A 280,981-nucleotide genomic window follows, 5' to 3' on the forward strand; every position below is an offset into this window, starting at 1 on the left:
ATCGAACGCAAAACCCTGGAGCAGAGGCAACAATCGCAAAGTCATCCGATGAGAAAAACTTACGCACGGAATTTTCCGGCGATTTTCCCGCGCACACGATTTAGGGGAATTTTTGTCTTGAGCGACAAGGTCTTTATTGCCGAACGGTTAATTCGGCGACTTAACAACACACAGGCTGGGCACGGATCCCTATACATATATCAGATAATAAGCCGTTTCGGTAAAGCCCCCGTTTCGCTGAGAATCTCGTACACGAGGCGCACCACTTTGTTACTTTGCGGTGTAATTGGATCCACTAAAGCGTCTCCTGCCCGGCGAGATATCCACTTCGGCGGGTCACAAATCTCTCCTCTTCAATCCAATCTATTATAAACTGGAAAGCCCTATCCACCCTATGAAAGCCCTCTCTTTGTGTGTAAGCTCGCCGAACTTGCGCGGTGGTCAAGCGGATAATCTAATGGCTCAAATCGGAGTTATGAATAAATACCTCACGCCCACTTACGCAACGAATCGTCATATATTATTATTTTGAATCCAATTATACATATGATACACATTCCAGAACTCACAATTTACATTATATATAACAAACGTGTATGTACATTTGAAATTATTGAGGTTTTACTCTCCTGTAACTGGAGATTATTTGTTCTGTAAAGGAGGCTTTAAAGACCATTTTATGTTATGGGAATTATTTAGGAAGTATTATATGTATATATGTAAATATGTTTTATACATATCAAATATTAGGAGATGGAACGTATATGAAAGCCGAGTGATTCTGTGAATTTAAAGTCGACTGCATTTTTTCCTCTCATGCATGACTTATATATATATATGTATGTATAATATAGTTATAATAATACTGAATTAATGTTTAAAGTCGCTTTTAAATAGCCCGTTATTATAGTGAATGGTACATAATTAAGTATAATAAGTGGTCATTAAATAAATTAAGCGGTGAGTTCATTTGAGTCAGAAGTTATACAATGTGTAAGTCGTTAGTTATATAATTTAAATATATTGGTTGGTAATTACATATGTTATATTTAGCGGTCAGTATTGGAATCAAGTGATGAGTTTCTTTTGACGATTGTTCCGCAATTTTACATATGAAATTATATTTTGCAATTAGGCATAGTACACAAGATGATATATATATTTTTTTTTTTGAATAAACCTTTTGTTAAATCCAATGAAAGGAATTATTGACCATTATTATTATTAAACTAGATTAATTTATAGAACTGATCTTAATATTATTAAAAAGTGACCAAATCGTTTGATTTTGTAAACAGTGATTATATTTACTATATCTTTTTGATAAATAATAATATTGGCGGTTAATTATGAACACTTATATACTTTCTACTGAAAAATTAGTTATTATTATTTCAACGTTATTATTATTTTAAAGTTATTATTATTTTAACTTAGAAATCAAGTCAATATTTTAAATGAATTGAAACCTTTATTTGTACTCACATTCTTGGTCTAATAACTTTTAAAATATTATTACAATTTTATAAATGGTCGTTGATGCTATCGCTATAATATATTACGTTTATATTAAACTCGATTAAAGCTGCTGACCTCTAATCAGAGTATTGTAAAATTACATTATACACAAAGAACAAGAAGAAGAAGAAATGTATATATTAATTTTTAATACGTAATATGCATACATACACATGTATCTATAAGATCTTATATACATACATACATACATGGTTAATCATATTTGGTATGTAGATATGAAGACATCAACATAATAAAAAGTTATAAACAACCTATAATATGTATCATATTATGTAGATCTTTCCTTAAAATTATCAAGTATAATATGTTGTTAACAAATATTCTTAATTAGTTTAAATAAAACAGGACTCTCATATGCCTTTTATACATACATACATATGTATTACATAAGTATATTTAACTGCAAAATATATACACGAATAGCTCCGAGAATATTAAGCGACCTAACGAATATTTCCTCTGATACTCATGTATGTACACATGTATAATAGACAGTGTATTTTTATAATTCTCATATGGATAATGTATTATATTATTTGGTACGATTAACCATCTTTGGGCGACATTGTTGTGAGACGCGCGAATTATTTATGGCATCCTGCGATAGATAAACGCCTGAAACGTTTTAATAAAGCGAGATTAAGCGGAATTTGAGTTAACGTTTCAGCTGAACTCGTATAAATTTCAAATGTATGTATGTACACGTGTGTGTGTGTGTGTGTGTGTGTTTCCATTTTCAAGCGTTTTGCCCCGTGAAATATGATCTCGCACGACAAGTTCGCACGCTTCGTTTAATTACCCCAGTTTCAAGTACTCACTTCATTGTCCAAGTAACAGCGAAAAGGTTATTTGATTCAATTACGCGGACAGCGTAAGTGTTACGATAAAATTTAATTAAAGAATAACAATAACGGAATTGGGTGTGTCGCGTTTATTTAATTCATTATTATTAAAGTGGTGATATTCATGCTCTCATCTCTTTGCTTAAAACCATTGTATTTTAGCGTATATGTATTTTAAATATTTTACGCATATAGAAGAATAAAATAATGAATGCAAATTTTCACTATTCATAATTTTCCCACATGTTAAGTATAATATATTTATGAAATTAAAATAAGTCAAATCAAATATTTTTACATTTATGTCATGGCATAGGATAATTCCGTTTACCGAGACAATAAAACACAGATTATGGAAATTGACATTGTTGATAATGTTTTATATTTTTATAGATTCAAAATTTTGGCCTTGGCCATGGCATTTCGACTTTAGCGCGCCAAACAAATCTGCGTCGATGTAAGTACGTACGCAGCGACAAAACCGCGCAACGCATATTTGAAAGATTTATTGTTTATTGAAAAGGATCGTCAAAAAACTTACATTATTTATTTTTAACTCATTTTAGAAGTTTAAAAACTATTGTGTATATATGTTTTTTTCATAATCATAAATAAATCAAACTAAATTGTAACTATTGATTTTTTATTCAAATATTCGTTGCGCGGTATGTTTCGTACAGTTTTGAAGGCTCGTGCTTCTGTCGGTGCGGTTACGTCGGCAGATTGTTGTCCCGCGCGATTTTGTCCAAACACCTTAAGCCATATCTGTGATTTATGTAAACAAATGTATTATTTTAGTTGGATAAAAGTATAAAAAAAGGTAAAAAGAATTGTGAGAGTATGATAAATTTTATCATTATCATTTAGAGACATTCACCATATGCGACCATGAGAACTAGTGAGTAAAACTCTATAAAAGATAATATTTGGAGTTGAATAAAAGTGTGATTGTAAAGTTTCGAAACTGTAAAGATTTTTAAAAGCGGAAATTCCCACATTACACAGAATTTTGAACGAAATATTTTTTTTTATATCTGAAAATTTAAATATCAAAGTTATAATAATCTTAATCGTTGATGGTCGGTATTTAACATATGTACATTAAGGCTTCCAATCCCGGGATCCCGGTGTTTTCTGGTACCGTGAATCCCGGTGCTGAAACTAGTCTTAATACTGGGATTACGGTGCTGGAAAAATTTCTTTAAAAATATTATTTTTACAAAAATAATAAGGAAAAATCATAAAACAACATTATATAATGTTTTCTCTGACCCATTTTGACGCCAGCTTGCGAAAAATACTACATATGTACAATAAAACAGGTGGAAATTTTTCTCTTAGAAAAGTCAAAAATGTTGTGACAACGATTGTTTCCACGCCCTGAACATATTTAGCTGAAAAATGATATTTGTATTATTTTTGTGCTAACATAGAGTTAACAAGGTTTTGGTCGGAATTCGTAAGCCGGAAGTAAAACTTTAGTATTGTGTAAGTTTTCCTACATTTGTGTTCAATTTGTATTGAAAACTCTCATAGCTGGTATGTGTAAACGTGTATACATATACGTACATATGTTCAATTATCGAATTTTGTTTTTTATCCTTCTTATATTCCTCAAATACATATGTAGATAAAGTCGTAGGTTGGTCACAACCAAATTTTTTACATAAAGTAAATGTAATTGGAGTTTTCTTTTTATATTAGGTGGATTGTTTCGATGAATAATTACTAGACGGTACAAACTATTTGTAAAAAGCGAATTAATGAATCAAAGCGTGTTTTTTACTTTATTTAATTACATTTTCGGATGTGTTTTATTTAATCTTAGGAATTTATGGATGCGAACCAAAAATTTAAAGAATGTAGACAAACTCTCAAAATTAGTATGCCAATATGGGAGTATATTTTGCGTGAAACATCGGGAGAGTTTGCAAAATGCAATTGAACGTTTTTGAAATATGAAAACATGCAATTGAACTTTTTTTCTTATACATTTGAAATCCCGGTGCTGGCACCGAGATCCCGGGATCGAAAATTCCCAGCACCGCAATCCCGGGGCTGAAGTAACCTTCCGGTATTGGAAGCACTAATGTATGTACATACATAGCACGATTTACTTTTTATTGAAAATGACCATCAATAAAACGGCAATATTTATTTAAACTTATTTTAAAAACCATACTAATATATTTTATTTTTTATAATCATAAATAAATCAAATTAAATTCCTAAAATTTGAAAACGCATCATTACTATTGAAGTTTTAATTTCTTCTTATATTCGTGGCGCGATTTAGTCGCCGCGCTCTTTTTCCTCGCGCAGTTATGTCGGCGTGGCTATTTACCGTGCGGTTTAGTCTGGTTGTTGATCAACGATCAACAATCATTACACATTGATTGTTGATCGTTTTCTATAGATATAGTGACAATTTTGATTTAAAAACGATGTTCATTTGCCCAAATGTACTGAATCATAAAAAATTGAATAGTCTTTAATTGAAAAATGTATCAAATTATTGAATTGATATAGTTTGATTTGAAGTATATTTTTGCAAAACTTAATACATAATTTAAATCTCATCTTAAGTTTGCGAAAAATAATATTTCTTAATGTCTACTGCGTACGAAAATTCGTTTGGTAATTTCCCGATATTGCTTTTTTTATTCAAGTCGAAAGCAATTCGGCTTTGAATGTAATGGATTTTATCGCTGGGAAAAATTCGCATGTGTATGTATTCCCGCATCGCGATTTTCTAAAACGCGCCCCGGAAAATTTATTGAAAAGCCGCCCTCTAAGCGCCACACCGTGTCGAATAAAAACTTTCTCTGTGTGCGCGAGGTGGAAAAGTCCGCCGGAAAAACAACGACAATGGCTCGATAAGGAAAAGTTTATATTTTTGCCGGTAAACATCGCCCAATAAGTCATACTCGGGTGGCTATTATCCAAAAATACTGATTATACTGTCACATTTGTTGATATTTATTTAAAATTGTATTCCAATAAAATTTAATAATACAATACTAATTAACAATTTGAATTACGTCTACTAAAAAAACAAATTGATTTTTTTTTGTCTATAACCTATGAAATAAAATGCAATATTTTACCATGTTGAAATTTTCAGAGCAGAATTATTTCCACGATATGAAAATTGTGTATTGATCAAAAAATATTTTACATTTTACTATTTTTAGAAAACGATTCAGACAGTTGCTTTTGGTATTCGTAATCGACGTTTTTAATATAAAAATACATTTACAGAACAATAGAGTTTATTTAGAAGCTTTTTTATATACAATCCAACATATGTAGTTACATTTATAATCTTCAAAAATTGTCGATATCCATAATACTTAGTTTTTAATTCCCTCTTCTTTGCAATAAAATATTATACATATAAACACTTAAATATGTATGTAGGTAGGTATTATATACACGGGTATTAGATCAATTTTATCACCTGAAAATTTCTCATTTTTACTTAATATATTTTACTCTGTGCGAAATTTCTCGACGGGTCACCGAGCACAGTGTTATTTGGTACGTGAGTTGAATATTTCATAAGAAATCTCATTTTGGTCATACAATCCAAATATTTTATTATAATATTTTAAATTTAAAAGTAGATATCATTACAGGCTATTTTACTCGGATATATTTTTTTCCCTGTCTATATATAATAAATGCTTATGCGATATTTGTGTAAGAATATTATAAACTGCTTTGTAAAAATGTGCACATTACGAAATAATTGCAAGGCGAGAAATAGCTTAAAGCATAACGAAAGAAAACTCTCAAAGGCATCCCGTAAGACTGCATAATAAAGATGACGTAAAATTGCATTAAACGCGCATTTGCGAAACCCTTTGTGCATTTTGTCTCTCAACGCTGAAATTCTCTCATTTTCTATAAAATATTACATACATAAAGAAACAAGCATAAATTTATAATCATAGTTATTACAAAATTGGTAACGCTTTTTAATTAATAAAAGTCTAGCTCATATCAGAGTGAGTGACCACTAAATTAGCCCGTGACTTTTCATGTATTATACACTGGACAAACCCAAAATTAATAGAAAATAGAAACACACATACTTATAGCCAGCAGTATGGCTCGGTAGTTGCGTGTGTTATGTTTAGCACTGAGAGGTTACCGGGTTCGATCCCGTGCTTATCTTTAAAACTGCTGGTCAGACTCTAAGTCGATCGTTTCTTATCATAATTACAAACTATAAAAAATAACAAAGAAGGGAATAGCCCATAAAAGAAAAAATAGAAAGAAAAATACATATAAACATATGTAGTATACACCGACAAAAATACATTTATAAATAATCATAAAAAAACAATAGCAATTAATAATATCAGATAACGTATAAATATCAAATATAAAATATAAATAAATATAAAATAATTATAGCGATTTATGTAATAAAAATGCTGCAATATTTGTAATTAATTGTCTAGGAAGACGCATTAGGGTCTACCTGTTAGGCCTTCCTGGTATATATCTATTTATAATAAAAATGCAGCATTGTAATTGTAATTTGTAATTGGCCAGGAAGGCGCATTGGGGTTTACCTGTAAGGCCTAAATAAAGAAAAATAAAAATAAAAGAATTTATGCTCAATTTATGACTTCTTAATTACAATGTCAAGCAGTTATTTATATGCAATCATGTGCATATACATATGTATTTCATTTACGATGCCAAAGAGAAACCATTTGAAATCTTAAACCATACTATGTGCATTTCGTACAATTCCACGAACCACACTGCACTTTACCTCTTTAAATATAAAGCGGAAAATGCACCGTTTTCCGCGAGCATTACGAGTTTTCTTCACGAGAGAGAAATCTTCCATTGCGAGTATTAGACTTGTCGATTTTAAAATAAATATACTTGAATTCCGCTAAACCACTTCATAGCCCGTTCCTTTATTTCCTGGTCGGTAATTATATTTGCATTTGTAGGGATATTAACTAAAACGATTAAAATACACGGTGATTGCGTGCACAACAAATGAACCGAAACGTAATTAATTTTGTGCGATGAAAACGACTGGTCCAACCGCACAAAACATCCGCACGAAAATTGATGTTGAATGGTGGCTTAGTTGACCCCAATTTCTCCTCTTCTGGATTGTAAATAATATTCAAGGAATATATTAAAACTTAATTCGAATTCTTTGCAGCTTACTCATTCATTCGAATACGTGTTTGTTTTTGTTTTTTGTTTTTTAATTCAAACGATGCATGTTATTTCATTTGCATACGTTTTTAATTATAAAGTTATTTCATATAACATTTAATTTTAAATGGGTAAAAACAATATTTTTAAAATTTGACATTTCAAAAGCAATTTAAATAAGTAGAGCGGAATATAAATTAGTATACACTCGTATTTATTATAAACACATCCATTTCAAATCAATATGCTTTAAAGAATTTTCCAAAGATCGATAAATCATTTTTGTTTGTATGACTTCGAAAGCTTATTGATAATAAAAATATAGTAATAAATCGTATTGCACTCAATCATGTCCATGATATGAATATTTGTATATATTTACATGTGTAGCCACATCTTAGTGCCTTTGGTAGAGCTATTGCATTCCAGCAGAGAAGTTTCAGCCAAATACGCTACTGGTGAGATCACGTGGTTATTAAAACACAGATCGGTCGTCTGCTGTAAGTATTTTCCGATTTTTTTGACTTAATCATGGTGATGGATCCAATAAATCAGTATCCTCCCCCTCGGTTTCTCGCAAATACTAGTTATTAGCGTCTCGAGTTTGTTCAATATTATTTAATGCTACCTATATAATATATTTCCCGCAAATTTGCTTTGTATCAAAAATTTTGTTGACTGTCCAAAGATGTCTCTATTCTATTCTATGTACTGTTATATTTGAAAAATTGTTAGTACTTTCGTATATACATATGTACAAAAATTAATCTAACCATATGTGTCGCCTTGGGGTAGTTCCTAGCACTTCACATATTATGTACATACATATGTAATAAAAATAAAAATAATAAAATAATAATACAAATAAATAAAATGTCTGCAAATGAAAACCAGGTTTCAAATACCAGATTTTCTATATTTTAAGTACATCAACTTTAAAAATCTTGGAAGATTTGAGATGAGTTCAGAGCCCTAGATTAAAACCATATAAAATCGCACTCGTCCCTCGACGCTCCGTGAGAATGGACGTGCCGAAGACGTACTCTCTGTGCGAGCGCTCATAATACAGCGATACGCCATACCGTCAAAAAACCCACACCTTTTAACATACACAACAAACACCCCCCACAAAACGAACACCAAACGAACACATGTTGGCACCATGCGAGGATCCAACCTGAAAAAGCGACTTAAGAAGACACTGATAACTACAACCGAAGCTCCTCAACCAGGCTGCTCTCAGACCGCTCAGATGGAGACCGAGTGGCAGTTTCCAAAACATACGGCAAAGAACGTGAAAGATGTTGCTCCTGAATTTAAAATTCAGGAGAAAAACAAATTTGAAGGGCTCTTGGAAGTTTCCGATGTCCCCAGAAGCGGTGGAAGAATCCCGCCCATCATCATGACAGCTACTGGCACTCACGGCAGCATGATCGAGTCGATCAAGAAGTTTATAAAAGACTTCACAATGACTTACATTGGTCAAAATAATATCAAGATACAATGTAAAAGTCTTGAAGACTTTAAAAAACTTCGGGATGGATTGACACCAGACCGACAATTCCATACCTTTTCCAGGAAGGAGGAAAAGGAAATAAAAAGTGTCGTACGTGGCTTGCCGAAATTGCCGGAAGCTGATATTAAAGATGACATCATCAGACAGAGATTCCCTGTAACCAAAGTCATACAGATGAAGACGAAGGAGCCTAGGAGCAACGCCACCGAGCTATACTTGGTGTTCTTCGAGCCATCGGTATCGGCAAAGAAGATTAAAGAAATCCGGTACATCTGTTACACAAAGGTCAGTGTCGTTAAATATACTAGTAAATCACAAAATATTACTCAATGTTTCAGATGCCAAGAATATGGACACGCTGCGAAAAACTGCAATCGGCAGGCCAAGTGCGTCAAATGTGCCGGCACTCACCTCACCGCACAATGCAATCAAGGAATAGTTACCCCTGCTGTCTGCTCAGGCTGTTCAGGATCTCACCCCGCTAACTTCAAAGACTGTCCAAAAAGACAGAGCTATCTGAAAATGCTGGAATCGAGGAAGAATCGAGCATCAATTGTCAAAGCCAACCCTTGGAAACTCCCAGTGGTGCAGCCACAAAATATCCCGGTCGTTAACGATCATAACTTCCCAAAGTTACCGACCATTAAAACTCCTTCACCAAATATCCCAAATATCCCTAAAAAACCCCACCAACCAACCAATCCCAACATTCAACCAACAACAGACCTAACTTCGATGGCGTCTATGACGAAGATGTTGAAGATCCTCCAGGAGATTCCTGCCAAGGCCAGCGGTTGCACCGACAAACTAGAGCTGGCACTCATGCTTGTCGAATATCTCGATGTCTTTGATTAACGGGAGGCGCCTGAACATTCTAGCTTGGAATGCTCGTGGACTTAAGAATAAGATTGACGAACTAGAGTCGGCGATCGGTGAGTACTGTGTTGACATAGTTTTAATCTCCGAGACCTTCTTAAAACCTCATATCCGTATTAACCTACCTAACTTTAACTGCTATCGCGAAGACCGAGAACAGCATGGAGGGGGCGTTGCCATTTTTATAAAATCCTCAATTTAACATTGTCGCGTAATAACTCCGCCACTAAAAAATTTAGAACTAACCGCCATCGAACTAACAATTAACAACACCCGCCACATAGTAGCATCCGCTTACAATCCTCCCCAAAAACGATTATTGGCATCCGATCTTAACAAAATATTTAACATTGGTAGTTCGGTAGTGGTAGCCGGTGACTTTAATGCCAAACATCCGTTATGGAGTTGCGTAACCACTGACCAACAAGGCACAACTCTTTTTAAATACATTCAACTAACAGATACAATCTTACTTCATCCGGATACATACACACACTATCCCACAAATAACTCACAACCATCCACACTAGATCTTGTCCTCGTCAAGAACTGCCCAAAAATATCGACACCAAATGCCCTTCAAACCCTGTCGTCTGATCATCTCCCGATAATCTTCTCAATCGACGGGAAACCCGAGGAAATCATCAAGCATAGTTGGGATTACGGGAGAGCTAACTGGCGAGAGTTCAAGTCGTACATAAATGACCAAACCATTCTAACTTCTACCACACTCACAAACAAAACCGAAATCGACAGCTCCATAATACACCTAACGGAATCAATAACTCGATCCAAACACCTTCACATACCTAAGACACAATACATTGAACACAAATTAGAGATAACTGACTTTGTTGCAAATCTAATTAAAAGTAAAAATAAACTCCGTAAAATTTGGCAAACATCAAAAAATCCAGCATTGAAAACATTAATTAATAAGCTCACATATCAAATTAAAATTAGAATCAAAGAAATCAAAAATGAAGCTTGGTCTAAAAAATTAGAAAAATTGAGCTCAGTTGATGGCTCTCTATGGAAATTAGCTAAAGCGATTCGCAGGACAAAAAACTCGATTCCTCCATTAGATGATGAAGGAATCTCAGTGACGCGTGATTGCGACAAAGCAGAACTATTATCAAAATCCTTCCAAAAACATCACACACTCACACAACATTACAATCACATACCAACGCATAATAAAGTCAACCGGTCCATTAAAATCATCACAAAAACTCCCACTAACAGTACTAAAAATATAAAATTGGTGCATCCGTGTGAAATCCAAAATATAATACGTAATTTAAAAAATAAAAAGGCACCTGGGCGAGATTCAATAGATAACATCATAATCAAACAACTTCCATTTAAAGCTTTAGTCTCACTATCTAAAATATTCAACGCATGTTTACTCACCGGGTATTTCCCAGAATACTGGAAAATAGCCAACGTAATTCCCATACTTAAGCCCGATAAAAGCTCAAAAAACCCGGCCAATTATCGACCCATTAGCTTACTTTGCACGGTTTCAAAAATTCTGGAAAAAATAATCTACACACGTTTACTTAAAGTCGTAAATAAGAAATTAATAAATGAACAATTTGGATTTCGTACTGGACATTCCACGACCCAACAACTAACAAGACTAACTGAACACGTGACGAAGAACTTTAATATGAAGAGAAGTACCGGAATGGTATGTCTCGACATAGAAAAGGCCTTCGACACGGTTTGGCACGATGGACTCATTCATAAGCTCCTTATTAACAAAATACCAAACTACCTAATTCTCAAATCGTACTTAACTCGTAGAAAGCTAGTGGTTAGCGTAAATAATGAATTATCGTCTCCAAAAATAATCGCAGCTGGCGTTCCGCAGGGGAGCTTGCTTGGCCCACTCTTGTTCTCCATATATATAAATGACATACCTATTCCAAAAAACTGTCACATAGCCCTATATGCAGATGATACCGCTTGCTTCACAAGGAGCAAAAAACCAGACACTATTCTTAAAAATCTTGAATTTGCAATTAAAACAATTACTGAACACTTCACCAAGTGGAAAATTCAAATTAATCAAACCAAAACAGACGCTATATTCTTTAGTGTTAGAAAGCATAAGCCAAGTTCAGATCTGAAAATCCCCTCTGGAGAAAGTCTGAAATGGCAGTCAGTAATAAAATATTTAGGAGTAACGTTCGATAAAAGAATGAGATGGGCACCTCACATTGAGGCAGCGAAATGCAAAGCGATGCGGGGTATATCCTCAATATATCCAATATTTAATCGCCATAGTTCTTTATCAACGCTAAATAAAATAAAATTATATCGCGCGCTCATATTACCATTATTAACCTATGCTTCACCTGTATGGAATAACGCCTCGAATACTAACCTTTCCAAGCTCCAAGTAATACAAAATAAATCCCTAAAAATAATTTATAATACACCCATATATACTTACCTGAAAAAACTGCATGCCATATATAATATTCCGTTTGTTACAGACATTACTAACAAACTAACCAGTAGATTCTATGACAGAATCACTAATAATCATACTAACATACTTGTGAAGAGTCTCGGTGATTACAACAAAATGTCTATACCCTTCAGGTATAATCACAGATTACCTAAACACAATCTGCTTTAGGTCATCGACTTTAGAGAGTCTTTAATTAATATTATGTATTAGATGTATTATGAACATTTATAAGGATTGTAAATAGGTTTTTGAGCTCTTTTTCCTATTATGCTTTAGATTAACATTAGAATAATATAATACTGTGATTACTAACCAAATTAAATTAAAATTGTAAAATAGAAAATGATCAGTAGATCAGTAGCTATTAAAATAGATATAAGATGTATTGTGAACATAATTTAGTAATAATAAAAAGCATTTAAAAAAAATATATATATATATAAAATCGCTTGGGCTACGCCAAGTACATACATATTTTCCTGCTATGCAACACCTTAATTTTCACATTAACTCAACTTTGGATCATTTTAAGATTTTGTATATAAAAAATCAAATATTATGTTATTTTAAACTCAAGATGATATTAAAGCTGCATTATTCCTACATTTTCCCATATAAAATATCTGAAATTGTCAAAAATTTCAAATAATTTATTTTATGGATATACATATGCACATATTTAGTATATAAATTTAATTCCTGTGAATGTATTGAATTCAATTTCAATTCGATATGAAACAAACGATTCCAATTATACGATTTCACCGGGGCTTAACATTCGATTTTAATTAAAAACTTATCAAGTCAACCTGCGAATTCGCGCAGGATAGACTTGGCGGTATTGATTAAGTTTCTGAAGTCTAAATTAACGAACATCTCCCGAAAAGAGAAAGATTACAAATGAAATTTATCCTAATTAAATACAAATTTAACGCGTCATCTGTTCCATATAATCGCACAATACATATAATATGTTATATGTTTAATTTATCACACGAGAATGAAAAAAATGTATTTATATCTAATCGCTACGACGAAATTCATTCACATAATAAAGGAAATGTAGTTCTTATCGCAACAGAAAATCGTATGTATTACTATTATTATACTTACGAAATAACGTTGTGGTTTTTTTCATAAAATGATAAGCTTTCGTAATCGCCTCTGTTGTTTGTTATTTTTAGGAAGTGAATATAAATTTATTTTGTAATTTGTTGATCAAACGAAAGTTGCGACACATCTGCTGTTGACATTTAACAAACGGAACTACTAAGCAATACGCCATTTGCAGAAATTTTGCTAATTTTAACGACAATCTGTCACGCGTGAAACTTGACCGATTCAGCACTTTATATGTACATATGTATGCACATACATAAAAGTATTTATAGATATATACATATATATGTATATGTATATGATTTTAATGTCCGGTATCAACAAGGAACTCCTATTTTATAGAAACCAAAGCAATGCGTTGTTAAAAAAATTATATGATTTTACTTTGGATTTGTTGGATCATTTTTAATAAATACTTTCATGTTGATTAAATAAAATTTCTTCAATAAAAGAGTGCACTATTACATACACATATATTTTAATAATTGTTTTTTTATTCGGTGAGTAAATGTGTTCTACGATAGTTCGTCAAAGAAAATTTAAAAATGGTAAAAAGCTATTTTACACTCCCCTGAACATTCTTTTACTTTCAAAAGGTAAAATAATAAGTTTCAAATATAAAATCAACAAACATTTTTTAAATTTTTCACTATTTTATATATTTAAAATAAATTGGAGAAATAAATTGAAAAAATCGATCATGTGTTTTATAAATGCCTTACGAAAAAACTAGTAAATTCCCGGAAATTCACGAAATATTTTATATTCCGTGTCCCGAAAATTCGTATCTCGGATCCCGGGAAATAATATTTAAATCATAACGTTCTTTAAATTTCATAATAAAGGCTAATATTTACTAACTATTATGAAGTGTATTTTTCTTGTATTGATGATTCCACGATGGAATAAACTCTTTCAGATTTTGATGAAGTTGTGTTTGGCGATGAAAAAAGATAAATCTACAAAATTCGGTAAATAAAAATCGTCTGGACTTTAAAATAAATTTAAATACATGTACATGTATTTAAATTTGCTGACAGGAGAAAATACAGGTAATATAAAAAAAAATTTTCGTCCCTTTTAACTTTTGAAACCAACTTTGACTGATACTGTAAGAGTTTTTGCCAAATCTAGAAATAGACTTTCAGATTCACATTTTAATATTTTAGTATTCTTAAGAAGCTGTTTCAAATAAATCAAACACTTTTATAATTGCATTTTTTCTAGTTAATTCGTCCATACATAGTACATTGCATACGCTTTTTTAATATTCAGTTTATTAAACAAATTGCATATTAATAAAAAAAATATATTTTACATTATATTTCCCGGGAATCCTCGGCTCCGTCCCATATCCCGGGAATCAAAACAAGTCTGGTAAATCAAAAACCCTAGTACATACAAGGAGATGAGAGAATGAGGGGAAGATATACATGGGATGATGGCCTTCAGAATCGTCTCCATTTATTTTCGTGCAGTGTTTCAGCGCTTTAAATTTTCCAAATGCTGGTATCATTATATTTAAACATCATATTTAGTTTTGAATACATATGTACATATAATAGATATATGTATGTATATGTTACAGTGCAATTATAGATTTAATTCGTTCATGAATACTAGTTTGTTCATACACGAACCAATTTGGCTAGGTATAGTATACACAAAAGGACAAATGGACAACGAACGAACTTATTTGCTCTAAAGCTAATTGTTTGTGTATGAACAACCTATGCTCATGGATGAACCGGAATGAACACTAGACTGTTACATTCAATTCAAACCAAAATCACGACGTATAGATTTTATATGTAAATTTAAGCAAAATATGTAATTTAAGCAATGGAATTAAAAAACGAATAAAAATTTATATTATAATTTAAAAACTATATACTTTACAATATCATGTGAAATATCAAATCTTGCTGAGGAAATATTGGATTTTATAAAATATTTACTGACTTTTTGACACGTTTATAATCTACGAGGGTTGTAAAATAAGTGTACTCTTTCTCTATGAAACACTGAAATTCTCTCTGTGGAGATTTTACTGCCTACATCTATGTAATATATATGTAATACATGTAAGTATATAGATTTTTATGTTTATCGTGCTACAATATTGTGACAGAATACACTGCCTCAAGTTGATATATTTTTAATTTCGGTGAGTTATTGCGTAGGCATCGTAAGAGTAATTGATGGGTCGCATCTGTTACGGCAAGATTAGTGGCAAATTTATTTATGCTAGGTGACTTCAGTTGGTGCTAGAGTAAAATATATTTGATATTGACCGTGATACCCACTAGCAGCGGTCGCAGACACAAATAGTCGTCTCGGGAACTTTTGGCATTGGTCGCCAGTTTACTATCTACTCACTACATACTACTCCACTTTGATCTCGGTTAGTTCTCTAATCGAGACACTCGCAACTACACACTTAGGGAAGTGTTTCCAATTAACCAAACCGATGCTATTGCAATGCGGTTACTGGGCTACTGGCTAGAACGTTCTCCTCACTTAAAACCCACTATTTTTGAGATCATTATAATAGTCATTATATCTAATTATCGAATTTGTGTATGAAAACCTGGTCAATCTTAAAACAAATTTTTAAAAAGATTTTTAGTGAAGCTCGTATGTATATACATACATATACATGTATTGTAACGTATACAGAGCCGTATATGGAAATAACAAAACCATAAAAACGTTAAATAAACATTGAAATCATCAGATTTACTGTATAAACCGTACCAAAAATACGAGAGTCAGTCAGAACATTAAACCAAATCTATACAGAGTCTACTAACACACCTGTGAAGAGTCTCGGTGATTAAAAAAAATGTATATACCCTTCAAGTATAAACACAGATTACCTAAACACAATCTGCTTTAGATCGTCTAATTTAGAGAGTCTTTAATTAATATTATGTATTAGATGTATTATGAACATTTATAAGGATTGTAAATAGGTTTTTGAGCTCTTTTTCCTATTATGCTTTAGATTAACATTAGAATAATATAATACTGTGATTACTAACCAAATTAAATTAAAATTGTAAAATAGAAAATGATCAGTAGATCAGTAGCTATTAAAATAGATATAAGATGTATTGTGAACATAATTTCGTAATAATAAAAAGCATTTAAAAATCAAAAAAATCAAATAACTTGCACATCATCACCTACAATATAAACTAACGTATCATCCGCAAACATATGAACTTTACATACATCAAATACTTGGTCCATTATCGTCCATTATCGTCCATTATCTGTTTCGATTTGGCTTTTTGATGCTGCATTTGTGGGACTGGATGCGGAAGCAAACACATACTATCTTAGCAGCCAATACTTATTTATTTAAGGTTATGTTAGGTTTCGCTAAGCCAGGGTTGGTTTTATTTATTTGAGTATAGGTTGTTAGGGTTTGTAGTAAGTTGTAATTCGAATTCGTATGTTGTAATTCGGTTTACAAATTCACTGACATTGAAAAGTGAATTTGCAATTTTATTGTTATATCCGATTTTACTCTAGAGAATCCGTAGTCACTGTTTGAGTCAGAGTATTATGAACATTTATAAGGATTGTAAATATGTTTTTGAGCTATTTTTCCTATTATGCTGTACATAAACATTAGAATAATATAATACTATGATTACCAACAAAATTAAATTCATATTGTTAAATAGAAAATGATCAGTAGATCAGTAGCTATTAACATAGATATAAGATGTATTGTGTACAAGTTTTCGTAATATAATAAAAAGCATTTAAAAATCAAAATCAAACAAAATTCATCCATTCAACCAGTCAGTATAGTGCGAGCGAAAGTTTTTTTTATCTATGTATGTTCATGAAGGTTCTACGCGTCTCTCAAGTTTATCGGTCCAATATTAAGTTTGACTTTCAATTTTAAGGTCAAGGGTGTTTTTCAAATAAATTTTATTTAGTTAAAATTGTACATTGTTAAAAATAAAAGATCCAGGCTCTTTAATTATGACTTGTATCAGAAATTTTAATTCAATAAAAATAATAAAGAAATATTCATTAAGATGAATAGTTATCATTCTTATCAACCTTTACAACCCTGGAACATGGCACTATGTATATATGTATGTGCACATTTGAAATAACAAAAATGATTCAGCTCAACCTTCAATAGAAGAGAAATAATAAAAAGAAGATGATGCGTACAAATTCAGAGATATAAATGTATGTATTTTTTTAGTTCTCAGCTTCTGATTCTTAATAATACACAATGATATATTATAAAAATTCTTATCAATAAATTAAAACTGGTTACTACTATTTTCAGATATGTGAATATTTTTTTTGTTCTCATGACAAAATCATTACCTTATGTGTAATTTTGATGACTTTTTCCATATGCTGAAGGCATTTAAAAATCAATTTGTTTTCTTCTTATCTACGAGCATCAAAGTAAGACAAATATTATTAATACTAACAATAAAAAATATGTGTAAAAGGTAATGGTCCTTAACCATTAGTAAAAATATTTTATAAAGTTTAAAGATAATATTAAAATATGTCAACAGAAGAATCAATTCTTTATCAGATCAGACTGTTTCTCTGCGTGTATTTACATTTTAAAATACAATCAACAATATGGATCGATAACTTTTCACGAAGGAAATATTAAAAAAAAGAAGAAGCAACCTTCTATTTATATAATAGTATATTGTCAAGAATAATTGACCATTAAATAGGAGACTTTAAACCACTTTTCCGCCGTTCCCCTACCGGTGGGCGCTTGAGCTGGGTTCGAAATCACCACGCACCCACCTATAAGTACAAAGTCGCTAAATATTTGATTAATCTAAATTAATTTTGGTCTCTTTACGACGACGTCTATGAATAATTTAAAAAATTATAAAGTTTTCTACAAAACGGTGCAGTGATGAAGTGGTTAATGATACATTTATGTACCTCAATCAATCTTTAAAACTTTTTAATATTATATTGCTTTCTTGACTGCTCAAATAAAGAACATTTCGATGAAAATACCAAAGAAAACTTCATTGTATTTAAGAAAAAAACTTATTGAGATTGTCTTTCAAGAGAAAGTTAGACACAAATATGTATTATTATACCAACACATCATGTCACATTTATGCTAAGATCTGAAGCTCATACATACATACGTATACTATATATAATATGTATTTAAGTACGTGTGTATGTAAATGGACCAATTATTCATGAAAATTAGTAAGCACCACTTCCTCACACAATTCGCCAGGTGCATTATCGGAACTCACCTGTCGGCCTCGATATTGCACATATTCAACAAATGTATGATATGTACATACATACATATGTGCCATGTATTTAATATATGGAATTTATCGATGTTAAACACGGACAGAATTCACTAGAGGTTCTGTCATAATTACAACGTTGACTAATTGGTGCCTTTGCTAGTGTCATCATTGCGGAAATGAATTATTACCCATGCATTAGTTAACAATTCGCCAATGCCGGAAATGCGCTCGGCGATTATTCGCCGTTTGATCAGAAAAGTCACAATCCAATCAACAATAGAGTACTACATGGCGATGAGAATGTGAATTGTTCGTGGATTCGTTTTATGTACATAATACTACTTCAAGCTAATGTTGAGAGACGTCGTTTAATTTTTATTTTTAATTCATAAATATTTTATACACTTTGGATACGCTTACACACAAGTAGTAATACTCTTTTCAACGTATTATAACTTGGGAACATGGGAGAGAATATCCACTGTCTACGTCCATTCTTGAGTGAACAATAGAGACCATTAGGATTAGGCTGACGGGACTCAGTAAGTACCCGAAAAAATGATACTGATGCGAAGGGGTGGGTGGAGGATCCAAGTAAAAGGCCAACAGTCGTTTCACAGCATTTATTGATGATTAAGGAGATACACGCACTGGCAGTGCTCAGTCCAGAATGACATGATATCGCCTAAGTATCGTCTTATAAGGGATAGATCTCTCAGGACATCTTTGACGTCTAATTTTTTCACCTATTGTTATGGTCACGTACGGATATGTCTTCCCACGACATTCGCTCCCACGGTACAGGTCAATTCTGAGAAAGGACCAATACCAGCCAACTCGGTCGCCATTGTTTAGCCTACATGCACTTAGCCTGTCGCTAATCCTTAAAACCACTTACACCGGTCACACGGTCTCTCAAGACGCTACCCGGCCTAATCCGATCGCAATTACTCGGCGGCTCTTTTTAGTATACGTAACAATACGCTGGGGTTCTCACAGAACGGGGTGAGTACGTGTCTAGACAATAGACGGCAACGAATCGGGAATGCTGTGCTGGGCAACTTGTTCCTTAAAAGCATAAAAAAAAGGACACGGTAGATCAAATATTCTGGAGTGAGCGGTGGTTACGTGTGGACCTGTTGAATCGTTGAATAAATGCTGTGAAGTGACTTTGGCCTTTCATTTGGATCCTGAACTCACCCCTACGCAACAGTATCATAGAAAAAATAATATCAAATTATTTATCAATAATTTTAAAAATTGTTATCAATTAGAAATTATTACAAAAGAATCTTAGTACGTATTAAGGTTTGTTTATACCAGTACAGTTCAAGTCGATAATTGCACGTTAGCAACAGTACAAAATATACCCTTTAGTACATTCTTTATGGACACATTCATATGTTCCGTAATGTGAATGCGACATACCAAAACAGCAGCAACCGACACGATCCATTCATATTATAGAGACGTAAATGTCACGAAACGTATCAAGCAAAGCCGGGTTTTTATAATATTCACACACTAACGTGACGTCATAGTGGCGAGTGCACCAATATTGACTAACGATACGACGCTAGCAATATTGAGCAGTATCGTCGCGTTCTGTAATGTATATGTAAGCCGATTTTGCCTTGCACACGTCCAAATCAAACATGAAAGTGTCGAGAAAGACCGGTACTGTATAGTATGAACGGAACTAGTCTTCTCCGTGCAGTGTTGTGCAGTGCTGGCACTTGTCCTGAAATAATACCCTGACAAATATTAAACAATATATACTATCAAATATATGTATGTAGGTCCGATTTTAAGATAATAAATAACCTGTTGTTTAAATATTGAATAAATAAAAAAAAATTATGGTAAATTAGAATATTTCCTCTGTTATTTACATACATATAATATATCCATTTTCTCGTGCCTGAAAAATTCAATTAATTAATTTTGCTATATGTATTATGATACTTTTTAATATTTTAATTACGATCTCATATTATTTTTATTTAAATTATACAATTTGGCTGAATCGACATGAAAAAACAAAATTAATCATATTAATTCTCTTTGAGAAGCAGAATCGTACTTAAAACTCCTACGCACATCCTACTCAAAGTTAATTTGAAAATGTCGTTATTAAATATTATGCAGCATCCAATATTACCATCATCAAACGGAATTCTATGTACAACATATAATACTTAAAGAATTCTCACAAATGTGAATTCTCCACTATACATTTTTTTATTTACAAGGTTTATTTCTCTCATGCATACTCAAGCACTACGTGCATGCAATTAATTTTACATTTAAAAATATTTTAAGCTAGAGTAGACATTATTTTCCATATAGACGACTCGTTTTACTACTACCACTACTATATAAGGAACAAATATCGCATCTAATCGAACGAATTATAGTGAAAATACAAAACTTTTGGCACGCGATAACCCTCAGTCGACACGAGCGAACTATAGTATAGTTTGTGATCTAGTTTCGGTCGAAATGCGTTCACTGGGCCAATGACAACGACCAAGAGCCACCATTATATGGTCAAACACAAACGAACAGATATCTGTATGTAGAATATATAACATTATATAAAGCGCCGAGCTCACCAGCGATGTAATAAATAATAAAATATATATTAAACCGGCAACAATGTGAACCGCGATGCAATAAATGTAATAGCAGTTTTTGACCACCTGCGTCCGCGCTAAAACTATGGGGAATTTTCCGCAATATGCTATTATTCTATAGAACACACTTATAATTATTATCTTTCATGAGGAGTTCGACGCTTCTGCGGCTACTGCCATTATTATATTACTTTTTTTTTAAGTGTAATATATGTGCAACTTAAAGTAATAAGTTACACAAAAGTTGACCGCGTGAAATGGCTTCTAAGCTTCTACAGTTTGAAACAATGCTGCCTAAACTTTTATTATTTCAAAGTACTTCACTTGAACATTGGTTAATTTGTATTTTTAATGCATTTTTATAGCTTTACGGAATTCGTTGATGACTTGTGGCTCTATAATATACTGCTCTTCTGATATTCGGAACAAATATTAATGAGTTTTACATAGTTGTAACTACTATAATATATATCATAATCCATTCACAATCCACTGCTGCCATTTTCTGCGCTTACATTCTTGTCTGCTTTGTGCAACTCTAATCCATCTCACCCCACACATTTCTTACTAATTTCATCTATGTACTTTGCGGCCTTCTTTTCACCCTTTTACATTCTCTCAGATACCATTGTAGCACTTCTTTTCTCCACTTTTCATCCATTCCGACTACATGACCAACCAATTGCCATTTTAATCTCTTCGCTCAGTCCACTATATCCACTACCCTTTTCATACTTTTCACCCACGTATTCCGTTTCCTATCTCTCCTCGTTATGACGAGCACACAACGCTCCATATTTCTTTGACTGCATTGAACTTTAGTATCTTAAAGTTCAATGTCCAAGTTTCACATCCATTGTATATTATGTATGTAACTGATAGTGGAAATAATTGACTTAGCGGAAATAATTGACATCTCTATCAAGGGCCAAACCTTGCAAAATGGCAAAGTTTCAAAGCGATCGAAAGAGTATAGGAAGTTTTTCCATACCATTGGACAAAGTGAAACTAATAATAAAATAAAACTGCCTTTTTTTCACGTACGGCCTGCCAAAAAGCAACTTCCCACACAGTTACACAGTTTTCAAACGCTCGACCCATACACGCTATGCACTATGCACACTCGCTAACACACAAAATTCAAAAAATTCCAACATAATATGTACGTTTAAAATGTAATGTGAATTGGTTTTTGAGCTTTTTTCCTACCATACGTATACACTTACATATGTATGTACATATGTACATATAATCTCATATATAATTTCAAAAGAGACTTTGTATGTATGTATGTATGTATGTTTGCTTGGTTGGTTCGTAGGGTCCGTGACGTTCAATTTAAAAAAAGACAAATGAATATTCAAATAAATTTAAATAAAATAAAACTATTCAAATAAATTTAGTCACATGTCTACTATTAGATTGGCCATATTTAAGCGGTTTAACAGACATGGTTTAACCAAACAGGGTAAAAACACTAATATATTATAAATAAATGCTTTTAAAAATAAGATAATACTGTAAATACTAACAATAAAAATAGCATGATAAATAAAATTGAACACTGGATAAGATACTATGCGAATAGACCAAAGTTATATGTGCCGTTATAATTGAATGTGGCATAAGTCCATTTTTCTTCATTTCGAGAAATATCTCGCAAAACATTAAATATAATGTTTAAGTATTTGCTAAAAAATATATAAAATACTGGTGACTTGTGAAACGTTTATTCTGCTTTTCCAAGATACTACAAATATCGAATTAAAATAAGTGTATTAAGTCAAATATAAATAGTGTTTTTGGAACTGAAAAATGGATTTCCGCCACTTTCAAATATAACTTAATATCTTGAACATAATCTATGGACAATGAAAAGCATTTAATATTCAAAAAATCTACTGCTAAAGAATGACAACATACCACAACAAAAAAATAACCATATTTTATTCGGAAACCCATAAATTTAATGGTTATAATTCAATTTGTATTTGAATTTTCTGACTTTATAGCACTATTTATCTCTTAATTCAACCTTTGTTTGATTATGCCTTACAAAATACACATACATATGTAAATATGTATATTCTATCCGTATACTAAATTGATAAGACAAATGGTTCGTAAGATAAATTTAAGGAAAATGATAAATGACTTATTATACAATATTTATACTCGGAAATTCAAAAAAATTTAAACTACTACATGTATGTACATATGTATATACATATAGATATGTTACAATTAAAGCATATTTCAAATGAAAATATATTTTTCACCAGATCAAGCAGTGAAAATGTATCAATAATGAATTTACATCGTTAAATTTAACACTAACAACCCGATCTTAAATGAATAGGGCCAACCCTTACTTAACCTAATCTATGCTATACCTTAAATAATACCAACTCTAACTATCTAATCTTAAATGAATAAAACCAACCCTGAAAATGAAACTGTTTATGATTTCACTAAAGCGTCAGTGATAATATATTTTCACTTGAAATTAAATTTCACTGTGACATATGTATATATTTACATATATGATTTTTTCATGTTTCTGATTTTACATTGATATGCCAATGTACGTGATTACATTTTATTAAATACATTCAAAGAATCAATATTCAATTTTGAAATCACATTACGTACAATGTATGCACATTAAGACAATGTGTACATATCAAAATGCCACAGACCACAGTTTAGGCATCGCTGATCTAAGCCAACGTCACAAATGTGACAAAATCTCCAACATTTAAATCACCACCAGGTAGCGTGTGGCGTGTTTAGTACAATGGCTATTCGAAACGAGCACTGCACCAAAGCCTCCCATACAAGTTGGTATACGCAAACGAGCGTGTGTGGCCACCTTTACGTTCTTCAAATGAGACGGAACGTGAATTTATTATATCATTATCATTGTCTCTATAGCAACTGGTGCAGTGTGTAACCGTGATCGATTAAAAGCCAGCGTTTGTTTGCACTTAGCCGGCTCAAAGGGGGGAGGATTTTGATGTGAGAGGGTGGCGATGGGAAATTCGGGATTAATGAAAGTGGATTTGCAGTAATATTAGTGCGAAACGTAAATTTAGCAATTTACATGATAGAACGTTAGCGGTTTATTAGCGAATCCTGTTCGCGCAGTGCGGAAAATTTCAGCGAATCGAAGGGGGTGCCACCCCCGTGTGATATCGGGATTTGTCACAATTAATATTGAATCGATTGCCTGAACGGTTGAATTTTCCCGAATTTCACAAGACGGAGCGGTTTATCTAGAGTGAGATCGTTTCCAATTTCCTCGCTAATCTTTTCGTACACCCGTCATACTAAAATCTGTGAGTTAATTATTCTAGACGCCTTACTTTACTTTAATTTTCAATATTACAGTTTATCAACAAATATTTTCATAACAACGTTCCATTTTTATTTTTATGACTTTTTAAATGCATACATATATAGACATATACATAAATACATATGTTATAAACAAACTTGGATATCAATATGCAAAAAACAAAATTACCACTTTTTATTAATTATGTATAATAAAGAAAAAATATATAATTCTACATATTTGTATATTTTCATACATTATGATTGAAGTATAATTTAATGCAAAATTTATAATTTTTTTCATGTTTTACTGAAAAATTAAAACTACAAACTTATACTTTGCAAAAACGCCTAAATACGAAATACAGAAAACATAAACAGGGTACATATACACATACATATGCATACATAACTATGTACATACATACATATAAATATTTACATATATATGTACATGCATCATATATGTATGTATACAAGTAAAATAATTATAAAGAATTAAAATATAATAAGAGCCAGAGTCTAACTGTATCCAGACTCATTCTAAATAAATCAATGAAATCAGCATCCTAATTGCCGTACCTAAAAAAATTAGGAATGGAGATAATAACTACGATAAGGACTATTATCGTTTACAAATAACTGCAGAGATCGGATAAAGCGAAGAGGAAAACAGATTCAAGTATAGAACGACAATCAACAAGTGAATTGATAATTTTGTAGGAAGAAATCAAATCATTGACTATCTTTCTAACATGAAGTTTATTCATTTGTAAATTAAACAAACGATTCTCATAGTTCAATGATGGAAGAGTTTTAAAAAAATATGTTTAATAATATTTTTCAAGGAATAAGAACGATTTAAATAAAAAGACCATACTGTAGAATTTTATGTAGTCTAACTGACTCCTATGAAGTGAACAAAATATCAATTTTACTATTAAAACGCTTAACAATTCTAAAGATAAAACCAAGTAAACGGTTCCCCTTAGCTGAAATATATGTAATTAATGTGATCAACAAAGGTTCAACGATCATCAAAATTTATACCACCCTCAGATTCACTCCATTAATTGAATAGGTATGGAGAATAGGATCATGTATTCGTTTAAAAGTGATAGATTGACGTTAATCTGGATTCAGGACAAGTTTGATGTATAATAATTGTCAATATTGTCATTGACAATTATTATACGTCAAATATAGTTACAACCGTTTATGTCAATATCTAAATTACTTTGAAGCAATAACCTCAGTAATAGTAGAAAGTTTGAATGTTTAAATGTGTTTTCCATATTTAATGCAATAAAAATAATATAAAGAAAAGAAAAAAAAGATTTATTTTCTTTTACAAAATGGGTATATGTATAATTATTTTAATTTTCAGAAAAAAATGATGTGCCGACAAAAAAGGATGTAATCCTACTATCTACTAAGAATCTAATACTGCAATCCTTGAAGTTTCTGAGAAAACATTTTTCTCAAAAACACCACAGATTTTTATCGTCAAAGCTAAAATTTCGGTTGTTCACATTTTTATTATATTAAAAAATAGTTAAAGTTATTACGTATTCATTTGATTAAAAAACCATAGAATATACAATATCTGAAATATATGTTGACAGCTGCAAATAGTTGTAAATGAATTTTAGATAAAAATAATATTACCTTTGTTAAAAAAAAACCATAATATATATTTACGTTTGTACGAATATGTTATTGTAACATAAAAATTTATAGCTTGATCAGATATTTTTTAATTAATATGTATGTATACATAATATATAGCTTTCCATACAATCCGAGTATTATTGTGGTTGAGTATGCAGTATGGATCGCTTCATATATGCCATAGGTGTTTGATTATATGTATTCATGATGTCATGAACAAACTACTGCAGTGTGTAAATTTATCTATACGACCTTATTGAATGTAAGAGCAACCAATTAAATCGGCTTGTTGAAGGATGGGGGTGGGGTAAAATGAAGGGTGGGATAATTTCCCGTCATATTCTAGTCAAGAGGTCATAAGTACATTAATGTATATAAAGTATGGGTAAACATTATTATCATCGCTTTTTTATTTTATCGCATTATATATGATGAATATTTTTTTTATCGATATTGTGTGCACATACTACATACATATGTAATCATTATTGAATGTGTACTTGTACAAATTCATATTGTTTTAAATCGACTTCACATTAACTCTACATGACTTTAATTTATGTACTACGAAAAATATGGCTTTTAAGTTAGGGCTCGTGACGAACAGTTTGGCATACTTTATAAAATGTAAATTCTACAATAAACGTTGTATTGATAGTATAATTTTATAAAAAAAATAAAAGAAATTATCAAAACGAGAATAATGGAAGGGTTCATTTGCATGCAACTAATTTTGCATAAATTGCATATATGCATACATGTGTACATGTATTGCAAGGTTTTCAGAGGTAGAATAACATTTTTCATATTATAATTTTAAATATTCAAATATGAAAACCGACTATTCTTCTCACTTTATTACTTTTAAAATTCAATCCTAAAATTTACCAAACCGAATTTTATCTCAGCTTTATAAAATTGTAGCATCCTATTGATTTTTTAATGATTAAACCAATTATCTTTGCCAGTTGTAAAACTATATTATAAATAGCGTATTATCAGGTAATGAAACAAATAATTGATTGCATAAGTTGAAGCCTGATTTTCATGTGCAATGATAAGCTTTTATTAACGATGAACGGGCATGAACTTACGCAATCATCCAATACAATACGAATTTGATTATAATACTAGTTTTCTATTATACTAAATGTACATAATATGTATGTTGATCTACAATTTATAATATTACACGTTGAACTAAATATAAAGTATGTTAGATTAAGATTAAGATAAGCACAAAAGAAATTTTCATTGAAATTTATTTTTTTGGGGCAAGTTGATTGATTAAAGTAAAAATCACTTAGTATTATTCATAAGTGTCACAGAGATAAGGCATGTATTTGGTAAAAATTATGTTTTATCATTTAAATGAAATAACTATGAAAAAACGGAAACAAGTAGACTTTGCTTTGTTTGGTGAAAGCCCCTTGATCCAAGGCTCTTTCTTCTTAAACATTTACTCAATTCTGTGAATTGTGGTCATTGATATCATCTGAAGTCCGGCGGAGGATCCGCTGCCATTCCTCCTGGTCCAATGCCAAGTTGAAAACAGCATTTAGAGGCGATCCCGTCAGTTCTTTAATTTAGTCTAACCAGAGAAATGTTATATCTGGTTTTGACCAACTAATGAGAGACCATCCTTTTGTCCAACTTCAATCTAATGTTCCGGTGACTACCAGCTTCTTTAGACTCCACATTTTTCCTAGAAATATGACCAAAGTAGGAAAGAATCCTTTTCTTACATTTTGTTGAGAGTCTTTTTGAAACTACCAGTTCTTTGGGGATGAATCCCGTCAGTTCTTAATTTGGTCTGACCATCTTATGGGAAATCTTGTTTTCGTGACTACTGATTTCTCTAGACTTTCGACATTCTTCTTGGTAATATGGTCAAAGTAGAAAGGAATCCTTTTCCTACGTATTGTGCAGTCTTTCTGAAACTGCCAGCTATTTGAGTACGGGGATGTTCTTTGAGTCTTACAGTCGATAGAATGCTCAACAACCGCCTCCAACACTACAACACTACAACTACATACATGTCCCTTTTCTACTACATTCGATGAAATTGGAATCACTTAAGATCTTACTATATGAATTGTCACCCTTCTCATTATTGAGCGATTTTTCCATATTTTTGTCAGACTGATCATTACCGTTTTCGTCATAGCTATTTTTCAGCGGATTTAAAATTAACACCCTCCTTCTCTTGAGATCAAGGTACTTATGCAGATCGATAAAATCGTTGACTTCCCTATATTCTTTTAAAGCATTGTACTTTATGAGGACTTTTGTTTATCTCTATACCCAGGTGTTTAGTCTATTTTTTCTAGTCAACGAAGTATACGTGTAGTTAAGCCATTTGATTATCATTGCTGGCCTCTCTAACTAGCTCTTTGAGGAAGCAAATGATCGTGCATTTTGCGGTCCATGGAATCCGCAACATCTGCCTCCAGCACCAAATTTTGCAGGAATCTTCTGTCCCTTTTTTAAGCGTTCATTTTTTAGCTCCGTACACTGCAATAGGGATCACCATGGAACTAACCTCCATCAAAACACCATGATAGGTACAAGAAGTGGTCTAGTCTGACCAGGTCGCCACCCTGGTACTTCTTTTTGACGCAGGTCACCGCCCTGGCACTTTAATTGATATAAACATTGTTTTCCGAGTACCATTAAAAAATATTTTGACTAAAATTTTATATAAAATGTTGTATTCCAAATATTGTGAGCAGACTCTCGTTCTAACACTCGAATAGTAATCTGAGCACATTCACAACTTAAAAGACGTTTAATGAAATTTATTGGCTTTTTTATCTGAAACCACCCAAAACTTCGAAAGAAAACATTCTTTAAACTATTGACCATACGCACTAGAGGATAGATATAATGAGGGAACTCAGCTTAAATGAATAGTCTAAATTCACATGTTAAAATTTGATAGTTTTTTACATATGTTTTGACACGGGTTTTGCAAAATCAAAGATGTTGAAGAGGATGCACTATGGAAGTCTTTATAAAATATAAAAAATACATCATAATTTCAACAAGTAAGAATATTTGTTAATTCTCATTTGATTTTTTTTATAAATATTTGAACTACCAATATTAGGATACAACTTTATTTTTAGTAAGGAAAGTAAGCGGGGGGGGGGGGGAGGGTCGTAAAAATTAAACACCGACCTGGTTCATTTTTACATACCTCTTATACAGTTCACATGGTTTTCGTGTAAGTGGTAATTTTTTATATCTCTTATCTCTTATCCGATTGTTTTCATACTTTGCCAAATTGCTCATTTTGGTCATCAATATACGTTAATGTATCGTCTGCCATTACGTTGGAGATAAAATATCGTATACAATGCGTATCAAATATCCACAATTTTGGGTACGGTGACGTTTTGATCATCTAGCAAGCTACTATAACCTATCTTCAAACCTGTCGCCGTGATATGGCCATATCAGATTTTGATTGTTTAAACGCCTATAATTCACTCTATATTTTATAAAATTTGATCTATAGGTTCTCGTTATCTCTAATATATAAATATTTATAGTTTTAACTCTCATATTTATATATAAATTTCAAATTTGGCATGTAGCTCCGTGTAATGTAATACACGATATATATTGATTTTTGGCCAAATATGTCAGATCTGACATTTCACTGCTAAAAGTACATCTCTTCACTTTGCTTTATCTGCGAGATAAGTATTCAATAAGAAGTTGTGTTGTATCTAATTGTTAATATGATTTACAATAAGCTTACATACATTTAGTTTTTTACAATAAGCGTACAAACATACATCATATACATTTAGTTCCGACAGCTACCCATTACCTCAAATTTCATTGTTTATTTCTCCAAAACAAATTTTTTAACCAATACAAGCTTAATATATGTACACAGATCAAACAGTGATAGTTTTATTTTTAGTTATCAGCTGATTTAATTTATCAGATGATTGAAAAGTTCATTTCTGTAATTATTTAGCGCTACAACACTGGGTACAAGATATGGCAATCTTTTACTAGTTAGAAAGTTAGTGAGTATTGTCATTGCAAGTTTTATAGTTGACAGGTACACATAATACTATTTGATATGTATCATAAAAGACAAAAGTTAATTAAAAGTGAATCACTCAAAGCAGAAGAAGGAACTGTTTCCGCCAAAACGACCGCCTGTGGATCCTTTGCGAAATCATCAAACTTTGATGGATCATCATCATATTTCATATCGACAGGTCTGAGCTGATGACAGTTCAACCTGTCCTATGGTCAATTCATCACACTTACATGCACACATAGGCGTGTGTGCACACGTGAGCGTGTTGGTTTGTGTGAGCCGCAGCATCCGCGCGCGGCCGCAGGGCCCGGCCAGCAGTCGCTCAGCCGGCGCGCTCGGGCGCGGACGCTCGCACGCTTTGCGCGGGAAAACCGGAACACGCGCGACGCGTTTTTCCGACCGATTTTCCGACGGCGAAAATCTATCACGTGCGGACACTACGTCGGACCACCGACACACCGCAAAATTAAACCACCCACCCGTCTGTGAAGTGAGTTGCGATGATGATCTCTATCTCTGTCCTATCGTTACACCTGCAAAACGTAAACATACACATATTCATTACACGCAACAATACTTTCACGAAAAATTTATTTCCATATGTGTTTATGTATATACGTGTATATATATATGTATATGTTTTTAAATATATAAGTATGTCTATGTGTGGTTTTAATACGTTTTCGACGGTCGTCTTCGTCGCGGTGAAGACCGTTCAAAATATATTCGGCATCACAAAAAGATGCAAATTACACGAGGAACGTTCGAACTGAAAACAACGACTGTTTTTAATGAATTCTTTTCAACGATGGCATTCATGTCTGAATGTGAAATTCAGCCGTCTTTTTGTCTGTAAAAATTGTGTTTTTGTTTCTAAGTCATTCTAAGAAAAAGAAACGCCCTAAAGGTTGTATAGTCTGTATCAAATACAATACATGCTAAAATCATCTACATGTGCTTAAATTAATCAAAACATGTGTTGGAATGGTTAAATTAATATACATACATATACAAACGTATAATTGATATAAAAAACTCGTTTGCAAGTCGTCACAATACAGATTACTTTGATTATTTCTAGATTATAGTCATTCAACTTAGATTGTGAATAAAAAAAATATATTTAATAGAAGTTTTTTGCTGATTCACTACTCTTTGATCGTAACAATTTTGAAGTTGAATTTTTTTCTTGCTAATTACCATTGACGGTCATTTCTGTTCGTATATTTTATATTATTATACTAGCGTTTTATGTTCAATAGTTATATAAAAAAACTGGTTACAACAATTTTTTACTTATATATGATACAACCAGGATCTTTCAATTTACCATTAATAATACCTGTTTAGAATATACATAAATATTATATAATATGTATGTATGTCCATCATTATGGACGTTTACAAATGATTTTAAGTTTTCAAGCATCTTTCGTTGTACATTTTTCCGCTTTCTTTTTTACAAAATAAGAGTATTGACGGACAAAATAAATCCTATTATTTTTGCTCACGATGCGTATTATTCGCGCATTTCCATGGTTCTTCCGACATACAAACGTACCGGAAAAATCTTGTATGTAAATAAACACTTTTCCTTCCAATTTGTATACATCACAAAGATACATCTTGCCTATTTGTTTATTTATATTTTACTTTATTTCGTACACAAACGAAATAAAAGAAAAAATTTATTCGAAAAAAGAAGCAACCAAAATCATGATCGATCCTACATATGTAAATTGAATTCATCTCTACAACCTTGGAATCTATTTCATAATAATACGGAAATAAAAATATATAGCTTTCTAATGAACTTTATTTTGAACATATCGCTCATCATCTAAGCTGAACTGCAAATCAACAGCCGCTAATTTGTCTTCTCCAAAAATATTCATTGAAAACATTTAATATTTCGGCCAACTAAGTTTAAGATCTTTGAACGAGTTACACTGATAGAACATTGAGATAAAAATACCTTTTAAACTTTTATTAGAAAATGTTAAATGTATCACGCACACTTTAATTTCATCATATCTATATTTAAATCAAAACATAAACTTGGACATGTCACATGATTTATACTAGAAATTTTTATCAATATCTATATGTCTATTAAAATTTGGTTTCATTATCATATGTATATGTACATATGCAAACATATACATATTAAATATTAATAATGAAACGTAAGAGCCGTCCCTTCCGCCTTAGTTTTAACTTTAATAAGCCGCACTAATTTTAATTGAATGCTACATTTTGCCGTTGTTTTATTTCGACGTTTTCATTTAATATTATTATATTCATACATGCGAAGTATTCAAGAAAAAAATTGGAACGTATCCTCAAAATGTTTTCGATTGAGAATATTTTTACGTTATCCAAACGTAAGATGTAAAACTAAAACATAAAATCCTTTCATTTTTCGAAAAATGTACCAAATCCGGTATATACATACATACATACATTTTTGAATAATATTGAATTTGAATGTGAAAGCCTCCCTAAATGTTTTTTTGTATCTATTTTTGGCTACAACTGAATCCTATGTAATATCAAAATCGAAATATTGTTTCAGATTCAATCTATAAAAGAAATAAATCGAAAAAATATACATTCAATATTTTTTACCTTGCCAAATTTTATCTAGTATATTTATATAAATATAAAAATTATGTATATTTACCATAGTAACATTACGGATTACTTCAAAGTGAGGCTTGTAGTCAAATTTGTACATACATATGTACCTACTTTATATATATGTAAATTCATAAATTTATAATCATTATAAATTTGAAATTAAATTCAAATAATGGTAACAAATGTGGGTAGGTATCCAATTTGGTAGGAACCGTTTCAACAATGAATTCAAATAAATTAGCAAACTCTGATGGCCAGCAGCTCTGGATCAGGAATCAAATTCGTGACCCCTCAGTTGTTAGCATTATCCGCTTACTACTGAGCTATGTTACTGGCCATTTTGTTTTGATTAAATTGGGTAAATGTACCATTTTTGGATGCAAGTAAGCGATTTAAATCGGTCTTGACTTTAAAAATACTTATTCAAGGGGTTGATTTCTAGGAATTTCAATATTTTATATACATATATGTAGGTACATGTGTATGTACATGTATTTGACATCAAAATTTTAATTGTTCCATTAAATGTACATATATATTCGGTACTTGTTTAGTAGTGCAGCTCTGTTGATAGCATACCATTGAGCTATACTGCTGGTTTATTATTAACATAAGTTTATTTTGACAAAATATATTTGCATAAATTAATTATTTATTAGAATTAAATGCTAAAGATATAAACTTTTAGAAAATTGCGAAAGCATGGTAGAGATTCAATCCTACTATGCACGTTGAATTAAAAAGTTAGCTGTATAAAATGAAATAATAGTATTTAGATTTTTTGTCCAAAATATTTATAGATTCTATTATTATTTTATTTTACATAGATATATACAAAGAATACCTAACAGGTTAACCCCAATGCGCCTCCTAGACAATTAATTACAAACATTGCAGCATTTTTATGACATAAATCGCTGTACTTCGAGAGGCTGAAGAACACAAATTAAAAAATTAATTAATTAATTAATTAGTCCATAAAGACGTATATGGACTTAGATTTGTTCATTAATTCGTACATATTGTACATAGATCAAATTCAGATATTTGTGACATTTTGATGGAGGAACCATTTCAACATTGAAATCAGATAAATTGGCAATCTCTGATAGGAAACGATCGACTTGGAGTCACAAATATCCAAATCTGACCAACAGCATTAAAGATTAGTACGGGAGCAAACCCGATAACCTCTCATAAACGAAACCACCGAGCCACACAGCTGGCTAGGTATTATACATAAGCCAAATGAAAATCGGGCTTTGAGTGGAGACATTAAATTCGAACTAAAATCACTTTAAATAGAAATCGACCCTCAAAACGGTCATTGCTTCGTCAATTTTTTGCATAAATTTGAGGCCAAATTTTGGACTCCATAATCTACCAAGCTAACTGATAAGCATAGCTTTTATACTCTATTCAATAATTACGATTGGAGTGGTTGGATTCTAACGTGTCATGGTTGCTGCTATGTAGTACGTACATATTCACGTGGACATAGCCTTACGCCAAACTCCTACATCAAACAACTCTCATCCAACTATTAGATGTACGACCGATACCAGTTTCGATACATTATATTTATAAACCATGAATGGTATCACACATCGAATCGTTATCGTGCGATGGGCAAGCAGGCAACGACATAACGACATTTCTGCGAGGGACATCTGTCGGATATCGCAATTGTAGGAAGCAGTCCGTACAATTACCATAAATCATTGCCTTCCACGAGCGAGCAAACAGAAACAACTCTCCGGTATGTAGGTACGTAACGTACCGAGATAGAGGTACGGTAAGCCCTTCGCTTAATAGCCGTTAATTTCCATAAATGTTTACGCGATTTTGGGCCCACAGCCCCCCCTCCCCCTCCCCCCGTTTCGCCATTTTCTCTTACCCCGTCAGCAATCCGGTGGCTGTCGCTCAGAGATGGAAAATGAAATGTTTCCCTGGCGGATTGCGGAGGTGAAAATTAATTTGTGCGTTAACTCGTTATTGATTAGGGCCCGCTCTCGTCTGGTAAACTTGTCCAAATTACATTTTGCTCCAGCTCCGGTCCCGCATAACCGCAACCATCCCCTTTGATGTGCACCCCATCCGATAAGAAAGAGGTGCTGGAGACATTCATCCTGCCTCCCCTTCAACGGCGACGCGAAAGCCCCATCATATTCTCGTCTTATGATGATAAATATATTTTTATTATTAAAAAGAACAAAAAAAATACACGGAAATATTTGTACTTTCGAGCAAATAAAAATGGCGTGAATTCCTGTTGACGGGGTATTTTATTTTCGGAATAATAAAAACGAGGTGGCATGAATCCTGGCATAAAATAAAAATAGATTTTTGTATTATTATGGTATTTAAAAAAAATTAAAATGCTGTCGACGTATATCTAGACGCAAAACTTCAGTTAAATTCTGCATGTAGTCCAGTTCACTTAAATTCGATTGAAAATAATTTATAATCTGTGATCCTACTGGTTAGACTTGGATATTTGTGACTTTTGTTTTTATTTATTTATTTTTACATATATACATATGTATATATTATATGTATATACCAGGAAGGCTTGACAGAAAGACCCCAATGCGCCTTCCTGGACAAATAATTACAAACAATGCAGCATTTTCATTACATAAATCACTGTATTCCGAAAAGCTGAAGAACACGCAATTAATTAATTAATTAAATAATATGGACTTTTAGACTTGTACATATTTTTTTACAAATTGTACATACAATAATTCAGAAAGTAGTGTGACAGCAGGTAGGATGATTTTTTTACCAATTTTTAGGAACCGTTTCAACAATTATCAGATAAAATTTGCAAACTCTGACTTGGACTCACAAACATCCAAGTCTAAACAGCAGTATATAAAAGATTAGCCCGGGATCGTACCCAATAATATTTTGGTGCTAAACATAAACGCAACCACTGAGCTATACTGCTGGCTTTTTATTTTATATTGTGACAAGTTGATTTTTACCTATCAGAGTTTGAAAATTTATCTGATTACATTCTTGAAATGGTTCCTCCATCAAATTGGCATAAACCATTCTACCTATGTACATATACATACATATGTATGTATGTCACTACTATTTGAAAATTATTTCAAAATTTATAATATATTTCTTTATATATGTACATATGTACAATTTTCATACCATAGATTTTCCTCAGGAGATATAACATATAGTGACATCGTAAGAAATATAAATTTAAAAATACATAAAACAGAATACGTAGGTAGGAAGTATGAAAAATGTGGTTGATCTACTGGAGACGGTATAGATATTAAAATGGCTGAAAGTTGGTCACATAACTAAAAGAACGGACGCTGGATGGACGAAATAAGTGCTCGAATGGTACCCGAGAGAATGTAAAAGAGTGCAAAGAAGGCCACAGGGGATATGGGTAGACAATATCAGAAAAATTCGTGGGATGAGATGAATGAAAGTTGCCCAAAACAAAGACAAATGGATGAATGTTGACTTTTCAATACGTCTGTGAGTACTTTACCAAGAAAATATTTGTTTGTTTGCCCATTATATAAATCAACAGTTTTCAATTTATAATCAAAAAAGTCGTAGTTTCTTTAGTAGGCTAAATTTCCAAAAAGAAAATAGTTTCTAGTAATTTTGGCTAGTCTTTGACTTATACATAAATCACTTTTACGAATCGATTGAATGAGAGGAGGCGATTTCTCATTCCATCCACCGAGAAATGAGAGATACGGGTTTTTAGACTACGTTACTTGTAATCGACCACATGAATACATATGTATATCAGTATATGTAAGTACATATGTACTTAGTACTTAGTACTTAGTACATATGTACTTAGGCGATAATGAAATACATTTAAAAACGTTTAATACATACATGACTTAAATTGCATTAAAATTTTAAAAACATTTCAAAAATCATATAATACTAAGCAATAAATTTACATTTAATTTGATATTTATATTAATTTTGTGTTCATCGCATCAGTCTTTTCCGTCATAATGGATTCCTAGCTGTTTTGCGTCAACTGTTCAAACAACACAATTTTCCTTTTAAAATGCAAAAAAAAAACTGACCAACCAACAAAGTGGAAAAAATTAGGTCATGAAATAGACCCACGTCTATCTAAGAACGATCATCACAATCGCGATGAAGAATTGTCAGAAGACGTCTTTTCGTAAAACATCGGAAACAATAGTTTCGATCCAATGCTGTATGTGAGTCATTCGTTTAGAAAAATACACGTACAATCGGCGCATGAATAGCAGCTGATTAAATCATCCGTTCATTTATCAGATTAACGTGACACGTAACAATCGAGCGTAACATACGTACAATTACGGTTGTCGTATAAATACGTTTCAATATGCATGTTTTCTATTTGTTTGTGTGGTTTATTTTTTATTAGCTTCATTATCTACTTCTTCTAAGTATATTCAAATGTTTATTTATTTGTTCTTCTGATAGGAAAACCTAAAATTTTTAACTTAGAACCACTAAATTTGGTACACTTTTCTCGGGTAACTTATATTATACTTATATATGCAATTTGTAAATGACTTTTGAAAAGGATCAAAACGATATATTTAAATGATTTTCCCATTTATATATTGTACATATACTCTATTTTATATTTGATAAGCTGAAAAGTATGCACTTTTTGAAGATATTGTTCAAATAAATCAAACTTTTTATTAATCAGCTACTTGGACATAAAAATAACTGTCGTGATTTTAGCTTAAATATATTTCATTCTTTCTTTGTTCAACTATCTAAAGCCATTTTTTTTGTTTATTTTGAACATAAATTGAACTTGATTTAGATACATGTTGGACTACGAAGTTGAATTAAAAGAAAATTTCATTTTATTATCTTCACAAACCATCTGTAATTCTAGTTCTAATACAATGAGAAGAACAAAATGTACGTATGTACATAAAATTTGGTGGTTTTTTATTAAAAGCCTTAGATTATTTTTTTTTTGTGTGGATAAGATAACTGTATGTGGTTACATTTTCTAAAAAATTTAACCTAGATTAAATCGTAAATAATTAAACACAAACCTCAGGCGAATAATGTCATAAACGCATTAAAATAAACTCGTAATAATATATTTTTAACTAATCATAACTATGTATTTATTTAAAGTTTGGACCATTTGAAATTTTCTAGCATAATTAAAAAAACCGTCTGATCGCATTTATTGCGATTTCGTTGATCTGTGTTGCTAGTGAATTTATCAATACGAAATTGCAACATATAATATTAAAAATAAACAAATTACAGACAACCTAATCCACAACACGCCATTTACATCGATATTTAATTTAATAATATGGAATTATATACCTATATATGTTCATATGTACTGAATTCGCGATAAAATAGTTTCCGATAATTACTGGTAAATTTTTAAATTCAACCCATGGCAACATTTTGTAGATTTACCGGTAAACTGGTATACCGGTAAATCGATCCATTATCATATTGCGGTCGGTATTGCGATCCATTAAACATTTGTACATAGTAGATTTATGATTTGGTTCAGCTTAGATTTAGAGTTATTTAATTTAAAAACAGGTTTAAATATAAACGTACGTATGTATATACGTCTTTCGATATACACGAACTTTTTTTACGTAGTTCTAAATTGGACAATTTCTATTCATTCACCTCATATGCTTTCTCACGTAGTCTATATGATGAATAGAAATTAATAGACTATCGATTCGAAATGAAATCAATGATTTGTAATCCCGAAATCAAAAGACAAACGCGTAAATCAATAGACGGATATATTTTTATAAAGTTAATTTTCGATTATTACTAATCATAATTTTGATAATTGTAGTATTTGCAACTGGGAAATGAGATTACACAATACTCGTAAATTTTATTATCATATGCACGCCTGCAAATTTTAATGTATTATAATATAAATGATCATATAAATTTTATTCACAGTAACGAAAATACTCGAATGTTTTTCACACACACACTCAATGTAATAATTATTCGAAAATCCCCCTAGATAGATATTATAGAGAAGGTATAAAAGTGTCCCGAATAGTTTTCCGCTTCGTACCTGCGAGAGCTTTCGTACTATTTCCGGCGAAATTACGCGGCAACCGGACGTGGGTTTTAAGGGCTGAGCCCTTTTTACCTCGTCGTTATTGCCACAGCCTATACACACGTATGTGCATACGTACACACACCGACTCGCATACGTATAATACATACCAAGTTATCTGAAAGCCCCTTTAGAAACGGTTCCATTCATCGCAGAGCACCGGCTATCTACGTCCGTTTAACACTACGAAAAAGTTCCCTGGACGGATTTTTTTCTTTTTATTCCACCACCCTTACAACAACACTACCCTTGAGATCGTAAGAGGTTCGGTTTGCGGTCTCTCGAGCCCCCCTCGGCCATAATTTGAGCACCCTTTTTGTCCAAACTTGCCCATTCTGATTCGAAGGCTTCTCGTATGGTCTCGCTTTGGGCCATTAACGCGGCACGCAATTAAAATTTCTACTGCCTATTTTGCCTTTTCTAGAATTTCGCAACTATTATATGTATATTCATCTCGTTTTTTTTATTTTTTATCTAAAGCCAATATAACCAAACGGAATAATTCCGAAGATCCACCTATTGATATTATACATATGTATGTTTCTTTGAAATATCAAAATCAAAGCTTTCATCTCTTTGATGTTCAATTCAAGACAGTGCCTTTATTATATGAATACGATATGAACATATGCATATACGAATAAAATAATTTGATACGTGACGTATTTAATAATTCAAAAAAAAAAGCTGAGGAAAAAAGGTACTGGATATAATCCAATATACTCAACGTTCACGCCATAATGCTTTAACGTGTGAAAGTGATGAAAATCTTGTCATACGTGCTATTAAATTTCACGTTTTAATAATTTTATATCGTTCAACGTTTGACCTATTTTATCATATTCGAATTAAAATACTTCAATATGAAAATTTATAAACAATTACATAGACTAGAATCAGTGTATTGAAATTCACAATTTTAATTGAAAAAGAAAGCTTCATAGGATATCATTATACCACAGAGTAACTTTTAGAAAATGATATCAGTATTAGCCGTCCTAACTAAAACTAAACTTATGCACTTTACAATTTGAAATAACGACAAGTCGACTTTGTACCAAAAACTATACATATATACATACAGCAGGAGAGCCTTAAGCTTCATACGTTGCCTCCGTTCTAGGAAAAGCACACTTGAAAACTTATAAGACACGTTCGCCATCATCCGCAAATACTCGTAAATAAATTTCCCATGGCGACTTCGCGTATCTCGATATTATGATACAACCGGTGGAGATTAGCCCGACGGAAAGAAGAATTTCTATTTCCGAGCGGCGTCTGTCCCGAATTACCCCCAAGAGCCGTGCCAAAACGACAGGTTTCGCATACACAATATTTATTTATATAAATATGTGTGTTTTTTGCTCCTGTCCCACCACGCTCGCTTTTCCTCTCGACGGCGTGTGGGTGTCCAATCTGGAGAGCATAAATTTTCCATATTAAAAGTGGCCTAATCGACCTATTTCCAACGACGAAAATTTAAACGTTGAGATGAGAGGGTTTTTCGTGCGAAGCGTCGCGTTGTTAAACAAATGGGAAATCTTCGGAAAATTCGCGTGACAACTCAACGTAATCGACATCGCCGAAGTGAAACGCGCGCTGAATTGTTTGTAAATATTTATGCTACGGTAAAATTTGTAGGTTCTTCGATAGATATGTACGCTTATGTTAATGTGTGTTACATAATACATACAGCTTTCCTCGGTAAATCATTTAAATTTGTTTAAATTTTCCAAGCAATCTCTGTACTCTGTACTCTGGGATCTCAAAGTTCTATATCAAATTTTTTGAATAAACCTTATTATATATATGCTGAAAATAATTATAGTTCTGATTATAATTTTTCATATAATTGGAAACCAAAAAAAATGTTTTGAGAATACTATACATATATGTATGTAATGCCCTTTTTTAATTAGAAACTAAAAAAACTCGATATTGATCAAGATGTATCAACTATGGTGACCGGGATATGCCGAGAAATAGAAATCTTCCGAAAGAAAATTTAAAGACAGCATTAAAAGGCAAAAAGTCAGCGGGATGTCTCAGGAGGACTTAAGATGGTCTCTTTGCGAAATATAGTGAGAAAGAGCTAAAGATTTGGGTTGATATTTAAGAACGGTACAAGACAAGCTCTCTCTCTCTGAGGAGATAATATAATAGGATTTAGAAGTGAAATCGTGTATTTAATATATATGTATTTATGTACATATGTACATATTAAAAAATAATCTTATTTAAAATGCTTCGTCTAAAAGTATTATAATTTAAACATCATTCAATACAGTTTGAATGAATTTTATTACCAGTCATTTCATTATTATTCAGTTTCAATTTCTGATCAATTATATACATAACATGAAATTTATGTTATTTTCAGGACGTCTTATATTTAAAACTGATTAGAAATAAGTCAGAATCTTCAGGTCAAATTTTATCACGAATACTCATCTATTGATACTCAGTATATCCATAGAAATTATGTATGAATTATTTATCAAATCACAAAAGTTTACAGAAGGTATCTTAAATTAAATATGCATTTAATAGCAATAGATAGCATTCATATCGTATATACTTATATGTATGTAAAAATATATTAGAATTTTCATTAAAACCCAATAATAAATTTATTCCGATACTATTTATACAGCGTATAAATCTTACAAGTTTATCTCACTTAATCCTTTGCAAGGCTTCCGCTCCGTAGTTATTTGCATTACTAAATTAAAGTTCCTCCAATGCAAATAAATTTGATCTCGAATAAATTTTGCATTCAAATAAATTCAAAAACTTATACAATTTCAAATAAGTCCGCTCAAATCATTCTTCACATTTTTAATCACACTCTTTTCTCCTTTAATTATATCAATACGTACGGCAATTTTCGATATTGCACCTTCAGAGAAACTACAATATCACTCTTTTCTTTTACGTCGAACTCCTTGCCAGACAGTCTGGCTATTTGACCCGACACAATTGGACCAGAAGATCGATCGACAACATCTTACAAACATACATACAACACTAAATGATTATAAAACGCGATGCGCGACGTAAATATGGATCGATAAATCACCATTACTCATAACACCCTACATACCGAAAAATAATAAACATCGCCGGAGAGTGTGTGGGATTATTAATCTTCTATCGAATAAATAATTCATATGATCGGTGAATAGCAGAATTTCGCTCTGTAAATGGTTGAAGTTAATCTCCCGCCCCGAATGGGGCTGGGTGTTGTACATCGAATTGAATTAATTAATATTTCAAACCACTCTATTGCTACCCTCGATTACTCGAAAAACGTTTCACGGGCAATTCACTCAAAATACATTCCTGTTATTTGTAACAAATTGATAATTGGATTTTGTATTGATTTACGGTTTCGCGTATTAGCCTATCGATGAGGTGGCGAAGTAAGTACTTAGATGACTGTATCACGTTTGTCAATACATTGGTACCAATCCTTATACGTCTATCAATAAATTGATTCATATTTTGATTATACTATTGTTGCCGTCCTCACAATACGTGTTTCATTTTTTTTATTTATTTTTAGAATCTCGCCTTGAAATACTTTTAATCCATCAAAATTTTTCGGCACTTTGTATATGTAGATACATTTATGAAAAACGTCACATCATCGTGTATTTTTTTGAATATTGACGTCAATTTTCCATTATTCCATTGAATTCCGATCCTATCGATCTTCATATATGAATATTTATTTTTTCATTCCCCCTATTGATTCGTGAGTGTATTAAAAAAAATTATTAAGCCTAGGTACATACATTTGTTTGTTCGTGTAGTTTTTTTTTTGGAATCCGAAATATGAACAAAGTTGAGAATTTAATTTAAATTTTCGTAAAAATGGAATGTTTAGCCACTTGTACTTGTATTAAATTAAATTTTTGAAATAGTTTAAACGTGTATGTATGTAATTACAAAATTTTTTTTAATAGTAAACGCGTGTAATTTCAGACATTTAAGCCTAACAAACGTTTCATATTTTGAACACGTTCCTGGCAAATTCGGATTCTTTAGTGTTAATTCATGCAAAGATACACTCGTACATATTCTTGTATTTACATAATTAAACGTAGAGCAACTTTAATCTACGCTTGACAAACGTAGTTAGAAAATGGAGAGAAAAAAGAAACTGAAATTCCAATGAAAAAGTCACGTAGCTACGATAACAGACGATAGATAGATGAAATAAGTGTTTGAATGATACCCGAGAGAATTTAAAAGTGTGCATGTAGGTGGGTAGATGAAATTCAAAAAAATGTGTGGGAAAGTAAAATATGGAAACCAAAAGGGAGACGAATGAAAGAGGCCTTCATCCAGCAGTGGATGAAGAATGGTTGTAAATCAAAGATACCCAACCTTTTTCGGTTTGAAGATATTTTTTATTTAAATTTTCATGCGATTGAATTAAGAATCTTAGAATTTTTTTGTTGTTTTTAAAAGTTAAAAATATTTACAAATTTTCTTTAAATGTGAATATTTTTCTGGATTCAATACATTTTAATTGTATCAACGTAGCGTCATTTTGGAATTCAATCAATTGTAAACTTTCCACATCCATTGTAAATATCATTGCGATGGTTTTTGCTATGCCATGGATATTATAAGAAATTTTTATATTTATATTTAAAGATGATTATAAGAAACTTCAAAATGTATGGAATTAAGTAAAGTCAGTAAAGCTTTTGCTAAATTAATCTAATATTTATTTTTTTAAAAGCCATTCGTTTTTTTGAAAATAGGTAGCATTATGAGCATTTCTCTCAATAAAAATATTCTTATTTCAGACAATAAATCTCAAAACATAACAAAAACATATCCTTTGCTCAACTTCCTTACTTCATTGTGAATCACCAAATCTTTTTTGTCTCAAATTCTTCTCTGCAACGGTTGATACAATTTTTTTCTCTGAAACGCTTTATATGTAATAAAATTTGATATATTTTATTTTAAAACATTTAAATCACTATTATTAAAATATAACAAATGTTGGTTCGCGGTCACTCGATCGATCGCGATCGACCAGTTGGGAACCCTTGGTAAATGATGAAACCAGATACAATATTTTATTTTATTTTATTTTACAAAATCAATTAATCAAGCACACTCGTCTAACAGATTGCTCCAATGCGACGAGTGTGCTTAAAAGGTTAAGAAGTACAAAAGGAAAAAATACAAGTTAAATAAACAAATTATATGTACATATATACAAATATACAAATTAAATAAGGAAAAGATAACTAAATAAAACATGAAATCATAGTTAAAAACACTAACTCAACCTTTCTAAATGGTCGCGTCCTCCATAACTTAGGAAGAGGTGCAGAGAATGAAGAGAGACGTGACAAATGTCAACAGCACCATCCAGCGAATTAAAGAAACGGAGGCCGTGAGGAATGGGAGAATAACTAAATGCCACAGTTCTAGCCAAATGAGTGTGAAAAAGGGGACGATGGCGGGTCCATATCACACTCTCTGGAGCATGAAGGCCCAACTCAGCCAGGATAGACGGACAGGAGATACAGCCTCTAAATATGGAAAACAAGAACTTGATGAGGGCAACACTCCTCCTGTGGTCAAGAGAAGTGTAGCCGACCATACCCATGACGAATTTTGAAGGAAATAAGTATGGGTAAATCCCATATTGCTCCTTATAAAGCAGTCTGAGAAATCGTCTTTGGACAAGTTCAAGCTTCACAGATAGAGACTTAGTGTAAGGATTCCAGATCATAGAAGCGTATTCCAAGATACTCCTAACTAGAGCATTGTACAGCAATCTCAAAACAGCGGGATTATGGTAGTGTAGTGTATATATACATATAATACACGTGCAAGATTTTAAATCTTGTATGTATCATTTAAAAAACTTTTGAAACGGTTACATTTCCTTTGTGCTATGTACAGTAAATCTTACTTTGGAATTAAAAGGAAAACTTAATTTTCATTAGGACTCAAATATGGTGTAATAAAACTTAATATAAACCACAAATATTCCTAAAAGAGATAAATGCATTATATTTTTAGTGTAAGAATAAAAATATTATAGCACACTTCGATCGAAATCAATAAGACAATTAAAGATCCATAAAATTCCCAACTGTTACTGTTTGCATTATAGTCGCAGGCGTAGACGCGTTTTATCGCTATTTTTGCGGCTACAAAATTTATTATGTTTATTCGTAAGACGTCGGCACTAAAACGGTTAACAAATTGAACGCCACTAGGACATCACTATATCATTAATGCGACAGTGAATTTAGACGGTGACGACCGGCGGTCGAAACTCGATTTAAGATGCATCATCGTCGACCATTAGTGCTCGTTCGTCGTTCACGGTCGTCCAGCATCGAACCCGATGGACCAACCATTACCCAAAGGGGGTTAATGGAAAGGGGGAGTCATGATGTTTCGGTGGGTGGGTTTGGGGGGACGACAAAGTTCGCGTTTTGGCCGCAGAACGAGATCGTTCAGCTGCGAAGCGATGTCATGACGAAACCGGACAAATTGCGACCATTTCCTAGCTACGTGCACATCGACGCCACTGGCGACGCGTGACGGAATTAATTAAACTTCAAATTATTTTTATGGCGTTTTTATTGCCACACCACACTGTACCATAGCGCCAACAGCACGCGACACCATCACAGGATGGTATCCCATGAAGGATTTGCCGTTCAGTGATTTGGGACCTGCGGATTTAGAATTGCGTGTGATTCTCTACCTGAGACTTCGCTGAGACGAGCATTAGCTGCGACATGAAAATACTCGTGTATTTTTGCACGCTAGAATTGCCACACAAATATTGAATTACAAAAAAAGTCAAAATCACGATATTAAAATATCATGCGCCCGACAGAAATCAAGTCAAGAAATTGTCAAGTAGTTATATCAACCGTTAGCGGACAGCACAGCTTCCAGAGTTGCATCTATCAATGAGTGTCCATTTTACCACCCCATTTCCACCCACTGCCCTCTACCATCCTCTCACTACCTAAACGGCGATTGAATTAAGAATCTTAGAATTTTTTTGTTGTTTTTAAAAGTTAAAAATATTTACAAATTTTCTTTAAATGTGAATATTTTTCTGGATTCAATACATTTTAATTGTATCAACGTAGCGTCATTTTGCAATTCAATCAATTGTAAACTTTCCACATACATTGTAAGTATCATTGCGATGGTTTTTGCTATGCCATGGATATTATAAGAAATTTTTATATTTATATTTAAAGATGATTATAAGAAACTTCAAAATGTATGGAATTAAGTAAAGTCAGTAAAGCTGTTGCTAAATTAATCTAATATTTCTTTTTTTAAAAGCCATTCGTTGTTTAGAAAATAGGCAAAGTCCAACGTGGCAATAATAATCGGCAGTATTTAACATTTTGTGGCTTCACACACTCACTTCACAAATCACACTAAATAATATAGTTATCACTTTTTTTTTACAGTACCCCATTTAAAAGCTGTATCTAATGGTATTTTTTTTATTTTCCATGCAAATTTCATTCTTGTTACCGCCAATTTATTTTTTGACGTTTCAGTAAAGCAATGACTAAATCTATCGTACGATCGCATAATCTATCGTTCGATGACTTAATGTATATATTATAAAATATTTTTATGCGAAAAATATTTTATAATATATAAATTAAGTATATATAATATATGTATATTATAACTATAAACATTATCTAATATATAATTTCGAAAGAGACTTTGGTTGGTTAGTTCGTTCGTAGACGACACGTTCGATTTATTTTTAAAGGCACTGATTCGATTTTTTTCGATTCAAAGGATTCGAAGTCCCGGGGGACAAAGGCACCGAGGGCGAAGCCGCTTTCGTGCCGGGGGGAAGCCCTAGGGGGCGAAGGCTCCGGAGGCGCAGGCGCCGGATTCTGGTATACATTTAATTTTGAAAAAGACAGTATATATGTTTGTTTGTTCGTGAAAGTCAATTTAATAAAAATAACAAATGAGTATTCAAATAAATTTATATAAAATAAAACTGTTCAAATAAATTTAATAAAATGTTTACTATTATATTAGTCATGTTTAAGCGGTTTATATTACAAATACCGAGCGAAGCCGGGTAATACAGCTAGGATATAATATTTATATTTTTAAAAAACCTTTATCAGATTTATGTTAGTTTGTTTTTTTTTATCATCTGTAAGTGAGTTGGTAATTTTCTTATAAAAATGAACGTTTTATAGATATTGCAAATCCTGGAAAACAACTGGAAAAAGGTTCTCCTCGCTTTAATTTCGAGATGCAAAGTAACAATATTCGCACTGAAATGAATTCGCTCGTTCATCTCGCATCCGTTGCACATTGAAAGAAGGATAAAAGGAGAGGCCAATGAATCGTTTAATATAAATATACCCCGCATCAAAGAAGCGTTCCCCGTGGATACGAACGTCCAGAGGTCTTCTAGCATAATTGAAGATGGCCAATTTGACCTTAATTGCATCGAGTTTGCCTGCCTAGACGACGGGCGCGATTATTTAATTTGATGAAAATCTCGCTGTAACTACATGATACTACATGCATACATACATATATGTATGTACCTATATGTAACTCATACTTAATGAAATTCGTAAAACGACCGTCCATATCGACGTGCAAAATTCAGACGAATGTGTTCTCGAATGTCTAGTAGTCTTCTTCTAGTTGTGTGCGGTCTCGTAATTAAGTTTAAGTGTTCCGTATAAAACAGCAATAACCGGGAGTTATATTATTGCTCTGTGACATACTGTTGAATGGACCACCGTCAATTCTAATTTAACGGTTCGGTATTATGGACGTGACTGTACTACCTACGTATACACATGTATGTTTCTGCGGAAGTTAAATTTATTTTAGTTGAATGAACATTTGTTCGTTTTGACCGTAGTATTGCAATACTTGTAATAGGAATTCTGATCATTTTTACATGTATCAAAGAGTTTTTGTGCACACTTGAAGGATTCGATCGATGTAGCAATAATGCTTGATTCATTTAATAAAAACATTCAATGTTGCTTTTGAAGCCGAATGTAAAACTAAAACGGTTTCAAAAAAATGTAAATTTGCTGTATGTTCACAATCACGATCCTTCCATGAATGAAACTTTACCACTTGAAAGGGTGAATCATTGAATATCAAATAATTACAATGACATAAAACATCCCCTAGCCTCATTCATTTAGAGGTTAGTGAAAATTAAGTATACTGCCTCTTCATTGAGTACCGGAAAGTTCTAATTTTGCAGCTTTTTGAGATACATCTTGTGTTGCAATGTCGCCATAAGAGGATTTGGAAGCATCATCTTGCTGATTTGAAACTCAATGTGTTACCTATTTGTATATATTGATGAAATACATAATACGTAAGTAACAATTTTGAGAGATGTGGCATAAAGATTTATAATCTAATTTATAAGATACGAGAACGACACAACGTGAATGGTAATTCGTTGAATAGAAATAAAGGTGTATGTACATAGGTCTGCAGATAAAGAAAAATAAAACGAAAATCCTCTTCGTTGACAAATTCAAGTCTCACAAAAAAACATTTATCAAAAGTGCCATAAATCACTATGAGGAAATCAACGGTTTTATTTACATAGGTGTCTTGATCACAAGGAAAGGGGGATGCCTCATCAGATGATCAGAAATCCGCAGAAGAATAGACGCATGAACTCTCAGAAATCTGCGCAAGACGCACGAACATCTCCATCTTCACAAAGAGCTGGCAGTTTCAGAAAGACTTATATAAAGAAAAGGATTCTCTCCCACTTACACCATATTGCCAGGAAGAATGTGTACTGAGTAAATAAGCTAGTAGTCACCGGAACACTAGAAGGAAGACTAGAGAGAACGATCTCCCAAAAGATTGTCGGACCAAATTAAAAAAAACTGAGAGGATTGTCCCTAAGCTTTGCTTTCAACTTGGCACAAGACCGGGAGGAGCATCTCCATCCTCAAAGAGCTTACAGTTTCAAAAAGACTCCACAACATGTAAGAAAAAGATTCTTTCCTTACATACTTTAACCATATTTCCAGGAAGGATGTGGAGAGTGTAGAGAAGTTGCAATTCACCGGAACAATAGAGGCGAGGCGAGCGAGAGGATGATCTTCTATAAGATGGTCAGTTATTATATGAAAAAGAGTTGTGAAAATCATTGAAAAACATGTACATTCACAATAAATATAGACGGAACATTTATGGGAAAACACCAAAAAAATTACCTGAAAAGCAAATTTTAAAAATAAATGTTGAGGAAATATGACAATTCTTTATACAAGTATTGAAAACAGTTTTGATTGAACGCAATTTTATATTCAATAATTAATTATTATTATGAAATTTGATTAATTAAAAATGACAGTAATTAGTAAGAAACTTTCAAGCATCAGTGTCTGTCTCATTTAAAACAAAATTGACTGTTATTATTTAATTATACTCAACCACAGTATTGTATGATTGATAAGAACAATAAATTAATGAAATATACATATATGAATGACGCGCATTTAGCGCGCAATAGTCATAACTATAAATACAATACATATAATAATACATACGTATAGTGCTGTATGTATAAATATTTAAATTAAATTCAACTAATGATTTAATTAAAATTATTTACGATCACCTTCTACGACAACAATAAATAATAGACAATCGTCTTGCTGATAAGAATGACTTTTATTTTTCAGTTTAGGAATCAAATTGAAACGCGTTTTAGCTGCATCGGTATACGACAAAAATGTTGAATATTTACGGAAGCAAAATCGATGGTGAAACGGGTTTTCCTTGAATTCGTGCTATTCAAATTATACTTAGTTGTGAAATTCGACGATGATTACTACCTGTGAAGGTATTCGATGGTTAAATTTAAGTTTTTTTTCCTCCTATCGAAAAATAACTGACGTTCACGATTAATCCGAAGCACGTAACCTCGACAATTCAATCAATAACAACTTAATTTTATTATGACCCTTGAACTTTTCCAATGAATGCATTCAAATTACCGCTAGAAAAAGCAAGTAATTGTTAGACCTTCTACAATTTAATTAAATATACGCTACACATTATAAGCTGATTTATAAATACCGTATGCTATTTTTGAAACATTGTGATTAAGTGTTTATAATTTGAGTAATGTATAAATTCTCAAACATTCAAAGAAACAATTTGTAGACTAAATTAGTCAAACTTTACAAAGAACTACCGTGTAACTCAATTTGAGATGAATGTCAAAAGAGGTATCACTCCGAAACAAAGGTTTCTTTTGTGCTTTAAATTTTATACACAGCCTGAAAATTTTCTTTGTTTATTTTCGCGTCAAATTTCTCACATGAAAATTTTATCACCCTTTGAAAATGATATTACTTGGGCCGTAACAAATTTTATCACATTTGTTTGCGGTTTTTTTTTCTTACGCCTCTTCATTCCTTGTTTCGCAATGAGGTTCGATGCGCACCCTTTTTCCTTGATTTACTCCACTTTTCATGCAAACAAAAATATACATATTTATGAAAATGATACACGGGTAAGGTTTACGAGAAGTCTTAAAAATTTACCCTCGCCATTCTTCACATGGAGGTCTAACTTCTTTTTGTTACTTTTGTACGTAAACTTTTATCGGCTACGTGAAAGAAGCTTTCGCATTTGAATACGAGCGCTTTTCCATCATTTCAATTTTTTCCAGTGCCGAAAAAAAATAACCGGGAACACGTCTCCTTTAGTGAGTACCTATGTAAGTACAGCCAGAATTTACATAAAGTATTTTTGTACAAAAACATAAATTTTAATATTCGCATTCCGCGAAGACTCCACATTTGAATTTGCATACGAGTAGTACAATTTGAAAGCGTACGTGCATACATAATCATCTTTACCTTGTATCGATTAAGCTCGTATACGAGTTCATTATTATGATTTATTGTCGCACGGATACGTATTTTAGTTCGGCGGAGAGAACATAAAAAAAATGGCCTATAGTTTTTTGCGACACTCGAATATAGACTTTATAGCGACCTCGTAGTACCCGCACACAAACGCATCGACGTTATCAATCGTTCGGCCTGTCAAACCGGTATGATTTATGAAAAATGTTTTCCGACACGATTTTCCCCAAATTCACGAACGCCCTATCGTTTCAAAGTTTTTCCCGGTAAATGCGTGACGTTTTCGCGTTTTAATTGATATTTTGCACGAAAGGCGAAATTCTTCGCAAAAATGTTTGTTTTTCGCGTACGAAATCAATACGAAATTTTAAAGGTCAAACTTTCAACAAAGCCGTATAAATAATAATTTTAATAATAGCATACGCCAACCCAAGTGAGCTTTCAAATTATATCGTAGGAAAAATCTAACACAACCCCACGCACGACTTTCGTTATATTTAATTTCTTTTTAGTGTAAAATTGACTACTGTATAAATAAGGAAATGGTTTTGTATAATATGAGAGAACGGAAATGAAATAAAATGACACAATAAACTTCCATTTCCGATTCATTTCATTTTTTTTCTTTACAAAAAATGATAAATATATTTATTATATAATCGCCTCAATCTTTCTGTGTGTGTGTGTGTGTGTATGTGTTTGTATGTAAGTAACGCTTTCTGAAGTAAAATAGTCGTTTCGATTCGACATACGTCACAGTTAAAACACTGCCAACGTAATGTACGAATATAATAACGAATCAAGAAAAAACCGACCACAATGTATGTATGTATACTGTTTGCTATCAATATTTCGTCTTGGAAACTAGTGGCACGAGCATTTAGCGCCATCTACTGCAAATTAAATCATAATTATTTCTATTGTTGTTTTACATTGTTTATATGCAGGTAAGTAGGTACTTTTTATTTATAATACACCGATGAAATTTTCATCGGGTCTATCACTAGTACATACATAATAAACCTCATATGCGTTGGTGTCTATTATAAGTATTTTTAACTGATTTTTTACAAGGCTTTTCTATTTTTCACTTCGCTAACGATTCAGTATCAGTCTTCTGGTCGTTTAGAAACTTTGCCATTTTGCGCGGTTTGGTCAACGATGGAAATTTAAATCGATTCCGATAGTTCGATGGTGAAAAATAATCGTAATAAACTCGTCTTAATTTGCGTAATTTTTGGAGACGGTGACGTTTGATAGCTAGTGGCCTTATACATATGTTTGACTTTCCACCACCCTCTCGTTTTATCAGATCTTAATTGCTTAAACGCCTATAACTTTATTTAATTAGAAAATAAATCGTTTTGGCCTTCTTTAACTACTTATATCATTACAATATTTTGATCAAAGGGATTGGAAAGCAATAAAGTTTCAAACATAAATTAATTTTAATTAATACGAGCATCTCAAATTGCGTTCTCTCTAATGATAACATTTCCAATTGTTCATTTTGAATAAAAATTTTTTTAAAGAGGACTTCTCAAAGCAAAACTAATGCAAAAATAGTGTTTATTCTTCTAAAAATCACTACCAATCCCATACTTCATCTTACATATGTACATAGTTCCTCTTTTTTGCATGCGATCATCGTCATAATCTGACCTACATACATATTATGCATGTAAATTACTACTTATACTAGTCGTGCAAATTTCATTGAACATTGTTTCCTATTATACACATACATACATATGTATGTTAGTTATAAACTATACTAAAATCAAAAATATTTTGAATAATGAGAACGGCAAACTTAGATTTTAATTAAATTTCATTTACAACGCGCACAAATTTCGCTATGAAACGGGCGCTTAGTAAATAATTTCGGAAGCAAATATGTTAATATTCGGAAGCAAATAAAATTCGCACGAATATTTATGAACGTTCAGAAATTATTATTATTGACTGACAATTTGATGGGTGTTTAAGTGCTCATGTTAAAACCGATTGTGTTGACGTTATCCTGTAAATCGAAATATATCGAAATAGTTTACGAACAATTAGCAAATACTGTAGCGTATTAGATAAAACCATTTACCAATTACATAATTAATCTATAAATTTCAATTATATACATATATAAAGTGGTACTCTAAAATTAACGGAATATATTTTTTTACTTCTATAATTTTGCATTCAGTATGCAAAATTTATATTCGAATCAACCTCGAAAAACTATCTATAACGAAGTAATACTCATAGCAAGAACATACTTGAAAGTGCGGCACGGGATTCCATCTGTGATGGTATCTTTGTCATTGTTAATTCGTACCATTTTATTATTTCGACATGTTTCTCCCACATTAATTCCAATATAGGAATCACCTTTTTACATCACTGTGAAATCTATGTCAATAAAGAATATAATATCACAGAAAACACTCCACGGAGAGACGTTTGCGAAGGGAAGTGACGGTATAGATTTGGTGGACCAGCGTTTTTCTTTGGCATGTAAAAAACTATCTAAAAAAATAAAGTAAAAAAAGATGCTGTGTACCAGTTTCTGCGTCTGCACCTCTATTCTAAACATCTTCTGGAACTGGAATTTGAACTAAATTGTCATTTAAGTATTTCTATCGTTATTTTATAATGACAAGTAACAACGGATCATATAATTATGATTATTATTAGAAAAAAATGTGACGGAAACTATTTCTGCCTTCTCCATAAGCTTCTAAAAATATTTTATACAAACTTATGGATAAGACCCATAATTAAACATAGAAATCCCCCAATTTTCCATGACCCAAAATAATACAACGAGTGAAGTTCCGTTTGAAGACCGGGCTAGTTGATTTATATAAGAAAAAGTTGTGTACAATTCAATATACCTGGGAAAACAATGAACCAGAAGCTTTATCTAAAAAGTTTTGAAGCTGCTGCGCAAATTTATCTGTGGAAAGAGTCCCGAGTTTTATCAAACAAATAATTGGATCCTGCACCATGACAACGCACTCGTAAAAAACACGCAGCATGCAATTTCTTGACAAAAAAATGGAATAGCCGTTGTTTTTCAATCTCTATCTATTGATCTGGTCTGGCATCATGTGACATTTTGTTGTTTCCTCTGATAAAAAAAGTTGAAAGAAACTGAAAGGAAAACGTTTTGAAGATGAAGAAGGAATTCGAAAGGATATAAAGTTAAAATGTCCTAGGATTGTTTATTACGTCGAATGATAGATCATTTGAAGATGATTAAAATATGAGGGTCTTATCGATCACATTATGTCTGAAATCAAAGTTCTAGTTTTTAGTACACGCTTTTATCCAGTAAAATTTAAATTTATTTATTAAATTTTATTCCCAAAGGAAACGGATGAAGCAAACAACTTCGCCTGCTCGAAAATCTCGCCTGTATACCTATAAATTTTTATTCGAATCTGAGACGTACATATGCACGTATCCAAACGGAACTTTATAGTCTGAAAAGGTGGTATCCCAACGAAAACGAATATAAATCCGAACGTGAAAATGTCAGATTTATGGTGTCTAACATACTGTTTGCTCCCCTACATACTTACTTACATACATATATGCCTACATGTATCTGAATATACGTACATACATACGTAGGTCGTTGAAACGAAGTCTATTTACCTTTTACCCGAAGAAATCGTAGAAAATCGGTTTGTAAAAAAAAATCTTTGATATATTTTTTTATTTTTAATATACAAGTATACCAGTGTCTTCACAGGTCACCCCAATATGACACTGTGGCCAGAAAATACATAAAAGATATGAACACATGAGAAATAATAAAATAATAATAATAAAAAAAACAATAAAAATAAAACATGAAAAAAATTGTGCATAAAAATAGAAAATTAAAAATTGAAAGTTGAGAATTAAAAATTATAAATTGAAAAATAACAAATTGAAAATAATAAAAAATATATGTATATAGGTAAGTATATAAAATACGGATAGATTATCCGGTGAAATATTGAAAATATCGTGTGATTACTGACCAAATTCAAACAACGTAAGACTCGAGCAATTGGTGAAATATCAAGAACATTAGTTATTGCTTTAATTGTTTGGAACAATGGACGCAACCGATAATCAATGAGGCGAGAATGAATGATAATGAATGACTCCAATGAATGATAATCAGCATGACGCGATAAAATTCCATGAAGGATAATTTTCAAATAGAATTATTTTTTTGACACAGTCATACCCTATATTTAAATATATGTACATATTAATTCGTAAATAACATTTTCATTTTTCCAATACATGTGAGTAAATTTTTTAAAATTTAATTTAATGCCATGTTTTACAATTTATTATATACGTATATATATATGTACATATATTATATTAAGACTATTCAGCAAGATTTTGCTGAAAAACATTTTAAAAAATGCAGAAAGGAATATTTTTTATCGAACTATTATATACTCATGACCTACTTAAAAGTCTCGCTTGTATTTTGCTTAACCTAAATATTAAAACTGAAATCATTGCAAAAAATTTCTCTGATTAACATTTTCTAGTATAGTATTGTATGTAGGTGCGTTTTTTTAACTTTATTTTTAATATATTACTTAAATATTGAATTAAAAATCAACATCAACATTTATAGTTTAAATTAAATAATCGTCTTCAAATAAAAACATTAATGAATTCAGATATATCAATTCGTTAATTTTTTTTTTGACCCAATTTTATACCAATGCACGTAAATTGTCCATCTATTTCGAAATTTCCCGTGATCAAAGGCGAATAAAACCGCATATGATTTATAATATACGAACTGTTGACATTAAATTTTAACTACAGCTTTATTTTTCACCGTTCAAAATGTTTTATCTTGTTTATTGAGTTGAGACGTATAGTAAAATATAAAAATCGGGTAACGAGACATTTATTTAATTACATTTTTTCATAATTCCCCGTGCAGTTTTCGAATTCTCCAGCCATGTACTTTCTACATTCCATTCAACAGCGCAATAAAAGAATACGACCCAAGTTCTTGGCGAGTCATAAAATAGAAGATCGCTCTTAGCACGATAAAAATGCAAATAATTATCTAAGCTCAGTAAACTTTCGCAGAACAACGTCTTGAATTTTATTATCCCGGGGAGTTATAAATTTTTTATACATTTCGGTCGCCCCCTGAGGGAGAACAATTTCGTTTTTTCAAAACATCAATTTCCTATCATTTTTCATTTTAACACGTTCTATTTCGTTTTTTCGCGCAGGGAAAATTGTCGATATCACGTTATGATGTCGCATAATGAGACGCGGTCGTATAAGGGGCGCAACCTGACAGCTCCCCTAAAGTAGATGGATGATCCAGGGAGTCCCGTCGCTAACTATCATCCCCCTTATGAATTATGGGGATGGGAAAAGGGTTGGTTTTTATGCGTCCATTAACCGTCAGACCGTTTGTCTTTGAAGTTTTCGGCAACGACACAAGTTTATGTCCGTCGTCCATTACTCACGCTTCGGATTGGCGTACGAGACACGCCCTTAGCCCAGTTTTTTGTTTGTTTATTCTTTTCAATAACCTTATCAAAAATATACCTTTAATCGTACCGAAATCTCGATAGAAGGTTACGGTTGGCGAACTCGTAAGAATTACATGATGTTTTTTATTGACAGTAAGCCTCGTCGTTTTTTTCATTGACAACTTACAATATAATGTGTGTATACATATGTATAACTAGCAATGTGCTTATAATAAGTAATACCCGGTTAATGTGATAATTATTGTAATAAAAAATCCTAAATCTTACCGAAACCTAATATAAACCTATCCTAAACTTAACCCAAACCTAACCTAAGCCTAGCCTAAAGCTAACCTAAGCCTATATAAACTAAGCCTTAGCAAACTATTATAACTAATAACTAATTAATTTAATTGATCATAATGTACATATGTAAGTACATGCATATATATACATATGTATATACAAAATAGAAATTTCTTATCAAGTATTTTTAAATTTTTTTTTTTGAAACTTACATTCTGAAGAAATTGTATCGAAATTACTATAGAAAATGCTGTAAAAAAGTAATATTGCTAATATTAAAATTTATTTTAAAAGAATTTTTTGCCAGTGTCTTTGCAATTGCCCAAAACGACTCTGTGGCCAAACATTTAATTACTCATTAACATGAACTCAAAATTTTTATTGAAATATTATATAAAAAAAAATCATTTTAACAGAAATTTTTTTTTTAGATTTCTCTCTCAAACATCACAGATATACATATATGCACATTATATGAAATATAAGCATAATATTAAATGTTTGATTTATGACTAGTGGTTTTCATTTTTTTTTTATTATTAAATATTTCATTACGCATATGGCTTTAAGCATTTTTTTTAAATTAAGCTACGTAAAAAAATGTAAGAAGATACATACATATATATATATATATATATATATATATATATATATATATATATATATATATATATATATATATATATATATATATATATATATATATATATATATATATATATATATATATATATATATATATATATATATATATATATATATATATATATATATATATATATATATATATATATATATATATATATATATATATATATATATATATATATATATATATATATATATATATATATATATATATATATATATATATATATATATATATATATATATATATATATATATATATATATATATATATATATATATATATATATATATATATATATATATATATATATATATATATATATATATATATATATATATATATATATATATATATATATATATATATATATATATATATATATGCCAACCGCGATTTCAATATTGCTGTAACTATGTAGATGTTTGGACAAGATCGTCATTTATTGGAATGTATGTAATTGTATCATTCGCCGAAATCGAACTGGCAAACATTCAGTATGATTGAATGAAAATTCGCCTCGAGCGAGGATACTGCCATTTTCTATTTCACCTCTTTTTTTCCACGGCGAAAAAATCACAACCCATAAAAAAGCGGACAATGTTGAAAATATACGCACAGATCTTTAAATATATCTTTCTTTGATGGTTCACACGGTTGTGTGGGCGTTGTATTTTTTTTCAAATTCAACTTATTGATAGTATACGTTTCTTTTTTATTATTTTCCAGATACCTTCTAGTGTGAAATGACAGTGATTCCATCTCCGGAACCGGAAACACGAGACCAGTCGCCGGTTTGCCCCGTGGAGCAGTGAATCTGTTCGTTGACGGACGAATTTATTGAAAACTCGTCGCTTGAACGGAAAAAATAAATATTAAATTGTGTTCGTGTTTGTGTGTATGTAGTTTATGTGTCTAACACGTAAATAATAGTGTCTATTTGTGTATGAATATTTTTTAAAGTCAGTGTCTGTGCTCCCAGAAGGTGGGGACCACTCTCGGTTGGTGCGAAGCCAACTGGACAAACACGAATCGTATTAAAAATCGGTAAGTCATCAATTATACCTTTGGACACGTGCGTTTTTTCAGATAGGTTTATATTTTGTATCTGTTTCAATTTGTCGAGCAATTAATTATGTCGTAGATTAGTTCCTTCGCTCTGTTTGCAAACGTCCTACTCTTCTCTACATACATACATATATAAAAATAAACAGACGGTTTATGATATGTATGTATTTAGCAAATTATTTTATTTATATTCAATTTATACATATAGAACACTTATTTTTATTTGAATTGTTTATTTTATTAAAAAAAAATCTTATTGAATAAAATTCTACATAAACAATTTTTATGAAATTCTTGTTTAATATTGTACATAGCAGTGAGTCGGTAATTTTGGAAACAACTCAATAGAATCTATTTGAGAACGCTCTTGAGCAGCTGTGTGTCATTTATCTTTGATATTTTTCCAGAGACGATTCTTGTTTTCGCATATCAATTATGTCAATGGAGCTTGTGGTATGGCGAAAGTTATTCCGTTATAAATACAAATTTTTAATGTTTCCGAAATGGCTCACAAAATGGCCATGCGTTGATGCAAGAATAGGCTGGTTTACATTTAAAACATTCATCTTTATAATATATTAAACATGTATGCATTTATTTATGTTCGGCTGGACCGGTCCGAATGTCTGTATCGATACGAAGCCTTATTGTCTTCCACCGTACATATTTTTTTTCATCTCGAAAAAGTGACGAGACAGCCCATTTGAATTTCAAATGCATTTAAATTTATTTAAAAATAACTCAAAATTACGCTAATGTGAAAATCAAACGAGTTTCTGAAACAGAAGACGTCTTACGTGCGTATGCACCGACTAACGTTACCTACTAAAATTTATGAATTTATATTTAATATATTACAAGAACATTTAACTAACAGAATATATTGCCAATTGAGCTCTGGAATGAAACATGAGATCTGTATTTCTATTCCTCATAAATATAAATAAGCTTCCGTTACTTGGTCCATAATTATACTAAACATGTACATATATATGTATGTATATACCAACGAAAATTCTACCACTGCATTTCTCTGAATTTTTCTATACAAACCAATTAAACGAGACAAAGCGTAATGTGGCTTAAACTAATACAAATAACATGTTATATTATCAAATTGAATTGCTTTTTTATATTATGTAATCGTATTAGTGTGTTTTTTTACATTAAACGAAAGGAAAGGTGAAGATGCGGATGTTGTCAAAAATGACCGTACAGGTTAAGTAGGGTTAGGCTAATTTGAAAATAAACGTACATTTAATGGTAACATTGATTTAATATATTTTTAATTATTTATCAATATTAGAAATATCATAGAGCATTTGAAAATCAAATAAATCACATTAAAAGTGGCTTAAGTCCACTTTTCTTCATTTCGATAAATATCTCTTAAAACATAATATATGTATATATATAAAAACGGACGCTATGGATGTATGTGTGTGGGTATGTGGCGAGTGCGTGGCCAAGTATGGAGATAAAAAATAGAATGCCAGGAGTATATGTACGTTATGCATAGGGATTTAGCGTGACAACCGATCGTGTCGAGGACGCACAGGGAAGTGGAGCAGAGGGGTAGTGGGATATTGAGCGCTTGAGTTGGAATGGGTGGCGTCAGCGTCAGATGCGTGGGAGCGTACACACTTACACATATCCACGAAGACACACATACATTCATTCATCATTTTGACGTGGATGAACGGCGAACGTTTAATTAGCGCACTAGATTTTTCACTATTAATACGCACGCTGGGATGGTAACAGAAAAACTAAAAGAAAACAAAAATATAGAAAATATTGGAAAAAAAGAATTACAAAAATCTTCAAGTTTTAGAAAGACTTCTAGCTTGTTTTTGAAAATATTGAGGTTTCCAGAATTTACTACATTTTTGCGAAGACTATTCCAAACTTTAACGACTCTTTTTGAAAAGAAGGAATATCTGATCAATTTATTCAATTTTTTTTTTCGTAGCCTTAGAGTGTGACCTCTAAGATGAGTGTTTTCCTTGAACGTGATGAGTTTGGACATAGTAAAATTAGGATGATTATTTATTATTTTAAAGACTTCAATTGAGTCGCCTCTTATTCTTATCATCTCAATTGTTATTAATATTAGCCAAAATATTTTTTAATTTTCATATCAATCAAAGTGCCTGGCTCAAAAAGAATTGCCAGGGTGGTGACCTGCTCTGACCTGGCCCGACTACACCACTGCATATACAGATGTTTCAATGAAGTTCATTTTTTTCAAATACAAAAGTAGGCCATGCTTTAATCTACACGTAGATACGAAAAACATATTCAATTACTTTCCAAAAATCGTTGTAGACATCCAATTCTCTTAATATAAATATTAATGAATAATATTATAATAATATATGTAAGACGCGGTCAACGTTTCGCAAAACCACCACAACTGTTCGCAGTCCATAGCTGTGGTGTATAATGGGTCGTAAACGAATCTATAAAACGAAACGTTTACGTTGTAGTAATTGAGACGAATTGTCGAGTCGACCGAACGTCAATAATGAATGATTGATTGATTTCATTTATAGAATGTTAAAATCCCCCCCTTTGCAAAAGTATGCGAAGCGTTGCCTATGCAAATCTACCAGCGATACAATTTTGGCAGACTGTTGATTAATTAAATGAAATTTCATCTTGAGTAAGACGCTATCTAAAATACGTACGCGTACAATCCAACGACCACTTGTGATAATTTTTCGATTATAATACTCTATTAAAATTTGTTTGCGGTGCGTTCCAAACGAGTCGAAGGTTAAAATTACACTTGTGTTTATAAATTTGTATGGCTCTTTGTACGGTGAATATATTAAAAATTATTCGAAATATGTATACATGTATTTTGTACCAATGTCATGCGTAGTATTTATTGAAAAATGTACGTGTAATATTTTATATGATTGATGCCATCCATTTCAGACATAATCGAATGAGCATATTTGTACTTTACACACATAATTTAGTGTTTATACGGAAACAAAAAAAAACTAATACGAAGAGACAATCTTCGTTGAGATGCGTGCACAAAATCATGCCTCATTAATGATAATATATGTATATAGGAAAAAAGAGATTTTTAATAAGAAACTATTTATAAAAAGGGGCAAAATAAAATGACATCATGCTCATTTCAAAAAATTTTGCATGTTTCAATGCTGTTTTCAAACTCGGAATATGTATAATAAATACATTTCTAATAGAGACACAAATAAATGTAATAAAAAACGCGGGCAAGAACTCCATTCCTGATTGTGAATCTTCATTAAATATGTACATAATACATGAAACTTCCGTTCAACATCAGAGTTAAACTATTTTCCAAGGAAAACATGAAAATACTCGTAGCTCAAAAGAAAAAGTATAACTTCCTTATAAAAAAAAACTAATTTATGAAACTCACTTATTATTTTTATAAAATTTCAGCTCAAATTAAAGTCTGTTTATATTATCCAGCACTCCATGTCAACAGTTTGCCACAACACAGCACAGCATTGCACGGAAAATACAAGTTCTGTTAATAATATACAGCGCCGCCCGTTTTCGGCACCTTGATGCTTATTTGAAATAAATGCAAAATAAAATCGGTGTACATATGTATATGTGTGTACATACATTACAGAGCGCGATTATATTACTTGGGTCGAAATATTGTCACAATATGAAGTTTCCGAAAATATTCTCATATATGTACATATAAAGCAATACTTTTGTTATTGCGGGTGCACTCGCCAATATAACGTCACGTCATGAGTAAAAGAAAACCTGTTCCGTTTGATACATTTCAGTGACATGTACTGCTGTTTAATATGTATAGATCGTGTCGGTTTGTGCCGTTCCGAATACATAGAAACTACTAAAGAATATTTTTCATACTGCTGTTTACGTGCAGTGTCCGGCTTGAGCTGCTGCGGTGATATAAACAAAACTTTATGCTATTTTAGAAAAAAAATGCAAAAGATAACATCAATTTACATTTCCAGTCCACTTAAAATTTTCAACTTTAAGTGTGATAGAATAAATGAATTTTTAATAATTGTACAGAAACACTCACATACACCTTTTCTCAAAAGCATAAAAACGAAATCAATACACGATAAAAAGCTTAATGTTTAACTTATTTATTATGGGTTTGGTACATCCGCTCTAAAATCGCCAGACAAACGAACGACAGATTAACAGAACGGCAGCTTTAAACGTAATTCTCGTTTTCTCGAATCATAGATTGCACATCAGATGACGAGTAACCTTTCGATGTGCACAGATGCAATTATTTAAATGGTAATTATTAAAATTGAGTTAGATCTTTCTGGCGAGTTTAATAAGGCAAGATTCGGAACTTATCGAATCTTGCCTTATTAAACTCGCCTGAATCTTGCCTTATTAAACTCGCACAGCACATCGAAAGGTTACCCGTCATCTGATGTGCAATCTATCATTCGAGAAGACGAGAATTGCATTGAAAGCAGCCGTCCGTTATTCTGTCGTTCAATTTGTCTAGCGATTTTAGAGTGGATGCACCGCATCCATTTATTATTTACCTATTTTTACTTCGTATATATGTATAAAAAAAAATACGTATGACAATTTTGCATTGTTCCCACAGACTTATTCGCTCTTCTTACATATATACATATACATAATAATAATAATAATATAAGTTAATTAAATGTTAAATTGTTAAATTTTACTCGGTTTATTACACGCGATGTTATTTAACAATTGAACGTTAAGCCGTTGGCGTTGTAAGCGAGTGATTTATCGATAGAAGTGCGCGTGGAAACAATAAATTTGCGAGAGCGAACGCGGTGAAAACGAAAACTGAAAACGTGTTTTCACACTAATAATAATAGCAGTGATAAAATCAATTTTCAATTTTCCAAATCTCGTTTAGTTGAATTTATACACATATTTACAGTGTGCATTCCGAGCGTTGCACTGCACGTACACCGGTACGTTCAAAATCGCAATAGCGAACATCACACGGAGATAATATCCGGATAAACTTTAACCCATCGTAAAGACCAGAGTCTTGCAGATAATTTGACACTATATTTTGCCGTGGAAAATATCCCCCCGATGAACTGTTTTACGACGTAGAACGCTTTGACGCGGTGCCCTATATATCGCCCTGTCTAATAAATCGACGGATTTAATATAACCTCGACTGTCAAACTGAACCGTTCTATATTACAATTTTAAGACAGAAAAATTCAAGAAACGATCCTGGTACTGTCCTAAAATAATAATATAATTTTGTAATAATTATTATATAAAATTAAGTGTTTGATGATGTTATAAAATAATTTCATCGCCCAGTTGCTAATGGGATTAAAGCTATAGCATATAACAAGTGAAAAATTGACTTTTTATTCTACCATATCCATATATACATATATTTATATATAAATATGCCATATTTAAAAAGGTGCTATATTTTCAAAACAAATTGGGCTGTAAATATTCCCAAATAATATAAATAGACGTGCGTGTTGGAGAAAACTGTTAAAAAAAAGTATTTTCATAACATCGATAAAAGTTAGTTGGTTTAAAAATAAACTTTGCAAGTCATTTTCATATTTCACATGATCTGGAGCAAATCTTTTTGCAATTCATGGAGTCGAACATTCCATCGAATATGGGTGCTTGTGTTTCTCTTTCATTTTTTTCCATGCATACATACATATATGTATACTTATTTACATAAACCGGGCACCGAGATCGCGGGTTGAGCGAGCTCGGTGCGGACGTGTGTTTGTGTGTTGTTCCCGATAAGTATGTAGAATTTTGTGTTAAATTGGAGCTAAAGAGGAGGTGCTGGGATGAGTATGTAGCTCTTCTGGCGCCTCGCAAGTTAGTACATATTCAGAATCATTACCTATGCTTGATTTCATATTTTTTAAATGGAATTTAAATTTATAATATTTTCATATTTACATAATTACCCACATAATTTCGATCACATTTCTTTTGATAATAATTTACTATTAACGTCGATTGATTTATTAATGATAGTATTGATAATATTTAACGTTGAATTATTTCATATTTAATATTGAGTGAATGGTTTGATATTTAATGTTGAATTATTTCATAATTGATTATTTAATGTTGAGTGTTGAATTATTTCATAATTGATTATTTAATATTGAGTGTTGAATTATTTAATATTTAGTTTTGATAATTTAATATTTGATATTGGATACTTGTACTCAACGTTAACGTTATTGTTTGGTACTAATTTCATAAATATTATGATTGTGAATAAACTGTCTATATATGTAAATATATCATAAATGGAAACACACGTCCGTCCGCACGGAGTAATTAATAAGCTCAGAGCAGAGCTCCATGCAACCGCTCAGGTCCCCAAGTTGCAAATAGGGGAACGACTCTTGCAGTCAACTGCCATGGCGACATGGTGGTCCTGGACAAGGAGCGCTGAGATAAGAGTGGTGATGAGTGAATCCGTGGTAAGTTTCACTCTATAAAATGTCACACAACACTATGACGGTCTCAGGTCAGCGGCGAGTAAGTGCCGCCGCTTAACAAAAGCACAACCCGGTTTTCAAAGGTACCGTATCATCTTTGACAGAGAAGGAAACTCTATAATAAATCCCTGGTAGTGGGCAGCAGCTCTGCCAGTATAAGATGTCAAAACATTTACTGCGCTGTAGAAGGAAGTGGGAATCCACTGCAGTATTCTCCCAAGATAACTATGATGTACAAAAATAAAAGTGTGAAGAAGTCTGACTCTCCGGCTGACACCCGGCGCCTTCGAGGTTCCAGGTCTCACGGTGTGAAATTGGCTACTGGCCACATGCATGTGACTCACCAGGCATCATGTGGAAAATATGCGACTGGAGAAACTTTACGGAACAAATCCAAAATAGGTACTTGGAACGTTAGAGGACTCCTGAATCCTGGGAAAACACTGGTTGTTGAGAAAGAGATGTACAGTCATGGGCTAGATATACTCGGAATCTCGGAAACGCACTGGAAGAACAACGGCCATTATAAAACTTCAAATGGAAATACGATATATTTTTCTGGTAACCAAGATTCGTCACATAGCGGTGTCGCGGTGATCTTAGCATCTAAATTAACCAGTGCACTAATTGGCTACAACCCCATAAGTGACAGACTTATACACTTAAAACTCAACACGCATCCGTATAAACTAAACATCCTTCAAATATATGCTCCTACTGCAGATGCCGAAGATATTAAAATAAATGCGTTCTATGCTTCACTACTCGATACATTGTCAAATATCTCAAACAAAGAAATGACCATCATTCTTGGTGATTTTAATGCCAAAGTCGGTAATAATAGCAACATTGATAACATAGTAGGTAAATATGGATTGGGTATTCAAAATGAGAGAGGAGAGAAACTTATAAGTTTCTGCATTGAAAATAAAATGTCCATTATGAATACTTGGTTTCAACATCATCCTAGGCGATTGTACACTTGGATATCTCCTGGGGATCGTCACCGCAACCAAATCGATTATGTATTAATAAATTCTAGATGGAAATCATCGATACATAACGTCAAAACATATCCAGGTGCAGATTGCGGATCGGACCATAACTTACTTGTTGCTAAATTTCGACTGAAATTGAAAATGATTAAAAGACATCAAAATAAAGCAATTAAACTCACCAATGATGATGTAATTAATTTTGGCAATGTAATCAGAGAAAAAGATGCAGAATTCCAAATAAATCCTAATGTAGATGTAGAAGAGTCTTGGAAAATTTTTAAAGATCTCATAATTCGGTATGCCAGAAAACATCAAACACCGCAAAATGAACATCGTAAGTCTTTTATCTCTGATTCAACTTGGGTTAAGATAAAAGAACGTAAAAGACTTAAACAAACTGGCATAACATCGACAGAATATCTTGAAAGGTATGCAATATTACATAAAGATATTCAAAGGAGTTGTAGGCGGGATAAAGCTAAATATATAAATGACATATGTGAGGAGATAGAAAAACACGCATTAAAGAATCAGGCAAGGGATATTTTTCACAAAGTAAAAATCGTCACTCAAAAATTTTCACCCAAAACTTGGACAATAGATGATCAATTTGGAAACACGCTTACAGATATTGATGTGATACTCAACCGATGGAAAGAATACTGTTCGGAATTGTACAGTGGTAGTTCGTCGACCTCAATTGTTTCCCTAATTGATGATGTCAGGGAGCCTGACATCTTGACATCTGAAGTTGTAAATGCCATAAAGAAACTGAAATGTAAAAAGTCTCCTGGCAGCGATGGTATACAAGCTGAACTTCTGAAAGAGCTTGGTGAAACTGCGATAAAGGCGCTATGTAATATGTGCAACAAGATCTGGGTAAACGGAGTATGGCCGAAAGATTGGGTCAATTCAATATTCATTCCCTTACACAAGAAAGGATCTACAAAAAAATGCGAGAATTACAGGACCTTAGCCTTAATATCGCACTCTAGTAAAGTATTGCTGTATATAATTAAAGATCGTTTGAGCAGTTACCTTGGATGGCAAATACCGAACGAACAAGCAGGGTTTGTAAAAGGCAAAGGGACGAGGGAACAAATACTGAATATACGTCAACTCATTGAAAAATGTCGGGAGTTTCAAACTCCAGCCGTTCTTTGTTTTATAGACTATAAAAAAGCTTTTGACTTTGTGAACTGGGACTATCTGTGGAAAGTTCTACTGGACATGGGAGTCCCCATGCATCTTGTAAAGATAATACATAACTTGTATAATGATAACAATGCAGTAGTTCGAATCAATTCGCTAAACTCGACAAATTTTCGAGTACAACGTGGAGTAAGGCAAGGGTGTATATTATCTCCAGACCTATTTAATATATATGGAGAGTATATAATGCGTAGAGCACTGGATGGTTGGAAGGGTGGAGTGTCCATTGGTGGAAAAAAACTATCCAATCTTCGGTATGCGGATGACACAACGCTCATAGCTAATAATCATGAAGAAATGGCCGAACTGATCCGTCGTGTTGAGACAGAGAGTAATGTGCTTGGCCTCCAGATAAACCGCCCCAAAACAAAAATTATGATAATTGACCGTCACCAACAGCTGCAAAACAACAACTCAGCTTTAAACGGTATAGATGTGGTTGATAATTTTGTCTATCTGGGGTCACTCATATCTAACAACGGCGGCAGCGAATTGGAAATACGGCGCCGGATTACATTAGCAAAATCGGCAATGTCACAACTAACGAAGATTTGGAAGAATAGAGCCATTACAACTGCTGTCAAAATCCGTCTCGTGAAGAGTCTCGTTTTTTCTGTCTGCCTTTATGGTGTCGAGACGTGGACCATGAAGGCGGCGGATAGACGGAGAATCGATGCCTTCGAGATGTGGTCCTGGAGACGGCTACTGCGCGTGCCTTGGACCGACAAACGCACGAATGTGTCTATTCTTGAAGAATTGAAAATCAAGGATAGATTGTCAACAATATGCCTGAAACGTATATTGCAGTTCTTCGGCCACATTGCACGAAGAGGTGAGGAGAGCCTGGAGCGGTTGGTTGTGGTTGGTAGCGTCGAAGGCAGAAGAGCCAGAGGCAGATCCCCCGCACGCTGGACTGACCAAGTATCTGCAGCGACGGGCGCTTCCACGGTAGCAAGTCTTCGCCTGGCCGAATTTAGAACTGAATGGAGGCAGCTGGTTGACCGCACATCATAGTCACGATCCTCAGTGATGAGGGAACCGACAGCAATATATTTACATAAACCAGTATTTTACACAGATTCGAATCATAAATCTGTGTAAATTTCAGTAAAAATCCTGAAAACCCCTTTATAAAATGCATTCTAAAAATATATATGTACATTTCCAACAATATCATGGAGAGTTGTTCTATAAAATTTGATGCAGAATGTTAATAGTAACATGACAGGATATGAAAGAAAATGATGATGCAAATTCATCTATGAAATTTATCAGTCGATTACCATCGACTATATGATTGCTTTGTTAACATGAAACACACATACATACATACTTAACCTGCATCTTTATATAAAATATATACATGTATTGTACATATGCATAAAAAAATTATAATTAAATAAAGTACTGATACACTCCACTGCTAGCTAAATACTTTTACATGAAGATATTTTAGTACATATGTACATATATTTTTTGATATAAATACATATTAATAAAACATCAAAAAGAGTACCAGAACATAATAGACATCATTGTTATTAAATTTAATAAACTTCTTCTAAGCTTATTAAATTTAATAACACGGAAGTCACAATTAATATTCTCTCTTATGAATTATTTTGTTTGTCATTATGATACACATATAGAACCTCTGTTAGAACAAATAAAAATATTCTTAATCATTACTCTTCTTAAAATCAGATTCATATATTTGAAATACTACTCATTCAGAGTAGTACCATTTACAACAGCTTCAAAGATTCACTTTCATTCAACTTTACATATCACCATTTTAGAACCAAACGCATTCGAAATTTTCGCGTGCCTTGCATATCTACTATATGTATGTATGTATATTCCGAGCGTAATTTTCCTAAGCGCATACCCATAAGAGCCCTAGAAAGTGGGTCAAACCTGAAAAAAGTTTAAAGACCACCGAAACGATGTTTTCCTCGACTACGTGTGACCCCTCAATAAAAATTCCGTGGCATTCTTATTTTCAGACTCGCGACCTTTTATTCTAATATTGTGCGCTTGAGAGACCTGCACGTATGGGCCATTAGAGCCAGCGCTTCCCTAATATTTCGACGTCGTCACCCCCTCTTACCCCGTCTGTCGGCTGCCAACTTTGCAAACAAATGGGGGTAGGGATCGACCAGAGCCCCCTTTGTGAACAGCTGATATATGGACCGCATCCTATCATGATTCATTTACTACTAGAGGGCCAATTTTACACAACCCCATATATTATGTACAACAGCCTTTTTTCCCTTGTCCATATCTTAATCATAATATGCCGAATTCACGTCACATAATTATTCAAAAAATAAAATTTTTAACCTGTCTTCGAACATTCATATGTATATAAATACATATATAGTACATATACATACATAGTAGGCAAACAAAATAATACTTCTTCTTCTATCTTGTTTGCTCAATGCTGATCATTTCTATCATCTGGAATCTGTTGGACTATCCAACTCCACTACTTTTGTCCTGTCCCAAGTCCTGTGCTTAGAGAAGATCCAGTCAGTACTTTCATTTGGTAAGACCATCTTATGGAAAATCATCTTCTCGCTCGGCTTCCCTCTAGTGTTCCAGTGACTACCAGCTTCTCTAAACTCTCCCCATCCTTCCTGGCAATATGGCTAAAATAGGAAATAATCCTTTTTTTACATTTTGTGGAGTCTCTCTGAGACTGCCAGCTCTTTGAGGGTAGAGATGTTCACCTATTCTATTATCCTGCGGATTTCGGATTGGCATCCTCCTTCTCATGATATCAAAGCACCTAGATACCGTTGAAATCTTTAAAATCTTTGACTTCCACAGAGTCTTGTAAAAGCAGTGGAATTTATGAAAGATTTGAAACTGTCAACGAGGAGGATTGTCGCTTTATTTTTTATATATATATATTTTTTTTTTATCTCTTAACCAAGGTATACATATATGTTTATATTTATTTTCTATGAAGTACATAGTTCAGTCATTTCATCCACATTGTTGGCCTCTTTGAAACCGCCAGCTCTTTGAGAATGGAGATATTTGTGCGTCTTGCGGTCCATGGAATGCCCAACATCCATTTTCAGCACCACATTTTGAAGGTTTCTAGCATGTCCCTTTCTCTCTTTTTACGGAGGCTTATTTTTAACTGAAAAATCAAATCTACCCAACATGACCCTAGAGAAATTCAATCATTAACAAAATCATTGAAAATTACATGTCTCGACTCAGTTGCGATCTCTGGCCATCACCAGAGATCGCACCAGATCAAACTAATACATTTTTGCTGAAAGCTATCTGTATATTTCTGCATTTCAAAATAATTTCCATGTTTCAAAATAAGACTTTGCGTTTCGATAGGTTTTATAACTATAAATTTTCACCGAACCACGAAGTCGGGGTTTTACGACCATAATATGTAAATAGATAAATCGATATATTAGATGCATCAAAGTCAGATGTTTTGTTTGAGAACATATTCGTATGTGGCAAATCATTTTAAAAAAGCAACATATGTCTGTAGCTAAGTTTTAAATAAATAAATAGATTACATATTTTTTGAAAGCTTAGAATTTCAAAAATAATAACGAAGTAACATTTGTATTAGCTACAGGAAAAAATATAAAAATATTTTTATTCAAACTTTAAAACAAACTTTACACTTTCACAGTTCTCTATTTTTAAAAACCTATTTATTACATCATTAAAAAGAAAGACAATTAAATTTGGTATTATTATTCAGTCTATTGATATTTTTAAAAAATGTGTTTTTCTAGCACTTTTCACATGTACATACATACATATATAATACTTAAAAAATATGCTAATTTGATTTTAAACGCGGAAAAATGATTCCATACATTCCGCAAGTATCTATTTCAAATTGTTTTCGCGTGATTTATTTAAAACTGACATAGTTTCGAAGCGGGAGTATCTTTCGAGTGTCTGACAGTCGACTTGCGAAATAAACTAGTTTTCCTCGTACATTAGCCAAATTAAACATCGACATTGAACAATGAAACGTATCCCTTGACTCCGTGCCAAAAAACTGATATTACAGCAAGTATTAAATTCTACACGTGCCAGGTGAGAGCTTCATCATCATCATTAAGGCATTTCCCTGTAATGAATACACTGTGTTTACAATTTATGATACAAGCGTTATTTACTTACGTTGCTTTACTGAATTAACCATCTCTGTTTTGATTTAATGCAATACAACGTGACGCTAACTGTCATTAAACATCGAAACAATCATTCTAAATCTAACATAAAACCACTTTGCATTTACTCTCGATGTTTTTATGTATTATTCCAACCATTTATTTAACAATTTATATAAAGTTTAAACCGCAAAAAATGACGATCGATTGATGTTTGAATTGAATATTCGTAATTATGTTTTCGTGACTTGGAATACGTAATCTCTACAAAAAATATTCCATTAAATAAAACAAAGAGAATCCAACAAACTTAACATACCAGACAGAATTCCAAGCAAAATACATATACATATGTACATATATTTAAAAAAAGTATATCAAATGATGATTTTGATAACGATGTTTACTTTATCGTAGGTTTTTATTCAGAAAATTTAATTAATTCCAATGAAAATACTTTCGGCCGATAATTAACTGTGTAATTCTAAAGGCCTTATCGTTTGCCAAGAGGGCTCAAAGTCGTTTTTATTTTTCATTAAATCCTCGTAAAATCGTCTGAATGCGAATATGAAAATTAAATACGCCATAACCCCTCGGAGAATGTCGATTAAATATTATTCGTATGATTTTTTTTTTAATATCAGCTTGTCTGTAAGAGTGCTTCTAGTTTATTAATAATAAACCACTTGGACTATTTTAGCATAATTTAACTTTTTATTATATATTATGGCGAGCTCTTTACGTGGATGAATTTCAAGGTCTATATGAAATGCTGGAAATATTTAATTCATGTCTAATAGCTTTCACATTACATCATCCCAATATATGAGTTTAATTATATCGTAATATGTTGAATATTCAAGGACTGCAAATCCTAAAAAAACATACATTAAGTATATGTATAAATGTATATATGTAAGTGATAAAACATGAAATTTCTTATACATCAATATTTCTTATACATTAATATTTGTTTTTAGATATACATATATGTTTATAAAATGTTTTTAATTAATATTTTTTGTAAACAGTCGGATCAACCGGTGATTCATTATGTTTACGCGAATTTTGTTTTCGGCGATTAAAAAAAATAATATTTACGAAGAGCGCGATTCAAAAAGACGAGCATCCTCAATAATGTATTCTTTTTTAAGCAGCTTTCCTACAAAAGTACTGAAAATATAACCGTTTTATTTATTTTTTGTAAGTAAAAACGAGTCCATCTGACGCAGCCACATTTCCCACCGAAAATGTCGACGAAAAAAAAAACATAATAAAACAAACAAAAGATTTTTTCAGTATGAAAATAAGAACGTACTATTGTAACGTTTTCGTTGAATAATGTATGCAGGTCGTTTTTACATATCCACGTATTTTTAATAGCGCTTCTACAATTTTACGAAGTATTCGCAGTTCATTAGCGTTTTATTTTTCTGTGAATACGAACACATATGTACATACGTTCAAAGATCGATCACCATTACGATTTTCATACGTCTTGCTTTTTAAAATAGCCGAACAGTTAACCGAATAATAAAAAAAATTGTCACTCAAATGTTTATAGTAAATATCAGTCTTAGTATTGTATTTCACACGTCAGATGTGACAATCTAATTTTTCCTAAACAGACTGACAATCCAACTATTTATTTTCCGTTCGAGTTAATTTAGAACAGCGTGACAATCGTTCTGGCATAGATTGCAATGTGTGACACGTTTCGTTACCGTAAGTGAATATCGAAATTTTCACGAAAATTGACGTCTCGTTTACGTGAAAGTTTTCCGATAGAGATTGCGTCACTTACGACCCGTCATCTATCATAAATAAACCGTCAAACATCTAGGCGATAAATTAAACTAAAATATTTAAATTTTCATCTGTGTAGCGACGGGTCGGATTTTCCACTCGATACAGCCTGCTTTTTAAGTCGACGCATTCTAAACCTTGTTTCGGAAGAGTCACGGTCGTGCTTAATCGAATACCTTTCTTCGCTCACGGTTTAAAATAACCGACCGGTTAACTCGGATATCTCGTTTCGAGCTATCCGACCGAGATCTCCGCAATTTGAATAATCGAACGGGTACGAAAATAGTCGGAGGGTGTCTCTCCTGTGCACACCGTCTCGTTCTCCTACTGACTCCTTTTTATTTTCGCCTCTGAAAATCCCTTCTCATTTGATTTTTTATCGAATTCATCGCACAATTTAGGGTGACGCAAATGGAAACAGCGTTGGCACACTCGACGACACTTTATTTTAAGGCCGATCGTCTATTTTTGAATGCGCCTTTTCGCCAGATCACACGTGTGACGCATATACATAATAAGTGTCATCGCCGATGTATACACATTCGAACGTATGTCTAATTCATGTCTAAAAAAAGTCGTTTGAAAATTACTGACTTTACAGAAATACTCGGGTTCAATCGCACGTAATGATTCACGTATGTTAATACGATACATGCACATGAAAATTTAAATTTCAACAGGATGAGTGCCAGCTCTCCACCCCATAGTTCAAATCTACTTAAAAGCTTAGTCTAAGGATCAACGCTGCAGGCACTTTATAACTACTACAGTTCCATTAATTCTATTATAATAAAACAACAAGCAAAAATCTATGCTTACTTCGGGCTTACTAACTTTGGCTTGATCCGACTATATCATATATAATATTTTTCAATACTAGCAGCGTGGACTAATGGTTTGCATATTATGCTTTCGAGCAGAATGGTCACGATTCAATTTTCACTCCTCTCGCGGTTCAATTGTGACTCCAAGCCGATTCAGATTTTGCTGATTTTTCTGATTTTCCTTGAAACGGTTCATGTAAACTGGCATTTCATTTCTAATCTCTATTGCAAATTTCAAGTTATTCAGCGTCTTGAGGTTAGCCAATTGTTATAGTAAAATGCTGCTAAAAATACCCCATAGATGTCACTGGATGATGTTTGTATTTATTTATTTATTTATTTATTTTATTAATTGAAAAATCAACAGACAGGATGTACAGAGATAGGTATAAAAAACACAAAAAGTAAATAAATAATATATGTAACACCCGAGTCCAATAATAGATTTTTACAAAAATGAAAAAGATAAATATAAGGAAAACAAATTAAAAAGTAAAGAATAAAGGCATGACAAAATATGTAGTACATTGCATAATTAAACTATAGTATTAAAATAATTGGAAAAGGTTATAAGATAGAATATAAGAAGAAATTGAAATTTACAAATATAAAAAACAAATGAAAAAGGTAAATACAAAATAAACAAATGAAATGGAAAGGAATGAAAGCTATAATATGATTAAATAGCACATTACATAACTAAACTAAAGTATAAAAATAATGGAAATATTGGAAAAATAGAATAGAAGAAAAAATGAATCAATCGGTCAAGATTCTCTTGATGTTAGACCTGAATTGATGTAGGGAAATACCAAACAGATCAACCTCATTCAGCTCTCCGTTAAACATACGATAAACGCGCTGCAGATAAAAATATTTTTGGGAATTAGTATTGAAAGGATCAAGTGAAAAGAGTGCAACGCGTCTAGGGTATCGAACTGGGATTCTGAAATTAACCTTATTCAGTAAATCAGAACAATCAAGGAAACCATTTATGAGCTTAAAGAAGAATATAGCATCAGAATGTCGTCGCCTGACAGAAAGATTGTTAAAAGAAAGGATTTTTAAAATGTCGGAAACAGTAGAATGGGTATAGGTAGGAAAAAGGTAGCGTAAGGATTTAATAAATTTAAGTTGAACTTTCTCAATACAATTAATATGGGATAAATAAAAAGGTGACCAGATAATTGAGGCAAATTCAAGGTGAGACCTTACAAAGGAAAAATAAAGTAATTTTAGTACGTAAGGATCATTAAAGGGTTTTGTTGAGCGGAGTAGGAATCCAAGAGATTTAAATGCTTTGTTGGTAATAAAAGAAATATGTTCAGAGAAATCTAGTTTATCATTGAGTATTACACCAAGATCCTTAATAGAAGATGACGTGTTAAGGATTGAATGATTTAATTGATATTGATTAGTAATAATTGACTTATTTCTAGTGAAATTTAAAATAGAGCATTTTTCTAGATTAATAAAAAGATCATTATTTAAACAATATATAGAGAATCTATCTAGATCTTCTTGTATCTTATGACAATCGTCTATGGTGTATATAGGTTTGTAAATTTTTAAATCATCAGCGTAAAGAAGTATAAAGGAATGTTTGAAGATGTATGAGATATCATTAATATAGAGTAAAAAGAATAAGGGACCTAAATGCGACCCTTGTGGGACACCGGAAGGAATATGTCTAAGTGATGATCTAAAACCATTGAGAATTATGATTTGGTGACGATTTAGTATATACGAAGAGATCCAACGAAATAAATTTCCTCGGATTCCGAGGGACCAAAGTTTATTGAGTAAAAGGTTGTGATTGATTTTATCAAAAGCTTTAGAGAAATCCGTATAAACGACGTCTATTTGGATTCGTTTGTCCATATAAGATGTGAGAGTACTAGTGAAATTAAGCAGGTTAGTCTCTACCGATCTCCCCTTAAAAAAACCATGTTGTTCAGGTATAATGTAGTTTTTGAAATTGGAGAAAAGGAAATTATAGATAATTTTTTCAAAGATTTTACTAATGACAGATAGTTTAGATATAGGACGGTAATTCTCAATAAGATTCTTATCACCTTTTTTAAAAATAGGGGTGATGTAAGATAATTTCCAATAGTCAGGAAATTTACCGTTCGACATAGAAAGATTGAAAAGGATTGTTATGGGAAGAGATAATGGGACAGCACATTTAACAAGGAAAAAAGAAGGCAAACCATCACAACCCGCACCAAGATTAACATTGAGAGAGTTGATGTGACTGAGTACAGTAGATAAGTCAAAATGAAAAGTAGATAAGTTACAAGAAGAAGTATCTGTATTAGAGATAGAAAGGTTAATGGTAGAATCACTATTGAAAGTGGAGTCAAAATAGTCAGCAAAAATGGTACAGATTTCAGAACCATGTGAAGCCGACTTATTTCCATAATACATTACGGAAGGATATGAAGAGGAGGTATTTTTTTTTGAATTTATATATGACCAAAATGATTTGGGATTAGTTTTAATATTATTTTGAATAAGAGAAATATAATTTCTAAAGCAGATTAAAGAATATTTTTTAATTCGAGCTCTTAATAGTGAAAAACTTTGATAATCTAAGGGATTTGAATAAATTTTAAATTTTTTATGGAATTTGTTTTTTTCTTTTATTATTTTAATAAGAGACGATGTAAACCAAGGGGGATATTTGGTACGCTTAGATTTAAGAGTAAAAGGGACGTGGCATTCAATAATATTTTGTAAGGTATCGTAAAATTTTTTACAAGCTAAATCAATATTTAAATTGGACAAAAGTGAATTCCAATTGATATCGCTTAAAATTGGAATAATTGTAGCATAGTCAGCTTTTCTAAAGAGGAAAGTTTTATTATAATTATAATTCAAGGGTGAAGATTTGTTGTAAATTATTGAGATGCAAAAGGATAAATGATGAGAATCTTCATGGATTAGCGTAGAGTCAGCACGAGAAATATATAAGGGGAAACTACTAATAGCTAGGTCAAGAATACGATTATTAGTATTTGACAAATAATTGTATTGATAAAGTTTATTATAAGATAAGAATTGAGTAAAGGAAAGGGAAGAAAAATTAATACAATTGGAAGGAAATAGATGCAGATTTGAGTCGTATTTTGTCCAATCAATAGTGGGAAGATTGTAATCACCGAGTAAAATGAATCGATCCTCTGGATAATTGGTTATTAGATCAGATACTTTATTTAAATGGGTAACTAATAGAGTTTGGTGAGAATTACCAGGAGGAATATAGACAGTACAGATATTTAGTTTAAAAAATTTAGTGGTAATAGTAATCCAAAGGTCTTCTGTGGAAGTTAACCAATTATTTTGAATGACAGAGGGTAGATTATTTTTCACAGCTATGATTACACCACCACCAAATATTTGGTTATGAAGAGAATAATCTCTGTCACGTCGAAACACCTGATATATGGCATCAAAAAACTCACTATTATTGAATGAGTCATTTAGCCAAGTTTCTGATAGACAGATAATATCATAATTATTAACTAATACATTTTGAAGAAAAGAGTCAGATTTAGTTCGGAGACCTCTGACATTTTGATAATAAATGACAAGACGATTAGAAGACATTGTAAAAAAGGAAGTAGATAGAGCACGTAGTGATATAAATATAAATATCCATATGCATAAATGAAAATAGATATATGCATATAAACATACACATAACTGCATACACAGATAAAGATATGGAATTATTAAGCAAACCATCCTTGGTGATACCAGTTGAAATACAAAGGTATACATGGACACAAATATAAAAATGAACTCGTACCTTTTTTAGTTTATGAGTAAAATATATGTAAATAGCATAGTTATATAGTAATAATAAAAATAATAAATTATATAGCCATACGTACATAATTGTTTGCACATACATTATAATATGTGATGCAGACCAGTAGACAATAAATGCATAGATAATTATTAGGTTATTAAAATTTAATATTGCACTTAGTCATTTGATTTTGCAAAGATCTGATTCTTTTGAGATTTGTATGATATTGGAGCTCGCACTTTTTCTAATCATGATCTTGCAATCTTTAACCCACAAGTAGGCGTAGTTATATTCAGTTTTCAATTGGCGTGCTCGCTTCAATAATAATTTATTCGTTGGTGTAAGGTGATCCGTGACGTATAGGGTGGTGGGCGGGCCTGGAATATTGATGTCGTTGGTGGTGATGCCGCGGCGGGCGCGCACGGCCGCCATCAGCAGCTCCTTACGACGGCGCTGAGTGAACCGTACGACCACTGATGACGTGCGCACACTCACATCGCTGTTGCCCTCTCGCTGTTGCTGTTGCTGTTGCTGTGAACCTGCAACGCCCTGGGACGGGTACGGCCGCACACGGTGTATGGTGTCAATATCTGTGTCGCACAATTTGTGACCCACGACAGCACATAAGTCATATAATATAGACACTAGATTTTCACCCTTTTTCATAGGTATGCTGGATATTTCTACATTGTTTTTTCTAGAGAATTGATCTTGCAGATTGTTTTCTTGTTTCAGTTCAACAATAGTATTTTGCGCCTCAATTAAACCTTTATTTACATCAGAAAAGCAGGAAATTTTCTTTTCAGCAGTGGTTAGTCTCCCATCAAATTCATCAGACTTAGCCTCTATTGTGAATAATTTATTGTTTATGTCTGTGATTACAGATTTTATGTTTTCAAACTCATTTTTCATGGTATTAAAGTCTGCTCGAAAGCATTTAATTTCATTAAGTATATCAAATAAAGATGGCTGAGGACTGATGACTGAATCTTGAGAACTGAGCATTAGTGATGAGGACTGAGACGGCGGAAGGGGGTTAGGATGGATACGGCAAGAAACGCATCGCCATTTTTCCTTATTCTTTGACGTCATTTTTTTGTATTTTGTTTCCGAAATCCCCACACAATCATGGTGGAAAGGTTCTTCACAAAGCTCGCACAGCACATAATTAGTCAACAACACAACACTTTTGCATTTATAGCAAATCATTGTTAAGTATTATTAGTTATTAGCGTCACAATTTATAATTTAAATAAGAGAATATTCTCAAAATTTCGCACAAAAATATGTATGAAATAAATAGTTTTTTGTTTAACAATGTTGCATTATGCTGTAATATTGTAAATATGCTCTGGGTTCGAGAGTTAATATATAATTTCAGAAATCAGTTTGATCACGTTCGTTGCCAAACGAATATTATTTGAAGAAACAAAAGAACTTTTTTTTTTTTTTTTTTGTATGAGTTCGCATTGTATAAAAATGCTTGTATTAATTGTATTGCATATGTATTACTACACTTGTCGCTTTGGAGCGATATGTAAAGGCAAGTGTAAATTAAAAAAAAATGTTCGATTAAAATAATAAAAAATTAAAAAAAACTAGTTAAAAAATAAATGTATATAAATAACTGTAGTTAAAAAGTAATGTACTAAAATATAAAATATAATTATAAAATAAAAATTGAATAAAATAAATAAATAATTAAATAAAATAAAAAGGCAATTTAAACAATTTTTCAACAACAAATGTACGACCATATAATCTATAAATATAAAAAAATGTGTGGGGTTTGATGATTAGGATTTCAATTAAAAAGATTTCAATGATTAGGATTTCAATCAAAATTATGATCCCGGCTTAAACTATTGTAATTAAATATATTACTAAGAGGTTTGGGCCGCATTTAAATCATTACATACGTACTTATGTACATATGTACATGGCCCATACAAGTTCTATTCATACCATACAGCAAATTAACTCGAAAAAATGAACTCATACCAAAGAATTGAGATTAGGAGTGGGTATAGACAGGTTACAGATTCGTGTATCGTCGAGTCAATATTGTCATTACATGACTTTTCCTAAATTATTCATATGCACTTTCGTTAGTACAGGTTCATTCACTACTATGACGTCAGGTCATACGTGAATATTTCCACAGTGGCCGAAGAAAACCGGTTCGAAAACTGAAATAAAAGAAGTGACAACAATTTGTGAATTATGTAAGTCAAACTGAAATAGTGTTTTTGGAACTGAAAATTAGACTTACTCCACTTTCAAATATAGCGGCTCATATTTATATTAAAAAATATTGCAACACTGTATTTTATGGTAAAGGATTTCTTAGATAAATTATAATACTAGAGATGCTGTTTTGAAAATATTCATTTGTCAATAATATATTATTAATTTTGTTTCACAAACATCATTAGAATCATAAATAATGTCGCCTATTACGGTTATTTCATACATTTAGTCCAACTTTGATACAACATTATAAACTCAATGTCAAAACATCACACCTACTAAATACTATTTTTATTACAAGCCTCTTCTAACTTCGCTTTCGATTTTTTCGTCTGATTTCGTCTGACTAAATTTGGGTTCTTATCCGATCGTTTTCAAACTTTGCCATTTCACTCGGTTTGGTCATCAATATATGCCATTTCGAAGGTGAAAATCCGCCATTACGATGAAAAATAGTCGTAATAGACAAGTTTGAAAATACTCCATTATCATTCTCGTTGACGTCTAATTGCCGTCTAATTGACTCTAATCTCGTTGACGTCTAATTGACGTTGCCAGATTTATCCACACTGTCCGATAATTTTTTCCCTTTTCGCCACCCTCTCGCTATGTCAGATTTTAATTGTTTAAACGCCTCTAACTTTTTATATTTTCACATATTTTTAGTTTTATCTCTCATATATATTGATGATTGGCGTAGCCTCGTGGCGTGAAGTGCATCTAAATGTTGTCTTATGGCCAATAGTATCAGATTTCATATTTGGAGGTTGACGTGTCTTCGAATGGGGGTGAGTTTCAAGTTGTAAACAACTACTGTGTGGTCTGTACCGATCGATAAATAGAACTAAAACTATTACAGATACATCTTACCTCACCGGTTTGTATAGTTTCGTATAGTTTCTTCAGAGTTAAGCTGATATATCTAACTGAAGTCTGATGTCTATCCTAGAACTATGTAGAACTCTTAACATTATTAACCTATGCTTCACCTGTATGGAATAACGCCTCGAATACCAACCTTTCCAAGCTCCAAGTAATACAAAATAAATCCCTAAATATAATTTATAATACACGCATATATACTAACTTGAAAAAACTGCATGCCACATATAATATCCCGTTTGTTACAGACATTACTAACAAACTAACCAGTAGATTCTATGACAGAATCACTATTAATCATACTAACACACTTGTGAAGAGTCTCGGTGATTACAACAAAATGTCTATACCCTTCAGGTATATACACAGATTACCTAAACACAATCTGCATTAGGTCATCGACTTTAATTAATATTATGTATCAGATGTATTGTGTGTATTTATGTATAATGATTGTAAATAAATTTTTGAGCTCTTTTTCCTATTATGCTGTACATTAACATTAGAATAATATAATACTCTGATTACTAACCAAATTAAATTAAAATTGTAAAATAGAAAATGATCAGTAGATCAGTAGCTATTAAAATAGATATAAGATGTATTTTGAACATAATTTCGTAATAATAAAAAGCATTTAAAAATCAAATCAAAAATTCTTATTATATTCAACGATATAATGCACGAGAGATAATTTCAAAATTCATATCGATTTTAAAGGCGACATAATATGTCGCAGCCACCACACGATGTACCCTCACGAACATACCACATAGCAGTTCTGTATGTATGTATATACATACTACATAGTAGTCCTCCGTTAAAGATTTACCTGCACACTTACTCCGACAGACTACTACTAAAACAAACTTTAGTACCACTGCAAATATTTCAACCTCACTCGCCATACCGACCATCTAAAGCCTCACACAAACACCCGGAGGTCTATTTTATCAAAAGACATATCCACTCATCATATAGTATAAAGTTCGCCGTAAAAATGCAATGCGCTATATATGAGGCCAAGTCGTCGTTGATAACGGCTGCGGGGCTTCGCATTGTTCGAATTCCAAGCTACACTCCCCCTCCCCCTCCCAACATCTATTGTTCAACCGGGTGCTTCGCCCCCCGAATGCCGATCCTCTAACACATTTACCGTAGCCTACCCTACGAGCTTCTACCCCACCCCTTAAGAATCCCCCCCCCTCTCCAGTTTCCCCCCGTGAATCCCCGGTCGTTCTGCCCCACCCACGGAGACGGAAATTAATCTCGCCGTTATGGCGAGACGATACGGACCACGCGCGTCACTAAGGTCGCCCAGCGATTAGGCTAAACGATTCTGGAACCTTCCACACCTACCCCTAGTATGATCCACCCCTTCCCCGCTCTCCTGCCCTCCTTCTGGTAATTAAGGGTAATGTGTGCGCCCTCCGGACACGAAAAACCGGGATTTTTATACGGAACACTTCATAATGTCCGCATCTGGGCGCGTTCGTGCCAGAAAAAATATTCTATGTTGAAAATTTTTATACTTTCGAATTTCATCCTGTAAAAGAGAGTACCTTTTTTTATATACTATGTAGTTTTAGTTTATAAAACAGTTTCCCTAGTTATTTTTTCTTGATGGTTTGTGTATATATACATATATGTACATATGTATATTTAATCATACAGTGGTGACAAATAGAGGGTCAATAGTGGTTAGCAAATTTTTAAGGAACCGTTTCAACAGTTGAATTAAAAATTTATGAGAAAATTCATATTTTCCTAAAATCATTCCATTGCGATTTTCCCCTGAGCAGCACCTACATATGTTATTTAACTTGTGTATACATATTTAAATGTATAGATTACTAGTTGTTTTACCCGGATTCCCTCTGTATTTGTAATATAAACAGCTTAAACATGGCTAATCTAATAGTAAATATTAATTTGTTTTTTATTAAATTTATTTGAAGCGAAAAAAATAAATAAAAATTCAACCATATCGAATCGTCGTCATATAAACTTTGATTTGTTTTTCGATTACTTTTCGATTACTTTACGACTTACATACATATTTACATACAAAGTCTCTTTCGAAATTATATATTAGATAAACAGAGACAGGTTTATTTTGCCCACAAAAAATGGTTCACTGTTGTCAATTTTTTTTTGCTCTCTTGCTTTGTAGGACAAACCATTTTTTGTGGGAAAAATATGCTTGTTCGCCTATCTCTAATTATAAATTTGAAATCATATTCAAATGGTGTAGCCATAGTAGGTAAGATAGTTTTGCCAATTTGATAAGGAACCGTTTCAACAATGAAATCAGACAAATTGGCTTACTATGATAGAAAAAGAATGACTTGAAGTCACATACATACGTATGTATGTATATGCAAGTCTGACAAACAGTACTAAAGAGATACTTCCGTATATAATTTTTTTTTTAATCGAGGTCAACTTAGGGCTTAAAACCGGGAGCCTCTCGGTAGTTAGCAATAACGCAAACAATATAGGATTACCAAATTTGATATAATATGTCATAGTACTAAAACTTTCTTTATCTCTTTTTCGTTTTATCAACATTTCGATCAACGCCGGGCAATTCGAGTAGTTTTATATAATATTTGATGCCATTTTGTTTTACGCGTAGATAAAATATACGTTCATACATAGTATGTACATATGTATGTATGAACGTTTCTTATGGATTTCCACACCGTTTGACTAATCGGTATCAAACTGGAATGAGATTTTTTTTCTATCGGGAGCTAGTATACAATTTCGATTTAGATAGCTCAGTTGGTATTGATTTCTGTGAAATAATGTATTATGTAACATTTTGTTTTATTTCAAAAATATATGTAAAAATAAACCGTTTTCCTCTGCTCACTGGCCCAGTTACTGAAAAATCATTGCACTTTATGATTTTTGCAAGCTTTAATGGGCCTGAGATAAAATCATGTTTTATTACTGAAACATTATAAAAAAGTCATCAACAAATTCTGTCACATTATAAAATTGCATATATTATCTGTTAGAAAATCTTTGGTTTAACCAAAGACATTCACACATTTTAAATTAACACTCGCATGTTGTAAAACTCATTCCATTATATTGTTGATATAAAATGAGTGCTTTAAAATATTTTAAGAAACTTCCTCCATAAAATGAATTATGAATTGCTTGCTTTTTTACCAATGTCCAATTATAATTTTTTGCGGTTATTTATCGATAAAAAAATATTTTCAAAAGAGAAAATTCTGAATTAAGATTTCGCCCTATATTATTTATCCCAAACTTCAAAAGAAAATACAGCAATCAATTAATAAATAAATTTAACATTTCGAGCGACCGAAATACAAGTACGACAACACAACATCAATTTGCCGAATGGAAAATTTTCCGGCGATTCGTCGAAGTCGTTTATTTAGCCAAATGGAAAAACCTAATAGAGAGAATATCGCGTATCGAATTTCTCCAAAACGTGCTGAACAGTTTCAAAAGAATTGATAATGCCGAACCGAGTTTTCAAATTTCCCACGGAACCTTGAACTTATTTCGTCGCCAAACTTCCCATCATAACCCCCATAACGGATACAGTTTCCTATAATCGCGATAGAAACGCTCTTGGCGACCTTTATTATTTTCCTCGTAATTTTGTATCAAAATGTTCTAAAACACAATCGGATGCGACGTCGACATCGCGCAGACCTCGGTTTCCAATTTTGCACGAGTTAAATTAAATTTCGTCAAAACAACAACTCGCATCTGAAGCGTTAACTTTTCAAAACTCCCTTTCAGTTCGTTCGTTTTCATTTCCTCGATTACTTTGATTATTCTCAGTTGAAAACTTTCAGATTTTGCGTCTCAAACGCGCAAAATTGCTACGATTGTTAATCGCACGACCTCGCTTTCAAATGATTACTTTTAAAACGCTTTTTTTTCATACCTTTCTACATATACCATTCAGAAGTATTTCGTACGATAGCTTCATTATCTAATTTTGTTATCTGCGCAAAAAATACTACCGAGTATCGTTATTTTTATCTGATATCGTTAGCCGTGATAACTTGACATATATAATTTTGCCGCATGCATGGGTCAAGCCATATATAATAATGTAATTCAAATTTTTTTACTATTATACAATACTATCTTATCATGTTCTCACTTTATATTGTGTGTATCTAGTCAGTGTTTGGACAGCGTAAATTTTCCTAAACACCATTAAGCACCAGTCACTTATAGATAAATAAAAAAGCCATACGTTGTATTAATTTTAAATATTATTTGTGACTTAATCTCTCAAAATATGTATATCACATTTTAATTATAATTATGCAAATCACCAAACTTTTAATTGTAGGTACAATAACTTTAAATTATACAGATTTATATCTTATACATATGTATGTTCTTACTAAAATTTGCTTTTATTTAACATAATCAGGTTTATTATTAATATTTTTGGCATCTATCCATACATCTATTAGTAATAATTTTTGTTTCTAAATATTCGTCAACCTGTTTTTCGTTATAAAAATTATAATTTTATAAACGTATGCAAATTTCTGTCAAAAGGAAACGTTTACACTTCAAACGTGTTTAATTACAGTGAGAAATTACCCAAGTGTTAAGCGGCATTTGAAAATTTAACTATCGAACGACGCCCGTTTGCAATGTAATAAGTTTGCAGGTTAAATTTAAAGGGAAAAGGGTTAAATTCTCCAGGGAAAGGAATGTAACATACTTTCGAAGAGGTGAGGGAATTACATTAGGCGACGATAATTTACATCCTCGTATATATGTGTATGTAATATAAATTAAAATGGAACACACAAAAGATGCTAAAGCCATTTCTAATTAATAGGGTATAGTGGAAAATTATTTAAAAAACCACAGATGATTTCTGACAACCATTCGTTCTGACGGCCTTGCCGAACGAGTTTTAAATTCCATTAATTTATAGACAAAAACCGGTAACTTCGCAGCATTCTGTAACCGGTTACATTTATATTGGAAACCACACGTAACATTCTATGAAAAATCATAATAAACACTTATATATTAACGATCAATATGATATTGATACTGACGCAATACTACAGCATTCGTCAATACGAATAGAATTGCTAAATAAATTCGGGCGTCTCTCTTAGCCATTTTATTTTGGAAAATAAACATCATTTAAAAGTCTCGAGACATTGTCGAAATTTAAACAAAAGACAAAAACACCAATTAAAAGTTTTTTACGCCTGACTTGAAAATTACAGCTTCCTCCTAAGTATACTTAAATTTAAACAGTAAAATTAAGATATTTTTTTAGCATTTAAATTCCAAATAAAAATACCAGTTCTTTAAAAAGATTAAGCTGTAATAAATACTCGCCGAGTTTAATACGAAACTGATTCGCCGTAATGTTGTGGAGTCGTCTTGATCTTTACGGTTAGTTGACTTTCAGTGATTGCTTTGCAAATACATAGTTTTCCCAACAGTTTCAAAGACTATTTGCAAAAGATTGAGAGCAGGAAATACGCCTGAGATGACTTTTAAATAAACAAGCGTACAGTATTGGAATCTAAACATAAACATAATAGTTCTGTAGATGTAGAATTCTTATAGATTTTGCGTTGGGTTTACTTAAGAAAACTAATAGCAAATTATAATGTATATTCATCTTAACAGTTTTATTGATCTCACGAGATGAAGAAGGACAATCAGGAGGCAATGATCAGTCTGACAAAGACATGGGAAAACCGCTCTATAATGATAGAATAACGAAAATCCATCTGGTGCGATCTCTGGTGATTCTTATAGAATTGTATGGATTCGAGAAATGGACGCTTGGTGAGAAAAAAATAGACATGCTAGATGTCTCTGAAATATGGTATCAGAGGCAGATACTGTGCATTACATGGACCACAAGACAGCAATAACATATCCATCCTCAAAGAGCTAGCAATTTCAGACAAAGTACATTTATCATAAATGTACTTTGTTGAATAGAAATAAAGACTTAACACCTGAGTAGGTCTAAAGATAAAGAAAAATTAAACGAAAATCATCTTCGTTGACAGATTCAAGTTTCCAATGCTTTAAAAGACTTTATACATTTAGTTCCCTTGATTCCAATAAAAGGAGGATGCCAATCAGACATCCACAGAAGAATAGGAATGGCGAAAACGGCGATGAACAGTCTGACAAAGATTTTGAAAACCCGCTCTATAATGAGAAGAACAAAAATCTATCTAGTTCGATATCTGGTGATATCACCCCATTACATTGTATAGAGTCAAAACATGGACGCTTAAAAAAAAGAGAAAGGAATATGCTAGATGTTTTTAAAATGTGGTATCGGAGGCGGATGCTGTGCATTCCATGGATTGCAAGACGTTTCCATCCTAAAAAACTAAAAAAAATAAAAAATAACTAAAAGCTAACAGTTTCAGAAATACTCTCCGCAACATGTAAGAAAATGGATTATTTCCTACTTTGACCATATTTCCAGGAAATATCTAGAAAGTCTAGAGAATTTGGTAGTCACCGTAGCCCTAGAAGGAAGGGAAGCGAGAAGACAGTCACCCATAAGATGGTCAAACAAAATAACTGCTTTCAACTTGGCACAGGACCAGGAGGAGTGGAGGACGCACAAACATCGCCATCCTCAAAGAGCTAATGGTTTCAAAATGACTCTCCACAGCATGTAAGAAAAATATTCTTTTCTACTTTTGCCATATTGCCAGGAAGAATGTGAAGCGTTTAGAAAAGCTGGTAGTCACCGGAATATTAGAGGAGAGGCGAGAGAGAGGACCATCTCCCATAAGATGGTCAGTTATTTATTGTATGAGAAAAAGTTGTGAAAAGCATTAAAGAAATACGCAATAAACATATACAGTACATAAAGATCTTACGGGATCTTCCTTAAACACCGCTTTCTTGGCACGGGATCTGAAAAAGTGGAAGCGAATATTCCACCGGATTTCAGATGATATCAAAGACATCGAGAGTCAGCATTGAGCAAACGAGGAAGAAGAAGAATGTAAACACATTTCAAGAACTGAGTACATCATTAATGTAAATTTAAAAAATCTATAAATTTCACTTCAATTTAATGTGAATTCTGATTAATATCCTATATAATATACTTTATACATATAATAATAGTAAGTCGTTTTTAATAATATTAGATAACTCAAACCTTGCGAATAATTTATCCTACATATGTACATATGTATAGTATAATATAAACAGTGTTTCGTTCCTATTTATTTTTTTTAACGACAAATCCAAACACTAAATTAGAAACGTGCAATTTGCTCTTCACCGTCGAAAAGGTACGGCAAAAGCTCGATAAACATCAGAGCTTTAATGTGAAAATTCTGTCCAAACAATGATAAGTGGGTCGGAATACCCGGCCGCTGCAGGCAAACGAGCCTCGTCAACATTTCGAAAAGCCGGAAAATCCTTTGCTCTTATTTCATTTAAAACTTTATTTGCACTCGAAACGAGCGCTGAAGTCATATTGAATTAACCTACTTCATCCGAAGATTTTTCGCCAATACATAGCAATATTAATTCACCGATCGAAACATCGACGAACGGTCAGAGCGGAAGCGCGATATTCGACTCGTCGAGAAAATTCGCACAAAAAATCAAAACGAAATGAAAACGTTGACGGGAGTGACCTTGGCGATGATCATTCAATACGCGTCGCGACATTGCATGAATGAGGCGTGAAGCGTCACATTCTAAGCGGCAGCTCCAATCGCGGCGTCTGACACACCGCTTAGAATGTGATCACATCAGTCACAAACCTTGCACTCGGCGATCGTTCACATTGATTTAGTTGATCTTGAAATTTTAACTGGCTGTAATAGAACGGCTGCACGCGACTGAGATTGCTCAATTAAACCAAAGCAATAATTGACGATGCCCGGAGTCATTTTCAACATCTCCACTATTTTAACTTTATTTACATAAACATAATACACAGTATCAATAGAATAAGTTGTGTGATCATGACAAAATTAGACCTCGAGATTTTGGCTAACTTGAACATTGATCACTGATCAAGTTTATAAGACTTTTCTTTGTGTACTATCTCTACATTGGTTATGGCTTTTGTATACGGGAAGTAGTAGTATAAGGATACTTTATAAATATACTATTTTTAGCTATAGAGAGTGAAAGCGAATTAGAAGTAAAACTTTTATCTAACTTCAAAATAATCCAAAATATGTGAATTGCGTTAGCGCTGAAACGTGTATCGAGAATGCTCTACGAACGGTTTTTTATAGTCATCTCATTTTGTTTTTGTTACTACTAATATTAAATGCTGTAAATCAACTTTCGCTTATCATTTAAATCCCTGAAGCCACCCACCCCTACGCAACACTAAAGTTCATTGTTATAACGTAAATTTTTTTCACATTTTTAACTTGACCGGTAGTGGTAGCTTCCCTTATACATAGATATCCGATTTTTTACATGGAAATTATACAAATTACCTCCTTAGCACACAATTCAATTTAAGCAACTTCCTTTGGTTTTTATTTTCTAATAGTGTTTCAACCGTCGACTTTTCAATACATGATTTTGAAAATCAATTGAAATTAAAGTTATTTTTTTTTACTTTTTGTACATGTATATACATTCATAAATACATATAATATATCTCGAGTATACAGTTTATAGATAATACGTATTGAAAAGTGCCATAAAACGATAAAGCTTTAATTACAAAGTTTCTCTCGTTCTATCCATACGAAAAGAAATCCAATATCTGTGCAAAAAAGTCACAGTTTTTTCACAGTAATCTTCCCGGGCATGCATACAATAAATTCTGCCTATACGAGACACACAGAAAGACATTGAATTTTATATATGTACTAGCTTAACCCGGCATGCGTTGCAATACCACAATAATGCGTGCAATCCCCGTTCCCGTTCTCGTTCCTGTTCCACAGACATTCAATTGTATATATACTATATAGGTAAAGATAAATTTGCTGACGTGGGCCATCCGCTGTTTGTGGTTCAGCCCTGAATGGTCAGTACATTCGAGTGCTAGATAGGCGTGGCGCGATTATTGTCACATTCGCAGCGTGATGCGTTGAATGCGGGACGGGATAGCTTTACGTTCTCATCATTAAAATCGTAATTACGAATATGATTATTAAGACGTTTTTTCCACACTAATCTTCCCGGACATGCATACAACAAATACTGAGTTACAACATATAACAAGTTCCATTGTAATCGGTTCAGTGGCTTAGGAACCTATACGAGACACACAGACAGACATTAATTATATATATATATATATATATATATATATATATATATATATATATATATATATATATATATATATATATATATGTAGGAATTTTATTATTATTTAATGTAAGAGTAGTGTTAAATAGTTGTTGTACGTGAGTGCTATAGTTATTGCTATATATATATATATATATATATATATATATATATATATATATATATATATATATATATATATATATATATATATATATATATATATATATATATATATATATATATATATATATATATATATATATATATATATATATATATATATATATATATATATATATATATATATATATAATGTGTGGGGATTCTTGTAAGGGAAGACTGCCCCGACCACTCACTATACAATAGCACTCACGTACAACAACTATTTAACACTACTCTTACATTAAATAATAATAAAATTCCTACATATATATGAATATATATATATATATATATATATATATATATATATATATATATATATATATATATATATATATATATATATATATATAAATATATATATATATATATATATATATATATATATATATATATATATATATATATATATATATATATATATAAATATATATATATATATATATATATATATATATATATATATATATATATATATATATATAAATATATATATATATATATATATATATATATATATATATATATATATATATATATATATATATATATATATATCATCATCATCATCATTTACAGCCATTCGCCATTTACTGCTGGATGAAGGCTATATGATATATATATTTATGCTGGATGAAGAATATATGATATATATATTTATATATATATATATATATATATATATATATATATATATATATATATATATATATATATATATATATATATATATATATATATATATATATAGATAGATATAGATATGAGGACATTCTACGAAAAATTTAACAACTATACGAAAAGGAAAATACCAGTGGGATGAAGCCCAAAAGTGCTTGAAGATTCCTTGAACTGTATGTTTGTAGTTGTCCACTGAACAAGCCCTCCTTGAGGAGATACATAGGTAGAAGTGTTGGCCCAAACCCCGACCCAAATTAGATAAGAGAATAGAAAAGCAAAGCCGCATTTTATTCAAACAAAAATATACATGCACATATCAAGAAACAAAAACATAAATTTTCCTCGCAAGCAATAAAGCCTACTTAGCGTTTCGCCTCGAATTGAACTCGATGTACAAATTGAGTGCAACGTTTGAAATTCATCGAATCCAATTGAACACGCCATACGCAATCTACAGAGGAGTCGATTCACCGACAGCGAGTCTAAAATACAGCTGACAATAAGGCGTTATATCGTCTCACTAACTACAGCTGACGTTGCACAGATTCCCCACTCGGCGGAATCCCATTCATCGATTCCAGCATCCGGTTGAATTTGAGCAAAAATTGTAAGGCAATTTCGACCAAGAAAAGTCCTCCATTCACGCGTTTCCATTCGACTTGACGAATCGAATTATTATTATGCGAGAAGAACGTCGGAAGCGAAAGCTTCCTGCAGTCGACCAAATCAGACGGCCAATCAATTCTTATTGTACTACCGCAATTGCCACAGTGGCTGCTCTGTGAATAAATAATTATTATCTCGCCGTTTTCAGATGTGCACCAAGCGGTGTGAAAATTCCGCGTCGCGAAAATACACCGCGCTGATTTCATTTCGGCCTATAAAATTTTTATGTCTTGACAAATAAATTTAACGGACCGCGAGAATGGCGAGCTATAAACAACACTCGTTACTCGTTAATAAAAGTCGCATTTTTTAAAAGGACAAAAAAATATCCATGCGAATGGGGATGTTTTTGCGGTTGTAATTAGTACATGCGTACATATATTTTGTATCCTTAATATGATTTGTTTTTATAATTGAAGGTATTGTGGTATGCGGCTGCCGACATAAACGCTTGGAAACTTTTTCATATTTTTTTTTGTGTTTCTTATTTGCAAAATGACGGTTTTTCATAAAGAAAAGTTTCGCTCGTTAAAACTTCATTGAAAACTCATTTAACCAATTATATTTCTCAACTTAGTTTTATTTTTGTTTTTTTTTTTATATTGATATATACACACTTTTTTATCTTCAGAAGAAATTCTATTTATTTTCGGAAGACAAATAGACGAGCATGAAAATGCGCAAATGAAATTTCACATTAGATATTTACTTTAGCATTTTGCGAATTTCCGACAACCGGTAGTGGTGTTTTTTCTCTCTTGAGATTTTTCTCATATACTTTGACGACCTTTTTGTCCCGTATAACATATTCGATTTTCGCAGAATTTTGTATTACATATGATCTTCTACATACATACTCCTCTAAAGCACCTATACATAGATACATACATACGTACATAAATACATACATTGATTAAACAATAGCACAATGTATTTGCTCATAAAAAAATTCAATTAAATTTATTACCGAAATGAACAATTAGATCAAATTTCAAACAAACATCAATTTTTCATATATATTTTGTACCTCAAAAGCATGTTAAATATTTAATGAAATACGATAAAATTTTCTACAATTGATTGATTTTATTATTTCATTACACTCATATTGAGACGCTTATTGTATTCCGTTTTAATTTGATTTTACAAACAATGTTAACATATAAAAAACATGTAAATATATACATACATTACAAAATTAGCAATTTAAACAACAATACTTACCTATCGTACCTGGCTTATCTTATATATAATTTCGAAAGAGACTGTATAATATAATATATAATATAATATAATTTTGGTTCATAACATCTAAAACAAATCGGTTTCTATGACGATTCGATATTTTTTTTTTTCGATTCAAATAAATTGGCCCCCGGCCCCTGGGGGGCGCCGAGAGGACCGCCGGATTCTGGTATAATATATGATACATCTAATATATAATTTCGAAAGAGACTTTGTATCTTTGATTGGGAACTACGTAAAAAAACAGTTTCTATGACGATTCGATATTTTTTTTTTCGATTCAAATAAATTTAATAAAAAAACAAATGAATATTTTCTATTAGATTCACCATGTTTATATTACAAATACTGAGCGAATCCGGGTAAAACAACTAGTATTTAATACTTTAGAGTTTAGAGTAATAGGAATTTAATAACTCGCTACTCCAAATTACATTAATTCCAACGCTGCCTAGCAGGATTTTCCGATACTTTGTACATATTAACATATATGCATATATTCTGCACAACTAGCTGTACATGCAAAAGTTTGTTCTAAACTATGGGCAAATATTTCAAAATTGCACGCTCCGAATATCAAACTCGTACAGTTCATGCATCTGTACTGGAAAGTTTCACGTGTAGTTTAAGTTTTGAGAAAATTTACGACATCAAGTGCATCCAACGATGAATGCAAATCATGTTGCAATGCAACAGCAGACGCAACGTCAATTAACAGATCAGAAACGAAATTAGGTCGGGCTCACATTGACCGAAATTGACCCATATACTCATACACGGTTCAACCTTAACACAAACGTATACAGGGTGAGGCAAAGTAACGAGAGATTTTTCAATTTATTAGTCACAAAAATTATCTATCAACCCCTTTAAACTATGTTTATAATATTATAAAACCTAAAACAAAAAATATGCGTACCTTTCGTGCTAATGAAATGAACCACAAATCAACTCGTCATTCTAACAATGTCTGTAATGACCAATAGTGATTCAATTTGTGTCTAATAGAAGTATAAAAAACCTGAAAGAGTATATTTATATTAACATAGACATGCTGTAGTATGCACGCACGCTCACAATTAAAAAGAAATTTTTCTTTAGCAAAGTTATTTCACAGACACGATCTAAGCTTTGAAAAATACTAATGCATTGCCAGTTGGCATCCAACGCATTTAAAATAAATTCTTATTTTTGAATTTAAACAAAATAAGTCATCATTTGTCAAGCACACTCAATGAGAACTTAGCTTTAGTAATTAGTCATCGATGCAAATATTATAGAAAGCTGTTTAAAATCTAAAGTTCACGTGAATGTTTCAGCAACTTCACCTATGCACTTATAAAATATCTCTATACGCTGCACTCAACGAAGTATGAACGGAATATGTGGATAGATAGACAACGCAGTATGTGGGTTAGAAGTATGACAAAGGTGGTCAATGTAATGATGAGAATAAAGAGGTTGAAATGGTAGTGAGCGGGTCACGTATCTAGAATAACAGACGATAGATGGACGTAAGAAGTGCTCGAATGGTACCCAAGAGAATGCAAAAGGGTGCAAGAAGTCCGCAAACGAGATGGATGGATGAAAGAAGAGCTCGAGTGGTACCCAAGAGAATGCAAAGGGGTGCAGGAATGCCGCAAACGAGATGGATTGATGAAAGAAGTGCTTGAATGGTACCCGAGAGAATGAAAAAGGGTGCAAGAAGGCCGCAAAGGAGATGGATGGATGAAATCAGAAAAAAATGTGGTATGAGATGAATGAGAGTTGCCCAAAACCGAGACGAATAGAAGCAGGTAGAGAAGAAGCCTTCACTTAACAGTGGACGGCGAATGGCTCTGAATGATTATGATAATGATTCATATAATATTTATGATGCATATTTAAATTAAAATATTTTAAACTAGTGGTGCTACCGGCTTTGCTCGGTTCCACTTTTGACGATCACTTCCGTTTTACTGTTTATGCTGTTTATATTACTGAGCGAAGCCGGGTAAAATTACTGGTAAAAGATATACATATTTATTAATTTATTTACATAGATATATACCATGAATGCCTAACAATTACAAAAATTGCAGCATTTTTTATTACATAAATCGCTGAATTTCGAGATGCTGAAGAGCACAAAATCAATTAACGAATAAATCCATTGAGACATCTATGGATTTAGACTTGTTCATATATTTTTACAAATTATACATAAATCAAATTCAGATGTTGGTGATATGGTGGGTAGGATGATTTTTGCCAATTTGATGGAGGAACCGTTTCAACAATGAAAATGAAAAAGATCGACTTTGAGTCACAAATATCCAAGTCTGACCAGCAGCATTAAAGATTAGCACGGGATCGAACCCGGTAACCTCTCGGTGCTTAACCATATATATGTATTTGTTGAAAAAATCGATAAAAAGATTCAGTAAAATGAAATTGACTCCAATATATAATACATACATATGTACGTATGTACAAACAGATTGCGTACAAGTCCGATATATTTATGGCTCATCAACACAGATAATTACAAAACCATTGAATATTGTAATCACCCACATCTGTGTCTCACCCTGTACGTGCTTTCGATATGTAATTGTTTCCCTATGTTGAATACATATGTACATATGTACATACAAGGAAAACATTAGTCACGGTTAGCGCTCCGACAAGTCATGACCGTGTTCGTATTGTTCGGTTCGAAATTCGGGCTACAGATCTCACGTATATGATTGAAGACAACGGGGAAGAGAGTACTCTCGACACGTTTTGTATATTTTTGCATTGCCAACATTTATTTTTACGGTCGCACTCTTCGAATGTGGCAACTTTTATTGCTTATCTATTCAAGTTTGATAGGCAATCGACGATTTCCAAGCGCTATCGCGGCGACAAAAGTTTTCCTCTCGATGGATATTGGATACGTTGTGTATACTTTTCAATTCCGACCGTGTTTTGTTCGAAGAAGGAAACACTTTTTTATCAGGATATACTTGTTCAAATGGACCACTTTTTTATTCCATACACCTACATCTTTGTAATACATATGTTGGCATACCGCACACTCGTATAACATGAACAACAGGGTTGCCCTACTAAGTTTCGTACTCGATCCAAGAGTTCTAAACTACAATCGATTGCGGTCTAATTTTCGAACATACATACATATGTAAATTGACGTTGGTCCTTATACTTCTAAGCTTATTTTAATTAATCAAAAATAAACTTTTTACCATTTTCATTTCATTTTACAACCTTTAAAACAGTTTTAAAGGTTGTAAAATGAAACGTCTATTTTTTCGTACATAATCTATCAAAACTCTTGATAGAATTTCATATTATGTACATGATATACTATTGATAGGCATAAAAAATTGTTTAAGTCGTTTCCTTATTTAAAAATTTATAGCAGCTTAGTCCTGAAGATATTATACATAAAAATATACCAAAATATTGTGCTGAAAGTCACTGATTGATATCCAAAACTGAAGTCGACTTTTACCACACGATCATGTAACAGTCTAATTAGCAAAATTAAATTAAAAATTTAGCTACATATACATAGCAATAATACAATTTCACACACTGTTGTAAAATTATCGGTAATAATCTATTGGAGAATATTCTCGGGAATATTCTCGAGAATATTCTCCAAACTGAAAATTTTCGAGAATATTCTTTTGTAGAGCATCTGGAGGGCTTTTATACTATTCCGTTACAATTTCAAAAAGTGTGTAAATTCATGTGAACGGTAAGATGAGGGAAGACACGAATACAATTAATTAACTAATGTAAAAAACCTAATTAATTATAATTTTTAACATTTTGCATTTCGTATGTACAGAGAAAGAGTAAGCAAATGTGACTTTTGAGCAGTTGGCGAAATACATACAACAGAAATGTTACACCTATTATGTATTTAGTTTATGTTAAAAGATTTAACGATTTCGGAGAAAGGCTTAAAGCAACTTATTTATATGTAGATCTAAAAGCAAAAAAAAAACTGACATATTAGTGTAACTCGCACTGTTTATTTACCAATTTTATCGTTTCTAAACTTAGTAAATTTACGATTTCATATAATGTAATGTGTTTTAAAGTACGCACTGATGTGAAATAAAAATTAAAATACCCAAACTCATACAAAATTTTTGTTATAAAATTTCGTCGAAAACTATGAAAGTAAATTGATAAATTTATGTGAACGGTAAAGATGAGGGAGGAAATTAATAAAAGTAATTAATGAATGCAAAACAATTTCATTGTAATATGTATATACGCCAAAGCTATAAAATATGTATAATTTATTGCTTCCAGAGTTAATAAACATTGCATTCCTGTGAGAATTTCACGGAAAACGTTCATGGTGGTAGTGCGCGTATGTTAAAATGACGAAATAACACATTCAGTGTCGTCAGAATGAAAAAATGTCATTCAAAATGCTCTCAGACATTCTAGAAAGTCCTATTACTACCATTAGGTTCTAAAAATATCCTAGAATCATCTAAAAAGCTAATAAACTATTTAGAGATGTTTTGCAACCAAGAAAAAATAAAATTCTCGGTGAATAATCTTTAGGAGAATATTCTCGGAAAATTCTCGTTCTCCGAGAATATTCTCGACCTTCAACTCTAATTGTATGTAACGATATCAAATTCCAGAATCATTGCTATTATTTCGAATCTTTGTGAAAATGGGGTACAGTATGAGAGCGCCCCTGTCTCATATAAAATTTAACGTTATCTTCTTCTTTGTTTTTGCAGACGGTGAGAGCTTTTTCCTGTTGTTTCCAAGAACACACGCATACTCGCGACTGGTTGTTTTGTATAAGGTAAAAATCGTTCAAACTTATTTCAACCCTTGAAAGGCCACTTATTCGCTTAATGGCAATCCCGTGAACTAGACGAACACCACCTGAGTGATACAGTCAGATTATGTCGTGAATTTTCAACGCTTCTACTTTCTCCACGATTTTTACATTTCACCGTGAGAAAACTTTTCCATTTTCCTTTTCCGTCTCTACTGGCTTTTTCTCTCCCCCGTATAGCTTTACCGTCTTTTTTCATCATCTTCTTCTTGTCGACTTCTGCAGAATAGATGGAGTGAAAGCTTCACGCTGGAGATGATTGTATCTGTCACACGGCGTCAAACCTGATTCCGTAGACTTTTTAGAAACATTAATTGGAAAATGTTATACTAGACCATTGTATTAATGCTTTCCCATTTTTTTTTCTGAAATACCATTTCACCAGATTACTTTATTTAAGTTTAAGTTTAGACCATTGTGGCATTAAAGGAGTCCCTAATGCGCCAAAATGCTCGAAAAACACGAGAAAGATAAAAATATATACATATGTACATATATACACAAACAAAAAATAGCATTATAATAATAGCAGATAAATATCAAATAATAATATACAAAGTAGGCAATTTCTTGCACCTAAAGCCATTTATATAGGTACAATGCTACATTGAAACCAATCAAACGAAAAGCAAGATCATATTACAAATTTCCATGGAAAACTTGTGAAGTTTTTCCATGTAATAAAACACTCATCTTGAAAACAAATTAATATAATTGTAAAGACTGTATAACATGAAATCCTAAAATAACTAATTAGCATTATGTATACAATACATACTAAATACATACAAAAACAACATTTTTCTCGGAAGCGTCAAAGCGATCTCAAATAAGTAATTTTAACTTTATTTATTATTAATTTTTATAAGATTTTTATTTGTTTCATTTTTATAAGAATATATAATAACTTTTAAAAAAACTAAAACTATGTATACATATCTCAACTCTAAATTGACGCGATTATTTTAAACTTTGACAAACCTCTACTATATTGTTCTAATAATAATAAAAAATATATTCTGTCAAACTATTGTCTAACTTAAGCTTCTGCCTAAATATGACGCCTAAAGCCACTTCTATTAATAATAACGTTTCTCTGTATATAAATGGTTAATGTTATTAATAATATTTAACAGGGGGTAAGTTTGACTGCTTCGTTAGATTATATAAAGTAAGATTCAGTAAGGTTTAGCTAAAACTTAATAATCATTATTATCTTTACTCACATTATATTAATAATAACCCATATTCATTACATCTGACCGTAACATATACATGTATGAATGTTTAACTAAAGAAAATCTGATTTTTTCCTACAACAATACTTTTTTGTTATTGTAATACGAACATATTGTATTAAAATGATAAAATGAAAATACATTTACCATTTTAACTCGGTAGAATTACAGCCCGTCGAGAAATCCAAACCGCTTTCGACCCAAACAGCCCAAATTGAAACACAACACCTCTAGTGCTTCCGCTTAACTCGTAAATGCTAAATTCCACGTAATTGTCCAACGACGACGCCCCAAACCAATTCGAATCTCTTGTGCAACGTGATCCAACGGTGATTTTACGCGCTTAGCTCGAAACAAATCCTCTTATGCATAATAGATTCCAGTGGGTGTCGCTGCTAGTGAAGTTGGGGGTGGTGTTTGATAGTGAAGGGGTCAGGAATTATGCAAACCGAGTTCACTAAATCAGTTTTGGCGTCGCCTTAACTTGGCCTGCTTCCTCGCGATATGCAGATTTTGCACTCTCAAATTCAAATCAATTGCAGTTGTGCGATAAATAATGCAGTCGTAACAGTGCACTTTCCGTTCAAGACTTGTGTGTTCATTTAACATAAGCATTTTAGCGGAAAATGTTAAAATTCCTTGCGCGATTTTTATATGTATAGCAGATACATAGATGGCAAGTACATATATAGCTTAAGTTTATTCCAAAAGGATGAACCCACTTGATGCGATGCGGTGGAGTATTTCAAAGGAAAATTTTATTTTTATACGTTTGAATACAGATTTGTTTTACTATGCTTTCCCCCTTCTAATCATTTAAATTGGAAAATTCAAAGTTTCGTTCGCTTTCAATAAAAGTTTTCCTCTCATAGCAAAAACGAATTAGTGGGTAGAAAGATAAGTGAATTTCTTCCTATTGTAAAAAGCTAGACTATTCTATTTTTTACTATAATTATATTTTTTCAACTGAAAATACTATAAACAGATCGTCGCTTGTCTCTTTTTTAAGCCTCCATTAAATAAAAGAATACAAATTCAATAAAATAAAATCTTAGTAAAAATTCATCTAAAATAATATTTTTCCCATTTAATTTGACTATTCCACTCAAATAAATGTCTGATTAATATCCGGCACTACAGTTTAACAGCTCGACACAGTAAAAGACTACTTACATCAGAGAAATGTTATAATAAATAGAAATATTATAGAGAAATGTTATAATAAACAAATGCAAGTCGAAATCGGCTTACATATATGTACATACACTCCGCGCAAGGTGAAGCGCATGGTTCATAAATTTTACCGAAACGACCCATTGTGTGCACTGTTGGGTCTCAGTTTCTTGCAAGGTTAATTTTAAACCTTTAAAATTGTTTTCAGCACACCTCAACGTATTGCTGTCAAAAAGTTTTAAAGACAGTTTCTCCCAGACTTTCAAGTAGTGCGTGTCTTTTTTCAGTGTTGTGAATGTTGACCGTAAAATGAAATTTTTGTCGATCGCCGAGAAATCAAAAATTATCACTTTTTGGGAGGAAAAGTATTCTTTTGCGGAAATTACTCGACAAACGGGGACCCACTTAACTTATAATAACTATATTTATTAAGAAGTATAAAAAACAATGGATCTAAAACCTGCCGAAAGAGGAAAAAAGGCAAAAAAACGGACTCTCACTCCAAAACAGTTTCAAAACTGCCTCAGAAATTAGGTCTGAGTTCATTTTTTTCACCGTTTTTGCCAACTGAAGTTGGTTATTCTTAGAACAGTTCAATATAAACTAAAATTAACCAGCAGCATGGTCTAGTGGTAAATGTTGAATTATTTCGTACTTGATGCTACGAGTTCGATTCCCGCTAAGTCTCGCTGTTGGCCAGACCTTGGTTTGTCGAGGTCGATCGTTTCTTATCAGAATTTGCCAATTTTTATGATTTTCATTGAAACAATTCCTGTAAAATTGGTGTTTCCTTCCCAATTTTCTGTTGCGAACCTTTAGTTATTGTTATATCTTAGGTTTCGCCATAATGCTCACCATAGATGTCTCTGTGGTTGTTTATCGAATGTAAAAATTCGTATTGTTACATGAAAGTTATTCATCGTTATTTATCGTATTAATACGATGTTTGTAATATCTGACCATAGATGTCAGATATTGTTTAGATTTACATGTATCTATGTAATAATTATGTGGACCAGGAAGGCTCATTTGGGGTTTACCTGTTAAGCCTTCCTGGTATATTTGCATATGTATTTAAATGAATTTAGGCTATTTTCACGGTGCCGTGCAAAAAAAACCCAAAAACTCGTGAATATTTCCATAGTGTTCAAAGAAAACCAGCTCGGCTCGATACGTTTCGGTGACACGTGCTACTTTATAGTATGAATAGATCGTGAGGGCTACTGCTGTTTCGCATAAGTCACTAACACGTTACGGAACATACGAATGTGTCCATGTAGAATGTAATTTCTTACTCCTGTTTACGTGCAGCTTGAGCTGTACTGGTATAAACGAGCCTTAAAAGTAGTCCATCCATTAAATAAAAATGTAGAAGTACCCCTCTATGTAAGTATTGAAATACGCGTTTATATTTATTCATAGTGTTCAATACTGAATAATTAGCGTTCAATTTTTGTTTTTTGTGCTAACATGCTATCAGCAGTACAATCAGCACGTTTTTAGTAGAAAAAAAAACTTTCACAGTCGTTACGGCGTGCGTGAATATTCATGATTTACATGAAAGCTTTCGGCGAAAATGGAAAATCGGTGTCGTTGTGCGCTAGCCATTAACTTGAAATATTGACGATCGTCAAAATTGAACCTCGAAGTACCAGTAAAGTCAACGTCAGCGTTTCTCAAACTTATCACCTTGTTTGGTCATAAATTTGAGAGTCACTTTCACTATCAGCGTCTCAAGGCGAAAATTTTTCCGAAAAGTGCACTAAATATAAAAAAAAATCTATATATTTATAAAAAATAGCTTTTTCAAATTTCGATTCACAGAAAACTTACATTAGTCTATAGAAGTATGAAAAAATAAACATATTTATTTGTGAAATTTAAAATAAACTACTGACATCATTAGTAAGTTGCAGTATTACAATCACGTTCAATATTTATATCATTTTTCTCATAAAAAGTTACAAATAATCTCATCGATAGTATGGTATGAGTATATTTATAGTTTTCTGTTTAACTTTTAAAGATTTAAAAAACTATTTGATGACGTTTCAATAAATTAAAATAGACTGAAAAGAAAACTTATAGCTATCTGTCTGCATCCTTTGCTAAAGCCGGAGCTTTACGTAATAAGAGCTTTTGTTAGCAATTCCGTTGTATCGTTGAATATAAATTGAGTTTGCAATTTAAAGGTTTATTTATTTTATTGGCTTTATTTCAGTAAGCTTTTATATATAAAAATTAATTGAAAATATAAATTCCATTGAGAAGCAAATCAAAGTGCAATTTTAACTAAAATGAAACAAAAGCCCAACGAAAGCCGACATCAAAGGCATTTAATTAAAACACAATTGAATGAAAGATTGGAATTGCAATCGTTCTAAACAAAACGTACATTCCAATAATTCAGTCATTGTATTGCATCTTTATAACGACCATTTTCTAAAACTATTTTTAAAGAATGACCATTCAGCCTTGTTTTAATTATGATACAAATATTTGCATCATAATGGCAGGTATAATTATCAAATTTTCAAAACGATTTCATGAGCTAGCAATAACGTGTATACTTTCCAAAATTTTTGATTCGGAATCATTTAATTAATTTCAAAAATAGAAACACGCTATAAATCATTCTAATTTTTGTTCCAATGACCCCATATTGATTTATGAATTAACGGAAAACTACGAAACATTCCAGTGTTATACCTTTTTAATTGATCTACGCAAATATCCATAACTAGTTTTATGCCCGTTTAAATTTCAACGGGTGCTTTCGGATTGATACATGATTTAAAATAAAGTTACAATATGAATAGTAATAATTAATCGGAATCGGAACTGAAACAAAAATCGGGAATCGGTTATGCCAATTATGCAATAAAAAATAATAATAAATAAAAGTCGAAATCCGAATCGGAATCGGATAATATGAAAAGTACGTATTTTTATATCGCGAGACGAAAGCAAAAATTTATGTTTAATTTAGAAAATCCAATACCCACATTTATGTATAAACAAACCCCGGGCATTGACCTCGCAACCTTGAATATTATAAATTGAGGGTTCGCGGGTTCGACTTCGAATGAGAATTTATACAAAGTTTAGGCTTTTTATCGATTCATTCATTATGTTCGGCCAGCGTTAGAACACACACAGATTGGCGTCTTTATATATAAAATGTGTGTGAAAATGGTAAATCTTTCAACAACGTCACTGAAAATATTCACAAACAAATCATCTACGGACAACTAAACCTTTTAAATGAAAATAGAATAATGTTCGAAAACACTTACTTTATATAATATATAATAAATTTGAATATAATGTATAATTAGATAACATTTTAATTCAAATTGACTTCATATTGGTTAATATTTATAATATATATAATAAAAATTTGTTGCAAAAATCCGCCCATTTCTCTGCCGCAGTGCGCGAGTCAATTTTTGTCCGACGCCAAAAATTTCACCGATCCCTTACGAAAATCGAAAAAAAATACGCACAATCTTAAAATTGCATACTTCGACGATTTTTCACGTACATTTAAATACGCATACGTTGTACGAATCGCTAAAATTTTCGGTAAAGAGATTTCGGTACGCACACTCGCTGGCGTGACCGATCGGTGTAATTCGTCAAAATTGCGTGCGCTCCAAAACGAACAATACTACGTTTAATAAACACATACATACTTACATATATATGTATGTAGTATTTATGCACAGACGACGGGCGAGTTTTCCTCACTGAGTTATGAACTTTACGAATTTTTACATATATGCAGATGAAGATCGAACAAAAGGTAAGGTCGACGACGGACACACCGACGAGCTTGAATTAATTACGACGGTATTGTTTACGTTTTTCTGTGTGAGAAACAAACACTCTTCTATGTTTTTATTTACGGTTTGACGCCGCAAAACGGTGACCATTTCAATAAATTTCCAACTGAGATGAAACGCACGACCAATGTATGAAATCATTAATTATCCCGCAGTCTTAAAGGTGGTTTACTCATCAACTGCACTGTGAGAGGCTTTTCCTCGTGTCACAAACTAATTAAGACATCTTCTTCTATAATAGTTCCATGTATTCTTTGGTTGTATTTTATTTTACAAATTCTATAGTGCAAATGATAAATGTATGAGAAACAAATACGTGTATATTGACACTAATGTATTAGTAATAAATTGAGAACATCCTATAAATTGAGCATATTGAAAATATCTCTTGCATTAGAATATAATTAAATCGTGATTGAAACAAGACAATTTGTAACAATAATGACTAATCGATCTAGTGACAAACAGTCAGTCTCGTAAATGACAATTAAATTAAATAATTGTTGATTCCAATTGATAATCACTATGCAAATATACAAGATCATAGTAACAGCGATTAAATACATAACTGTGATTTCGTATCAGTTTTTACATCAAAAGAATCCACTTTGTCCTCTTTTTTGATAATAATTGACAAGAAAGTAATAGATGATGGCATAAGAAATGTATGAAAATCAAACATGAACTCGTGCAATCATTAGTTTTTATTTATTATTAATTAATTTTATTATTTTTCACCACATGAGTTGTTGAAATTAAAAATTTCCAATTAATCATAAAATAAATCCAGTTTCAAAACGATCCTACGAGTCTAATCATACCTTTTTCCAACGTAAGTAATTAAATTAATAAATCCAAAAGTGAAATAGATTAAAATATATTACGGTGGAACGCTGATAAATATTAATGAGTAACGTCTCGTATAATTTTATTAATTCTCACTTTTCAATGACAGTGGAAAATTTTATGGAAACCCCTTCAGAATCGGATTTGAAAATTAAAATAAAAATAAATGTACGCGAGGTCAACTTTTCAGAGCCATAAAGAGTGATAAACCGTTGGTCCCTCGTTAAAAGGGGCACGATGTCCATATATTAGACCCTCTTAATAAGGGACGAAAGGTAAAAATCTCGTATTAAAAGGAAAATCTTTTCACCAAACCCAAACACGAGCAAGCTCTTTTTTTGTGACAATAAATTAAATATTACACAAAAAAATAGCACACGCCAACTTTATATACATATACATACATACATATAATATTTAGGCATTCCAAAATCCTTAAATGCGAATCGAACCAAAACCTTACAACTTTCCGAAGATCCTGCTCAAAATTCGAAAAGTTTCCACTTGGACTGGTGCAGATTTTCCGCAATGCCGTAACACTTCGCCCGTTACCGCCCCTTCACCCCCCCCCCTCATTTGCAACCCTTAACTATTGCCGAAATCTGCTTTTCCGGCGTACGAGTTTGCCGAATGCAAATAATACACTGACAACATTCAATGTTTGCACAATGCGGAAACATTTGCGCCAGGAGAGTTTATCGCAAATTTAGCACACGACCCCGGGGGTGGGAGAGATGGAGGAAAATCAAGTAGTTTATACTGAAGGATACAAACCCTGCCATTATTATTGTTGAATCTGACACGCCGATTCCATCGCCATTGTCGAATCCGTTAACAACCCTTCCGAAATTCGATAACTTGATATAAACTTCGGTGACCCTAAACTCTAAATTGCACGTATCGTCTTATCTGCTCTATGTATCTATGTATGTATGTACATACATACATACGTACTATATTGTTACACAATGTATAAAATATTACTTAATCAATAACAACATACATATCTATAACATATTATTCAAATAATACATACGAAATTAGTATTATAACTACGTATGTATATAACATAAAACCTTTTAATTTTTCATGAACAAAAAGTCTTGACACATTCAAATCCACTAAGTTTGATAAATTCTTTAATATGAAATTAAGCAATATATAAATACATACATATATACAACATAATACAATATATAAATCCATTCATACACATGTTCATTCATTTTTTAAGTTGATTCCGAGACTCTAAAATAGTCAATTATAACGTTTAAAAGATTCAAATAGCAAAGAATTACAACAAATCCAAATTTCACAAATTACCTAACATATTTCGTAAGACATACAATAAGCTAATCTGGTGAATTATCTTTTGAATAATATCGAGTTGAATATTTTACTCCATACAACAGCGAAATGTTATATTAATAGAAATGGCTTTAGGCGTCATATTGTTGTCAAGTGACGATTGTCCACAGACATTCCTAAATAATTTTAGCATCAGTCGTATTTGATGCTTGGTGCTCGACGTATGTCCGATAAAAACTTCTCTGTTTGTTTATATTACTCGCAAGATGGGCAAGCATCGGTAAAAATGCACAATGCATTCAAAAACACACAATAAACAACATAGGATACATTTTTATAAATAAATTGATCCGCGTAATTATTTATTCGTAAGGGTCATTCTATAATTATTACATTTCTCTTCCATACAATATATCTATACAAACGTACATACATATATAAATCAATAAATTCAATATATGTATATCTTTCGGTTTAATCAAATTCAATAGTGATATAAAAAAAATTAAATAAAAAAAACCTTACGGAATTGAATAGACTCTCGTAGCGTGAATATTTTTTTTCTGGCTAACATTTCGTTCCGATTTTTCCATCACGAAATTGTATGTCACACTACGATGCACATAGTACATGCCAGTTTGCTGAAATTTAAATCACAATTTCTGTACATACATACATAAACGTATTTATACAATTATATAGAGATACATCCATTAGACCAGTTTATTCAACCATCGATCGCATCAAACAACTCTTCATGCGGATTGATAAATACACACACCGACGATGGTAACACGAGAACTCTCGGTTCAGTTGATTTCAAAAACCAGATACAACTACAATATTACATGTATTATCATCGAATCGATAAATCGCATACAGAGCAAGAATCCCGCTCCTGCAAATACGCTCTCCTGAACAATTACATATACGACACAATGCCCAGATTTAGTTATTGATACCGCGTATTTTAAATCCCACTATACGTTCTTTGTTGAAAATTCACCGTATTTATCAACTGTATTTTTATATGTGTACGAAATATCAATACATGAAGCTATGAGAGTATTCGACCAAAAGATTTATTCAAATGGCAATTGATATCGACATTGTTCACAGAATATTATGTAAAACTCGACCTATTTCTAAGCTGATTAGTTTAAATCTGAGATTTAAAGGCATCGATGAAACAAATTAATCTCTGTCATTTCTGAAAGTAATCCTAAATCCACTCTTTTACTGCACATTATGTAATATCCCATTTATATTAGATATGTTGTACATATATTTAATGATTCAAATACGTACATGATTACACCGCAAGAACGGACATACTCACAGTTTCCATTGTCCGAATCCAATTAATATATCCGCACATGCACATCGTAGTTTACGTTCTAAATGTGTATCGATGTGTAATGGTTATACCAGAAATGGGCTTCACGTTTATTTGAGAGTAGTAAATACATAATAAAAATTATATATATAAATTGTATTGAATTATTAAAATAAATAAAATGCAATACATTTTTTAAATATTTTCAAAGAAAAATGATTATTATACAGAAAATGTGCAGCTAAATAAAATAATATCGAACATGCATTCAACAAAGCTTTATTCAACCTCTACTTCGAACAACAAAGCTACATATTAACGTGAAAAATTAAAAAAAAATTGAATGATATGTACTACATATTTGCATTGTATAATTCGATCTACATATTAGCATTTTTGTACCGATTGTTAAAACAAGTGCTCTCGTTGAAAGACTACTTTTTGATACATAGATAAATATGAACATTGAAATGAATTACATTAAAAATAGATTAAATATTCTCTTCTATTGTGTATAATGTTTACATCAGACCTATTTAAATATGATAAATCTTTTCTGTATGATAACAGCAGTATATTATATTTGTTTTGAATATAGGAAATAAACATGTATATTCAAGCAAAATTGGCACAGCCACATATTTTTTCCCACTCATCGTACTACGCGAAAGTTTGACGAAAAAACATATAAAGCGACAGTTCGGCTATCAAATAAAGATACACATTTGCAAATACGTACATACATACTATATATGAACTATACATATTATATATATGTACATACATACATATGTATATGAAAAACTTGAATTTTGGATTTCCTTGTTGGACTGAAACGTTAAATAAAAAAAAAGATTAATTTTAAACTATGTCCTATGCCTTCAAACCAATCGCTTTATATCGATGAAAATTTCTAAAAACTGGATTTTTGTATATATCTCATTTCTTAAGATTAATTTTTTTTTACTATTTCAAAAAAATATACGCTTAATGTTGACATAAAATTATTATTTGGATCGATTATGATAAGTTTTGACTGATAAATGAGAATTCAAAGGCGCCGTCTCGCCCGATATACCCCATACAAAGCGCGCCACGTTCGCAGTGGGTGTTTGTATGGAGAAGGCGTTCTTTTCAGAAAAGTGTCACTTTATTCATGGTCCCGTGATTGTTTTGAAAATAAAAGTCGCTGAGAGCTTTTTTGGGTATATACCTTTAATTTCAATACAAAAAAAGCCAATAAACTTTTGAATTGTATGAAATATGAGTAAGCCAAAATGACGCAAAATATCATGTCTTACGTCAAAATATTTCAATTTGGCCTCCTTACATATATTTCATAATATTCATATTTTTAGCGGTATTTTTTGTGTTCAGATTAAAGATTCATATTCTCCAATATACACACCCATGGGGTTATTAACCATATATAGCTGTACATATGTATGTAGCTGATTAAACGAACATCGACATATTTAGTGTGACTCATGGTCAGTAAGATCTATTCAGAATATGGTTTTTCCTTATTTTTATTAGTAAACTAGTGTCCTCTTTTTTAATCGTATATATTGTGATTTTACTATTTTTTCATTTCTATTTTACTACGTATTTTTTTATTTATTTTTTTATTATGTACTAGCTGTATTACCCGGCTTCGCTCAGTATTTATAATATAAACCGCTTAAACATGACTAAGCTAATAGTAAGCATTTAATTAAAAAAAAAAAAAAATTTAAATTTAAAAAAAAATAAAAAAATAAATAAAAATAAAAATAAAAAAAAAATCAAAAAAAAAATAATAAAAAAATCAAAAAAAATCAAATTTTTTTTTTTTGCCTTCTAAGGCTTCGCCCTCGGCGCCCCCCTGAACCTTTGCCTTCTAGGGCTTCGCCCCTCCACACCCCCATGAGCAATTGCCGTTTAGGGCTTCACCCCCATGATCAGTTGCCTTTTAGGGCTTCGCCCATCCGCGCCCCCATGATTAAATGCCGTCTAGGGCTTCGCCCCCCTTAGTTAATGCCTTTTAGGGCTTCACCCCTCCGCGCCCCTAATATTAATTGCCGTTTAGGGCTTCGCCCCCCTTAGTTAATGCCTTTTAGGGCTTCGCCCCTCCGTGCCCCCATGATTAAATGCCGTCTAAGGCTTCGCCCCCATGATCAGTTGCCTTTTAGGGCTTCGCCCCTCCACGCCCCCATGATTAATTGCCGTGTAGGGCTTCGCCCCCCTTAGTTTATGCCTTTTAGGGCTTCGCCCCTCCGCGCCCCCATGATTTAATGCCGTCTAGGGCTTCGCCCCCCTTAGTTAATGCCTATTAGGGCTTCGCCCCTCCGCGCCCACATGATTGAATGCCGTCTAGGGCTTCGCCCCCCTTAGTTTATGCCTATTAGGGCTTCGCCCCTCCACGCACCCATGATTGAATGCCATCTAGGGCTTCGCCCCCCTTAGTTAATGCCTTTTAGGGCTTCGCCCCTCCGCGACCCCATGATTAAATGCCGTCTAGGGCTTCGCCCCCATGATCAGTTGCCGTTTAGGGCTTCGCCTCATAAGGCTCATAAGTTTATATTATAATATGATGTATTGAAATGGGTTTTTATCTGTAAATAAATAAATATAGGTATGATATAATATATAACTATGATGTATTGAACGACGTTTTTTGTCAAAATTATATTGCTTGGAACCTCCAACCAATCGAATTATCTAGATTTCGCAAAAGTGGTTTTTTTTGCATACATATATCTACTTTTTTTATTAGATGGGTGTTTGCATGGGAAAAGCGTTATTTTCCAAAAATCGTTTTTTTTTTTTTTCATATATGTACATACAATCGTAATAACATACCTACATATATATTAGACTGGAGCAAAAAGCGCTAATTTTGGATTTCCATCGATGGACCTAGTGGAAACCTTTTGTTGGATCAAGGAAACGTTAAATAAAAAAAATCCAACTTGGAGGCACAGGACAAAAGGTTTCCACTAGGTCCATCGATGGAAAGCCAAAATTAGCACTTTAAGCTCCAGCCTAATGTATAGGTATGTATTTAAATATTTACATATAATATGCATAGTTCATAGAGGGATAACATAACACCGAGTAATTAATAATAAATGGGACAACCGACGAGACAAATTGAAACACTGTACAATAGGAGACTTTTCTGTCGTTAAAACGAATTTAATAAATTATCGCGAAACGTACAACGAAAATTTGATTAAGAGGCTTAGCCGGTCTCCCCGTCTAGGTGGCCCCGGTTGCCTTTTGGACCAGTGTGTCGGCCATTTGCCTAATTCAGTTGTGGCCCCGACTCCCGAACAAGTTTGATTAATTCGAGTTAACCCGATCGCAATGAGCTTGTCAGCTGCCGAGTTTCCGAGTTAATTGAGGTACGGGGGTCTAGAGACGCGCAATCCGCACGAAAAGCGCGCCAATCTCAACCAAATTCGTTATACGAACGAACGGACCGGGCACACACACACACACACACACACACACACACACACACACACAAACACAGGTCCGATTTATTTCCCTTTGAAACTGTTTACGCGTGTTGCACATATTACAATATACTCTGAATATTTGACAACTTCATTGTGTCGCAACTTCTACACTCGCCAGTCATTATATCACACTAGTGTTGGGCCCGTTGATTTCAACGGGTGGTTTCGAAAAAGAATTAAAACTCGAATAAAAATAAAGTTAAAGATATTGAATCGACTGGTTTCAGAAAGAAATTGACACGAATTAGAATTGATTACGAATAACGTTTTGTGCATCGCCTTTGCCCCCAGCGCCCCCGATGCCCCCAGCGCCCCCGATGCCTCCGGCACCCCGGGGCCTTCGCCCCCAGCACCGCCGACGCCTCCGGCGCCTTTGGCACCTCCAGCGCCCCCGTTGCCTCCGGCACCCCGGGGCCTTCGCCCCCAGCGCCTCCGTCGCTCCGGGGCCTTCGGCCCCAGCACCGCCGACGCCTCCGGCGCCCCCGATGCCTTCGGCACTTTGGGGGCTTCGCCCCCAGCGCCGCCGACGCCTCCGGCGCCTTTGGCTAATTTCAATGGCCTATTGAAGGGACTAGCTTGAAAAACAGTCGAACAAGTATATAATATTATACATTTCTAAGTTTGATTACATTACATGTTTGATCACTATTCAAAGATTTCACTTATTAAATAAATAATACGAATGTTATAATAACTTTTAAGTATGTTATACAGTATCCGTCAAGTGATTGTCAATCAACAGTCTCCACAGTGATTCAATACAACACACTATGTATATCGTGAAACAAACAAATATAAAAATAATCTCTCGTATAAACACGACAGATGATAGCTGTTACTTTACCATAGATACAATCAGTGAATATGTATAAATTAATTCAAAATATGTAGGTAGACAAATTGTATGCATCTACCATTTTTCCCCAACGTTACGTCTGACCTTTGTTGAACGAATCGATTTAAACGTAAAGGTTAATATATTTGAACGTTAAAATATGCAGATATATCTTATTTGTTTTACGGATATTATTAACAGTAAAATATCATCGGATTTGGTGTATTGAACTCGCTCGTTTCGAATGCTGAGGAGCTTTTAATTTTAACATGATCTCGCGATTTCCATTGGGCTAATCCCTTTGTACATGATTGCTCTCTTTTCGAGATGTCAATATTAAAAAAGAGAAAGCTAACAAAACGCTCGGTTTCTTCGGGAGGCTTTTTATTACGCGAAAATCGCGCTCCCACGTTTTTTTATTATTCTTCGTTGCCGAAACTGCGGTCCATAATTCACCTTACGCTTCACATTTGATATTTATGTCAACGAAAGCATTTTCCTCTTGCAATTTGCCCAACAATCAAGTCTTAAAGTGGGTTTTTCCACTCTGAAAAAAACCCCAAGAGGGGTACTCGACTGATATTTCTAGATCATTACCTACGAGAGATTTTTATTAGCTTGCCAGCGAGTTTTTTTTTTGAATATTGCTGATGTTATTTACTTATATTTTTTCTATTCAGAATGAGCGCACGCAAATATCACACACATAACTAGATATATTGCAACTACTTTATCGCTCTATTATATGAAAAAGTAGAACCGCTCGAAAGGTGAAAAAAGAGATCGAAAATAGAACTCGGCTTCCGTTATTGATATCCTAACACACCCTGTAGAAAAGTGGAAATCTTATCCGACTCTATATCCATTTTCTAAATTAAAAAATATATACACATTAATGATAACACTAGTCATCAGAAAAATACAAATAAAACCAAATTGAATGTATATAAATTAATTAATTAATTAAAAGCGCATACAATGACACATCATCATCATCATCTACCGCCATTCACCATCCATTGCTGGATGAAGGGTTCTCCAACCCGCTTCTATTCGTCTCTGTTTTACTCAACTTTCATCTATCTTACCCCACACATTTTCCTAATTTCATCTACTCATCTTCTTTGTGGCTTTCCTTTTACCTAAATACATTCTCTCAGGTACCATTTTAGCATTTATTTTGTACAACTTTGGTTCATTTTTCTAGCTACCCCCCATTGCTATTTCAATCTCTTCATTCTATCTACCATATCCACTACCCTTGCCATACTTCTCATTCCGCTTCCTGTATTTCCTTGTTATGCCAAGCACACAGCGTTCCAAACTTCTTTAAGTGCATTATTGACTTCGTGCAGCATCTTGGTGATCAATTTCCAAGTTTCACATCCATGCGTCATCACTGGCACACAATACATTGATCGAAGACCTTTTTTTTCGGGCAAAAGGGCATTTTTTTAAATTTAAAACAGCATTTATCCGTTCAAATCCACTCCGCCTTAATTTCATAGGTATCTTAGTTTCCTCTTCTTTATCACTAGACATTTATATTATTTGATCTATATATAAATAATTATTGACTGCTTCTACGATTTTATCATCTGATGAGATGCTATCAGGCATGCAATAACTATTAATATTAGTTTGGTCTTATCTGCGCTAGTTTTTAATCATACTTTCCTTCTTTCCCTGTTCAGCTGTGTTTGTCTGTAAAATAAGTCAGCTGTATCGCGAGGTATTAATACTAAGTACATACATACATATGTATATCATCTGCGAACCGAAGATGACTCAAGAAGTGACCGTTGATGCTAACTCCTGCTGTGTCCCATTTTAAATTCCTAAATCATTTACACTTATATTGATGACCAAACCGAGCAAAATGGCAAAGTTTGAAAACGATCGGTTAGTAAAAACGCACTCAAGCACCGCATTGAATAAATTAGGAGAGATGATGTTTTCTTTCATTACTCCTTCTCTTATACTAAACCTATCTGTATCTGAAAAAAGTTTAACCGAATCTGTGGCGTTCTTATATATTGTATAGGTAAACAGCCCCCACATGAGGTTGCGGTACTCTCTGTGTTTGTAGAGCGTTAAAGTACTATTAAAAATCATCAATTATGTTTCAAATTTAATAAAATGTAACACCCAAATATCGCATATCCAAAAGTTGACAGTATATATCATACATATGTATACACAAAATAATTATAATAAATAAGTGTAGTAAGGTAAAATAAAATAAAAGCACTCACTGCGTTTGACTCCGAAAATTCAATATAACCAAAAGCTCTTAGAATTTTAATATACAAGCAATAAATTTTTCAAATAATAAAAAAATTGGAATTTATTTTAAAAGTAATCATATTGAAATTTCATATTCATGTTGAAAATTCACCGACGCAGAAAATTCACCACAAATTTAACATTCACTTACGATAGGAAAAGCCGTTGATGAAATTTTCGAAACAACTAGCACCGAAAATCATATCAATTCACGATCGCGAATACAGCGAATACGGCAAAAAGCGCACGAGTATTGTTGTAGATTATTTATCCCGATCAAAATATTGAAATTTATTGCGAAAACAGTTCGCACTTCACAGCCGTTTAATTTTCGAAAACAACTGAATCAAAGCATTCAAATAAAAATCATTTATTTTATTCAAATAAAAAAAAACAAAATGGAACACGTTAGTATAGCAACGAGTTTTCGTATCGTATATAACAACGGAAGTGATTTCAGAGACGATTGACGATCTTCTGACGCTTATAAGGTAGGAAATAATAAGAATTACTTATTAATAATGTATTAATTACATTACTATAATGTATGTATGTATAAAAAAACCTGTTCTGCAAAGTACTCTTTATTCCACAATATGCCATTCAACAACAAAGTTGTTACGAACCAACTTTTTATTAAAACACATTCCATATTTATATTTAAACCTACAAATATTATAAGAATCTTCACGATCAATATCTTACGTCTTTGTACAACTACATACATACATACATATATTATTTAATATGGGTTATGTTCGACATTGATCAATACCGAAATTTTCAAACCGCCAAGGTAAACGCGTGTGTTATTAAAATCAGATATGTATACTTACATATATACATGTGTAGTTGCTTCAATGTGAAATTTGCCTTTTAGTGGTATGCTGCAAATTATTTTAATATGTAAAATATGCATATATTACGCACATTAATCGGCGATGTGTTTAGATAATTTCAATATAATTGCTAAATATTCATGAGCCATTCAGATTGCCGTACTGCATATATTATCATTTTCGGGTGGATGAGGTCGATAGTAAATTCGAATTCGTTCATTGCGTTGCCCAGTGTAATATTAGCAAAAATTGTTTTGTTGAAATACATACTTATATGTACATATGTATTTTTATAGGTGTGTAGTGGATTATTAAGAGAACCTTGAAACGTCTTCATATGCGTGTATATATCCAGCCAGTTGCGTTTATGTTTAGCACCGAGAAGATACCGTTCAATCCTGTGCTAATCTTTAATCCTGTTGGTTAGACTTGGATATTTGTCACTCCAAGTCGTTCGTTTCTTATCAGTGTTTGCAATGTATCTGAGTTTATTTTTGAAACGGTTCCTCCATCACATTGGCAAAAATCATCCTACCCGCTATGCCACAAATATCTGAATTTGATTTATGTATGTACAACATTGAAAAATGTATATACAAGTCTAAATCGATAGATGTGTTTAAGGATTAATTAATTGTTAATTTCGTGTTCTTCAACCTGTCGAAATACAGCGATGTTTTTTTTTATTTATTTTTTATTTACATACATATTTTCACATACATGTGTATATACAAATATAACAGGAAGGCTTAACAGGTAAACCCCGAATGCGCCTTCCTGGTCCACATAATTATTACATAGATACATGTAAATCTAAATATCTGACATCTATGGTCAGTATACATATATTACAAACATCGTATTAATACGATAAATAACGATGAATAACATTCATGTAACAATATGAATTTTATATTCGATAAACAACCACAGAGACATCTATGGTGAGCAATATGGCGAAACCTAAGATATAACAATAAATAAAGGTTCACAACAGAAAATTGGGAAGGAAACGCCAATTTTACAGGAATCGTTTCAATGAATATCAGAAAAATTGGCAAATTCTGATAAGAAACGATCGACCTTGACAAATCAAGGTCTGGCCAACAGCGAGACTTAGCGGTGAATCGAACTCGTAACATCAAGTACGAAATAATTCAACATTCACCACTAGACCTCGCTGCTGGTTATTTGTAATTATTTGTCTAGGAAGGCGCATTATAATATTTATTTATAAAATAAAATATATTCACAACATTAGACATATTATATATAATTATATGTGCTAAATTGAATCACCACAAATTCAAAAGTAAACTTTGAAAATATAAACGATTTTTTAAATTTTATTTATCATTACTGTGTTCTATCGGATTTTTCTTATACATTAGACCTGTTTTTAATATTCATATTACTTGTTTTTGTATTACTTTTCTAGCTTATATGTATTTGTTTATATGTGCGTTGCGCTCTTTTGGTTTGCACAATTTTGTCACTGCGCGATTTCGTCCAAGCGATTTCCTCCCGCGCGATTTTGTCGGAACATCATGTATATATAATATATGCATACAAACAAATACTTATTAAAAGACATATACAAACAAACAAATAATTAATATATACATACATATTTTCACAAAAACAATCTTTGTGTATAATCGATTCGGATGCAAATTTGAACCTTGTAAAGAAAATTTTTCATTAAATCCAACTTCACTACAGTATTAAATCATACAAATATCCGTTCCTGCTTTTTATTATTTTATTTCGGTTTCTGCTAGGATACCACTCAATGGGTGGCAGCGAGAGGGGGAGGGTTAAAGGAAAGACCGGTGGTAGTTCGTTCTCTTTTTTTCCGATATTAATCGTTTAACTGCATTTTTTACGCGAGCCCCGAGCTTTTGCGAACGGGGCCAAGATGCGGAAGAATAACGACGCCATAAATATCCGACGGCCAAATAACCGTCGCCGGGCTCCACTACCCTCGGAATATCAATCGTCTGCTTATTTCGCCGAGAATCGAATATTTTACAGGGTGTAAAATCGACGTTGAACGAGCCCCTAAGCCCCTCTCCCTCTATTCCCCCTCCGCAGACGTGTGCCATCTCTGGTAGTTGGGTGATGTCTCCTTTCGCACGATTAAAGGTTACCCGGTGACATTTGGGACTCGGAAAAGCTCGGAAAAGCGTCGCTGGCAAATTTTCCGTGCGTATGCTCCGCGCTACGTACGGGCCATAAAATGTGTCGGAAAAATTCACCTGGACGTGTGAAGTATGGCTTTTTTTTAGAGGGTAATTTCCACCTTTGGGTGCGTGCGATACATGTGAACAGGTGATAATTTTACTGTGGGCTTTGTGTGTGTGGGTTCGTTTTTTTGGTTTCATTTCATATGTCATGTGAGTTTTAACTCATTAATAAAGATTTTTTAAATTTTATTTAACGGCTCACAAAATGATGATGAGGCAAAAACCAAACCAACCTAACTGATATACAGGGAAACATATGTCTTTATAGTGCTATTACCTTTAGATTTGAGTGAAATCTTTTATTATTTTCACCACATTGTATTCAAATTTAAATTAAATATACATAGATACGTATATATATTTGTATTCCGTGTATAAAAAATTTAATTAGAGTAAATATAAGGCAGCTTTAAAATTTGTGTTTTTAGGTAAATAGGATATATAAAATTGTACGTATGAAAATATAAAATAAACCGTATGTGAAAATGTGGCGTTCTTTAAAAGCTTTTACTTAAAGAGCTTTATTTCAATTTATATTTATATTTTGTACATGTGTTTTTGTTTTATAAACGATTTCTATTCGTCCTGAAGTATATATTTTAAACACTTTGATAATAGTAAGCCACAGGAGCCTATAAGTAATCATTCTCTTTATATGTGTGTACTTTGACATTTAATTTTGTGTGAAAAATATAATCAATTTTCCATTTAAGAATTATAATGAGTTTTCAGAATTTTCTAATAAATTTCGCTACTAGTTTTGCAAAATTTTAAATTAAATAAAATTCCTTTCGTTAGTTATTCATTCGTTTTATTTCGTAAGCTCCTATTAGAGACGGCAAGTGGAAAAGCAATATTTTTAGTTCAAGTTTAATAATTTCCGATTAATCAAAACCGTTTCGAATATTTTTAGTGGGAAAGGGCGAAACTACAATATTTCGATCGGCGAGTTCAAATTGAACTCGATTGCACAATAAATATCGTATCGCATTTAAGCGCCGATTTATCTTTTAAACCTCTAATTAAGACACGTTTACAACTTGGATTGATTAGTACGCTTTACATCGAAACCGCCAATTTATTCAAATTTGAAGTAAACTAAATGGCCATACATGGCACATTAAGCTAGTGGAAACTTGAAAAACCTGATCAAATATGATCGACTCAATACGCGAGCGGAATCATTCGAGGAAATTTCCAAACACGTGCTACTTATTCTCATGGCTTGTTTGACATTGAAACCCATTCTCAAATATGTACATACATGTGTATGTACATATTTTGCCCGTTGATATTTCAGTACCGATCCCTGAATACATTTAAATCCTTTCTAGAAAATGTGCTTGTGTGTCTGTGCATTGCAGATTACTCAAATACCGTTAGTTCTATCATTTTTCTAACTTTATATTGGTAATTATCTACATTTATCTATACATAGAATACTGGCCGTTACATTGTAATTTTTACTTGGGTTTAATTCCCTCAAACTTCGGAGAAACTTCTTATTGATTCGTTTTGTTATCTAGCTTCTACGTGGTCCATGGTCGTTGTTGCTTGAACAGTAGGGATTATATGTTCCTAAAAATTATATGCGTGGTAGAAATCATCATTTAATGGTTGTATCTCCTGCCCGCATAGCGATTTATCGGATGGCTGCTATTTCAAGATCTATCCAACTTCTTAATGAAATCGTTGCTGCCGTGCCTGAATATGATATTTTCCACCTCAGTGAGAACACATGCCTACATAGTTTATCAGAGATTATTTTAACCTTTTTTTTACTGGTGGGCTGCGTTTTTCATTATTTTCATAATTGATGTGAATTTTTACCTTTTTATTTCATTCGGGCCTCATTGGGATGTTTTATATTCACGGTTGGTACATATGTACATGTACATACATATATACAAATACATATGATACAAGATATTCCCAATTGTTCACCTATTATTATATGTTTTGTGAACTTTTTCTGCTAATTTTTATGTATTGTATGTATAAATACGTATGAATGTTTCTTCATTAGGAATTCATTAAGAATTCCTGTAGTCCCACAGTGGTCCAAACTTTAAATCTATATATATGTACATATATAATTGAATTTTTGTCTGTCTGTCTGTCTTTCTGTTTGTCTGTCTGTATGTCTATCACAGTGGTTCTTAACCGGGGGTGCGACAAGGCATATCAGGGGGTGCGGGAGGTGTTTCTAACAATATAAATTGAGTGTTGTGATATTTGAAAACTATTTTAATTTTCGATGACATTTAATTTTTTTCATTTCCAAGAAGTGACGAAAGCACCTGGGTAGCTATAACTAAAATAATATAATTTATGGCAGAATATTGCGTTAAGCTCTCTCCTCATTTCTCGCAAATAATAATGATTTTTCACAGTAATCTTCCCGGACATGCATAAAACAAATCCTGAAAGTTCCATCGTAATCGGTTCAGTGGTTTAGGATCCTATTTGAGACAGACAGACAGACAGACAAACATTGATTTATATATGTATATATAGATTCATTTGAAACTGAAACATTCACTTATCGGGTTCAGCTAGTATAAACATAAATAATCACTAAAAAAGGTTTCACGGTTTGATGAGAATTTTTGTTCAAAATCACCATCAAACCTGTGCGTGATCATCAAAAGAGCTCTCTGATGATGACCGTCGTCGGTTGATGAATTGTACGAATGTACAGACGAACACAAATGTACAGATGTGCACTTGCCCTATAATATACGATTGCTATTAGCAGTATCGTTGTGAATTCGGCCTACACGTGTGTGTGGCTCGCGTCGCGCTGTTCAAACACACGAACCACTTGGGTAAATTGTGCAAAGTGGATAATTTTCTGCTTAAATCCAAGGCTGTGGCAATGAACGGTGACTGATGGTGGCCATTGTTTATGTCTGTCACAGCCAATATCATGGCTGACATGAAAACTCGCGTTTCTTGCTTTTCCGCGAACAATGCTCGCCGCTTTGTTTTCCCTGGGCACCGCCTCGCCCGGTACAAATTCGTTCAAGGGATTATCTTTTATGGTCATCTGCCGAAATGTATTTTTCATCCTAATTTAAATTTAACGTTTGTTGAATTTAATCCGACCGTTTCGTCCTCGGCTCGTTCGCCCGTTAAATAATTCCATTCCATATATCACGTTTATAGTGGATATTATTGCCGCACGTTGTCTGTATGTATGTATGTACGTATGACATTCATATATGGACCTTTTTCATAAGTATTACACGGTATGGGGAGAGCATTATACGAGTGCATACTCGCAGATATAGGGGGGAAATCAAATGTTTGAGTAGCTCTCAAACACAAGGTGGAGGCCTGAAGCGGTTTGCGGATCAAATTCCCATGAAACGAGTTGGATGCAGTGGTTTGAACTTTAACCTCAACTTGTTTAAAAAATAAGTCCGCTTTCAATTTAGTTTCAATTGATTTACCGTTGCTATTAGAATCGGATTTACATAGCTTCTTGTGTGCCGATAGAGTATTTGTTTTCGTTTGAAGTAAATATGGGCTTTGATGTGTGTGCTACAGTGATTGAATGGCGCTTAGAAATTTGCATTTATTTATTTACTATGTATGTTAGACGTTGTTGAGAGAACGATTCGACCAATGAAACTGTGTTTGTTTGAACTAACGTTTACTGAAACTACATATATGTACGTATATCACTATTGATAACCCCGATGAAATATAAATGAATGGGTTTTTGTATATATAAATATTATTTTCTCTACTAAATGGTTTGAATTATTATTAAATTGTTTTAATAATCTATCGATACGTTATATTATGTTATATGTACATATGTATATGTAGAAGAAGAAATAAAAAGAGGTATGCTATTAGGAAGAATTGCATTTGAACGAATGAATGTTGTTTTTTTAAATCATAAATCATGTCCTTATGCCCCAATTTGTTATATGTTTGTTTATAGTGAGCCGTTATATTTGAAAGGCATAAGTCCACTTCTTCTTCATTTTGACAAATATTCCACAGAATATAAAATATTATGTTTTGCGTTTAACAACATTAGAAAATAATGGTTGCGTCTAATATGTTTATTCTGCTTTTCCGAGATTCTGGACATAACGAAATAAAATAAGTGATTACAATTTGTGATTACAATTTGTTAAGTCAATTTTGAGATTATTATTCGTTTTTTCAATATGTTCGATATGTACAATCATATGTGTAAAAGGCTGTATTTTACACATACATACATAAGTATGTAGGATCATACATTTTAATTTAATTTAATTTTATATACAAGTGTACATATGTATGTATATACATATGTATTATGATATCTTTTTCAAACACAAAATTGCAAGCACACTTACATATATTCAATCATCCAATCAATTCTGACTATCATTCATTAAAATTTATATTGATATTTACTTATTTGATCAAATATACACCTATGTACATATGCATATGTAGGTATGTATGTACATTCATTTTATTCAAAATGAAACAGTAACATGACAAAATACACAGTCTTTATAAATATGACTATGTGACATTCAATTGAAAACACCGCTTCATAACACATTCAAAGGCCCATAGGGGTAATTTTATCAAGTTTATATATGTATGTATATGTACATTTGTATATTCACCGCCTACTGAGAGATATCCTGCATTCATTTTTGATGGAACCAAAAACAACTATCAGAGCTTTTCCTCCGACATATGCAACTGTTATTATAAATATATGTATGTATACGTATTCTGATATTCAATTTGAACTCAATTTCGTTCAATCGGGATATCCTTATCTGTGTGATTATATTATATGTACGAGACATTTCATTGTAACGCGATAGCAAGCTTCTTATCCGGTGTCCTAATCCCGGATTACATTCGAGTACCCTAGAAGCTGTTGAAATTTGACCTAGAAACCGGCCGAAAGGGAAAAAAATACTCGATATGTATAACCAGCATAGTACTACACATATATGTGTATTGTTTAAGTGCAAACAAATCATTCGAACGTTTCCTTTTCGACGTCGTAAATATTCCGAACGATCGCTACCTCGCTATCGCTGGTGCAATTCAAAGCTAAACTTTCGCAGAGCTTTAGCAAGTGTGGGAAACCGATACGGAGCTTTTGTTTTCCACGTCATTCTAGTGCATTCGGAGCACGAGTGTAATTCATCTGTCGCTGGGAAAAGTCGGCTGCGCTCAACTGTGCCAATGTTGTGAAAAGTCGTTTTCTTTCATACGCCTCTTGGATAGAATCAGCTACATTTTCCTATAATAGCAACTGCAAAACGACGTTAAAATATTCCGAGAGCGTAAATTCATCCCTTTGAAGTTTAGATAAAGGCTCTCAGATGTTCGTATAAATATCTTGTTGATATTTCTGTATAACAGTATATTATATGTAAATAAATATAATATATTATACAGCATATGTATGTATATACATACTACGCTATGCAAAAGCAAAAATCGTAAGGTTTTGTTTTAGAATTGAGAATTTAAATGTCCTTAATTTAATATAGAAATTGGTTTCTGCTGTTTTATTGAAATCATTTAAAATTATTCAAAGTCAATTGTCCATGTTGTATTTTTTTTTAAATTTCATTTAAAATGTTGTATTTTTTCTTTGTCAGAATTACATCATCATACGTTTAGTTATATTTATGTATGTAGGTTAGGCTGGAGCGAAAAATGGGAATTTTGGATTTTCGTCGATGAACTTGTGTCGTATCAAGGGAACGTTAAATTAAAAAAAAACTATTCATTTTAAACAATGTCCTGTTTCTTCAAACAATCGGTTTATCACGGCAAAAATTTTAATCCTTTTTCACGAATATTTTAGATTATTTAGTAATTTTGGCCTTAATGTGTTTTATAAAATTCGTAAATTTTTCTAGTGTTTTTTCGGTTCAAATTTAAGGTGTATACTCAAGTAAGCTCTCAATGACTTTGCTTTTCAGAATAATTACGGTAACATGAAAAAAATGTCGATTTTCTGAAAAGAGCGCTTCCCGCATACAAGCACCTTTCCAACAAAACGGCGAATCTGAATTCTCTTCAATTAGTCAAAACTTTTTATAATCAACCCAATTAAACTTCATTAGATGAAGCGCTTAATATATTTTTTTAAATTGTTTAAAAATCGAAACTATTCTTAAAAAAGAAATAGATACATGGATAAGAAACTTTTTTTTTCGAAATTTTTGTCTTGATAAATTGATTGGTTGGAGGCACAGGACATTGTTTAAAATCGATGATTTTTTTTTCAATTTAACGATCACTCGATATGATGAAAGTTTTCCACTTGGTCTAATGTACCTATACATACATACATACATAGTTCCATTAAAATAGTTAAAACCTGATATTTTTTACGTGAAAAACTCTAAATAAATATATTTTTTGAAAGAATACTAACTTTCATATTTCTTTTTAAATTTTGACAAACGTTCAATTGCCTTTGCCTTTTACTTTGTAAATTTATTTAAATGACTAGAAATATCACTTTTGTTTATTCGTATAATTTCGCAGAGTTTTAGAGTTCTATTTGTTCGTGGAGACAGAGAAAGTCTAAGAAATTGTCTGGGAAAAAGTTCCATTGCCATTAATTCACGACACCTAGGGATTAAGTCTGTGTACAAAGTTTGTTCTTAATTAAATTAAAAGAAAGGTATAACACTTCTACATATGTATGTACATACGCACGCTTGGACCAAGAGGCTGGTAGGTCACGTACGAAAATTAGTGGGCCTCCCTTGACTGTACATACATATATTAATTAATTATAGTTTAGAACTGTAACACAACTTTGAATCTAATATGCGTTTAATATTAGATTCAAAGTTGTGGCATTACCACACCTCGTTGGATAATTAAGCTGTTGGCGTTTCGGATGCGCTATTTTGGTCACGGTCACGTCATGACTGATCATTTCTGTCTAACCAATCTTGTCCTAGTGTGATTGATTCGACGTATGCGACGAATCATCGTAGTAAACTGTAGTCGAAACGAAACGCTTACGCTTTGCTTGCTTTCGAATAGATTTTTCACAGCTTCCGGTTTAAAATCGGCAAGTGTGGGTTTTCTAATGTCGTCCAAAGTAAATAAGAAGTATTGTGAGTTATTATTATATAATTTTACTGAACTCAAATACGATATGTTAACTCTCTCGATACGTCTATTTGCAGCTTAGTCTTATGTAAATGTTGAACGTATTATATTTTAAATTAAAATATTCACATATCTATATCGATGTATGAATATCATGTTTCGTTTATGTAATCCATCATTTTCAAGTGCTGTGGGCTTTACATGATTTATAATAGCAATATTCACTCCAAGATGTGTGTGCATATGTACGTCTTAAGGTTCATTTATAGTAGCAAAGCGCAGACCGGAAAATAATACGAAAAATATTCCTTATTACATTCTATGTATATGGACTCATTCATATTATCCGTATATGGCGCATCCGTAACAGCAGCAGCCAACACGATATATTTATAGTATACAGCAGTACATATCACGGAAACGTATCAAACAAAATCGGTTTTCTTTAGCCACTGTAGAAATATTCACACACGACGTGACGAAAGTGTTGCCATATGCATATTAAAATTTTCGGAATCTTCATATTATGACAATATTGACTTGACGATACGACGCCAGCAATATTGCGCAGTATTGTCGCGCTCTGTAATGTACATGTAGGTTGATTTTGCCTTGCACTCGGCCAAATCTCGTCTGAACGCGCGCTACTGTATAGAATGAATAGAAGTGGTCTTTTCCGTGCACTGCTGTGCCGGGTTGTTCCCTTACAGCGCTGGATAGTATGAATAGACCCGTAAGGTTATTTAATAATAGCACAGAACAGACACGTAAATAGCAGTATGAAAATTATTAATAAGTAAGACCAATTTATACGTTCCGTAATATGTACGTGACGTATCCGTAACAGCACCAACCAACACGATATATTCATATTATACAGTAGTACATGTCAGGGAAACGTATAAAACAGACTTAGTTTTCTTTAGACACTGTACAAATATTTACACATGACGTGACGTCATAGTGGTAAGTTCTACCTTACTGACGAAAATGCGCATGCGCGTATGAAAAATTTTGGAATCGTCATATCGTGACAATATTGACTTGATGATTCTACGCAAGCAATATTGCGTCATATTGTCAGGCTCTGTAATGTATATGTAGGTTGATTTTGACTTGCACTCTGCTTAAACTTGTCTGAACGTGCGCTGCTGTATAGTATGAATAAATGGTATTTTCCGTGCAGTGCAGTGCCAAGCTATTGTCGTGCACTGCTGTGCTGAGCTGTTGACTTGCAGTGCTGCAGAATATAAATTGACTTTACATAAGTATACATACATATACTGTATAAATGTATAAATTTCAAGCTTTTTATATCAATTTCGACAATTTACAAATGTATTTTTTATTTATAGACCTCAGAAATGTTCGAACGAGCGATATTTTAATATAATTATATTGTCATGTGATATATTTGAACGAATTGAGACCATAAACATGTCTGTAACTCCAACATCAAACGGACAATACTGATAGCGAACACACACATACTATAAATCCATTGAAATAAATCACCTCGATTCCAATTTGATCCGAAGCAAAAACTTTTAGTTCCCAATAATTCAAACGTCTCTTCGTATACGTATGTACATACATATGTATGTAGGTATTGTTCAAGCATACAATACCTAGTATTATCGTAATACATACACAATTTGCACAACATTTTATACGACACGTAGGAATGTTGAATACGTTCAGAGTACGATAATGATAAACACATAGGAGCATATTGAATTTGTAAATTCAGGTAAATTCCGATACGTGCCGAGGAAGCGTTTTAGCGAATTTACATAATACATCAACTTCAGCTTATGCCTGTGCTATCGCATATTGCTTGCAAGAATTTCGACAATTCGCACACGTGTAACATATGAATAATTACAAACACACCGCTCACATATGTATGCATGTAATATCGGTTATATCACGGTTAAAATGAGCAGAAGAACGGCAGATGTCTTCGAATGGATCGAAAATGGTACTTCGCGTATTTACATCAGTTGTCATCGCTGATGATTGCATCGCTAGACCCGTTACATCGTTACGAATCGGTTCGATTGTGTCTTTTAATGATTTGATTGGATCTTTGATATGTGTTTTGATTGGCTATTCTACATATCTACGTACATATATATTATATGTAGGTTACGTTAGAGAAGTAAGTAAGTTTTCATTTGGGAGTATAGTAGTTATGTTTTTGAAATCTGCAATTTCGTCTATCTTTTTACGTAAAATATAAAAGCAATCTTGTCAAATTTAATGCTGAAAATTGTAAAATATATTTCTACCTATTATTATTCTACAAATTAACATTGTCAAAAAATAATTTAGAAGATCAAAATAAAATAATGAAAAATTGTTTTAAAAAAAATGACTACTTTCGGTGTACGAATTCTGACCAACACCTGATCAAGTTGGTACAACAATATATACATACATATACGTTTTCAGCTTTATACGTTCAGGGGCGTGGAAGAAATCGTGATCACAACACTTTTGACTTTTCTAAGAAGAAAAAATCCCACTTCCGATTTATTAAATTTAGTGATTTTTTTTTATCATATTGTGAATAATTTGTGAAGCGCATATCTGTTTAAAGGGTCGAAAAATATAGTGGAAGAAAAATCGAAAAAGAGTAAACTCTCACTTCCGGTTAATGGATGCTTACCAAATTTTATACATAAATTGGTATTAAGCTTAAACGTCAAGATATGAAATTTAAGTTCAATAAACTAAAAGGCTTCTGAGAAAAACATAAAATTCCTCGATTCTCTAGAGTAAAAGTACTACTTCCGGCTTAGGAAAAAATATTTAAAAAAATTTCGGGTATAAAATTTATAATTTCTATTACACATTTAAAATTTTCAGTCCGATTCAATTAACGGTTTGGGATATAATTGAATTGAAAAACTTAAAAAAAAAGCAGACACCTATAAGGGGAGGTATCATTTCCGGTCAACTTAAAAATTTGAAAAAAATACCGTCGTATGGATAAGAATTTCAGTAACCGATACTAAGTTTCAGTTTGATAGGATGAACGGTGTTCAAAAAATCCTAAAAATTCAATGACACACAGACACGCACAAACATTTTTTCTAGATCATGAAAACGTAATCAGTGACCGATTCTGAGTTTGAATCAATCAAAATCTCGAGTTCGAATTTTCGCATGATCACAAAACTTCATCTATTGTTACTAGGTACATATGTATGTACATAGGCACAGTAAAAATATTCAATAGAGATCAAAAATACACTCGAGCAATTTATCAGACTTTGAACTAGTAATAACACCTTGAGTATTTAACTAATTCGAACATGCAAACGATGTCGATTTAGCATTTATTCTATAACCCGCTTGATTTTTTTTCTCGTTCATTTTGTCATTCGTCCTGCGATTACCAATGATTCAACCATCGGCATTTCGCCGCAAATGCAATAATTAATGCAACCGGTGCACGCACGTCCCCGCCGTCAATTGCAATTATACGGTTCGTCGTGCACTAACGCGATGATTGCACACTATTGTTTCCATCGACCGCAAATCGATACGCTTACTTGTGATTTTCATTATTTTATTGTTCATAACTACACGCTCGGTGATCTTAATCCAATGTTCAACGTTGACTAGTATGCTTATCTACATATGTACGAATGTATGTACATACATATGTACGTAATAATAGACACTATTCAGAATCCTCGCCAAGTTGAAGAGCACTTGGTTTTGTGTGGAGTGAAATGGTGCACATAAACATGTTTGTTGCAGCTTCGTATATACGGAGCAATGAGGTTTCCTTGATCATGTTACTACAAAATGCTCTTAGCGTTGGGTTGGGACTTCGACTCTTTGGGATTATGTCTCTTTCGGGATTAAGTCGTGCTGTGAATTTTGACTAGTTGGGATTGTGTCGGTTGCAACTGTATTTTGACCCTTTGAGGCTGACCATTTGAGATTGTACAAGTGTTTGCATCTTTACAATTGCTTTTTTTTATCGAATTGAAGTTTTGGAATTAAAATTGCGTCGATTGTTTTTTTTATTTCCATCAAAAGTTTAAAATATTTCCTTCTGAAACCATTCCGAGTTTTGTCAACATTTTGAACTGATCGTTGAGTTTTTGTTAGAATTTTCACTTACAGATTGTTATTTGAACATGATTTAAAGTAAGATTAAAATTTATATAAAAACATTATGTAAGAATTGTAATTCTTGTAATTTAAAACATATGTCAGCATCATCTACAGGGAGTTTTCTCAACCAGTTGATCTGACTTACTCTCTTACTTACACTTACACAACTACAATGAATTTTGAAAATAGTAATGATTTCCATATTTTAAAATAAAATATATACAATAATCAATTCTATTAATAGATATAAAGCCTTTCAGAGAAGAAAATTTAATATTCTTTTGGAAGAACCTGGGACATGAGGAGAAAGGTGGTTGAGCAAAGGATATGTTTTTTTTAATATAAAAAATTATTTTTTTTAATTGAGAAAAAGGATAATAATGTGGTATATCTTCAAAAAAGGAATGGCGTTTAAATAAAAAAATATTGGCTTAATTTAAAGAGAGGCTTACTGACTTAAAGAGCTTATAAATTTTATAAGCTTTAAAATTTTCAATTTCTTATCATCAACTTCAAACATGAATGAAAACAATGTCCTAAAATCATCGCAATGATTTTTCAAAGGATTTGGAAAATTGAGAATTACGAATATGACATATGTATTTTGATATTTTGCCTTTAAGAATGAATATTTTAAACTTTTCAGAACTAAAAAAAAGCAACAAAATATTACTAGTCAATCTTGTTATAAATCGATCACCAAGAAAATTTAGATAAAAAGTAGCTCTTAACTTCAAAAAGGTTGGGTACCCTTGATCTACAGCCACTCACCATCCACGGCATAAAGCCTCTACAACACGCTCTCATTCGTCTCTGTTTTGCACAACTCCCATATATCTCTCTCCACACATTTTCCTAATTTCGTCTACTCATCTTCCTCGTGGCCTTCCTTTCACCCTTTTACATTCTCTCGGGTACCATTCAAGTACTTCTTTAGTACAAGTTTCGTACATTCTTCTAGCTTCCACCTATTGCCATTTCAATCTCTTCGCGCTCTTTACTACCTACATACATATACATACATATGTATGTATATCCATTACCTTTGCCATACTTCTCACTCGCGTATTCCGTTTCCTATCTCTCCTCGTTATGCCGAAATTACAACGTTCCATACTTATTTGAGTGGACTTTGTGTAGGATCTTGGAGTATATTTAAAGTGGTCACGGGTTAAATCCCACCGGTCTCTGCTGGTCAGAACTTGGATATGTAACTCCAGGTCAATTGTGCCCTATCAGAGTTTGCCAATTAATCTGATTTCATGGCAAATTTTACCCATTTTCCCGCAACGTTTCAAGTTAGTATCTCGAATTTCGCTGATTTGTATAAATGCTGCAAATTTGTCCGTAGATGTCTTCTTTATATCGATGTTTAATGTTTAATCGATGTTTTATTTGTCTTATATAATACTTGTGTACAATGTGTGACTATGTGTAGAAGTCGTGTTTAATGTAAATCTATGGGTTTATACCTGAATATATAATTAATAATTCTATATCTGTATACCACATTCGTTGCTTTGGGGAAATCTGTAAGACGAGTGTACATAATTGATTGAAATTAAATTAGCATAGTACTAAATTTATTTATTTATTTATATTATTTTAGATATTTAGCTAATCTAATACAACTTTCTATTTTTAATCAATCTTAGAAATAAATTATATATACTAAATTTATATGCACTGTCTCTCACAGAGATATCTCCTTGCACCTCGCAAGAATACATCCACGGTCTTAGACGACCTATTACACTCGGGAAGGGCTTTAGACATATGTATGTACATGAGCACACCCCTGTGAAAGACACCACCAGCTGTCTTATTTTTCCTTAATCTACCTAGAACTAAATTTTTCTTATTTCTAGTATAATAACTATGTATATCACTATTTCTTATTGTATAACCCTTAAAATACTTGGGTAATAACTTATGATCTAACTTATAAATAAAAGGCAATATACTAAGATTTAAACTATTTCTAATACTCATCCATTCCAATTCATCTAACATAAATACTTCTTATACTTTTTAATCTACCAACATTCAAAATACCTCTCATAGCTTTATTTTTTGATTTTTGTATTTTCCCAAATATTGGCCATTAAACTACATGTGGCAAGACAATTGTATTATAGACTAAAATTTTACTTTTTCTACTTAAAATATTTCTTAACCTGCTTAAAACACCATATTTTCTAGCCATTTTTGCATTCAGCATTTGCCTTAAACTTCAGTCTCGAGTCTATGTGAATTCTTATATATTTTATATTATCAACTATTTCAATAATTGTATCTTCAATTTTAACTTCATTAAATATATGTTTACTATTCAACCACATCATTTATGTTTTATTCACATTTTCATACAACTAATCACTTATATAATTTAATTATTTATTTAAAATTTCCGACATTACAACATTATTGTCTATGACATACCTATATATTAATATCATCATCATCATCATCATTTACAGCCATTCGCCATCCACTGCTGGATGAAGGCCTCTCCAACACGCTTCCACTCGTCTCTGTTTTGCGCAACACTCATCCATCTCATTCCGCACATTTTCCTAATTTCGTTCACCCATCTTCCTTGCGGTCTTCCTTTTACTCTTTTGCCTTCTCTCGGGTACCATTCAAGCACTTCTTTTGTCCACCTTTCGTCCATCCTCCTAGCTACGTGACCCGCCCATTGCCATTTCAATCTCTTCACTCTATCCACTATGTCCACTACCCTTGTCATATTTCTCACCCACGTGTTCCGCTTCCTGTCTTTCCTCGTTATGCCAAGCATACAGCGTTCCATACTTCTTTGAGTGCATTGGGTTTTATTTTGCATCTTGGCGTTCAGTGTCCAAGTTTCACATCCATACGTCATCACTGGCAAAACGCATTGATCAAAGATCCTTTTCTTCAGGCAGAGTGGCATTTTTGATTTAAAAACAGCATTCATCCGTCCAAATGCACTCCACCCCAATTTCATACGTCTCTTTATCTCTTCATTTTTACTACCAGACATGTCAATTATTTGACCTAAATATAAATAATTATTTACTACTTCTACTGGTTTATCATCTAAGGGGATGCTATCAGGCATGCAATAACTATTGAACATTAGTTTAGTCTTATCTACGTTAATTTTTAATCCTACTTTTCTACTTTCCCTGTCCAGCTGTGTTAGTCTGATAAGTAGGTCAGCTGAATCACGAGCTACTAAAACTATATCGTCTGCGAACCGAAGGTGACTCAAAAAGCGACCATTGATGCTTACTCCGGCTGTATCCCAATCCAATTTCCTGAAAACTCCCTCAAGCACCGCATTGAATAACTTGGGCGAGATTGTATCTCCTTGTCTTACTCCTTTTCCTATGCTAAATCTATCTGTACCTGAAAAAATTTTAACTGAAGCTGTGGCATTCTTATATATTGTAGCTAACAGTCCCACATAGGGTTCCGGCACTCCCTGTGTTTTTAGAGCGTTAAGTACTGCATTATGACTAACTGTATCGAAGGCTTTCTCATAATCGACGAAACCTAGGCACAGTGGCCGTTGATATTCGTTGGCGCGCTCGATTAGTTCGCCAACTACTTGGAGGTGGTCCATTGTGCTGAAATTTGCCCTAAACCCTGCCTGCTCTATAGGTTGGTTCTCGTCGAGGATATTCTTCAGCCTTTCTGTAATAACCTTCGTGAAGAGCTTGTAGACCGCTGAAAGTAGACTAATGGGTCGGTAGTTCTTGATATCGCTTTTGTCGCCTTTTTTGTGTATTAAAATGATAGTTGCGTTATTCCATCCTTCTGGTATAGCTTGGTTCTGGATGCATTTGCTGAAAAGCCTAGCTAAGATATTAATTAGGGGGGGGCCGCCACATTTTAGTAAGTCGATGGGAATATTATCTTCCCCTGGGGTTTTACCATTCTTTGCAGTTTTTAGCGCGGCCTCTACTTCGCTAGGCAATACTGCAGGAACCCTTTGGCCGTGTGTCGATTCCAGAGTGGGGAATTGGCCGTTGTCGTTCTCGTATAGTTTTGCATAGAACGTGTAAACTCTGTCTATGATTTCTTCTCTATTCCTAATTATTACTCCGCTCTCTGATCTGATTGCGATCATTTGGTTTTTGCCTAAGAAAAGATCCTGTTTGCACTTTTTCAGGCTACGGTTATTCTTAATGGTATTTTCTATTAGCTTGCTGTTAAAATCCCTGACATCCCTGACTATTCTCTTCTTAATTTCCTTATTTACTAGATTGTATTCTTGCTTATTATTATCCCTATCTAAATTCCTTTTATGCTTAATTAGGTTTTTTGTTTCCGCTGAAATTTTGCTTAATTTAATCTGTTTCCTGAAACCACCTAATTTCTTACCTGTTGAGGTTAGAACCGAACTAATTACAGTGTTCAATTCCTCGATGTCTGCTTCTGGGTTTAATTTCCCGTATCGATTTCCAAGTTCGAGTTCGAATTCCTTTTTCCTAGACCTTAGTTGAGCGAAATCTGGAGAGTTACTGCATCCTTTTATTAATTTCCTACGTTCGCAATTTATATTAATGGCCATCTTGGCACGGACTAATCTGTGATCGCTGCCTATATCTACTTTACTTAAAACACTAACGTCTTTAACGGAGTGCAGGGCATTTGTTAGGATGAAATCGATCTCGTTTCTGTCTCCTTTAGGACTCTCCCAAGTCCACTTATTGTTGGTGTTTTTCCTGAAAAATGAATTAGTGATGAAGAGCCTGTTGTGTTCTGCGAATTCTATGAGGCGATCGCCTCTGTCGTTTCTTTGGCCGGTACCAAAATTGCCTACTGCTCTTTCTGTGTTTGCCTTTTGTCCTATTTTTGCGTTAAAGTCGCCCATGATTATTTTAAAGTGGTGGCGGCTATTATCGTATGCGCCCTGTAGTTTTTCGTAGAAGTCTTCTATTTCCTCGTCTGGGTGGCTAGATGTGGGGGCGTACACTTGGAAGATTTGACAAGTGTACCTGCTCGAGATTCTTAATACTACATAGCATATACGTTCCGATATGTCGTTTATTTCTATAATATTTCTTTCTATTCTCTTATTGATAAGAAACCCTACTCCTCCTATTCTACCATTTGGTAGCCCTCTCCAGTAGAGACAGTTACCACTTTTTAGGATTATTTGGTTTTCCTGTTTTCGTCTTACTTCGCTAAGTCCTACTAAATCCCATTTGATACTTTCTAGTTCATTCTCTAATGCAAGCACACTTCCTTCACTCGATAACGTTCTTACATTGTACGTGGCTAAATACAGGTTTCTATTAGCTAAGCTATCATCCATCGTCACTCTTACCTTGTTGGAGGTTTGGATATTATTTTTCTCGCATTTATCCAAGATGTGTTGAGAAAAAGGCGGTACTTGAGAGAGATTTCCATTCAAGGAGTGAGTTCTTACCGCCATAAACTCTTCTCTGTGGTCAGCTTTGACATATAGTCATCCTAGGTATCACTTGGATCACTTATGAGTTATTACATGCCATTTAACAGGGTTACTTTGTAAGTGAAAGTAGTTAGTTATGATAATAATAGATTAGCAATTGTTATACTACTTTTTTACAGATCTTTATCGTGAGACGCCTCTTTGGAGACAACGGATTTATATATGTGAGTGCGGTTTGCAATTTAATATTTTAATAATAACTTTAGTAAAGTATATAAAATTACACGAATTACTTTAATATAATTTAAATATGAAAAAGAACTGATAGACAGTTGGGAAACACCGTTTCTGTTTGCTATTATTCTATTAAGTAAAGTTCGTTAAAGATTTTTGGCTGGAAGCAATTATGTGGAAGATTTATTGCTTCTGTGGGACCGACTTGGCTGGCGAAGGACCCTTTTTTTGTATTCAGGTAGGGAGATGTATCTCGTTTGACACCGATTTGACACAAAAATTAGCACAAAATTTTTCGAAATAACTGATATAAAACCGCTTTTTACGACCGATTTGCTGTTTATTTTTACACTTAAATTATACTAGGATGCAATTAGTAAAATAAGTGATTAGATGGTTAAGTTAAATTTCGTGCAATAGCCGGGTTTAAGCGAGTAATAGCGGGAGGAACGCAGAAGCACGTCCTCCTCACATGACACGAAAGACCGAACTCCATATATTAATATATCACCTGCAAATAGATGAATTTTACACTTATTAACTACCCTAACAATATCGATAATAAATAATTGACATTTCATAAAATAAATACACTTCTGATATTTTTTCAATCCATCGTCAATTCATTTTCATTAATAAATTGACATTGTTGATTGGACTCAAATGGAATTTCATTTATAAATTTGCGTTCATTAAAAATTAAATTTCAATCAATCACCGCGTACTTCAACGTGGCTTGACACAATTTATTTCAACCAAAATCGTAATTGAATAAGCGATTTTTCCAAATAAAAGTCATCTTGAAGGCAAAATATAAATTCAATTTATTCAGAAAGCATTCGACATTTCGACGACGACCCGATTGAGGAGAAAAAATTGCATTTCTGAGACTGCCGAATGAGATTAAGTCAAAATCCCAATTAGAGCAGTTACCCAGCATAGGTACCCAGTCGAATATAAAAAAGTAAATGTCGACGTTTGGAAAATGTGGAAAAACCTTACGCGGCACATTGAAATGTCAAACGTCGGGCGTTTTCGTCACTTGATCCCAATTATTGTCGGCGACATTTTAATTTGAATCTATTTTTGTAGCAATTAATTTGCAACGGGGCACATCAACTCAACCAATGCCAATGTAAAACAGTAATAATTGTTATGTTGAATTAATTGACTGGCAAGGGTAAAATGTTTACAAGAACTAGTATGTTTATTTTTATATGATAACACCCATGCTACCTACGATATACATATACGAGTATTATGTATTCACATTATAATATTACATTACCATCGACTACCGGTACGCTAATGTTGGTTTAAGCGCTGAACTAGCGAAAATTGCGTGACGATACTACAGGTAGGTGCGTTTTAGTTTCGACACACAAACAAGCAATAAAATCGTAAAGAAAAACGCTAATAATAAAATCGCATGATTTTATCCTGATCTAGCCATACCGTGTTATTTTGCCTCGTTAGCTGCTATCGATCCAAGTCGTTAACTATTAAAAGGAAGTTAAGTTTTATCGCCATTGGTGAGCCATATGTAAACCAATATGCTATTTTCATTCGTGCTAAATAAGATGTTGAACACAATCCTGAAAAGTCAAGATATTTTTTTGGCTAATGTACATATAATGTTACAATCGAAGGGTATTTTCAGTTGTAATATATTACAACTGGAATTTTAGATCATTCGTATTCGAATACAATTCAACTAGTAAATTATATCTCTACAAGCGCAAATACACTTTCAACAATGTGCGCCAGTTGTAATAAAATAGTTGAGTTTTGACTGTTCTAATGGTTTAGAATTCAATAATGCGTTAATATTTGGTAGATATTTGAGTACCGTATTACGATAACTCTAAGAATGTGTTCAAAACAAAAATGTGACTTTCCAACTTAATTTATTAGCCGAGTGACATTTTCACGAATGACAAGCCTCTCCATCTACCCTGGTACGAATACCAGTAACTTATAGTTGAATTGTATTTTCAGTTGTTATATATTTTGACCAGTTGGAATGTACATAATTCGTCATATGAATCAACTTATGTAGGTTAGACGAAACACATTCCATTCCAACTGAAAATACACTTCAACGTTAGATGGAATATATTCCAACTATTAAAATATATATTACTGAAAAATACACTTCAACTGAAATATATACATATAAACATACACATATATAGGTTTTGATATTTGCAATTTTATACTTTTTGAGTAAAACTCTAATTTTTACAAAATTTTTGACTAAAAATCTATGATTTCATACTTTGTTAGGTCAGCTTATTCAATACAATTGACATAAGATTTTTTTCTTATTACTTATGACGGATCTTCTGTTACCTTTTCACGGATCATTTCAGGATGCATACGCGGCTTTCTACCACAACTCATTAAAAAAGTAATAAAAAGCCACTTTTTTTACTCTCATCTACCTTACTCGCATATGAACTAAATATTAGAAAGTTTTATACTTTTTTCTATTCTTTTTTTAATTCATTATTTTTTGATAATTTTTCATATGCAAAAAACCACAAAACGTTTTCCGGTACGCCAAATCTATACCAAAATGTCCCTTTGCAAGCCCAACCCCCTATTCTTTTGGTAATATTTTATCCTTGTACTGACATACATAGGTGTGACAGTGGTCGATTACTTTGATTCCCATATTTGAAGAATTACAGGATAAACTTGTCGAAATAATAAGATCGTGTGAAATAACAATGGCGTGAAGATACGTCTCTCACCGCTAGAGTCCATTTACGCATCCCATGACACACTTTTTAACTGTGTTTTACTATAACTTTTGGAATTTCCGATAAGTCGAAATATTAAGACATCAAAAAATTATATACTTTTTCTAATTCTGTCCAGACGGGCTATAACGATTAGAAATCTAAAAGGCCACATCTGGACAAGTCAAAATGATAATACTACTACTATGCTACAACCTTGACACCCTACAAATCCCCAAAGTTGAGGCCCTGACACAATGGCGCAACTTTTAAGTACTTCTTTAAAAAAAACTTTTATAATGATTATTTTCAATGAAAACAATGTATCTAAATTAATTTTTCCTCATTTTATAACACTGAATTGGTTCATATTAAAGTTAATATATAATGCTATTTACATCTAAATGTAATTCAACGATTATTCTCGCTTGACGAGATTTGCGTCTCATTAAAATTTCGACCCGTCGCGTCTTGTGATTTTCAAGATTACGATCCAGACTATTTAATATTTAAATATATACCTGAGCTATTCATTTAGTCTACCGAATGATCGGTATGTCTCGTGTCAATATCAATATATAATTTCTTTACACTATAATATTAAGTTTTGACGTTGAAGAATGACAAATCAGGTGATATTAACTTAATGAAGATTGATTCGCAATGATTGTGAAATATTACGATAGAAGAGCTTTCCGATCGGGTAAACGTCGGAAAAAGTTTTAATGGGTTAACCGTATTGATGGGATAAAATACACGTGAAGCCCTACTATAGTACCCAAGAGACTTTATAGACCCGATAGACCTAAAGGCAACACAATAATCGAATTGTGGGATACGTTGTAAGCACATTATAAAAGACCTCCCTCTTGTGAAAGCTTGAGAATATCATATTGTTAACCACATAATGTAATTGAAAGTATGTACATATACAATATTAACTTTCGACGGACATTCAATTTATATTTGTATTCTAGTAGGTACGTTATATTAAAATATTATAGCTTTTAACTAGATTACTATTCAGAATCTTATATATGTGATTGGTAATATCAATTACTTATAATATACGTCATCATTTATTTGTAATGTATCTTCCTGCCATATTTATATATCGTATATGAAAACTATAGGTATGGTTAGATGGTAGGTATACATATTTATGTAAATACATGTGTGTTTATCCGATGTTTTCCTTTTAGCGTATTGTAATATATGATGATGATTCTTCAAAAATAAGTGAAAATTCATTGCACGCGCCTCCGATTTTTCCCGGTGCGAATTTTTTCTGTGAAAATTGACCCTTTTCACCCTCAGGTTTTCCGGGTTACCCTTCGCCATCCAGCGATTTCACAGCACTTGACCGATGTATCCGCATTTTATTTTTTCAGCGACCGCTTTTCTCACCCCGATCTCACTCATCTCCCCAGTTGACGATGAAAACGTCAGAAACAACAGGAAAATTTCGAATGTTCACCCTTTCCCGAAAACGAAACTTTCACCTCGTTGAAATTAGCTTTTATTATTAATACTGAGATATTCCATCGTGTTATTTAATTAAATTTATTGCAGGCAAAATTTTACGCGGATCATTCGTCAATATCTTATCAAGGGAGATTTTTTTTTCCTCTGGAAAAAGTCTCTCAATTACGTCTCGCAAGGAAATTCGATGCGGATTTTGTGAACTTCTCCCCTTCGAAACGTGATTCGATTTACCGTCGATTAATAACCGCGAAATTTTATTTCGCATTTTATTTGTTCGCTTTAGGCGAAATGTTGGGGGTTGGGGTGGGATTGTAAAGAGAGTGAGTGAGAAAGAGAGAGTCGCCTCCTTCATATTTCCAATTACGGACGCGTTTCACTTTGCTCGGCGTCAATTTAAATGCAAATTTCCCGCCGAGGAAAACAAATGTGGCCGAAAGATTTTCCACGATTCTACCCCGACGTCTTCAGAAAACGCGGCGTCCAATTAAATCGTGGATATAAAACCAGTAAAAATACACTCCGGACTCTTACTTCACCGTCTTGCATATTGTACTAAACTATTTATACCGCAAATAAACTGTATTTTTAAAAAGTGGAAAAAGTTCAATTCCTCATAGGATTATAGCAAATATATATTTATAGTAATCTTTTCCATTACTTCCAATCTATTATTCAAATTCTTTAAAAACAAATATACATATTTCATTGATCAAAAAAACTTTTGAACTCCTCGTATCTACATACATACATGTCATATATCGTTGTATAAAATTTAGAATAATATTTCTAGCATGCATCGTAAACGGCGCAGTTTGCAAAGTGAGTCGTCATACATAGTTACAAAGTACATACATTGCATTTTATTTTTATTTTTTTAAGTACACCTAATCAAATATAACGGCTCATATATACATATTTACGATACTGACAGTGCAACAGTTATTTGTTACTTAAAATTTCTATCCCTAAGAAGCGGCATTTCAAATTGTTTTTAAAAGTGCAAGTAAAGGCACATACAACGCAAATCACGAATGAAAATCATTTTGCATATGTGGCACTTGCAACGTTATGGTTTGGTATCCCTCCATTGTATGTACTTCAATGTTCCCTTAATAAAATAGTAGAATAAGTAATTCCCATAGTATTACTTCATATTATTGCTTCTTTTCCTTATGTACATTTTATATACTATTTTTCTTTTGTTCAATGTGAAACCATGAATGGGATTTAAGGATTTTATTTATTCTTTTAATTAATTTTTTCACCTGTGTTCATTTTTTATGTATTTTACTCTATTTTATTTTTTGTTTTTCTTCTCTTTTTCAAATGTAGACCATTGTGTTGCATTAGGCTCTTCCTGAAATGCTACAATGGTCCAAAACTATAAATAATATAAATATGCATAAGTTCATGTTCATTTACGCTTGCCATCACGTATAAAATTCGGTCATGAACTTATGTAATCATTCAATTTATTTATTTATTATATCTGAATTGAATTATAATATGCTATTCTATATATGAAATGAGCCGCTGAAATATAATAACAATCCATTTTTTTTTTCAGTGCCAACTCTTATGGATTTGCGACATCTGCTGATAAGACGAGTCATACAAGGTAAGATTTCAACACGTCATTCATTCTCTTAGATGTCATCTTGTATCAAGACTAAGACTGTATCCAATCGCACACCTGTCGCCCTAAAAACGTCTAAACAGTTTGACCATCCGCCAACCAAAGTCAAATAACTTATTAAAATAACGACGGATTGTACAAATATCGCCAACATGTTACATTCCACAGACAGTGATGGCTGACAGTTGTGTTAGGACTGTCTTTCACGTTGATTATCTTATTATATTACATTTTTGTATAATATGATCTACCATCCTGTCGGTAATATAGGAATACCTTCGCCGAATATAATCAAATTAAAATTATTCGTCCCTCGCCTCGAAAGCGCCTTTATGACTAAATTTAATATACTCTTGCGCAAGAGTCTTTTAATGACTCCAGGGGTTAGATGTTGTTAATTTTTGGAAACTTTTTGAAGAATTTCTTGAAATTATGCCGGCTGAAAGCTTTAAGTGAAAGCGTTCTGACGTCGTCCGTCAGCAAAACGTTCGATTTGCTATTATTCATCGTTGAGATGGATTACGCTTCAGAATCAGAGCGCAAAATTTGCTGCCGAAAGTAATTTCAATACTTTGACGTTGAACAAATTCGCTCTTGATTTTTCTTGCCTTCCGTACAGCGCCCATTATCGCTTGTATCTACGTGTTATTTTGTTTGGAAACTAAAAGCGCAAGTTTTGATTAAAAATGTCTTATTTTTGTCTGCTTTGTGTATAAGTAGCGAGTTTTGCTTTACTTTTCTTCGATGCTAGTTTCTTTCGAAGTTTAAAAAACTTCCGCATCAATTTACATAATAGTATCGTAATACATATATACATATTTACATGTATATAAGATGTATTAACGCTCATCTCAAATTCATTTGACTAAGAGTTTTCAGTATACAATATCACAACAATTATTATAATTAACTCAAAATAATACCAAAAAATACATATGTTTATACAAAATTTTCATATATTTCAATATACACATGTATATATATTTCAATGTGTTCGATCATATTGCATATGACGCAACTAATTAAATTCAAAAATACAATTTTAAACTCTGTGTTTTATCAATTGTCTAGACACGATGTCTCACTTGTTATAGTATTTATATCTCGCTATTCATTCAGAATATTGTATGACATATAAAGAAAGTTTGTACCAGTACAGCTCAAACCGGTAACTGCACGTAAACAGCAGTACGAAAAATTCTCTTTACTACAATATATACGTATATAGACATTCATATGTTCCGTAATGTGTTTGTGACGTACTGAAACAGCAGCAACCGACACTATCTATTCATATTATACAGCAGTACATATCACCAAAACGTTCATGCGAGAAATATTTTCGCATGAAGAGATTTCATAGTGGCAAATGTACGCGTACTGTCAAAAGTACGCATGCGCATATGAATATTTTAAGAAACGTCATATTATGACAATATTTACTCAACGATACGCTAGCAATATTGCGCCGTATCGTAGTAAACGTGCCGAAAATGGACGGTGCTGTATAGTATGAATAAAAGTCGTATTTTCCGTGCACTACTGTTAACGTACAGTACTGCATAAGATAAATAATCTTTTTACGTAAAAAATTATAAGGAAACAGGAAAAATAAGTATTATGTTCTTGTGAATGCTAAAACATTTGCAAGACATTTATGGACAAATTTGCAGCATTTTATAAATCAACAAATTCGAGATGCTGTAAACTATAAATTTGTGAAAAATATGACAGGGTTGCCAATTTGTTGGAACTATTTCAATGAAATCAGATAAATTGGCAATTTCTGGAGTGACATATCCGACGTCTGGCCAGCAGCACAACCAGGGATTGAACCCGTGACTACACAATTAAAAGCATTACATGCTAACTATTTATCTATGCTAGTGGTTGATTAATTTTGATTTTTATATTACAATTTTGTTTAAGTGTATTTAAACCATAATAAAAATAAAGCTCAAAAAATAAAAATAAGCTTGACGTTATTGCGTGTAGACGAGGATTCTTGCTATCAATTTTTGACCTACTTACGGATACACCCATCAGTTTTCTTATAATCTAGCACACATAAATATTTCCAATGACAATACAATATTCTGCCATTATAAAGTCGTTGAATTACCAGCCAATGTTGTTAGAATCTACATTATGTATTTTAAAAAATGGTATAGTTTTACTTGGCCAACATATCAATACATGTTTTCAATATGATTCCAAATTTTCCTGTCATGAAAATATGTACATATTTAAAATTTCTTCGTTCACATAAACGTGTTTATGAATCATTTTTGAACGACTTGCGACCTAAATATGAGAAAATTGGCATAGCTGAATATCTCACACACTACTTTAAATTACATGTTTATGATGAGCACTCGACATGCTTGTATATCTTCGTGACTGGCAATCAACGTCTATAATCTTGTCATAAAATTAGCGTGGATTTTATGTGTTATACTGCAGGAAGAATACGATGTCACCACTTTGCGTTCGTCTGTGGGTATATGAAAAAAAATTCAATAAGCACTGGTTGGCGACTCAATACTACAAAATCAGAAGCGGCAAACAAAGCAACCGCCACGTCACTACTTTTCCCCCTTTTATTCATTTTCTTTTCAAACAACGGGTAGCAGTAATAGCTTTGCGGCTATTACGGTGCTTCCAATCAACTATCCCTTCAAAGTATGATGATAATGGGTGTCGGATAAAAAGCGGCTGAATAAATTGACACCGGGTGGAAAAAACCGCCGGGAGCAGGGGATGGGAATAGGGCCAACGAAAGAACGAAAGAGGAGAAGGACAATTAAAGTATAAATTAACGTCTTCCATTAAAAAAAGGGAACCGCGTTTAGATTAGATATAATCATCCCTGCGAGTAAATCCGCTTACGAATTTTTTTCTTCTCTTTCTTCAACATTCAACTTCTGCAGGTGAAGCTGACGCCGTGGAAAAAGTTGGAGAAGCGTCGTCTTGAATGGGTAGAAAGGAGGGAAGGTGAGTTCCCTTCACGGGGAATTTTATTTATTTTAGACTCGAGCTTAATTAAGCTCGACACCCACGCTTATTTAAGCGCATAAATCTCGAAGCTTTGCCGAAACATTTGTAGGATTTTGCCTTTAATGGATATAAGTTTCGGTAAACTTAACTCTGAATGCTCGCCTTACTAATGCTACCGATTGATATTTAAACGATTGAAAAATTATTCTCGGATACTATTATATTAAATTACATCTTTCGTTTTGATTGATAGGACTTTAATTTATCTTCATGCTAAATATAATCCATAGACTCCTAGCAGGTATATACATATGTATTTACATATTAGCCGTTATATTTGAAGAGGCATAAGTCCACAATTCAACTAGTAAAATATATATCTACAAACACAAATACACATTTAATATTGTGTACCAATTGTAATATATTATAACAGTTGGATTTTGACAGCTTTGATGTTTTTACGAATGTTTTAGAATTCAATAATGCGTTCATATTTGCCAGGTATTACGAATAAGGGCACTGTGTACCGTAATGAGAATTAGTTCAAAACAAAATTGTCCCTTTCCAACTCAATTTACTAGTTGAGTGACGTTTTCACCAAAACCTAAGCTCTCCATCTAACCTGGTACCAACTTATAGTTGAACTGTATTTTCAGTTGTAATATAATATATAATATAATATTTTGACCAGTGGAAACGTATATAATTCGCCATATGAATTAAGCTAACGTGAGTTAGACGAAATATATTCCAACTGGTCAAAATACATTTCAATTCTAAACAAAATTCTACTATAACGGTAGTTGGTTACTAGGTTAGATGGAATATTTGCTAACTAGTCAAAATATATTACAAATGGAAGATATACTTCAATTGTAACATCTACACTTTAAAAACAATTACCATGTAAACACATATTTTTCCAATTTTTCATTACAAGGCGACACCTATAGCCAAGTTTGTACATATATATAAATTTATTATATAATTCAAATATAAAGTTAAATTCAAATAATGGGACAAATGAGGCTAGGTAGCCAATTTGGTAGGAACAATTAAATCAGATAAATTTGGCAAACTCTGATAAGAATCGACCGACCTGGAGTCACAACAGTGGATCAGAGCTTGAACCCGTGACCCCCTAGATGTTAGCATTATATGTTGCTGGGCCATATAAGATTTTTTAACGGTTTCATAAGATTTTGCATTTTCTACTTCCTCACATTTTTCTAGCAAATGAATCTAAGGTAAGCAATCGTCAAATATTTTTTTAAATTTCTTATATTAGAATTATCCTTATCCCAATGTTATCAGTAGCTATACGAAAACTAAGCTATCAATATTAAAATCTTATGCTTTTACTCATAAATAATGGAAAGTAATTTTGTATGATAAATTTTTTTGCCGCTTTTCTTATTTGAATATATGTATTACACATATGTATGTATATTGAAAGTTTTCATGTCAAAATCCGTTTTTGTTCCGTTCATTGTACTTATGTATGCAAACGTTTATATGTATGTTTATTTTTTTGTATATTCTATGTGAGGTTTTCTTTTAACTTTGACGCAAACATGTTATTTTGATGTTTCCCGTCAAAGGCTTCTTCTCGTGTATATTTAAGTCGGATCAGCCCTTTGCTGTGAAGCAACCGTGTGATCCTTCCATTGAACCTAGAGAAAAAAATATTCGGAAGTATAACGCCCCCGAAAAAAACCTAATTCTCATATGCGACACCCAAAAAGGACTATGTCACGGGCCCAAAAGCAAGTCTCGACCAAGTGTGAACGGATATTTTCCAACCCAATAGCTGTAAGATTGAGATTAGCCTTCAGAATCTGAAGTTACATATCAATGCCTCTCAAAACTCACTCGTGACCCAACCCCATTCACGAGGGGAAGTTGAAATTAAATAAAATATTTCCCCTTTTATATATTATATTTGTAAAATTGAATTTTCGTTTGCTTTTCGTCGACGTTTTGTCCTTTGGCCTCATTAACGATGACGACCCATTTTTCGACCCGTAGGGGGGGGGGGGATATGAAAATGAAAGAATCCACTTTTCGGACGGGACGCATCAAAGGATAAAACGAGAGGCCTTCGTTATAAAAACCTTTTCAATGAGTGCGCAATTCGCTCAATCGTCAATTTTCAAACGTAACAATAATACCAAAAAGAAAAAAAAGGTCACAACTAATCAAGCGCGAAAAATTAAACCAATTTTTGAATATTTCACAAAGCGCCGCCGTGATATAAGCTCTTTTGATTGCAAAAACATTAATTAAACCACGAAATGATCCACGATTTGAGGTTAGCTGATGAAAGTCGAGTTTTGCGTTTGAAGTTGTGTGGAGAGAGAAGTTATTCGTTGCGAAAATTGAAATCTCGCTTCAGCTCCGCGCGCGTAATATCCTTTTTTCCAGGAATGTTGGATATTGCCTTTGTCTATCATAATATGTGGTATTAAAAAATACAAACGGTTTTACTGTGTTCTGCGGAAATTAGGAATAGTATTAGATTTTCAAAGCCTCGCCTTGTTAGTGATCGAGAAAAGCTCACTAACAATTTGCATGCACGTCTCTCGGGTCCTGTCTAACTTTCGCAAATTTTCTTCTATGCCGCGTCGCTGAAGAAAATTTGCCTTAAAGTCTTCGGCAACGGAAAACTTATTATTTTAAGTTTGATAGTTTTGTTTGAAACAGCATTAAAAATCGACATTATCTCTTTTTAAGTTTAGTATATGTACTTTGCGTGTTATCCGAATCGTATTAAGAATTCTACATAAAATATTTCACTATACAGAATACTTGATGGATCAATGAATATTTTTAGGCGATATTAGAAGAGGTAATTTAGAAACTATCTAGCCATACTTATATATGAACCTTTGTAAAAAGTTTTATGGTTTTCAAGATAATCTGGATTTACCACCTTAAATTTACTATTATATTATTGCTTTGACTGATTTTATGAAGTATTTATACTATTTTAAATAAGTCGAATCACTCCATTGAAAAATTATGATAAATATCAATGGACTTCAAGCCCTTAATTTTAAACAAAGATTGATTAACAACCAATGTATTTATAATTTGAAATGGGCAGCGCCTGTGGTATGAAGATTCGCCCCTCACCACTGGAGTCCACGCAAGTGTTCTTATCATAAAAATACAAAGATAGATATGTATGTATATTCAATTTTTGAAAAAACTATCAATTTTTATGATCTTGAATGTGTTCTTTATAAATCATTCAAAGACATATACAAATGTAAAAGTATGTTATTTGATTTTTTGAATATCTTAGTTCATGTACATATGTATATATGTAGGTTACACTCGTAAGTGTATTTTCACTTTTATTGTATTCCAAATGTCATTTTAGGTCATTTATATACGAATACAATTCAAGTATAAATGACCTAAAAAAATTATATATCTACGCAGCCATATGCTCCAGTTGTAATATAACAGTTGAGTTTTGACAAATCTAATGTTTTTACGAATAATTTAGAATTAATAATGCGATAATATTAGCTAAGTATTACAAAAAATGGTAATGAGCTACGTAATAAGAATGTGCTTAAAACAAAAATGTGACTTTCAAACTCAATTTATAGTCGAGTGACGGAAAACCAAGCCTCTCCATTTAACTATAATTGAATTTTATTTTCTGTTGTAATACACTTTGACAATTGAAATGTACATAATTCGTCATACGAATCAACTTACGTGGGTTAGGCGAAATATATTACAACTAAAATTACACTTCAACTATACATAATGGTAGTTGGTACCAGGTCAGATGAAATATATTCCAACTAGCAAAAATATATTACAACTGGAAGATACACGTCAACTGTAAAATATATATTTCGTTATATGTATGTACTTATTTTTATGCCAACTACGGCAAAGTTGATTCGTTACTTTCTAAAAAGTACAAAAGGTAAAAGAAATAATAAATTGTCTACATATTTTAATTGGATTTTTGACTAAGCCCAGATCAACCTGCGACATGGAACCTGTAACGAAATAGTGCCAAAATTCGAATTGACCTAGAATAAGAGATGATCAATGACAATCCGCCAGGGGCTTGGTTTCGAGTCCAACGTCAAACAGGGTCGTCCACCCCCCAGCCTCCCTCTGGGAGACGATCCTCGCTCACAGCCTTGTATTTGCCGAGCAAACAATCCCGGGGGAAGTGGCGTGACGATCTGCCATATCGGGCATCTCGTTGGGGATTATTCTTATATTGGCCGCCCCTTATACCGGGATTATCCGGATTCATGCATAAAATATGACAATTTTCAATATGTGTGGTAATGTGTTCCCAAATCTGTCGTAATGTCAATTAAATATGTATGTATGTACATACATGTAGGTATAAAATTGATTAAGTGTTTTGGTATTAATTAAATTTCGGGTGGAGCAATCCGAAATAGTTCTGAATTCGTAGGCTTCGGTTGTATTATTAATTAATTGTCGAACCATAACATTGTGGCTAACTAAATTTTGGTCAGAGGCGAGCTTCCTATTCGTGAAATTTTCACTAGTGACCCGTAATTACTGGGCAAATTCAAATCCTGTATATGATGTGAATGCTTGCTGCGTCTTTCATGGCTGTTCAAATGCAAATGCACATCGTTCCATTACGAGCAGACGAGATAAATTTTATATTCAAATTATTTCGCATTCAATAACGTCTGCCGGTTATCATTTAATATGCAAAAATATATAAACATACTATTTTGTATATAGTATTAAGTTTATGGAAAGTTTCAAAAGGTGTTCTTAAATTTAAATAACCGTACAATCAAATATTTTATATTTAAATATGAAATGAATGTTGTACGTTATTTATTAAAAATGTTTGCAATATAAAGATACGCTTGAAAAATGTTGTTTTTCAACATGCATATATTACTAGACTTTACATATATGTTTGTATAGTTTACTGGATTTTGGCTAGTCCATATGGAGTCCTAATCAGACGAAGTACATACTTGCTCATGTTACAGAGGGCACAGAGGAAATTTCTGCGCCTTTTCTATATGAGAATGTTTGGACGTTCTTCTTTCTCATTTGTTCAATGTTAACCGTCGTAGTCATTGACGTCATCTTGAATTTGATGGATTCAATTCCTTCTTCCCTTCATTCCTCCCGGTTCTATTCCAAATTAAAGACAGCGTTATGGGACGATCCCGCTAGTTCTTTGATTTGATCAAACCATCTCTTGGAAGACCATCCTCTCGCTCGCCTTCCTTCAAGCGTTCTGGCGACTACCAGGCTTTCCAGTATCTTCACATTCTTCCTGATCGTATGGCCAAAGTCGGGAAGAAACTTATTGCAACATGTTGTAGAGAATCTCTCTGAGACTACCAGCTCTTTGAAATTGGAGATATTTGTGCGTCTTTATTTTATTTTTTATTTTATTAATTGAAAAATCAACACACAGGATGTACATAGTAATGTATAAAAAAACAAATAGTAAATAAATAATATATGTAACATCCGAGTCCAATAACAGATTTTTACAAAAATGAAAAAAAATAAATATAAGGAAAACAAATTAAAAAGTAAAGAATAAAGGCATGACAAAATATGTAGAACATTGCATAATTAAACTATAGTATTAAAATATTGGGAAAAGGTTATAAAATAGAATATAAGAAGAAATTGAAATTTACAAATATAAAACAAATGAAAAAGGTAAATACAAAATAAACAAATGAAAAGGAAAAGAATGAAAGCTATAATATGATTAAATAGCTCATTACATAACTAAACTAAAGTATAAAAATATTGTAAATATTGGAAAAATAGAATAGGAGAAGAAATGAATCAATCGGTCAAGATTTTGAAATTATCAGATCGGTCTTGCGGATCATATTAGAGTGATTCTTCCATATTTTTACCAGGCTGACCATCGCCGTTATCGTCATTCCTACTCTTCTGCGGATATTCGATTGGCATCCTCTTTCCCTTGAGATCAAGGCACCTAGCTAAATAAAATCTTCGACTTCCTCATAATCTTTAAGAGCGTAGGACTTTATGAACGCCTTTTTGGACTTGAAATTTTTCAGAAATAAACTGATTTATTCTTGCGTCGTGGACCACTCTTTGTTCTGTGTCAAATTGAAGGCAACATTAAGGGACAACCTCGTCAGTTTTTTGGTTTAGTATATCATTTTTTGGGAGACCGTCCTCCCACTTGCTCCAGCGTTCAGGAGACTATCACACTCTTCGTGGCAATGTGACCAAAGTAAGAAAGAACCCTTTTTCAAAATTCCAACACCACACTTCGAATGCATCTAGTACATACATATGTACATATGTTCTATTCATTTTTGTAAATTGGTCAGGAAGGCGTATTTATTTATTTATTTATTTATTCTAAACAGACCATTGTGGCATAACAGGAATTCCTAAAGCGCCACAATGGTCAAAAAATATAACACAAAAAAAAAACAAAATAACAATTAAACATAAACATAAATACATCCATACATAAACATAAAAAATAGCATTTAATAATAACAGATAAAGTAAAAATATCAAATAAAATATAGCATAAGGAATGCCTTGCACCTACAGCCAGTTTCAATAAATATGTAAGAAACAACTACAAATACAAAACATCCCTGTAAGGCCCAAATGGAAGAGAGTTAATCAAAATTTCACTCATAATGATGAGCGCAGACTACCAGATAAATGGGTTAGAGTAATTTCCGACAATTTACGCTCACTTAGGTGGAAAATATCACATTCAGTCTCGGCAGCAACGATTTCATTAAGAAGTCGAATAGCTCTTGGAATAGGAGCCATTCGAAAAAGGACTGTGCGGGCAGGAGGTACAGCCAGCAAATGATGATGTCTACCACGCACATAGTGATTAGGGACATAAAGTCCCAACTGCTCCAGCAACAACGGGCATGACGTATTACCACGTAAGAGCAGGAGAACGAAACGAATTAATGAGAAGTTTCTCCGAAGTTCAAGGGAATTATACCCAAGCATGCCTAAAAGGAAAGGAGTGGGGTAGAGATATGGGTAATACCCATATTCTTTCCTATATTGGAAACGAAGAAATGCTTTTTGCACTTTCTCAATCATCAGAGAGTAATTTGCTTCATGCGGATTCCACACAATCGCAAGTTATTGAGTAAGCCTGTTAGGTCTTCCTGTAAAATTTTTGAAATACTAAATATATAAATTTCCAACAATTAGAGTATGAAATAGTAAATAAAATATTTCCAATTCGAAATAAATAATATGCATAAAATTTTACGTAAATAAATTTTTTGACCGAACGCTAAGTGTTGATATAATTTGGAACAAGTTTTCCAAATAAATACATAGTAGCATTGAATTCATGAAATATTTTACTTCCAATTATTTGAAACTTAATTGTTAAATTGTTTTACTGCCCAATGGCATTGCTGTAATTTTCTGAAATTTAATAAATTATATTATTAAAATAGAATTTAAATTAAAACCCTAGCTAAGCTCACTGATAAGATGTTGTTTACCGATTGAGGGCTTGTGGGTTTACATTACGACCGAAACCGAAATGTTTATTTGATTTTCTCTGGATGACAGTCCATCAAAAACCCAATCTACCCATCAAAACAACCCATTTCCAACTCTCCATGTTTTCAATATGTCTAGGATGAGCCGTATAGCACAATTATCTAGGTTTGAACCGGATATTTTAATGTAGTAATATATTATCTGTTATGAACATTGTTTACATATTCGTATATTATATTACACGTCTCTCTCCTACCGTGTAATTCACTTAATCCGGAGCACACATCAACGTACGAAATCACACCCATTAAAATTTGGTAAAGCCAAATCTGCAAATAAAAATTCCATCTCGCTTTTAATCGGAAAATCGATTTTAAACATACAATATGTCAGTTCAATAAAAATGAAGCTTTACAACTTCTCTTTGGAATAAAAGTTTCAATAATTCCGCTTGCAAAGCCACCCTTTATATTTGACACGTGTCACTCGTCATTGACATATGCCACACAGAAATACATACATAATACTTTTATGTAGGTATGTATGCTTCGTTTGGAATATTTACATATCGAGTGACTTGTTCGAAAAAATTTGCCAACCAAATTTTTCGAATGGTTCAATAAAAATCCGGTCAATGCACACAACTTCAACACACCCTTTTGTTATACATGTATCACGTCCTTAGAACGCAAATGTGATACGTCTACAAATTGGCTAAATTAAGTCACACAGTTTGTTCCTGATTTCATATTCTATCAGAGCTTATTAGTAATTTTTCAAAATCAATGCAAATTTTTACGTTTCAAATCACGTACCAATTCCTTTTTAAGACCACAGCAAAATTCTAGTAGAAAATACAAACTGCAACTGAAAAATAGTTAAATAAAGAATCTACAACTGAAAAACAGTTAAATAAATATTTTAAAATTACCGTTTATACTATATTCCATCTCACTGACTTGTTGCAATTTTTGTAAATCTACCCTAAGCAACTAGATTTTGTTGAGTTATCACCTCTCCGCTCTAAGTATATACTCGATATGTAAATACGTGGATTAAATTGTACAGGGGATGTGCAGAAACTGTGGCAAATTGAGGTTGTTCTGTATGTTTTGTTTAGGTTGTATAAATACATATGTATATATATACAGCACGCACAGAGGCGTGCCATTAACGTTCATATAAATTTTCAAAGGGGCACGGTTTGCACGGAAAACTCGACCGAAATAAACCGTCAGAAAATATTATACACAAAATGAAATTTGCGTGGAAGAGACGGAATATTGCCGGCAGGATCTTTTGCGTTTGAGTTGAAATCCGCAGTCAAAGTCCTCACCCTTTCTGTCGGGGAGGTGGGGGTGGGTGAGTCGGCTTATCTCCTGTATCAACAAGTGCCATCTGACAGGAATATTCAAATATTTTCCCCGACCTACCGATATTACATGAGAATACTAATATAAAAGAAAAACCCGAGTGTAGAAAACGAAAGCTTAGCCTACTCCCCCACCCACCCTCCCCCTCCGTTTGTTATAAGTGATCACGCGAAAAAGTTTTCTGATGAGAAATCGCACCTCAAAAGAAAAGTGCGACGGTCTGTAATCGCTGCCGTCGAGATGAAAAATATAAAATAAAATGGAAAACGCACATGAATTATTCAAATATTTTTATGTTTTTGAAGGTTTTTTTTACCCTGTGTGTTTATTTTGTCGTCGTGGGAGAACTTTGAACGCTTAAATAAATCTTTTTCGAAGAAAATATAATAAAAATCGCATTTATTTTTGTAATACATTTTTTTTCTGATATGGAAAATTCAACAGTATTTATTGCTGCTCTATAGGCATTTTAATCACTTTCGCGTCATAATTTATGAATTAAACAAATATTATTTAAAAAAAAAACATAATGGTGCGTACGGACCAAACTAACGACGGCTTCTGGGCCAACTTTTTAAACCAGTAGGATACAAAACATCGAAATTAAAATAAAATTAAAAAATTGAAATCAAAATATCAAAATTAAGCTAAAGAATGAGATTGAGCTAAAAATAGATCATCGTTGATGTTTTGAATTACGACGATGCACATTTACAACCAGAGAGATATTATAATTTCTCTGCTTACGAGCGAAAAATAATCTTGTTATTATTTCTTGAAAGTCGTGCTATGTATTCTTCCGTCGATGATTGAAACCAATGCGATAAAAAAACCGACGTCGGTGATTTGTCAAAGGGTTTTTTTTTCTTTCGTCGAAATAAAATTAATAATCACACATTATCCGATAAATTTTACCTCTGACCTGATTTATTTGTTTGATTTATTTCGACGAGAGAAACAATTGAAGAATAAAAAAATCCGTTTGATGTACCGACAACACATCGGGTTAGCGACGATCGTTGGATCACCCATACTAATACATGATATATTCTCAGTAACTGTGCTTTACGGGGAAGTAAAAATAATAATTCTTTGATTTTTTTTCGATCTTAGTGCGTATCTTCGTAAGTCAAAACATCTTAAGTCGAGGATTACCTGTATGTGATTGTTGATGATCTAATTTTAGGTCAATCTCGAAAATTTATTTCAATTGTGCATGTTCTGTTTTAACTTTCAATATTTTATTTTAATTTTAATATAATGATTATAATTTTATTTTGATATTTGAATTTAATTTTAATATAATAATAATAGTTTTAATTTTGATATTTAATTTCAATATTTAAATTTAATTTTTATTTCGATATTTTGTACGCTACTGGTTTAAAAAGTTGGCCCAGAGGCCGTTCGTTGGTTTGGTTCGTACACACCATTAAAACTAGACTCGCACTCGAGACTAAATGAGACAAATCTATTCCTCCAAACATTGAGTATACTATTCAATCCATCTGTGGCAGGTACAAAATCTAATATTAATGTTAAAGAAACAGTTTTGTTTTTTAGAAACCTGCCATTGTTTAATGTATTAACAGAGGCTCAATTTTTGGAAGGATATCAGGACTTTTTTAGACAATCAATAGAGAATATAAAAAGTTAATCCACGCCGGATATATTGCTATTATTGATGGCAACAAAAATTAAATATAAAGAGTTTGGTTGTGCAGTTCTAAAATCTATTTGGTATCCCGTCAATAGTGTGGATGCTGAAAGGTATTTTAGTAAATACAATATAATTGTTACCGATCGTCGCACAAATCTCAAAAAATAATCTGTAGAAATATGCTCCATGTTGAGTTTTGATCAATTTTAATTGGTATTATATTTTTATATTCATATTTTTTATCTTTGTATTTTTATATTCATGTTTTTTTTCATTCTAATTAAAATTCAGAAACATTTTTGAATTATTCTATTATTTTTTAATTGTTGTGTTGTCTTTAAATTGTATGTACAAATTCACCGAAATTTTTATTATTTAAAATTAAACTTGAATTGAACATTTTTAATGCCCTAAAACGCTAAAATGCAAAATGAAAATGCTAAAATTCACAAAAATAGATGCCTAAAATATGTACGTGTCTCTAGTGGTTAGATATTCAATCCACACGCCGTCGTTATTTGACTGAGATTCATTTTAAGCCGTGCAGTCTCGCATCGTGGTTGCTAGGCTCTACCCAATGCTAATGGTCCGATCGATGAATGGATAAGCGCCATTCATATGAAAATTAATCCGTAATAAATGGGGCCGAATTTGCATGCAACCCCGTGATTGGTTCGCCCTGTCACCGCAACCGACCGAAATTTACCTATCAAAGGAGCGCGTCCTCCAGTCGCCATGGTGACAGCCGAGACACTTGACAGATCTAATCGGATTTATATGGGGGCCCTTGTCTCCAATACGCGAACTTCAACGTCCTCATAAATATAACCATTGTAGTCAAAACAGTATTCATTATACAATTCTTGTTATTTTAATTGATATTCCATTACGATTGTTGTGAAACGTATTAAATTAATCCTCTTATATATATATAATACTAGTGGTTTTATCCGGCTTCGCTCGGTATTTTTAATATAAACATGACTAATCTTATAGTAAGCATTTTACTAAATTTATTTGAATAGTTTTATTTTATATAAATTTATTTAAATATTCATTTTTTTTTATTAAATTGACTGTCACGAACAAACAAACATATATAGCCAGCAGCATAGCTCGGACGTTAAGCTTCTGCTTACCGTCAAGAAGGTGCCGGGTTCTATCTCTGAATGAAAATGAATTTTTCAGAGTATGCTGTTGGTCAGACCTGGATTTGTGACTCCAGGTTGATCGTTTCCTATCGGAGTTTGCCAATTTTCTCTGATTTCATTGTTGAAACGGTTCCCGGAAAAAAAATTGGCTAAAAATCCTTCCTACCTACTATGTCACCACTATTTGAAGTTTGATTGATGTAGAATAAAATTTATGTACAATTCATAGATGTCTCGTTAATTTGCGAGTTTTTCAGTGTCTCGCAATTCAACGACTTGTAATAAAAATGCTGCATTTGTATTTGTATTTGTAATTGTAATTTGTAATTGGCCAGGATGGCGCATTAGGATTTACCCGTAAGGCTTTCCTGGTATATATGTAAATAAATAAATAAATAAATATATGTATACTAAGGTTCTTTCGAAATTATATGTATACCAGAATCCAGCGGAATCCCCGGCACCTTCGCCCCCAGCACGAAGGCGCCTTCACCCCCAGCGCCCCTCGGGACTTCACCTCCGGGGCCTTCAAATCCTTTGAATTGAAAAAAAATCGAATCGGCGACTATGAATCGAAAAAAAATAAACCGAATGCTTTGTTTACGAATACCCAACCAATGTTACATATATGCGTATATACAAAGTCTCGTTCGAAATTATATATTAGATGTATTTATGTTTGTACATAGGTAAATGGTATAATGAGTTTGTCACTCTTTTCTAGCTATAGGCCGCGTACAGAGTGAAACAACGCGACGTGATGTGACGTGACAAGGGTACTTCAATGTGATATTGCGTCTCATCGTGTCATGTCATTTCTCTCGTAGGGCTTCTGGCTACAGCCAGCTACATCCTACCAGGGACAAATATCAAAATTGGCTTAATCATAGTGACACATATTAAAATAAAGTAAAAATTGTAAAAGTTGTTGTGTAACAATGTATGGTGATTAATCATATTGTTGAGTGATATTTTAGTCCCCGGTGAACATTATAATAAGATCGCAAAATAGTAGTTGCTGTGAGACTGTGCCAATTTGTGTCGTGGGTGTTCACCATTAAGCATTGGACTGGTAATATTAAGCAACAAAAAAATTAACAGAACGAATACTAATCAATCTTTATGAAATTTAGCCCACTAAAAATGAATATGATAATGATTTTTGTTAGTTTCATCTCTTTTATGAGATATGACCGTTTAAAAAAATGCGCAATTTCTACATACTTTTGACTTTTGCAGTCTTGTAACAAAATCTAGAGTTTCGGTGACAAAAGTCTTATTTTTTCTCTTAATTGTGATATTTTATTTCTTTAAAATGCCTATAATTAATTATCTAGCGAATTTTTTACACATTTTTTTCTCAAATGCCTGTCAAGTGAAAAAAAAGTATATTTTTTATTTAAAATTCACTAGATAATTAATAAATTAATTACACCCAATAGAAAAACAATCTGACTACTGATTCCAATACTCATTTTTGGCGCAGTAATACCAGATTTTGAGTTAAAGACTGCAAAAACCAAAAATCTGTAAAAACTACACAATTCTTTAATGCTTTCATCACAAACGAGAAGAAGCTTATAGAAATCATTGTCATATCCGAATTAAGTGGGTTAAACTTAGTAAAGATTGATAAATCTTCGCTCAGTATAATATAATCACCAAAGGGCGGACCGGAAGCGTGCTTTTTCCAGAAATCAGGGAGTTTTGGGTCTATTTACAAAGCTAGAGTGCAAAAAAAAAGTTCTTCATAAAATTGGACAAAGCACAGCGAACAATTAATAATGAACGGAACGCTTCCAGTCCGACCTCTAATATACACCTGTATGATTATCTCTGGACTCATCAGCCTGAAAAACCAGACTATATATCATGGAATGATTTGTTAAGAATATCTCTTTCTCCTTATTTCCTCCACAGTATCAACCATAATATCTCAACATTAATTATTCAGATACTTAAACTATTGTATCAATAGATGTATTTGATTATTTTCAATCGACATGATTATGTCCACTTTCTTCGACGAAAACCTATCAAATAGCAAAAATAAACATGGAACGTGATATTCTAGAATTTTTTATATATAATATGATAAAAATACTGAAAGGGTAGAAAATGGATGAGAAATATTTCCGCTCCATGAAAATCCTAAAATATTTCTAAGCCACTAGAAGGTAAAATGACTAAGCGGTATTTTCCATGTACAATAGAATTTGATTGATTTGCGTTTTGAATATATATTTGTATTTGTATTTTTAGGTTTATTTTTAGAGGCAAGTGTGAATTCAGACAACTTTTTCATGCAAACGACCTGAAGAAGTTTTGCAGTTAATTTTTTTTTTTTTTTTTTTTGACAAGTGAGCTTGACGAGTGGAAGGTCGTTAACGAAACCAAACGGAAAGATTTGACGACGATTTCGAAATTTCGCTGTAAAATTTGATCGTCGTAACTTTTTCGCTTCATTTCGTCGCGTTTTATATAGGCATACAGTCGGCTATATATCCGGCGAAGTGTGACATTTTTTTGCTCCAGTGAGAAAATAATAATTTGACCCCATTAACTCGGATGATTTCTCGTTACGGAGGTAGAAATTGAACGATTTCGACAAAAATACCGCGTAATCATATTTTTTGTCGAGGACAGAATAGACAAGGGAACATTCTTCTTCGCGAAGAGACAGTTCCATTATCTTTCGGACACGATTTTTCCGTGGAAGGCGAGTAAAAAATTTACATTATCGAAAAATCACTGCAAATAAGTCAGATTACGGCGTATCGTCCATTTACAGATTAGGGTGAAAATCGTTGGAAAAAAATCCAACGACCTTCGCGTATTTTTATTTTGAATTCCATTATAGAAATCCCCTTTTTTGTGGAGTACGTACAATTGATAGATCTCGAAACAATACGAAAATCAGTCTTGCGGAGCATAATCCCTCCCATCGAATTCCATTTTTATTCTCTTTTTTGCATGTCATATATTTCATTTTGCGCTGTGGCTTTCTTCAAGGACGTAATTTTATATTGAAATAAAAAATTAATAAAGCGTTGATAAATTCATTCTATCAATCAAACTTTTTGCAAACTTACTTTCAAGATATTTCGGAGTAACTTTTGTGATAGTATAATTTTTTATGTTCTTTAATAAATTTACACACTCGTTGTATCGGAAAAATATATTAATCACAAAATATTTCGAGCACTATCTATAAGAATACATAAATTCGATGACTATTTAAAACGTTAAAGGTTCGTTTATATGTACCAGTTCAGCTCAAGCTGGTAACTAACGTAAACAGCAGTACGAAAAATATTATTTAGTACATTATATGTACATATATGGACACATTCATATGATCCGTATGTGACGTACCGAAACAGCAGCAACAAACACAATCTATTCATATTATACAGCAGTACATGTCACTGGAACGCATCATGCATAACTGGTTTTCTTTAGAAATATTCATGCATGGCGTGATCTCATAGTGGCGAGTGCACCCGTATTAACTAAAATGCATATAAATTTTTTCAGAAACGTCACATTGTGACAATAATGACTCGACAATGCGACGCAAGCAATATTGCGCCGTATTATCGCGCTGTATAGGTCGATTTTGCCTTACACTCGTCCAAAACACGCTTAAACGTATCGACAACGAGCGGTGATGTATAGTATGAATAGTAGTCCCTTCCGTGCAGTGTTGTGCCAAGTCGTTGATATGCAGTGCTCGAAAATGTAAGCAAAACTTTATACGTTAAGCACAAAATAAAATAATTTCATATGCATTTTTAAGATTGTTCAATTATTTTATTGTATCATGATTCTATTCATACTAGCCTATACAGATCGCTTCAAAGCGACGAGTGCACTTATACAGATATGTTCAATACAAGCAATATACAAAAGCATTTTTATACAATGCGAATTCATACAAACATCCAAAGTGATATCTATGGAGAAATTTTTGCAACATTTTATAATCAAATTGGCGAACCTCAAGACGCTCAAAAGATTAGCAAAAGAGAAAGGAAAGAAGATGCCAACTTTTTACAGGAACCGTTGCAACGAAAATCAGAAAAATTGACAAACTCTGATAAGATCGACCTGGAGTCACAAATCAAGGTCTGGCCAGCCGGGGCTCTAGTGGGACTTCAACCCGTGACCACTCTGCTCGAAATCATAATATACTAACCTCTAGGCCACGCTGCATACATAATATAATCGATTTTATGCATCAAAATTGATATTTTATTTTATAAATGAATAATTCGATAGACAGAGTGTCAATAAAACTCATATTTTATATGTACATACATATACATATGTACGTTTTCATTGCATAAGCAGTCTCATTTAATATATTGAAGAGAGTAAATACTGAAATAGTATTTATATCGTATTGAAATAGTATGTATATATTGAAGATCCACATTTTATAGACGGCAAATATGTACATACATATGTATGTGAAAATTGAATTTGCATTATGAAAAAAATCTATTCATATTGTAACGTGAAAACATGAGAGAGTATCCACTGTCAAAGTGCATTTGTGGGTGAACAATAGACACCCCCAGATTAACCCTTTGAATGCTGACTAACGCCGATCGGCGTTGATTTTTGAGTATGTAAAAAATACACAAGTATACTACCCACTAAGCTTTTCAGGTAGCATTGAAAAAAAATGCATTAAACATGGTTCATGAAATCCGTGTAAAGACTAGTTTACACCGGAATTTCTGATTTTATAACCATAGCAGAATTTCTCGATGGAAATCTCTAACTGCCGAGTATTTTAGATTGTGGCTTGGCATTTAGATTGTGAGCATAACATTATAGCAACAATGAAAAAAATCGAACTACTTTTGTTGTTTATTTTATATTGGTGAAAGATATATTAGGTAATCTAAGCACACCTTTACAAAACTAGAGTTTATTTGGATCAGCTACAATCTGTCTACCCGCTTTCTAAATAATTCTAGTTGGAAATGTTGGCGAAATTTTCAGCGAGGTGGGCTTTCAACAGAAAAGACGTCAGCACCCTATGGGTTAAGGTAACGGGACTCAATTTAACATAGTTTGCAGATGCTAATTAATAAATCTCGAATGCCAATTAAGCTTACACAAAAAATGTCCATACGATTAGGTGCCCATTGATCCACTGATGTGCGTAAGCAATTTCTGTGTGTATGGAAAACTTGAGAAACATCAACACGAACAATTCGAGTGTATATAAATGTCTGGAAAAAGTTTTCTCCGTCCAAATCGCTATTAGTCTTCGAGTCGTTAAAGCCGACGTGAGTGCGATTGATGTTTGGTTAGCGGTTGTGGGACTCGTCGTAACTTCAGTCGGTAAAAGGGTCACGCAATTGAGTCCTGGGTGCTTAGACTCGGGCTCGAGGGTCTCGGAGACCTCACCTGACCCATTCATCTCGTTTTGATTTAGATATACCAGTTCGAATTACGTCCACTCTGCCGGAACGCACTAATAACGGTCTCATCCCCCCACCTTTATAGACGTCCTGCTAACGAACAACTTAATTAGCCATCATCGTGTAATTGAACCGTCGTTAAATAATCGAACTGAAGGGTTCTCAAATGTTTAATAATCGTTATAATAGGCGTGGGAATCAAATTGGACATCCCCACGCTACTTAACTCATTGTTTTTTCTTTGTGCGTATACATAAATGTATGACAATAAAATCTCCATTTTCTGGAAACGCCTTTCTTTGAGAAGGCTTTTATGTTGTTTTTTGAACGTTCGATCTTTTGAAAGTCGAGAAAATTCATGGCAAATTTCAGAATCTCGGAATCAATGTCGTTAAAACCGCTATTTCCCGTTTACTGAGTTCGAAAAACCAACGGGGAAAATTCGAGAATACACACTAATGCAATCACACTCTATCGATTTCGTAGATGCTGAAATTCAGAACTTTTTGATCAATTTTGTCAATTTTACGCTACACGGAATAAAATAAATTGAACTTCAAAAGGCAAAGATTTATTTTTTACGAGCCAATCGTATATTTAATGAATGCTTCGACTTTCAGATGCATGTGAGACTTCAAATAATAAATCAAATAACGAAAACTTAAAATAATAATAATAAAAATAAAAAATAAATATATATATATATATATATATATATATATATATATATATATATATATATATATATATATATATATATATATATATAGGTCAATGTTCAACATGCCATGCTTTCAATTGTTTGATCACAAGTTTCTACCCCTGGCGTGTGCTGCTGGACAGACCTTGGATATGTGACTTCAAGTTTGACCGTTTTCTATCACAGTTTTCAAATTTATCTGATTTCATTGAAACGGTTCCAACAAATTGGCATCCCCGTCCTATCTCTATCGCAAAAATTCGAATTATTCAGCATCTCGATTTTCGACGATTTCTATAAATGCTGCAAGTTCTGTCCAATAGATGTCTCTATGTTTGTATTTGCCTTGTATAATACTAAAAATACTCATGTATGACCATAGATGTCGTGTTTAATGTAAATATATTATTAATTATTACGTTTATATAATAATTAATTCTTAATCTGTAAAGCGATCTATTAAAATGAAATGTGATTGATTGAATAAAATATATATAAAATAAAAAATATAAAAAATCCACTACCAATATCTGTTGATAACAGCTTCAGTTTGATATAAAGCTATTAAAATATAAAGTTTTATGGAAATGCTCTAAGCTAAAACGGTTTGAAATTGTCCCAACGTACGTCTGTCTTCTGACTATAAAAATTCATTTTAATTACATCTTCTTTTGAAAAAAATTCACATTTTTAATGGTCATATCATAATCCTTCAAAGGGTCGCCATATATACATATGTATGTATGTCAAGGATTATTTTGCAGAGCATTAGCTACACAGTGTGCGAATTTAAACCCTAAGTGATTTTGGCTTTCCCGTACGTTCGCAAAAAAAGCCTTTTTTCAAAAGCGCACACATACGTATACGTACAATATATTTACGTGATCGAAATCCATTGATTATGACGGTTCCGTAAGTAGGATCATCATTCGAAACGTTTCCATAGCGACCGATTTTAAATTCCCATCTCTGTGCCAGAACTCGTCAAGATACATATATGTACGTATATATGTATTTATAATACATAGATATTTTCCACTCCCAATTTTTTCCAGCTCGACATTTTCCGAAAATGCTTTTTCACTCATTTATTTTCCGCGTGCATAAATCCGCGTTCCGTTTAACATTTTTATGGCGATGGTCCATCATCGTGGTCTGATGTGGCTTATCGGGAAACCTGGCAGTTAATTTTGCAACAGTATCGTAAAGCCTATACACATACATACATATAATATTATACGTAGACCCTCGCGTCCTCTGACCCGAAACCTCTTACCCTATAAATCAGTTCGTACCTGGCCGGAGACTCCCGGGCCGATGCTTTATTACCACTACCTATCTAGAGACCACGGCACTGTGTAAGGCTGTGATCATCGGAGAAAAAGTAGATTGGAAAGCAATTAGTATAGCAATAAAGGCAGTCTTACGTGACACACGATGAAATATGGTGAGGCGATATCGTTAACCTCATAAATAAACGCGTTAACTTGCACGGCCTAGGCGTTAAATGTAACGATTACGGCGTGTGATAAAAGTGTATTTAAGTAGCTATGTACCTATGTATGTACATACATAGGTAAAAAATCGTAAAATGTTATGTTTCGAATGAATTTTCTTTTTGTTTAATGTCGATAATTAACGTGTTGATTTTGTAAATGTTCACAATTCGGATGCGAAAATTTTGTCGTCATTTATTTTATATTGCAATCGTTAAATGTTGTCCTTTTACTTCATTACGTATATAAGGAATGATACTCACAGTTTATTGTGAATGTAAGTAGATTTAGTTTATATTTTATGGAATGGTTAATTAACACTTGCCTTACTGTGCTAAAAAATTGCGTTAGCCACTTTGCTGGACGCCAAGCATCTAGTTAATATGGTTTGTTTTATGTCAAAATAAAGCAAAATCTGCGAGGTTAGTTATTGTAATTATGCATCTCATCCCACACGTTTTTCTAATTTCATCCACCCATTTTCCTTGCAACTTTCCTTTCACCCTTTTACATTCTCTGGGGTACCGTTCGAGCACTTCGTTCATACATTTATTGTCTGTTCTTCTGTGTATCTATATGACCCACCCATTATCCATTCAATTTCTTACTCTCACCATTTAATAACCATATTTGACATAATCGATAATTAAACACTTGCCTTACTGTGCTAAAAAATTGCGTTAGCCACTATGCTGGACGCCAAGCATCCAGTTAATATTGTCTGTTTTAAGTAAAAATAAATAAAAATTTGCGAGGCTAATTATTGTAATTAACCATCTCATCCCACACGTTTTTCTAATTTCATCCGCCCATTGTCCTTGCAATTTCCCTTTCACCCTTTTAGATTTTTAGAAGGACAAATTGACAAAATAACTAGTTTGTTTTAGTATTTTCGATCGTTTGTCCCATCCTCTATGTATGTACATGCATACATATGGACAACGTCTCCAATATCTAGAGCGATATATCTGCTCAACCAGATTGCTGCTGAAATTGACCCGTTTAATGTAAGCTGTGCTAAACTGGTTGAGTGGTTGTGGATCAACGTCCGTGGTTGATTTTATCAATTACAAATTTCCATGATTTTTCCATCAAAATATAATAAGTAGTTATTATTTTGTTGGTATGATTGTGTAATGCCACTGTGGCTAATATGTTAAAAAATAAAATAAAACATGTATGTATATACATACATACATATGTACGCTTACCCTAGGCTTCAATACTTTTATTATTATCAAAAGCTAGTCTCCCTTTAGAATACTTAAATAAATCACTTAGATACTTTTGGCGTTTTGACATCTCAAAGATTTTGACAGCTCAATAGTTTTGAGAACTAAAAGTTCCATGCGGCACCTGGTAAGTCTATTTAAAGATAGCTTTTGACTTAGCACATAAACTAAAACCAATATCTAGTTTATGTATGAAATAACTAGTATGTTCACAAACGAATCGTAATGAACACTTGAACTGTAACATTTACAAAATCAATTCCAAATCTTCTTATTACATACATCTGTACATATGAATGTATGTAGTTTAAACAAAAATATCCGACATACATATAGGTACTGTTTAAAAAGTATGTATATTCCTAATATTTTATCCTATTTAGAATGTAAATCAAATATAATTCAAGTCAAGAACTTGACGGTTCACTGTTTTAAATATTTAATAACAACAGCATGAAAATAATTCGGACAGAACCGCACCTGTAGATCATAAATTATACAGTCCTTGCTTGGAGCAGTTTTATTTTTTCAAACGTCATTTTCATAAGCTAATTTCACACAGTTGTTCCTTCCCCAGACGGCAAAGGACACGAACGGGAACGAGGGAAGGGAGAAGCCGAGTCTAGTAAAAGTAGATGGGGGAGTGAAAAGCTCCCGGAGGGGAAACTTTTGAGTTTTTGTTTTATTTCGTTGCTGAGGTCGCAGGTGTGACTAAAAATAATTTCATGAAAAATAAAAACTCGATATAATAGGAAAATGTGCGAAGTTATTTTCACCACCTCGTCCTACCTTCCTATACCTTGTTTCCATCCCCTACCATCCGACAAAAATAAACACAGTCGATACGCTGTGTACAAACTTATCGGAAAAACTCATATTTTCGCCGAAACGTCGAGGAAAACCCAGCTTTTTCATAATCTTTAATAACATCTCGTGGGAAAACATGCGATATTTTAAATTAAAATTCGTAAATACAATCAAAATAATCCTTTGTTTGCATACAATATTTATTATTAAATTAATGAAAACAATGCCTACTTTTTCCAAGAAAATTGGGATAAACATCTACTTAAAATAGTATACTCAATCCAAGCGTTGTTTCACGACGTTCAATATTTTCATAGTTATTTTACGAAATTGCATGTTCCAAAAATAGTTTTATGATTCATGATTGATATGCTTCTACTTTCTACTAAACAATTTCAGCACCCATTTGATTTAATTTAGTAAAATGCCACATTCACATATAACCAATCTGCAGTAATTAATTAAATATTCAAATGCTTCAACAGGTTTCAAAACCCACTTCGTATGACAACATACAATTTTGTGTCCTTTGTAATCAAAACCATGAAGCCCCTTACCGTCTGAAAGGGGAGTGCGTCTCGTCTATGCCTTCAGCTGAAAAGTAGGTTGGTACTTGCTTAGTTTTGCCCCAAGCCCCATATCTACACACAAGTGTGTAGTGTATGTGTATGACCTTAATTAATTTACCTCTCACATTCTTGCTGTAGCGAAGTGTCACTTAGCCCCTGGCTATTATTCTGTCTAAAATTTCCCTCTCTGATCAAAGTGGACGAAACGTTTTTGTATCAACCAGAACGAACGTTACCTCTGTAATAATATATATTATATATTGTTTCATAAACGCTTACCTCACATGGCATTATACCGAATATTAGGTGAGTGGGTTCTAGTTTTCGAACCCGATCGAATACGGTAAACTTTACGTCAAAATATTATACGTATGTAATAAATATATTATACGATGTTTTTGAAGCCTTTGAATTTAACTTGTATTAAAATAAATAACTGATTCTATTATTTGTATAATTAAATGGTTGTGTACTGCAAAACATTTAGATGACATTAAACATAATTTTTCTACCAAACATCATCGATATATTATATATTTAGAAACACATGCATGCATATATGAATAGGTTTTGAAAGTTTCATACTAATTTATGTGATTTCGTTGAAACCTTGATCTTTCTTTCGACCGGTAAAAAGCTTGCGATATTTATAGGTACTAGTATATGTGTTTAAATTCACAACGATTCATACAAGGGATTGCAATACTGGTTCATCCAAAACCGGTACTACCGGGTTTTTAAAAAATTGAGCGTTGATATAACCGGGAGTTAACAAATAAAATACCGGTTATACCAAATATATTCATTTTGGTTTTTTTTTTATTTGATTTCTGACATTTAAGCTTTATTTTCTTTCTAACAGATACAAATACAGAAAAATATATACGTGCAAAACTTTTATATTTTACGATTTCAAAAAAATTATAAATGGTATAGATACATACATACATATGAGGCGTTATATTTGAAACAAATTTTAATCACTTATTCTAATGCTACATACATATATTTCCAGAATCTCGTAAAAGCAGAACAAACGTATTATAGGCCACCAGTATTTGCAATTATTGTTAAACGCAAGTTTTGCAAAATATTTCTTGAAATGAAGAAAAATGGACTTATGGCACTTTCAAATATAACGGCTCATTTATGTATGTAATACTGGGACTAATGTATGTATATGTTCGAATGATCATATATACACCTAAGATTTACATATATAATATTTTGTATTATATTATTTTAAATGTTAAATTATATTTTTTTTTGATTTTTAAATGCTTTTTATTATTACGAAATTATGTTCACAATACATCTTATATCTATTTTAATAGCTGCTGATCATTTTCTATTTTACAATTTAATTTAATTTGGTTAGTAATCATACTAGTTAAATTATATAGAAAAGTTATATACCACTTTTTAGTCTTTGTTTTAAAATGTCATAAAATTTGTATGAAATTATTATATAGGTATACCAAAAGAACTCTCTCAGTGAATTTTTAAACAGTTTTAGGTATGACGGTTCATAACTGATTTAATTTTTTTCGTACTATCCACAAGGGAGTCGTCTAAATCAAGTTGAGAACCACCGATATACATAAATTTAAACTTTCCAAATTCGTTGAACATAAAAATATCCATTTTTGGAACATCCCGCGTTAATCGGTTAATAATTTCATTAGCTGCGTAAAAACGCTGCGAAAATTCGGATCAGTTTTCCCCACATTCTAACTTTTTTTCCGGTGAAAGCCTACTTCACTTTTCCGCCTCTTCTACCTCCTCATACCACTGGCTTTATGAATTATTCATCTGGTTGGTCGTTTTTTGACTGTAAACTGTGCAACATCGGTCGAATTGAAAAGTCGCCCGCGACCGACGATAACGTGAATCCGTTCTACCGACATATGTATGTACATATGTAGGAGAACACTTCTAGATCTAGCATAAATTATTCACCGACATTTGAAGCACGCAGAATATGGGGGTTAGTCAATGATAGAAAGCAAAGGGTAGGGGGAAGATGCTGAATTTTTTTTTCGACCCAACTTTCGGCCCACTAAATTGTATTTACGTGGAGACGTGAAACAATTCGGCCGAACGTGAGTGGAATAGCCCGTTGAAGAAATCGGTATTGGGAATAAATAAAAAAAAAGTTTATTCATTTCTGAAACGGAAGTCGTGAATAGAAGAGGATAGGTAGGTTTTGGATGTGATGTGGTCTCGCTGAAACTACAACAGTATGAAAAAAAAAACGATGAAATACGGTCACGTGTGATGAAAAAGCTCACCACACTACGAAAACAACTTACAAACGCTACGTGTGTCAAGGTTTTTTGTGTTTGTTTTTATTTTATTCTGTACTGTACTACATTTGAACGTCGAAAATATCATAAATATAAATGTACGTATTGTATTTCAAACTTTATTAAAAAACTAGATCATGAAAACGTGATCAGTGATCGATTCTCAGTACGAATCAGTTAAAATCTCGATTTTCAATTTTCACGTAATCACAAAACTTCATCTATTATTACTGTTTATATGTATATATGTATAAACATATATACAGTAATAAAATCTCAGATTCTGTCAAAAAATGTAATTAAGAATTATAGATCAAGATTGAGTGATATGATTTCATATATGTAGTACTTTTGTTACGATTAAGTTTAAATATTGATTCAAATTTGTATTGGGCTATACATTGATGCGTATACATTTTCATAATATAATATTTACTTTTCGCTTGTTATTATTCAATGAATATTTATTTTGGTTTATTAATTTAAACGTGTTTTAAATGATTCCAATAAATATATTTAATTGATGTTCAAAATAACTTACCTAAATAAATATTCATTGAATAATAACAAACGAAAAGTAAATATTATATTATGAAAATGAATACAATTTAAATTTGTATTTTTTGAATTGGAATTGTTAAGATAAATAAAATAATTATTCATAATTTAATTGCAGGCAAATTGAAAGTATTATTTCAAGCGTGGAAATTTTAGTGTAAATATTATTTTGCTAACCACTGTGCGTACTGTTTCTACATATACATACATAAGTACATACTATACATACATACATATTTCCAATTTATTATAAAAAGCTCATTTACCTTTACCGTTTTATTCATTATCTTAAAAATTTATTTATCGAACGTATAAAACAATCTATTTCCTTTCATTTGTACATACTTCATTATTAATTTTATCCTTGCTCGGATTTAAGCAACTTTTCGTAGAATCCATTAACCTAATAAATCCAATGATGAGCTTAGCTTAATAGCTTACATTACTTGAAACTTTAATTCTTACTCGGAAAGGTACGTTAATATCGTGATTGACATCTAGTACATTTAATTTAAAGTTTTTTTTAAGCTTTTGACAACGGTTTAACCAGAAAATATAGAGAAAAGTACTTCTTATGTACCTTCCATATTTTCCGAAACTGGACAGTGCCAAATCCGTTTAGTGGATTAAATTTAAATTTTACTTGTTTTATTATTCCAGGCTTTTTTAAATTAACGGAAATTTCAATTGCAGCGTTGCTACGTTCAAACGAATTTTATTTTTTCGTTCATAGTATATAAAAAAAATGCATCTGCTTTACCGTTTTTCGCAATTATTCCGATGCTGGTGTCTCTTTTGTGCTACAACTGTCCGATATAATTACAGAAGCCTGAACTACGTTTCAAAGCGCAAACTGCTCGTTATTTTGTTACTGAGGCACATGCAGCGTAAACTGTTATTATATAACGACACGACATTCAAAGGATCTTAATTTGTCAACGGTCCTTGCTGGAAAACTTCCGTTCTTTCAGAAGCACCCGAGCGTCTGTAGCTTCAATGCAATGTATTGAAAGATTTTCTATTGAAGATGATGACTTACAGGTAGCTGAAAGCGTAACTCCGAAGCAGTTATTTTATTATACGGATTTATTTAGATATCTGCATAAACACAGATTTCCACTGATAATACAATATTTTAGTTGATCGAATCTTCCTTGAGACGAAAGTTTAATTTAATTATCATTTAAGAAGGTATTCAATCTAACCTTTATAATAATTTACCAAGTCTTTTAAGTTCTCTCTTCTTACATATGTAGATTTACTTAAAGTAGTCTTCTAAATTTCTTCAGTTACCATCTATCACTCATCCCCATAATGCATCTTCAACACAGAAGGTCAATAGTTTAGTACCAAGAGATTTTCAATATTCACGTTACTGCGATCAATCTAATTTCTGCCACCTTTTAAACCATTAAAGAAGAGATGAAACTCAAAATTACCACCATGGAAGTAAGACGAAAGACGCATTAAAAATCGGCGTTTGAACATTAACAATAAATAATTTTAACAAAATTTTTGTTTTATAAAGAAAATTTTTTAAACCATTGTTCAGTGCGCTCCCTCAATTTTGTTTTTACACCCTTATTCTGATAATTGGCAAGACATCTGCATCAGTGATATATTAAAAGAAATGTTAATATAAGCAGGCATGGTTTTAAAAAGGTTTGACTTCTTAAGAAAAATTCAATTATTATTTAAATATAAAAACAATATCAGTTTTTTCCTACATGACAAATTTTTGAAAATTTGTTATGCCTCTAATATTTATTTATGTTGATACAGATGGTTGTATTTGTTTTTATTTGATTGAATAAACAATACAAAAACAAAAAAATTATAATTGAAAAATATACCACTTTTAACTTGAGCAGTATTAACAATCAACTGTGAGACTTTGGTGTTTTCACTAAAAATCTTTAAAAATGAAATACTTTGTTGAACTTGTTTAGTTAATGTTCAAAATGTTCTAAATGATATGAGCTATTGACCTTTTAAGGCTTGGAACTAAGCTTCATTAAACCCTGTATATATAGATATATGTACATATGTATATCTTCAAGTACAGGACTTCAATTGAAAAACTGAAAGTGAGCCTTCCATTAAAGTTAAATTTAATGAGGGTCATTCCTGAGTGATGTTCGTACAATTTCATTGTGTGAAAGTTATAATTACACGAGCTAAATCTAAAAATGTCACCTCAATCCATACAATGTTTTTAGATTTGCGTTTTATTTTAGATCACTTGTGCTTATTCGTATTAACGAATTTGAGAAGAGAAGACCGTCGAAATCTTTGATCTCATTTGACATGCGGTGTTTTTACGTAGACGCTGCGAGCATATCTCCAAATTTCCCTCGCTTTTTCCTCGTTCGGATTACTTTTTTAAAAATATTCACGTGCACGTACATATGACTTTGAGAGGTTTTTCAGAAGGTGCTTTTCGCTTTTCATAGCGTAAAAGCCTCACAGGTCGTGGGCACACACGTTCACATCTTCACATCTACCCGAGCATTTCGCACACCTCTCTTAAAATTACGTTGGAAAACACTTAAAAATTGTAAGCGCAATTAGCAAAAACTTCAGGCTTTTGCCGGCGCCCTTTTCTTTGTTGCAAATTTTTAAACTCAATATATTTTTTTCTGTTTAAAAAACTCTATATATGTAGAATTCTTTATCTTTAATTTTAAATTTATAATACACTTAGTGGCTCCTTTGAATCACAGATCACAATAGATGTTGAGTGTTGACTCATTATTCGACTAATCCATACAAACTAGCCAATACAACGTTTTCTTCTAAATTCAAAATAATTCAACTAACTTAAATTAAAATTTTTATATATCAGTACTACCGATAGTATGTATATTTTGTACCACCGGTAGTACCGAAGGTTGGATTTTTTTTAGGTAGAACCCGTTTTTGTTTTACCTCTATTGGAATTCCTTATTATCGTGTTAATACAAGAGCATCAAAATCCATCGATAATAAATATAGTTTTGTTATAATTTGAAGAATCCTATAAGCCGTTTTATATCCTTAATCTTGAAACAATTATCTTCCATTGTTCGTAAGTCCTGTAGATTTATTTTAATATGCAAATCATTTACGTGTCTATGAATAATCGAACGTGACTCATTGTGATTTACGACGACACATTATGTTTATTTTATTCAAATCCTTTATATTTATAACATACACTGAGAAGCAATGGAACATTTTCTGTTAAATGAATTATTTTCACAATAAACAAAAGTGTTTACTTTTTCCATTTTCAATTAAATTTCAATCTAACGATACAATTTAATGGGATATTTTAATGAAGTTTTACTGTATATTAAATGAAAACATGAATACGTAAACAAGGGATGTGATATCTGATTTTTTTAATTTTACATAGATATAATATATACTAAAAATATTTTTTATTACATAAATCGCTGTCTTTTGAGAGGCTGAAGAACACAACATTAACAATTATTCATTCAACGACAATTCATTCATTAATCTTATAGAGACATTGATGGATTTAATTTTTTTTCATATTGTACATACATAAATCAAATTCTGATTTTTGTGACATAGCGGGTAGGATAGTTTTTGCCAATTTTGATGAAGGAACCGTTTCAACAATAAAATAAGGTAAATTGGCAAACTCTGATAGGAAACGATCGACTTAGAGGACAAATATCCAAGTCCGACCAGTAGCATTAAATATTATCACGGGAACGAGCCCGGTAACCTCTCGGTGCTAAACATAAATGCAACCACCAAGGCATACTGCTGGCTTGTTGTTTTGTTGATTTTGTTTTTCAATCATAAACAAACAAAGAAATTAACAACTAATTATTTTATATTATTTTAACCAATTTGCATAAATATAGGTATATACAGTTTTAATTGAACAAGTTTTGATTATATTTTACTGGCTTTATTACAATATTGTTATATTATAAAATCAAAAAAAAAATAAAAAATAAATAAAAATTGATAAAATGCCCTCCTGAACCTTTGCCGTCTAGGACTACGCCACCTGCGCCCCCCTGAGCATTTGCCGTCTAGGGCTACGCCCCCTGTGTCAGCATTTTCCGTTTAGAGCTTATTTTATAACGATTGATGCAATAAAAATATTTTTTTACATACTTTCAGTTCGATTGTATCTTTATATGTAACATATTTACATATATGTATCATACATGTCTAAAATAATGATGTCAAACAATTTAAAAGGCAGTACATACATATTTGTATCTGAAGTGACGTTAATTTATGGATCTCCCTAATATTTAATAATACATATTATAGGTATGTATAATCCTGTAAAAACTTTTCGAGTACCGAAAGCTCTTCGAAAGTAAACCGTAACCTTGCTTACCCGTTTCAATCTATTTTACGAGCGAATGTGAAACTATAAATTATTATTACACGTCGATAATTTCACTGTTCTGGGCTTGAACGCTTTGCATGGTTTGTAGAAAAGTTAGCTGATTATACAGTAATATTGTTTCGCTCAGATCCCCAAATATTATTAATCACCATTCCATGTAAGGGCGTCAAAATATCATATCATATTATAATTACCGCTATTAATACAATGACGCTACTACGCTTAAATGAACATTATTTATTATTTTATAATAATTAATATCGTAAATCAAAAATTAAATCTCTATTCGTTGAAGTTTAATTATAACGAAAGTGTAATACAAGACTTTGAAATTAATTTAATTTATTAAGTTTGTGCATAAATTGAATATTCCGATTACGTTTTCTATGTTTAACTTTTATAAATTATTATTGAAATATTAAGCCAAACTCAATATAAACAAAACTTTATTATATATTCATTACGTGTTTGACTTATCGTCAAACTTTTGATATAATATAATATATTTCTGTCATCAATATTATTATAAATAATATAATATATTTTACCAAATTATTACATTTCCAATTCCTACTATATAATTATAAGAATGAAATTCATCCAAGTTAACAGGTTGAATTACCAAATCTGAATGTCTTCAAATTCGTGTATTTTATAGATTAATATTATCTGACGAAAATATTAAAAATATAAATAACATTGAATAAAATTAAACGTAAATTAATTATGTAGTCATTAAATATTTATTATGTTCGTCTTTGCGCCTTAACGGTTAATCAAGCTGATTTTATATGGATAAATTTTACGGCAAAGATCCCAAAGACATCTCGTTTTAATTTCGCGCCCTTCACTTCCCCGCTTATCGATGGAAAAAGCTTCTCTCAGGGAGCTTTAGCCGTATTACGAAATTAATAATTTATTATTTGAGCCTCATTCTAAGAAACAGGAAGGCGCGCTGTCGAAAGATTTGAAAGGTTGATTTACGACTTTTAATTAAACGAACGAGATAATGAAGAAGAGACTACTCCTATTCAAAAAGCGAGGGGAACGAGGGATAGATGGCAAAATCGCAAACGTAAACGATTCGATAAAACCCTTCGGAAACTGTTCTCATAGTATATACCTACCTACAAACATATACAAAAGACTTTCAAAAGTGAAAAGCTTATTATATAAAAAAAATCACTAATACAATATTTTCAAGTTATGTATGTATGTATATATGTAACACATATACATATATACATACATACATAGTTATCATCCTCTTTGACTGAAATGGATTTTTTTAATGGCGCTCAAAAATTTAATTTTAATGACACTCAAAAAGTTCAACATTCAAATTTTAACAAAGTCTAGTCTGGACCGAAAGATTCGAGCTTACGATTAACTGAAGTGTGTGTATAAAAAAAGCTAAAGAGTCGGATTATTTAAAAGAAGTTGTCTAAATTGTCTTTGTGTATATACATATGTATAACTTCAGTGAATACATAATATGTAGATACAGTTTGAATCTTTCTTATTTGATCACTGGAAGGACCCATAATAAAACTGTCGAGATGCTCAAATTGTAAAAATTAAACATTTATTTTTCATTGCTTGTGTACCTAGAATCGTCACGCTTTTAATTATTGAATATACATATGTATATTTAACATCATCATTATTTTTTTTTTTCTCCCTCTCTTATTTTATTTTGTAGGCTCTTGTTGTGGTGCATTAGGTTCTTTCTGTAATGCCACAATGGTTCAAAACTTTTAAAATAAAATTAAATAAATAATTAACAGCCAATCGCAATCTACATCGGACGAAAACCTCTCTAACACGCTTCCATTCATCTCTGTTTTAGGCAACTCTTATCTATCTCATCCCACACGTTTTTCGAATTTCGTCCACCTATCTTCCTTGCGACCTTCCTTACATTCTGTCGGGTACCATTCGATCACTTCGTTCATCCATCTATCGTCCGTCTTCTATGTATGTAGCTACGTCACTATCAATTGCAGAATAGGGCAATGCGTGCAATTTTGAATGTGAGGAAACGTAAGAATGTTAGATGAATTGAAATGGTTGGATATTAGAAATAGTCTTAAATTGTATTAAAATTTGTATATAAGCTAGATAAGAAACTATTACCTAAATATTGTAATATTACATAGTTAAGAGTAGAGATATGCATAATCATAAAACTAGAAATAGGAATAATTTAACTATAGATAGAGCTAAGAAAGCAAGAACTGCAGGAGGTGTTTTCCACAGAGGTGTTCAAATCTATAATACCCTTCGTGAAAGCATTAAAGCTGCTAATAGCATTGGTGCTTTCTTGAAAGGTGTTAATGGATACCTCTGTGGAAGTTGATGTAATTATATAATTTTAATAAAGTGCAATGCTTGGCATTATATAATATTATGTTATGGTTACTAATTATAGTTTTATTGATTATGCTATATTACAATTATCAATTTAAGTTTTTACTTCTGTTATTTTTTACATATTAATTGGCAATTTGCTACTAAATAAATAAATTATACCAACCATATTTGAAATAAGCGATAATTAAACACTTGCCTTACTCTGGTAAAACAAATCCGTTAACCACTGTGTTGGACGCCGTTTATTCACTTAAAATTTGTGTTATACAAATTATAAAATTATACAAATTCTACGAGGTTAGTTACTCGTTAGTTATATTGATCATTTTTTTATTTCATATTGACATAATTCGAATCATTGAGGTTTTGATAAAGAATACATAAAATATAAAGACCCTGCAATTATGTATGTAGTATATTTGGCGAAATAAAATTAACTATACATATGTCCTGGTCATTTGCTATCCATCAGAGTGCAGCAAGTGTTAATGAAATATATTGAAATTTTGAATATTTCTATGTATCATTTCCACGTCTACATATGTATATGTACATATGTAGTGTTTGTGAGCTATTTCAATTTGGCTGTTATTTAAATAAAGTTTATCGTACATAAAAACAAAAAAAAACATATTAACTTAATAGAACATCGTTTCGATGAAATTAATCTGTTCGACAATAGAAATTCAATTACACCGCATACTGTAATCCCAGCTCTATCACGAATTAATAATTCATTCTGTTGAACTTGTAAAGTAAACAATAACATCAAAGCTGGCATGCGAAATATTTTACAATTAAAAAATAATGTGTATACTTCGCGTAGCATATTTGGATAACGCAAACGAGCTTTATGCTCCTTAATATAATATTTAATATGAGAATTCTCATTACGAACAAGCTGATGGATATTTGTTTTTTCAATATTTTAAATTGCGAGATATCGAACTTTTGATCTGCGACCTAATTTTTCTTACTACAGAACAATCCGCTTAAGTCAACAACGATTTTCCGGTCTCATCTAGGGATTTCATTCCGTTTCCGCCGGATATTGAATACACAGCTTCCTGCATCCCCTCACTATCTAGTTTTTCTTGCTGAACTACTACTTCTGATTAACTTTGTGATGCTTTCGATCAAAGATAATTGAAAACAAAACGTGCACATACTATCTGCAGCATTTTTAAAAACAGTTCAGTGATAGGTTCCGATTTCTGCAACCGGACATATACCAGTTCGTTATTACATATGTTATTATAACATACATATGTTCATATTAATTTGTTATTTGAATTCATTTGTTGTATTCATACGAACAAATGGTCCAATTTTCATACAATATCACGTTAATTTGTTTAGTTCTTATTCCCAAGCGATACATATACTAAATAATATTAAATATAAGGCCTGTTTATGTTATCATCTCTAACATCCACTTGAATTTGCACGCAAACATCTGAAACGATTCGAGGTTTGTTTACAAAGCAATGGATTTATTTCAGAAGTGGTTAATATTGATGAGACGCCGTCAAACGCTGCGCGAATAGATAACCATGTAACAATCAACAATTACCGCAAATAACCATTTGCTAGTAAAATCTAATGGAAAATCTATACAATACACCATTTATATGGGTTCAATTGTTGCCATTTATATACTGCGAAACGATCAAGTATACATCCATATACATATTATATAGGTATATAATAAAGATCTGGAAGATTCTAAGACAAGCCGAGATTTGGCTCTGTATATTTATATTCAAAACACGGACTTGTCCGAAGTTAATCCGGCTTGTACGTTTGACACGTTCGACGATAATCCCGATATTGCCGAAATGAGATGAGTTTGAATTAAACGCGTAAATATACCCTATCTTTATTAAAAGGATTATTTATTAAACTTGTACCGACAAGAAAGTAACTAACTGACGAGTTATTTCATTAAAACTATTACTTTTTCAGTATAATGTATGTCTTAATCTCAATAAAATTCCAAAATATTTGAAGGTCATAATTTAAAAATAAATAACTTGGGCCAGACGTTTAAAAAATATATATATTGCCAAACATGATAGCAGATACTTAGAAAAAATTTCAAATAAAGTACTTATCTTTCAACCTAAGATGACATACTTAATATACATATGTATGTACCTTTATATATATATAAAAAAATCGAATTATGTATATTTTTATTTATTTTATTTATATATGAACATCAGTCAGCATTTGCTTTTATTTCGCTATTTCTTTTTCTTGTTACTTGAAATGTCCTTATTTTTATTTTATTATTGTTAACTTGAATGTTTTATTTTATCATTAAATTTACATATGTGTATAGGTCAAACCCCTTGGATATAGATTTTGCCACCTACCCTAATTATGTTAAATAAATATATAAATATCCAATTCAAACCAGCAGCACTACAGATAATACTCGGAATAAATTCTTTTCAATCGAGATTGAACCTGGTAACCTCTAAGTGGTTAGCACATATGTAAATGCCAATCTATGCTGCTGACTATTATTATTCAATTGAATTTTAATTTTATTAATTATTTATTTATTTGTTTCAGATTGTCCATTGCTGAATTTATATACTCTAACTTCCGTATCATCTTCAAGTAAGTTCCAATAAATTTATTTTATCTCACTGAGCGCACATTTCAAATTGATTATATAGGTGCAAAAGACTTCTGAAAGACACATTTATATTGTATCGTATTGATTATATTTATACCTACATATATAGCCAACAGCAAAGCTCGATGGTTGCGTTAAAGCTAACCACTGAGAGGTTCTCGGATTCACGTCCAAGATTAACCTCGATTGAAAATAATATATTCGGAAGTATTTCTGTAGTGCTGATATTTGTAACTTTAAGCCGATCATTTCCTATCAAATTTGGCCAATTTATCTGAATTCATTGTTGAAACGGTTGCTAATCAAATTGACAAAAGGACCTTACCCACCATGTTACCACTATTTGAATATGATTTCAAATTTATAATCTGTAAATTAATATACGTACAAGTTTAATACCATATGTGTCGCTCAACTCTTAATGGTAAATATAAATTTTAAAATAAAAAAATAATATAATATAACTTTATATTTGAGAAAAATATTGATGTACATATGTACTTATGTATACCGTAGTATCAAATTTCAAAAACGTTAACAAAACAAATGTATATATTTAAGACTCTTTCATATATACAATGTGTATTTTATATAAAAGCTTTTATATACGACATACGACACAACACATAAGTCAAACGTTGAATCGTTTAGAAATTAAAATTGAGGCTATTCGACTTAGGATATTCTGCTCCATACATACATATTATGTACATAATACACAGCTAGAAGCATTTACACGAATAAGAAATTACTCGGTGACATTTCGATTCGCTCGTTTCGACTCCGCAGGGAAAAAAAGGTCGTAGCAATCGAGGTGGAGGAGGAGGAAAAGGATGGGAGGGGAAATCTGAAGGGAAAGAGCAGGGTGTGGGGGGGGGGAGTTTACAACCGAACGAAATTGAAAAACGACCTCGTTAAAACCGAAAATGAAATGATTCATACCGACCGAGAATTATAACTGAAAGTAAAATAAAGCACTTTTTCACACCGTAATTTTCCCGTCATTTCGAAACAAATACCCTTGTATACACGTACGTACATAGATATAATTCATATGCAAAGTTTCGCAGACTCCGTCGTCTTCGCGACCGACCGTGGAAAACTCGTTTCGTTTTCCCCGCAGGCAATGCGATGAAAATGGAGCAGTGGGTCTCCGGTACAGAGCGGTGACAAAGTGCGACAAGATGCACCAAAAAATGCAACAAGCACACACACGTACACGCTTAAACTGTGAAAGAAAATTCGAGGCAAATGCGAATTCTCAAAGCGAGCTCTCCTCGGGTACATATAAAGTCGGATAAAAATGTATTACGTAATGCCTCGGTGTGCTTTCAATTGGATCGTGTACGATGGATTAAATTCGACGATGTTTTATTCAACGGAATGGGTGGCTTTCGGGGTGAACCCGTGAAACTTTTCCGTTTGTCTTTGTTGTTTATGGTTAATTTAATGAAGCCAACGATGATCCCACAATCAAACGGACCCTTTGTTTATGTCGCAAATGTTTTATCTCGTTTGTTTTTCACTTTGTAGGTGCAAATGTGTGCACGCGTTTTCAACGTACATCCATATTTCGTATGCGTTGAAATGTTCGCTCAACATATGTAATTGAAATCATTACCATTTGAATTTATTAAAAATAGCACATATGTACTTATATGATATAAGTATTACTCCGAATCTCAAGCCAATCAACATTTTGTATTACCAAATTCGAGTTCACTGGGCATAGATCTATAAGAAAAGTCATATCTCGTCTCTGAACCAAAATAAAAGTCGACATTTGTCGAACAGTGTTATTACTAGTCACCGGACCCAGAAGGTGCCGCGTATTGTTCAAAGGTTGTATATGCATTGTTAAAGGTTTGCTGAACCCTTTTTACAAAGGATTTACAACAATGGAACAATGGATAGCAATGTGACTATCCGGTGTCTAGTTATTACAGATACAAAACACTAAAGACAAATTGGCGTTAGCAAAGTCTGTTATTCTATAATCAAAATTTACTAATTCAATTTCTATTGTTATATACATATTATCTATTGTTACGGGGACGAGTAGGAGATGGTGTACAAATATTATAGTCACAGTTTTTTATAAGATCTTCTTTAATAGTAGTAAGTATACACGTGATTAATGTACGTTTGTATTGCACGTTACTAGTTAGTAGTTTACTAGTTAGGCAGTTTAATCACAAGTGCCTTGTAAGACTGTTTGATCGCAAGTGATCAGTTACACTATTCAATAGCAAGTGATTAGTAAGAGTGTTTGATCGCAAGTGACTAGTTACACTGTTCAATCGCAAGTTACTAGTTAAGGTGTTTGATCGCAAGTGATCAGTAAGAGTGTTTGATCGCAAGTGATCTTCCATATGTTTAACATCAGTATATATTCAATAAGGGTAACAATTTGAACCAATCATAGCTCGTGAGAAAATAATATTTTAGGGGGGAACTCGAGTCGTGTGAAAAATGCTCGTTAAACAATAAAATTAATTAAAGACAATATTTTAGTGTTTGCATATGTATCCCTTGAGGTTAGATATACACAATTCGTTGTGCGGATTTGTGAAGGGTTTTGATTTTTTCTGAGAACCACAATTTGTCACGCTGGTGGCGTGGGAATAAGCAATAAAGTTAATTAAAAACGATATTTTTAGTGTTAACATATGTGTCTTGAATGTATCGAGAAATGGTTGAGTAGATATGCACACAATTTGTCACGCAGATAGCATTGAGTCGTGAGAAAAATGCAACTAAAACAATAAAGATTTTGAAAGTCTCATAAATATCATTAAAGGAAAATATCAATTAAGCGTGCGTTCAAAGAATCAAGATAACAAGCGGGAATAAAGAGTAATATAAGTACATACATACATAGGTTGTAAGATATTCACTACATAACACTATAATATTATACATAGATAATTTTTACAATTAAATTTAGAGCAATGTTCAGTAACTTTTACATAAACTACATATTTTCTCGAAAATTACTAAAATCACTATCGAGCCCCTGAATTAATAACGATGTTCTGTAAATCCTGTTCTTTCCGCTGAAGTGCAATGTTAACCTCATTCCATTTATCAAGTATGAGATTCCACAGATTTAAAAGTTCAAGAAATTTATAATTGTACATTTGAAAGTTTTGCAAGTGAATGTGAATTAGCAAAATTATAATCGTATTTTATAATGTTTAAAACTGAAAGTACATACATATCTATGCACGTCCTCATACTAATCGTGAACTGCTTCCATTGGTTTCGATTTTGAACACCATCTCGTATCTACATTTTATTTTTAAATTTATTATTATTTATTCAAAAATAAAATAAAATAGGCGAGGGGAGCCTTTGGCGCCCCTCGCATCGAGCACCTTTGGCACTCGCCCATTTTCCATAGCTCGGCACTGCTTATATCAATAAGGTAGACAGATACATGTATATTTAGGATCAGATGCAAGGAATTTAAAATGATTGAAGTGGATTAGATCAGACAATGTTCATTATACGTCTTTACTAGAATAAAAAATTATTATATACGATTGTCAAAATACAATACATACACGAAAATTTAAATATTAATCGGACAGCAAATCAGTCAAAGATTGAAAGATTTAGGAGTCATACACATTCTTCTTTTGCTGAATAATCTGTGAGCGACACGTAATTACGTACATCCATTTTTCATTCACATATAGCCATTCTAAGCTTGAGTGACAAGCTTAACAGATTTTTGCTCGCAAACATAATACACACACAATATTATACGATATAATACCCACACGTTCATATCATCCAAACATCACTCACACATAAAAACTTTTTAATTACTTTAATCCACATTGCGGAACACGCCGTCGTTAGCATACATGTATAATACAAACGAGGAGGAAAATTCGCCCAACGAGCGGAAACGAGCCCGAAGTTAGGTGAGAAACACGATTTCGCAAAACTCGACAACAATAATTTCACCGGTCCGTACGTTAAGAGTCATCACCTGCAACGAGTGCATTAAATTCGTTCTCGGATGCAATTAAGCCAGTTTCCCCGACTGCAGTTTATATCGTGAACGGGCTCCATTGTAACAACTGCACATCTAGCCAATTTCAGCCCCCCCCACAACACCCCTTTTCCATATTCGTTCGCTTCGGTTGTGTGAGTGTACGAGAATACATAAGAGGATTTTGTACGGATTTGGAGTCGTGAGTGGCAGTTTGTGATATTGCAGCGACTCACAGCCACTGCAGCTTCACATGCATCCGGCGCAGACATCGAATTGCACTGTGTCCTCGTTGTGCAGATTGATGTATTTTTTTCATTCTTGAAATTGAATTCCTGATACGTGTTCAAATTAAAAGTTTTATCTGGAATCTAGATGAAATAGACGATGCTCTTGGATGTTTACTTCCTTGTATTCGCTGCATTCAATTTATTTATTTGCGACAATTTGATGATTCTTCGGATTCTTATATAATTACTTTGCCTTTTCCTTATAAGGATACTTGAAAAAATCACCACCCCTTAATCGGTGAAAAGAATCAGTTCTGAAAGCTTATCATTTTACGAATAACTGAAACAAGGTTACTTTAGTAGTGAAACTTGCATATAAAATTGGCACTTCTCAATAATTATTATAAAATAAAACCGACAAATTGTGACAGGAGATGATTGATCTGGATTTTATAATCAACCAAACATTACACATATGTAGGTATGTATAATCAATGATACACATAATCATAACCATAAAGAAAATCGAATAAAATTTTCTATTGCGACCGATATTTCAACCCACGAACCCCCTCCTTATTAACAAATCCTATCCTTTATCATTTATCACTTAATTTAGTATGATTAGATAAAAAAAAGTCTTAGATAGAAAACCAATCATTACAAACGGCGAAATAAACGCATAATTTCACGAAAAAAATAAATTTTTGACTTTTAAAATTCTAAATAATTAACTATGCATATTTTCAAGGAATGTAAGATCAAAATAAAATAGAAAAAATAACTGACTATTGATTCCAATATTCACTTTGAGTGCAGCAATACTAGATTTTGAGTTTGAAAGACAAAAACCAGTCAAAATTGCGCATTTTTTTAAACGCTCATATCTCATAAACAAAAACGAACCAATCAAAATTGTTATCATATTCAAATTAATTGAGGTTTATTTGATAATAATTTATTAGCCTCCACTCTGGTAATTCAAAAACGTGGTTTTTTCTTGCTTGATGTAATTGGGTTAAAAATAGAATTTTGAACACGCAAAAGCTTTTTTTTTTTGTGAACAAAAAAAATATTATCGATCATAAGATTTCTCGGAAATCATCATTTTTATTTATTCCCTTTCAACGATCGTGTATTTTTTGAGTTGAAAATTACACCCTTCGTGTTAAATATATGTATGTATGTATGTACATATGTAATAAATTTCCATGCTATAATGAATATTATTTCAAACAAAAATATTCGTTTTTTATGATATTAATATAAATAAATTATGTTGAATATAAAATTAAATTCAACGCACGGTATTATATAATATGTACATATGTATATGTATATGTAATTTTAGTGCTGATAAACACATCGTGCGTTTCTATAGTATTAAAAATTTGCCACCGAATTGCTTTAACGTTTAATAATGCTTGTAATGCTTTTATTCCAAGGGAAACAATTAGAAAATTTATCGCGGAAAACAAAAATCTACAAAGCCGACTCAAGTTAAAAGCTCTTCTTTTTGTGGGAGGGAGAGCAAAAAAATGAATACCTCTACCTATTGTTTCAGCTAAAAGCAAAAAAGGGTGTCCTAACATTAAAAGATTCCTTTTGAAAATTTTGCGTTTGATACAGTTGAGTAAAGATTATAATTTTCACGTAACATTGTATCTATCAAGTTTTTATTAGTATTTAGATATAAAGAGAGGAATAAATAATGATTTTAAAACAGAAAAATTTAAAATATCCCTTTTTTCGTCACGTTCCCTTGGGTAGCATTTGAGTAGTTGATATTGTATTATACCAAAGAACGTACTACAGGAGCTGCTTTGTAGTTAAATATAGATGTGCTTTATCTAAAAAAAATCGGGTTATGTGTTCTCGTGTAACGTCGTTATCGTCAGTGTGATAAACGCGCTCTTTCAAAACTTTTCCTGGAAAACAAGTATTTTTCCACTTTCACCGTGGAAATGTCTACGGCGATTGTTGAACCACGTGCCATTAGGTAGACAAAAGACTTTCATTTTTTTATCTCGCTAAGGCTTTGTTGTCTGCTCTCTACGCATCGTCATTGTGTTGGACAAACATTGGAAAAAGGTTTTGACCCCCCCCCCCCCCCCTAAGTATTTCAACCCCTTTTCAAACTGAGCAGAAGACCAATTTATATAAAGAGGATAAACAAGCCAAGTGCCTACGCAGATCTAAATTACGGCCAATATTGTTAGTATAAAATATATTTTAAATAATATTACGACGTGGTTGATTACATACTAGACTAATCCTTCTCTTTTCTAACAAAAAAAAACATTATCAAAAGAGCTATAAAAAACAATCGCTTGAAACAGCAGATTTGACCACTCTGTGTCCTTTATCGACTCGATTTCCGACATCCTTTTCCCTTGCAAATATTTTGCGATCAAAATGACATCTATGACCCCCTTAAGTATTATTGCACGCCGTTTCAAAATATCCCATCGTACGATATATCCTGGATATATGTACCTATGTAATATTATTCATCAAAAAAAAAACAGCAACGTCGAAATACTTTATACGCACATTTCATATAACATAATGTATTCTATCCCACAGGAGCGACCCGAAGACTGAAATCTACTTTTTTTCTCTGGTATTTGTTGTACGCAACCTTTTCTGAGGTTAAGTTGACCCTTTTTTTCCACGTCGCTGTCTTTGCTTACATTTGTCATAATCATTTCTTTAGTCCTACGTTACTTTTTATTTCTACAACGCAAACAAGTCGCGCGTATGATATTAAGATTTGTATGGCCTATTTATTTTTGATATCGAAACGCCCATAAAATGCATTTGCACAGCATATATACTTTAGGATTTTCCTTTTGATTAAAGTAAATATAATACATATGTATTTGTACGCTAGTCTTATACATATGTACATATGTATGTGATAAGAGTTTTTTTCTATGCAATATACACATAAACACAGAGCTTTTTATTACAATAATTCGTTATTGAATTGTTTATTTTGGGAAAACCATATGGCATTTATTGTTTATGTCTTTTCATCCATCTTTAGGACTGCCGAAAGTTCTAATAAAATTTTACGCTTGTAGCAGGACACACGTAAAGACATAAACCCACTAATAAAGCAGGAGAAAATATTAAATTTATGAACACTAAAAATTGATTATTCTACCAAGAACAAACTTGTACTATAATATTATAGAACCACATAGACATATATGTATGTATATGTACAATCGTGGAATTTGTATTTAAAATATTTGAGCGCTAATAATAATTTATTATTTTTTCAACGAAGGTTTTCAATTTACCAAATTCTTCGCATTAAAGTTTTCATTTGGAAACACTACAAATCTATTTCTTAGCATCAATTTCAGAATAAATATATTATTTTTTCTATTCAATCTCCAATAGCTTTGTTAAAACATATTCATAAATTATATTATGTGATCGTCATCACGATTAAGCAATAAGTGGCTTCAGTGAGATTGATTCCATCATCTTCTCGGAATTGGTAACCATATTATACATTTTTTTTTTTTTTATATATATATGTATTTGTTACCATACTGCCCTTATTGTTTCCCCAAAATTCATGGTAAATTTGATATTATATTCGGCCGCATAGCTTGGTGGTTGCGTTAATACTGTTGCGTAGGGGTGGGTGGAGAATCCAAAGAGAAGTTCCTGAATTCAAGCCCCGGGTTAGTCTCGTATATTTTATATATTCTATATATGAATATATAAAAATCAATGTTACATTAAATCTTAATTATAATTGCAAAACGACCTTTGTTATTAACCTCTTCTAGTTCATCTTAACTGAATTATACTAGTCATATATTTTCCTTTCTCCTACTAAATTAACTAAAATAGAAGCCGCATACCACAGTCCAATTTACCTAATCCTTTGCGTAATCTCACTCGACAGGACACGAGTATAACAAATAGCTCCTGACAGTAAGACAGCAGTATGTAAATAGAACAAATGATGATTTCCATCGTGCCGTAGAATGAACAATCATAAACCCATCCACAACACAAAAAATATTTTACTTGTTTGAACATAGCATTTCAATTTAATTTTTCAACCGTTGGTCAAACCAACAAACAAATACACTCACATAAAACTCATTTCGAGACGAACATTATTCAAACTTTTTTTAAATTTCCCACGTATGCGCCTCTTTGTAGATTTTTGTAATTAAAAATTAACCAAACGAGCTTTTTGTCCCGACGTGCACATATTTCATTTGCATAACAATTTAATAAACAATTCGTTGCGCCCTTAACGACTTCGTTTTGTGTTCGGCAACTTAAAAAGCCTACCGATAATTAATCACGGTTAACGCGACCAGAGGTCTCCCACACCACCCCCTTGTAGCGCAGGACGAGTCATCATTAATCTTGAGTATGCTTTTATTTATCTCGGTTTTTCGAGCGTGGAAGCCTCCCCCCAGCAGAGACGGATCATCGCGGCAGTTTCCGGTTCGATCTTTTCGGCAATTAATTTTCGCGAAGTAATCTCCAGCGATACACTCGCCGGTGAACCGTGCCAAAAGAAGATGGAAAAAGAGTATATGTGGGCCGCAATTAATTACACCATTACGGCACAACAAATTCATACATATATAGGTATCTGAGTATACCTATACGAAGGTATTTCCTGGCTACAAGATAGACTAGAGTGATTTCCGGGCGTGTTTGGATACCCAGAGCCCTTTGTTGTAGGTATTTTGTAGCCGCAGAGCGACGGCTAATCTCGTTTCAGAGTCACCTCAAAGCTGACGCAAAATTGAATCTCTGCGAATAAATTTGAACGCTAAACGTTATGTCAATAATCGACTGAGAAATTGAATTGTTGTTCGCCCCGTATAATGTGATCGATCATCGACATTATAATAATCGGCTATTTTAAAATTATATGGGAAAGGGTTCAAAGTTTTGAAATATTATAAATAAATGACGCACATAAATAAATGACGCGCTTAGATCTCCGAACATGAACGATTGTATCACTTTTAATCACAAAAATCACAGTTTTTACTTAACGGATCGGCAGTTAATACATTTTTAATCATATTTATCCACTAAATCATAATATGACAATGATTTTATTGTATTTAGAAAACCTAGTATTGCTGTGCCAAACGTGAGTGTCGTGAGTATATTTTTTCTATTGATTGTGGTTTTTGTTTTCTTTAAAATACCTAAATTTAATTATTTAGCGAATTTAAAAAATCTTTAAGTATAGTATATCATTTTTACACATTTTTTTCTCGAACTATCGTGGATTTGCTGGGCCAGTCCTATATTTCACTACATTAACAAGGAATTTTCAATCTCAATATTATTTATTTTCTCTGAACGTACTTATTCGAGTAGTAAATTACTTTAAATTTAAAATGTTTTAGACTCGAAATGCTCGTGAGATCGAATTATGCGCTCTCTATTCTTCATCTTGCTCTTGCATCAAGCATATGGTCATTAAAAACAGCATTTTTAATTAATTGAAAATCATTTCCCGCTCTGATTAGTACTTTTAGATAAAAACATATATATTGAGACAAAAAACCAATCCTTATAAACGTGGTTAAGTAATAAAGTAGCCAAATAAACTCAATATTACGGGCGAAAATGTGCACAAAAAAGTATATTTTTTACTTTTAAAATTCACTGGAAAAATAATTATACGTATTTGAGATCAATAAAAATTGCAATCAATATAAAAAAAAAATCTGACTATTGATTTCAATACTTGCATTTGGCACATCAATACTATATTTTGAGTCTGCAAAAGACGAAAATCTTTCAAAATTGTTCATTTTTTTAAACGCTTATAGCTCATAAACGAGCAGAAACCAACAAAAATCATTTTCATATTAGTAAAAATCTAGGAAAAAGTCTCCACTAAGGTATTTTAGTGTTATTTAATGTTTTAGTAATTGTAATATGAATATGAAATGCATAACTGAATAAAATAGTGTGAAAAATAAAGTATAATATATGTAATTCTATACAAATATAAAACTCTTTACCCATATTATACTTGAGTTGACGATCTAGAAGTAATCAGCTCATTTGTATTTATTTATACCTGAAGGGTAGAAACGTCTAGTCGTAAAATCTCCGAGACCCTTCACTAATAAACATTAATGTTATTCTGTCATAAAACTTCTAGATAATTTTTTTGTGAGCGACATTCACAACAGATATGATATTATTTATGATAGTGTAGTCTTTTCAGATGAGTGTTATATAAATAGACGTTTCGTATATTATTAACAATTTAATTTCTAGTAAACATAGTATATCTTATTTTGATTCAATTTTGCATCTCAATTCGATCATTGCCTTTTCCGAAATCATTCTAAAAAAAAAATATTCTAATGCCCACAAAATGTAATTAACGATCATCTTAATTGAAATTAATGGTTTCATTGAGTGATAAAGAATCATAAAAATTAATAGCACTGAAAATTATCGTCAGCTAAATATAAAATCGTTTAGCGAAAATCCATTTAAAGAGTCCAATGTTAAAAACTTTTATCACAAGACTTTTGAAAAGAAAAAATAAAATTTTCAAGTTATTTATCGTCCCAGATAGGCAGTAATTACGACCGTCTGACGAGAAAATCGACCGGAAACAACATCAAACGACCCGAAAACCATTTTCCTTTCAAACGACCGCTCAAACGTCTACGCCGTAGTTACCTTCGTATGATTCTCAATATCGAATATGAAGGTGTTCAAACTTGAAAATTAACAATCAAGACCCAACACAGCGATCACAATTTCATGCTGGAACGTCATTTAAAATCGACACACGATACAAATTGCCATCAGAACGTCACGCGATTTGCCCACAGTGAAAACTAATTAAAGTGCAAACATTTGATACGATTTTGACATTCGAATACGACACGAAAATGATTGTACATATATTTATGTACATATGTATACAGCAGTGCATGTAATCAATGATCCATTTGTATACTAATATTGTGTAACGCTTACCATAAAATCGACTATTTAAACACATATCTATCCGTGAGAATGGATAAATTGCTCATAATCACGATTTCAAATACAATTTGTCTTTTAAATATATAATGTATTTAATTGTTTGCATACATATTTTTCTTTCATATATCAAAGCCTACTTTATAAGTTCGGAATATTTACTTTTAGATTTGATTATCTCTGATTGACAATATGTCTCTAATTTACAGCTGTGGACAAATCAAGAGTCTGTCCAGCATATTAAGGAATTTTTCATGTTTCCTCCATTAGTGTATTGAGCTGAAATCAAATTCAATAAAAAAACTATATACATACGAGTCTAGAACATTTCATATTTAAAGTTATTTAAAGTCATTTACTGCCCTAATTAGTACGTTCAGAGAAAATAAATAATATTGAGATTGGAAACCCCTTTGTTAATATAGTGAAATATAAGATTGACCCAGCAAATCCATGATAGTTCGAGAAAAAAATATGTAAATAGGAAATAATACTATACTTAAAGACTTTTAAAATTCGCTAAATAATTAAATTTACATATTTTAAAGAAAACAAAAACCGCAATCAATAGAAAAAATATCGAACTAACGACACTCATGTTTGGCACAGCAATGCTAGATTTTATAAATACAATAAAATTATTGTCATATTATGATTTAGTGGATAAAAATGATTAAAAATGTATTGACTTCCGATCCGTTAAGTAAAAACAATGGTTTTTGATATTATGGCTTCTTTAGTAGCGAGAATAATGAAACAAACCTATAAAAAAAACTTTTTTTGCTATTTTCCTTTTAGAACCAAATTCAAATTTAATTTTTATCACTAAATTCATTTTATTTGACAATATTTATTTTTATTTTTAAATGCTTTTTATTATTACGAAATTATGTTCACAATACATCTTATATCTATTTTAATAGCTACTGATCTACTGATCATTTTCTATTTTACAATTTAATTTAATTTGGTTAGTAATCACAGTATTATATTATTCTAATGTCAATCTACAGCATAATAGGAAAAAGAGCTCAAAAACCTATTTACAATCCTTATAAATGTTCATAATACATCTAAAACATAATATTAATTAAAGACTCTCTAAAGTCGATGACCTAAAGCAGATTGTGTTTATTTAATCTGTGTTTATACCTGAAGGGTATAGACATTTTGTTGTAATCACCGAGACTCTTGACAAGTGTGTTAGTATGGTTATTAGTGATTCTGTCATAGAATCTACTGGTTAGTTTGTTAGTAATGTCTGTAACAAACGGAATATTATATATGGCATGCAGTTTTTTCAGGTTAGTATATATGGGTGTATTATAAATTATTTTTAGGGATTTATTTTGTATTACTTGGAGCTTGGAAAGGTTAGTATTCGAGGCGTATTTGACAATATGAAAAATAATATGGCTTTGAAAAATCGAATTAAAAACATTAATGGAAAATATTAATTTAAGAGTTGAATAAATTGAAGCAAATGAATAATTTAATAAATAAATAAGCTTTTTCATTAATTCCCTTATTTAAAGTACAATAAAATAATTTATTCTAAGGAATCAGGTATTTGGCCCCTGTGTGCGACTCTCAGCGTTGAGCAAACGAGAAAGAAACGGAAGAAGAAGAAGAAACTTAGCTAAAATTGATATATTATTGATCGCTTTTATAATCAATCGGAAGAGTAAAACATAGTACATACATGGTTCAAAATCAACTCGCAAAATGTCTAACCCTATCTAACAAACAAGTGAAGCTAATAAAAAGTTAATGATAAATTTGTTCGTTGTCTTATGAAATGCATTAACGCCCACAATTCTCCTCTTCAGCCCGCTAATTTCAAATTCTACACACCTCAATACATTATTCAAACTCCTCTCAACTTTGGATAATTTTCCCCCTAATTACAACCGACCTATAATCCCTTGACTTACAAACGGAACCCATGACTGTGACAACCGAATTTGTAGTTAAGTTTGGAGAACTCCCACCGTACTACCTCACAGGGCTAACATTCGGCAATCGATCCAGGTGCGGATTGGGGCTAACCGCGACTCCAGGGGTGGTACTCCACTAAATGGTGCTCCCATTTCAGCGATTCGGTGCTTTACGACCATCCGTCCCTTATCTGTTCCACGTGAGTTTTCTCCGCTTCGAGACAGACTTACGTTCATGTAGTTTTCCCAGGGCTCTTAAGTCCCTCTGGCACCGAGCCGCCAACCGACCGGAAATGGCCCACGATCACGAAAGAACCTCGGCACGAGCCTATTTTATACGCGATCGCTCAGCAGTTTAACCATAATAAAATACAACACTTGCGAATATAAACAATCATGTTTAAATACATTGGAATTCGTGTGTGTCTATGCATGTACATACATATGTGCGGTCACTGCGAGTGTGTATTGCATATACGGGGAGAAGAGATTAAATGCGATTTATTGCTCGTGTAATATCCTATTACAAAATACCGCATGTTTACTTATGTATACGCGTATATACAATTGTATGTGGGGTCCTTTTTATGCGAATTTCATGGTTTATGTATCTATAGGAATTTCGATCCACATTCTTTATTGGGTGAGGCGTTTCGTAAAAACTTGACGGTTAGGATGATGTTTATATAACAAGTAGTTGATTATATAAACACCCAATATTCAAGATCAACGTAAATTATAATGATATACTTGACTTTATTTTATAGTAAACTAATCATAATTGGGACAGCGAACTTCTATTGTTTCCTTGTTCTTTGTTCGTCTTTTCATTTATCATTGTTTCTAAACTTTTTGTTGAAAAAACTTTCGAAAAGAATAGGGTGAAACTTACATCACTCGAGATTGAACTTCCTCAAGAACCACTCAGGAATAGTTTTGTAAACGAGTACACATCTATGTATTGTTATGTGGACAATTTCAATGGCAACAAACAATTCAAAAAGCTTTTATCTTAATTAATATTTCAATTATAATTTACCATAAATAAATAAATTTATCTTAAACATTATTTATTATATGTGAAACGTCATTCTTAAATAGTGTATAATTTCCACTGAACATGAAAACATAAATTAGTTCCGTTTATATAATATTATCCAAAACTTCACGTCAACATTCCGGCCCAACACTGCGCGTAAAAGACTATTTCTGTTAATAGTATACAGCAGTACTCGTTTTCGGCACGTTCATGCTTGTTTTGAACAAGTGCAAGGCAAAATCGGCTTTTATATAAATACGGCTCAATCTTGCATTTATCGTCGAGTAAACACTGTCACAGTATGACGATTCTGAAAACATTCATGAGCGCATGGCAGCACTTTCATTAGTACGGGTGCACTCACCACTATAATATCACGTCATGCATGAATATTTTCACAACCAGATTCTGCTTGATACATCACGGTGACATGTACTTCCGTATAGTGTGAATAGATTGTGTCGAATACTACTGTTTCGGATACGCCACGTAAACATAACAGAACTATTATGAAGCGAGTGTATCCTTCTTGTTTTAACGATTCCAGAATGTAATAATCTTTTTTAGATTTTGATGAAGATGTGTGTTTGACGATGAATTGACGATGAAGACAATTGTATGGTTGACAATGAATGAAGAGTTAAATAAGAAGATTTCAGAAATAAATCAGGAAAATAGCGTAAATAAAAACAGCCTCGATTTTAAAACATAAATGAAAATATATAATATAATAATAAAAAAATAAATAAAAAAAATATATATATATATGTATATTCAGGAGAAAAAAAAGATAATTTAACAAAATTGTTTTCGTTCCTTTAGATTACAAAACTAACTTCGCCTGAAACTGAAAGAGCTTTTTCTATTACTGTAAATTTTGTGCCAAATCTTGAAATAGGATTTCGGATTCTCATTTTAAGTATTATTTTTTTTTTTATTATATTAGGATTATTTTATTTTATTTCTTAGTATTCTTCTATTCTTATATTATCTAGTATTTTTCTACTTCAGATAAATTTACTTTTATAATTATATTTTTCCAGTAAATAAATTAAATTGAAAAATATTTTTTTTTACATTATATGTATGTCCTGGGTTCCTGGGAATACCGGCAACGATATCAAGCTCCGTCCCATGTCCTGGGAATTGAAAATTTCTGGGAAATCTAGCAATTAAATGTACTGAATAATATTTTTCGTACTACAGTTGAACCTTAATAAGTACTATTTCTAAAGCTGCCTAATTTAATTGAAGATAAAACATTTCAGTAACATTTATTAGATAATTTTGTACATACATACATTGCATATCATGACATGTATTTGAGCATTGATTCATCGTTTGAGCTTACGATAATTTCTGAACTTATGCATGGTATATAAATTTAAAAATAGACGATATAATTTTGAATACTAAGCATATCTATTCCGCAATCAAATTTAAAATATATTTTATGCCGTATAAACTTTTTTCGTTCCGAAAAAAAGTGGCTCGCGGTTTCATCGCGCATGAATTTTCATTTAACGACCGTTCAGTTCGGGGATGAGGAAACGAACGGGAAGGGGAGGAGAGAAAATCGTAAAATTTATACGATCCGCAGTATCGTTTGGGTGCGTGGGCTACACAATATTGAAATAAAGTATTCATCTGCCTACCGTAACTCGCGTTCGGGCACTGGATCCCATTAACTGTCCCTGTAAATTCAGCTTTATCTCGTAGATACATATGCATGCATGTATGTATGTGTGTGTGTAAGGAAGCGCAAGCTTTTCCTCGATTTCCACCAACTTTCTCGAGGTAATTTTCTCCATATTTAGTACCTACATAATAGTAATTTACGCTCCGTACCGGCGGGTTTGTTAACTATGATATGATTAACGCGAGTGGTGCGACTCTTGCCATCCATCCCCATGAGTCGCATGTATGTAATTGCCACTGACGGGTTTAATTGCTGAATTAATTTTCGATAATTTTAGAGACAGTGTCGTGACAACTCGGGTACGCCACTGTGCAACGGGCATATCTCTCTAATTACCACTGTACGACACTGTTCACCTGCTCTTCCGCGTAACTAACCATTCAGTACGTCAATTGTTGTCTGCATAATTACCATCAATATAATTTTATTTATAAGGTATTCATTTTATTTTTAATCTAACAAGTGATCTATATGCCTATTTATTTTTACTGTCAATTAATTTCAATACAATTGCTTTTTCCCAATTACAAACAATACATCGAAGATTTTTTGTAAGCTTTGTATGTGAAATTTGTGTCACAAAAGCGAAATAACATGATCCCCCATTAAAAACATTCAACTTCTGGGTATTGATGTCTATTCGCGAATCTTATTAAGCTTTACATGTATTTTTCCATAAAATAACGACATTGTTAGTTAGCGACATCGTTTGCCTTTTTTTTGTTTATACTATTCTAAATTGAAGTTAAGCAAAAAAAGAAAAATCCTACTGTTTACATACATACATATATTTAAAAACAACCCACTCTCCTGCTTTTTTAGTTTCAACTAAATTTACTTTATGTATAAGTATACAGTATGAAGTGTCAATAAAGACACAAATGTACATTTCAATTATAAGCATAAAATCAGACTATTTCGAAGAATCACATAACAATCTGATTTGATGTCATAATTTGACCTTTACGTTCTTTGGAAACCCAGCTAAATTTATATGTGCCATTTTTTTCTTCAAAGTTGGTCTATACATATATTTATTGAAATTCAAATTGAAGAACGGACAAAAGAATTTAAAGTGGTGCAACGAAGGCCGCAGAGGAAATGGGTGGATGAAATTAGAAACATGTGTGGAATGAGATGGATGAGACTTGCCCAAAACAGAAACCAATGGAAGCATGTTGGAGAGGCCTTCATCTAGCAATAAAAATCTAATGGCTGTGAATGATAGTGATGATTATGTATACTGTAGCGACAATTTTTTGGGATACATTTTGTTTTCCAGTTGTTTTCTACAACGGAAACACATAAATTTAAAATGGTAACAGATTATGATTTTAGTAGTGCCAATCAGATAAAACCAGCAGAGTCTGGCGGGAGCCGATCTATCTGAACTTTATACATATGTACGTTATAATTATTCAAATATTTCCAGCAGCGATGATGAGCACATGAAATTTTTACAATGGAAGTGGCATTCAACCCTAACCAAGTAAAAAAGGGGCTATGTTGATACCGAAAGCGATAGTGAAGGTGATATCAGAGATACAAACAGTGATAATTGGTCGATTTTAAGTAATCATATTTTCAACCAAAAAAATTTTATTTTTCGGTTGAAAATATGTTTTTTAGGAGTGTCTTCAAAAGAGATCGGTTTCTACAAATATTTCGGATATTACAACTCAAAAATAATATTGTAGAACACAATTGCTTTTTGAATCATTTAGATGCTAAATGCAGACAATTAATTATACCGTGCAGAGACATAGTGGTCGATGAGTTCGTCGTGAACTTCAAAGGCAAGATTTGTTTGAAAAGTGTAAAAAAATAGTGATCAAAAACACCGTGTATCTGTTAAATCTAATCATTTCGTCTTTGCCCGCCTTCTGGGATGATCCAACTTTTTTTTTCGATGTGTCTTACAAGTAGGTAACGAATAGAAAATATGATTTTAGCTAACAGTTTAAAAACTAACCAATAGACACTTTATGAGGGTGGGTACGCATTAAAATACAATGAGTAAACAGACAATAGCTTTGCATCCTTGGACCCAAACTGCCTAACGAACTATAGGGTAGGTATGAAAACATTTCTATAGGCATATTTTAAAAGTTTCTAGTAATAAAACTCATTTATTATACAAAACTGCTGTCATAAATAATACAAGAAATATAGAACTTATCATTTAGTTTGATTTAGTAATCATGATGGTTTGAAATAATTGAGTTTAGTGACTATATTCGAAAAATGCTATCCCAAATCAACATCATGTTATTATGGTCACAATTGGAGACGAACAGATGGTCCCAAAATAACTGAGCATAATATTTAGTTTTTATCTAAAAAAAAAAATTGCGTATTTTTTGTTAAAATGAATTCACCAATTTGATCTTCGACATAATTTAATAATATGAACAACTAAATTAAAAAAAAAAATCATATAACTTTTTCCATCCTAGAGTAGACTAGTGGTGAAGAGAAATTCCAATAAGAGTGCAAAGTGTTAATGATCAAGTTAATCAATTTAATTTTCTTTACATTTCAATCAAGATTTAATCCCACGATTTCTCAACTGATAAATGATAATAAAACCATTGAGTTTAGTTTTACAACGTTAACAAAAATAAAGCCTAATACGAAGTAACTACCTACATACGTAGTAACTACCTAATACAAATCCTTTATGGTTTGATTCAACTTTGTCTTTTTTGCCGTGAAATGTAAAAAGTTCAATTTTTTTTACTGCCAATTCGTAATTTAAACGTCCCTTAATTTGTTTGATTTATATTTGCGTGTGAATAGAAAACGGAAGGTCTGAAATTTGTAATTGTGAGAAGACAGGAGAGAAGGTCGCGCTAGACCGGCAACCGGTTACCCGACGAATGATTTATGCTCGCTTCCACCAGTTTCCCGAAGTTGTGAAGTGAAGTATGTGAATTTGCGACCGGCGATACATCTTCTTAGTCTGGCACATCCTACCACCACCCCCTCCCCAATGAATAATGGCTTATTCTGGAGAGATCTGCAGATTTAAACTTCATCTCTATCGCGCGTTATGCGATGGGGTGCGTACGGAAAAAATGCGGTGAGGAAACGACGACGTCGAAAAATATTCGAACCGAACTTTGTTAACCTGCTAACCTTTTCTCGACAATTTGAAGTGCGTAATCTTGTTGAGATGAGACACGAGTGCGTGACTTCGGAGGGTCAAAATGAAAAGAAAATAAAATGGCTTCGAGGTGTAAGAGCTTATTTGAAAGTATGATGCGCTCCAGAATATGAACACGCAACTCATCAGTCACAAGAGCCATAATTTATACCACTCTACTATTATGTTTTACATAATATACTGATTACATAATGGTTCAATACGCATTGTAATATTAAATTTAAATTCGGAAATTTATCCTTCATTGTAATCTAAATGTAAATGTCATTTAGAAAACATTTCTATGGAACAGTTCCCAACCGCTTACAATCCAAACACTTTTGATTTTATTAAAACGAATTCAAAATTAAACTTTTATATACATAGATTGATTTATTTAATTAGTTGCGTAATTAAGTTAGTTTTTGTTCAAACTGTAGATAGATTATATCATAAATAAATATGCATTATGCATTAGCCCATGATACATCTCTCTATACCTATGATAGTTTTTTAGACTATATATAGGTTAAATGCCTGATGAAAGAGATCTTCGATCAATGTGTTTTAACAGTAATGACGTATAGATGTGAAACTTGGTCATTGAACGCCAAGTTGCTGCACAAAGTTTAATGAACTCAAAGAAGTACGGAACGTTATATGCTTGGCATAGCGAGGAAAGATAGGAAATGGAATACGTGGTAGGAAAGTATGTCAATAGTAGTGGATGTAGTGGATAGAGTGAAGAAATTGAAATGGCAATGGCTGAGACACGTGGCTAGTGCTAAAATGGTACCCGAGAGAATACCCAAAAGGATAAAAGGAAGACCGCAGGAAAGATAAGTGTATCCATAGATGTCTATATGATGCTTTGTTAAAATTAATCTAAAAATTGTACATATATCGATGTCTGTAATTGGTCAGGAAGGCGTATTGGGGCTTACCTGTTAGGCCTTCCTGGTATGTATACATATATGTATGTAAAAAATTGAGAAAATTAGAAAAATGTGTGGAGTGAGATGGATGAAAGTTGCGCAAAACAGAGACTAGTGGAAGAGAGTTGGAGAGGCTTTCATCCAGCGCTTAATCGGGAATGGCTGTAAATGATAACACAGGTTCAAATTAACAGCACAAAATTCAGCAAGAAATGTTATTTATATATCAAAATTGAGTTATTAATCCATTTTGTTTTTGTGTTTATAATCTATCAGAACACATTGATATATTTTCAAAATACGTCTACTTTTTTGGCAATATGATTGATTTGTTTCCCAAACTATGCGTTAAAATAGCAATAGATGAAGTTTTGTGATCATGCGAAAATTTTAACTCGAGATTTTTTTTTTATATATACTTGGTCCTCCTGATTTTTCGCAATATTTGAAACCCCAATTAATTGGTTCTAGTGAACGTATCACTATTATGCTCTAAGGATAAAATATACGAATTACTGAAACCTTATTAGACTATTTCGTAGAAACATTTTGATTGAAGAAAGCATACATACATATATAACCAGCAGCGTGGTCTTGTGGGAAATGTTGAATTATTTCGTACTTGATGTTACGGGTTCGATTCCCACTAAGTATCGTTGTTGGCCAGACCTTGGTTTGTCGAGGTCGATCGTTTCTTATCAGAATTTGCCAATTTTTCTGATTTTCATTGAAAAGGTTCCTGTAAAAATTGGCGTTTCCTTCCTTTCCTTCCCAATTTTGCAAACCTTTAGTTATTGTTATATCTTAGGTTTCGCCATATTGCTCACCATAAATGTCTCTGTGGTTGTTTATCGAATACAAAAATTCGTATTGTTACATGAAAGTTATTCATCGTTACTTATCGTATTCATACGATGTTTGTAATATCTGACCATAGATGTCAGATATTGTTTAGATTTACATGTATCTATGTAATAATTATGTGGACCAGGAAGGCGCATTTAGGGTTTACCTGTTAAGCCTTCCTGGTATATTTGTATATACATATATATGTAAAAATAAAATAATATGTACATATACCATGTAAATTTAATACTTCTTTCGTTACAATCAAATACTGAAAGTATAATATACACACATATTTATGTAAATGTAGAAGCTATAGTAAGATTAATAAAATGAATTTCGTTGCGAAAATTATCGAGTTTTCGACACCGTTGACTCGATAAAAAACGATATGGTTCTGCTGTGTCTTCGCCTCTAATATATGGCCGACCAATTTTTTCAAAGGCTTTACTTCTGTCCCGTTCCAGCGATCTGCGCCTGCTGAAAAAGGCAATTCCGACTTGATTGGACTTTTCAAGGAACCCTATCCTCGCCCTTTCCCAGCAAAAAATCGCATTTCATCCGGCCGAGACGCCTTCAACAATATTTCAAACGCTCCAAGTAACCCCATTTTTTATAAGCAAGCTTATTATTACTGTCGACACGGTTACTGGTAACTGCATGATTATTCATTATACACATGTACATATGTATGTATGATAAGGCCAAATAATCCTATAACAAATTTTCATTTTTTGCCGTATATTGCGTCCCACTTGCGAAGTTTATACGCGACTTTGAAAAATGTCAACGCCAAATTATGCTATTTCGGTCGAATTTTCCACCATACTATATTCGCGTGGGTGTTTGGGTACAACCGCTCGAGCTTTTTCGCACGTTTCGCATAAATGCCATTCGGGCAAGCGGTTTTTGTGCGCTTTCAATTTTAGCCCTTTCAACGGAACTGGGGAAGAGGTATAAATCACCTCCTTTTGTTCTTCGACTATCTAATTATCATACGCCATAAATTTTAAATATTATACCTCATATTGAAAAACGGAATATATATTTTTTATTATTTAGTTCAAACATGAAAGTTTTCATATGTAAGCAAAACAAAGTAAACAATGTATGTATACAACACATTATATGAACCGTTATATTTTAAAGTACCGGAAGTCCAATTTTCACAAGTTCACAAATTATTATCACATCTTTTAATTTGATATGTCCAGAATGTCGGAAAAGCAGAATAAACACATTACAGGCCACTAGTATTTTAAAATATTGTTATACATTATATTTAATGCTTTGCGAAATATTTATCGAAATGAAGAAAAGTGGACTTTTGCCACTTTCAAGTGTAACGGCTAATAATATAACCAGTAGCGTGGTCTAGTGGTGAATGTTGAATTATCTCGTACTTGATGTTACGAGTTCGATTCCCGCTAATACTCGCTACTGGCCAGACCTTGATTTGTCAAGGTCGATCGTTTCTTATCAGAGTTTGCCAATCTTTCTGATATTCATTGAAACGATTCCTGTAAAATTGGCGTTTCCTTCCCAATTTTCTGTTGCGAACCTTTAGTTATTGTTATATCTTAGGTTTCGCCATATTGCTCACCATAGATGTCTCTGTGGTTGTTTATCGAATATAAAATTCGAATTGTTACATGGAAGTTATTCATCGTTATTTATCGTATTAATACGATATTTGTAATATCTGACGATAGATGTCAGATATTGTTTAGATTTACATTATTTAGATTATGTGGACCAGGAAGGCACATTTGGGGTCTACCTGTTAAGCTTTCCTGGTATATTTGTATATACATATGTATATAAATAAATAAATAAATAATATAGAGATAATTACTACTATTCCAAATCTAAGTAAATTTAATCTATTAACATATGTACATAAAGCCGTGCTTAAATTTTCGTATTTTAAATATAGTTTTAACCATTGATCTCATTCAAGTTTCCTTTTTTTTTATTTCGTAATCCCAATTTCATCATTTTCCTCGTATCTGAAGATCATGACTTTCCCATTTTCTATTATAACTTTCATAAAGCCCGTCATGATCCTCCAGCCCTCTCAACATCCCACACCTTGCAGTGACTCATCTATAGTTTTCCCAGTGGCAGCTCTGATCTGGACATTGAAGATCTTATTCTTCATCTGTTTCCTTCAACGCTTTTTAGAACGACCAATTTTTCCTATGGCGGAATGCCCAAAGGACTGGAGGATACGCCGAAGACAAATGGATGATATTGCCAAACCTCTGCTCTTGATTCTTCTCGCTGTCCAGGAGATTCTAAGCATCCGTGTCCAGGCACCACATCTCAAAAGAATCAATTATCTGGGTTTCTCTGAAAAATACATACATGCATACAGCACACGTAGAGCTATTGCATACCAGTAGAGAGATCTTGGGCTCAAATGCGCTCTGGCGAGACTTGTGGTTAATAAACATACATAGATCAACCATCCCTTATTACAATTTTCTCATTTTTCTAGCTTGGTTATTGTGACGGATTCAATAAATTGATATCTTCCTCCTCAGTTTCATGCAAATTCGAGTTATTAGCATCTTTAATTTGTTAAATCTCATAAATGCTAACTACGTAATGTATGTATACATGTAAAAAAATGTTGATTATCCATAAATATATTTATTGTATTGTATTCTATGTACTGTTATGTTTGAAAAATTGTTAGTACTTATGTACAAAAAAAAATCTAACCATATGCGTCGCCTTAAGGTAGTTCCTGTCATGCTACATACAATATTTATATGTATGTAACAAAAATAAAAATGTAATTATAAGTTAACTTTATTGACGAATTGTAAAATTCTCTGGAGAGTAAACGAGGCACTACACTATTAAACAAGAACGACACATAATCAATATCTTTCAACGTATCGACAAAATTTAAATAAAAACCGATTGTGAATGACCGCGATTCAAAAGTAATTTACGATGTTTTGCGAAAAGGGTGGGAAACTTCACAAAGGTTTCTGGGGTGGGGTGAGCTTTTAAGGTTACCGCCGAAATGACCAGGTAAATCCCTTTACGTCCGTAGCACAATAGACTTTACATGGACCATGGTCGAACCTTAACGGGGAACACGTGGACCCACTATAAAGGGACGTGTCCCTACCGCTACACACTTAAGCAAGGGTTGATTTTTCTGGCTCATGCTAAGCCCACTTTTACACCCTTCGACATCCGCTTGCATCATCCAATTAAAACTTTTCACGAATAATAAACAAAATCCACAAGTAAAAGCTATATTTTTACTAGCATCCTTGGATCTTTAAGTTTATTATTTATACCATCCGAAATTAAATAGATTTTTATTTAATTGGAGATAATTCTTAAGTCCTGTTGTACTAGTCTCTATATTGGAGAATATAATGTCTCTATAATGTCAGCAAATTCGAGTTTATAGCAACTCAAATTTGCTGACATTATAAATATGTAAAATGTATGTATATATTTCATATAACATAACTATCGAATTTGTCCATAGATGTCTCTATGATACTGTAAAAACATAATTGTTTATCAATATATGCAACTGGCCAAGAAAGTGCATTGCGACATACATATAGCCAGCAGTATGGCTCAGTGGTAGCGTGTATGTTTTGCACCAAGTGATTATTGGATTCGAGCCCACTATACTGCTGAAATAGATAAGTGAGAGTTAAATATATTAATAAAAAAAATAAAACTAAAAATCCCAGAAGATCTTTGAATGTGAAATATGGATTAAAGGGAATTTTGTCAATATTTATTTTAATTCTGATTGGATTAGTTGATCCAGATTGGGAAGAAATAATATTTCATCTTAAAAATGAAGAATATTTGAATATAAAATAAGATTAATTAATTAAAAAAAAAATGTATTTATAATAAAATTAAAATTGTAAGAGTCAATTTATTATGACTTGAGTGTTTGTGAGTCCAAGTCGATCGTCCGTCGTCCAAGTGATCATTGTTGAAACGGTTGCTTAAAATTGGCAAAAAATCATCCTACCTGCTGTCACAAATCTTCTGTTTTATATACATATGTACAATTTATAAAAATTTATGAACAAATCTAAAATCCATAGATGTCTCAATGAATTAATGCTTTAATTAATTAATTAATTGTTAATTTCATGTTCTCCAGCTTTTCTAAATATAGTGATTTATATTATAAAAATGCTGCATTGTTAGTAATTAACTGTCCAGGAAGGCGCATTGTGGTCTTTCTGTCCCTTACTGGTATATATTTAAAAACAAAAAATAAAATAAAAATAAAGATATCTGCTAGACCTTTCTGATATATATGTACATACGTATATTTTTAATTTATTTTTATTAAATTCATATTTTTCAATGATGTCATTACGGGTTGCCTTCAAGGTGACATCTATGGTATTAAACTTGTACATACATATATAAATTTATAGATTATTAATTTTTGAAATCATATTCAAATAGTGGGTTAAATGGTTTTTGCCAATTTGAGAAACCGTTTCAACGATCAGGAACCGTTTCAACGTTGAAATCAAATTGGCAAACTCTGATAGAAAACGATCGACTTGGAGTCACAAATATCCCGACCAATATAAAAGTCTGAGCAGCAACACCCCAAAGCCATGCTTACTAGCTGAATACATATGTACATATATAAAAATATAAAGAGCATGTATGAAATTTATTTTAAAAAAATTCCAAGCTTTTCCAAGCGCCAACACATTAAACGGCATATAGTCATACACACACACACACACACATCCAAAATAAAATGAGGTATTTTTAAACAGTCGATTTCCACAAATTTGCAAACTAAACGTACCCTGGAGACCTGGGGATGTTTTAAAAGTCACCCGTAAAATATTAACATTACGTGAGGACATCGCGATAAGCGAGACGCGATTAACTCTCTGTAAAAGAAAAACGTTTTTTTCAGTATCCGAATTAAACGGTTGTACGATCTTTCGGGTTTTTCAGTGCGATTTGAATCTGACACAATTCGATTTCGATTTATCGGTTCGACCTCGCCTCCCTGATTGCGTGAGATAATCTGTCCGTCTGCTGTGTGGAATCCTCGTTATTTTTTTTTACGACCTTATTTTTTCGCGGACTCATAAACATGGAGATCGTAACTCAACATCGACGCCGCTACGGGTTGTTTGTCCTCTGGAAAGTTTTCAGAGTGATCATATTTTATGGGTTGTGGAAGGTCTGCTATTGTCGGGTGCGAACCCACTACGATAGAGGTCAGCGAATGTTCCTATAGGGTCGCTTTTTCAAACCCCAAACGTGCCCGTGACGTATTTCGATATATTTCGGATAAAATTAATGCTTATATCTCGATCAAACTACGATAGAAACTCTCATACAAGGTTATAAAATATTCCGACTTTATCCAAAATCATACCATATATTGTATGTAGGACATTAGACTCCAGAAATAAAAGTTCGATCGTTGACAGGTTAGAAAGATTTATTCTACGTATCTTCTCAATGATCTTGAGTGTTCTGTATAGCTATCGGAACGATTTGAGTGCTGTTCCAATTCAAACTGTTTCTATTATTATCTATATGTGGAACATCATTCATTTTATAATATTATATTACATTTTATATATAAAATAAGTCTTATTGTACATAAAATTCACTCTACCTCATATTCTTTCTGACCAACAAGCAATCCAATATAAATATTGGATTCATTCATATCTGAAGTACGTGGATATTTAATAATGGAACGGTTTAATATATATATATATATATATATATATATATATATACATTAATATAGTCGCAACAGTGTAGTAATAGAATATTAGACTATAAAGTAAAAAGTTCAAATTTAATATTTTATAAGCTCAGTAGTTTTGAGCACTTCTTAAATATAAAAATTCAATATTGCTGTTTCAAGTAAAAACTATCTGATTTTATTGGACTTTACATACAAAATAAAAGGTCCATAAAAATTAATAACACCATATATTTTTTCTAAGCATCAAATCCATTTCCTTCTTTATTTTTTCTCCAGAAAGCATTATGAAGTCTAGAATATATATGTGAAAGAAAACATACATATGTTTTCATATACATACATTTTACGGATAAAGGTCGGTTTATATTATCGACCACTGCACAGCTCAGCACAACACTGCACATAAAATACTAATTATATTCAAACTATTCAACACCACCTGTTCATGCTTGTTTTGGCCAAATTCAAGACAAAATGGGCTTACATATACATTACAGAAACAACATTATGTTTCCGAATATATGTATATAGTGTGGTTGAACTTGGCCAAAGAAAAAGCGATTCTGCTTGAAACGTTTCGGTTACATGTGCTGCTGTATAATATTAGTAGATCGTGTCGCTTGCTGCTGTGACACATACATACTACGTAATGAAGGTCACGTACGTAAATACATCCGTAATGTACGTCATATACACATTACGGAACATATAAATGTGTCCATATAGAATGTATTGAATAATATTTTTCGTACTGCCGTTTATGCGAATTTGCCGGTTTAAGCTGTACTGGTATAAATTAATCTTAATCAATTATTTATTATTTATGTTACATAGATCAGGAAGGCTTGACAGGAAGACGCCAATGCACCTTCCTAGACAATTAATTACAAACGATGCTGCATCCAGAAGCTGAATAACGCGAAATTAACAATTAATTAATTAATGCATTAATCCAATGAAACATCTATGGATTTAGACTTGTATATATTTTTTTACAAATTTTACATACATTAAATACAGAAAATTTGTGACAGCAGGTAGGATGATTTCTTTTGCCAATTTTGAGGTAAAATTTCAACAATGATCAAATAAAATTCGAAAACTCTGATAAGAAACGATCGACATGGACTTTAATATGAACATACCATTGATGTATAATACACTAGATGGGCCCTGACGTGTGATTTTGGTCGGAGATCTTGTCTTCACTAACTGAGGGGTGCGGGGGGTTTAACTAGCGGGGAAGTTGGGAAAAAAACGGGTTTTTTTCCTACGACGCAGCGGTACCTACCTACTGAGAGAAACTGTGCATGCGCCATGTATTTTGCATTCGCCAAAAGGGAGACCAGTATAAAGCGTGAGGGCGGATCTAGTGTATTATACATCAATGGAACATATTATACATATTTTTTGGAATATATTATTGGAGATAAATTCAGCCAAATTCAAATGAAAATCATCCATACCATGATTTTGCACAAGATACAGTATAAATATATCGATAAGTAAAATGCGACATCTTAATAAAAAGCACCACCGGTAGTAAAAAAAACTTTTACTTTAGATTCGTGCGATAATCTGATATAATCTCACCTCAATTTTGCATAAATTGTACAAAATTACAAAACGTCTATTTTAAAGTGGAAAACTTCGCGAAAGTCCGTGACAAAACGACAATGCCGAAACTTGAAAGGCTCTCGAGCGAGCTTTACGCTCACACATTTCACGGCTCGGATTTTCCTCATCGGAAAATTATTCGACAAGCGCTTTACTGCGGTGCGGTGGCGGAAAACTTCCCGCAGGTCAAGTAATAAATTTTCAGACCCTATTTACCATAATCGCCACCAGTTTGAAGAAGGTTGCGATAGGAAAAACACCACCACACACCCATCGTCCCATTCACTCGATCACATATACTACATAGTACATAGGGCTCTTCAAACGTCATTGTTTCGAGACTGTTGATGTTTTCGAAATTTTGAATTTCAATTTTACAGTTGGCTCGAATACACCCCATAGTACATTATACAAAAGGTGATCATTTTTCAATGTAGACAATGCGCGTCGTCGAGCGGTTGTCACGCAACGAAGCTCTCCGAAACGTCTTTCCATATTGAAATTGCAAAATTGTCCGTGAGCCCTTGTTTGAATGTACAATTCGACGCGATATAAAGAAAATGCGGCGCTATTCCCAAAGTCTGGTAAATTTTCGGATAGGTACCCTCATCAAACGCCCTCAAAATGCGGACGTTGAGCAGGGATTACTCTGAAAATAGTCTGTTTCAGCAAAACTGCGTGACACGTTTAGCTAATGTTTAATACGAATTTTATAGCGAGTCATTTTTTTTTAGGTAATCAATCGTTCTACTTTACTTTTACGTCGTCTTATACCACTTCGTTTGAACTGATATATTATAAGTATTTATTTTTACAATATACACCTCGAATCATTATTCTTGATTAGGTACGTATTCTTCTATGGCTTCCTTGACGCATAGGGCTTTCTTTTTAATTTCGTATCAAAAACAAACCTTACCTAACGTATCAAAGGCACACTATAATGTATACATACATACTTATGAATGTAACTTATACATACATATGTACATATATTACAATAAACGTTAATATATGTATAATAGATAATAAAAAATAATATTTAAAATAGACTTTAATACATATGTGGCTGTTAATCAAATCTTAATTCGTTTCATCCATCAAGTGTTGTTTTTTAAATGTAAAATAGTATTTACACGTATACAGAATTATATAGAACAAAGTATTTAACCTATGTACAATATGCTAGAGCAAAAAAAGCGAATTTTGGATATCCATCGATGGATCTAGTGGAAAATTTGCGTCGTATTAAGCAACGCAAAAATGTTGTTAACAATAAAACACGACAAAGTGTGTTTTATTTTTAAATATATGTAGATATTTACCAGGAGGCCCTAACAGGGAAACCCCAATGCGCCTTTCTAGCCAATTACAAGCATTGCTGCATTTTTTATTACACAAATCGCTAAATTTAGAGATGCTGAAGAACACAAAATTAACTATTAATTAATTCATGAATAAATCTATAGTGTCATCTGTGGATTTAGATTTGGACATAATTTTTTACATATTCTACATAAATAAAATTCAGATGGTTTTTGATAATTTGATATTATTTTGAACTCCTTATGTTTCATCAAATTCGTAACTTTTTGTGTTCAAACTAAAAGTTTTTTTTTAAATTGTAATTTTTAAAATTTTCCCAAGAAAGTTCTCATTGATTTTTATTTTCAAAATAATTATGGCAACATGAAAAAATTACGTTTTTTCAAAAAGAACGCTACCCCACACAAATAGCTTTAGCTAACAACTGCCATTGTTATAAGTTTATCCATAATAATACCAATTATAATTGGTGTTTTTAGAAATTGACTTAAATTATTAGCATTCCTGGATATGAAAATTTCTTCTCAAAAACATCTGAAATAGCAATCAGTAATAAAATATCTAGGACTAATATTCTATAAGAGAATGAGAAGGGTTCTTTACTTTGAGGCGGCAAATTGTAAAACAATACATGGCATATCCTCAATATACCCATTATTTAAACACCATAGTTCATTATCACTACAAAATAAATTCAAATTATATATTGCTCATGTCATCAATGCTGCACCTGTATTAAATAATGCCTCCAATACTTACCATTCTAAACTCTAGAAAAGCACAAGATGATGACATCTTCCCCTCCAGCTGAGCATTCTAATATTTAGAAGATTAATCAATATGAAGAAACTTTTCAACTTCCCGCATTAACTTTAGCCGCAATAGGTTCATGCATAAAATACATTGATACAGAAACACTATTAGATTAATTACACGTCAGATTCTCAACAGCCGAGTTAATAAGCCTAATTGGTACATTTTTCATTACACTAGATAAGCCTCGTTGGTTGGGTTGGTTGGTGCCTACATTAATTCTTTAGCAACGCAGGGATTTCGACAAAACGACGTTATCGATACAAATGGCGGCGTTCGTTATCGAACAATCCTCATTAGTACTTCATTCCGTCGTCACAAAAGGAAATGGTTCGCCGCCAAATTAGATTTTCTCGCCTGCCGCACAAATATTATTGCCGAGCGACAAATGGATCGTAGTAAATGGACAAATACGGCGTGAAATGTTTCTCTCTCTCAAAAAAAAATGTATCGCGAAGCCAAACAAAATAAATAAAAAAAAAAGTGACAAATTGATAGACGAATTTTGGCGCGCTACGTCAATATCGAATTTCGTTGGAAAATGTATACAATAGACAACGAATTACGGACACGGCCGTTCAACTGTCAAATGTTGGCGAAATGCAATTTAAATTAAGCAATACACGATGTATAATAGTTCAAAGGCGTGCAAATGGCGTATAAATATTGCATATTACATACATATGTACATACATATATATTATATATATATATATATATCATCATCATCATCATCATTTACAGCCATTCGCCATCCACTGCTGGATGAAGGCCTCTCCAACACGCTTCCACTCGTCTCTGTTTTGCGCAACACTCATCCATCTCATTCCGCACATTTTCCTAATTTCGTTCACCCATCTTCCTTGCGGTCTTCCTTTTACTCTTTTGCCTTCTCTCGGGTACCATTCAAGCACTTCTTTTGTCCACCTTTCGTCCATCCTCCTAGCTACGTGACCCGCCCATTGCCATTTCAATCTCTTCACTCTATCCACTATGTCCACTACCCTTGTCATATTTCTCACCCACGTGTTCCGCTTCCTGTCTTTCCTCGTTATGCCAAGCATACAGCGTTCCATACTTCTTTGAGTGCATTGGATTTTATTTTGCATCTTGGCGTTCAGTGTCCAAGTTTCACATCCATACGTCATCACTGGCAAAACGCATTGATCAAAGATCCTTTTCTTCAGGCAGAGTGGCATTTTTGATTTAAAAACAGCATTCATCCGTCCAAATGCACTCCACCCCAATTTCATACGTCTCTTTATCTCTTCATTTTTACTACCAGACATGTCAATTATTTGACCTAAATATAAATAATTATTTACTACTTCTACTGGTTTATCATCTAAGGGGATGCTATCAGGCATGCAATAACTATTGAACATTAGTTTAGTCTTATCTACGTTAATTTTTAATCCTACTTTTCTACTTTCCCTGTCCAGCTGTGTTAGTCTGATAAGTAGGTCAGCTGAATCACGAGCTACTAAAACTATATCGTCTGCGAACCGAAGGTGACTCAAAAAGCGACCATTGATGCTTACTCCGGCTGTATCCCAATCCAATTTCCTGAAAACTCCCTCAAGCACCGCATTGAATAACTTGGGCGAGATTGTATCTCCTTGTCTTACTCCTTTTCCTATGCTAAATCTATCTGTACCTGAAAAAATTTTAACTGAAGCTGTGGCATTCTTATATATTGTAGCTAACAGTCCCACATAGGGTTCCGGCACTCCCTGTGTTTTTAGAGCGTTAAGTACTGCATTATGACTAACTGTATCGAAGGCTTTCTCATAATCGACGAAACCTAGGCACAGTGGCCGTTGATATTCGTTGGCGCGCTCGATTAGTTCGCCAACTACTTGGAGGTGGTCCATTGTGCTGAAATTTGCCCTAAACCCTGCCTGCTCTATAGGTTGGTTCTCGTCGAGGATATTCTTCAGCCTTTCTGTAATAACCTTCGTGAAGAGCTTGTAGACCGCTGAAAGTAGACTAATGGGTCGGTAGTTCTTGATATCGCTTTTGTCGCCTTTTTTGTGTATTAAAATGATAGTTGCGTTATTCCATCCTTCTGGTATAGCTTGGTTCTGGATGCATTTGCTGAAAAGCCTAGCTAAGATATTAATTAGGGGGGGGCCGCCACATTTTAGTAAGTCGATGGGAATATTATCTTCCCCTGGGGTTTTACCATTCTTTGCAGTTTTTAGCGCGGCCTCTACTTCGCTAGGCAATACTGCAGGAACCCTTTGGCCGTGTGTCGATTCCAGAGTGGGGAATTGGCCGTTGTCGTTCTCGTATAGTTTTGCATAGAACGTGTAAACTCTGTCTATGATTTCTTCTCTATTCCTAATTATTACTCCGCTCTCTGATCTGATTGCGATCATTTGGTTTTTGCCTAAGAAAAGATCCTGTTTGCACTTTTTCAGGCTACGGTTATTCTTAATGGTATTTTCTATTAGCTTGCTGTTAAAATCCCTGACATCCCTGACTATTCTCTTCTTAATTTCCTTATTTACTAGATTGTATTCTTGCTTATTATTATCCCTATCTAAATTCCTTTTATGCTTAATTAGGTTTTTTGTTTCCGCTGAAATTTTGCTTAATTTAATCTGTTTCCTGAAACCACCTAATTTCTTACCTGTTGAGGTTAGAACCGAACTAATTACAGTGTTCAATTCCTCGATGTCTGCTTCTGGGTTTAATTTCCCGTATCGATTTCCAAGTTCGAGTTCGAATTCCTTTTTCCTAGACCTTAGTTGAGCGAAATCTGGAGAGTTACTGCATCCTTTTATTAATTTCCTACGTTCGCAATTTATATTAATGGCCATCTTGGCACGGACTAATCTGTGATCGCTGCCTATATCTACTTTACTTAAAACACTAACGTCTTTAACGGAGTGCAGGGCATTTGTTAGGATGAAATCGATCTCGTTTCTGTCTCCTTTAGGACTCTCCCAAGTCCACTTATTGTTGGTGTTTTTCCTGAAAAATGAATTAGTGATGAAGAGCCTGTTGTGTTCTGCGAATTCTATGAGGCGATCGCCTCTGTCGTTTCTTTGGCCGGTACCAAAATTGCCTACTGCTCTTTCTGTGTTTGCCTTTTGTCCTATTTTTGCGTTAAAGTCGCCCATGATTATTTTAAAGTGGTGGCGGCTATTATCGTATGCGCCCTGTAGTTTTTCGTAGAAGTCTTCTATTTCCTCGTCTGGGTGGCTAGATGTGGGGGCGTACACTTGGAAGATTTGACAAGTGTACCTGCTCGAGATTCTTAATACTACATAGCATATACGTTCCGATATGTCGTTTATTTCTATAATATTTCTTTCTATTCTCTTATTGATAAGAAACCCTACTCCTCCTATTCTACCATTTGGTAGCCCTCTCCAGTAGAGACAGTTACCACTTTTTAGGATTATTTGGTTTTCCTGTTTTCGTCTTACTTCGCTAAGTCCTACTAAATCCCATTTGATACTTTCTAGTTCATTCTCTAATGCAAGCACACTTCCTTCACTCGATAACGTTCTTACATTGTACGTGGCTAAATACAGGTTTCTATTAGCTAAGCTATCATCCATCGTCACTCTTACCTTGTTGGAGGTTTGGATATTATTTTTCTCGCATTTATCCAAGATGTGTTGAGAAAAAGGCGGTACTTGAGAGAGATTTCCATTCAAGGAGTGAGTTCTTACCGCCATAAACTCTTCTCTGTGGTCAGCTTTGACATATAGTCATCCTAGGTATCACTTGGATCACTTATGAGTTATTACATGCCATTTAACAGGGTTACTTTGTAAGTGAAAGTAGTTAGTTATGATAATAATAGATTAGCAATTGTTATACTACTTTTTTACAGATCTTTATCGTGAGACGCCTCTTTGGAGACAACGGATTTATATATGTGAGTGCGGTTTGCAATTTAATATTTTAATAATAACTTTAGTAAAGTATATAAAATTACACGAATTACTTTAATATAATTTAAATATGAAAAAGAACTGATAGACAGTTGGGAAACACCGTTTCTGTTTGCTATTAATATATATATATATATATAAGCGCAAAACTATAATTATTAAATTATAATTTATTTGTGTGTCAACATTTTTGACCTTTCTAAAAGGAAAAAATCCCACTTCCGGTTTATTAAATTTAGTGATTTTTTTTTATTTTCATCACATTAATACAATAATTATATTTGAATTTTTTCATAAAGACCACACATGTTTCAGGGGTCGAAAAAAATAGTAGAAAAAAACTTCCACTTCCGGTTGACGGATGCTTACCAAATTTTAAAAATAGCATGGTATTACGTTTAAACTTCTAGATATGAAATTTCAGTTTCATAAAAACTGAAAAAAATTCAAAAACATAAAAAACCTCGATTCTGTAGAGTAAAAATACTACTTTCGGTTCAGTTAAAATATTAGGATATACAAATTATAATTTCTATTACACGTAAGAAATTTTCAGTCCGATTTAGTTAGCGGTTTGGGAGGTAATTGAATTCAAAAACTTATAAAAAAGAGGACAACTATTGTATAAGGGGAGGTACCATTTTTGAGCAACTTAAAAATTAAAAAAAAATTAACGTCGTATCGATAAGAATTTCAGTGACCGATACTTTCAGTTCGATAGAACGAACCGTGTTCAAAATATCCCCAAAATACACACACATATTTTTTTCTAGATAATAGAAACGTAATCAGTGATCGAGTTTTGAATCAGTCAAAATTTTACAGTTTAAATTTTCGCATGATCACAAAACTTTATCTCTTGTTACTATATACATGGAGAATAAATGAGTTTCAATGAAAACTTTAAGCCAGTGTTTAAAAGACAACGACATTCAGACGACGGTGTAGCAAACCCTTATTAGAACTCATAGCTTATTTATAGATTTGTTTTATTTTATTCAAATATTACACGGCACCGGAATGGTTAGTTTCCAATGCGGACGCGTTTTCCTACAACCCTTGGTCATTTTCCCATCGATTGGTGAGGGCGTTAGTGTGACGACTCTCGTCATCTGTCCCCGTTTCCTTTGTGCCTTCCCATTTGATTGATGAACGATATCAACCCGACTCGAATCCACTATTTTCCAATTAATTTTTTTTCCGAGAAACCTAAAAATTGCTCACAATAAGGCACGCGTGCGTATACGAGTTGACAAATACATCGTCGGGAAAAATCTCGGAAAAACTCTCTCTCTCTCTCTCTCGGCGATGGCGAAAATGGAAAATTCACATCGTTAACCGCACACCGCGCTCTCGAAATTGAAAACACACTTTCCATAAATATATATGTACGTGTGTGCATATTATACAAAGATCGTGAAAATTCTAAGCCGCAATCAACGAGACAATGTAACGCTACACTATCGACGCTCGTTTATAACATAATACGGGCGAATTTTCTTTTGATGTTTTTCACAATGTGACGGGTATTCGTTAACGGCTGTATACGTTTCGATCATTATAAATTCCGTACAACGATATCATTATCAATGCCTTTAATCTTGTTGCGTCTTCTTTTTTGTCAATATTTCACATTCGAGATATCCGAAAAACCTAATTTCGCAACACGCTCATACGGAATACTAAATTATATTTACATATGTGTTTCATATCTCCTCCCCGAGCTTTACGCTTTCTTTATAGAGCTTAATTTGAAATTCACACTCATAATGTGTTTTTTTTTACATGTCTGTACAAACAACACATGAATATAAGATGTTTTGATTATACACATCCATTAGAAATCATTATAAATGTACATACATTCTTAGGTGTATACATATTCCAGAATGATTTTCCACAATATAAAAAGTAAATTTAATTAAATATCTTCTTTGACTTTCATCACACACAACACAACATACTTTCTCTAACACATTTGCGATCTGAACTTTTCCGAATAAGATACTAAAGAGTGTGTTTTTCTACAAAACATTTTGATAAATCAAGAAACAGAATTATTTCGTTGGCTCAAAGGTTTTGTCTCTCTACGAAGTTTCTATGTAGCATTCCCAGCATTTTTTCTGCGTTTATACGTACGTTACATTTTTTTTATCTAATCGTAACATCCGAGAGGAGGGTCTCCGTCCATTTCCTAAACGTACGTTCGAAAGAATGCTTTTTTCAGAATGAATCATATCGAACGTTTGGAAAAATTCTCCCACATAAGGGAACGCCCACGAACAAAACGAACAAAAGAAACAATTTTTCCGGTCTCCAGAGTCCGATTCTCCTTAAGGAGGGTGAGAGGGAAATGCTACCGCATGCATTCTACTGTTATAGCCAGGATTTTCAGCTCTACTACCAATGCCACTATCTCCAATTGCAGTACACTTGCCTAACTACATATACCGCTGTAAAAGTTGCTCAGATCTCATAAAAAACCCTTCTTTATTCTATATCTATGAAAATAGAAAATGTATAAACACACGAGTATATTTCTATTCAGTGCACTATTTAAATACCAGCAGCAAAGAGTAGTGGTTACCATATCTTGCTATAGTCAGTGTGGTTATGAGTTCGAATCACACTGCTTGCGGCTAGCCAGACCTTGGTCTGTAACCAGGTTGGTCGTTTGTCAATTTTTCTGATTTTCATTGAAACGATTCCTGGAAAATTAGCTTTCCCTACCCATTTCTCTCACTAAATCTTGAGTCATTGTTATATCTGTTTATTCTGCAGCATAGCTCGGTCATTAAACTTCTGCTTAACACCGAGAGGCACCGGGTTCAATCCCATGAGATGACCTCGATTGAAAAAAAAAATCTGGGTATATCTGTAGTGCTGCTGATCCGACTTGGATATTTGTGACTCCAGGTCATTCTTTCTTATCAGAGTTTTCCAATTTCTCTTATTTCATTGTTGAAACGGTTCCCGATCAAAATTGGCTAAAAATCCTTCCTACCTTCTATGTCACCACTATTTGAGTATGATTAATGTACAATAAAATGAATGTACATAGATGTCTCGTTAATTTGCGAGTTTTCAGTAAATGCCGCATTGTTTATAATTGGCCAGGAAGGCGCATTGGGGTTACTTGTAAGGTCTTCCTAGTATATATGTAAAAAATAAAAATAAAAAAAATCTCAGGATTCACTGCATTTCTCTTCATATATGTCTCTGTGGATGTTTATTGTATAAATTCATATTGTTGTATAAAAATGTTTATTAATCGTATTTTATTCGATGTTTATTGACGTATTGTATACGATGTCTGATCATAGATTTCATGTATGGTTACTAATTATGTAATGATGCGTTAAAATAGAATATACATTAAAAATAATATATACACATATAGTTTCTTAATGTCTATAGTACGCTCGTGGCATTGAAGCGATCTGTAATGACGAGTGTACATTGATTGATTGAATAAAAATAAAAATATTATTATAATATAATCATACTTTTTCTTTCATCAAATATTACAAATCTCAAAAACTTCTAGTTTATTGGAAGAAACAAATCCCTTTACAAAACTTTAAGTAACATTCTACCACGGTGGCAAATACTAAAGCCACTTCAAACCACCCAATGTATGTAATACGATTCGATCCATGCATACATAGACACATATAAAAATCCACTCGTTCTCGTACCCGTGGATATTTTCAACGGCGAAACAAATTGAACGATTGATCACATTTGCAAAATTTCTCCACCTAACTCTAGAGCGGGCAGGGAAAAGTAGCCCTTGAAAGGGGCCTCGTAGCATTGAGGTCCACAGAGACCAGCTCCCGCTATTTGTTCGATAATTCCCCTTTTTATTGGGACGAGCTTTGGTCTTTTTCACGGTCCAGCTCCCATGTCCTACCCGCGGGCCTGTCGCCCATCCCCCCATCCGCACTTTTATGCCTTATTTTATGACCAAACGAATATAAAGGATACGGAAAGCGGCCGGGAGTGAGAGAGCAGGGGCGGGGCGCGGTCAAACCTTGAAGGACAGAGAAATGAAACCGCTTATTATTTGGAAATAATGCCATTTCTCTTATATCTGGTCCTCACAGGCGAGAAGGCATCCCTGGGCATTATCTGCCCGAATAGTTCACCCGCACGGGCAAAATGTCGTGATATACATACACTCCCTATAACGTGTCTTCCCGATTGTGTATCTTTGTCCGCGAACAAATACCACGTTTTCTGGAATCATATTGAGACTTTCATTATTTACGCTTTTTTACTACCTATTTTATTTTTTACCAATGCGAGTGCTTAAAGTGAAATCCCTTCGAATGGAAGCTTGCGGAATCGCGACGTTGAAGCGGGTAATCCTTCAATAATCCTTAGGTGCTTTTGAACTTGTTGCTTTAACGAGTTGATCAAAAAGTTTCTTCGAAATATTTCACGAACACAAAAATCAAACCTCTGATTAAAAGTCTAAAAAACTTAAATTTCAAAATTATTTTTGTATTTAATAACTTCAATATACATATATGTATAAACGATATGTCATTCTTAATTTACTTTATCACCACGAATGAAAATATCTTTGTATACACTTTCCGCGAAACAATGCTATTGTTCATTAAAGTTTGAGAGTGTAGGTTACTCTTTCGAAATTCGTATCCATTACACTTGGGCTAACAGCTTTGAGAAATTGTTTTCAGTATGCTTAAACTTAATTAGATGGAATACATCTTTGCGAAAAATTTCTAATTGTATTAAATTACTAGTTGAAAACAGCAGCTATAGAACATTTGTAACAATCAAAAAACATACAAGATGACACGGAAAAATGAACAGGAGCAATTCTCTAGATTAAAAAAAACATCATAGCTTAATGACAAACATAAAAGGAATTTGAAAAGATACAAATCATACATGTGATGAAGATATGTACGTCATTAAATTATATTAATATTATGACCAAATATGTATATATATAAAGACAATCAATTGCTCGTCGTGCCGGCATGGCAGGGCTTTTCTTATTTTAGTAATAATTGGAAGGAAAATTGAATCGCGTTCACATTAACGACTTTAACGGTGTAAAACTGGTTATAAAATCGATTTATAATGCTCGCTTCGCTTAATAGTGAGATATTACGCAAAAAGTGGTCCGTGCAAAAGCACTTAAGCTCGATTTAGTGCGAACGGCTTCTAATACTGGCCCAATACATTCAAGGATACAATAATTTTCCAAGATAAAATCGGGTGTGTGCACACATGTATGTATGCATCTATATAACGTTTATTCGGGGACGTTCATAGTAAAGGCTCCTCGTGAAATTTTTCACTCGGTGACTCCGGTGAGATAGCTGGGTATAAAAAAATACGTTTAATTCTTCCCCCAAGGAAACCACTTGCTCTGCGATAATAAAATCCCCTTAAGTATGAAGTGCAGCGCCTCGAGTCGGCTGCATCACAAAAGAAAATTCCCTGAGACTCCCGAATAAAATTCCACTTTCCAGAGAAATATTTTCATTTTCCCCGTCGCTGATACGGTGCTTTTTCCGCTTGTTTTTCCTTTGAAACGAAAATTCAGCATGATGGTGGCAAGGGATTTGCATTTCAACAAACTCTCGCGAATCTCCCTCACCCGCACTATTTACAGGATGCACGATGAATTATGCAAAGTGTGTCGGTTTGCATAAGGACCATAATAAACGACCAAATATGCCAGTCCAAAACCTTGTATTATATTTACAATTATGACTGATAAATAAAACTTTTACATATCTATGTACGTACATATATAAATAAGAAATCGACTTTTAAAAGTCACTTTCCATTGTGGAACACGATTTTTTTGCCTTGGTACTTTTCGTAAATTAAAAATTTTATAGTAGTGTTTAAATACCATGACAACTTTCTTGATTGATTTTTTCTTGTTGCCATTACGTCACTGATCAGAAATAATCAAGCAACGATAATCCATTTCGGGCACATTTCAAATAGTCCATCCTATGTATATAATGACTTAAAATATGTTTTGAATAATTTTTCCTCGTTAACGCCACGTATAATATTAATCTAGACTCCAACTATATCGTATACCAAGAGTTCCCAACTGGTCGACCGCGAATCATCATTTGGTCGATCTCAATTACTATTGTGAAGTAAGGTGGTTGACTAACGGATATGTGTACTTGTTGGATAGGTTTATAGATTTATAAGTTGTCTTGTCGAATAGCTTTCGAGAGCTATTGCCCGAAATAAGAACATTTTTAACTAAGAGAAAGTATAATAATGCAACCTTTGTATCTTAAATGCAAGGAATTACTTTTTACAAGTACAAGGAAATACATTTTTAGCCGATCTAACATCAAAATTGAAACAGATAATTTTTGAGTTATGGGGAAAAATAATCACTGATATGAAATCATCAGTCGATTCCCTTAAAGTGAAATTATCACTATGAGTATCAAAACTATAAAAATAGGAATTGATTTATTTATTTTTATTTGAAAGATGTGTCACGGAATAAGGAATATATTCTACGGGTATTCAACGATATTTTTCATTTTAAAATGAATATACCCTTAAAATTTTACCCTTGGCTGACGCATTAAAATAGACGTATTTTTCCTTAGTCATTCATATTATATTTGTGTCCACTAAAATTGCTTACAATATTTTATAGATACTTTATATTTATTATATTCAGATTAGCGATTTGAAAATAAATTTCAAATGTTCTATATAGAATGTTGTCACTTTTTATAAAAAGAAAACCATTCCCTTTGTAAATGATAGCCTTCGCTACAGTATAGCACGCGACATGGGACTTCTATCACATGTTCAGTTTTGTTCTTTTGTGTTTTTTTTTTAGATTTCCTTTTAAAGTAACGAATAAGTGGCACCCCCTTTCATTGTATCAAGTTTTTTCCTATAAAACTCACCCAAACCTTTAATAATAAAAGCTGCGTATCCCTTCTGTTTTACGACGCCAACTGTGCTTTTATTGCCATCGGTGCGGTTAAGCTTTTTAAGCACAACACCTCCCAACCTCCTCCTCCTATCTTTAATGCTTTCCGAAGTATTTAACTTGAATTTCTTAAAGCGTACCGTCAAATTTATCTATCGATTTCATGCAAATATTATACACACACACAAACTTTTTTACCAACACGTAAACGCACCGAAAAATTTGCTCAAGTTTTTCACAAAACTCTCGCAAGGAAAACCTTCGAGTCTTCCCTGGGAATAAAGCATAAAAATAGACAAAACAACAAGAATTCCAAACCTCATTTCAGAACTACAATTACCGAAACCCGCTTGGGATCCGACCTTCGAACACATCCCTCGCTGAATCTTACACCTTTTGCAAACACTTTTCTTCCGTTTCCTGCAACAAAATTGAAATGAATTGAATAATAAATTCTTCTTTTTAATAGCTATTAAAAACAAGGGAGTTGATTATTTTAATTTCATTAAACTTGGTCACTATGGTGGTATTGATTACAATACTGTAAGAGAGTATCTCACTGGGAGGGTAAAAAGAGACATTTTTCCGTTCGAATAGACGTAAAGCCATACTTAGGTATAATGGAGAAAATTAAAATGGAAGATAATAAACTCCGATAGAATCTCCGGAGAATTCGACGCTTTCTTTCAAAAATAAAATTAATTACACTTTTAATATATTAAATACTCTTTGGTATTCAATGCGAAATTTATTAAATTTGTTTAAAAAATAAAAGTACACATAGAAGTAAAAGCATTCGCCGAAATACAAATTTATCGCACACCAAGGCGTCTTTTTTCCGGATTAACCTTTTAAGCGTGTTATTTTCACTGAAAGACACGTGTATGATCACCGTGGAAAAATGTGTTGAAAAAAGTAAAAGAAAAACAGTCGGCTAATGCGCACACACTCACACATTCAAACAATCCAACCGCACCTGTGTTTTCCAACGGAAGTAAAGAAACACGTATCACTTCCTGTATATAGATACATATGAGAGGAAGGGATATAAAAACCCATTTTTTTCCAGGTCGGATTGTGAAAGTGTGTCGGCGATTTTTGACCTTTATTTACGAGAAATTCAGGTGCTCGTCAAAAGATTTATAGTTTTTATTCCATCTTCAATTATGGATGTACGTGTAAAAAAAATCTCACACAAATATATATGCATATACATAATAACACTATATTTATTTATTTATTTATTTTATTTTATTCTAAACAGACCATTGTGGCATAACAGGAATTCCTAAAGCGCCACAATGGTCAAAAAACATAACACAAAAAAAAACAAAATAACAATTAAACACAAATCAATACAATTATACATAAAAAAAATACATTTGAACATAAACATAAATACATCCATACATAAACATAAAAAACAGCATTTAATAATAACAGATAAAGTAAAAATATCAAATAAAAAAATATATAGCATAAGGAATGCCTTGCACCTACAGGCAGTTTCAATAAATATGTAAGAAACAACTACAAATACAAAACATCCCTGTAAGGATGTATATAATATATATACATATATACGTACATTGTAATGTCTCCTGATCTTCAATTATTTAAAATATATTCATCATATCATTGCATTGCAGTCAGTAGAACATAAAATTTACAGATTCACTTTATATATATTAATTATATAAATATGATGCAACAATACTCTTCGGAATACTCATTTATAATACCTGTGATGTCGGACATTTTGAAACTGTTATAAAAATAAATAATAAAAACAATCGAGTCGAAGTAAAAATATTCAAATAAAAATTGGTAAATGTTTATTCTGTTCGCCGTATTGTCAATGCAATTAAGAATGATTGAAAAAATTTGTAATCATTCTGAAAGGTAATTTTAATAAAATATGTAATGAGTTTGCCTCTCAGGATTGTAAAGAGTAGCTTTGTAAATTTAAATGTAAAATTTCAAGTTTAAAATTAATTAAGAATGTCGGGTAATCCGTTCTTGCTAATTTATTTATAATAAAAATTGTATGCCTTGATTAGTCTGTACATTTTATATGTACTTAGTACGAAAATAGCACGTGTATTTGTTTCAATTTGCGATAGAATGCGACGTGCCCGATATAAATAAAGCCAAAAGAGGTAAGCTGAACGAAATAAAGCACGAGAGAAAACAGAAGAAGTTGGCAACAGAAACCTCTCAAAGAAAATTAGTCAATAATTTAGCCGGGGAGAGACTTTGCAAATTTAACCCGAGGGGTGAAATAAGAGGTGAAAAAAATCGGTGAGAGACATTTTTAAGGGTACCCCAACACTTTTTGATGACTCCTTAAGCCACTTTGCCGAAACGCCATTTTTCGTATTCAAAAAAAATAAAGTAAAAAGCGGAAGTTTGATCGTGAAATGCAAAAATTCGGCTGACTTTTTAATCAAGAAAATTCTTTAGTCCTCAAATGGAGGAATTCTTTTCGGCGAAAGATTTCATCCAATTTTCTCTAGACTTCACACCACAATTCCCAACAAGAATTTTCCATTTACCTGTATTATATAATCCACCTTTTGAAAGTGCTCTACCTTTGTAAGAGTTTACCGCTAATTTTTTAATCTCTACTAAATGCCACTTTACTTGAAAAGCCACTATGTATTCACTGCTAAATCCTGTGACTCAAATAATACTAGAAAATTACCAGCAACCCTTATCGTTACATTTTAATACAATATGGTAATATCCCTAGAGATGTCAACCAAATCCGGCATCCATGCCGTTCCAGAGATTCATCAGGGATTTCCTTACACACACATTCATAATGCAGTATAAAAATCAAACCAAATCCCATGTCAACTGTACGGTTCAAAAAAATCTTACATTCAAACGCTATGAATATTAATCCAACGTGTATAAAATATGTATGTATGTATGTACATATATATATGGGCGCGCTAAGCCAAAGATTATACCCATCGAAATGTTTCCCGGCCTTTATTTGGGAACAAAAATTTTTGGCTGCTTAATGGAGACTCTCTGGATATTTTAGGATCAAAGCCACCTGATATTAGGGATCGTTTTATTCCTATAGACCGTTTTGACGAGTAGGTCGGAAGCAAGCTCGTAGAATATTGACTACCTCATTATAGCTCGTCTCTATACAATACGGTCAAATTTTCAAATACCAATTCGCATTATACATTCAATCATATAATTTTAAATAATAATTTAAGCCCCTCTATTAATGAAACTTGTAATTAAAATATAAAAACTTCTTTAAAAATGTCAAGTTGAACTAATGTCGGAACCCTAGTTTTTTCTTATATAAATCATTCTACAGTAAAACTCATTTATTCTTATCCACAGAAAATATGTATATACATACATATTATAGTATATACGTACCGCTATGGAACATTTCTACAACTTCCGTAAAGTAATCCTGAGAGATTTCTCTCGGAATTGATAAATAGCTCTTTGTCTCCGGCTTAATAATATTCTCGACAGCAGATGATATTAAAAATAAAAAGTAAATATCAACTTAAAATAACTAATCACATCGTAAAGTTTATTTTTTGTATGCAAATTGTGTCAGGGTGCTTCGAATAAAAATCAAAAATAAACTTTGTCCCAAATCTACTCGCGTCATTTAAAACCCATAAATAATCTAAATATACTCTCGCTATAAAAAAAAAGTAATGGTACATATTTTATATTTAAAATAGCATATATATGTAGAACAATAAAAAAAAGTTTTTTACGCTTGTTTAAAATTTATGCTTTTGCGAACCGCCCTTTTCCAATTCTTCATTTCCATTTTACGTGACGTTATTTACATATATATGATAATCGTTCATACTTAATATTTACATATACTATTGCATGTGAAAACACTAAGGGAATAATAAATCTAAATAATAATAAAAAAACACTTAAAATACCTCAATATTTAAAACATATTTATATTTCCGTTGCAACTATTTACATAGATATACATATATATATGTATGTATGTAGTATATTTATATATTCACTAATTCCCTTTTCATATGAAAATATCAAATATTCATATGCATTTCTGATGATATATTTAAGCAAGCTTCCATTATAAAAATGTGTAAAGAAAAAAGTAACAAAGAATATCAAGAATTTTATAAACTGATGAGAAATGGAAACCAATTTATCACACCAAATTTTAAAACAACACAAATGCAAAACCATTATATTTTCCAAGCCATAAATAACTACAATAATCTCCCTTCTGAATTGCGCTGTATTGCAAACCAATCAGAACAAATAAATAAAATTAAACATTTTTTCAAAAAAAACTTACACTAATATATATATATATATATATATATATATATATATATATATATATATATATATATATATATATATATATATTTTAGTGTAAATTTTTATACAAAACAAAATATTATAACATAGAATCTAAGCAAGAATCGTGGCTCCCGTGAATCAGGCACAAGAGCTTCTCTTTTCTGATAAGGTATACATGACCAACGATGAAATTAAATATTATATCCTGCAAAATTGTATGTACTAATGTAACCCATTTCTTTATATTACAAATAAAAGAATAAAAAATATATATACAATATATTATTATGTTCAAGCTGTAAATGAAAGATAAACACTATGTATTATGTATATTATTTATTAAAAACCTCAATATTATATTTCGACGCGTCATATGATCCACACAAAGAATTATTTGTAAATATAATATTATAATACTCATTTATCTTAGATAAATTATTGTTTTGTAATTTCATCGATCCCATGGTAAAAACAAAATAAGATAAGGTTCTTTTTAGCGTTATTTATAAAAACGTATCCATATAAGGGAATGAAACTGAGATGAGCCAACGGGAACGATATCGAATTTCCGCTTTACGAACATACTTTTGCTGTTTCATCGATAGACAATTTTCTTTTTTTACCGTAACAGGAAACTCTACTGTTTTTACTATGCGTAGGTATATGTCACGTGTATGTACATATATATTATTTACAAAATACACCACCTACATAGATAATGTTAGCTACGAAATTCGAAACAAAACAAGCACAAAACCACGAAAGGTGATATGTATGTATATGGTACATATTACATATTTGCTGGCAGGGGTGGATACGCTATATTTCAAAACGTTTTCAAAGAAGGATAGTCGGAAAGAGGCTTCACTAAAATTAAATTGAATCCGATTGTATGAAGTCTGCATGAATTCTTGCTTATTACAAAAGTTCTGTTTGCAATTAAGAAAAGGGAAACGAAACAATGGCGTCCAAAGCCTTTGCACACAATAAAGAGAGTCGAAAAGGCGAAGTCTTATCGAGAAATCGGATTGTGTAATAAAATTGGAAATATTCGAATATTATATTTACATTTTGTGATGTACCCAGTCTGCGAAATTCATCGGAAATATCCGTAATTCATACTTTGAATTATTGGGATTCGTTCGATCTCCATTATCTCCTTAACGAAATGCGATACTTAGAAACCTCATCCGGTATAATTTCAACAAATTATTCTCCGATATTATTTGGAATTCATTTTATTAATTCCTCGTTTAAACTCTTGCCAAAAAGGTCAATTTTCTTAGGAAATGTCATGTATTGTCTTAAAAGGGAATTGTCATACAATTTAGCGACGTGCTACTCTCGCCGCAATTATTCAAATTCATTGCTATTCTTTAGAACGATCTCAAGACAGTTAATTAATAATAAACTGTGGCTCGCGATGCCCTCTCTCTTCAGTCTTCCCTTGTCTCGTTAATTATCTTTCAATTACCGTCGGCAACCCTTCTTAGCGGTGCCTAATAAACTTCGCCTAGAAAAGCTCCCCTACAAAACGCTCCTTCAATCTACGTCCGTTTTGCATCTTGCGATTAAATGTGTATTTTATGAAAGGCAAAGAGTCTTAAAAGTACCTTTAATATTTCAAATCAATGGCAAATTTTGAATTGAGAAATTTGTTTCGCATTCAGGGAAATATTAAATCGATCTCCGGACTGCGTTCAAAATACATATTATAATTAAAATGAGAACCACATTTATAAATTTCATTATAATATTTTATTTTTGTAATTGCAATCAGTGATAAAATTAAAATAAAATTTTTAAACACAACGGTTTAGATAATTTAAGCATAGATAAAGTAAAAAAAAAAAACAACACAACTTCTTCATCTAGCACGTTGCAATTTGAATTATGTATTTACTGAAAGTAAAAAGTTTTATAATCTAACTAAGAAGTTGTATTAGTAATCTAGACTACAACCACGATAAATGTACGGTTGTGCCGACTTCTTCGTAATAATTATTTGCAATTGCGGGAAACTCGGTGTTGATTGCAAGAAACTTGAACTTTCCCAGAATCTATTCGCAAAGGGCGGATAGCAACTTAACCAAAGTTTGAATTGCATTGTAGAACTTGTAATTACTATCTGCTTCCGAGTTCAATGCACAACTGCATATTCCCAGTAAAAGTTTCAGTTGAGAGTATCCCAACACCTGTCGATGAGATGCGTTTAGTTTCACAGCCGGAAAATTCTCGTACGTTTCCTCCCCTAAATGAAATGTGAGTCTCGCGAGAAATTTCACAGCGATATATAACGTTAATAAAATATATTTTACGTTTACGTTATGACTTTACAAGTATGTGGTTTCGAGTAGACAAAGAGGTCCACTTAAAGTTTATGAAAGAAAAAGCCGCACTCTTTGTGTGTAACCAAAATCCCTCTTCGAGCGTATCTCACGCGGTTTACGTATATCGTATTTTCCCGTAATTTCCCACGTTTCTCATTTTCCAGTCGCCAGCCAGCCTCCCTCTCAAGAGGGAGAGAGAGTGAGTAAGAAAAAACGACGAGAATGGAAATCGCAAGAAGTTTCCGCGGTGATAACGCGCGCAAAAAGCCTCATATATATACGAGCTTGAAATGCGGACCCGGAAAATGGTAATGTGAAGAGATCCCGTAGGAAAATTTACTTTTTAAATGAACTCGATATTCGTTTTCAACGATCGATCTTCAAAAAGCACACTGTGAAAACGTAAAGGAGGTTTGTAAAAATATGAACGTCCCTTTGAAAACCGGGGACGTGATTTTTCTATATGACTTTTTAAAAACAAAATAAATAAATGCAATGCTATCCTTTGACTTTTACTAAACCATAGCAGCTACATTTACTTTATTTCTCTTTGAAACTGCAAAAAACATGTTCATACTCAAAGCACTGCATTAACACTTGCCTGTGCTAAAAAAAACCGCTAGTCACTGTGCTGGACGCCATGCATCCAGTTAGAAATGTGTGTTTTAAGTTAAAATAATACAAAATCTGCCAGGTCAATTATTGTAATTAGGTTTAAAAATCATTTTGTCATGTATTAAACGTCCAATAATATGAAATAAGTGCAAAAAATGAACAAAAAAAAACAGCTAAAGCAGAGCCGTCATTCCAATGTCTCTATCTCGTAATGATATAATTACAATCATAGAGATTTTGGAAAAAAATATATAAAATATTAAGACCCTGAATTCTATCTATTTGGAGAAATCTATTTGTATCTATTTGGAGAAATCAAATAAAATAGAAGTCTTGGTCACTCGCTATCCATCACAGTGTGGCAAGTGTTAAATACAACACATTCAAACAAATTTAAATTTTTTACTTGTGTCCTTTATACATATAATAGTTAATAAATAAATATAATTTTATTTCATGATATGTACATGTAGTGTTATATTACATATTGTGTACATGTTACGTACATACATACATACATACATACATATTATGTAAGGGATTTTCATTCTAATCAATAACCGATAACCAAAGCAATAACATTAAAACTTCGCTTAGTAGAAATAGTAATATACATAGATATGTAATTTTACTTACAATACTTTTAGAATAGTAGAATAATGGAAAACGTGCAAAATGTTATATTAACATCCTATAGAAAATCATGAAGGTCTATTTATACATATCATCAAGCACTGTATGTCAACAACTCCGCACAACGCTGCATGGAAAAGACTATATCTGTTCTTACTATACAGTAGCACTCGTTGTCGGCACGTTCATGATTGCTTTGAACGAGCGCAAGTCAAAATCGGCTTACATATACATTACAGAGCGCGACGATACGGTGCAATATTGCATGGGTCGTATCATCGAGTGAATACAGTCAGAATATGAGGTTTATGAAAATATGCATATGCGCACGGCAGCACTTTCGGTAGTACAGGTGCACTCGCCACTGTAACGTCACTATTTCCACTGCTTGATATGTTTCGGTGACATGCATTGCTTTATAACAGATCGTGTCGGTTGCTGCTATTTTGGATACGGCACATACACATTAAGACACATACCTATACATATAAATGTGTCCATATAGAATGTACCAAATTATATTTTTCGTCCTACTGTTTCGAGCTTGGGCTGTACTGGTATAAATGAGCCTTAATTTATATCCAGTATATTTTTCAGAAAATATATGATCACAAGTTTGTCAAGGTAATTTGTTTCCTTCTTTTAATTGGAAAAACATTCATTAAAAGATTGCTGTTAAAATTGCTATTAATTATGAATTCTAGTTAATTATTATTCCTTCAAAAACACCAACCATTGTACCGAAAACCAATTTGTTCAGATGGAAAATTTTAAAATTTTACTTTTAACTTATACAAAAGTAAAATTTTTAAATTTTTAAAATTTTACTTTTTTTTTTATTATTATTTATACAATATTATGACTTTCAATACGCACTGTCGCTGAAAGTTGAAATACGCCCATAATAAAGTACTACGTGCATATATTAAAATGGAAAAAATCATTTCGAAATTGTCTTTTATTTTCTTATTTTAAAAAATATTTTGTATCATGGTGCCATTACAATTGCCCTAAGCGACATTTATGATTTTAAACTTGAATATATTGTATATGTATACATTTATAGATTATAAATTTAATATGATATTCAAATAGTGGTGACAAATACATAGTATGTGGGTTGGTTTGCCAATTCGATGAGGAACCGTTTCAACAATTAAATCAGATAAAGATTGACAAATGGGAACAGGAACGGGAATTGCATGCGTTATTGTGGCATTGTAATGCATGCCGGGTTCAGCTAGTATTTTTATAAAAACAACATCGGACATACATAAGATACTCTTACGTACAATAGTGATTTATTTCCCAGAACTATGACACATATTAATTCTTAAAATTTGGAAGCAAACTTGAGAGCCATTTCGTATACAATGCAACAATCAGAGATTAAAATGTGTCACCGTTCAACTCTCTCAGCAACGTTTCGAACTTTCACCCCGTCGTTTCGAACGAATGCCTCACTTCTTTCTTGTTTGTTTCAGACTGAAAACCCGACCGTCGGACGAGCTTTTCAGCACAACTTTTCAGCACTAGAAGAACAATGACGACATGTACAGACGAGTGCAGAAGCGCGCCTAGTGCAAACGAAACTCACGCCTCGGTTCACTTCGCTTCAGAGTGCGATGAGATGCATCTTATGCACGAGAAATAGAAGTACGACAGAAAAAAAGAACGAGAAGAAGAAGCGTCATAATCTGCGTTATCGGATAGTGCGAACAGCCTATGAAGAAATATGTTCTTTATAGGAGACAAACATATAAAAGAAGTGAAAAGCAGTGCGCGTTCGAGGAACATTACGCCGAAAATAACTAAACGTTTCGTAATGTGCGATTGTTAATCGTTTAAATTAATTAATTAAATATCATAAATTAAATAAATTTAATTGTGATCGAAGATTGTAATCGACTCGTTTCTTATAGCAAAATACTTTAGGTTTACTTTATATAAATAAGAATATATTTTAAAGTGGACGATTAATTAAAAAAGTTTCCATGATTGACGCGCTGAGCCAGAATTTGACTGAAAATTACCTGATACCAGTCCATCACAATTTTTCAGTAAGTTATTCTTGTTGTTTAGTTTGATTATTATTAAATATTTAGTCTTTAAATTAATACTTAATTCACTTTGTGGTTTATCTATATAAGATGCCGCTTTTATGTCTGTCTCTTATATAATAAATAAATTCTAATCAGTATTAAGTATTATATATGTATTATTAAAAGTAAAGCGAATCCAATTTAAAATATTTCAACCATGTACGTTTTGCAAAAATGTATAATTCATCAATTCTTATAAATTTGCTTCTTAAAATTAGCAGGGGACTTTTATTTCATTTTCTCTCTTCAGAATACAACGGAAATGAAAGTGTCGTTCGGTATTTGATTCAATAATGTAATAAATTATTTCTACTCGTCAAATCATTTATAAATTAATTATTCAATTTACAATAAGTTAATCGAAAGAAAACTTAATGAAATATCGTTAAATAAAGCCAAAAATTATCGTCAATAAAAATGTGTATATTCGTCCTGACAAATTTATATTATACAGTCAACTCTCCTATAACACGCTAGATCTGCTCCGGAAGAAATCGAAAAAAAATAAGTAGAGACATGAAAATAATGAAATTGTGTAAAAACGTGATAAATTTTTGCTTGATCGGATAAAATTTTGTCAGGCGACCTTCCGGTCAACTTAAGGCGCAGACACACAGAATCATATAGCACGGCCTACAGCTGTGAATGGGCGTGTTTTATAATTTTATATTTTATAAGTTTCTCCTACATTTCTTCAAATATGGGATTCATTGTCAATACAAGCAAAATATAAAAAATAAAAGACTGAAAACATTCCAGGGGGTGGTGAGTTTTGTCTTGGCATAGATCAGGTAGGCTTAAGTTTTTTTAAATGTGCAAAACTATCTAAGGGTGAAATCACACAGGGAAAAACGGCACGTCGTGTACTTGGCTCCCCGCTGTGGGGGGTTCTTCTACATTTCTTCAAATATGGGATCACTGTCAAGCAAAGACAAAATTTTATCGAAAACACTCCGGGGGGTGATTTTGGAACGGTGTGTGCTAGACATGCCTTGAATATGTGCAAGGCATGCCACATTTTTTTTCGCCCTAAAAAAACACGTGCTGCGTTCCTCTCTATGTGTCTGCGCCTTTATCGTTGTATTTTTACATACGTGAATTGAGTTCTGTAAGTTTTACTTCTCAACTAAGCAACTTGTTCCATATAGAAAATTTTAATTTGTTTAATTACAAGGCTCTTTATTATGTTTACTTCGCCAATCGGTTCGACAATATTCCTACATTGTACCGATCGCTTTTAAACTTTGCCATTTTGCGAGGTTTGGTCGCCGATAGAGATTTCAATTAGTTCCGCCAATTCGATGGTCAAATATAAACGTAATAAACACGTTTAAGAATCCAAAAAATTTGGAGACGGTAACAGCTAACCCTTTGCCTGTAGCTTTATTAAAATGAATTAGTACTAAATATAATTGTTAATTATTTTCCTCCCATTCACTTTTTTACAAACTAGAAGAAACACTAGTCATTAGCATGCTAATAACACTGCTCAGCACGAAAAATGGCTAATAACACACAGAGACGAGATATGACCTTTCTTATAGATCTATCCCCAGTAAACACGAATCTGGTAATAAAAAATATCGATTGGCTTGAGATTCGAAGATAAATGTGTTTTTTAAATCACGAGATTTTTCTATATCTTGTTGTTGTTCGATTTTCTGTTCAAAATGAATATTGGAATCTATATTCGTGTATTTTATCTTTCATTTGTAGTACTTTTCAGCTTTCGAACCTCTCTAAGTAGTCGTCCAGTTCAAATCAAAAGTCAAAAGTACGTATTTTCACTTGGGATTTTTTCCCACTGTTAATACTATTTGATATTGAGTATTTTCTATTGAAACATGTTTATTGGGATAGTGTTCTGGCCACACTATTTTTTTTTTTCGTTTAAAAGAGTTAATTGGAAGTGTGCTGAATTTTAAATCGGTAAAATTGCGAGCTAAAAGCTCGTACTAGTATTTACTCGTATTTACACGAATCCGAATTGAATTAACAGGGATAATATATTAAATTGTCTTTATATGAAAATTAAATAAAATTCCACTTAGAAAAATTATATTTCGACTATTCTTGTGGATTTATAACAAAAAAAAAGTCGTCATTTTTCGAACAGTGTAATAGATAATAATTGGTCACATAGATTTTAAAGCTAAAAAAATAAAAATCCCATAATATTACAAGGATATTTTTTCCTCTTAATACGACCTTCAAAATCCATTTCTAACACGTGCACTTCTTCGTGTTTCAGACGATGGACAATCAGGGTGTGAGCGCCGTCGCCAATGGCGACGATCCCCCTACAGATTCCCCAGAATGGATCGACAGCCTGGGCCTGGTGGCCAAAGGATGCGCCATGGTGTTTGTCATCATGGCAGCCATCCTCGGCAACCTGCTCGTCATCGTTTCCGTCATGCGGCATCGAAAACTGCGCGTCATCACCAACTACTTCGTAGTATCGCTTGCCTTCGCCGACATGCTCGTCGCCATGGTTGCCATGACGTTCAACGCCAGCGTCCAGCTCACCGGCCGTTGGAACTTCGGCTTCATCATGTGCGACATATGGAACTCGACAGACGTCTACTTCTCAACAGCGTCCATTCTCCATCTATGCTGCATATCGGTAGATCGCTACTACGCCATCGTAAAACCGCTCAAGTACCCCATAAACATGACGAAAAGAGTAGTGGCCGTCATGTTGCTCAACACCTGGCTCTCGCCAGCCATCATATCATTCCTTCCCATATTCATGGGATGGTACACTACTGAGGATCACTTGACTTACAGACATCTGCACCCCGACGCTTGCGACTTTAAAGTGAACAAAGTTTACGCTATAGTTTCTAGTTTGATATCCTTCTGGATACCTTGTACCATTATGGTGTTCACTTACTTGGCCATCTTCAGGGAGGCCAACAGGCAGGAGAAGGCGATGCACTTGAGGCAAGGCAACGCCATGTTGATGCACAGGAACTCGAGGGACATGACGACGTCTCCACACAACGGAAACGGAAGGGATGAGCCTGCGACTCCTGGCAGAGACAGGTCTATTAGCAAGATGAAGCGGGAGCACAAGGCGGCCAGGACGCTCGGAATTATTATGGGCGTATTCATATTGTGTTGGTTGCCATTTTTTCTGTGGTACGTGTCTGTTAGTGTGTGCGGCGAGGCGTGCTTCTGTCCCGACGTGGTAGTAGCACTGCTGTTCTGGATTGGCTACACCAACTCGACGCTGAATCCACTGATCTACGCGTACTTCAACAGGGATTTCCGAGAGGCGTTTAGGAACACATTGCGCAGTGTCTTCTGTGGCAGATGCAACAGGAGACGTGGCGCAGATTTGGAAGCTCTGGCTCGCGCACGCCGTGGCTCAGAGCCGCCGGCCAGCCTCTAGCGCCGTGCGCCATCTTATGCGCCCTCACTCTAAAATGGCCCCTTGCGGTACGATGCGCGATTCATATTTTTGTATCTCTTATATGTATCTTTAAAACTAGTAACGAGCGACCTAAACAACGACGGCAATACTCATCGCTTTCTTCTATGTTCACTCAAAAACCAATAGTTGACTTGGGGTACGTTCATAACGTACTAACATTCGATTCATGATTGTAGACTTTGATCAGAATATGCTGATTTTATTTATCGTTTCTCTTTCAAATCAATACGTTACATCAAAGAGATGTCTAGGTATGTAGTAAAACTACATAGTTACCTAACTACATAGTCCAAAAGATCTCCAGAAAATGAGCAACGTAGACGGCAAAAACCAATATTTTGTTAGTGATAACCAAATTTTCCACACAATCTGAATATGCTGATTTTATTTGTCGTTTATTTTTCAAATCAATACGGTACATCATAGAGATGTCTAGGTATGTAGTCTAACTACATAGTTACCTAACTACATAGTCCAAAAGATCTCCAGAAAATGAGCAACGTCGATGGCAAAAACCAACATTTTGTTAGTGATAACCAAATTTTCCACATAATCCATTGAAAGAAAAATCGTTTTTCAATAACTATTAAACTCGCTTTTTTATTATCATTATAACAAATACATTAAAAATGGACAAAGAATAATAATAGCAACTTAATAACCTGACAGGTTACCCCAATGCGTCACACCAGTCTTACAAAAAAAACGAGTTCGAATTTTCGCATGATCACAAAACTTCATCTATGTTACTACGTACATAGATAAAGTAAATATTGCACTTGACCATTCTAAATTCTGATTTCTAGTATTTTTTTACATACCTCTTCTTATTTACTGTTTGTTAGTATCTTGAGTTGAGAATGTTTTATATCAATTATTATTTGTTCATTGTTTTTGTCAAAATTTTCCTGTTTGAAATTCAATGTTTATAATATCCACATATTATGTATGTACATACACTCCGTAAATTTATAAACACATTTTTAAGTATGCAATCAACGTATTTAATATGTATGTATGTAATTCAATTAAGTATATAGAACCAGAATTGCGTTAATTTCGCATATAACTACAATGGATGATCAACCACTGGTTTACAGCACTAATCGCCTGATCGCGCTTTCGCGCCAAAACGGCATTGACCTATGAGAGCGCTGCATGCAACAGCCAATAAGGTGTCGCGACTCATCATCCAATAATCACACTGCGATGAGAGCGCACGACCTGTATAAATAGTCGGCGGATTGTTCCGTAATTCATTCGGAACTGGCAAGGCGACGAGTCAACAATAAACCACTTCTACCACTACTACTTACTACGTTATTCACTCCGAGCTTATAATTAATCGTACAAAGCGTACAAAAAAATTAGCAAAGGTCAAAGTTTTCAATCTGTTCCACTAGTCAACGCTGCCATTTATCATAAATTTCCGTAGTATTTGGAAGAGTCGATGTTTTGGGCCGCTCGATACAACCGCCACTCTACGTATCTATAAATGTCGTATTTTTAAAACGGTAATTTTTCAGTTTCACTTGACTCTCGACGTTTTTCATTCTCATTCAAAGCAAAACCCAGCCGGAATAGATGGATTTTCGAATTAATTTGCATAAGTTACTCGTAAGTAGATAGCGTATAAGACTTACGTACATACATAAATACATATAAATATACACATATATTTATATCGACGGGGATATATAACGCTTGTGTGACCCATTCGTTAGCAATGATGGTTGAATAACCATTTGCAGCACTACATTTTACAATTAAATTAATAAATTAAATTAAATCGATGGTATTTTCTTTTTTACAAGTCTTACACGTGTCCAATCTATTTACTAAGTGTTCTGTATTGAAGTATGAATAAACAACAATAGCAACGTGTACAGTTCATTAGCATGTAAATGAGATAACGTTCATTGTTAAAGACTTAGAGCCCTTGCTCTTCGAGTCCTGCTCTTTAGCTTTGAATGTTATTGTAGCAAAATCGTTTCAGTAAATCTTTCAGTGTGACAAAAAGAGCAATATATCTATAGGTGAATGTTATCCGTTCGTAAAATTTCAGTATCGTTTTGTTTTTTTTTTTTTGTACAAAAAGAAAACTCGAAATTAACGCTCTCTACGTTGATAGTATCTGTAATGTGATCAATAAAATGTAATGATTTAAACTTTTAATGATAAACTTTTGACTGTTGACCAAATTTCAATACAATAGACTTATAATATAAATATATACATCGAACATTACTATGACTTAATTAAACATTTTCAAAATGTACGAATTTAGTTCTAAACGCACAACTATAGTATAATTTTTATATGAATTACCTATTTATATTTTTACCCCGGATCTATTCATAAACTCCGTTTCTTACACCACTATTATATTATTTATTTATCGTGAGATTGTTGTTTTTATGTTGTACCAATCAGGGACTTGGACCGTTATACGTAGATGATTTATTGTATTCCACAATTTAGACGACAAAACAAACATACATTTATTATTATATCCATCGCTATTACGTAAATTTATGACTTTGAAAGTATTCGTTCATATTTCTAACATATTTATCATGATAAAATATGACAATCATCTTTTAACACGAATAAGCTAAACGCATGTGAGCGTTTTTATGTATGTTAGTGGAACGTATAACACATATGTACATATAAATATCTACCGATGAAATGAAATTTCATTTTTTTATGATTAAAACTCAACTGAACAAGGCAATTTAATTTTTTTTTATAAAATTCAAAAGAAAAATTGAAAATCTTAAGTTCCCCTCGAGGAATCAACACGAAGGTCTTCCATGTGTTATTTTTCACCATGTGAGGTGCTCATTCAAAGTATTGCGTTTGCGTTATGTACATTTAAAAATGTTCGGATTTCTATGAAATCTTCATAAAATTATTAAAGATGAAAAATATAAAAAATATTGTAAAAGTTCTTCATGACTTCAGTGATTAGCTATAGTGACTTTTTGGGTGTATGTAAATAAATCATAGAAATAAACAATCTATCATTGTTACATTATATGTGTTGATGTACTTTATATATTTTGTGGTATAAAATTATTATATTTAACTGTTTTTTTTTTTCCTATTTTAATTAAATAATCACAATGTATGTATTTACAATGTAATAGACAAAATTATATTATTTTAATATCCAGTTCATAAAATTCAAGGGAAAAAATGACAAAAAATACTTATGTATCATTTGTTTACGAGGACAAAAAAGTTTCATTATGTACTTATAATTAATATACTATTTAGTGTTTTCTATTGTTACGTTTAATTTTATCATTGTTGAATTTGTGTATTTTATTGTATGTTTAGAAATAAATTGTGCTATAATGGGACCTACACTTATCAAAAAATTGTCAGAATTAAATAATATACATACATTACATTACTTCATGTCTAATGCAATATAATATACATAGTTAATGTTTTAAATGTACCAAATATTTATTGACCTTCATTTAATCACACTGTCATAGTACATATGTAATATGTATGCTCATGAACCTAAATATAGATTACTGAGAACATAATAATTATAAAAAAAATTGATTACTTAATTCAAAAGCCTAAAAGATTTTGTCATGTCATTTAACATTATTGTGAAAATCAAAAATAAACCATCAAAATATGTACATACAAATTTATATATCAGTGTTTATTAAACTGTCAAACAGATTTTAAATAATCAATGCATTTTATATACATAATTACAATTAATATGTAATAAGGATTAAAATTTCTTTTAATGCCAATTTTTGGTTTTGTTCACTTTCTTTTTTTTCAAATATTTTAAATAATATGTATGTATGTATTCTGTATACAATAATGAAAAAAATAAAAGTTTGATATACATTGGTATATAAAATGAGTGACAATAAATCTATCACTGTAAAAATACTTAAATAAAAGCCAACAAAGATTTAATGTAAAGAAGATAATGTGTTCTTAACTTCCTTTATCAGTCACCGGCGGCTGTATAATATAATATAACTAGAAATTTTGATCAGTAATTTTAATTTAAACAATATATGTATGTGCATTTCATTAAAATAATTCAGTTACTAAATTATGTTATACTGTAGGTTTTGCTGATATAACTTACTATCTCAAAATGTATTACTTTATCTATATATTAGCAGTGCTACTATGCCCCCGGTGTACTTGATAATAAAGACATCTAGTTAAAATTAATCTTATAAATAATGTTATTGAGCAAAATGTTTTGGGCATATCTGTTGTTGCCTAATTGTGTAATTTCAATGTTAAACAGATCATTTTTTCATCAATTACTTCCATTCGTCTTTGATTATAATATTGAAAAAAAGTCGAATCAACAAAAGGCAATTGTATACCTGAATGATGTGCATCTTCACTCTTACAAATAAAAAAAATCGAAAGGTGTATGTAATATGTGGCTCATCATGCATACATATATTGCATAAAAATCAAAAAAATATACAATTGTCTGCTGAATGACCGCATTTTTAATGATAATCGAAATAAATGTCGAAAGTTACCAAAAATAATAAATGTGTATGTACCTCTAGCAGTATTTTAGAATCTTCAAAGTCATCAAATTACATGTGATGTGTATGTAGATATGCTGTCGGTCGTAATTGATGTATAAAAATAAAAATAAAAAAAAACTTAAATGAATCAGTATTTTGGAGGCAACGCACTCAAAAGTGCCTGAATCAGTTATAGCAATTAAGACTATGTTAATATATTAATGGTTTATTCGTGACACTTGAGAACCTCGTTTGTACTTGTCTTTACGGTAAATGTGAAGTCAAAAATCATTTATCACTTATATAAGTTTTATACTGTCCCTATTTTTTGAATGCTGGCCTAAAATTGATTTACAATTATTTTGAATCTCAATCACTGATATGCGTATAGTTAAATTTATTTTATTATTAAAAAAAATTGTGCAAATATGAGCATTCATTTAAAACGATATGCCAAATAAAAAATTTTATAAAAAAAAATATATATTTATCTATTTTTCAACTCACGATATTAAAATGTGATGCATTTGATTAAAAATGAACAAAGTATACCGAGTTGAAGAAAAGTTTTATTTTTAAGAGTATTTTTAGGATTTCTAAATTTTATTGTGTTTCTTAAAACATAGAAATTATTTTTATATTCAAATATTTTCTCGTGTTTGGTTGTTATTCAACTGTCTCGAAATTAAAACTATGTGAGATCATTTGAAGTTAGACAAAAATATATATATATATATATATATATATATTTAATTATATACCTATTATAAAATAAATGTTACTGTTTTGTAAAAACATCAATATTATTTACATGTCCGTAATCTGTAATAACAATGGTGTAATAAAAAGTTATTGTAAAATTTTATTGCTGTGAAAATTTCAATAAGATACTCAAATAATTGAAAATAAACCAAACAATGATAGACTTGTTTTATTATTTTGTAACCAATGAGGTAAATAACAAAATTAAAACCAATGATTACCTGCACAATATGTATAAAAACATATGTAAGTATATTATAGCAACCATGAAAATATTCTACAAGAATAAAACACATTCGAAAAGTTTTTATAGTATATTATAGACATTCATTATAGTAACAGTAAAAGCATATTAATAAAATACTTAAAAAGAACATTTTTGATCAATTTGGAGCATAATATTAAATTATTACGTTGGAATATCATTTAGCATACTTTTAAACCGTCAAAAAACTTTTAAATAACAGTTGCCAATTATTTTTATTAATTTAAGTATCAAATGCAAACTTAACAAAAAATAATAATTAAATATTAAAAAAAATATATATATTTTGAATTAAGCACATAAAGTAAAATAAAACAAGTGAAACTAATAAAATGCTTGGAAAAAAAGGGTAGTAATGTAATAAAAAATTCGTAAAAACAAAAATTTCAAATTTTAAATGACGAAATGACACTTCCATATACATACATAAACACTTTCAATTTAATAACAATTAAAATAATTTTAAAAAGACCTAAATTTACATTGGTCTTTAATCTTTTTATGTTATATAATAACTTCATTATTGTCTTTAGTTCTTATGAACCTATATAACACATTTATAACACCTATTTTCTTAACTAACGTCAAATGCCTGTACACTCAAAAGAGCGCAAAAGTAGAACTACAATTTTTTGACACATGTTATCTGCGGAAAAATATTTATAGACCGCTTCAATTTCCTACTTTCTTGGAAAACAACATATAAAAACACATATTACATAAAACTTCGAGGCATAAACTTGATTTAAAAACTCCAAAAACACTATAATACAGTGATATTTTATATAACACAACATAAGATTCGAATAAAAAATTAACAATACATGAAAATAATAGTTCGATATACAAATATCAATAATAAAATATGTAAACAAATTATACAATGATAGACACTTGATATAATGTAACAAATTAGGCAAGTATGAATGTTTCACCAGATACCCTGAAAGGTTATGCAAGATATGTTAATTAAAATCTAGCTCAAACAAGTACCAATGTCTTTTACAATATTATATAATAGAAGTATATATAATTTTTTATTCAAACATAACTAAAATAAAAAAAGTGGAGCCAGATCGAGCAAAACATGGCCTGCAGATCATTAACATTTAGCTTAAAATATTTATTTTAAATAAAAATAAATTGACACTACATAAATACATCCTACAAATTGACTTTGTTTAAACACACATCTTATAGACCCTTATTGTAATAAAGATCTGATGGAACAACGGCATTTTCTTTCTTGATACTCTCCTGTTCATTGAAAATAAAACAAACAAATTAATTTCAAACTAGGCAAAGCACATACATACATAAAAGCAAAATTATACTATTTATATTATTTTTAACCTGAAGCTGCGATTCGAGACGATGGAATGGAATAGCTGCACGTTGCGAAAATATAGCACAACACAGAGGTGTAGCGAGGGTAAGACAAACAGCAACGAGAGCAACTTGCAAAGGTGCCGAGAGCCACGGTCTACGTGCCAATGTTCCACGACGTTCAAGCCATGATATCACAACTGGAGTCACCACTATAAACACCAATCAAGATTAATAAATTGTTGGAGAGTATAGTAATACGTATACAATAGTACAAGAATAATTGACTAACCCATTCCAGGTAGGGCCATGCAAACACGCGACATAGTCACCAGAGCAATACCTTCTTTTGCCGCTGAAGTGGATTTACCTAAACGATTACCATTATCATCTTCTACGGGCACACCCTCTTGAATTTCTCTATGTAAAATAATTGCAAATCAAATAAAATTCATTGTTGGTTTAATATTAAAACAAATTAGGCATACTACTTACTTCATTCTCATCATTGGAATGTTTATACAATTGGAAGCAGCCACTGCGGCAAACGGTACCAATCTTCCTATTACTTTAGGCATACTCTATATACAATAATCATTGCATTATCAACAATTTTCATATACAATTTTAATTCATAAGCAGCTATAAGTGTGTATGTAAGTACCTTAGTAAGAGCATTGAGTCCTAGGGCAGTTGTTAGAGCACCACCAGTTGCACAAAGGTATGATGTCAGCAACTGACTGAAATTAAATTTAAAAAATTATAAAACATCTACAATAAGAACTAAAATTTTAAACAAATACAATTACAAACTTTTGAGATATAGGTGAATCACCAGATCTGTTCGTATAATTTACTAAAGCGTTAAATGACTGATTGGTCCATTGCCAGAAAATTACAGCCGGTGCTGACCGGTAAAAGATCAGCATACCTGTAATTATACAAAACTGGTTTAAATTCTATTAAAATAATAAAAAAAATACAAACAATTATTATAATACAACACCCACATCCTGTAATTGCAGTATTACAAGGAACTTGAGCACTCATACGACCGGGTAACAACATCTTTTCTCCTGTATCTGGATGAAAAGCAGAATCGTACAAATGTTTTGCACGCCACAGTCCTTCTTCTCCCAAGTCTGGTGGTATAAATCCATCTTTTCTGAAATAGAAATTGTTTTATTTCAATATTGAATTATTCATTAAGCAATAAAACGCAGATCTAAACAAAATTTACCTATATTTCTGCACAACAGTTGCCGCTTTTTCTAAATCCGACGAGGACGCTAGAAGATTCAGTGGATTGGTTATAGTTAGAAAGTGCTTGGCTCTTCCGGTATAAGTCCCTTGATCATATCTCGGCTTTTCTATGTTGACGCTAAACGGAGTAGCCATAATGCAGTGTCTGAAATAGATATACATATGTACATATTAAAATTCAGTTAACGAATGTAAATTTCATTTATAGTATACGCTTAGTATACACATACATATATGCACATTTAGAACAGTGAATTCAATTACCAGCACCAGGCGGACGACAAAAAAAACCGGACCATACATTACTTCAATTAATGACCTCTGAGGCTACGCTCGATTACCAAATCATTATCATATAAACAATATTCACGGACGACGGTTTCGTAGCGAAAATTGTTTATAAATTGATATCGCTGTATCTATTGAAGTGAATTGATACGCATTTTTATAACATTTATAATATTTTAAGAGACCTAACTAGAACTAAAACTCAAAATTATATTTAACATATATACTCATTCCTCGCTTTATGGGGACTAATAGACTTTAAATCGTGTATATAAAAATTCACTTTAGAAAAAAAATTCAATATCATCATATATGTATATATGTATAATGTCGCTATTCTGTGTGTTTGTGTGAGATAACGCTCGCCGTACTATAATAGTCGTTTCGATTTGACAAATGTAGGTCACAATTAAAACACTGCCGACAAAAATTACGAATATAATACGGACATAATAACAGATCAACAAAAAACTTCTATATATACTGTTTGCTACCAATGTTTCCTCTAGACAAATAAGTCTCTGAGCATTTAGCGCCATCAGTTGAAAATTTATTTAATTAATTTTTCAATTGGTGTTTTATATTGTTTATATGTAGGTAGGTAGGTAGTTTTTACCATATTTTTTTTCATACTAAACAATAAAATATAAATATTTTTAAAAGGTATTTGAAAAAAATACGACCGCGTGCGGATCGAACACAGAACCGACACAATTCTTTTAATTTTTAATAGCTTAATGTGCCATAACTCATGCGATGATATTCCATCGGGCACAATACTAGTACAGATATAATAAAAATGCTTCTGGAGCCTTTTACACATAAGTATTCGGTTGAAAAATAAGAAAGCTCTTGTTGATGTGGATTCGAGGATAACATTCACCATAATCATTTCTACAGTGGAACTGGAAATAAACTCATTTCATTATTAAGAATCCAGAGCCAGAACTTGAACCTTATAAAATATTGTTGAAGCTTTTTTTTTATTTTTTCGAGCATATGAACTTTCACATTCTGAATACTTTTCATTGTTCCTTCAGGTTTTTTCTAGTACTAAAATTAATTAAAAAGATTTCATTGATGTTCAATTAAAATTATTACTAACTAATTAATGAAATTAAACTATTGAATAATTAGAAGATTCAATGTTAGTACGTATCACACATATTCACAAATTTTTATATAAAATTTGCCATCAAAATTAAAATAAAAAATATTTTAAAGAATAAATTAAATGACAAAAATAAATTCTCCATCGTACACATATTTTCTTGACAGCATTAAAAATATGTTTAAATGGTAAACACACAGATAAAACCCCTTATCGCACAAAGACAATCTACCAATTATAGCTAACATATTATGTCACAAACAAAATAACAATAAATATACACTTATATAACATAAGGCAAAATAATAAAAAATAAATAATCGATCAGCAGAATAAGAGAGATAATAAATATTGACATCCAACAAAGCTAACAGCGGGCCGAAAATAGGAGGGTTACGACTTGCGTCACAGCCTGATCAGGCTGTTTACTGACACTAGGTGCTAATTGATTTTCCCTGCGATTGATTTATATTTTATTGCTATTCTTACCTCAAAGTATTCAAATGGTGGATTTGGTTTTTCAGTTGACGTGAATCTCGAAAATGACGTACGAGGAGAGAATTGTGCCGCGCAACTCGCCGACCCAGACGAAGGTTTATCAGCTAATACCACCACCACCACCCCCGCTCGGCAATTGTCGGCCAGATTCGACAATCGTCGGCCACTCCCGCTCAATCGTGTAGTGCTGCCACTCGAGAATTTGTTACAACTGTAATACCAGTAAAAAAAAAACAGTTAAAAACGTAAAGGAGGTATGTAAAAAATAAGACAGTCTTTTATTATCATACTGCCTACAAATAATCTAGCGAAATAAATAAATATAATTCTGTATCGTGAATATGTGTTCCTGCTGTGCGAATTTCGTGATGGCACAATAAAATGTTAATGTTTCGAAATAATTGATATATTAATGTCAAAATGTCAAAATATCGAGGTTGAATTTTCGCATGATCAAAAAGCCTCATTATTATTTAGTACATAGATAACGTATAAAATATGTAAACGTTAAGAATAAATATCTCTTATGCCCAAATGTACAATGAAATTGTTCACACGTGCTAGTAATTTTATCGCATGGTTTTTGTATCTACTATCAGAAATCCAATAATTGAAAATGATTTGTATTTTATTAAAATGCGTTACTACGATTGAAATTTCAATTACATGAAATCATTTATCATCCATCAAAGGATACAATTTTTGAGCATAGCCTGATTTTTACTTTATCTATGTACGTAGTAACAATAGATGAAGTTTTGTGATCATGCGAAAATTCGAACTCGAGATTTTGACTGATTCGAACTCAGAATCGATTACTGATCACGTTTTCATGATCTAGAAAAAATGTGTGTGTGTGTGTCTGTGTGTCCGTGTATTTTGGGGATTTTTTGAACACCGTTAGTCCTATCGAACCGAAACTTAGTATCGGTTACTGAAATTCTTATAGACATGACGAAAATTTTTTTCAAATTTTTAAGTTGACCGGAAATGGTACCTCCCCTTATAGGTGTCCTCTTTTTTTTAAGTTTTTGAATTCAATTATCTCCCAAACCGCTGACTGAATCTGATTAAATTTTTTTACATGTAATAGAAATAATAATATCTATAACCTTATATTTTTTAAATATTTTTATCTGAACCGAAAGTAGTAGTTTTACTCTAGAGAATCGAGGTTTTTTATGTTTTTCTCAGAAACCTTTTGGTTTATTCAACTGAAATTTCATATCTAGAAGTTAAAGCGTAATACCAAGCTATGTATAAAATTTAGTAAGCATCCCTCAACCGGAAGTGGCAGTTTACTCTTGTTCGATTTTTCTTCCACTATTTTTTTCGACCCTTTATACACGTGTGATCTTCACGAAAAAAATCAAGTATAATTCTTTTATCAGTGTGATGAAAATAAAAAAAAATCACAAAATTTAATATACCGGAAGTGGGATTTTTATCTCCTAGAAAGGTCAAAAATGTTGTCGCCTGGATCCTGTCCACACCCCTGGACGTATTAAGCTGAAAATTTATATTTGTATTCTTTTTGTACTATCTTAGATTTGGTAACGTTTTGGTCAGAATTCGTAAACCGGAAGTAGTATTTTTTATTAATAGTAATATAGTAATATTTCATTATTTTTTCATTATTTTATTTTGACCTTTTAAATTATCTTAAGCGTCTTGATATTTATTGAGTATAATAAAGATAGTGATTTTAAGTAAAAATAAAAAATAAAATCACCAAATTTAATGAACCGGAAGTGGGATTTTCTCCTCTTAGAAAGGTCAAAAATGTTGTCGCCTGGATCCTGTCCACACCCCTGAACGTATTAAGCTGAAAAATTATATTTATATTATTTATGTACTAACTTAGATTTGGTAATGGTTTTGGTCTGAATTCGTAAACCGGAAGTAGTATTTTTTTTAAAACAATATTTCATTATTTTATTTTGACCTTTTAAATTATTTTTATTTTCTTGATATTTAATAAGTATAATACTGATAGTGATATTAAGTAATAAAAAAAATTTGAACAAAATCTGACAACCGGAAGTAGAACTTTTGTCTTGTGCAAGTTTCCATACATTTCCATCATCGTTATTAGTATTTGATAATTTTTCTGTACGGTTCAATATCGAATTTTGTTTAGTAACCTTCTTATATTCCTCAAATACATAGATAAAGTCATGGGCTGGTCACAGCCGATTTTTTTATTTTGTCTACATACATATAATACATACTATACGGTAAAAATATTATTCCGCACAAAAATCTCGATCACTGAACATTTGGCACTCGAGTTCTCGTTAGTACAATATTTTGCGTGAATGAATTTCGATTGATGGAGTTTTTGGGTGCCAGATGTTCCGTGATCGAGATTTTCGTGGTTTTGTGGAATACTCACCGAATCATATTATACATATACATTTTTTTATTAAAATGGATAATAAAACTATATTTTATCAAAAATTAAAATGAAAAATCGACAAACAAATAAATTTGATACGATGATCTTAAGAAAATATGAGAATTGAATCCTTTTCCAAACCAAACTTAAGAAAACAGACTAAATGACAAGACTAAAGACGTTTGTGTTGAAAATCTACTTTTACGTTTTGACCAATTTTCACGCCCATGACCCTGTAATTTGATAAAGAAATAAATCTATTTAAGTACACATTTTAAATGATTCAAAATATGTAATTTAGCTTGTGGGAATAGTGATAGAATGAATTTTGTATATTTTATTCTTCAATTTGTCGCTTTAATGTTTAAATCATACTGCGGCGAGAGGATTACTATGCTTTATATCTTTATCATTCCCTACAATGCATTATTTGTGCATAATAAATTTCCTATGATAGATTCGGATCATAGTAACGACCCATACCGTGATAGATATTACAAATGATTAACGACAATATCAAGCTAGAGCATGCCAAATCTGATTTAACTACTCAAAACATCTTATATAAAGTGTAAATATGTAGCATTGAAAAAATATAGGCACTTTGGCAAAACGTTTTGGCTCAGAAGAAAATTTGAAAGTAAACAACAATAAAGCCCAAATGGAATTTGATAATGTTGTTTTCAATAAAAAAAAAACATAACGCACATTCTATTCAAACGATAATTACCACACATTTTTAACTAATTAAAAAAAAATTAACACATTTTATTCACCATCACAACTCTATTATCACTTTATTACATCCACAAAACAGTTATATTCTCTGAATGCCTAAATGTACATATACATACATACATATGTATGAATACTTCAAAAAATAAATTTTTATTTATTTTTTTAATGTTTCAAAATCCTCCAAATACAATTATTTTAATAAATTTGATTTTAAAATTATTATAAGCGGTGATATAAAAGAACATTTAATTGTTCACATTCTCGTGAATTATCAATACATATTTATTATATTTGAAGAAAGCATATTATTCACACAAATTACATGTACATACATACATACATACATATTATATTTTATATGAAAATTAATCAATGTTTCTATTCAAGTAACACTCGATTATTTTTCGAAATACATAGTATGTTAGATAAAAATTGTTATTAATTTTATTGATTTACATTATGTATAATGAAAATATTTGTAGATACCAGATGATTGCACGTCCAAACGTCAAACACTATCTACTGAAAACATTCTACTGAAACTGCCGAAATCAAGATTTGGCCAACTCTTATATATAGTTTCAGTTACAGTTCACCGTTTTATTATTTTAGCCTTGATATTTAAAATACTCGCGGACACAGACAACAAAATTGTTTGAGCGTCGCTGAAATTTGAGAAAAAACATGCCACGCAGATAATTTGCTAGCGCCCACGCGCTATCTGAAAGTGTTTATATTTGGAAATCAGTAAAAAATGTATATTATATTTATAAAAGTGAAATCAATCATTGTGTCATATCGAGAATTCGTCATTTATTTTTAATTTATTAAAAATGCTTCGCTCAAACCAGCTACAATTTGAATAACGCTATAAAGATGTATGTACATATGTACATATACATATGTCGCCTTCATAACCAATCAAAAACAATTAATTTTCAAAAGTGTCATTTCTGCACACATAAAATGAAAATACTACGTATGATAGGTATTCAAAATCATCATCATCATCTACAACTACTCAACATCAACTGCTCGATGAAGGCCTCTCCAACACGTCTCTCTACCACTCATCCATCTCATCCCACACATTTTCCTAATTTCGTCTCCCTATCTTCCCTTACGGTCTTCCCTTTTACCCTTTTGCATTCTCTCGGGTACCATTCTAGCACTCTTCTAGCCACGTGGGCCGCCCATTGCCATTTCAATCTCTTTACTCTATCCACTATGTCCCTTGTCTTACTTCTCATCCACATACTCCGCTTACTATCTTTCCTCATTATACCAAGCATAAAACGTTCCATACTTCTTTGAGTGCATTGGACTTTGTGTTATATCTTTTCGTTCAATGTTTGAGTAACATCTTGGTGTTCAATGTCCAAGTTTCACATCCATACTTTATCACTGACAAAACGCATTGCTCGAAGATTTTTTTATTCAGGCACAGTGGCTTTTTTTTCTTTAAAAACAGCATTCATTACTATTAGTATTTTTTAATATTCATATTTGTAGTTTAAATTCCCGACCTTAAAGCCATTGGATCATGGGAATTTTAATTAGCTTCGAAATCAAAATACTTTGTAGCTAAATTTAATTTGCCAATGAAATTGTAGTCTCATTTAAATGGAAATCAAGTATATTTTAAATACGTATTTTTACTAGCGATATTTTTTTCCTGTATGTAATACTGAATTTATAAATAATTTATAATTAGTACTCGAGGAGGGGAGGGTGTGTGAAAATTTACCAGTCGGCCAGTCGCCTCTGATGACACACTTGTGACCCGATACTGTCGATGATATTTTTTCAGCTGGTTTACCAGTAACTAGATATATAATATTTCAACGACGATTGCTCTCGCAATTCGCTCCTAAACCGCGAACACCACCATTGACAACCATACCAACAAGAAAAATTGCAAATTTATAATGTTCTACAATATTTCCAATACATACTTACATAGTTATTATAATGCTTTATAGCTAAAATTCATATCAAATTTCAAAAACTATTCATCCGCAGAGTACACATTTTGTTTCAAACATAAATAGTATCGAAATAAAACGTGCATTTGTTTCATATTTATTACAATGAATGTTCTATACTGTCTCTGGCGAAGTTTTGAAATTTTTCAAAATGCTGGGCCTATTGTTGGCATTCTCATTATTGAAAATAAGAATCATTTATCCGACACTATGATGAAAAAGTGTTAGTAGTAGGTATAGTCTGGTGATGTTAGCTAGTGATATAGATTACTTCGAATGTGGTACACAGAGCAAACAAACACCAGCGGCTAAACCACATGTGTCCATTGGTGGTACACAGAATACAGCCTACGTATTTTTCAACTTTTTTATTAAAAAAATTAAATAACTCAATATATTAATAAAACAATTTTCCATGCAAAATATATTTCTGTTGTTTGATGCATTTTCATACTATGAGGATTTTTTGAAATAATCTAGTTAGCATTTAACTATATTTTTGGACTCGGTAGCGTCTAGGTCAGTGCGGGGAGTGCGGTCTGCACAGGGTGACACCACATTGTTCAAGTTGAAAAACACTAATTCGACATATTCGTTGTATGTATGACGGTCCTCGAGCGGCTACACGCCTCATTGCAATATCTGTATATATACAGCTTTCTGTATATATACAGCTTTCTATATATAGCATGAATTAAGAGCCATAATTGGCTTTTGTTCAAATTCTTGAGAGATCGGTGTATGTACCTAAAGGTAAGAAGGTTAACTGATTCAGTCAGACGGAGACGCAATCTAGAAATAACGTGTGAACTTAACTTCTCTATTGGCGCTTCTCTCTCGTAAGTTATAACTAGTGGCCGGATCCACAGCGTGCCGTTTATTGTTCAATTGTTGTAAATGCTATTGTTCAGTTGTTGCAAAAGGTTCGCCCAACCTTTTTTTTGTACTCTAGCTTTGTAAATAGAGCAAAACCGCCCCGATTCCTGGAAAAAGCACGGTCTCTATCCGCAGTCTAGTTATAAGCAGTCTCCGGCGCTGCAATGTGCCAGCGCCGAAATAAATTGGATCCTTTTGTCAATTTCTATTGTTAACCTAAAAGTTTAACAATATAAATTGACAAAAGAAACCCAATTATTTCGGCGCTGGCGCATCGCAGCACTGGAGACTGATATAACAATTAACAAATATTATTATTAGCCAGCAGCATAGCTCGGTCGTTAAGCTTCAGACTAGCAGCGAGAGGCGCCGGGTTCGATTCCATGAGCTGATCTCGATTGAAAAGAATTTTTCTGAGTATATCTGTAGTGCTGCTGATCAGACTTGGATATTTGTGACTCCATGTCGATCGTTTCCTATCAGAGTTTGCCAATTTTTCTGATTTCATTGTTGAAATGGTTCCCGATTAAAATTGGCTAAAAACCTTCCTACCTACTGTCACCACTATTGGAGTATGATTAATGTACAATAAAATGTATGTACAATTCATATATGTTTCCTTAATTATGACTTTTCAGTGTATCGTAATTCATTGACTTGTGTAATAAAAATGCTGCATTGTTTGTAATTGGCCAGGAAGGCGCATTGGGGTTTAACTGTAAAGCCTTCCTGGTATATATGTAAAAAAAAAAATTAATAAGAAATATATTTTATGTGACACCACCACGCACCAAATGACACCACCCTTTGCGATGCCACTGTAGACTCAAAAATAATGTCCAATATCTGATAAACCGATAGTATCACTCTTACATATGTACATATGTACATACGAGTATATCCAACTCCGAAGAGGATATGGTAGATATACTCCGCCGTTTGCAACATGAAAGCAGAATACTAGGCCTCGAGATGAGCAGAGAGAAAACTAAGATTATGATGGATCGACATGATCGACAAGGACGGATGATTTATCTAATTTTGAAGTTATAAATAAACGAGTTAATTTATCTCGGATCAACGTTATCAGACGACGGAGGGTGTGAGACTGAAATTTAAAGGTGATTCCGCATAGTTGTCCGAATGTTGAAATTGAGCAAAATTTGGAAATACCGAGGTATCACTGTCTGCAAAAATGCTTCTGGTCGGAATTTTGGTCTTCTCCGTGTTTCTGAACGGAGTGGAGAAATTAGGAGGTATATAGAATAGTAGAAAATATACGCTTTTGACATGTGGTGCTGGAGACGGATACTCAGAATGTTTTTGATAACGAGAACTGAAAGAACTAAGGGTTGGGAGAAGGCTGTCAACTATCTTTTTTCCAGTTCCTTTGGCACATCGCGAGGTGAGACCAGGAAACCCTGGAAAAATTGATCGCTCTGAGAAGCGTTGAGGAAAGCAGAGTAAGACGAAGATCCCCAACAAGATGGAGTTTCCGGGTCAGGGCTGCCACTAAGAAAACTAAGGACATGACGGGCCGCATTATGGAAGTCAGAAGATATGAGAAAACCGACGACAAAGAAGAATTTATTAAATTTTTTGACTAGTGCTAATGTAGGATTTCTATATTTTCTATAGAATGAAATGGAATTAGTTGAACGGTATAGCTCTATAGTTGCATTAATAACCACCGAGAGGTTCCCGGGTTCAAGCTTTGGATTGACCTCGATTGAAGAGAATTTATTCGGAGTATTTCTGCAACGCTGCTGATCAGATTTGGATATTTGTGATTCCAAGTCGATTGTTTCTGAATCTGAATATGACAATTTATTTGATTTCATTTTCGAAAAGGTTCCTCATCAAATTAGCAAAACCATTCTACCCACTATACTACCACTATTTTAATATGACTTGGATATTTGTAACTCCAAGTTGGTCGATTCCTATCAGAGTTTGCCAATTGATCTGATTTCATTTTTGAAATGGTTCCTCGTCAAATTGGCAAAACCATTCCTACCTACTATGTATTTGTCACCACTACTTGAAGATGATTTCAAATTTATAATATTTAAATGTATATACAAGTTTATTACCATATGTAGGTGTCGCTCAAGGGTAAAACCCGTAATGGCATCATGGTAAAATATAATTTTTTTAAAAAAGAAGAAAATAATTGATTGTAGTGAAGCAAACAACGACAGATTCTCAGTTGATTTGAAGTTTTAATATTATATTATATTATATAGTAGATTGGCAGGAATTGTCTACTGGTTAGTAATTGGCAGAAAGAGGTAGAGAAGATCATAAAATAACGATAATTAAATATAATGATTCGATTAAATCAGATAAGACTGCATCTGTTCAAGAATACAGTGCGCTTACGTTGTTAACTATAAACGTATTTGCTGACTATACCCAGTAAAAGCAACAGTCAAAATTTTATATTTTTATATATGTTGGTTTAAATACTTGTTTGTGTTTAAAATATTGTGCCGTACTTGAAAGTCATTTAGAAAATCCAAGTGAAGAAATCCAATAGGTTTGTAAATGTACTAAAGGCGGTGATGATGAGAAAAATAATAAACATACATAAATGTGTATGTACATATGTAGTCTTTCAACTGATATTGATGACCCAACCCTAAAAGAAAAATGTATGAAAGATTTTCATTAAAATTTTTACCACCAAAAGCATTAACTATGTTAAATTAGTATTTCAAACATTTGAGCAATTGAAACTGTACAGTTCAAAGTAAATCCAAAATTTTTTCACAATAAATTAATTAATATCATCGAATAGTCAATTAAAGATATCGATGTGAGCCACTGTTGTCATTTGAGTTGTATAACATTACAAATAAATGGTAGTTGAGTGCAGCGGCCATAAGGTGCCCCGTCCTCCAGTTGCGCTCAGTCACCACCTGACATCTGCTTAACACCAACTCACCTGTGCTCAGGTATAGAAAACATCACCATCTCCACTATTTCCTCAAAATAATAACCCACTCTATAAATCCACAGTAAATGAAAATTATCTCTTATACGATATATGTTCCATTACATACGTACCATTACCATTACGTGGCGTTAATCAGGTATGCCCTCAACAATATATTTACATACATATGAGCCGATATATTTGAAAGTGGTAAAAGTCCACTTTTCTTCATTTCGAGAAAACATTAAATATAATGTTTTGCATATAACAATATTTAAAAATACTGGTGGCATGTAATACGTTTCTTCTGCTTTTCCGAGATTCTGGACATATCGAATTACAATTAGTGAATTGAATCAAACAGAAATAGTGTTTTTGGAACTGGAAATGGAAATGCCACTTTCAAATATAATGGTTCATATTTATACTATATTTTAATAGAAGATACAACTAATCAATACACCTAAAAGTATTAAAATACTAGTTTCGTATAATAGAACAAACAATATATTTGAATTTTATTATTAAATCTTTACTTTTAATCAAAAATACAATTTAAATATATGTTTATATGTAAATTTTCATTGATTATTAATTTTAAAATATAAATAATATTATATGGTATTAAAAAATCATCAAATATTTAAATTAAAATGCTCTTATAAATGAATTCAAATTTATATGTTTGGATTAATTTTTGATAGTTTTAATAATAAATAAAATTTTATTTTTTTATTGTTTTCTATTGCCCAGACGATTTTTTTTCAATATCAAATTATTTGTATAATTCACGTCGATGTTTATTTTATTTGTCCAACACACTTTCGACCTTACAAATTCCGACAAAGGAATACCATGTTTCCTCAGGTGCAAAACAGCATTAAACATTTTACGATAACAAAGGAACGACATTCCTAAGCGTTCCCCATATAATAGTCCATATATACGCTCGACATATCCAAAGCTTTCCAATGGTTTATTCATGTATAAAAAATCGGGAAAATCCTCCAGGTTTCCTGTTCTTAACTAATCTTCAAATATGACTGCTCGTTGAAATCGCTGAAAAAACCACGGATCGGAAAAGCCGAGTTTCACAATCGACCACGAATGCTCTCGCCTCGCCGAAAACCAATATTTTGCCAGTGTTGATGCTAAAAACGAGTGATGAAAGCAAACAAACGATCGACATTGTGCTTCGAGCGCACCTGAACTAACTCACCGTAATAAATCATGTTGAACAACCGGCACAAGTGCTCGCTTTGAGATTAATTCGGAACACCATTGCTACTTGTGTAATAGTCACGCTTAAACGTGCTCGACCACGTGGTTGAATTTCGCCGGGAAATTGGTGAAAATTCCGGACGAAGTCTACTCATTCTATAATTAAGGTCACCAGAATATAATAACTATTAATAAAATACTTGATAAGTAATACTCACCATAAACATATTTTTTTCATCATAATTTATTTTCACTTTGTTCCTTACAACTGAGTATTACTGTATTACGTATTCCAGTACATGAATATAACCTTTGCACTTTCGCTAGATTTTATTCCATAAACTTTTTAGCTTAAATAGAATATTTAGGTCAAATTCGTACTCGACAGGCTTACATATAATATAATGCTCCGTGAAATGAATTTCAAATCGTTGCGTTATCAAACCGCATACAAAATTTTGCATTGTTTAAATAAATTTGACAAATACAACTTTCTATATTTTTTATTGTTTGAATAATAATTATGTTATTATATTTTTAAATATAAATTTCGTGTTAAATGTCTTAAATTCCAATAATTAGATTAGAATAACTCAATCAGATTGAACTTTGATTTAAATTGAAAACGATCTTTCGAAAGTTCTCGACTATCGATCGATGTCCAAGCGGCGGTCTAATGCAATAAGAATTTGGCCTGTTGATCTTTATTGGTCTGTAGGTGTCTGATGCCTTTTATTCACCACTTAACTCCACTTCGTAATGGTAATTGGCTTTAGTTAACAATGTGGAAGCGCAAGAGCATCGTCGACGATACACCTTCTATCTGACCAGTATCTCCCAATTTTATTTGAAATAAAATTAATAAACTAAGTGTGCCTTTTGTTTATGTTAATTTCAGAAGATGGAGAAGATGACATCGACATCTTGTGAGGATTTTGAATGCTGAAAGATATTCTAATAAGGCGATGTTGGTTTGTGACCGTCACTAACAGGCAGTGTTGCGCTCGGTTTGCCTGTTTTGGCGTTCGCAAAATGAACTCGCCTTAACCTTTCTCAATATTTTCATCACGAAAGTCCTTCTCAAACAACAACGGATACACATATCCGTTGTATTTAGAAATAATGTATTCAAGGGGAAAAAATCTTGAGTCTATGTTTAAACACTTAATATATGAATTACTTCTTTATTTTCTAGGTAGAACAATTAATCTATGCCATACACTGATGCAAATGAACATCCTGTCTGAACTTAAACTTATTCCTTAAAACTTCCTATTCGAACTCCTTCCGAAATTAAATCACTTTTGTATGATATGAGACTGAAAAGAATGAATCTTTCCACTTGGGAAATGAGAAGAGAGGTGATCTAATTGAAGTCTATCAAATTATAAATAACCATTACAATAAAATATGATAAACCTCATTACGTTTAACAATACACTCATCTGAGAGGTCATACTCTCAGACTCAGATATTTACTTCAAACTAATTAGAGAATCCTTCTTTTCAAATAGAGTAGTTAAAATTTTTAATTGTCTGTCCAACGAATTAGTAACTTCTAATAACTTGAACCATTTTAAAAATAAAATTGATGATTTCCTTAAAGTAAATGGATTTTTCTAGTTCTTTTTTCGGTTTATCTTTTGTATTTTCTCTCCTTTTTAAATTGTTTCCTTTATTTTTGATTTTTATATAGCTTTATGTATTAAGAAACCCCTAGGGGCCATCGGCTATGCTGCCTTTCCCAAATATTCTTAAATAAATAAACAAAATGAATACAATAATTTGTTTTAATATGAACAATCCTCATAAATGACTATTGACACTTGTAAAAATACTAAAACTTATTCAATCATATTCATCTAAGAACTTCAGGACAGCTCATTGTTTATAAATTTGATCAAATATTGTTTGTATGTGTGTGTGTAATTTACAATATCTATTATTGATGCTTCTTATCAATTCAAATAATTGTTATCATGCATACAAACAAACACAAATTTTCATTGTAAACTTTCTGCATACAGATCATAGTTCATAGTTCATGAACAACAATAATTATATTGTATTTACAATAACTGCATTGTATTTATAAATTAAAATATAATACGCATCTTTATTTTATGAATTAATCATATGGACATGTGGTTTTGAATACAATGAATTCCTTTTTCCCAATTTGATAAAGAATATGAGATGTTGGTAACCTTCAATGATCTTTAAAAAACAATTGCTATTAAAGATACTAAGAGTATTAAAAATACAAAAGTCATTTTAAGCATACATGTGTATATGTGTGTATCAGTCACGCTAGCATACCTAAGCACTCTATAGAATACGTGTATACTAGATACACTAATCAAAAACATACATACGACGCTTTATATACGTGAGAGGATATTACAAAGAGGAAGCCCACATGTAATTGTCAATCCAATTATGTTTTATTAGTCGACGTGGTATTTGAAGATTTTTTTCAGTGTAAAAAATCCTGCGGGTTTATATTATATACGAATATGTGCAATAAAAACGTATTATAGGAATATTTTTCACGGTAAAACATTATTTAACACATACATACGTACATAAGTTTTATTCGTAGGCCAAAAATACACCCATCTTAAAAACTTACATATGTATATCTCCCAAACTAAGAATGGTGAAAATGCCAAATTAATTACATTTATAAATCCATAGTGATTTTTAACAAAGATTTAATCATTTATACTATAAATAGCGTTTTAAATTAAATTAGTAAGAATATTACATATCTATTGAACTAGATTTTTTAACTCAAAATTTATTATATGTATTTTTAGCACATTGCGTATTCATTTAAAATAAAATTAATTTACTTAAACTATTTTTACAATCAAAATTAGATTATAATAAAAGAAGTATGTAAAAAGCGATTTAAAAAAATTACAAAAAGAGGTATGTAAAAAGAGGAATTTCAAAAATACCTTCCGAACTTAATATACTCTCATACGATATGAGAATGAATCTGTCCACATTGGAAACGAGAAGAATAAGAGCTTAGCTTACAAAATTAAAAATAACCACAAAAATTTTCCAACGATAAACCTCCTAACGCAGTATTTCACAACCTTTTTATGCCACTTCAATGTCTCAAAAATCACCATGCCCCCCCCCCCCCCTATATCATACATAATTATACAGCTCAAATTCAGGAAAAAATATATAAAGAAGACTTATTATTAAAATATATAAAGATCCAGGGGGGCAAGCCGGGCAATTGTCTGGAGCGGCAGATTTGGGAAAAAATCGATGTAAAACAACAAAAAAAAACTTCATCTATTGTTACTACGTACATAGATAAAGTAATAAATTACGAGACATGAACGTATCATACATTTTCAACGTGTCACAGGTCATTAAAAAGTAGGGCGTCCCTTCGGTGGCATAATTTTTAAAAAACAATAATCAATAAATAATGAAATTGATATACAATAGATCTTCAAATGGATTCAAGAAAAAAATATTGGCGTAAAATTTTAATTAGGATCATATGTAGTTACATATTAACAAAAATTGTTTGAATATTTCGTGGACACAGAAATAGAAAAGACTAGGGAAATTAATTTAAGAAATTGCAATTTAATAAAAAATTAGGTTTCTTTTAACCCTCCCTCACCGAAGTGGGGTATGCAAGTGCCCCAATTTTTACGTCTTTCGTAATAACGATGTGGTTTTCAAATCTATACACCCTATATTTCTTGTATTCCTAGAATTAACTTCAAGAAATTTATTTTAATAGACTTTGTATGATTTAGAAAAGGGGTACATCGTAAAAAAATACATTTATATATTTCTACGTTCCAAAGTATGGCGGTAGCGATAAGTCATATTTTTTACTGTTCGCTTGCATATTCTTGTTGATCGATGAATTAATGCGAGAGGAAGAGACGGCTTTATTTTCGTAAGCTATTGTTTTTGTCGCTTTTGGCGCGTGCCTATTGAGTCATGCAGTCGCCTGTTGGCCTTACCTACATATGTATGTGCGTTTTCGTGTTGATGCTTGTCGCTATTTTTTAATACAAAAATAATCAAAAAGATGCTATAGGACTAATACTTTTTTATGTTGTGTACAAAATGATTAATAAGATATATATTGAACCCATTTGTATTGAAAAAAGCTGTACTTTGATTAAAAAATACTGGGATCTTACTTGACCCCGGTTCGGGACACTCGTTGGATCTCGACGCTCCGTACTTCAAAGGTTAAACTTCGTTTGCATAATGGCTGAAAATAATAAAAGCTTTATTGTTTTTATTTGACATAACATCGCAAATATAGATATATTTGGACTACTAAAATAATCTTTCGGCTGTGGCGCATTTTTTTTTTTGTAGACATTTCGTATAAGGGTAATATATTATTTATCTGATACCTTTATCTTTCTGACTCTTTATATATGTACATACATACATACATATGTTTATTATATTTATTTTTTAAATAAGATTTTAAATTTAAAAAAAATACCTACAAAAATATCCTGTCAAAAAATCATGTTTTAAAATAACAACATAAGAAGGGTGCCAAAAAAAATTTTGCGGGTGGCGAAAAAGCTGGATCGGTGCCTGAGGCTAAGGATCGGGACATACGGTTTTACTATTTATTGCTAATTTCGAATAAAAACCAATTTTTTACAAACTATTTTGCTATCTTACTTTGAACACTGACCGAGAGCACTATTTTTTTATTTGCACTTGAATTGAAGACTATCCCATGTAACCATTATAAGCTATAAATACAGCCTCTCTGCCTATAATGATTGATTCAAACATCTGTATTGACAATTTTGAATCTCATATATTTTATTACCACCAATATCATTGCTTAGTGGCATTTCTTTGATATGTTTGTAATCTAGTTCCTGAACTTTTTTAAAGAAAAACGGATATACACATATGTGAGTTTCCCCCTATAGTTTGATTTTTTGTCATATTTAGATATGAGAAGAGAAATTTGACAGCCTTCAAGAATGGTAGCATTTCGTACAGAGAGCAATGAATTTTATTGTTGATATTTTTTCAAATTTCTCAATGGAAATATCAAAAATTAATTTCGGCAAATGGAATTCTTAATAAAAAATATTTAATAAATATATAATGATTCACTCATTTCCACCCCCCCCCCCCCCTCACAAACTTTAAAAGTACCCCACGGTGGGAAACACTGTCCTAAGGGCCGGGCCGCACCGTGGCCGTTTTTTTTTTTTTCTTTTGTCGGCCTTTGTCGGCCGACTTGTTGTGCGACACGAAAAAATGTATGGAAATGTGTGCGACAAACAAGTTGACGAGTGTGATATGTCCCATCTAGCTTCTATCAAAGGGCCGGGCCGCACCGCTCAACTCGCGAACAACTTGCTTGAGGGCGACCAGACCAATGCATGCAGGTAGATGGGACATGCCGCACCCGTCAACTTATTTGTCGCACATTTTTTGGTGTCGCGCAACTAGTCGGCCGACAAAGTTACACGGTGCGGCCCGGCCCTAAGCCTCTTCTAAAATAAACTTAACGATTTCCTAAATATTAATGGGTTTTTGTGGTTCTTCTTTTATCACATAATCTAATTGTATTTTTTATTATTTTAATTTTACTCCCTCAAGTTTTAAATTTTTTCACTATTGTATTTTTGTTATTATTAACTCCTTGATCCCAAGTATTTTAAATAAATAGCTACGATACTAGAATTTTTACTAGATACAGACTTTTTGTAGTTATTTTTATCAGTCAATCATGTACACCACTCTTTCATTGTTTTACATTTTTCAAAGAATCACTCCATAGAATGCTTTCGAATTTGATCCACGACGGTTTCACAATGAAGTTCAATATCAGCTTGCAAACAACTAAACACTTATTTATAATTTGATAAATGTATGTATGGATATATGTATTTCAATAAACCGAACGATGACAAAATGAGCGTGTATTGATAAGTGGCATGGCGATTTCTACACGACAGTGCAACGACCAATTACCGTACGAATTAGATAAGCAAACCATATTTACAAACTGTGATGCATAATAACTTTATCCATATATATATAAACGGAATAATTTCCGAATGTCATTCAGTGCACACAACCGAAGCATCACGAGTAGTACGCGAATTGCGATCGTCTTCACTGTCGTGGACTTACATGGAAAGTAGTAAATTTGAAGAGATTGTCAATTATCAAAGATCTCTTCGGATATACTGCTTACTATAGTAGTCCTGATCTCATCATCCTTCCGTTGTGGTTTAGTGTTACAAAAGTGTGGAGTTGAATCATCGCCTAATTGCTTATTGCAATATTGGAATGTTGTCCGGTGTCTCTTTGTACGATTCGATCATTAAATTTTGAATGGTTCAAATTGTTAATTATGTAAGTACATACATATATCTCATATATGTAATTTGAAAATAATAATTAAAATAATCGAAATGTTCGATCAGATCACAAAAGTGAAAAAAAAAAACAATAGAATATTCATAAAATAAATGGTCTTCAATCCTTGTTAAATTATTTAAAATGTTCGATTATATTATGTAATGAACTTTAAATCATATTTTATACGAAAAACAAGTTATAAATGTAATGTAATTGATATTTGATCATCGCTGTTCTCGTGTATCAAATATGAGCAATGTCAGCAAATCTTTACATATTATTTTGTTTCTTATGTATATGCGATGAATCATTTCGATTGTTATGCATTCAAAGACGCCTACATAATATATCTATATGTAAATATGCTACTGTTCTATTATTATTAGATTGATTTCACTTATTTTTTACTTTATTTTGTAATATATGTACATAAACAACACATCTTTCAGATTTATATAGAATTTGATTACTAGTGGAAGCATTTTCAACGTAAATTTACACTATCCTTTAAACGTATTCAAATTGTATTAGCATCTTTGTTGTCCTGGAATCAATTATCTACTACACAATGAGCTTACGGATAATTAGACATAATATATGTACATATGTACATACATACATACATACATATGTATGTTTGTAAAAACACTCAATCTCACGTCTGAAGAGTTTCACGTTGTTTGTGCATTTTGAATTTACATCAACAACAAGAAGATACAATAACAAATTTAAATTCAGTTTGTTTGTTTCATATCTGTGCATATATCTTTAAGGTAGTTACTTAATCACCACGCTCTTCGTTTCGATTACTTCATTTATTAAATATCAAAACTAACATTTTATGATATGTATGTATGCATAAAGTGCAAAATTGGAATGTTCTACTATTATCTGGCCGCAATTACACGGTTTGACTTACGATGCAAACGTTATTTCTTCTATTTTTCCTCTTCATAGATATATCTACATATGTTTATCTCCCGAAACCAATTTATACTGGATTGGAATTCCTAAGTTTTCTTTTCTAAAATATATAAAGATGATACATATTTGCCTGCTGTAGTTATATCTCACAAACCATTATCTGCAAACAGATAAAGCTTTCGTTCACGATACAATACAATCGGTCGGAGAATTCTAGTTCATGCAGTGTTCGTGACTCAATATATAATACATAGATATATATAAGCTTTTATTTTTTTTATATCATCATCATCATCAACAGTCTTTTTCCATCCACTGTTGGATGATTGCTTTTCCAATACGCCACACATTTTCCTATTTTCATCCACCCATTTTCCTTGTGGTCTTCCATTTACCCTTTTGCATTCTCTCGGGTAGCATTCTAGCACTTATTTTGTCCACTTTTCGTCCATTCTTCTAGCCGCGTGGCCCGCCCATTGCCACTTCAAACTTTTCACTCTATCCACTTTATCCCGATGCGGTGCAAACGATCGACAAGCGCCAGACAGACTGAACCACAGATTAACGACACGTTTACCTTATGCGTGCGCACTGCTCGCACTTACACTAAGCGAAATCTACCTGAAGTCCCGACATACCTACCCTGTATACGTTCTGTGCTTCTGATACTTTAGTTCTGAATTTTGCCTTATTAAACTCGCCAGAAAAATTCAACTCAATTTTAATAATTACCATTTTAATAATTGCATCTGTGCACATCGAAAGGTTACTCGTCATCTGATGTGTAATCTATCATTCGTGAATTCGAAAATTGCGTTTAAAGCAGCCATCCAGTTAATCTGTGGTTCAGTCTGTCTGACGCTTGTCGATCGTTTGCACCAAACCCACTTTATCCACAACCCTTGTCATACTTCTCACCGACTTTCCTCTTTATGTCAACATACACCGTTTCATACTTCTTTAAGTGCATTGGACTTTGTGCAGGAACTTGGCGTTCAATGTCCAAGTTTCACATCCATACTTCATCAGTGATGAAGTATGGATGTGCAAAACACATTGATCGAAGATCTTTTTTCAAAGTGGTATTTTTTATTTAAAAATCGCATTTGTTCGTCCAATTGCACTCCATCCTAATTTCATACGTTTTTTTATTTCTTATTCTTTACTAATGGACATATCTATTATTTAACCTAAGTATAAATAGTTATTTACTACTTCTTCTATTTTATCATCTAATGAAATGCTATCAGGTATGAAATAGTTATTGAAAATTAATTTTATATATAGAGTCTTAAAAAAAGAGAAAGGGACATGTTAGATGCCTTCGAAATGTGGTGTTGAAGGCGGATGCTGCCGATTCCATAGACCGCAAGACGGACGAACATCATCCTCAAAGAACTTGTAGTTTCAGGAGGCTCTCCACAACACGTAGAAAAATGATTCTTTCCTACTGTGTCCATATTGTCAGTAAGAATGGAGAGAGTCTAGAGAAGCTGGTATTCATCGGAACACTAAAGGGAAGGCGAATAAGAAAACTGTCTTCCAAAAGATGGTCAGACCGAATTAATGAACTGGTGGGATTGTCTCTAAATGCAGCTTTCAAATTGGCACAGGAGTGGAAAGAGTGGAGGCAGATCGTCCACCGGATTCCAAATGATATCAATAACCACGACGCTCAACATTGAGCAAATGAGGAAGAAGAAGACATGTGTAACTGTGTAATGACGAAGTTTAGTATACATATGTATGCATATCCATACCACTCTTGAACACACAATGCTTCAATGTTAACTCGTCCAGGCAACATCACTTTATATTGTTTCGATCAATATTTGAATTATAAAGGAAATGTTTAATTTATAAGTCACTAGTGTTTTTACCCGACTTCGCTCAGTATTTGTAATATAAACCGCCTAAAAATGCCCAATCTACATAATAATAAACATTTTATTAAATTTATTTGAATATTTGTATTTTATTTAAATTAATTTGAATATTCATTTGTTTTTTTCTACGAACCAAACAAACATACAAAGTCTCTTTTGAAATTATATTCCAGTAGTGTTTTTACCCGGCCTCGCTCGGTATTTGTAATATAAGCCGCTTAAACATGGCCAATCTAATAGTTAACATTTTATTACATTTATTTTATTTAAATTTATTTTAATATTCATTTGTTTTTTTTTATTAAATTGAACATCACGAAATCTACGACCCAAATAAACAAACATATGTAGGTACATACAAAGTCTCTTTCGAAATTATATATTAATTATTTGAAATATAAAGGAAATGTTTAATTTATATGTCACTAGTTGTTTTACCCGGCTTCGCTCAGTATTTTTAATATAATATAAACAGCTTAAACATGGCGAATCTAATAGTAAATATTCATTTTTTTTTTAATTAAATTCTTTAGAATCCAAAAAAATATTATATTCAACCAATCGAATCGTCGTCATAGAAACTGACATGTTTACGATTCCCAACCAAAAACACTTACAAACTTACAAAGTCTCTTTCGAAATTATATATTAGATTCTCACTTAAATACGGTATAACAAACACGTAGAACAAATTTCTTATCACATTCCCTCTTTGATAATTTCCACTATCAATTTTTGTAATTGGATGACAGAATTAAATTCCTCACACGCATTTGAAACCAACGGTTGTGTGTTTTTTTTTATATTATACATTCATAAACGATAAGCTAATTATATCGTCGGATTTCATTGTTGGGCCGGTGTCGATGGTATGGGGGTCACTTAAGCGAGAGTGTGTGCAGCATGCCGGGGAATTAATGACCATTTGAGTCATGTTTGCATGTGCCCCACGGGGGAGGAGACAGAGGAGAGCAAGGCGAGAGGGGGGAGGGTCATGCCACAAATTGAATAAACTCACTTATGTGTGATTATCCCCCCAGACTAGTCGGGACTCAATTGGACTTCCGGGTCGACTCCTGACGCTCTTCCAACTGTGAAAATCTAGAACTACACAGTTGACGACAAATCAGACTGATTTTCAATTGATACTCCTCGTGTCAGATACATGTACATACATATAATACAAACATAAGTACATATATAAACAAAAATTACTATTTGTATTTCATTTAGACGATCCTAGTTAAAAACTTCATGTATGTATGTTCGGGTACGTACGAGTAAATGGATAAGTTGTCCTCCAAGTCCAATCTTCGATACTTTGTGTCTCGTATGATTCAATGTAATGTATTACATTTTATTTTTCATAGGCCACTTGAGCCATTATTGTATACATATGTCACTTTAATAGGTGCGAAAGTGTCCCAAGGTTCAATAGCCGCAAGAGGAACAAATGGTGACACTACACCCTACTGTGCAAACTATAGTGCGTTTACGCACGTTGCTACAGAGTGTGTTTTCATTCAATTTGACTTTTGATATTTTTTTATATGGAAATGTATAAAGGTTAATAAACTCTATTGAAATAGTTAGCATTATCTTATGGTCTAACAATATAACTAAGTACAATACATCAAGTCAAAAAATAATTGGGATTATTATTAGTTGAGATGTGCGCCTGAAACTGTTTGTGCTATTTATATAGGAACAATACAACCTGGAAAAATTTAAAGACTTTCACATGAATTTTGTTCACTGAAATTTAAAAAAAATATAAAATTTTTTGGTAAATTGAGAACCACTCTAATATAATATATGTACAATAATATAATATATGTACAATAATACATATTTACAAAATTTAAATTGACTTCAGTAACAAACTTTTTGAGTACAAGAACTAGTCATTAAGAATTTGTAATTTATTTTTAATTGTTTTAGAAATTAACATCACGTTTGACTATTTATATACCTGCTGGATCTTTTAATGCGCGAATACATAGCTTAAGTTCAATTAATAGTGAATAAAATTAGTAAAATCAGTAAGTTTAAATAAAAAAAATACTGAAATAGAAAACCAACCCTTAAAAACGTAGTATGTAGTATAAAAAAAAATGGCCAAATCAACGCACGAAAAAAATATGTCAAAAATATACATATTTTTGACTTTCAAAATTCGCTAGATAATTTATTATAAATATTTTAAAGTAATAAAAAATCACGATCAATAGAAAAAACATCTTACTATTGATTTCAATACTCACATTGAGCACAGGAATATTAGATTTTGAGTTAAAGACCACAAAATCAAAAAAACTGTAAAGACTGGAACTTTAACACTCATATTTCACAAACAAGAGTGAATACACAAAAATCATTATCATATTCGAATTAATGTAAAACGTAAAGGAGGTAAGTAATAAAAAGGTCACACTTAGTAAAGAATGATTTGTCTCATTAAGTCAAAAAAATTAATTCATTAAGTCAAAAAAATTACACTTACATATTATAATTAAAAAAAACACCGTTAAAAACCGTTATATTTGAAAATAACATAAGTCCCCTTTATTTCGAGAAATATTTCGCAAAACATTAAATATAATGTTTTGGGCTTACCAATATTTAAAAATACTGGTGGCCTGTAATACGTTTGTTCTGCTTTTCAAAGATTCTGGAAATATTGAATTAAAATAAGTGAAACAATTTGGGAATCCAGTCAAACAGGAATTTAGTTTTTAGAACTGAAAATTGGACTTCAGCCACTTTCATATATAACAGCCCATATATGGAATACTAGAGAATATGATACAAATTATTATTAATTGTCCTCTAATATATAATTTTGAAAGAGACTTTGTAAGTATGTAAGAAAATATGTAATGTTGGTTCGTAAATCCGTGACGTCATCGAACAAATGAATATTCAAATAAATTTAAATAAAATTTGATTTTGATTTTAAATGCTTTTTATTATTACTAAATTATATTCACAATACATCTTATATCTATTTTAATACCTACTGGTCTACTGATCATTTTCTATTTTACAATTTTAATTTAAGTTTGTTAGTAATCATAGTATTATATTATTCTAATGTTAATAAGCTATTATAATATCTAATGTTAATATGTACAGCATAATAGGAAAGAGAGCTCAAAAACCTATTAACAATTCTTATAAATGCTCATAATACATCTAATACATAATATTAATTAAAGACTCTCTAAAGTCGATGACCTAAAGCAGTTTTAAATAAAATAAAACTATTCAAATAAATGTAATAAAATGTTTACTATTACATTGGCCATGTTTAAGCGGTTTATATTACAAATACCGAGCGAATCCGGGTAAAAACACTAGTTAATAATAATTTGTATTAATTATTTGTAACGTTAATCGTTGGAACGATATTCAGAAAAAAATAATAATATAACAATGACCAAAAAAATGAATCTTTGTTTAAAACAATTTGCACCAGTAAATATTCTATTTCAAATCTCTTCCAACCTATTAAACACCCCTCCAACGACCATGCGGATAAATAAATAAAAATAAAATTAGTTTGCATCACAGCCCGAACGCAGTATAGTCCTAATTCCCTGTCCTGTTGAACAAATCACATCCAATGAGCTTAAACTGAACATAACTGATGTCATTCATGGATCTATCACACCGAAGTCCCCACACACAACCCAGCAGCTCGGCTAGCTTCTGCAAGTCAGGAACTAGATAGATAGATATTATAAACACACACACACATCACACTACCGCCATGTGGCCTAAATAAAGAAAAATAACTTAGTCACAAGCTAATTTATATCAATTGCTTACATATTTCGATCCCCGCAATTCTACGTAGATTTAAAAACAGTGGTCAAATCTGGAAATGTTCATACATATACAACATCGTCATGGTATTCTAAGGATAGTTTGTTTCCATTGAATGGTAGGGCACTGCATTCCAAGACGGTAATTGAATCATCACATGATTATTATCATTTTTTCGCTTCATTCATGCTCATTGGAGACAACGCGAGCACGGGTTAATTGGCTCTTTAAAATAGAGCCGCTGTCAAGGATACGTTACTCAGGGGCGGAGTGGTCATTATAAGATAATTCAAGGCTCTTATTAAATAGAACAAATCATGTTCTTAAGATATAAGTTTGGTGATTTACAGCTTTGTCCTCCTTATAAGAAGAAGAAATATTCAAAAAATTACTTCGTTTTATCACAATTGAAACATAACCATTTCTTTCAAATGGAGAAATTGAATTTTTATAGATAAAATTCATTGTATTAAATCACCGTACTACAAAGTCTCTAATAAATAATAAAAATTGTTATTTTATTTAAGTTAGCTATTTAAAAATTACAAAAATTAAAAATCTGCATATAATATGTATCTAACGGAGATTCCAAAAATAGTGACATTCGTCACTACTGGTACTATCGAAAAAGTTATGTTACCGGTAGTACCGGTATCTACCGATATTGATGTATTTAAGCAGTTTATTCGATTAAATTAATTCATTGTAGGTTAATCATTTATTAATTTAATTCATTTCTTATATTATTTTTCAATAAATTACTATCTAATGATCATTATCTCTAATAATCCTTTAACACGATCAACGAGTGTAAAAAAAAAGTAAATAAAGCTTCTAACTTTTAAAAAATTTTATGTGGAAGGAATGGTTTTGGCTTTTAAAGGTAATGGTTATTAGTAGAGGTCGAACCGGAAGCGTGCCGTTCAATGTTAATTGTTCGCTGTGCTTTGTTCAATTTTATGAAGATCCTTTTTTTTGCACTCTAGCTTTGTAGACCCAAAACGCCCTAATTCCTGGAAAAAGCACGCTTCGGATCCGCCCTTTAGTCATTAGTAGTCTTCGGCGTTGGCTTGGTGCTCTTTAAATGACAATAGACCTCTCCATTAATTAACAAAGCAAGACGGCAAAATAGCATGGTTGACAATAGTGAACCATTTTTTTCTTCAAAAAGCATCGTCCCAACGCCGATCTTTGATCATTAGGGTAATGGCAAATTACAATAAAAGCTCCAACAGTGTTGAATGCAAGAGATCAATAAAAAAAGTTTTTCTACGAAGTTAACAATAGCCATAATGCCTCAAAATCAAATCGCCCTAATAACCATCCTATGTCTAGCTAAAAATCAGTATACAAATGTATTCAGAAATAGTCCCAGGTATAAGTACGATATTTTCGGAACACTTAATCTTTGATTTTAATTTTATGATATACTTAGCGACTCCTTTGAATGGCAGGTCAAAACGGATGTTCAGTGTTGATTCATTCTTCGACCAATCCATACAACGTTTTCCTCTAAATTCAAAACAATTTAGCTAATATAAAATTGAAATCATTATATTTCAGTACTACCGGTAATATCGAATGTAGAACATTGACTAATAAGAAGAGGTATGTAAAAAATCAATAGAACTGGTTTTGGTACTACCGGTATCGGAATCCCTAGCATGTACTTAATAAATTTTTCTAAAGCTTTTGTAATAAGTAAACACCGGATCCACAGCGTGCCGTCCATTGTTCAATTGTTGTAAATGCTTTGTTAAAGGTTCGCCGAACCTTTTTTTTTGCACTCTAGCTTTGTAAATAGAGCCAAACCACCCCGATTCCTGGAAAAAGCACGGTCTGTATCCGTAGTCTAGTAGAAGTTTCAAAACTGGCATTGTTAAATTAAATTAAGTTTTAAATTTGTTTTCAATATTATACTGAATTATATATACATATATTGTCTTATATTATATTTAGCTTAACTATTAATAAAATAATCTGTAATTTATGAATATCGAGTTATTTTTATATTTATATTTTACGTATACATATTTTCCATCAAAATAACTAAGCTCATTTTTTTTACAAAATTTTGATTAAATAAAAAAAAAAACTTAAAAACATTTATATAAATTTTTATGATGTTAAATTTATTTTTAATGTATACAGTACACCAAATTAGGGTGTTTCCCTTACATGGGGTGCAGACAGTTACATATACAGTATGCGCTTTAGACGAAATTCTAAATTACACACTTCAGGGTTATAACCCGCATGTGACATTCATTTCCATTTAACATCCCCCTATGACGAGCATGGAAGCAAATATTATTTTTTCATTGTAAAATATACAATATTTTTTATGCGACGCTATTTTTATTTGTACACTTATCTGAGATCTTAATTAGCATGAATAATTTTTTTTATACAAGATAACCCTACGACAACGCAACACTAAACTGCACTTTTCCATTTTATTTTTAGTATTTTAATATACATATGTAGAATATGTGACGCGCTCAATTGATCCAATTTGTGAATAAAAACATCCTGCATATTAGTACAACCAAAATCGATCGCACACAATTCAAAATTGGTCCATTGGATTTAATGAAGATTTATTTAACAGTACCATTTGTAAAATTAGAATAAATGAGGCAATGATTTCATTCACGACCAATTTATTTTTGACCGATTTATCGTAGGTATTGAAATGTCAAAAGTTTATTTTGTGATTTTCCGCATACTAATCTTTGTTAGACGTCGGCTAAATTTACACCTAAGGAAAAACACAAGCTTTCAATTTAAAAATAAGTAAACACCTCATCGATCATCACAATAAAAATACCTAGTGTGTGTAACGTACTCCTTTAAAACGGTAACGTGCGTAAACAACGTCACTATAGTAGTACGATAGCGGGAAATTGAGAAAATTCATGGAAATTGAAGCAGCTGTTTTTCCTCCACAGTAAACTTATTATATTTTCCATCAAATATGTGTATGTACATATCATCGTCCAGGACGTGATATAATATACTATGAAGGGCCATCTCCTTCAGTATGTACTTAACCGATGCAATATGCCTGGTGACAAGTACTCTTATATACTTATATGTGTGTACATATAATTACATACATACGTAGTTTAATGTCAAGGCGCTAATAAAAATGCATTTTTTTCATAAATATTTAACAAAATGGTTGTAATGGTACTCATCATGAAATATAGGTCAATCTACATATGTGTGTACATTACCTATGTACTTTGAGTCGCATTATGATATTATGTATTTGAAATCATTGTCCTGGAGAAATTGAAAATATATTGAAGATATGTGTGCGTATGTACTATGTATGTATATATGTCTGAATGTAGGGATGAAGAGTAATAAAAGGATTAATTTTAAACTCATTTCACTATTGACATCTTAATTGCTGATGATCTAGTAAAATGTTGAATCAAATTTGATTTTGATTCTGAAGAATTTTGATACACAAAAATAATTGTGTTCGTAATCAACAGTAACAGCCTAAGTGTATGTACACTTCGTTCGTTCATGAAGATACTCGTTTATTCACACATGAACCATTCTGGCCAGTATAGTGTACACAAAAGAACAAATTAGCAAACGAACTTGTTTTATCGTTCACATTGACTATTAGGCATATTTTCAATCGATTGTCCATTATCTTTGTGTGTTTGTTTGCTTACCTTGGATTATATAATTTTTAATATTAGCAGAAACGGAAATTATAGCAACGATTTAATGCGATTTCCATAGGATTTCCCTTGAAAATACCCGACGATTTGACATCTCAAATGTTTTGACAGTTAAAAGTTGTATGCAACACCTGGTGAGTCTATTTGAAGATAACTTTTGACTGTTAGCACTTAAACTAGTGTATGAACAAACTAGTATGTTCATGATCGAACCGATATGAAAATTTGGACTGTAATAAATACACTAGATGACACATCAACCATAGTTGAAATGGAGTAAGTATGTATAATCATTAATTGTGGTTTATGATAATGAGTTTGTAAGATTTGAATTATCTGGAATCAACCATTATCCATCAAAGGTCTTATGACTTATTTCTTCACTAATTTAGACTACATTTACCTATACATAATTATTCTAAACACCTTTATATTGTAATTTCGATAACCTATTCATCTTTCTACAATATTTTGAGTTCCATTCTAGTACATATCTTTCTCGTCCACTTTCTATCTATGTAAAAATGTATTAAATGTTACTAAATACGTATCGTCATTATAACTTCAACCTCTCTACCAAACTACCTAATTCTCATCATCAAATCGTACCTAACTCGTAGAAAGCTAGTGGTTAGCGTAAATAATGAATTATCGTCTCCAAAAATAATCCACAGCTGGCGTTCCGCAGGGGAGCTTGCTTGGCCCATTCTTGTTCTCCATATATATAAATGACATACCTATTCCAAAAAACTGTCACATAGCTCTATATGCAGATGATACCGCTTGTTTCACAAGTAGCAAAAAACCAGACACTATTCTTAAAAATATTGAATTTGCAAATAAAACAATGACTAAACACTTCACTAAGTGGAAAATTCAAATTAATCAAACCAAAACAGACGCCATATTCTTTAGTGTTAGAAAGCATAAGCCTAGTTCAGATCTGAAAATCCCCTGTGGAGAAAGTCTGAAATGGCAGTCGATAATAAAATATTTAGGAGTAACGTTCGATAAAAGAATGAGATGGGCACCTCACATTGAGGGAGCGAATTGCAAGGCGATGCGGGGTATATCCTCAATATATCCAATATTTAATCTCCATAGTTCTTTATCAACTCAAAATAAAATAAAATTATATCGCGCGCTTATATTACCATTATTAACCTATGCTTCACCTGTATGGAATAACGCCTCGAATACTAACCTTTCCAAGCTCCAAGTAATACAAAATAAATCCCAAAAAATAATTTATAATACACCCATATATACTTACTTGAAAAAACTGCATGCCATATATAATATTCCGTTTGTTACAGACATAACTAACAAACTAACCAGTAGATTCTATGACAGAATCACTAATAACCATACTAACACGCTTGGGAAGAGTATCGGTGATTACAACAAAATGTCTATACCCTTCAGGTATAAACACAGATTACCTAAACACAATCTGCTTTAGGTCATCGACTTTAGTGAGTCTTTAATTAATATTATGTATTAGATGTATTATGAGCATTTATAAGGATTGTAAATAAGTTTTTGAGTTTTTTTTCCTATTATGCTGTAGATTAACATTAGAATAATATAATACTATGATTACTAACCAAATTAAATTAAATTGTAAAATAGAAAATGATCAGTAGATCAGTAGCTATTAAAATAGATATAAGATGTATTGTGAACATAATTTCGTAATAATAAAAAGCATTTAAAAATCAACCTCTCTACGATGTTTTCTTTAGCAAGTATTTTTCTTTCTATCCCTATTTGATATATGCATTCTACGCTACATATTATATATACAGACAAAATATATCTATCTTGAGCATTTTGACTTTTGAAGCCTCAAGTTTTATATGAAATTCATGGCAAAAAATCGTTTTATGTAACTTCTGAAATATTTCGTTGGAATATCCATGCAAATGTATCATCATCCCACCGACTGCACCCAATCATTAAAACGTACGAAAATTTGAATCGGCATCGTATGTATGTATGAGAGATATTTCATCCGTCTCGCAGACGATTCGCAGGGTTCGTCAACCTTTCGAGTGCGGCTCATCATACACACGATATGACAAGAAAGCGAACACAGCCAATAAGCCGAAATGAATGGTGCTTCAACTTCAACCAACCCCGACATCATCAGATGCAAATGTTTGCATGTGTATGTGGGGGCCAGAAGGGGGAGGGGAAGGGTCCCTCTCTTGTGACTCAATGAAATAAGTGTTCAAAGTTATACGAGTACGTACGTGGGCCCCCGCTATTTAAGATTAATCAGCGCTAGTTAAGCGGCAGTCAGCGAAGCATCATCAGTCGCGTTGGGACACCGACATCATCGCACACTCATCGTTACGTTCTATGACTCACACATATAATACATAGGATTGTAAATTCATATATAATATATTTTTTACGCATAAAAAGTGATCTTCATTCAGAGTTTTTCCAAAGTTTCCTTTTTGTCACAGTGTTAGTTTTTTCATTTATTTATCAAGTGTATATGAATATGTAGAATGCAAATTGGATACGTTTTAATAGCGTCGAGGTATGTATAATTTGTATTATATATTACATATCAATGAGTAAGCTTTTCGTATTGATAATACATATTATGATTATTTGGCTTGTTTCATTCAGTTTTAGTCAATTGCTATGTATGCTTTTCATATTTCATGTAATTTCTTAAAAAAAACAGATATTAGTAACAAAATTATATAATAAAACAAAAGAAAACATTTTTTTTCAATTTCAATTATTTATAAGGATAGAAAATCAAAAAAACTCAAGCTTTATAATTTATTAAAATATAAGCTTTTGTTTTTGTTTAAAATTTTATTTAAAGTTCGAATATTTGAGACTTTTAATTTAAAATTAATTGGGATTATAATGCTTATTTTGTAATATTAAAATTAAAATCAATATCATATAATTTATTTTCCCAGTTTTAAAACATTTTCAGCTGATAAATTCATTTAAAATTCTATAAAACTGTGTATTTGTGCTTTAAATCAATCAAATAGTTCCATATATTTGTTCGAAATGCTATTAGTTACTGAAAAAAAGAGTAAAATTTGAAAAAAGAAAACGGAATTTGTAGCAAATTTTCATCACTCTACTCTGATTAACTCCGGACAAGAAGTTGACAATTTTTTCTACCTCTACGCCTTGGATTTATCTCATTATTTTATGAAGATTTAAACTAAATAGTAGTTGAAATCATATTGAAGATTTTGCGTTTAAATGTCCTAGATTGGCGCTCATGAAAGCTTTTATCTGTTTACCAACTCATATGCTAAAAATCATCAGGCGATCATTAAGATGTAAAAAAATAAAAACAACAAAGTTAAACACTTCAAATTCTGCATAGCCATCAGTGTGCGTAAAAAATCTAATGAATCTTGAGCTCTCAATATGAATTTAACACAAATAACATTTCATTTTTTCCATATGTATATTATATCTGTCTATATAGTTTTTGCGTTACTTTAATTAATATTCTACTAACGAAATAACTATAGAAACAAATTTTTCATTTACATACATAGAAAATCCTAAAATATTACATTTTCTACTAATCGCTACATTTCTATCGGCAAATATTTGCACACAACTCGTCAAAGATAACAATCGGAACGAAAGTTTATTTATATTTTGCAAAAGTTCAAAGTTTCTTTGTATACACTCATAGATAAAAATATTGGAAAAGTACCTAACAAACAACAACGATTCGTCACTTTCGTTTCGCGGCTTGAAATTATATTTATAGAGTATCCTCCTCGACGGTGACTCACCGTTTGAGAAGCATTCCAAAAGCGACACAAAATTAATTAGACAAATGAATTGGAGAGGCGGGCGTTCGCCTGAAAATGCTCTTCAAATTGATTGATTTCAGCTTAGATTGCATATAAATTCTCATATGCTACTTTCGCTTAAATTTCAACCTTCAAAAGCGAATGCAATTTTTGTTTTAATTTTAAATGTAATTCAGACTCGAAAAGGTTAACTACATATGTACATACAAATCTTCATTGACCGCTCAGTGAGAGCTTACTCATCACGCAGTGCGATACAAAACAAAAGACTTTCTATACAAAGATCTTATCTTATTTATTTGTCGACTTCTGAATCATTTGACAAACAATATAGGTCTTTATTAAGCATTCTTTTCATACGGTCTATCTAATTACAATTCATGACTTTGATGTTTGGCTAATTGTTGCATCCTTTATTCCTTTCTTATGCTTATTGACTATGTATGTATCATTTTATTCCACCCCACTTTCAATTGGTTTATACTTTATATATAATACATACATACATATATACCGGTAATTCGGTGCGGTGCAAGCGCTCGACAATCACCAGACGGACTGATAAGTTCCGAATCTTGCCTTATTAAACTCGCCAGAAAGATCCAACTCAATTTTACTAATTACCATTTTAATAATTGCATCTGTGCATATCCAAAGGTTACTCGTCATCTGATGTGCAATCTATCATTCGAGAAGACGAGAATTGCGTTTAAAGCTGCCATCCAGTTTATCTGTCGTTCAGGCTGTCTGGTGATTGTCGAGCGCTTGCACCAAACCCCCGGTAATTATGTCAATGAGCTGAGTAATTTCAATGGACCAAAAGAAAATTTTGCGTAATTTCTATCGTGTTTTATAACTTTCTTCTGTTTGTTAAGCAATTTTTATAATGTTAACGAGATGTTGATCACCTCAAATCTTTCTTCAATAAATGAAAGGCTTAAAAACGATTAAAAACGGTATCGAAAGAGGTCCAGATCGATGAAAGGAGACTATACATACATAATAAAAGTTATTTTTTAGTAGAAATTATAAAAAATAAATACTTTTTCGTTCCACCAAAATGAGTTGACTCATTGTAAATAGCTACATATATGTATCATACTAGTATTTTTATTTTCCCCTATCCGCATACATACATATGTATGTATGTATGTATTAGTGAATAATATTAAATTACCCGTCAATCGCTTAGTCTATAATACATATGCATATACATAATTTCTTAAAATTAATATAAATTACTTAGTATTTCCACAAACAGGCTATTGAACCACGAACAAATTCATTACATTAAAAATTTGCCGAAGTGAAGTGACTTACTGGCAGTGATATTTAAAATTAATAATAAATTTTGAGGTTTAAGGTGCAGACACACTGTATCGTACGGCATACCATAACTAGGTTGACTCCGGTTGTGTTGGGCGTATCCTCTTGTCACTGTAAATTTGTTTCTCCAATATTTTCTTCAAATATGGGAATCATCGTTATGCATCACTGACAAACCTACGTCAATATAACAATAAAATAGGTTTTTGCATGGATCGCCATAGCATAGATCAGGCTACATGTACAAACCTATCTAAAAAGATCACGCGCTGTGCACCACTCTGTGTGTCTGCACCCTTAGACTAAGGGTCGGGGCACTATTGTTCGGTAATCGGATAAATGCACCCAACAGTGTCGCACTCTCGATACATCATACAATGAACTGTATTTGTATATTTATTTATTATTTTAATAGTTTTGGACCATTTTAGCATTACAGGAAGAACCTAATGCGCCGAATGGTAAATTTGGCGCCAGTCAATTGCACGAATGTCATTGTAAATTAATTCAGAATCAATACGAGCAAAATTCCATAGCAGTGATGAAACCCCAACAGATGACCGAGTAGTTGAAGCAGCTCTCTTAGAAGATACCTGTACTAGGTTGCAATAAAAAATAATGGATATTAGCACTAGGCAAATTAAAATCACCCATTATTATTAACAATATATCACGCTCATTCATGAAATCACGTACATCCATCTGTATCATCCGTATCATTCATTCATTCATCGGCGCTGACCTTTTTTGTGGAATTCAATTGCTTGAGTTCTTCTTGAGCACCTATGAAGTTTGGATGTCTCGAGAGTGCCACACTATTGAGTGCATTTTTCCTGGAACCCTATTTTTCATTTCTTAGAAAAAACATGATTTTAGAAGCTTTTTTGCTCCCTTTCTTTGAACAATGATAATGAGTATCCGATGTCTAGTCATAAGGGCAATAATAGTCTTGGAAAATTTGCAATTCGCTGGAGAAAACCATAACATAGTTGATCCATTTTGATTTTTTGAAAGAGAAAAACGGTTAACAGATAAATTCAAAGTATAGATTGAGCCCTTAGGAGGAAAGATTCTTTAAACAATAATTATATGAAGAAAAATGTGTAGGAATTTTTGATCTTTTCTAACGTTGGGCAAGTTCCAGATATCTTTGCACCGAAAACACACCAGGGGGTGAGTTTTGGCCTGGATGGCCATTGCATAGATCAGGCGTGCCAGATTTTTTTACTATCTTAAAAAAACACGCGTACCACTTGTGTGTCTGCGTCCTTGGCATGTATGATTGTATGTAGATAATTATCAATTTTGAGAGTGATTTTTCAGCAGTTTTCATTTTTAAAATATATGATTGAGACATAGATTGGTTTCCAATCTATCTACCTATATAATATGTCTCAATTCAATTAGCTAGGCTGTAAACTAGCTTGAGATTTCGATTCCTATTGGTGGATGAGCTTTGGTATGACCCTCTAAATACACTATTCCTATTGATCAGAATATCTTGGAATTGCGTATTCTTCATACTGCCAAATTAACTGAAATTTGCTATGGATGATCGTCAAGTATATATGTACTAATTTTTAAAAACTAGACAAAATTACTACACACATATTTCAAATTAACAACTCGTACATACATATGTATGTACTTGCGGTCGGTCGACCATTCCTTTTGGACAGGTCATCCTGTATTGTGGCGATGAGTGAGACCGAGGCTCATCGACCACATCCATGTGGTAATCCAGCTGGTGACTTACCACTGTCCGTTAATTGCCTAATTGCCTCGACACAACAGTGTGACCATTGTCGGCGGACGAGGGCGTACGCGTGTGCAAACCGACTTTTCTGAAATTGCCGTAAAATGTGACCGACACGTTTCAGACCGTAGTGTTTCAAGATATTTCAATTGCTCGTGTCAATTGTCGTTTCGATTATATCGAAAATCCTGTGATCTATTTATATACTGTCGACCGTTGAACGGTTAATGTGAAGCATATTGTCAAACCAGTACTAGATCGGTGCGTGGACTTTTCCTCGGCACATGAAGTGTGATATGTATGTACATATGTATGTAAAAGTTAAGTGAATATTATATATACTAGTGACTATTGACAGGATGAACATATCTACTTATATACAGTGGTGTAGTGCTAAATAAAAAAGCACCAGGGCGGTGTTTAATTTTTACGACCCCCCCCCCCCCGCTAATTTTCGTTACTAAAAAAATATGTATCTTAATATTGGTAGTACAAATCAAATGCTAATTAATTTGAAAATTCAATCAAAATGGTCTTAGTAAGGCTTATTATTTTTTGCAATATAATATACAGTTTTAAAAATTATGTTAGATGATTCGATTTCGGCATCATTCAAAGTGTCTATAAGTTTTTCAATGGGTTGTTGTTGGGCTGTTTTTAATTTCAATTCTGCACTCAACTGGGTATTTTGAGTGAGGATACGGTTGTAGTCACCAAATGTTAAAACGAGAGTCTGCTCATAATATTTGTTATACAAAATTTTATATGAAATATAAGCAAAAATATTTTTTAATTGTACTCGAAAAACAATTTTTATATCAAAGTACTAAGGCGGCGACCTGGCTCAAATATAAGTAATGGCGGAGACCTGGCCCGACTACACCACTGCTTATATATGTATAAAACGTGGTGGGTATATATGTATGTGTGTATGTACATTAAGGTGACCATTTTTTTCAAAACCACTCAACCGATTACGATGGAACTTTCAAGATTTGTTGTATGCATGTCCGGAAAGCTTACTGTTAAAAAAAACTCTTAATAATAATATTCGTAATTACGATTTTACCGACGCGAAAGTTTGAAGCGGCATTGTGTAGTTAAGGAAATGTGTTCGTTGGTAACCACGTTACCAGTTGGTTTATGACGACACGGCGTTGAAGAGACGTTTGTTGAGCCCCAACCATCACTTGAAACGGGAACGGGAACACAACGGGAACAGGAACGGGAACGGAAATTGCATGCCTTATTCTGGCATTGCAACGCATACCGGGTTCAGCTAGTGCTCTTATAAAATGTCTTCTTAACTGGTCAATATTGCGTTTTATCACTGGACCACGTATTGTTCATCGAAGAAAAAAGTTCTTCAGCAGATAAATGTGTTCCTGGTAAACAAAGACAATATTTGACTAATCTGCCAATATTTTTTTAGGAGACATCATTTTCACTGAAGGCTTTGTATATTTAAATTCATCTATTAGATAAAAAGTGTACTGGTTTTATTTCACTATTTACCAGGACAAATACTTGTACACATAGAGGTACGTGGTGCTTTTTTAGATAATTTTGCACGTGCAAAAAAAACACTGTCTAGTATGTCAAATGTGTATCGTCGCGTCCCTTTGCAAACCTCACCCACTGGAGTGTTTTCGGTGATATTTTATCATTGTATAGACATAGGTTTGATAGTGATCGGTAGTGGTGATTCCCCTATTTGAAGACATGTAGGAGAAACTTGTCATAATGATAAGATCGTACGAATTAATAATTACATGAAGATACGCCTCTCACAGCTGGAGTCCACGTTCACGTCCGTGCCGCACTTTAAATGTCTTCTTATCATAACATTAATAATTAATATTATGTAAAATACTATGTATGCTTGAAATAATATGAAGGGATTGAAATGTGTGGTGAAAAGTATGTAGAAACAAGTTGGTGAATGTAATACTAAATCGGGATTGGGTGTGATATGAACGGTCGAATTCCAAATACTAATAATCCTGTACTTTGTGAATTTGATGGTAAATATATTTAAAACATCATCCGTTGAAATAATTACTAATAAACAGGTACAAACAAATAGAAAATTTATACCGTCCCTTACACCATATCCTGACCACTAACATTTCGCACGTATAATGTTCTATTGTCCGCGCGAAATGCTATTGCTCGAGAGACGATGTAAGGGACAGCATGTATGTTTTTCGTAAGTGTCTTCTTACAGCGGACCAAATATAGTAGACAAATTGAAAATATATTATACTATGCATGTATGTACATACATATGTAGTTTCTATAAATGGTATGCTCAAAGTATAATAACAAAGTGAAGTAACGTAAACGTCTTTTGAAATAAACTCGATGAATTACAAAAAAATAGCAGGTATTTGTAGTTCTTTTTTTTTTGGTTTATTCTTTTTGTATTTTCTATAGTTTTTGTTTTTATTTTATACTAGTTGTTTTACCCGGCTTCGTTCAGCATTTTCCCTGTAATATCAAATTTGAAAAATTCATATACATTTTGATAAAAAAATAATCCGCATCGAAATAACCATCGATAAAATTTCCGAGTACAATTCTATCATTGATTGAGCTTCTAACGTGCTAAAACAATTAACTGTGCGATAGGGACAACGTGAACCAGTGAAGTGCTATTATGATCACTCAAATCTCTTCAAGCTCACATGTATAAATTTTAATGTGTATGCACATATTCCATATCATTCTCAATGTATTCAAAACACACACCCTCATTGAAGCTATTGATTATTTTACATACCTCCTTTACGTTTCACATGGCTTTCGTGTCAGTGGTCATTTTTATCTCTTATCCGATCGTTTTTACTCTTTGAGAAGGATCTGTACTGATCATACCCATATAAAAAAATACTTAAATAATAATGTTCAAATATAATATCATATCATATAAATTTAATAGTTCAGCACTAAACTATATAAGAAAATGTCTCATTATATACATAAGTACATATAAATAATAATCATATATAAAATAGCGCTATTCTGTGTGTGGCTGTGTGTGTTTCTGTGTATGTGTCTGTGTGGGATAACGCTCGCCGTACTATAATAGTATTTTTGATTCGACATACATATATGTAAAACTACTGCCAACAAAACGAACGAATATAATACGAACATAGTAACAGATCAACAAAAAACTTCTATATATACTGTTTGCTACCAATGTTTCCTCCAGGCTAATAAGTCTGCGAGCATTTAGTACCATCTACTGAAAATTTATTTAATTAATTCATTCATTCATTCATTTTTCTATTGGTGTTATACATTGTTTATAGTTAGATAGGTAGGTAGTTTTTACCATTTTTTCCATATTAAACAATTAAATATAAATTTTTAATTAAATATATTTAAAAGGTATTTGAAAAAACACGACCGCGTGCGGATCGAACACAGGGCCGACACATTTCTTTTAATTTTTTTTTATTTAATAACTTAATATGCAACACTTGTAAATAATAATAATTACAAGATTTCTTATACAATTTCACACTTAAGTATTTGTAATATTTTTTTAATTAAGAAAACATTGCAAAGTTCTACATAACATTTTGTGATGTACAAAAAAATCACTGCATATTAATAAAATTATATTATGTAAGTATTTTCAAAATATTAAATACGTACTTTAAGAGGGCTGGACACCAGCGCCTTGTCCATACAAACGTATTAGACTTCTCCCTTCCTCAATTATGGTACTAGACAAATTATTTTTTAACATGCTATGGATATCCACCATTGGGATGCATTTATCGTTTTATTTTTTTGATTAGTTATTTTTTATTTGAGCTAGGAGCCACCAAACATCTATAAAATCGCCTCTTTTTTACACCCACGAAAAGAGTCCAGCGTGCTTATTTAACGGTCGGTTTAAAAAAAAATACGCGCATAGTTGCACAGAAAATATCTTTCTCATACTGATGATGCATTTTTTTTTTAAATTGGTCCAGTTTTGAAGGAGAAAATAGGAGAATACGAAACCTCGATTTTGTCGATTTAAAATATGTATGTACGTATTATCTCGTCGAAGCGAAACTGTCGCATTCACTCAATATATATGTATATTAATATATATTGTCGCATTCACTCAATATATATGTACATTCACTCAATATATATATCGAAGATAGGAACGGCAACAAAATTAAGGTTTCGGGTGTACAGCCCTCTTAATGATACGGATGCGCTAAGAAAGATAGCACACGAATGTGAAATATTCGCAACTATTGAACTACATAGAAGGTCGTTAAATTTTACAATGCATGCCTTTTATTGATGAACAAACAAGCACATGTTGGCATTATTTTTGTATAATGTTTCATATTTAGTCAATTGCTTTTGATGTTGAGAATATAATAGAAGAGTCGAACGTATCGAAATCAAAACTTTCTGCGAAATAATGGCTTTTTTCAATTTGATTCAATTTCGATTGAGCTTGTGAGTGGTCTGGAAAAATAGAATTAACTTCAATTACAATGGTGGTTCAATTGGGCGTGTCAATTGCAGAAACACGTGAGATGCCGTAACCACGGATGAGCGAGGGCGTTCAGTTGATATCTTTATCTGCGGTAATTTGTTCAATTTGTCACAATGTCTTCTCCCTGCACAATTCGAATACATGTAGCAAATGTCGAACTGTCAATTCGTCCGCTTGCAGACTTTTGAAACGGTTTTCGACCCCTACAAGCGTGTCTTTGAATGGGATACTCTGGATCTAAAAACGAAT

The 280,981-nt window shown here is 32.4% G+C and overlaps 2 protein-coding genes across 2 annotated transcripts; one reads left to right on the top strand and one right to left on the bottom strand.

Moving 5' to 3' along the window:
• Positions 1 to 30,877: 30,877 nt before the first annotated feature.
• LOC143918729 (octopamine receptor beta-2R-like) lies at positions 30,878 to 235,272 on the top strand. The gene is made up of 7 exons (XM_077440749.1): positions 30,878 to 31,051; positions 58,477 to 58,794; positions 98,106 to 98,173; positions 140,355 to 140,405; positions 177,584 to 177,631; positions 228,306 to 228,881; positions 231,175 to 235,272. Exons 6-7 carry the CDS (start codon positions 228,816 to 228,818, stop codon positions 232,315 to 232,317), a joined length of 1,209 nt encoding a protein of 402 aa, XP_077296875.1. The 5' UTR covers positions 30,878 to 31,051; positions 58,477 to 58,794; positions 98,106 to 98,173; positions 140,355 to 140,405; positions 177,584 to 177,631; positions 228,306 to 228,815; the 3' UTR covers positions 232,318 to 235,272.
• Positions 235,273 to 237,961: 2,689 nt separating this feature from the next.
• Sfxn1-3 (Sideroflexin-1-3) lies at positions 237,962 to 242,509 on the bottom strand. Its single transcript, XM_077441093.1, has 9 exons — positions 242,405 to 242,509; positions 240,494 to 240,661; positions 240,264 to 240,418; positions 240,067 to 240,184; positions 239,918 to 239,993; positions 239,749 to 239,834; positions 239,546 to 239,673; positions 239,281 to 239,465; positions 237,962 to 239,184 (listed from the first exon to the last, which is right to left on the bottom strand). Exons 2-9 carry the CDS (start codon positions 240,649 to 240,651, stop codon positions 239,122 to 239,124), a joined length of 969 nt encoding a protein of 322 aa, XP_077297219.1. The 5' UTR covers positions 240,652 to 240,661; positions 242,405 to 242,509; the 3' UTR covers positions 237,962 to 239,121.
• Between the last annotated feature and the right edge of the window lie 38,472 nt (positions 242,510 to 280,981).

Source organism: Arctopsyche grandis, chromosome 11 (assembly GCF_051622035.1).
Source record: "Arctopsyche grandis isolate Sample6627 chromosome 11, ASM5162203v2, whole genome shotgun sequence".
NCBI lineage: Eukaryota > Metazoa > Arthropoda > Insecta > Trichoptera > Hydropsychidae > Arctopsyche > Arctopsyche grandis.

Bases quoted from the DNA above. Each gene is read 5' to 3' on its own strand.
- Sfxn1-3 (XM_077441093.1), bottom strand. From the start codon at position 240,651: ATGGCTACTCCGTTTAGCGTCAACATAGAAAAGCCGAGATATGATCAA. The intron at 239,994-240,066 runs GTTTGTAATTGT...ATTTAATTTCAG, and splicing joins GATTCACCTATATCTCAAAA to TCAGTTGCTGACATCATACC. The intron at 239,674-239,748 runs GTAAGTAGTATG...TATTTTACATAG, and splicing joins ATTCCAATGATGAGAATGAA to AGAAATTCAAGAGGGTGTGC.
- LOC143918729 (XM_077440749.1), top strand. From the start codon at position 228,816: ATGATTGACGCGCTGAGCCAGAATTTGACTGAAAATTACCTGATACCA. The intron at 228,882-231,174 runs GTAAGTTATTCT...TTCGTGTTTCAG, and splicing joins CAGTCCATCACAATTTTTCA to ACGATGGACAATCAGGGTGT.